The sequence below is a fragment of the Xyrauchen texanus genome, chromosome 26, assembly GCF_025860055.1.
Source record: "Xyrauchen texanus isolate HMW12.3.18 chromosome 26, RBS_HiC_50CHRs, whole genome shotgun sequence".
NCBI classification, from domain to species: Eukaryota; Metazoa; Chordata; class Actinopteri; order Cypriniformes; family Catostomidae; genus Xyrauchen; species Xyrauchen texanus.
The window spans coordinates 8,104,756-8,393,113 of record NC_068301.1 but is presented as its reverse complement, the minus strand read 5'-3'; the positions used below and the strand labels follow the sequence as shown (position 1 = coordinate 8,393,113).

At 39.6% G+C, this 288,358-nt stretch overlaps 3 protein-coding genes across 3 annotated transcripts in view; 1 reads left to right on the top strand and 2 right to left on the bottom strand.

Annotated features, from left to right (window-relative positions):
• The window catches only part of LOC127620224 (ephrin-A1-like), a 22,150-nt gene extending 20,598 nt beyond the window's left edge, over positions 1 to 1,552 (bottom strand). The window contains exon 1 of the mRNA XM_052093371.1: positions 1,264 to 1,552. Coding sequence (XP_051949331.1) covers positions 1,264 to 1,361 — 98 coding nt within the window. The 5' untranslated portion in view covers positions 1,362 to 1,552. The remainder of the gene's footprint in view (positions 1 to 1,263) is intronic.
• Positions 1,553 to 77,248: 75,696 nt separating this feature from the next.
• On the bottom strand, positions 77,249 to 230,333 carry LOC127620078 (ephrin-A3-like). The gene is made up of 5 exons (XM_052093174.1): positions 229,667 to 230,333; positions 91,663 to 91,964; positions 89,206 to 89,271; positions 87,217 to 87,288; positions 77,249 to 78,811 (listed from the first exon to the last, which is right to left on the bottom strand). The coding sequence occupies exons 1-5, from the start codon at positions 229,774 to 229,776 to the stop codon at positions 78,693 to 78,695; spliced, it is 669 nt and encodes a 222-aa protein (XP_051949134.1). The 5' UTR covers positions 229,777 to 230,333; the 3' UTR covers positions 77,249 to 78,692.
• Positions 230,334 to 270,072: 39,739 nt separating this feature from the next.
• Positions 270,073 to 284,984, top strand: si:dkey-266f7.9 (uncharacterized protein LOC100006223 homolog). The gene is made up of 4 exons (XM_052093398.1): positions 270,073 to 270,202; positions 270,760 to 270,841; positions 282,957 to 283,527; positions 284,415 to 284,984. The coding sequence occupies exons 2-4, from the start codon at positions 270,786 to 270,788 to the stop codon at positions 284,685 to 284,687; spliced, it is 900 nt and encodes a 299-aa protein (XP_051949358.1). The 5' UTR covers positions 270,073 to 270,202; positions 270,760 to 270,785; the 3' UTR covers positions 284,688 to 284,984.
• Positions 284,985 to 288,358: the final 3,374 nt, after the last annotated feature.

Below are 288,358 nucleotides of genomic sequence, written 5' to 3'. Positions count from 1 at the left end.
TTAGAAGAATGGATAAAACTGTGTGTTTGAGTGTGGAGGGGGCACAGACCTTTTCTGTTGTAAGCTTTCCCTGTCGTATTGTATGTACAGTAATTCATTCTTACTACATTTGCAGCTTCTGAATGTTGGCACCAATAACTCAAAGTCGACAAACTCATTACTGTAACTCAGCATGACCCTATATTGTAGGTGTTGGATTTAAAGGGGGTATTTTGGGTTCAAGACAAGTTAAGCCCAAACGACAGCATTTGTGGCATATTGTTAATTATTACCACAAAAATGTATTTCGACTTGTCCCTCCTCTTCAGCGAGGCCCTTACAATGGAAGTGAACGGGGCCAATCCATACATTTTCAAATACTCACTGCTTTAACAGTGTAGCCACAAGACCTAAACAATATGTGTGTTAACATGATTTTTGTGTGATAAAATCGCTTACTAACATTTTCTGTGTAAAGTTATATCCAATTGTACAACTTTGTTGCCATGACAACGTAACACTGCAAACCCTGAAAGAACCGTAAAAACGAGGAACATTACAGCTCAAATAATTTCAAGTTTTAACAGAATAATTCAAGTGCTTTTATAAAATGATAAGCTTCACATTTCTGCCTTTAAACCGTCCAAATATTGGCCCCATTCACTTCTATTGCAAATGCTTTCACTGTAAGCTCGTTTTTTTTTTTTTTTTTTTTTTTTAAGAAAAGGAGGCACGAGTAGATATACATTTTTGTCAACATTGTGCCTCAAATGCTTTCGATTGAGCTCAACTTGTATGGAACCCGGATTATTCCTTTAACGTTGATAAATCCGATTCATTTGAACAAATCGGTTCGTTCGGACGGTTCATTCATTGAAGCGGTTCAAAACATCGGTTCGCTATTTCGTTTGATTCATCACTCAAAAGTGTTGTCAAAAGTCAACACATTTGGTCAAATAAAGAAATCGGCTCGCGGTGCCAGTGATGGGAAGTGGACAGATTATGGCGCAATGAGTGACGCAATCTGTTACAGGTAAAGATGTACAACAACACCACGCATAACATTGAAAAAAGCACGAGTCAACAGTCCTGTTAAACCTACAAAATGAACAGAGCGTAAAACCCGTAATTAGACGCAAAGAAGCTTTTAATAAAAGGAGCAAGAAGTTCTAGCAATTTAAAACAAGGAATTGTATTTTAATTGATGGCACGAGATGTTTACTTTAACACCAATGCTGCACAGTAATTGCTCAAAGAGGGCAAGAAAAAAATAGATTTACTTACTTGGAGTTGGTACCGTTCCAGAAAACAGTGTGTCTCTCAGCAGAGACGAGCAAAGCGCAGAGACTCGCTCCGATGTATAAGAGCCATACCAGATCCATTATAGAAGCTCTGTGGTTCAGTCCAAAGACAGAAAATAACCAAGCAGCAATAGGTGAAGTGTAACTTCTAAATTCCTTTCCCCCCGTACAGCCGTGCAGGTACCTGTTCTATAGCTAGTTAATATTTGGTTTCGACTAAGCGCTATATAAAATCAACAATTCAACAGATCTGCGTCAGAGATTTACCAAGTCAGTCCTGAATGAAACTTTCTCAGCGTCGCATTTTGGTTTTGTGGAAACACCGTCCGAACGGACCACGCCCACTAAACCTACAACAGCCAATGAGCACACAGGATTCATTCCCCCCCCCACAACGGAGAAGCTGTCGGTTGCCCTCAGTATCACAGTTGAACTCAACTCATACTGAGGTAGAGGAAATCGACTGTTATCATATTTTCCAAATATGCTGAAGTTATGTTCTTGAACTATTTCGATAAATCTGACAGGGTTCCTGGAACACCTTATAATCGAAAGCACCGGATTAAACGTTTTACATCGATTTACTCGTTCTGAGAAAGCGTTAAATTTCAGTTAGTCGAAAGCGTTAGCCAAAAACGACGTTCTGATTTAATTATACGAGCGAATTGATGTGTTAAACAGTTAGTAAAGGTACCTTTTAACACTTGGGGTATAAATGCTTTCATCTTCCCCAATCAACAAACGTATGTATAGTCATTGAAACTTTCACACAGACTGCTATTCTTTGGTCATGGTCAATCGAATTAATGTCTTCATTCGCCCTAGTGTAAACAAACGATTACAGTTGATATTTGATCAAGCAACTGAATACATCCAATTAACCTCCCATACAGCTTTGTCCAAGTCTGAAAAGTCTTCGTAATATTATTTTAAATATAAAACCCTGTAGTTTGCAGTCCATGAGTATTGTTTATGAAATAAAATCAGTTCTAGTAAATGTCTGCAGACTGCACCTTATTTGCTCTCTCTCTCTCTCTCTCTCTCTCTCTCTCTTTCTGTAGCACTTGCCATGGGCTGGAATGGTAATCTGGCATACTGGAATTTTCCCGGTGGGCCGACACACTTTGGTGCCGATCAGAGGCAGACTGCCCATTGGGAGAAACAAGTGGGCCAGTGGGTCGGCCGCGAAACGGGCCGAAGCTAAAACGAGTCGTCGTGTTATGCAGAAAAGGACTTCCTATGTAAAATCCCGGGCTGATTTCTCTTCCCACTCCAGCCCTGGATGTGTCTGTCTTGTCGGCACTTCTCACGCACCTTACAGTCTAGCTGATCCCACAAAAGCTCAATGGGGTTAAGATCCATAACACTCTTTTCCAATGATCTGTTGTCTAATGTCTGTTTCTTTGCCCACTCTAACCTTTTATTTTTGTTTTTCTGTTTCACAAGTTGCTTTTTCTTTGCAATTCTTCCCATAAGGCCTGAACTCCTGAGTCTACTCTTTACTGTTGTACATGAAACTGGTGTTGAGAGGGTAGAATTTAATGAAGCTGCCAGCTGAGGACATGTGAGGCGTCTATTTCTCAAACTTGAGACTCTCGTTTAGTTGTACATCTAGGCCTGCCACAACTCTTTCTGTCCTTGTTAGAGCCAGTTGTCCTTTGTCTTTGAAGACTGTAGTCAGGGCTGGACTAGTAATCTGGCACACCGGACATTTTCCCGGTGGGCCGACGCCCTTTTGGGCCATTCAGGGGTGGAATGGCCATCGGTAGACCGGTAGGTTTCCATATGAATGCATTGATATCGCCATGGTACACTGTGCAACAGTATGTCTGCACGATATACATCTTTGCCAACTGTGGTCCCAATCGTCCCAATCAGTGAACGTGACTCGCGTTATGGGAGTGTTACGGAATAGAAGCGAAATGCCGAAATTTGCCCACCACGGAAGAGCATTTTCTTTTCTCTTTGAAAGTCAGGACATCAGCATTTCCATTGCTTCATCACGAGCATAGGCTAACATTTACAAGAAAGATGGATTTAGTCAAATAAGCCTATAACAAGACAGCCTGATCACAAATACAGAAAATTATATATGTTGAGAATGAACGTGAGTGCGGGAGGTAGCCTACATTAATAATGAGCTACCACAAACAAATATTCATTGTGGAAATAAAAAGACTCGTGGCCTGAAAAACTGTGGCCGGAACTTCTCCGTTCACATTGGAGAAAACAAAAAAAGTGGGTTATAGTACGTCTTTCTCCTCTTTTAGATTAGTAACCTATAGGCCATGCAAAATTTCAAAATTCATAAAGGCTGATAATATGTCACGCTTGTAAATTCCCTATGGATGTTGCTTATGGTGATATAATGTGCAGATTGACAGAGGCAACTGAGATTCGTCCTCCGCCACCCGGATTGATGCAAGTCACTACGCCACCACGAGAAGTTAGAGCACATTGGGTATTCCAAATTGGGGAGAAAAGGGGAGAAAAATGTAAATAGTACATGACAAGTCAAAATCACAGAGTTAAAATGTACTTATGTTTTATGAACTGATTTGCTTGTTAAAACCCTTCAATACATTATTCTTTCTTTCAGTACTCCTCCCTCTATTCCTATTTGATGTTTACCCATAAATCATATGTGTTAGTTTCAATCATTCTCTTTAATTTTATGTCAAACGTTGCCTCTAATTTGACTTGTTTTGACACAGTGTCATAAATCGTTTATAACTGTACAAAGATAAAACATAGAAACAGAAACAACTGACTCTTGATCACATTAAAAATACATTTTACAATACATTAACTTCTTAAAATTGTGTTCAGTAACATCTGTCTATTCAAAATGCCTATGCATACCCCATTACCCCACAATTCCAATGTCACATAAAACTATATTGCAAGGAAATAATGAAATATGGCCGCTGTCACAGACTTTATCCAGTTTGTTTGTGTAAACACCACTGTAAAAATGATTTTACCTTTTAGTTGTCATAACTTAAAATATAGAGTTAGAATAACTGCCCTTAATTGATTTAGTTGAGATAACTCAGTTATTCAAGTTTTTGTTGGTTGAACTTAGAAAAACAATTCAGCTGAAATCAAAAATATCAAGAGAACTACGCACATCAGACTCACGTATTCGAATTCCCAGCATGCACTGCGGCATGAATAAATTATGCACATTTCAGGGTTACATTCTTATTTTTCTTATTTTATGTTTGCTGATTTTATATATGCTGTTGGTTATTTGGTTTGCTGTCACTTTCAGTTATTTGTCATGTAGCAATAATTCAAAGCTTTTCTTTCTACTTTTTGTATTTAATGATTGTCAACATCATTTTGATTTGCATGTTAATTGTTGATCCAGACGTGTCTCCTTAACAAGCTTAAGTCTGAATATGACTGAGGGATCAGATGTTGGTCTCTGATCATCTACTGGCCATTTACCATCAAATGGCAGTTTATTTTAGCTCTGACAATGGGATAACCCTAACTATTTCTATATTTATGAAAAATATTACATGATTTACTTGTATATTCAAATTGAATTAGAATTAATTAGATTGAACTAAGAAAGTCAAGATTACTTAAAAAGACATTAAACTCATTTACGTTATATTTAAGTGAACTTTATGTTCTGTTTATCAACTTTCCCTCTTAAGTTGTCACAACTCAAAATTTTAAGGCAGCATGAACACTTAAACATCAATAATTTTTTGCTGTGTGCTCTTAAACATCTGTACTGTTATGACACACACTCCATCATCATGTTGTTCATTGATTACTATCCTTGTTCCAGTTTAATCCAGTTTGCTCCTGAAACTCATGTGTGTAGTTTATTATTTAGCTCTGTCTGCAACAGCTGTCTTATCCAGGAATACCAGACAAGGCCAATAGTAAAACTATTTCCTCATCAAAACAGACGTGTGACTTCCAATTCACTGATGACTGCTATGCGTTACACAACAGCAAGTGCATGAATCAGGGTGTTGATGACAGACTAATAATTAGTCAGCATTTGTTTATTTTGCATGTACTGGGACTGGTTGTTTCTGCTGCAAACTTATTGGAGGCTTGATGTAACATGTTATTCCTTGGGTCTTGAATTGATCTTGACAGCATAAAGTATATCAAAATGTCATTCCATCTTCATTCTTTTCTCTTTTTTCTCACATTTATCATTGATATGTGATCAGAGCACTGCATGAATGCTGTGGCTACCTTACCACAAATTACATGTTTAGAGGCTGGCACAGCTGGCACAAACGTCTTAGCATGGATCACATTATTTTCTGTATATTCCATATATTGTTGCATATAACTACCTGGCCAAAAAAGAAAGTTGCATACTCTTATATTTCATTGGACCGCCTTTAGCTTTGATTACAGTATGCATTCATTGTGGCATTGTTTCGACAACCTTATGCAACGTCACAACATTTATTTAGGTCAAGTTGCATTCATTTTGGCCAAGATCTTGTATTGATGATGGGAGAGAAAAACACTCCGTAAAGTCTTCTCCAGCACATCCCAAAGACTTCCAATGGGGTTAAGGTCAGGACTCTGTGGTGGCCAATTCATGTGTGAAAATGATTCCTCATGCTCCCCGAACCATTCTTTCACAATTTGAGCTCGATGAATCTTGGCATTGTTGTCCTGGAATATGCCTGTCCCATCAGGGAAGAAAACATCCATTGATGGGATAACCTGATAATTCAGTACATTCTGGTAGTCAGCTGACTTAATTTTATTGCTGAGCCTAGTCCAGACCAATTAAATCAACCCCAGATCATGACACTGCCTCCAGATGCTTGTACAATCGGCATCTGTTCATGATGGGTGCATCGTTTCATGCACTTGCCTTTTTACACTGATGCGCCCATCGCTTTGTAGTAGGGTAAATCTGGACTCATCAGAACACATGACCTTTTCTATTGCTCCACAGTCCAATCTTTATGCTCCCTAGCAAATTGAAGTTGTTTTTTCTGATTAGTCTCACTAACTAGTGGCTTTCTTGTGGCCACATAGCTGTTTTGTCCCAATTCTGTAAGTTCTCATCACATTTTGTGTGCATGTGGAAATGCTCTTACTTTCACTATTAAACACAGCCATGAGTTCTACTGTCGATTTTTTACGATGTGACTTCACCAAGCATTTTAGTGATCCCTGATCACGATCATTCCAGATTTTTTTCTGACCACATTTCTTACGAGAAGCTGACGGTTCACCACTATCCAGGTTTTAATAATGTGTTGGACAGATCTTAACACAATTCCAGTGATTTCAGCTTAGTTGTTTTCTTTGCTTGAAGCAGGCCAATAATGAACACAGTCTGAAACACAGTAACATCTTTTCCACGACCACGGGATACGTCGTCCGACATGGTTGGTTAAGAAATGAGAAGCTACACACTGCATCAGTTAGGGTTAAAAGAATTGTTGCCAGCTGAAACATATTAATCACTGCAATAATGATCCAATCAGAGGATCTTAAGTGTCTGCTTATTTAAATCCAACAGCAACTTTTTTTTTGGGCTAGGCAGTGTATGATGTGTATACACAGTGTATAGGATATATATATATATATATATATATATATATATATATATATATATATATATATATATACTCTACATAAACTCTTGAGGTACAGATGTTACATAAAAAGAAAGTAAGTGCACAAGGGAAAAAAAAAATCAACTTGAAAAGTCTTGAATACTTGAAAAGTTAATCAGCGGACAATCAATGTCAACAGTTACCTTTAGACCAGGGCAAAGTTTGATCTGTGAATTTAAAGCCGTCTTTATAAGAACTGTATTCACACTGTACTTATTTGCTACCAAGCTGACACGGTTACATGTTTAGATACATTTCTTTAACAACTCTTGAGTTTTTGGCAATAAGCAGCACCAATCCCATCCATCTCTTCAAGTGATTCAACTAACATTTAACCGAACCGAAGCTTTTGACTTTTTTATTGTTGGAACAGCTAGTTTAAGATAAAATGCAAATTCAAATCGACAAGTTTGACACACAAATATTTTTACAAACAATTACAAAACTCTGTTGGCCTCCAGCTAATGTTAATGGCTAGACTGCATCTCCTATTTTGTCTGTCTGCTTCACAAGGTGTAGTTCTTAACTAGTCTAGGTGGCCAGGTGTAGATTGTCGAGTCAGTTATCCAGAGGTGTGTGTATTGAACAGACAGTGTATTATATCCAGACGAGTGAATCCAGGAATGATGCTAATTTAAACCTTGCCCTGAGATGGACTTCTGTAGGATGACCATAATCCTCAACAGCACAGATGCTTTGCATTCCTTAAAATAGGAGGAATTTTCAGCTTCCTTCGTGCCAGTGTACAACATTTTAACACTCCTTTAATTTGGCTAGCCTACAACATTAATAATACAGTACCTGCCAATTATTCTCAGATATCTTGTCACATGTACACCTACATATTCATGTAATTATCTAATCAGCCACTCGTGTGGCAGAAGTGCAATGCATACAGTTATGCAAATAAGGGTCACAAGCTTCAATTAAATTGGTCATGAAATGGAGAATCAAATTTTCCTTGATATTTAGACATATAAGAGGTAACTGTACTATAAAAACATACTGTAAATTTCAGAACTCAAAACATTCTCCCAACTCGTTTTGAAATCGGTCTGTTCTTGATGCCACAAAACATTGCTCATTTTTATTTACACAACCCACAACGTGCGTCATTGCACCCTTGGCCCCGCCCACTGACACACAGTTCAAGAAAGCAGGCCTTGTGTGGCTAACTATTACAAACATAACACCAAAGGGGACCCATCTGGACAATTTTGGATTCTTTTTTATATATTCATGCACTAGATAGAAATCTTTGACTGCTTGATATGTAATTCATGCTGCTTTTGAGACGCGATGTCAAGTTACAACTCTGAAAGGGAGAAGCAATTCTCTTTCATTCAGCTGCTGCCTGTGTTGCTGAGCACAAACACGTCATGGACACGTTCTTTTGCCCAGCTGTGATATTTTTAATTGTTGGTGTATGCAAACATGGGATGTCTTTGACAATGGACATCTTTGACCGTTTTGGTGTGTTTCTGACGATGTGCAGCTCAATGCGCCTTCAGTATGTGTGTGCGTAATTTCACAGTTCTTTTGACTATGATGTGTTTGTTTTTTTGGCTCATGTCAGCATCGATTGTTTGTGAACCATCATAATATCATTCAAGCTTTGCAAAGGAACTGTTATTGATGGATGGGGCAGTTAAAACACTTAAAAAATGTAAGTAAACCATTTTATTCATGAATATATCAAATTTCATGACTGTTTGATAGTTTATGGTGCTGAGTGTTAATAGTTGTGCTTGAGATGAACAGTTTCATATATTTAGATGCAATGTGTTGGATGTGCGTTATGTCCAAACCCTGCAATTTTGTTTTATAATGTTCTTCCGATTGAGTTTGCTGAATTTGAGGGGCTACATGTTGTTAGCCAGTCAGAACAGTGGACGTTTACGTTTAAGTTTTATGGAGGTGCTTAGGCCAAAACCAAGTGTTTCAGACAGAGGGCCAAAAACAGGATGGAAACTGATCATATAGTATAACACTAAATTGTTGTTTTGGTGCAAAAAAACTTCTATAACATTATCATTGGACTTCGGGGAATATAATAAAATGATAAAAAATAGCACTTCTTCAACCATAAGAATGGGGAAAAATGTGATCTCAGTGATTTCAACCTTGGCATGATTGTTGGAGGCAGATGGGCTGGTTTGAGTGTTTCTGTAACTGCTGACCTCCTGGGATTTTCATGCACAACAGTGTCTAGAGGTTATTCAGAATGTGCCTGTAACAATATAAGAACGGGCAAGGAGGAGGTGGGAATCGGCTGAAAAGTCAATGTAAATTTGATGATATAATTTAACTTAAAACCAACTTAATAATAACAAATATGCAACACAGCCGCGTGCGTCTGTCTCTCGAACCGGCTTCTCCAGCTTCCCCTTATCTCACTCTCCCGCTGATCAGTTGATTCAGTGGTGGCCATACTCCATCACGGACCGGCCACACCCTCCTCCTCATCACACTCCTCCGATTCAGGCTGGGGTGCCACCAGTCTGACTAACCCCCGCTGCCCTACCGGCCGTTCTGTCAGCCAGTGGCCCACTCTGCCTCCTGTAAACCTGGGAGGAGAGTCGAGAGGAGGTTTGAGGAGAGGACGAGCGGAGACACACAGAGAGATAGAAAAAGGAGAGAGAGGAGAACTTGCTTGCCGGCTCCTGGACACGCTGTCGCCCGGTCCTCAACCGCTCCTCCGCCCTCTGGTGGACGACAGCTTGTCCTCTGGCCCTTGGTGGACTGAACCTCTAAACCCCTTCTCGGCAGATGGCCACAGTTCCTCAGGCTCTCGGCGGCCGGCAGCGACCCCTTCGTCCCCAGGTAGATGGCTGCGGCTGCTCCCCTGGCAGATGGCAGTGATGAGGACTCTGCGACCGCGCATCCCTCCACCCTCCCGGGTTTTGGCACCACTGTAACAGTATAAGGATGGGCAAGGAGAAGGCGGTAACTGTTGAACAGTCAATGTAATGTTTAATGATATAACTTAACATAAAACCAACATAAACAAACATGCAACATGGCCGCATGTGTCTCTCTCTCGAACCGGAGTCTCCGGCTGCCCCTTATCTCGCATTCCCGCTGATCAGCTGATTCAGCACAGGCCGTGCTCCATCACGGTCCGGCCACGCCCTCCTCCTCGTCACAATGCCAAAAACAAAAACATCCAGTATACAGCAGTTCTGCATATGGAAACACCTTGTTGATCAGAGAGGTCAACAGGGAATGCTAGACTGGTTCTAGCTGACAGAAAGGCTATGGTAACTCAGATATGCACTCAATTGTAGTGAGCAGAATAGCATCTCAGAATGCACAACACATCAAACCTTAAGGTGGATGGGCTACAACAGCAGAAGGCCACATTGGGCACTTTATGAGGACCATAGGGTAAAAGTGCTAAGTGAGTGTATATATTAATATAATAAATATAATAAAGTATTTTGAGAGTGTAGGTAGCCTCAATTGCATCATTCACAGAGCAGGTCACTATAGAGCTCTTTTGGCACACTTTGCTCACTGTAATTCTTTGATTGGTGGAACGTTTTCCTTCAGGATCATGGGTAGTGTAGTTATTCACCTGGAATTCCACTATTAAATGCAATTAAAAAAAAGTCTTTTCAAATAATGCTGACTGATGGCTTCAACAAATATACCATCGATTTACAACCTTGGATCTCATGGTACGTCTAACTTTAAAGGTTTATTAGTTGTTAAAAATCAATTCACCTTTGGTGAAAATGAATGAGATTTTAACTTCCAGAACTAGACTGTTGCACTGTATTGGCAAGTAGTCCCTCAGATTGCGTCACTTTGGTCAATTATAATTTTGAGGGAAACAAACAAATCAAACAACAGATTTCTGTCATCTTTGGAAATTAATCAATACTTCATATCTTGCTGATTACAGTACTAAAGAAAGTGGCCAAGGAAGTAAAGCATTATGCAGTGGTCTTTGTGGATGTATAAATAACCCACACTTGTTGTGTTTCACAGAGACAAATTGAGGCAGGACCACCTGTACAGATACACACAATGTCAGCTTTCCACCAAACAACACAGCACAATGCCAACAGCCTGTCTAAAGTTATAGCAGTGTTGCACTGTTGCAGCATGTACACACACAGTCTTCAACTCATTGCAGCAACAGGGGCCAGATGTCAGATATAAGTGTGTTTATGCTCTACACTATACCGCTATACCACACATGCCTTAACTCGGTGTCATCATTAACACAAACACACACCATTCACACGCCCTTTGTACATCCACACACTGTAAAGTGTCAGAACCATCATGCTCTCACAGAGGGGAACTGTCAATGTTTTCAGAACTGTGAGTTCCAACATTATGAAGCACAAATTTTTACTGACACCTCATGGCCATATTAACATTTATTGACAGTGACAATTTTGAAAAATGTATGTATTGCGACTTTACATTTGTGTGTGTACGGTACAGTAATTGTATTTTGTGAATGGTTCTTTTGACAGTTTTATTTTCCCTCATAAAGAGAGACTGCCCAGATGCAGATTTAGGACTTTTCTTAAGCTCGAAGCTTGAAAGTAATTTCCTTTCACCATGGAAGCACAAACAGGCTGCATCCCAAAGCAAGACCTTGAGTCATTTCGGCCAGTTTGAGGTAGTTTGGGGACAGAGCCACAAAACTTCACCACTGACACTAGATCCATAGTGTAATTAGGTGAAAGACAAATCACATTTGACAGCACTCTCCTCAAAAATTAAAAGAATGATGTCATAATTGAATCATGTGGCATGTTACTGTTGTGATGACAACCAAACTGTCTTGATGTTACCAGCAGGGTTCCATATGTATTTCTTTTATTTAGGAATATGTGGCCATGGTGAACTTTCAGCACACTGAGATTTGCACGGAAATAAGGCTAATTCCTTCAAAACAGTTTTCTTTAGAAGTTTTGTGTTGCATTGAGGTCACAGAATAAAGTACAGTATCTACTTGACATGAAACGGATACTTTTGAAAATATAGGTTTCAATTTGAAGCAAAAAAGGTTTAAGATTCTGAAGAGTCTTAAAGGAATAGTTCACCCAATAATAAAAATCTGTCATCTCAAATCTCATTAGCGACCAAATGCCATTGGTTCTTGTTGACCTTGTAACCGTTCATGACAAACTTAAATAATGAATAATTAGCAAACGTGCAAATTCAATTTGAGAGCTATGGCAGAGGTCAAACATTTCTGTAAACAATGACTTACATTTTGGTCTGTTCCTCATATAAGGCTACCAGAAGACATGGAATATAGATAAATGGACTACTTTGTGGTGCTTGTTTATGTTTTTTTGGAATGTGATTACCGCTGGTCACTATATGCTTTAGTTTTACAGAAATGAACAATATGAACATTCCTCAAAACGTCTCTTTTTGTGTTTCATGAAAGAAAAAATTCATACAGGTTTGGAATGACATGAGCATGATAATTTAAATGTTCCTTTAATATGTCCAAAGAACTTTTTATTTTGTAGTTCCTTAGAAAATCCCTTAGTGTACATGTACTTTAAAGAAGTAGTGATTCACTTTTACTATTAAGTGATATCTAAAAAACATTTTATTATACAGATACTTCCACCTTTAAAATCTGATTAGATGAGAGAAGTCGTTGTAAAAAAGAAGATTTATGGCCTCTCGAGGCTTGTTGCTTTAAATGCAACATTAAGAACTTTTTAAATCTCAAACAGAACCAAAGAACCAACTCAAGAATCCTACATTCTCGAAATGAAGAGGCTTCTTAGCTATCTCAGCCCACAAGGTGCAGCAAAGAAATGTAGTTTTAAGAATGTACATATAGAATTCTGCTTGTCTAATCAAATAAAACTGGTAAATATACACTTTAGAGCTCACTCCAGTTGTTGGTTTACTCTGTGTGTGGTCTACCCTCCATTATTTTGTGATAAGCTGATGGCTGTTGGTCTGTTGTGTTCTAGTGTGTGCTAATAAAAAGCACTTTAATGGACATTGCTTCTCCTTTTCACCCCGGCTTCCCTTATTTTTCCATCCATACTGACACACTTCTGGGTGCACTGCCCCTCACTCAACAGAATGAGAGAATACATTTTACTGCCTCCATCCATCACCCGCCCCGTCAACCCCCCCATCTGGCACACTTCGGCTGATCAGAAAATGAACTGTACCATCCTCTCCTACCCTTCTATACTTTTCCTCCTCTCCTGCTCTAATGTCACATGACATTAACCACTGATAATGATCAAGAACAATGGAACAGATACATGGGGACAAAGAGGCATCCGACATCTGACATTTATTTTAGTAAACTGTCAAAAACATGTAGATTTGCTTACATTTGAATGAAAGTGCAGTACCTCAGCAAAGAATTACAAAATTATTTTGATGCTTGACTCTTTCCTTAAACTATTGCAAATAAATAATGCAGAATGTAATTCTTATGTAATTTACAAATGCAAATGTAATGTATGTAACTAGAAAAGAAACGTTAGACAAGATAAACTGAAAGTTGGTTTGACAAAGCCTTGTCTGAATGTTAAAAAAGTAAAAAAATGGCATTGAAGTTTGAAGGTTATATTGGCCTCACAGACAGAAAGATACTAATGATAGACAGGTAGGTTAGACAGATAGATAGACAGATGAATAGACCAATAGATAGAAAGATTGCTAGACTGATATATAAATAGATAATTAGATAGACATGCTCAGAATATAACGTAACTGTAAATACAAAAGGAATGTCATTTGTATTTATGTAATTTCAGCTAATGTAATTGAATGTGTTTTGATTTACTTCATTACCTAAAAGCATGTGAACCTTCCACAGTAAGACAGACTGTTAAAATCAATTTTATAGTCTCTCTCTTTTTCTTTTAAGGCCTTTCTATACTAAACAAAAAACTAAATGACTTTGATTAAGTTAATTGCACCAATTCCATCTCTAGTGTTTACTGTATGTGACACACTATGTCCATTCATCCCTTGTTTCTTGTTACTTCAGAGGAAGCTCTTCAGACCCCCCATTCCCCATCCCAAAGTGGCACACTTCTACAATTACTTCCTTTGTCTACTTTTTCTTTTGTTAAACCAATATTAAAGAAATGCAAGTGTTGAAAGAGAGTTTTATGGCCTCAGTTTTTCCTTGACACCCCGAACCCTTCAATGTGTGCCACGTTACGTTAGCTTTTACCTCTGTGGCTCGGATCCAAAACCCACTGAGATGTTTTGCTGCCTACTGCTTACATAAGCAGCATCCAAACTGAAATGGAACATCAAAAGGGACTATTTTGGAACCCTCTACATAGCCAGAAACCCTATGCGGCATAAAAACACGAGTTCCTCATGCAAAGCACACAGGAGTTTGGCATTAGCATGTTGCTAAGACAATAACATGATACTCTGATATGCATAAATAGAAGTAGCAAACACAAATATTGGGTAAAATAGTCAAATATGTTCCCTACAAAGAGAGCTCCCTATATTTTGAGCATCTGACTGTTTCTCTCTTGTATTCTCTCTCATCATAGCTGTCTTTTTCTCCCTCTCTGGCTTTCAGAAATGATAGGGATTTTAAAAATACTGAAATTTTGTCAGACATATCCCCAAATCTCAGTGAATTTCAACACTTCCTTACATTTCTAAGCCTCAGATATTAAGTCTATCTATGCTCGTGGATGAATCCTATCACAACCTTTACATACGCTGAACCACCATTTTTCAGAGTGACACCCATTGAAATGACAATGGCATATTCCATTTTCCACTGTCAACACATTACTTAAAAGTTGAGATCAATTTTACAGCTTCCTTCTTTCCATCACACCCCCCCCCTTCACTCATCCACTCTTTTTAAAAAGGTAGAAAATCTATTTTAAGCGGTTTTCCTCCCAAAAATGTCTGTCCCTTTTAACAGAGCCTTTAAAGAGGGAAGATACTCAATAAATAATAATAAATAAAAAATCTCCACCTCTTCTCCAACAGTGGCACATGTCAAATGTCTTTCCTTCTTTGGTGTAGTTTTTTAACTTCAACTTTACAACCCCTCCACTACAAAGAAACAAGAGGCAACAGCCAACATCCATCACCATTGTTTCAACCTCAACCTGAAGAAAAGATCCAGAGATCAATAAAAGCCTCTCAATGGGCATTCAAAGGCCCACACACAACAACAATCTGTTCTTGTACAAGATATTCACTAACAACACCCTCACAAAATTACCATACAGGTGTTCTGTCCCTTTATATAAGGCATATTTCTCTTGTGATCTGTTCAGAGTGTGTTCAGAGTTTGTTGAAGAGAATTGGGGTCATTAAGACAATTCAACACCTTTTGCATTCGCACCTGTCACACCATTGTGAAAACAAGTTTTCTTGTCATCCTGCATCTTCATACAACCACTTCCACCATTGCAAGCATACATCTCACATGTACACTCAGTGAGCACTTTATTAGAAACACCTGTCCACCTACTTATTCATGCGATCATCTAATCAGCCAGTCGTGTGGCAGCAGTGCAGTGCATAAAATCATGCAGATATGGGTCAGGAGCTTCAGTTAATATTCACATCAACCACCAAAATGGGGAAAATCTCAGTTATTTCGACCGTGGTATGATTGTTGATGACAGATGGGCTGGTTTGAGTGTTTTTGTAACTGTTGATCTCCTGGGATTTCACACACAACAACCACTGGAGTTTATTCAGAATGGTGCCAAAAACAAAAAACATCCAGTGAGCGGCAGTTCTGCATTTGGAAATGCCTTGTCGATGACTGAGGTCAACTAAGAATGGCCAGACTGGTTTGAGCTGACAGAAAGGTTACGGTAACTCAGATAACCACTCTGTACAATTGTAGTGAGCAGAATAGCATCTCAGAACGCACAACATGTCGAACCTTGAGGTGGATGGGCTACAACAGCAGAAGACCATGTTGGGTACTTTATTAGGACCATAGTGTTACTAATAAAGTGCTCAGTTAGTGTATGTCATTTAACTTAACACAGGTAAATAGCTGTGAATGAAACAATTGCTTTAAAATGAAACTATTTCAATAAAATATATTTCAATGCAAAAACTTTCAACAGTAATGTTTCACAAAGTAACAAAAAACTGTGTGCATTTCTTTTTTATCTGTATTACATAATATGGTGCATACGTAGAAGTACATACAATAGACACAATAGGAGCTACTCTAACGGAACTGTACAATGGTAACCATAGTTTGTCAAAATGCTAAAATTAGTACAGTTATTGATACTACTGTAACATACATACATTTATATGGGATCTCCTAACACACCCCTAACCTTAAGTATTAAACTCATCCTGCTGTTTGTACACAGACATAAATGACACCTCACTTTGTTTAGTAATTTGATGAGGAGAGGTGTGCTATTACTTTCAAGTAATCAGATTTATAATTTTCACCTGGCAGATGATGAAACAGGTGTAATTATCCCATAGACTTACAATGAAGGAGAGATCCGACCCATGAGTATCTCAGGGCGATTTTACACCTGGCTCGTTTGGAGCATTTATTTCGGAACCTGATGTGTTTTTTGTGATGCAGTTCAGTTTGTTTAGTCATATATGAACACAGCAAACACACTAGGATTCGTTTCAAAGCAATTAGTCCTGACAAACCGATAGCAAAGGAACTCTACAGCAGTTCGCTTGTGGTGAGAATGCAATCCGACTCAATGGACCAACAAACCCGGAACAGCATTCTGACCAATAAGGGGACATTTAGCTCACATGTGACTTATATTGACACAGTTTTGGTCCATTTAGAAATGTTGCCTTGTGGAAGCAAATCGAACCAAGAAGAAAATGCTAAATTGTAAAAATTTTAGCCTCTGTTTCGGAACAAATCAAACAAGATACAGGTTTGAAAAAGATCCTTAGAGACTTTGGGGGTGAGCTCTTTTTAAGGGCCAGTAAACAACAACCTAGCAACCACCCAGAACACCATAGCAACCACATAGCAATGTGCTAAAAACCACTCAAAACAGTTGGCAACCATCCACAACACCCTTGCATCATAGCAGTGACTTTTTTACAGAAAATGTAAAGGTTTAGTTTTTTGATACAAGTTGCAATAGTTTATTTGTACTAACAAAAGATTTAGCACATTGTTTTTTGTACTTTGGTGGAAACTATGGTTACTATGGTACCATGGTTTAGTAAGGGTTGGATGAAATACTTAATGATAATATGATAATGTTTCAAGGCCTCTTTTCGGCTTACTGTGCCATAAAGCACTATAAGCCGTACAAAGTTACACCTTAATTATGACGGTGAGAACCGATGTACAGATCCCATCACTCCGCCTTTCTTTATTTGTGGCCTGGAGGAAAACATGTCTAGATATGTCTAACAGTGATGTTTTCAACTAAAGTTTTCACTTTCAAATATGCAATTTGCATATAATGTCATGTAGACATGTTTTAACTTTACAACCCACTTGTGAAATGCTTCTATTTAGCATTTTTCCAATTGAATATTTTTTTTTCCCATGTGACAATTTATACGTATTATCAGCATCAAAAAATTGAGAAGTTTAACTGAAAAATTAGCATACATTTACTTTGATGACATGTGTTCAAAATGGCATAGATTTAACAAGTTAGTGCTAAAACTGATGATCCATGTTATCTTGCAACATTCTTCAAAATTTCTCCTCATTTCATGGAGGTCAGGTTTGGAACAACATGAATAAATGACAAAATTATCTTTTTTTTTGGTTGAACTAGCCCCTAATATAGAGTCCCTTACAGAACAGGCTGGGAATTTTGTTTCTGAAATACTTTTGCATGCCCACACAATAAGGTTCACCAATATTCATAGTGAAACAATAGTGATAATACAGGAAAACTTAAACTATGGTAATTAAAATCATAATTTTGTAGTAGTATGTGTAACGAAGGCAGACGAGGAGTGAGGATCTACATGCAGTTTTTAATGGAAGAACACAAGGTGAACAGAATAACTTGGAGGGCACAGGGAGGAACACAGTCAAGGACATACATTACATTTAACAACCGACAATGAATGAACAAACAACAGGGCTTAAATACACAAGGATAATGACACACAGGTGAAAACAATCAAGCTGGCAGTGATGAGGGCAGGGAATTATGGGAAGTGTAGTCCGGGACAGATGACAAGTTAGAAACACAGGGCAGACAACAGGTGATCGTGACAGTATGGATTTACTATACAAATACTACAGTTTAACTATTGTTTTACTATAGTAAAATCATAGAATCTAGTAACCTTAGTTTTTGGATGAAATATATTTTCTATAGTAATATTGTATTAACCATGATTGTTGTAGGCTTGTTACAATTGTTGTATGTTTTTTTTTTTTTTTTTTGGCAAAAAACTTAGTTTTACTATAGAAATGTTGTAGTAACTATGAAAAGTAAGTTAAGTAACCATGTTTTTTTGTCGGAAACCATGGTTTTAATACAGTATACTGTATCCATATAGTAACCATGGGTTTTAATACAGATTAACCATAATAGTTCTTATGGTTTCTGTTTGAATACAAATACCATAGTATTTGTAGTAAAATCATAATAACCACAAAATTATAATTTTTATTACCATAGTTTTCATTTTTCTGTATTATTACTATGGGTTTACTACCAATATCAAGGTTAAAATATAATTACTATTGTAAAACTATGAGGTATGTACATTAATTGCAAGTAACACAAAACTTTTTTCTAGGAAAAGCAAAATGTATTGCAAAAACAAACAAATATATTTCAGAAAATAAATTCCCACCCTGTCCTCTAACAGACTCTTTACCTTTAACATGGTCAATGTAACACATTTTCTTATTTGATTAGTGACCTTGAAACCACAGAATCTGAAAAAATTTAATTTTTTTATTTATAATGTTTCTTTAACATTTGAAAAAAATCCTAAATCTCTTGTTTATTGCTATGATTAAATTTGATATTAAATCCCAGATTTTCATTGTGGATTCAAGACTTTTGCATCCCACTGTACATATACAGTATTCCAAGGTTGACGATTTTCTTCTGGTTTAAGGTTTAGTACATGAATTGGTAGCCTCAAAATGTTGTGGAACAGTGGAGAAAGGGATTGTGTGTATGTGTGTGTGTGTGTAGCAGTTTTTCAGAGATGGAAGCAGATTCTTTGAGACCACAAGCCTTAAACATATCTGCAGGCCAGATGCTAACCACTCCATCTTTCTCTGTCTCTCTCTCACTTCAACTGCTGTTCTGCATTCTGTTAACAGCGTCATAACACTCCCACATTCTCTGTGCGCTTATTTGCGAAATTCTGGAAGGACAATCATAATGTACAATGTTTGCTTGAGTGCTGTATATATCAGAATGATAGATTTTTCTTCCCCATGTGTAAAGCCCCTCTGTATTGTAATGTTGGATGGCTTGTGTGTGTATAGCCAACGAATATGATTAAGTGTGTGGTTTGTGTGTGTGTGTTCATTCAGAAAATTCTATGGTCAGTTTGTAATTAGTGTTCTTTACTGAAGAGCTGAAATACTGCACATTTCCTCTGTCCTAAAAACCTCTTCTGAATTAAGATGTCACTGGTTTGAAGAGGAGAGTCTCGCAGCATCCCTCACCCAAAGGTACAGTATGTGTCTGTGTGTATCTAATCATAGAGTAAGTGATTTTATGAGCCCATACCACCCACACACAATACAATGGAATATAGTTTCCTCTAGCTGGGGAATTGAGAATGAGTATAGAAAGGAAGAAGAATTTGTGAAAAGAAATATAGCTTCAGGATATCCACTCTCCATGCCAAAAGAGTTTTATTGGTTCATAGGATACCACCAACCTTTTAATTATGCAAACAACAATACACCTTATACAGGTATACAGTCACATTTTTTTATTATCATGAAGACAGGTCAGCTTATATTTGATTTATGGTTTCTCAACCACACCTACAGTATCATATCGCTTTTGAATATACACTGGAGTCTTTGGATTACTTTTATTCTGCCTTTGTGTGATTTTTGGATCTTCAAAGTTCTGGCCACCACTCAATTTCATTGTATGGACCAACAGAGCTGATATATTCTAAAAATCTTTGTTTGTGTTCAGCAGAAGAAAGAGAGTCATACATGTCTTGTATGGCACGAGGGTGAGTGAAATGAAGAGTTTTCATTTTGGGGTGAACGTTTCCTTTAATTCAGCTCTATATGTTCTTGGAAAAATGTTTAAGAATGAAGAAAGCACTCCAGGTAACAATGGCATAATAAAATGTCATATCAAACAAAAATATGTTCACTATCTTTAACTGTTGAGGATGCTGCCATATTGGTCATTTTTACACAAGTTTACAGCTTGTAATTACGAGTTCTACCAATACATGAACACTTTTTATAAGTCGGAATCTCTTAATTACAATAATTCTGACATGACATGAATGTGCCATAAGCCAATGGGAGATTTTTAAACTTTATAAAAATGTAAGTAATTAGGGGACACTCAGACCGAACACATTCATGCACATAAAAAACAAGACACATTACAATGAACAGAAGAGAACACAGTTGTTTCGAGACATTTTAAACGCGTGAAGATCTTTAAATTGACATGGCATCTAATAATATGCAGTGCTCCTGCGTGAAACGCTGAAAAAAGTACAGACAGATGCAAAAACACTCCCTTTGGTGTGCAAAAAAATACAAATATTTTTTGTATTTTTTGGTACCAAATCTTAGGCTGAAATTTTCTACTAAGTTTACTATTTAGAATTAGGTGCTTGGAAGAATCCCCAACCAGAATATTTAAGGAATATCCTGTTCTCTACTATAATAACATTCAATTGGAATGTCAAATCAAGCAAACACATTACATTTGTTCATTTAATGGCTGTAGACTGTTCTCAAAGTGAAATGGGTAAGAGTAGGTTGACTTAACTTTAGCTAAAATAGGTTTGTGCTTACCGAAATTCAAAACACTCCCCCAAATGGCCAAAGCGGTAAGTGTTGTTGGGCATATGGGCACGTTTGAGCAAATTTTTCCAGGTAAAATGGCCACTGAGGGGCGCCAAAAGCGAGTTGATTTCAGCTGTACAGGATATAATAAAGTGAAGAGGAATGCATATTTTTTAAGCAGTACCCCCAAAAACCTAAACCTAACCATTAGTGGAGTAGAAATGTCATATAGTTAGAAGGGAAAACCTTCAAATCGAACTTGTCACTGATTATGCAGCGCAATTATCTCATGGTTTTAAGCAGGATCTGAACCCGTGTCTCCCACGCTGCTTTGCCGTTGCAAAAATATCTGATGCTGCTAGTCAGTGAGTCTGCATAATGTGTCCAATACAAGGGTACTGGAACTCTCGGAAACAACGTGCTGACTTCCTGTGTGATCATGCTGAAATCAAACACAACAATACATTTCTAAAATAAACCTAGGTCTTAAGCACACACATATGTATGCACGCACATTCACTTAAATACTGCTGCGTCCGAGGGAACTTTCCCGCGACTCACTTACCATGTTGGCTTTCCTGCCACATGTTTGTAGACGTGTGTATATGCTCAGTGAACTCTGCATTTAAAATATTGCCCACAGAGTCAGTCAGCTGACAGACAACACAGCATTTCTGTTTACTACTGTACTTTATCCTGAATGTACATTAGGAGTGCTGTACTCTTCCTCTGTCACAACCACAGGGTATAAAACAGGAAAATCCACCCAGTGTTTAATCTATATCAGTACAGTACAACAATCTACTGTCAATGAATTACATTCTCAATGATACTACAGAAAACAACAATTCACAGGTTACTGGAAACTTTAGTATTTTGACAAACAGAGCACAGTTTGAGACATTGAGGAAATAATTGGGACAAGAAAAGAGAGAGACCCAAGCAAAAGTCTCCACTTGCTCTTCATTTAATCTCATTGTTGTCAAGAAACAATTAAGACATTAAAGCCTAAACTTACACTCAAACAGAACAATTGGTATAGCATTATGTCTAGAAATAAGCAAGACATAACCAAGCATTGGACCACTCAAAAATAGCTCAAACTAACGCCCACCTACAGGGAGAAATTGTGCCTCGGAGCAGGACCAGAGAGAGTTTGGCCTTGTGACATGTTAACTGCAGTCAGCAATGAAGGTAAGACATCTGATTCCACATTAGGCCTTTGGGACACCCTTAGGATCAGTTGTAGTCAAGCTGAACAGACTCTGGGGTCTCCATTGGGGGTTTGAGGTCTCAATCTTACACCTTACAACACTTAGTTTTAATCACTGCTGCTAAACGCTATCAGCTGTCACCTCTACACACTCGACACTGACATACTGTACACATTCACACATTCTTGCTATATATTATAAAACACAAAGACACAATACAAGTCTAAAATAGCAGCAATTTTATATGAAAGTAGCATTGGAATAATTTTGCATTAAACAACAAATGTTTAGCTCTATGTGTGCACATAAAATGAATAGCTCACCTAAAAATTGTAATTGGCAGCACACACTTGCCCTCATGTCATTCCAAACCTGTATGCTGTTATTTTTTCTATGGATCTTAAAAAGAGAAATTTACGAATCTTCACGTTTACGCAACAGTTCATCCTAAATGTTCTGTTAAGCTAAAAAAAACTAAAAAAAACAATCAAACCGAAAAACAAAACCCAAACAAACATAAGCAAACCAAACACAACACTAAACACCCCCCAAAAAAAAAACCAAACAAACAAAATTCTAACAAAACCAAGCAAACCAAAAACATATAACTCCCCCCTCAAAAACAAGCAAACATACTAAAAAATGAAGCCACAACTAAAAAACTAAAAAACACCTGGAGTTATTTGCAATAATAAGTGGGTCCACAAGGTGGCAACACTCACATTTGAGCCATTGCCGTCATCCTTGCAGCTTTATGCTAAAATGCTTTAAATTATAATTTTTTTCACATCAACCTACACTCCATACCCCATAAGCAAAACCCAGATTTTTATTAACTTTTCAAATGTATTAAAAAGAAAAAACTTAAATATATTGACATATGTTTTCAGACCCTCTGCTATGACACTTGAAATTTAGCTCAGGTGCATCCCATTTCTCTGGATCATCTTTGAGATGTTTCTACACTTTGACCGGAGTCCACCGGTGGCAAATTCAATTGATTGGACATTATTTGGAAATGCACATATGTCTATGCTTATCAGAGCAAAAACCAAGCCATGAGGTCAAAGGATCTGCCTGCAGAGCTCAGAGACAGGATTGTGTCAAGGGATATGTGGAAGGCTACAAATCAAATTTGACTGCACTGAAGGTTCCCAAGAGCACATTGGCCTCCATAAGTCTTAAATGGAAGACGTTTGGAACAACCAGGACTCCTAGAGTTGTCCGCCAAGCCAAACTGAGCAATCAGGGGAGAAGGGTCTTGATAAGTGAACCCACTCTGGAACTCAACTCACTCTGGTTGAGTTCCAGAGATCATGAAGGACAACCATCAATGCAACAATCCACCAATCTGGGCTTTATGGCAGAGTGGCCAGATGGAAGCCTCTCCTCAGTGCAAGAGGATCTGCAGATAAGAATGGCAGAAAATCCCCAAATCCGGGTGTGCAAAGCTTGTCGCATCATACCCAAAAAGACATGAGGCTGTAATTGCTGCCAAAGGTGCTTCAACAAATTAAGGGTTAAGGGTCTGAATACTGTCAATGTGATATTTCAGGTTTTTCTTTTTAATAATTTGCAAAGTTATCAAAAATCTGGTTTTGCTTTGTCATTATTGTGTATGGAGTGCAGATTGATGTGATTTTTTTAAAAGCATTTTAGCATGAGTTTGCAACATAACAAAATGTGAAAGAAAAAAAAATGAAGCGGGTCTGAATATTTCCTCAATGCACTGTTGTTCACTCCTAAAGGATTGTTTAGTGTAAAACATGTAGATTAGCTAACAGGCAGTCAATTCATTAAGTGATGAACTGTTTCCTCACAAAAAAGGAAGCATCTCCCCCATAGACATCCATTCAAAAAGAATGGCCTTTTGTCTCCTAGCCAGTGTCTATGGGACTGCTGCGTTATGCTATTTTAGGCTAAGCTTGTAGGCTCCCCCTTTAGACGGGCTCTGACTAAACATCAGGAGATGAAGGTAAAAACAACAACAGTGGATGTTCAAGTCAAGAGCACATGCGGGTGGAGGTCTGGAGATACCTGCATTTGTATAACTTGAGTCTGAAGTAATATAAAGACACCTTTATGGGTCTGAACTCCTGAAAAGAAAGTCCAGTGTCTCATAGCAGTCGTAGTGTACATGCACCATATGCACACAGTTATATGGAGGATACTTTGACAGGCTCGCGTTTGATTGTATGCAGATACGTCAAAATGCATACACCTAGGGCTTAACATTTAGCGAGTAGTGTACCAAGGGCATAAGGTTTAGCAAATAATTAATTAAAATGTCAGTAGTTTCCTGAAACAAAGCAATTATAAGATGTGGAATATAGTGTAGTACACGAGTCCTATGGATTACTTGGTGGTGCTTTTTTGTCACTATGAACGGTTGGTTATTGTATGGAAAAGACGTGTGACGATTCATCAGAATTTCTCCTTTTGTGTTCCACATAAAAAATAACAGCAAAGTGATTTGGAATGACATGAGAGTGAGTAAACAATGACAATTTAATTTATTTCAGAATAAATTGGCCCTTTAAAGGGATAGTTCACCCAGAAATGTAAATTCTCTGATAATTTACTCACCCTCATCCCTTCTAAGATGTGTATGACTTTCTTTCTTCTGCAAAACACTTTTGAAGATTTGTAGAAAACGATCCAGGCTCAGCAGGTCCTTAGAGTTGGAGAGGAAGACATTAATGTCACCGCTGGAGAGAGGATGGATTACTTTTATGATGACTATCTGTGCTTTTTGGACCTACAAATATCGAATCACCATCCTCTCCCATTCTAAGGACCTGCCGAACCTGGATATTTTTCTACAAATCATCAAAAGTGTTTTGCAGAAGAAAGTCATACACGTCTCAAATTGCATGAGGGTGAGTAAATGATCAGAGATTTTTCATTTTTGGATGAACTATCCCTATAATACCAAGCAAGCATGATTATAAGTAAAGGTTACAACATTTGGACTTGATCAAGAGACGCAAACATTAGAAAAGGCATAAAAAGGAAGTGTAATTTATTTTGTTCAAACAAAAGTACAAAAGCCAAATTCAAAGTTTTGTGTTTGTAGGCAAGGATGGATGGACCCATAAAGGGTTCACACACACACACACACACACACACACACACACACACACACACACACACACACACACACACACACACACACACACACACACACACACACACTATACTGGGCCAAGTATGTCCTCATCCCTGTTCAGCATACACAAGAATATATAAAAGTGTGTGTGTGTGTACTCTCAGACGATACCGCAGCATTGCGCAGTTGCCAAACACAGTGTCTCCAGAGTGTCAGCACGGTCAAATCCCTCTCTCTACATGTCCATTATTCTCTTTCTCCATGAATATCATTTCAGCCTCTCTTTCTTGGCGCTGTCTATTTGCAATCTGTCTTTTTCCTTTCATAATGTATTCCAGCTCTGCTCTTTCTAACAATTAGCCAATAGGTGTCTCAAATAATGTACTATACACTGTGCACTTACATCACACCAAGTAATATAGTGAATGCATTTTCAAAGCATGGTATCACCTAAAATCGAACACTTAAATTGTTTTACTACTACAATGTAAGCACTCACCATTTTTCAGCTGTTGGAAGTGATGTGTTGGTGCTAGCGTCAGCACATTAGCCAACCTCAGTCCAACAGTTATAGATGTTGAATAAAATTGTTAAGTTTTTTATTTTAAATTTTTTTATTTATAAAATGAACATGATTAAATAGCTAACATTTCTTAGAACTTTAAAGATGTGGCTTAAACTACCGGTAGATAATTATTATTTTTTTTTTTTTTAAATGTTTACATTTATATTTGCTATTGACCCATGTACTATTTACATGTTAATTTATACAGGAACATTCTAGTATTTTTTTGCATCATTTTGTTCACTTACAGTGTATACACAGTGTAAAATCAGTCTGAACTTTCCTGAACTTATATCATATGTTCCGAATTGAACCATTAGATCATTGACCCTGCAAAAATGCCTGCCGTTTAAAAGGCAAAAATAACATTGGAAAGAGTTTGCACTTCATTGAGCTCTGATGATGCTCTTTCTATTTCCACATACCATTTTGAAACCGCATAACATTTTATTGATATTACACAGAATCCTCCAAAAAAAAAAAGACCTGGCTAAATGCATTTTATATGCTGGGCAGGGCTGAGTGGTTACCCAGGGAGCTAATTGATTGCCAACACTTTGTTTAGAAATGGCAGTTGATGCTTTTTTTCAGGATTCACTATGACTCAGTCCAGTGGTGTTTTAGTGGCATTTCCACAGAACTGACCTCATAGAGAGGGACACAGACAGGGCAGGGAGTTCACGAGGCAATAAACCATCAACCTTAACCATGAACTGTTTTCTGAACATTGGGGGGAAATAAGGTTACTCTTAATTCTAAAGACAAGTAAAACCCTTTAAGACATGGAAACACACACAGTACATCACCAAAGTACCTCTTAAAGGGACACTAGTATGATTATTTGTAGAATTATTGTATCACTGATAATGTTATTTAAGGATTATAGTGCCAAAAACAGTCAAAAGATATGAAAAGATATGCAGAGTAGCAGGTGCTACACACAGTGCCTCGTTGCACGTATCTTGGCAGTTTCCTGGTGAAATGAACACCAGAGGCACTAAAAAAACTATGAGTTTTATTTCCTTTCTTACAAATCACAAGTAAAAGGGCAGAACATCGGTTTATAAACACTTACATCAACATTTTTTACTACAGAGCATGACTTTTAAGGTGGTACATTTTAACATTTATATTACATAACCAACAACATTTACAAGCTTGTTCAAATGTTATCAAATTGCGGGAGCTCAGAGCACTCCACTTGCGATGCAAAGGACCTGAAGTCCTGAAGAGTAATCGAGTCAACTCATGAGCCACACGTGTCACAGAATTGCACAAAAAGACGTTGATGATTCAGCAGTTGCATTTTTCAAGTCACATATGGTTTTTATAACACTATCGGTTAGGTTTTGAGTAGGGAGGTAGGTTTTGTTGAATTAAATCTAGATAATTTAAATATCTTAAAAAGTACTTGCTTTTAGCGCCACACAGTGGACAGTTCACCTCAGAACTGCCGCAATACGTGTAAGGAACCACGAAATACAATTTTTCCAAAAATGTCACCAGTCACATACTTTTCATGAGAAAGCTAGAGACATCAGAAAAGTTATGGAAGTTCAGAACGATCCGTTTTGCAGCTTCTATCTTTTTCGAGTAGGAAAGGAGTTTCAAGTTGTGAAAGTTACAGTATGTTATTTCTATACAGCCAAAGTTTTTATTTGAAAAGATCAAGGAAAATGACATGACATGATGAGTTTTTTTTTATCAACAGAAGTTACAATGATGAATAGTCTTTAAATGTTAACAGATGGAAAAGGATTTGGCTTGCGATCGAATGACAAGCAGTAGCATTATATGGCAATTATGGATAAAGCACTTTAAGATCCTGCTCTAAGAAGACATTCAGTGAAGGGTCTTTGGCACATATTTCCAGCAGGTATCAACATGTCAACAGGCTTAATCCTCAGAGTCAACAGACATGAGAACAATCAATCTATCTTTCTGTATTGTGCAGTCCACTGTAGCCTGTAATGTTGTTTGAAAAAGAATTAAGTGTACTAATTCAGTGAGGAAAATTATAATCCTTATGCAAACACAAATCAAGAGGTGAGAGAAGGGGTGAGAGTGAGACAGAGAAAGAGGTAATTGTTAGAATGTTTTGTACATGTACATAATTCAATATAACATGTCATTTGAACCCTTTAATCATTCAAAGCTGGAGTGTAACCTCTATGAGGTTACAATAAGATTGTCAGATATGTTCAGAGGCCCCAAAATTATATGGACACTTAAGTCACACTTAAAACTACATATATGAATGTTGCATTGCATTACAAAATACCAAACCAAGTAGGATTTATTTTAAAGAAACATAGCACAGGAACACTAAGTAAAACATTACACTAGTTTTTCCTGCATGTATCAAGTAGAAATCTCTCTCTGGACAGCCCAAATAAATGTGTTTTCAAAATTGTCTTTGTTCAGCTTCTTTTCTGGTACATCAGAACCCTAAAACCTGGTATCTGTGGATTTCAGTCGGAATTAAGGCACTTATCAGAGATATTAGATCTTAGTGCTGCCTTTGACACCATAGATCATAACATTCTCTTGGATAGGCTTGAGAATTTTGTTGGCATTTGTTGACTGGCATTAGCATGGTCTGGGTCCTATTTATCTGACCGCTTCCACTTAGTTTGTGTAAACAAGGGATTGTCGGAGCAATTGCAAGTACGGAGTGCCGCAAGGCTTAGTGTTAGGTCCTCCACTTTTCTCCTTATACTGTATATGCTTACCTTGAAACACATTACAGGAACCTAAAAGTCTGGGGGCCTAAAGACAAATAATTTTAAGGACAAAATAATAATTAAAAATACATACATTATAGCATAATCTTCTATAAAGCTGCTTTAAAAGCGATGTGTATTGGTAAAAGCGCTATAAAAATAAAAGAAATGACTTGACTTAACACAATGAAAAAGTAACAATGTATGAGAGTCTCACTCATACACAAGCATACATACACATGAAAAAAATGGTCCCAATGTCACTGTTAGAAATTAATAGATAAATAAGCAGGAGGGTATGAATATAGAGACATATTCCTTTTTCAAATATTCTTGCAAAACAATATTTTGAATATAACTGATTCTATTTATAAGATACTACATGTACAACATCCAAAGCATATGGATGAGTATATAAAATTATGTCCTTCTTGTAACCTCTCTTGTATATTGCAGTAAAAAGCAAAAGATGATAATGTGGTTTTTCTGAGATGGGGAGTTTAAACCTTAGCAAACAATAAAAATGAGCAAAACTCTCTCTATCAAAATATTGACAATGCAGAGAATTGCACAAGTGGTGACTGAAACCTGTAATCTTGTTGTCACTCATGAAAGAAAATAAAAAATAAAACAGAGATGTGGAGAAACACATTGCACCTCTGTCAGTTTTTATCTTACTTCTTTGAGATGGCAGAACGCAATAGCATTAGATAAAAAGTGTCGAGTTGGGTTTGACAGGTCAAGCTGGTGTTCAGAGAAGCAAAGGCCTTTAGACCCTAAACGCATGCTAGAAAACACTTCAACACGAATCATATCAAACTCGGGCTGCAGCACACTTTCAGAGTCACAGCAGTCACTACAATTTCTTGTTTTGGTTGTTCTGCAAGTCAAGAGAATTACTGAGCCTGCAGAGTTCAAGAGAAGTTGGAAAGGAAATGGCTGCCTTTGGGAAAACTGGATCATCTGAACCACTGAATAAACCTGCTATATTACTATATTATAAATATAAATAAATATATCTAAAAAAAATATCTTTTAAATACAGAAATGTATTCTGTATTTAATATAAAAGTTTGTTTTTGTGCTGCAACATTACATTTCAAAGGAATTCCTTAAAAAATTATAATAAATTTTAATAATTAGATCATTTAATAATGACATAAATACCTTTAATTTTAAAGACCCATGAAACTAGCCCATTTTTTTCCCCCTGTAATGACATATTACCTACTTAAAACAGGTTGTTTGTGAGGGACATATCGAAGTTGGCTACAAAACTATACACATGGACTGTAAACTGATATTTTAATATCATGGGGCCTTTAAAAGTGAAATGTTCATTTGTTGTTGAACATTTGTTGAGATTATTGCAGTTTAGTTCCTTAGGTGAGCTAAATAGTGTATATGCCAAACACATGAGCCCTTTTTTCTGCATGACCTGTTTTCTTTATGGCCTGACTCCTATCAAGGCCAAAGGCATTTGCCCTACGAACATCAACAAAGAAACATTTCACCAAATCTCCTATCTGTAATATTTACAATAGCATAGAAATAAGAGTATGTAAAATAAGAAGCGTGCGCTTTCTGCACCACTATAGCGACCAAACGGAATTGCAAAAATAAACATTGTTTACAAACAGCCTTCCGAATATTACCCCCATCTGTTGTTGATTGAACAGATTGATAGTCCTGCCCCAGCTCGTGCCATTGGTTGAGTCAATGTTGTTGTGTTGGTCTGGATGAACTGCTCAAACAAAGAGGATTTCTTTTAATAAAAATGTACCTACAAAAGGTTTACTTATAGAGGCCTCTGCATATGAAGCTGGGATAAGAGAACGTATTTGAATATCAAAAAAGTAAAAAACTTTTATACTTTAAAAGATATTGAGATAGTATTTGACTGTTAGTGTGATCTCAACATGGTGGCCCCCATGAGGCGACCCATTTCATTTAAAATATAACAGCTTTTATTGGCCTAGACTGGTGTCTCCATCTCATGAGAATGCAGATGATTTTAAACATGTTTTTGAAAGTACTATTCATTTGTTGCAAAAATCTGATGAGGAAAACATTACTGAGTACACCTTTAAAAATGCTCTAAATATCTCCAGGCCTTTTTTTTAAACCCAAGGTTGCACAGACCTATTTAATCTATGCCCATTTTTGCAAATGAAAGTCAACACGTTCATGTAATCCAGCCAATCACAATGTTAACCAAATGTAAACAATGGCTAACCCTGTTCTCCCCACAGTAATATATGATACTGGAGTGTCTACTTGTGTTTGAGACCATCCAATATGGGCAGAAAGCCAAACCTTCTACACACAGTCTAACCTAAAGCTCTTATACATTGTGTACACAGGGTTAAATTGGGATTTTTGAATTCTGGACCGTTATGCCCCAAAATACCTCCTGTTTGTACATACATACATTTGCGAAGGAAGAACAAAATTTACAATTAGACGGTAAGGTTTTCAGTTATCCATTTATATTTATATAAATTTTTATTTATCTATTATTTTTGCATAGGTCACCCTCCAGCTGTTTAGAATTTGCATTGGATTTTTGTACATCTTTATTAAAAATTGACCATTTGCTTGCGTGCTCAGACTTAGCAGCAGTGGAAACAGCAGGGATCACAGTGGGTGTTGGTGGTTTTCTTGAATGCGATTCAAACATTACAGAGGAACCAGAGAGCTGAGTGGCGGTTTCATAAGCACGGTATAGGCCTGAACACGACAGTCCTAGACTTTTCCTTGCTCATGTGAATGAATCCTGACTGCAATCTTTAAGCATTTCTAAAGTGTCTGTTGAAGTTGGTTGGCTCAACTTGAACGCTGTCTAGAGCTGGAAAGTCCTTTTTGTGTGTGCATAATGCAGTAACCTAATACATAGAGATTGTTTTGGTATGGACCTCATTTTCTGCAAAGTCCACTCTTTTCTGGCACATGGGACTGATCAGCACAGCAGTCTTTGTGAATCTGAACATTAGAGATTGAGATTGGATATCTGCAGTGGTGGTTCTGGCTTACTTGGTGCCCAAGGCGAGTTCCGACATGGCGCCCTCTCTAAATCCTCTTTGCTCCTTTTAATGTAAGTCTTCATACAGGTCTCTTGATATGAGCTAAAGTACTGGAAAGCAGCAAAAGATAAAACATTTTAGAGACTGAAACACAACCAGATGAAACAAGTTTCAATCCAAAAGGAGTGAATTTAGGTGAGAAATTATTGCCAGACTGGTGCAAAGTATAATTTCACAGCCAAGCTGATGAGAAGGTTCACATAACAGTGCAATCATTGTGTTCCACATATTCCACAAGAGTAATGTTACATGCCACATCAAAGACTATTTAAGCTCAGGTCAAATATCATAAATCATTGAAGCAAACACAAAAGTGTACGCACAAGTATTGGAATAACTGAATGGAATTAAAATGGAAATAAATTGAATAGTACTTTAGGGAGGTGAGGAGCAGAGATTGTTAAAAATGACACTATAAATGTGACCCATTTTATTTAAAACTTATTTTTATGGGCTTATTCATTGTATTAAAAGTTTAAACAAGAATATCAATAATACAACTTTATTGAAATAAAAAAAAAATATCTTCATCCTCAGGTTCTTAAATGTACTATATGTATATACAGTATAATGCTATACATTTAATAGAAGAAATCTTTAAAAGAATACAAAGGAGGACAATCTATTGGCCTTTTGGCATATCTTGCTATATAAATCTTAAATTAGATTTTTCTTTTTTTAAGTGCATGTTTTTGCTGGGGTCCATCAGTACACAGCCACCTACAACATCCATGTTTGTTGGCAATGGTGATTATGTACTGTATGCACATCTAAAGGGGTTGTGTCAGAGTTGAGTGACAGGTAACATGTCCCAGACCACTTCTAAACACAGACTCCAGCTAAAGACAGAAGCATTGGATGAGGTGACGATGCATCCTAGATTGATGTGGGGGAGAAGCACATTCCTGATGTCATTTGATAGCTCACAAACACGTCTAAGAAGTTCTTGATAGTCTTGACAGCAGAATTCCAGGCAGCTTTCTGTTGTTACAGGGATTTCCCAGAGTCCCTTGTAAATCATCCAAAGCAACAATAACGACAACAAAGTAATTCAGCGAAAATGTCTCTTTTGAGTAAGTAGACGGTAAAATGGTACTGAGAAATGGGAATCCAGTGTTGAAAACATCAGCATTGCTAGTCACCAACAAAGGTTACTGTCTTTGAATGCTGGTGTCTCTACCTGCCTTCTTTTTCAGATGAATATTTTTACTAGTGATCTTCAAACATGACACATAACTAAGCAAAACATACATGCACAGAATCAACCATTATTCCCCTTATACCCCATTATTTCCCTTCCAATCCCCAACCCCACCCTGACCACCAACAAACATTCCTGTGGCCAAAGCCTGAGTACACGCAGATCACAAAATAAAAAAAAAATTATATATATGTATATATATATATATATACACACACATATATACACTCACCTAAAGGATTATTAGGAACACCATACTAATACTGTGTTTGACCCCCTTTCGCCTTCAGAACTGCCTTAATTCTACATGGCATTGATTCAACAAGGTGCTGAAAGCATTCTTTAGAAATGTTGGCCCATATTGATAGGATAGCATCTTGCAGTTGATGGAGATTTGTGGGATGCACATCCAGGGCACAAAGCTCCCGTTCCACCACATCCCAAAGATGCTCTATTGGGTTGAGATCTGGTGACTGTGGGGGCCATTTTAGTACAGTGAACTCATTGTCATGTTCAAGAAACCAATTTGAAATGATTCGAGCTTTGTGATATGTTGCATTATCCTGCTGGAAGTAGCCATCAGAGGATGGGTACATGGTGGCCATAAAGGGATGGACATGGTCAGAAACAATGCTCAGGTAGGCCGTGGCATTTAAACGATGCCCAATTGGCACTAAGGGCCTAAAGTGTGCCAAGAAAACATCCCCCACACCATAACACCACCACCACCAGCCTGCACAGTGGTAACAAGGCATGATGGATCCATGTTCTCGTTCCGTTTACGCCAAATTCTGACTCTACCATCTGAATGTCTCATCAGAAATCGAGACTCATCAGACCAGGCAACATTTTTCCAGTCTTCAACTGTCCAATTTTGGTGAGCTCTTGCAAATTGTAGCCTCTTTTTCCTATTTGTAGTGAGATGAGTGGTACCTGGTGGGGTCTTCTGCTGTTGTAGCCCATCCCCCTCAAGGTTGTGCATGTTGTGGCTTCACAAATGCTTTGCTGCATACCTCGGTTGTTTCAGGCAAAGTTGCTCTTCTATCAGCTTGAATCAGTCGGCCCATTCTCCTCTGACCTCTAGCATCAACAAGGAATTTTCGCCCACAGGACTGCCGCATACTGGATGTTTTTTCCTTTACACACCATTCTTTGTAAACCCTAGAAATGGTTGTGCGTGAAAATCCCAGTAACTGAGCAGATTGTGAAATACTCAGACTGGCCCGTCTGGCACCAACAACCATGCCACGCTCAAAATTGCTTAAATCACCTTTCTTTCCCATTCTGACATTCAGTTTGGAGTTCAGGAGATTGTCTTGACCAGGACCACACCCCTAAATGCATTGAAGCAACTGCCATGTGATTAGTTGATTAGATAATTGCATTAATGAGAAATTGAACAGGTGTTCCTAATAATCCTTTAGGTGAGTGTATATATATATATATAATAATCACACACAGAGGATGAGATCCCTCCAAATGCCGCCACCCTGCCCATCTCTGTGCACCACTCCTGAAATGAGGGCGCTCCAGCCAACTTCCATTCCTAAGGATGACCTGTCTGCCGATCGTAACACTGACTAGGTCCCAATGCTTTATGTAATTATCCCCTATATTAACGACCGCCCCATTGCCTAAAATACAGAGGGGGTCCAATAGAATCGATGTACAATCTTAAATCGCATAAGGTGCACCATAGCATCTCTAGATGTAAACTTGAAGTTTTTTAGGATCCTAGCCCACACTCCCTCCTCCAATACCAAGTATAAATCTTTCTCCAATAATCTCTTGAGAAAAGTTGAAGGTCTAACCCCCAGACTCTGAATTAGTGGGGAGTAATATACTGATGCCTCATGACCTTTTCCAAAAGCAGCAATCACCACTCCCAGAGTATCTGCCGCTTTAGGGGGGTGTATGCTACTCCCCAAAATAGTACAAAGTAGGTGATGCAGCTGTAAATACCTAAAGAATTAAGACATGGGAATACCAAAATGTTGAACCATATTTTCAAAGGATTTCAATACGATTCACTCAATTCTGTAATACAATTCATTTTAATAACATTAACCTTCCCAATCATAGATAAATGTAATGAAGCCCACCTGCTCACATCACTCGAAATCCTTTTTATTAAAGGGTCAAAATGAACTCTTAACTGAATCACACAAATTTGCTGGGAATAAAATACCCAAATAGTGAATGCCCTGTTTGGGCCACTGGTAGGCGCCTGGCTGAAAAACCGTTAACGGGCAGTACGCTGTCCGAGCCAAAGCTTCGGACCAATTTAGACCAATTAACTCTGTATCCTGAGAACTTAGAAAAGGAATGAATAATTATGTGGAGTGAAGGCATAGATCTAGTAGGGTTGGAAACGAATAATAAAATATAATCTGTATAAAGCAAAAGCTTATGTGGCACACCTCCAGCCACCACCCCTGGAAAATCATCCTCCTTTCTTATTGCGGCTGCTAATGGTTCCAGGTCAAGACAGAACAATAATGGGGAAACTCTGCTCCTATCCTGAGTAAAATAATAAAATGCTTTTTCGGCATCTAGTGAGATGCATCGACCGGAATCTAATCATTCGCCACTGACTACATGATATTGATGAAAGCTTAATGCCATCAGAAGAGCTGCAACCCGAATAAAAACCACCTGATCTATATGAATAAGAAATGTCATAACTTTAATTAAACAGTTAGGGGACAATATTTTAACATCTAGCCGGATCATGGAAATTGGAAGGTAACTCTCACACTCGCTTGGATCTTTGTCCTTTTTAAAAACCAGACTGATCCGGGCTTGTATAATGGTTGGAGAAGCTTTCCATTCTTAAAGGATTACAAATAAACTTCTAGCAAAAGTGGAGCCAGTTCTGTAGAATAAGATCTAAAAAATTCAGTGGCAAAGCCATCTGGCCCTGCAGCCTTGCCTGTAGGAAAGGCCTTAATTACCTCGCCAAGCTCCTCCAAGGTTATTAACAGAATTAAGATTGCTCAGTTGTCAGTTTAGGAAGTTCTAATGGTTCCACAAAGTTTCTAATATCTTCATCAGTAGACAAAGATGTGGAACTAAAGAGATCAAGATAGAATGCTTTAAAAGCATTATTAATATCAATGGCCAGATTTCACTGAGAGAATGATAGAAAAAGACTATCTCTCTCTGTTTTATAAATCTAGCCAGAAGTTTCCCTGCCTTGTATGCTTGCCCTGAATAGCCAAAACTCCACCTTCCGTGACATAATAGTATTATATCTGTATTTCAATCGAGTCAATTCCCTAAGGCCATTAGACGACATTTGGCGCTTCAGCTCTGCCTCGGGACTTTTAATATTCCCTTCCAATTCCATGAGTTCTTGTGCTTTGGATTTTTTTGGTGAATGTGGCAGTAGCAGGGCAGAGGGCGGGGCCAGGTCGTGATTCTGCACACCCGGCCCCTAATCAGGCTAATTAGCCCAAGAGAGGGATAAAGGAGCTTTAAATACATAATCACGTTACATGTATTTCATTACTCCCCAACCCTGGCAAAGGGGCATTAAATCTTTTAAACTCTCATCCTCCACAATATTAATCTGCTGGTAGACTGTGACTATCTGCTTTGCTACAGCAATCGTGAAGCTGCACTCATGATTAGTGTCAGAACGTCAAAGCCAGTGTCAAGCATCACTTTGAACTCCACAGGAAAAGCGGAGTGATATTTAAGACTTGATATGCTCTTACGGTTTTTAAAATGCACCTTACATAGACTGAAAATACTTTAAGTCCCATCTGGGCTTGTTTTGCACATCAAATAAAAGTGCTAAGAGGTCAATTTTCCATAATTTTATCACTCACAGGGAAGCGTTGTTGTGGAGTATCCATCACTGTATTGACTCTGGGCATTCTGCCCTTCCAACCAGTATTTTTGCTTGTTTATGCTATATTAACAGTAAATGCATTAAACGCAATTAAGAAAAATTAAGGCATTAAACATTTTAAATTAACTGCATGTGAATTACTTACACATTACTTTTGACAGCTCTAGTTAAAATACATTAAAGTGTACAATGATTAAAATAAAATCTCTGATTCATGCTTGACTTTGTTAAAAAATATCTTGAAAAGTGTCAGCTAAGTAAAACAATTTTGTAATGTAAATAAAACCAGCACAATCAAATAAAAAATGCTTCAGGGACTGTGAACTCTGGCATGAGGCACATAATGGTGGATCTTCACATAATTTTAAAAACTTGTTTGAGCATGGAGTGTCCAATTCAGCAACGGGTGTAAATGATCAGATCCCAGAGATTACTGAAGTGAAAGATGAGTCTTTTACCCACTACAGGGTTGATTTCATGTAGTTTCAACCAATCAAGTGCAAGCATGGACGAGAACACTGGTGAACTTAAAATGAACCATGCAGTAAGTTCTGTTTGATGAGATGTAGTATAATTGAAAATCTTAAATTGTGATAGTGATCTGTTTTGGAGGACATGATTCATCCCATTTGGCTAGTTGTTGCATATCAAAGTTCAGTCCAGATAGACTTGTTCCAATTAAGCAATCATATACATATAACATATATGTACGTATGGCCATATTTTAAATCCAACATTTGTTTTTGAAACTTAGAAACTGCAGAATAGTTGGTCCTTATCATAACCCTAAAGGGGCTTCCACAAGACATGCATTGGGGTGTAAACGCACCACTTAATGCCAGCATCCATCGTGGCTTCGACCTCCAGATGAAATGCGCCACAGAAAACGCTTTGTCTTGATATTAGCACTGGCACCGCCCAAGTATTGATACGTCATCTGAACTGTCTGGTAAACATACAAAATACATAACACATTTCAAATATATAGGAATATATATATATATATATATATTCATGAATATACACTCACTGAGCACTTTATTAGGAACACCTGTACAACTTCTAATTCATGGGATTATCTAATCTTCCAATTGTGTGGCAGCAGTGCAGTGCATAAAATTATGCAGATACGGGTCAGAAGCTTCAGTTAATATTCACATCAAACATCAAAATGGGGAAAAAATGTGATCTCATAGATTTCGACTGTGGCATGATTGTTGATGCCAGATGGGCTGGTTTGAGTATTTCTGTAACTGCTGATCTAAACACACAACAGTCTTGAGTTTCTCAGAATGGAGTCAAAAACAAAAACATCAAGTGAGTGGCAGTTCTGCGGATGGAAATGCCTTGTTGATGAGAGAGATCAACGGAGAATGGTCAGACTAGTTCGAGCTGGCAGAAAGGCTACAATAACTCAAATAACCACCCTGTACAGTAGTAGTGAGTAGAATATCATCTCAGAATGCACAACACATTGAACCTTTAGGCGGATGGGTTACAACAGCAGAAGACCACATCGGTCATCTTATTAGGACCATAGTGTTCCCAATAAAGTGCTCAGTGAGTGTATTTTACATGTATTGCCTGCCATATATCAGCTTAAGATAAAAAGGCATGATTTTCTAAAAAGCTGTTCACTGGGGACAATAAGACATTACCTTTTTGTAAAGCTCTTTTGAAATTATGTGTATTGAAGAAAAATGCATATACTAGAATGTGTGTGTGTGTGTGTGTGTGTGTGTGTGTGTGTATGTGTGTGTGTGTATATATATATATATATATATATATATATACACACTCACCTAAAGGATTATTAGGAACACCTGTTCAATTTCTCATTAATGCTATTATCTAATCAACCAATCACATGGCAGTTGCTTCAATGCATTTAGGGGTGTGGTCCTAGTCAAGACAATCTCCTGAACTCCAAACTGAATGTCAGAATGGGAAAGAAAGGTGATTTAAGCAATTTTGAGCGTGGCATGGTTGTTGGTGCCAGACGGGCCGGTCTGAGTATTTCACAATCTGCTCAGTTACTGGGATTTTCACGCACAACCATTTCTAGGGTTTACAAAGAATGGTGTGAAAATGGAAAAACATCCAGTATGCGGCAGTCCTGTGGGCGAAAATGCCAAGTTGATGCTAGAGGTCAGAGGAGAATGGGCCGACTGATTCAAGCTGATAGAAGAGCAACTTTGCCTGAAATAACCACTTGTTACAACCGAGGTATGCAGCAAAGCATTTGTGAAGCCACAACATGCACAACCTTGAGGCGGATGGGCTACAACAGCAGAAGACCCCACCGGGTACCACTCATCTCCACTACAAATAGGAAAAAGAGGCTACAATTTGCAAGAGCTCACCAAAATTGGACAGTTGAAGACCGGAAAAATGTTGCCTGGTCTGATGAGTCTCGATTTCTGTTGAGACATTCAGATGGTAGAGTCAGAATTTGGCGTAAACAGAATGAGAACATGGATCCATCATGCCTTGTTACCACTGTGCAGGCTGGTGGTGGTGGTGTAATGGTGTGGGGGATGTTTTCTTGGCACACTTTAGGTCCCTTAGTGCCAATTGGGCATCGTTTAAATGCCACGGCCTACCTGAGCATTGTTTCTGACCATGTCCATCCCTTTATGGCCACCATGTACCCATCCTCTGATGGCTACTTCCAGCAGGATAATGCACCATGTCACAAAGCTCGAATCATTTCAAATTGGTTTCTTGAACATGACAATGAGTTCACTGTACTAAAATGGCCCCCACAGTCATCAGATCTCAACCCAATAGAGCATCTTTGGGATGTGGTGGAACGGGAGCTTTGTGCCCTGGATGTGCATCCCACAAATCTCCATCAACTGCAAGATGCTATCCTATCAATATGGGCCAACATTTCTAAAGAATGCTTTCAGCACCTTGTTGAATCATTGCCACGTAGAATTAAGGCAGTTCTGAAGGCTGAAAGGGGTCAAACACAGTATTAGTATGGTGTTCCTAATAATCCTTTAGGTGAGTGTATATATATATATATATATATATATATATATATATATATATATATATATATATATATATATATATATATATAGTATTAGCGTATGGTACATAATGTGTGTACCTAGTGTCAAAGGAGGAACACTATTTCATAATTTCTACATTTGAAATGGTGACAAAAACCTAAAAAGTGTAGGTTTGCTATAACACTAATTACTTTAGACAGTGACCTGTCTGTGTCCTGCTGATGGTATCAGGGCCAATTTAAATTATGCTGTCCTCTGACCCATATGGTAGTGTGTACATGTGTGTGTAACTTGTGTGTTGATGAAGAGGGTGTGTTGTAGTCCGTCCTCCCCTCTCGTTTACCGGCTATTCTGGGGAGTTCCAAATTACAGTCTGTCACTGTGTGGTTGCGATGTGTGGTTCTCAATCACTGTTTTTCTCTTTGCAATTTTCCCCTTTTCTCCATCGACATCCATTCCCCAGTCTCAAATGGGGTTCCTTCAACCTTTACCCCACTCATATGCACATCCAAATATTAAATGTTCAGTAATTACTACCCCAAAATTTGGATCGAGTTCTGTAGTCCATCCACAAACACAGCCACAAGTGTGCTTGTTTGTGTTCTAACATCATGTTTTGAGGGATAGTATATATAGGGTGCATATATGCCCATACATGTCTAAGTAGATTCTTAAGGACTTAAATATATACACCCTACTGTCCCGGACATACCCAATGTAAATTTTTCTTGCTTCAAGGGATGCACTTTTATAGTTCAGGAGATTTTATGGAGTTCTCAGTTCTGTTTTTCATTAAAGTATCAACTTTGTCTCAAACTTTTCTTCTTAAATTCCTTACAGGAAGAAATAATACTTAAACCAATTAGACAAGTTGACATATAGCAAGTACAAAAAGCTATACAATGAATGTTGATAGCATAGCACAGATAATTTAGTCTTGGAAGAATTTGACGAAAAATGTGTTAATCTTGAAATCTGACTGCAGAGGTAAAGCACAGTTTGAGACATTAAGATTTCTTCTGATACCGTTTGTTGAATTACAAGGGACATTCTAAAACGCTTAACGTGAAAAACGCTTAACGTGGCTTACTGTACTAATACAGTGACATTGAAAGACCAAACTCAGTACACATCATATTAATAAACCATAATATGTATAAAAAAGTAAGATGAGTCCAAAATATGAACGCAACGCGTTTAATTACACATTAAGCATTTTATTCCCATAGAAAACCGTTATAAGAAAACGCTTAACGTGGCTTACTGTACTAATACAGTGATATTGAAAGACCAAACTCAGTACACATCATATTAATAAATATGATTATATGTTTATATAATATTTATAAATATAAATATAATATTTTATATATATATATATATATATATATATATATATATATATATATATACACTCACCTAAAGGATTATTAGGAACACCATACTAATACTGTGTTTGACCCCTTTCAGCCTTCAGAACTGCCTTAATTCTACGTGGCATTGATTCAACAAGGTGCTGAAAGTATTCTTTAGAAATGTTGGCCCATATTGATAGGATAGCATCTTGCAGTTGATGGAGATTTGTGGGATGCACATCCAGGGCACGAAGCTCCCGTTCCACCACATCCCAAAGATGCTCTATTGGGTTGAGATCTGGTGACTGTGGGGGCCATTTTAGTACAGTGAACTCATTGTCATGTTAAAGAAACCAATTTGAAATGATTCGAGCTTTGTGACATGGTGCATTATCCTGCTGGAAGTAGCCATCAGAGGATGGGTACATGGTGGCCATAAAGGGATGGACATGGTCAGAAACAATGCTCAGGTAGGCCGTGGCATTTAAACGATGCCCAATTGGTACTAAGGGGCCTAAAGTGTGCCAAGAAAACATCCCCCACATCATTACACCACCACCACCAGCCTGCACAGTGGTAACAAGGCATGATGGATCCATGTTCTCATTCTGTTTACGCCAAATTCTGACTCTACCATCTGAATGTCTCAACAGAAATCGAGACTCATCAGACCAGGCAACATTTTTCCTGTCTTCAACTGTCCAATTTTGGTGAGCACTTGCAAATTGTAGCCTCTTTTTCCTATTTGTAGTGGAGATGAGTGGTACCCGGTGGGGTCTTCTGCTGTTGTAGCCCATCCGCCTCAAGGTTGTGCGTGTTGTGGCTTCACAAATGCTTTGCTGCATACCTCGGTTGTAACGAGTGGTTATTTCAGGCAAAGTTGCTCTTCTATCAGCTTGAATCAGTCGGCCCATTCTCCTCTGACCTCTAGCATCAACAAGACATTTTCAGCCCACAGGACTGCCGCATACTGGATGTTTTTCCTTTTCACACCATTCTTTGTAAACCCTAGAAATGGTTGTGCGTGAAAATCCCAGTAACTGAGCAGATTGTGAAATACTCAGACCGGCCCGTCTGGCACCAACAACCATGCCACGCTCAAAATTGCTTAAATCACCTTTCTTTCCCATTCTGACATTCAGTTTGGAGTTCAGGAGATTGTCTTGACCAGGACCACACCCCTAAATGCATTGAAGCAACTGCCATGTGATTGGTTGCTTAGATAATTGCATTAATGAGAAATTGAACAGGTGTTCCTAATAATCCTTTAGGTGAGTGTATATATATATATATGTGGAATAATATAATATATATTTTATAGTATATTAGTAGGCTACAGTAGGCCTAAGCCACGTTAAACTTTTTTCACGTTAAGCGTTTTCTTATAACGGTTTTCTATGGGAGGAAAATGCTTAACGTGTAATTAAACACGTTGCGTTCATATCTTATTTTTTTATACATAGTATGGTTTATTAATATGATGTGTACTGAGTTTGGTCTTTTAATATCACTGTCTTAGTGCAGTAAGCCACGTTAAGCGTTTTAGAATGTCCCAATTACAACCTGATCACATGGTAAGTTGGCATGTTGTTTCTGAGAGTTCCAGTACACTAGGATCTGCCACATTATGCCGACTCACAGTATCTATCTTTAGTCATTTCTGCATCGGATTAATCATGTTTACTTTCTGACCAGCATTTGTCCGGAGAGACAGAAAGCGGTACGGGTGCATTCACATGAGCCAGATAATGATTAACACCTGTTTGCAACTGTAGTGAGCTTGGGGAGAGTGGCATAAAAGGGATCGCGCCAGCGCCAAGGAGGCAGAGACTGTTTGTGAAGCTAATGTGTTTTTATTATAAAGTTGACATGTATGGGTGAAGCTGTAAGCGCTCAAGAGCTATCCATTAAAAACCCTTACCTGTGAGTGAAGAAACCCATTCCCTGTGTCCTCCTTCCCTCCTGACTGTGCAGTTTGTTACACGTTCCCTTGTGGCACGATGGTAAGCATTGCGTCAGGAAGGAAACGCGCTTGCTTAATTTCAAAGGTTGTATTTTTACAGTACTGCTGGTTAGGTTTAGGTGCAGATTATAAACTGTATTACAGCCTGTACAACTAACTTTACAAGGCACACCTCTGTGGACATTTCACCCAGAAAATTGAGCTCACATGTACCCATATACCCAACAACACTTACTGCTTTTGACACTGGTATAGTATGGCTTGGTTTGTTGGTGCTAAAACCATTTCAACTTTCTGATAACTTCTGATATCTGGTAAATGCATACTTCTATAGCTAAACTAATCAGATAGTGGGGTAAGGGATGTTGAAAGGCAGTATTCAAGTTAAGTCAATCAAAAATAATCTTTAATGCCTTGTTGCAACCTTTTGTTCAACCTTGATTGTTCAACAAGGGGGCAAGGAAATGGAAGAACTCTCCCAAATAAATCCATACCTCAAAATATGTTTTTTTCTTAAAGGTGTTGTAGGCAATCAACACCCACTTAAGAAACTTAAATTACCATAATGCAGGGAGAAAAATATGAGCTGAGTAACTACATCTTTCCAGAGATAAATAGCCACCCACTGCTGTGTTCTGGCCACATTGATCATCTACCACAAGGGCTTTTAAAACTTCTCTACACCAAATCAGCTGCAAATAATGAGTCCTCATGTAGTCTCATCAGTGTAGAAGGAATGGGAGGAGACTAGAGCAATCAAATGATCAGAGAGCAATCAAGGGTGCACTCCATTGAGAAGTGATCATCCCTCTTGCCCTATTCCTTCAAAGACTTTATCATCCACTGTGACAGTTCTGGAGGGCTGAAAGGTGTGCGGCTCACAAATAAAATGATGTTTATTTTGAACTCACCTTTTAACAAATTTCTATTTGAAATTGTATTTGAAGCGGTTTTACATCATGGCTATCGTGATTTTTCTCTCTTGAAAGCGCCCTTCAGAGGCTGATTTATCTTGTTAGGAATGCAGGGCTTGTCTCTGATCACAATATACACCCACCCAGCACTATGCGAGAATGTAACCATTGTCTCCATTAGAGTTTTGGCTGTATGGCAAGTTCCCTTATGAAAATTCCTTTGTGATATCATGATTACTGTACTTGCAATAACGTGTTTGGACACATCATGTGTTATAGTGTTTCGTGGTGTCAAAAGCTATTGTTCTTGAATTGTAACCATCTGCATATTTTTTCTCGCATATTGCCATAGGGCCATATTAAAAAATGAGCTAAGGCAAGGATCACTAATACTTTGGACTAGGAGTTTGAACAAAAACCTAAGTATTGGTCAGTAAACTTATATGTGCTATGGCTGGTGAGAGGTGTGCTATTACTTTTCAAATTGATACATTTGATCATTTTCACCATGCGCACAATAAAACAGGCTGGAGGAGGGACTTGTTGCAGGGGCTATAGGCCCCCCATAGAAATACCCACTATTTAGTAGTGGGAATAGATTTGTTAACTAAAATGTTGAAAGTGGACTCCCACTGACTCATCCAATCATAATGGAGTTTAATTTGTTTATAGAATACTTGAGATGTCACGAAATGCCTTAAGGGGTGCCTAAAGCCCTATTGTACCATATGCATTAAAACTCTAAGATATATTAGACAGGAATTTACTATATTTGTTGTCAATATTTGTATGTAGTCTGACACTAAACTGAAAGAACTTTGTGTGGCAGGGTGGAGGGCGGAATCACAACCTGGCCCCGCCCTCCACCCTGCCACGCCTTGATTTTCTTTTGGAGAAATATTATGCACAATGTACAGTACCACTGCTAAAGTGAAACAATTTATTTGGTCTGTGCACATGCTTCAGTTTTAATGCTGTGCAGCAGTTTAGTGTGTTTTTGGCAATGTCTGCCATATTAGATTCATTTTAGGAAAACACTTTATAGTAATATATGCTGCAACCAGAAGTTTTACATGGTTTTCAAATCTGTGGCCTAGCACTGAATAAAACCTTGTCTTAGGTTTTAGAGCATACAAGTGTACACACACACACACACACACACACACATGTTGTGTTTCCATGTTTTATGGGGACTTTCCATAGACGTAATGGTTTTTATACTGTACAAACTTTATATTCTATCCCCTAAACCTAACCCTACCCCTAAACCTAACCCTCACAGAAAACTTTCTGCATTTTTACATTTTCAAAAAACATAATTTAGTATGATTTATAAGCTGTTTTCCTCATGGGGACCGACAAAAAGTCCCCACAAGGTCAAAAATTTCGGGTTTTACTATCCTTATGGGGACATTTGCTCCCCACAAAGTGATAAATACACGCTCACACACACACACACACACACACACACACACACACACACACACACACACACACACACACACACACACACACACACACACACACACACACACTTGACTCAATGGATGGGTGATCCAATTGAAAGAATCGTGTTTAAGGGCCAAACCAAAAGGAAGTTCAAAGCTTCACACATTCATACATATGTAGCGTCTATCTTTTGTTCTGGCTCTCCGGGAAGCAGTTGTCCAGCCAGTGCTCTCTTGCACCCCACAGAGACATGTTTGCTCTAGTGTCATGGTTACTTGCACAAATAAATAGTTTGTATGTGCTGCAAGTATCATTGGGTTGGATGGGGAGGTGGATGTGGCGAGTGATTGCTCAATAGTGCCAAAATACTCATCAAGTCCCACAATCCAAACTTTTACTTTTGAAGGTCTTGACTTTGGCTTTTGACTTCAGATGGTCATATATGTGTTGATTTTTATAGAGAATATAAATTAGAGACTGAATCATTAATTATGACAAACATCAGGCTAAAAATCCTGCAGACTCGTATGTTGAAGGAGGGAACTGAGCAATATCTTGGGATGTATCTCAGAATGTCATAGAGACTTGCGGGTGGGCTCTTTGACTCTGCCATAGGCAACCATCCACAACATCACAGCAACCTCCCAGAACACTCAAGCAACTGCATAGCAATACAAATAAATAATCTGTATGCATAAAGCTTTGGTGTTTGATTTCTTATAGTCCTATCAGTGATGATTTTAAAGGGATAGTTCAACCCAATCTCATCAATTACCCACCCTTTACTCACCCTGACATTCTTCTGCTGAACTCAAACGAAGATATTTAAAAGAACATTTCAGCACTCTAGGTCCATAAAATGCAAGTGAATGGTGGATTTGGACTTTGAAGGTCCAAAAAACACATAAAAGCAGCATAAAAGTAATCCATACGACTCCAGTGGTAAAATCCATATCTTCAGAAGCAATTCCACAGGTGACATGAGAAACAGATCAATATTTAAATCCTTTTTTACGCTCACTTTCACATTCTTGTTCTTTTGTTTTTGGAGATTCGCATTCTTTGTGCATATCACCACCTACTGGGCAGGAAGGAGAATTAAATAATGATCTGTTTCTCACCCACACCTGTCATCTCACTTCTGAAGATATGGATTTAACCGCTGGGGTCTTATGTGAACTTTGTCCAAATTCACATTCAACTGAACGGACCCACAGAGCTATATGCACAAGTCTTTGATTTTGGTGTTTGATTTGTGATGGTCATATGCAGTATGTGATGATTTTAAAAGAACTTCTTAAATTAAAGAGTCAAATAAAAGTGCAATTAAATGAGTAATTGCTGGAATATGATTACAAGATGACATCTCATGCATGGTTGTAGTGTTGAGATTTTATGCTATTTTATGGCATAATGGTATACCATATAATGTTTTTGTTTTTATATGCAGCTGATTATAATTACTAAAGACTAACCCACACCATAACTGTAAAACCTAAAAGAAAATGTTTAGCATTTTACAATAAAAAAATAATTTCAAAATATACCATTCTATATTTTGTGGCTGATGTGTTAGTTTGATGTGTTTGATGTGCTCTTTCAGTGAAAGCAGAGGGCGTCACATCATAATATGGCCAAAGTACAAACAGCTGGAGAGAGACACAGAAAGAGTGAGAGAGAAAGAGAGATCTAGATTCTACCAATATACCCATATTTATATGTTTGTTTAGTTTTTCATTAATTTATCACTGAATAGTAGTTAAATTATATTTGTTAAACGGGGTCCAGTGCATACAGCCCAGAGGAGCCTTGACATCTTCAAATGGTATTGAGGCCCAGAAACAACACAAAAAGAACAAAAGACTGCAGAATACATGGCTTATAGAGTACCCAGTTCTCCACCACTCTTTCACTTTCTCTAGTGTGTGTGTGTGTGTGTGTGTGTAAATCTGTGGTACTGTCCAAGACTCTTGTGGATGGTCAGATTTGACATGTCATATTCATTTCCTTTGCATAACTTAAATTAAAAGTCTGTTTTATACCGAAACCGTTTGTTTATTGCTGCCAGTGCAACTTTACTTTTGTTTCCCTATTTAGACTTAATGGACTTCTTAGTTATGATATTTATGTTGGTTTGAAGCTACATCCTCCAAACTCAGCACAGAATTTCATACTATTTTGACTTATGCAAACATGCACACGGCCTTCCACCTGATGTAAAAGAAAACAAGACTCATCGGACCAGGCGACCTTCTTCCACTGCTCATTGTAGGTGCATTCGACAATGGACAGGGGTCCTCATGGTCACACTGACCGGTCTGAAGCTACGCAGCCCCATACACAGCAGGATGCGATGCAATGTATGTTGAGACAAATTCCTCCTGTAACCATCATCACAATTTTCTGTGACTTGTGCCACAGTAGATCTCCTGGCAGATCGGACAAGATAGTATAGCCTTTATTGCCCTCGAGCATCGATGAGACTTGGGCACACAACATACTGTCTCCGCTTTGTGGTTTGTCCTTCCTCAGACCACTGTCATAGGTACTCACCACTGCTGACCAAAAGCTCCCCACAAGTCTTGCCATTTCAGAGATGCTCTGACTCAGTTGGCAGACCATAACGATTTGGCCCTTGTCAAAGTCACTCAGGTCTTCTCTCCTGCCCTACCCCTCCTTCTCCTGCATTCATCACGTTGACTATGAGAACTGATTGTTTACTTACCATCTAATCTACCCAGACCTTGACACATGGCCTTGTTAGGAGATGATAAATATTATTCGCTTCACCTGTGGGTGGTCATAATGTTTTGGCTCATCAGTGTATATCAGAGCTGGTAAATTTAATGCGTTAATTTCTGCACATAAAGAACAAATACAAAAAATGCAATTAAAGAAGCATCTGCTATTTTTCACTTCCTGAAACTTCACTCATGTTACTCCCTACTTTCTGTGGCTAAAATTACATTTCAAGGAGGTACACGGACAACTCGACTGCACACCCTAGCACAGAAACTGATAGCGGGGAGAAGTGCATGCATATTCATTATGCACAGTGCATAATAAACAAGGTCAAACTCAAAGGATGGACTACACTCTTAAAATGGACACCCCTAATATATATCCTAAAATCTTTATGAGAAAAAAATTCACAAAAATTAGACAATTACAGCATGAGTGGATACATTTAGAGCATAGATATTTATGATTATGTAAATATAGAATATTTGGTTGAGTTCATTTTGAAATCTTAGATTTTTGGTTACAGACTTCTTGCCATTTCTAAGCACAGTTTGAGACATTTTTGAGATCTCTTCTGAAATGCTAAAGGAGACACATGTGAGATTAATAGGGTCTGTTTTTCAGGAGAAAAGATGTCCATTTTATCTCATTGCTGTCAAGGAGAGACAAATAAGATATTAAAGAGATTTCATAAGAGATTTCATATAGATTGTTTCCCCTACAGAACAGACTGTCTGTACTGATATTTGGCAATTTTGAAATGCACATAAAAAGTAGCTGTTTTTATACATTTTAAATTGTTTTCATATAAGCAAATGAGAATGGTTTTGAGAAACCTATGCCATTTATATGGGGCTTAGTAGAGAAATGGACAACTTTCCAGAATGGCATGGTTCAATCACAGTATGGAAACACCCTCCTCCTGGGTCCTTGAGAAACACAACTGTGTCCTTCACAAAATATCTTAATCCCAGTTGCTTCTGGGTTTCTGAAAAAATCTTTCTCTTCCCTTTGTTCCAATTTTGTATCTGTACTTATAATAGTTTTTCTCAATCGCTTTGGCTCAATTCTTGAATGAGAATAATATATTTTTCAAAACATCTCACACCAGATTTTAATTTCTTATGCGTTTAAGCAAATTGCACGTGCTTTGGCACATGTGTGCAAAAGAGTATGTACAATTGTCTACAATTTGCACAATAACTAAATGCACATGACTTGCTGATCAAAACTGAATAATCAGTGAAATTGTCACACTCTTCACAACTTCTAAACATTCGTTTAGAGCCATCGTGTGAGCCATCACATGCAAAATCCAATCAATTATCAAAATCTGTCAGACATGCATGTATATTGCTTCAAACACATTGCTACAAAAATTAATTTACTGTATACATACATTCTCAAAATGCATTTGTATCACTGGAGATTAATTATGATTAAACACCGTCACTATTTCCTGTATTTTCGGTTTCCACCCAAAGCTTTACATACAGTAGAAGACCTCAAAGATGGAAATAAACAATTAACTTTGGATCCACCCTCGTAAATCATGAATTCTAGTGATAGTCTGGATGCTAATCCTCATCAAATATGGGTTAAACATCTGGTGTGATGAGCTAACTGCTAAATCTCTCTCCAGAGGGTCTTTGGACTTGCGAAAGGTTTATGAGCTGGATACTAGCCTTGACTTTCAATACATTGAATTAATCCAGGAAAAGGACGCAAGTCTTAGGTAATTGTCTCAGTAGATCTTTCAGATCAAGAGAAACCAGATGCTAATAGTCCTATAAAACACTTTAAGAGTCATCAAGGAAAACAGAGCAAACTATAAACTGTATTTTGTCGAATTCAAGGCCATGCGAGATTTCAGGAAAATATCATTGCGTGTATGCTTGCTCATTAGCTTTTGATTCGTCTCAGGAGCGAGATTAAAATGCCTCAGATTTACTGTAAATAGCTTCAAGGGGGGCAACCTGCTAACGTAATGGTATGTTTTATGACTAGCATAGGAAAAGTCCTCCTAGCAGTTTTTGTGAAAATAATGGCGAACAAATGTTCATACTTCAAAAGCAACAGTAGGTTTTTTACCCCTGCCAACTGTCTGACTCACTCAAACAATATACAATGGGCTCTATTGGCCTTAGCGTCTATGACAGCGTTACTCAACATACTGGCCCACGGGCCGCATTCAATCCTCAAGCCAACTTTTGAGGTCCTCATTATGATTTTGCCATCAAAGATATATGTATTAATAGTTTATAAAATGTGTATGTATTGCGAGAAAATTTTCAAGAGTATTTACTATAGTTCTGTGTATTGCCAAATCACAGCATATTTAGAGAGGAAAATACACTGCAAAAAGATGTAATGAATTAAATAATCAAAACAGAATATCTGAACATTGACTGCTGCTTTCATGTAACATCAGCTAACTCACTTGAGAGTCTTTCATCACAGCAAAAATCTGTGTCAGACCCCTTTGAATAGCCCAACGGAGACGGATATTCATCATGTTATCCTGCAATAACGGCATTACGATGCCTTCATGCAAATGCTTATTAGTGATCTGCGTTACTTCACCGCAAAATGTTAAAGAGGGTGAACAAACCTTTATGACTTCTCACTGGAGCAGTTTGAGTTAAAGGAATGTTTCAGGTTCAATACACATTAAACTCAATCCACAGCATTTGCATAACAATGTTGATTACCACAAAAACATTTCTTTGACTTGTCCCTCCTTTTCTATAAAAAAGCCAAAATCTGGGTTCCAGTGAGGCACTTGTAATGGAAGTGGATGAGGCCAATCTGTAAATTTAAAATACTCACTTTTTCAAATGTATAGCCACAATATGTAAACAATATCAAAATCAAATCCCTTTATTGTCACTCAACCATAAACAGAAGTGCAAATCTTGGGTGAAGTTACAATAAAAATCAAGCTGTCGGTTGATAGTTAGTTGCCAGTGTGTTATTAAGACAAGTATAAAAGGTTAGTCCAGTCTGAGGCTGCAGTGCTGATATATGTATCATGAGCGATGAGGAGTTCAAAAGTCTGATTGCTTGGGGGAAGAAGCTGTCATGAAGTCAGCTGGTTCAGGTCCTGATGCTGCAATACTGCCTGCCTGATGGTAGCAGTGAGAGCAGCCCATGGCTGGGGTGGATGGAGTCTCTGAGCTTTTTTCACACCGCCTGTTATAAATGTCCTGGAGGGAGGGAAGCTCACCTCCGATGATGTGTCTGGCAGTTTGCACCACCCTTTGCAGGGCTTTGCGGTTGAGGGTGGTGCTGTTGTGTACCAGGCAGTGATGCAGCCAGTCAGGATGGATGGACCATGTGAGTTCCTCAGTGCTGTGGAAACCGAGAAACATGAAGCTGCTGACTCTCTCCACTGGTGCTCCATTAATGGTGATGGGGCTGTGCTCTCTGTCTTTTCTCCTGACGTCCACCAAGCTAATTGGTCTTACTGATGTTGATGGAGTGGTTGTGCTCCTGACACCAGCATGTCAGAGTGTGCACCTCCTCTCTGTAGGCTGTTTCATCATTGTCAGTGATCAGACCTACCACCGTCGTATTGTCAGCAAACTTACTGATGGCATTGGAGCTATGTGTTGCCACACAGTCACGTGTGTACAGGGAATACAGGAGTGGGCTAAGAACACAGCCCTGAGGGGCTCCAGAGTTGAGGGTCAATGATGAGGAGATGTTGCTGCCCATTCTAACCACATGGCGTCTGCTTGACAGGAAGTCCAGGATCCACAGCCAGCTGATTAAGCCCAGAGCCTAGAGTTTCTCATCAAGCTTGGAGGGCACTATGGTGTTGAATGCTGAGCTGTAGACTTCAAACAGCATTCTCACATATGTGTTCCTTTTTTCCAGGTTGGAGAGAGCAGTGTGTATTGTAAGTGCAATGATACCATCAGTGGAGGGGTTGTTGCGTTAAACAAACTACAGTGAATCCAGTGAGGCAGGCAGCACAGAGCAGATGTAATCTCTGATTAGCCTCTCAAAGCATTTGCTGATGATGGGGGACAGAGCAACAGGGCGCAAGTCATTTAAGCAAGTGATTTTGAGTTGCTTTGGTACAGGCACAATGGTAGATGTTTTAAAGCATGTGGGGACCACAGGCAAGGAGAGGGAAAGGTTGAAAATGTCTGTAAAACACCAGTATGAGTGTGATGAAAATGCTTACTAATATTTCTGAGCAAAGTTATACTCAGTTTTACAACTTTATTGCTGTGACGATGTAACAATGTAAACCATGTAATCACCACAAATCAGGTCGAAACACCTTTTTGTGGTCATTAACATTATGCAACAAATACTGGCAATTGAACTTAACTTGAATTGAGCCTGGAATATTCCTTTAATATTCAACACATTTTATTGTTATTGAATGCATCTCTGGTGTGTGTGATTTTGAACACTCATGGTGTTTATTATATGAGAACAGTGACAACAGAACTGATCATATATCTGTTTTCTAAATTGTAATGAATGTGTTAAAATATGCTTCTTTGAAATAATAAAAACCAAACCATAAGAAAATTCAACTGTTACCTTCCTATAAAAATTTGGACTTTATAAATTAGTAACTTTATATATTGCATTAAAAAACACAATATATAAAAGATTTTGGGGAGGTCAAAATTTTCAATCATTTTGGTCTGTCCAGAGCCGGATTATCCATAAGGGCACTTGGGCCAGTGCCCAGGGGCACCAACCATTCACAACCACTAGGGGGCACCACATGACACAAGCTTTAAAAAGATTTTTCGTAAATTGTTATATTATTAACTTGAAATTCTTGAAAGACCATACATAACTTGTTTATGAACACTAATTTAACAATAATAATAATAATAATAATAATAAATTATAAATAAATGAAGATTACATGACCACTATCACTCCCCCCCCCTCCCCAATCTGTCACAGTTGAGTTGGTCCACAACAATTACGCGCAAATGTGTCATTTTTTTAACGGCTACTACAGAAAATGAATCAAAATCCAAAATGGACAGACGGCAATTGAGTGGTTTCGCAAAAAGAAGATTAAAGAAAGAGAAGGATGCTAGACGTTTAGCTACAATAAAAAATGTTCCAGGGATCGACACATTTTTTGTTAAATCACTAGTTTTTTGGGAGAACACGGAATTGCAGACACCAGCAGCACTAAGTCTGACACCGCTGGCGCTGCTAGCGGGGAGATGCAGCAGCTGCTAATGTTAGTCAGGGCGTCGGCGATGACCGCCAGGCGAATGAGGATATTCTCCTTGTCCTTGGGGGAGACAGGAGTGAGGAAGACTCGGGTGAGGAAGAGGACATTAATGAAGATAAATATTAGGGGTGGGACGGTACATGTAAGTTATTCGTATTGAACCGAAACGGTCCGGGCGTCACGTCTCGGTGCACGAATTTACACGGAAAATACACGGTATAAAAATAAATAAAACTAAATAGCGATACATATCGCTCTATTTCGCATAATGAACAGTCTGATCAAGATTGCAATGCTGGAGTGTGTGTGTGTTTGTGTGTGCGCGCGCGCGTGATCGAACTTTTTTTTTTGGGTGGGGTGGGGGGGGGGGGCTTTTGAGGTATAGTGCCCAGGGGCACCACACTGTCTTGATACGGCCCTGGGTCTGTCCCACTATTTTATGGCTTTAGAATTATTGTAACATACTGTAACACATGAATCATATGGATTACTTTTTTTTATAACATTTATGGTGTTTTTGTGCTTGACAGCCCCAAGCCATTGTATGCCAATAGCTGCATCAAGATACTTCAAAATAATCTCCTTTTGTAATCCATAGAAAAAATAACAACAGGTGTGGAATGACATGAAGGTTAAGAAATTAAGGCGAACTATTCCTTTAATCTTTGGTTTTTTGTCCTACTATTCATTAAATACATATAAATACACATGAAACTGTCTGACTGCCTTCAGTGTATTCTTTTGCTAATCCTGCTTTTAGAACATCATTGCTCTTTTCTGCTTTAGAACATATTTATGGCACAGATTCATGGGAAATAATTCTTTGCTCCCTTAGTTGAATCTCACTGCTTAGTGTTTCATAATAGGTGCATGTGTGTGGGTGTGCGCATGTGCGACTGTGAAAATGTATGCCTTCATATTCCTCTACAGTATGAGTGTTTCATAACCAGTTTGTATTATAGTCCTCCTCCGGATGCTCATTACAATGTTGAACAGTGCCGTGGTTAATGACCCGGGGAAGGGCAATCACTTACTGTAAGGCAGAGAGGGCCAAATTAGGACTGCTAATCTCTCTTCTCCAAAATACTAGTTTATCTTTAAAGCACCATATTTCCATCCTTTGAGGCAGAACTTTGCAGGGGATGAGATTGATAAAAAAAAGTATGCCATTATCAGTAATGTCTGCCTCAGGTAGACAAAAATGGAAAACTCAAGTGATCATGTTTTGTTCAATTAGGGAGGCTAAATGGAGACGTGTGTTGGCCTTTCTGAATTCTCCTCGTAAAGACTCTGAATTTGATGGACAGAATGTACAAAAGACAAAGAGTGGAAAGGAATTTCTATCTGCAGAGATTTTGGTTGTTACTTGTGATATCGTTTTTATCGTTAAAAAATACTTGTTCGGAATAATTATGAGCTTAACTAAAAAAAACAAAAAACACTGTATATTAACAAGACTTTAGTCACTAATACTATCACTATTACTATTGTTCATACTTTTTAATATATTTTTCACCCAAACTCATCACATACACTCAAATTCATGGCAAACAACTACATTACCCATGGTGCAGCAGTAAGAGAACCGGATATTTTGCAATAAACATAAAATATATTGTTTCTATACTAGATTCTATACAATCTATAATCAATAGTTTTACATATCCCCATTGATTTATATTCAATGACATAATTTGCAATGCTTCATGTGATTGTAGTTTGTGCCCTCATGAAAGACGGTAAGTACACAGTCTTGTACCCAGGGGTGTAACTACAGGGAGGGCAGCCACCCTAGGGCCCAGGGTGAGAGGGGGCTCCGAAATAGTGGACCAAAAGGAACCAAAAAAATGACTGTGGGCCCAACGGGTGATGATAAACATCTCAGGCTCCCCAAGGAGTGGGCCTGGCAGGTTCTTTGCACTGGGGTCTGTAAGATCCAAGTTACGCCACTTATGCTTGTACCTTTGTCTATATGTCTGAATTTCAAATACTTTTTTACCTCAAAACAAAGTTTGTAATGTTGTGATTCACCACAGAGCTGGTTGGTTTGGGTCATGGCTCACAACTCTTTTATGAAGGATTTTATTAAAATTATAAGGAAGAAATGAATGGAGAAAATATTTCCGGAACCCAGACAGCTGAAAAAGTGGGTGGGCACTGTTGCACTCTCTTATGACTGGACTCTAGGTTAGCTACTTAGCACATTGGATTCTTCTCAGTACTTCTTAGTGCACATAAATCTGCACTTATGTAAAGTACAATTGAGTAGAGAAGAATGACTTAAATTGAACAGTCTCCAAGATCACAAGAGGTAACACTAATCACCCTAATGATGAATTGACACAACCCACAACTATCAACCAGCTACATTAAAACAACAACAATAGTCATAAGACATTAAACTATAATAACAATGATTATACTTCTCCATAAATTCCCTTGTCTTGACCAAATATACATAATTTACAGGTATCCCACACAGCTGGAATTTTATACTTCATAATTTTGAGTTAGTTGTACTTGAATCCCAAGTTAAAAAAAACGATATATTTGAGTTATGATTCCAAAATGTGACATTTCAAGTAGTGTTTAATTGAACACTTGATTTTTTTGTTTATTAAATACAACTAGTGTTTAGAGAGTAACAGTATCTTAATTAAAACTAGTAAGAATAGTAAAAAATAAATCTTAAATTGAGGCAATAATTTATTTTGATTTGAGATAACTATTAATTACAGTGTTTGCACTATTCAGGTTTAAAATACTTGGCTAACAATGACTATTCAATGTAACATAGGAAGACAGCTATGCATTTTAAATCCAATGGCACAGATTAAGTAGTCTGGAACTAATGTTTTTAATCTAGACCAAAGATTATTACATTTCCTGGACATTGCTGAAATAGTTAAAAACATGAATTAAGTGAGAACTACTTAAAAAACATTACACTTCTTAAACATTACTACTTAATCTTATATCTGAACCTTGATACTAAAGCTCATTAAACTTTACATAACAGAAATAAGAAAAGGGAGAAAAAATATTTGTGTAATTTTTATATGTGGTCTGCAGAGTATGTTTGCTTTTCAATATGAATGGAATTCATGACAGATCATTTGACACTTTCAGCTCCATTTTTTAATAATTTAATTTGACTTGTCCTGGAGATTTCCTTCTCTTTTCTCCCTTCATTTCCTCTTGTTTTCTTTTCTTTCAAACCTGTACCAGTCTGTTAAATTCTTCTGGCTTTTGTCACACCTCTGAATCGTTAACATATCGTATAACATTTTACAATATAAAATAATATTTTTTTTATTATAATTGAATAATAATCTACTTTGTGTGTATATGTGTATATGTGTATATATATATATATATATATATATATATATATATATATATATATATATATATATATATATATACTTTAATTTGACTTGGCTAATTTGACTATACAGCATATACAGTATGTATATATATATATACCCTGCTGGACAAAATTTTGGAATAATGTACAGATTTTAATTCACCAAAGTGGCATTCAACTGATCACAAAGTATAGTCAGGACATTACTGATATAAAAAACTGCACCATCACTATCTGAAAACATTCTGCAGCCATCACTCCAACACCTTATCCTTGAGTAATCATGTTAAATTACAAATTTGGTACTAAAAAATCTCTTGCGATTATATCAAACACAGTTGAAAACTATTTGGTTTGTTAAATGAAGCTTAACATTGTCTTTGTGTTTGTTTTTGAGTTGTCACAGTATGCAATAGACTGGCATGTCTTAAGGTCAATATTAGATATGATTTGGCAAAAAACAAACAGCTTTCATAAGAAACTAATCAGTCAATCATTGTTTTGAGGAATGAAGGCTATACAATACTTGAAACTGCCAAAAAATTGAAGATTCCTTTCAAAGATATACACTACAGTCTTCAAAGACAAAGAACAACTGGCTCTAACAAGGACAGAAAGAGATGTACAACTAAACAAGAGGATAAGTATATCAGAGTCTCTAGTTTGAGAAATAAACTCCCCACATGTCCTCCGCTGACATCTTCATTGAAATCTACCCACTCAACACCAGTTTCATGCAAAACAGTAAAGAGTAGACTCAGGAGTTCAGGCCTTATGGGAAGAATTGCAAAGAAAAAGCCACTTTTGAAACAGAAAAACAAAAAAGAAACAAAAAGAAAAGATTAGAGTGGGCAAAGAAACAAACATTAGACAACAGAAAAGAGTGTTATGGATTTAATTATTTTCTCCCCCTTTCTCCCCAATTTGGTATGCCCAATTCCAAGTGTGCTCTAAGTCCCCATGGTGGCGTAGTGACTCACCTCAATCCGCACGTGTTATCACGTGGCTTGTTGAGCATGTTACCGCAGAGACAGCGCGTGTGGAGACTTCATACTATCCTAAGCGGCATCCACGCACAACTCACCACGTGCCGCAGGTTACCCCATGTGACTCTACCCGCCCTAGCATCCGGGACAATTTGATTGCTTAGGAGACCTGGCTGGAGTCACTCAGCACACCCTAGATTCGAACTCACGGCTCCAAGAGTGGGAGTGTTATAGATCTTAACCCCATTGAGCTTTTGTGGGATCAGCTAGATTGTAAGGTGTGTGAGAAGTGCCCGACAAGACAGACACATCTATGGCAAGTGTTACAGGAATTGTGGGGTGAAATGTCACCTGAGTATCTGGACAAACTGACAGCTAGAATGCCAAGAATCTGCAAAGCTGTCATTGCTGCATGTGGAGGATTTTTTGATGAGAACTCTTTGAAGTGATTTAATAAGTTCTGAATTTTTTTTCAAATTGTAATAGTATTTTTTCACTTTATTAATGTCCTAACTATACATTGTGATCAGTTGAATGCAATTTTGGTGAATAAAAGTACCAATTTCTTTCCATAAGAGCACAATCTGTACATTATTCCCATCTTTTGGCCACCAGTGTATGTATAAAAAAGATAAACTGTTAATAATAAAGTGCTCATTTTTATTATAGCCTTTTACACAGCTACATTTAACAGTCCTCTTTAATAATCCATCCTATGCTTTTCCCATTCTCATTTTGGAATATGTGTGAAATTATCCATTTGTCCTCAAAAGCATTGCTATGAACCTGTAAGTGTATGTCTTTATTGACAGATGGAACAGTCTTTTTTTTATTGGTTGTCCTTAACATTCCATATTTGATGGCACAAATAACATTGTTTCATAACTGATGGCATATATATACACCGATCAGCCACAACATTAAAACCACCTGCCTAATGTTGTGTGACCCCCTCGTGCTGCCAAAACAGAATAGCATTCTCAGATACTATTCTTCTCACCACAATTGTACAGAGTGTTTATCTGAGTTACCGTAGACTTTGTCAGTTCAAAACAGTCTGGCCATTCTCTGTTAACCTCTCTCATCAACAAGGCATTTCCGTCTACAGAACTGCCGCTCACTGGATGTTTTTTGAGAGAGATCAACAAAGAATGGCCAGGCTGGTTCAAACTGTCAAAGTCTATGGTAACTCAGATAACCACTCTGTACAATTGTGGTGAGAAGAATATCATCTCAGAATGCTATTCTGAGATGCAGGTTGTTGCCGTTTTGCCGGCACGAGAGGGAAACCTACACAATATTAGGCAGGTGGTTTTAATGTTGTGTCTGATAGGTGTAACTGTACATTCCATATTTGATGGCACATATAACTCTGCTGCGCTTTAAAAACAGTACATGTTCATGGATTCTTGGATTAAATGAAGCCCTTTGCGATCATTAAAACCAATTACAATATGCTTATTTCTAAAGTGGATTAGCTCTGGTTTGTGCATTTGTGGATTAAAACAGAGTACATACTGTTAAGTTCATAACCTATTTTTAAAGGGCAGATGATGTGTTGTATGTGGTCAGAGTACAGTTCATATGGGGTAAAGGGTTTTGCCTTTCCTGACCTTGAAGGTAATTTGTCAAAATAATGATTATATTGGGCTATTTGTGAAACATTCCTAAATGCTCTTAATTGATTTGGTAAAGTAGGATATTTGCAAGGTTTTTTTTAATTTTTTATATATGGTGCAAATGGTTACACCAATGTAAATGTCACTATATATATATATATATATATATATATATATATATATATATATATATATAGCTGACAGCAGGACATAACGGTTACACAACATTTTAACAATATTGACATTCAGTTTTTTTAGTTGATCCGGCACTGTGGGGATGCCAGTTTGCCTGGGTTAGCTGAGTCAATAATCCTGAAAGCTTTTCACCGATACGTTTTATTTGTCCTCGCATAACTACTAGATTAACCTTAAGTACACAATTTAGCATTTGATTTGTATTGGATGTTCACCATATTATTGAGGATTTTTCCAGTTCACCCAAATTGACTCTTTAAGTTCACCATGTAACAAATTATTACATTTAAAAAAAAATTCCTGGGTAGTAAGTGTTATTTCCTAACTGCTTGTGTCTCAAAAGTACAGAAAATGGCTATTATTCCCCACAAACTTTGCTTTTGTGACGAGGACAGTGATATTTTGAAATTGTACCTATTTACATTTACATTTATGCATTTGGCAGACACTTTTATCCAAAGTGACTTACAGTGCACTTAATACAGGGACAATCCCCCCAGAACAACCTGGAGTTAAGTGCCTTGCTCAAGGACACAATGGTGGTGGCCATGGGGTTCAAACCAGCGACCTTCTTATTAACAGCCCTGTGCTTTAGCCACTACGCCACCAAATACTTGGAGTAACCTCTAGATTAAGCCCACCAGTGATTAAGCCCACCAGTTCACCAGTCCTAAGTGCACTCAAGCACCAGCTACTTCTGCATGGTGGACCCTTCCAAACGTCGGACTGGCAAGAATGCACCTGCTATCGTGTATCTGGACCTTCCTTCATTAATCGCCCCAGTGCCACACTGCCATGAGCTCCCAGTACCCATTCCTTCGGAGAGAGAGCAGCCATCTTTAGAAGAGAGCAGCAAGTCAGAGAGCGAGGAAGACGTTGTAGATCCAGATGACAATTTCAGAGGTGGAGCTGAGGAGAGAAACCCATACTACCCCAACCAAAAAGACCTCAATGACTTGGTTAGAGATCTTGGTCTCACCAAGTCCAATGCCGAGCTTTTGAAATCTAGGCTCAAGCAGTGGAACTTGTTGGATGAAAGTGTGCAAGATGCAGATCAGAGGGAGCATCACCAACCTTTTCCAGCTTCTTCACCTGTCAAGTTGGGCTCTGCTTATGCTACAATGTGACCAGGCAGTTCGAGGCAATTGGAATCGCCTGTAACCAGAGTGGCACCTCTTCATTGACAGCTCATCCAAGAGCCTCAAATCCGTGCTGCTCCATAATGGTAACAAGTACCCGTCTCTTCCCCTGGCTCACTCGATGCACCTCATAGAGGATTAAAACAGCATCAAGACCTTGCTGAAAATGCAGAAAATGGCTAGCACAATGGTATTGGCTAATGACTTCAGTTATAACCAAAATCAGGTTTCTTAGATTTCCCCTGCGAAAGATGGGTTCGGCTCAAATCTGCTCAGATTAAAAGAAAATTAAGCATGAAAATTACAGTAACTAAAATCTACACAAAAACCAACTAACATAGTTTGTACCATTTTGCCTTTGTTGGGCAGCATCTACTTAGGCACCGCCTACTTGCTCACCTCAGCAGCACACCACAGCTTGCCTCACATTCATGCCAACAGCCCCTCTTTTTACCATATTCCCCACTGTGCACAAAACAAAAATAAAAAGCACTCAGGAGTAATTTCATTATCTGTTTTGTCTATGTCTAACCACAATCAAAGGATGTCCTTCAGGAAAGTCACAGAGACACAAACTGCCATAGTGAAGACAATTTCTTTCTCACAAGCACAAACACACACAAGAAGCTGGTTTTGTTTGCTTCTTCAAAGTTACAGCTGTTTCATTCCCTTCATTTGGGACACTAATGAGTGTGCTAAATCAGGATACATTAGTTTGCGTTTCTGTCACAGAATCGGCTGTGATGTCGTTGTCCAGTGCAAACACTGCAGGGCATCTCTCCGGGATGCAAACTAATGACCGTCTTATTGCGATCAATTAAACGGCTGCTTTGCCTTAGAACTCCAGGGGGGCTGACCTGATTGTAGTTACCCAGAATATCAGCTGAACCTCTCTGGCCCTAATGGATAAGGATCACACTGCCTGGGGCTCTTTGTGTGTGTCTATATATCTATTTGTGTGTATGTCTGGTTAACATGTATGCTTGGAGAGCAATATATGGAAACATCATCTTTGTAGTGTATGTGGATTTCCAGATGTTTGTCTGTGTGTTTATAGAGGTGTATAATGCTCTGTTCCTAAACCTATAGCCCTTTTCAACCATCAGTCGAACGGTTCTGAGCACAGTTAGTAACAGTTCCAGTAGAATTTCTTCTTACATTTACATGTATGCATTTGGCAGACACTTTTATCCAAAGCAATTTACAGTGCATTTATTATGGTGGAGTTAAGTGCCTTGCTCAAGGGCTGGTCTGTATGATGGTTTTAGAGGGGTTTTAGGCACTATTCAGCTGGACATGCTGGTCGGTTGGCTGGTTTTAGAGGGGTTTTGACCACTTTCAGCTGGTCAGGCTGGTCTGTATGATGGTTTAGAGGAGTTTTGGTTAATTTTCAGCGTGTCTGTTTGATGTTTAGAATGGTCTTTTGGCTTGTTTTAGAGGGGTGTTGAGCACTTTTCAACTGGTCAGGCTGGTCTGTTTGCTGGTTTAGAGGGGCTTTGGGCACTTTTCAGCTGGTCTGTTGGCTGGTTTTAGAGGGGTTTTCACCCCTTTCCAGCTGGTCAGGCTGGTCTGTTGGGTGGTTTAAGATGGGTTTTAGGCACATTTCAGCTGGTCAGGCTGATCTGTTTGCTGGTTTAGAAGGGTTTTGGAACTTCTCAGCTGGTCATGCTGGTCTGTTGGCTGCTTTTAGAGGGGTTTTAGGCACTTTTCAGTTGGTCAGGCTGGTCTGTTGGCTGGATGTAGAGGGGTTTTGAGCACTTTAAAGCTGGTCTGTTTGCTGGTTTAAAATGGCCTTTGACTTGTTTTAGAGGGATTTTGACCACTTTTTAGCTGGTCAGGTGGTCTGTTAACTTGTATTAGAGGGGTTTTGACCATTTTCTGCTGGTCAGGTGGTCGGTTGGCTGGTTTTAGAGGGGTTTTGGGCACTTTTCAGATGGTCTGTTGGCTGGTTTTAGAGGGGTTTTAGGCACTTTTCAGTTGGTCAGGCTGGTCTGTTGGCTGGTTTTAGAGGGGTTTGGAGCACTTTAAAGCTGGTCAGGCTAGTTTGTTGGCTGGTTTAGAGTGGTTTTGGGCATTTTTTCAGCTGGTCTGTTAACTGGTTTAGAATGGCCTTTGACTTGTATTAGAGGGGTTTTGACCACTTTTCAGCTGGTCTGGTGGTCAGTTGGCTGGTTTTACAGGGGTTTTGAGCACATTCAGCTGGTCAGGCTGGTCTGTTTGCTGGTTTAGAGGGGCTTTGACCACTTATTAGCTGGTCAGGCTGGTCTGTTTGGAAGTTTTAAATGAGTTTTAGGCACTTTTCAGGTGGTCAGGCTGGTCTGTTGGCTGGTCTTAGAGGTGTTTTGGGCACTTTCACCTGATCAGTCTGGTTTGTTAGCTGGTTTTAAATGGGTTTTAGGCACTTTTCAGCTGGTCTTTTGGCTGGTTTTAGGCACTTTTTAGCTCATCGAGCTAGTCTGTTGCCCAGTTTTAGAGATGTTTTGACCACTTTTCAGTTAGTCAGGCTGGTTTGTTGGCTGGTTAAGAGAGGTTTTAGGCATTTTATTTTAATTTTTTTTTAAAGGTAGGAATCTTCCTTTTGGAAATGTATCCTTTGCGGAGAAGGCAATCTCAGAATGAATTGCAAAAAAACTCCAAGATGGTGTACGAGGCGAGAGATTTGTTGAATAAAAATAAACGCATAGATCAGTGTCATTTCAAATAGATAATTTTACCCAGTATTTGTGTGTCTGCCATGTATTTGTATGCTTTTAAGTATTGTGCCATTAGCTTAGCAACATGCTAACAGCAAACTCTATTGAAATCAATTCTTAATTGTGTCATCTGTGTGAGGTGCTATTTGTATTGCTGTTCATGTGCAGAGCATTATGAGTATGTGGGTGGGATCTGTACATGAATTCAGCCCCAGCTGTTGAGCGCAATACAGATGCAGAGGCAAAAATAAAGGATTACAGCTAAATATAGGGTAAGAGATGGAGGGAGTGGAGGGTGAAAAGAATGATGGAAGACAGATGGAAAGGGAAGAAGGGATGACTAAAAAAGAACAAGACATATAAGCATGGTAACATTAGGAAACCAAAGGGATGAAAAGATTAAAAAGGAAATGAGAGAAAGAGAAAAGGAAGATTAGAATAGATGAGAGAAGTTTGGATGATAAAGAATGGACGAGAATGACATGAAAACAGAGTGAATAAAGGAGTCCTTAAAAACTAAACAAACAAAATGGATAATAGCAACACTTATAGGGATCATCAGAGATTAAGAAAGATATGACAAGCAATAAAAATATCAAAGTTTACAGGAGGCTGTGCAAAAAAAGTCAATACATTTTTTCAAGGATTTTTTTCTGTGATTATGCAAGAGATGTTATTATTAATTTCATGTAAAGATTTCCTTCAGCCATGAAACATTGGTTGCTCAAAGCCAGATTTAATGTTTTAAATGTCTTATTCTTCAAATGTATTAAGCTTTGTAGAGGACAGAAGTGTTTACGAGAGTGCTGTAGAACTCCTCTCTAATTTCTGCAAAAACAACTTTCATACACTCATGTATTTTTCTTTCAGACAAACCAGGTCCAATTTTAAGCTTTTATAAGTAGAATGGAATTTTAACTTCTAAATGTAAACAAGATTTTTACATTTTCTGAACTAAAATGTGCCATTACAAAAGTCACCTCCATGCCACCAGGGTGTGCTATTATAGAGTAATGCAACCAAAAATAATTTTCTTATTAGTATTTCTACAAAAACTCCAGGAAAGTCATCACACTGTTGCTCCCAAAAAATGTAATGAGCTCACCACAGAAATTAACAAACTTGACGTTTCGAGCTACATACTCTTCATCAGACTAAATTGACACTCACCGACACACCCATATACACATGTGTATACCAATCAAGAAATCACATGACAGTATCACATGATAACATTATCTATTCCGATTTATTAGGAGGTATATTACCGGGTCGTGATTCTACACACCTGGTCCCATATCAGGCTAATCAAGCCTCCGAGAAGGATAAAGGCCGACTGTGGAGGATTGAGCGGGAGAAAGAGCTAGTTTACAGACATGTCCATCGTGTGTGTGTGTGTGTGTGTGTGTGTGTGTGTGTGTGTGTGTTTTTAAGTTAAGCATTAAAATATTATTTATATTGTTGACAAACCGGTTCTCGCCTCCTTCTTTCCATCAACTACGTTACAAGAATCTTAAAATCTTACAGTACCCACTGTCTTACAAAAGAGTTCAGATCTGAGTCAAAGAAAGGGATATATATCAAAGTCCATATTAAGGCCTCTAGGTGATAAAGTATTTAGAGTAAATATCCAGAATGCCTCTCTTTTATGTAACTGTGTTTTAACATCAACCTTTCCAATCTGGTTTAACAACTTCAATACAAATATATCTAAGAGAAGAAACTGGAAACTGAAATGTGTCAACACAGAACTCTGTGTGTGGGTTATGTCATCAGCTTATCGCTTCAAGCATGTGTCCCAATAGAGACAGAGCATATTTAGGCCACGCCCACACCAGGGGGGGAAACAATCCAACCGTCTCCATTGACTTTGCATTACGAGAGGCTGCCTCCTTGTCATTTATGGCATATAACAAAAAACAAAACAATGTCTAAAAGCTGCTGTGTGACAAGGTGTACAGCAAACAAGCTAAATAACCCAGAAATACATTTTTATAAGCTTCCGAACCATAAAAGCCAGCCTTTAAGGAGACAAAAGTGGAAAGTACCGCCCAAAAAAACAAAAGCCAATGCAGAGCGGCAGTGGGAGAGAGAGAAGAGAGAGAGAAAAAAAAAAACACTTATTCGCCAGTTCTCTGATACGCCATAGCTTGGTCCTCGGCCACACCTCCATCCTCGAATGGACGACAGCCGCACCTCCTCGAGTGGATCGGAGGCAGTCCTCCGGCCCCTGGCGGACGGAACTCCCCGCACGTAACCGCTCCAGGCGGTTGGTTGGGAACCCCTCCTCCCCTCACGGTCAGCGGCAGTTCCTCCGATTCCAGGCGGCCGGGCTCCTCAGTCCTCCGGCAGATGGCCACGGCTGCTCCCTTGGGGTGGATGTATCGGTGAGAACTACACTACGGCGCATCCCTCCTCCTTCCCGTGTTTCTGCACCAGTGTAACAAGGTAAAAGAGAAAGGAGGAGGCGAGAACCGCCATGACGATATAAATAATATTTTAATATCAAACTGAACCAAAAAAACGCATGCAGGTGTCGGACAGCTGCATGTAAAATTCTCTCTGTCGCACTGCCATCTCCGGTCGGCATTTGTCCCTCTCTAGGGCTAATAGCCTGATTAGGGGCCGGGTGTGTAGCATCATGACCCGGCCCCACCCTCTGCCCTGCTTCTTTTTTTTATATTTGTAAATCATTTATCCTAGTCCAGCTTAACATGACCAGCTTGATGCATTAACATTGGCTCAATCAATGGCATGAGTTTGGGTTTTGATCTACATACAACATTATTACACTCAGGTATTCCTCAAATGTGAATTTTTCAAACATTGTGTGCTTTAGAAATAAATGTTGCTATATAAGGACTCAAAATACCACAAGGAAGTAAGATTACAGGCTTGATTAATCAGATCATAGCTAAGGCCCAGATATAGTTCCTAAGAAATCGAAGCCCGAATGGGTGTTATATAATTTAGAAAATAATCTGGCAAAAAAAGTTTTTGCATTAATTTCAGTGGTTAGTAACAGCTGGCTGGGGGGAACTTTTGGGAAATCTTCTAACCGGCTGCTAAACACCTTACTGCCATTGGTCCACGTCATCTGGATCTGGAGCTCAACTTACCGTCAGAATCAGTCAATTTGAACACACCAGGGTGCAGAGTCATTAGCGAGCTGGTGCAAATTTAACTACATCTTTACGATAGGGAGACATTTTCCTAGACCATTTGATGTGATTTTTGTTTTCTTAGTCTAGAAAAGGGTTCAAATCTACTCAAATACTCTTTAAGTGCCCATTCACTCTTTTGTTTTATATGCTGCGTCACTCACGTGCCATCTGCAGCCATTCATACATATGCCCGAAGTAAGATTTGCCTCTGTCCGGAGGTGGAAGAAAGTAATTTTTCATACACACCTGGGATAGCAAGAGGATGAGTTTTGAACTGAAGATGCCAGTCAAGTCCTAAGTCAAGACAGGCAATTCAAAGTCAAATCTCAAGTCCTCAACTTTAAGCGTCAAGTCTTCAACAAGTCATTAGTTCTCTTTGCCCATATTAGTGTCTACAGTATTAGCACGTTTTAACACAATTTGTGGAATTTGTAGACAGTCCCTTACAACACCCTACACAGCATCAGCATGTTTTAGCACAATGTGTGGCCTTTTCAGATGACCCCTTACCCACCGTAGGCAAAATTTCCCTCTTAATGCTAAATTAACGACCTGGAATGATTTCGCCTTGACAGCATCTGACCAGCTTAAATACGGGACAAATCCAGTATTGATTCGATACAGGACGCATAATTTCTTCTTTAAATATGGGACGATCACACATTTTACGGGATGGGTTGCAACCGTTGGTAAACAGTTCATCTTTTAACTGGTTTTAACAATGAGGAACGCAAAATAGCACTGAGTTGCACTGAGCTTTGTGGAACTATATATCTATCTAGCTAACCTTGCTAACACATTAAATTAAATGCTACTGAACCGTAACTGATGTGTAACTGTTAGCAATCTCAATTTACCTGTCTGTGGGTTTTCAGATGCCTCACAAAATTGGATGTTATTGATGAAGAGTCTGTAATTTTTGAACAAAAGTTTCTACACTGGTGGCCAAAAGTTTGGAATAATGTACAGATTTTGCTCTTATGGAAAGGAATTGTTACTTTTATTCACCAAAGTGGCATTCAAATGATCACAATGTATAGTCAGGAAAATTACTATTACAATTTGAAAAACAATGTTCAGAACTTCTTAAACTACAGCGTTCTCATCAAAAATCCTCCACATGCAGTAATGACAGCTTTGCAGATCCTTGGCAATCTAGCTGTCAGTTTGTCAAGATACTCAGGTGACATAGATGTGGCTGTTTTGTCAGGCACTTCTCACGCACCTTACAGTCTAGCTGATCCCACAAAAGCTCAATGAAGTTAAGATTTATAACACTCTTTTCCAATTATCTGTTATTACCAATGTTTGAGTTTCTTTGCCCACTCTAACCTTTTTCTTTTTGTTTTTCTGCTTCGTAAGTGGCTTTTTCTTTGCAATTCTTCCCATAAGGCTGCACCCCTGAGTCTTCTCTTTACTCTTGTACATGAAACTGGTGTTGAGCGGGTACAATTCAAACTAGAGACTCTGATGTACTTATCCACTTGTATAGTTGTACATCTGGCCTTCCACGTCTCTTTCTGTCCTTGTTAGAGCCAGTTGTCCTTTGTCTTTGAAGACTGTGGTGTATGTACACCTTTGTATAACATTTTCCATGTTCTGGCAATTTCAAGCATTGTATAGCCTTCATTCCTCAAAACAATGATTGACTGACGAGTTTCTAGAGACAGCTGTTTTTTTTTTGTTTTTTTTGCCATTTCTGACCTAATATTGGCCTTAAGATATGCCAGTCTATTGCATACTGTGGCAACTCAAAAACAAATACAATGTTAAGCTTCATTTAACAAACCAAACAGCTTTCCGCTGTGTTTGATATAATGTGATTTTCTAGTACTAGATTTGCAATTTAGCATGATTACTCAAGGATAAGGTGTTGGAGTGATGGCTGCTGGAAATGGGGCCAGTCTAGATTTGACTTTTTTCAAATAGTGATGGTGTTGTTTTTACATCAGTAATGTCCTGACTATATTTGGTGATCAGTTGAATGCCACTTTGGTGAATTAAAGTACCAATTTCCTTCCAAAACAGCAAAATCTGAACATTATTCCAAATTTTTGGCCATCAATGTACATGTTGCAATCCTTTTGTTGCCTTCGATATTGTATTCTTTATATCAAAATGAAATTACTTTTGGCATCATTATGGCGGAGTTATCCTTGAATCTTCAAACTTGGTCCTATTCTTGTGGAAGTTGATTGGTTGGTTGAATGTGGACCGTGGAAATGCAGATTTGAAAATCAAACAAATTGTTTATTGGGTAAATCAATCATTGATCTGCTGCACATTTTTAAATGTACAACTTTGGTTTTAGAAGGTACAAAGTCTTACCAAGTCAGAGCCTCGAGTCCAAGTCAAGTCACAAGTCATTGTTTTCAAAGTCTAAGCTGAGTCGCAAGTCATCAAATTTGTGACTCGATTCCAAGTCGAGTCCAAATCATGCGACTCGAGTCCACAACCCTGCCTCTGTCTATCATTCTTTTGTCTATATTCTGCTCATTAACACTATTATGTGCTCATCTTTGTGAGTGTATCTGTGTCATAATAAATTACAATAACTTCTATAGAATAATCGGCATATTGTGGTTGCGTATAGCATGTTAGCACATTAGCGTCATGAATGAATAATGTAAACAAGACAAATGCAAAATTATCTACTGCATATATTACTTTAAATCATCATCGAGTGGTTAAAACAGCTCCTTTTACTGATCTAGTGTGAATTTTACTCATAGAATGAGGCATAAAGTCATTTATAACACATTCTAATGTCACAATAGTTAAGGTTTTACTGAGTGTCCTCATATTTACAGTAAATGTACTGTCTCCCACAGGGGTGTTGAGTTTGTCGGAATGTTCGGAAACAGTATTCCGTTCCTCAGAAGCACTTCTATGGAAGTATATTGGGGCCTTTGGTTCTTTGCAGTAGCAAATTACATTTTAAAGTAGACAGCAGTATAAAAATTCACATTTGAGGTTTTCCTGTGTAATTGGTTTTGTAGTAAAGAAATGTTGAAGTCTGTTCAAGATAAGTTCGCCACAGACCTTATTTGTGAAACCACTATTCTAAAAAGCCATTACAAATTTCTGAGGGAACCCATGACTCAAAAATGCTCATTCTCTTCCGGGTTCAGGGCTACAAACTAAACAACTCCATTCCCAAGAGAAAGTTCCAGGGAGAAATGACATATCAATGTTATCAATTGTTTTGTTATGTCTCTATTTTTTATCCAAAACCCTGTCTGTCTGATCTTGCAACACAGGCCCAAACCCGCTGGCCTCAAATAACTGTGTAAATGTTTGCGTGTGAGCAAGTGTGCTCTTTTCATGTTTAACTGCATTGTGATGCTTCACGATAAGCCTTTGTGTTTCCATCTTACCAGTTGGCTCTGGTTTGGCATTTGTTCTCTTTTGTTTACTGACTAGAACTTACTTCAAAAGAATCACCAAGTAATTCATAGTTTTGAATAGGAGATATTTCACCTTCCACAATTGAAAACATTTGAATCCTATTTTAGTTTCACTCAGCTGTGCAGAAATAAACAGAAAAAGAAAAAAAAAAAACAGCAAAAACTAGACTAATTTTATTGTCTTTCTTAGCTGTATGAAGTTGGTCTCCCAGCCTGGCCAAGCTGGTGTTTAGCTGAATAACAAGCTGAACCCCCTGTATGACGATTTAAAAAAATGTCTAAAACCCTTCAAAAACCAGCCAACTAACCCACCTGATCAGGGTGAGAGACCAGCTTAGACGACCATCTCATCAGTATTGGCTGGCTTCAGCTGTTTTTTTTTTCGCCAGCATGTTCACATCATGATTGAAAGCCAACATCCCATGAACCATCTGATATATGAAAACTCAACAATAAACAAACAACAAGGTTTTTCTTCACTTAAAATATTCATGGATCTACAAATCTCACCTCTGAGCTGTGGGAGAATGTGGAAGAATGTGTAAAAATAGAGGAATACAACCACAGAGTTCCAGAAGGTGTTTGTGTATATGTGTGTGCATTATTCTTGGTGTATAATAAATGTTTTCTCCCTATCTGAAAGAATGGTACAAGATATTTAAAGGGATGGTTCACCCAAAAATGAAAATTCTCTCATCATTTAACCTCATGCCATCCCAGGTATGTATGACATTCTTTCTTCAGGAGAACACAAAAAAATATTTTTAGAAGAATATCTCAGCTCTGTCGGTCCATACAATGCAAGTGAATGGTGATCAGACCTTTGTAGCTCCAAAAAGCACAGACAATCATAGTAAAAGTAATCCATATAACTACAGAGGTTAAATGAATGCCTTCTAAAGTGATTTGGGTAAGAAACAGATCAATACTTAAGTCCTTTTCACTATAATTGTTACTTCGGGTCGCTCTGTGATGCACGTCCATGAGGGGACTCTCGTAAGTGTGTTGGCATGTTTACGTGAGAAGTGACGTTATACAACAAGGAGTGCAGCTCGATTTGTTTAAAACAGAACGCCGTTCACAAGCTTTATTGGTTTTGCTTTCATTTGAACATGCCAGCCTGCTTGCGTCACGTGAGAGGCAGGGTGAACTGAGTCCCCTCTTGGACATGCTTTGAAGAGCGACCGAAAGTAACAATTATAGTGAAAAGGACTTAAATATTGATCTGTTTCTTACCCAAAGTGATCGCATCGCTTTAGAAGACATTAATTTACCCACTGTAGTCATATGGATTACTTTTACTACGATTGTCTTTGCATTTTGGAGGTACAAAGGTCTGATCACCATCCACTTGCATTGTATGGAGCTACAGAGCTGAGATATTCTTCTAAAAATATTTTTTTGTGTTTTTATTTTGAATTTATAATTTATAATTTATTTTGAGCAACACAAACACAAGAGTGAAGTTTGAAAAGTCTGAGTAAAAATGCTTATATTTCGCTCATTTCTAAGACTAGGTTTAGAGTTCCTTTAATCTGGATACATTTGAAATAAAAAAATAACATTTTCAATTAAAAATGCTTTCCATCCACACTGCCGTTTTAAATTTTTTTCCAAAAGTTGCTCACCAACACTGAAACGTGTGACGGTCGTAAAAAGTAACGTTTATCTTTAACAATGTTATCAAAGTGTGCAGCAGGCACAACAACGGCACTTCAAAATGGGTCGCCATCTTGATTGTTTTGGGTTTAATGGATCTCATGACTGCATCACATAAAAACAAATATGTCTTTGTTTTCGAATATTGTTTGAATATCATTGTTTTCCAGTCCACACTACAACTTGAATACAGTGTTTTCAAATGTATTCACTTGAAGTCTCAGTGTGGACGGAAGGCCAAAACGTAGAGAAAATTATGCATTTTCAAATGTATCCAGATTAATGTGAACTATGTCTAATTTAATGCTCATTTTTATCCTTATATACATTTTTTTTAAATGTTATATTGAAAAATGAACATGCCTTTCAGAATTCCTTAGTATTTAGTATGTTGCTATTTTGCTTTAATGGCAGCATGCACTCAAGCTGGCATGAACTCCACAAGTAACTCGATGATCCATGTTCCAAAGAGCATCTTGTGTGCTTCAATGTAAGCATGGAAATCTGACATTTGGATTTAAGGTAAAACTTAAAAAACTGTTTATTTCCAGTTTTAAATTGGATATTGAATCCCAGATTTTCTATGTGGTCACAGACTTTTGGACCTCACTGAATGTCTGACAACTTACGGCTATGAAAGTTGACAAAGTATGAAATGTATGTCAAAACCGACTTAACCGACAAAAGTTAAAGAAGATTTTGTGGTGGGTCATGCATTCATTCACTGTCTAAGCAAATAAATACATGGAAATTATACCACAGCAAGTTAGTATGTGGAGTTGGTGTGTGCTCTTAAGCCAACTGCGTAATACACATAGATGATAAGCATTTTGACAGAGGTTTATATAACAACTTCTGCCGAGGGGCTTTGAATAGGAGATGGTGTAGAATTTAGCGCCTCCTCTGGGTGAAGAATTGATATGCAGTTTTAATCAGTAAACATACAAGAAGGAAAAAGCACATAAAATGGTGTGAAGTGTTATTGCAAACTTCGAAACATTGACACCTACAAATACATGAAACTTTCATTCATAAAAATAACTTTTATACATTTATTTAATAACATATAGAATGTTTTATGTACTGCACATATGTTAGAAACTTTATACTCAATATATACTGCAGAGTGCCGGTCTCCCCTATGTACGGTTCAACACATTTAGAGATTTATGCCTTTTTTCCCCCCAGACAGTTCATATAGCGAGCAAAAATTACACTTTAACACAATTTGCATTCTAATCCCTATCATAGACATTATGTTTGACAGCCAGAAACAACTTAAAATATTAATTCTACATAATGGTTGCAACTGTAGTCCCATTCCACAAATCACTCATCTTTACACTTCCAGCAGAAAACAAAACTGATTGTTTTTGCAGGAAAACGGCTAAATGCAATTTGATGAATTAGGCTGAACTGAATATATTTATGTGAGGTTCTGAGGAAATGAGACACAGAGACAGAGACGAGAGAGAGAGAGAGAGAGAGAGAGAGAGAGAGAGAGAGAGAGAGAGAGAGAGAGAGAGAGAGATTGTAACAGCAGGAGAGTGATAAAAAAAGATTTAGAGTTGATGAGAAAAAGAAGAAAAACAAATAAAGATGAGATGGGAGTGAGCGAGTGAGAAAGAAAGCGAGAGAGATCATGAAATCTGGCAAGCTTTGGGCTGCATCTGTATCTGTGACGAGTCCAGACGGTCTAGTTAGATAGCTAGACAGGGGAATCACCCGACCACACACACACACACACACACACACACACACACACACACACACACACACACACACACACACACACACACACACACACACACACACACACACACACACAGATGGCTTATCTCTGCACTAATGATGCAGAAAATTTAGAATAAACCCAAAGTGACTGTCAAACAAATCGCCCCATTTACAATTTATGACTGTCTTCTCTCAATCCAGATAATGTTTCAGCAATAACATATCCTCTAAACAAACAATGAGAACTATATACATTTTGTATGAAACTGATTCTGCATCATACACTCATAAAAATAAACATTCTTCTATGGTTCTTTGGAGCAATATAGGCAACACTCCTCAATTTGGTTTTTGGACTTTAAAAAAGTTATTGATGTCACATTGTATGTTGTCATTTGAGAAAAAGTGATGCCTTTTTTCGCTACACATTGTGTTCCTCAAGTGGCGCTCTCTGGCACTGATCTGGGAGTGGTGTCATCTTTAATCTTATAATGATTCAGGCAGGGAGGAGCATTGAAACACCTGATCCCGATCTGCGGTTTGGAGCCAAGTGTCAGCCAAAGGGAACTTAATACTGACTGCCTTTCAGACAGAATGGGGTTTATCTTCACCTCTAAACATGCCAGCAGCTACAGTTGAACGGATTTACACCTTCTAGCTTCAATAAGGGATTTATAACTTGACAGATAACCTCTTAAAACGAAATGGATTTGGATAGACAGAAAATGTGCTTAGTGTAGATGCATTGTGTGGGTTACTATATAGGACCAAATTCCATTAGACTTCTTCATGAGTTGACTGCAATGACAGGTCATTTATCATGCAATATGAATACATTGATACTTTTTTTTAACCCCTTACTAAAAGAAATACAGTTTGAGGAAAAATCAGGCCGTGTACAATGAAAAAATTATTATTTGCTCACCCTCATGTCGTTAAAACACTTTAAACTCTTCCATGGAGCACTGAAGGAAAGGTTTATCTCTATACAACTTTAGTGAATAGGGACCAGGGGCTGACAAGCTCCAAAAAGACACAAAAGCAGCATAAAAGTATAATTTAAGATGCCATACCCTGAAAATTTAGCTTTACAGTCAAGGTCACCATTCACATTCTTTGTATTGAAAATAGCTGCTTGAACATTACATCTTAAATGTAATATACAACAGCTTTTGAGTTCCATGGAAGAAAGTCAGTCATATATTTGCAAGACACGAGGGTGTCTTTAAAGGGCACCAGAAAAAGAGCTTATGCCCAGTCAGGGCGTACCATTTCATGATATGTCAATCCATTCATTTTGCAATTCACATGCACCTTGTCACCAAGACAACTGTTGCCGTGATCGATAGCCCATAACATCAGCTTTAATATTTATTACTGTTGTTAATCACCATTGTATTCCAAAGTTTTTTCTTCGATTGTACATGGAAATGTCCTTGGATTTGAGAAACACTTTCTTGCAAAGAAGGTGAAAGAAAGACAGGCCGATGTGCACAAACATGTTTTGCTCCAAGGCAGCTTTCCCAAAGACAGAAGGGACACAATTGAGAGGAACGAAAACATCTTCCCAGGACTGTTAGTGTGTTTTATGTTGTGTTTGTGCGTGTGTTCTCAAATGATGGGCACCTTGAAGTTTTATGATTTGTGTGTTGTAAGAGAAGCAGCCTATCCATGTGTTTTGCATGAGTTTCTGAGGTCAGATCCACATCATTGTAGGATCCTTTTACCAAAGAAAATAGACGTCTGTTTGGTCTGCCTGAATTTGAGTATGTCTGGGTATGAAACAAAGAGCCGAGATTAATTAACAGACAGGACCAAAGGGAAGAACACAGATGGAGAGATAAAAGGAGAGACAGATGTACCTTCTAGAAACAGACTCAATTGTGAGGACTGTTTGAAAACTCTAATTAGAGTAAATGCTATTCAGTAAACAGTGTGGGGAAATATGACTTTTAAAAGTGATATTACATCATTGCATTACACTCAATAAAAGTAAATAATGACATTACATTGTTACTTTTTACTGAAAGTAATTTGGTAGATATATTCGCTCACTCTCTCTTTTCCAGAACGGCAGTGTAAAAAAAAAAAAAAAAAAGAAAAACTCCCATCACTGTTTAGCAACAATTTAACAGTATAAAATGAATATGTACTGTACTTACTCACTTTTTGCGTTAGAAACACACAAACACTTGTCTTAAGATGGTTATTCATATTGTTACGATCCCCTGTTGTCTGCCCCGTGTTTCTCGTCACCTGTCATGAACTACATTTCCCACAATTCCCGGCCCTCATCACTGCCAGCACTCTATCATTGTTCTCACCTGTTTGTCGTTTGAACATCACTCTCCCAATCCCCACTCCTCGTCTGCCTCTCCTACTTACTTTACACATATATTCATCTTTAACTCTTTCCCCGCCAAACACGGAATTTTCCGGGTTTTATGAAAAAACGCTTCCCCGCCAAACACGGAATTTTCCGGGTATCCGTGTTTTAGGTTGCATACTTAAGGAAGACCCGCACGCATGTTTTGAAAGAGTACGCAACTCTTTGATCAAAGAAACAGACTGCGATCGTCTCAAACGTGAAGTGGAACACCATACTAATACTAAAGCACTTGTTTGATAAAAATGCTTTTTTCTCAGCTTTTTGTCCGAAATGTTGTTTTTGACAAAACCTACCTCTGTTCAAGTGGCAATAAAAAAAGAACAAATGAAGATAAAATAAAATCGTTTTTTTTTTGCCTAAAAGCAGAGGCTCAGATCTTTATTTTGATATATAGCATCTTCATATATTCATGGAAGAAAATATTCTGCAGGCCATTAAAGTTTAGCGAAAATCGTCAAAAACCCTGGCAGTGGCTGGCAACTTTTTTTAAAAACGCTGGCGGGGAAAGAGTTAATGTAAATTAAAGTAAATAGGAAATATACATTTTAGACCTCCAAACATTCCTTTTGTAAATAGAATAGAAGAACAGGGAGCCCTGAAACAGATGGCATGACCTCCACAGAACCACAATACTGTATACACACACATATATATATATGTGTGTATACAGTATATATTGTCAATTTTTTGTCCACATGACAGAGTTTGCATGCAATTTCCATTTTTGTACCACATGTTAATTTTAACACAATACCCCTAACACTGTTTGCAAACTTTTGGAAACAGTGGATTTTTTTTGTGTGTATAAATCTACCTTTTATTATCAAACACATATTTAAATCAGTCAATATAAAACTATGCATGACATAAATGCTTACTCTGATAGTGCCTGGTCATATTCAGTCAAGGAACAGTTTGTAGCTCTTTTCAGATTTTGGATTGACAGTCAGCATACCGTGAGGAAAAGGAGTGGCTGAAAACAGTATTAAACTGTAACAAAAAGCAAATGCACGAACAAAATGATTACTCTAAATTAAGCATGAATGGCTCTCTTTATAGTGCAGGAAGTTGTTCCAAACTAATTCACACAAAACATTTTGACATCAAAATTCTGCAGAACATGAACAAATACAGTAAATACAACAATAAGGTAACAATAAGACAACTTCAGACAATAAGACCAAAACAATCCTTAAAATAAGAACGGTTTATTAAGTTTCATTCTTGTAATTGTCATTCATGGTTTTTTTACATGTTTGTAGTCATTCTAAGGTAAACACGACTGGTACTTTTGTTTCCAGCAATGATTAAATGCTTTTGTCATCGCCTGCCACATTCTTGACACCCAAAACTCGTACTCAAGTTTAAATATTCAAAACCTACAAATGTGTATCTAAATGAATATGAAAATGCCAAAATGCATACAAGCACTTCTATACGGTCCCCCGTAAAGTGCACGCTCACGAGACATACCCCTACGAACAATTTTACAAAGACATTCACTCTTGACATTTACTAAATGGGGGACTATGCATTGGTATGAGGGATGCTTTAAGTCATTACTTCATTGAAGCCACACCCATCCGTTAGAACCCCACCCTAATAATCTCCCAGCCCCACCCACCAATATAGACTACATCATCTTCACATTGTCCAATAATGACTTTCCTTATGCAGATGATGTACCTATAATAACTGAGACTGCTGTTGGTAATGTATGAATGCATTAGGGATGTCCTTTTCCCTATAGTGTAACTATGAATTGAAGCAACTCAATTTGCTGGCACATGAACAGAAACAAACAAAAAACAAACAAAATAATTTGGCATTTGCAAAGACGAGGGAAGATCCCTCAAGAAAGCAGACGAAAACTCAAAGTTTCAAGAAGGATCAAATGATCAATAAATAACTAAATAAATTAAGTGTATAAAGTTACATACTCAAAGTACAGTAATTAAATATGTGCTGTGCAGTAAAAAATGTATTCTGCATTGCAATTCTTCGATATAAAACAGTGAATTGCAGTTTACGACTCTACCACTCTTACTAAAATTTCTACTATACTAATCAGTGGCACGTCCCTTTAGCCACTGGCCAATCACTGAATGCTACCTTTCCATGATAACATACATACTACAAGAAACAAAATAATGGACTATCTATCATTCAGTCTGTCTTTATTCCCTTTTATTACAATGCAAGTCTAACACTCAAGATTTTGAGAGACTGCTATGAAGACCAAACTCTTTTGGCCTTCCAATATATACCGTACAAACGTAATGGTCTGGCTGGTAATGTGCCTCTATTTTCCAAGTTCAGGAATGGATCTAGGACAATAGATGGAAACTTTGTTTCCAATACAGCTCCCAGACACGACATCAGCCTAGCAACTAGCAGAAATCGCAGCTGCACCAGTCTGTGATCGATTCATAAGGCTAACACCTGAACTTAGTGACTGCCAAATGAGTTTTATTGATCTGGGATGAATGTGCTATGTTTATCTGTAGCACTATCAATGACTGGCACACAATGCAGTCATGAAGGTATAGGGTGCAACAGAACTTTAAGACAGGATCAAAGGTTTCCACCAATCCTTGAGTCCCTCCGCAGAGATCCATACAATGAGGACTGACCACTTCGCAATGGTTGTCAAATACATTTTCAAATCAGTTTCAGAGTATCCCCCACAAGAGCTGGATGGTCTGGATGGGTTAATTAACCCAAGAATGTGTGTAGCTGGAGGTAAGAAGACCTCACTGTCTTGTTGGACTCATTTTCCTCCAGTATTTTTGAGGATGGAGAGTGGACGTTCCATCACAAAGGCAAATTCTGAAATCAATGCTTTGAGAAGCATGTTGTTCTTATTACTCCGTTCCAGTTTAGTTTGAATCAAAACTGTGGAGACGAAGGCCACTGTTTGGGTGCGGTAGGTCTACAATTAGTCCCGTGTTAGGGCTCAACTTGTGGTTAATCTGTTCTGATTGAATATTCTCCCGCGCAGGTTGAACGAAAGGCGATTGTTTTGGAGTGCTCGGGCCTGCTGGCACAGAAATGTCAAAGAGGGAGACGGTTGCTAGGACACGAGAAGAGCAGCGAGGAGGAGCGTCGCCACAGTGATTAACAGTCGGTCTCCAGACGGACTGCTGCCGCTTACACTCTTCTCCAGTTTGGGGACCTCAGGGTTAAACTCATCTGAGAGAGAGAGACAGAAAGACAGGAAAGAAGGAAGGAATAAATTGAAATAAAGGAAGAGAGAGAGAGACAGAGATAAAAAGAAAGAGAACGAAAAAGATAGGAAGAAACAAAGAAGCAGAGAAGAAAGAGATAGGAAGAAACGGAAGCAAAGAAAAAATAAAGGAAATAAAGAAAATAAAAGAGAAAAGGAAGAAATAAAATAAAAAAGAAGGGAGGAAAGAAATAAGGAAGGAGGGAAATAAGGAAGGCAGGAAATATAGAAAAAAATAGGTTACTTGCCACACAAAAGACATTTTTACCCTGTTGAAAAGTGTATAAAAGAGCATTAGATGCATTTTCATTGCTGGTGTACTGGTGTCCACACCAGGCTCCTTAAAGGGATAGTTCACCCAAAAATGAAAATTCTTTCATCATTTACAACAACTTACATTTTTTTTTTTTATTTACTCACCCTCATGCCATCCCAGATGTGTATGACTGTCTGTCTTCTGCAGTCTTAAACATTGATCAGTTTCTCACCCACACCTATCATATCGCTTCCGAAGACATATATTAAAGCACTGGAGTTGTCTGGATTACTTCTTTGTGGCCTTAATGTGATTTTTGGAGCTTCAAAATGTCTGATCACCATTCACTTGTATTGTAAAGACCAACAGAGCTGAAATATTCTTCTAAAAATCTTTGTTTGTGTTCTGCAGAAGACAGAAAGTCATACACATCTGGGATGGCATGATGGTGAGTAAACGATGAGAGAATTTGCATTTTTGGGTGAACTATCCCATTAATCTAAAATAATAAAATAAAAAATAAAAATCAGCGCTGTGGCAGGTGCCATTTACAAAAAAAAAAAAAAAACACTACAAAGACATCAAATTCTTGAAGACCCACCTACTAAATAACAGAAAATGTGAAAAGAGATCAGGAAAATTCATGATTCCTCTTTTTCCTCTATGAGTAATGTCATCACCTACAGCAGCTGTATTGGTTCATCGGTTTCCCCTACAGCCTTTTTGAAATATAAGAAAGATAAAACACATCCATTCATTCTCTGTAATATTACTGGCCCCAAAACTCAATATAACTTTCTGCAAGAGTTACTGGTGTTGAAAATAATCAGAAAGACAGAAAAGAAAGAAATCTTATCTATAAGACTTGGAGATATAAATGTTTACAAAAGACTGGGAAGAATTTTGACCAGAAACAAATAAAACAAGAGACAATGTGGGAAATGTCTTATCTGTAGTAGCCACATTGTACAATATGATGATTATGGATGCTCAGGCATGGGTGAACATAGTTACACCTCTCAATGGACATATCAACACGTTGTGGACCTGTCTGGAATTTATTAGGTACAAATTAAACGACTGGTTCTGCTCAGTTCTTTGCTCAGTTAATTTGCCAAGTAGGACATGTTCTCCTAACCTTTTCCCTAACCCCTAACCCTAACCATTAAATGGATAGTTTACCCCAAAATAAAAAGAGTCAACATTTACTCACCCTCATGTCATTTTGAACTCATATGACTTGCTTTCTTCCATGAAACACCAAAAGAAGGTGTTATGCAGAATGTTAGCCTCAGTCACCATTCACTTTCTTTGTGTGGAAAATAGATGCGATAAAAGTGAGTGGTAACTGAGGCTCACATTCTGCCAAACATTTTCTTTTGTATTCCATGGAAGAAAGAGTCATACAGGTTTGGAATGACATAGGGCTGCACAATTAATTGAAAAACTAATCGCGATTACGATTACGGCTGCCACGATTATGTAATCGTGAAAACTGACTCCTTTTTTTGCTCCTGTTGCATCAATGGCTTCTATTTACAACGTGTTTTTGCAGCAGTTGAGTATTCTAACCAATAACTAACATCGTTGAGCAATAAAACAGCAATGGCCAATCAGAGCTGCTTAAATTAGTCCTCTGTCCTATCTGTAATGACAACTGATCCTAATGCGCAAGCTTTAACCCGTCTGAATGACAAGATGCTTGATTTATGTTCTAGCTCTGTTCGCGTGGCACACTAAAAATAATACTGAAGAAACATCACCTGACACTTGAAAAGAAGCTGTAGAACAAGAGCGAAAAGCACTTTGGAATTATTTTGGATTCATTGCATATTGCACCGCTCGCTTTGAACGTAGATGTTAAATACACTGCAAACGAGCAACACGACAAAACTAAAACGCTCCTGTTCTAATCAAGGCATAGACACGGTGTAAATAACTGATTTATTATGCTGATTAGATAGCTTTGTTTTTAATGAGCGCATTCCCGAGAGAGCAGAATGGGTGCAGAACGTTGAAATGCAGATCTCAAATAGTGTAAACCTGCAGTGAGTGACAGCAGTCATTGTAATAACAGTTTTGTTTTGTCATGTTAATAAGTAGGCCAATGTGGAATTGATTTGTACAAAATAGCAAATAGCAAAACCTTAACGGCTCTATGTGTGTTTTGGTGGTGTAGCCAACATATAGAATATGGCATGAATAGCATATTTCAGGAATCACCGTCATTGTTATCATGTCTGCTCTAATAAGACCCATTTGCCACGCAGCTGGTATTTTCATGATGTTGTTAACATTGTCACAAATCGCACAAACTCCGATCGCAATTGACTCTTTTTAATTTAATGCAACCACAGAGGCCAAAAATGATCTAACGATGATCTTACATGAACAAGATCCCCATTGAAGCTCTAACGGGATGAATGGTCCCCTGTCTAGACACCAAAGGGGTTGCTGAATGCAGTAACTATTAATATGTTTAAATATGCCATATTATTTACTGTACCTGTACTAATAATTTAAGCAGTAAGTTAGCAATAATTGTATTTATTCTATACCATAGATATCCATTTAAAATCATTTTTATTTGCCTTACTTTAACAAACATTTTTACAATATAAAATACAATACAATGCTTAAGATATGCTTAAAAGAAACTGGAGCACTGCTCATATACACCATTGAAATCTGCGATTACAATATTAAGGGCAATAATCGACAATTATGATTTTTGCTATAATCGACTAGGCCCTAGGATGACATGAGTGTGAGTAAATGAGGGCCATGGTGCTATTATACCCTTATCCCATATCTCCAATAATTTAATCACTTTCAACATTATCTGTCAAATATAGAGGCAAAAGTCCAAAAATAAGAAATAAAAGTGCTTTCGGCTCAGCACAGAACCTCTTGCCCTGAAACCTGGCAAGCTGAAATAGAGATATCAGGTCTCATGGGTATAAACTTAAGGCTGCATTTAAACTTTCAAAGTCTTTTAAGAGTAGTGATTGTATTGCTGTATTTTTTTAGAAATCCATAACCCTATCTTATCAAATCTTTTTGATGGAGAATAATCCCTGAATCCCAGTATATGTCATGCATATAGTGTGTCTTGCACACTCTTAAGCAGAAAAGCTTTTATAGTGCAGCGTCAGCATAAATGATGGAATTCTTGACAGAAAAATAAAGTATGACTGACTCCTCAAGAACGCTGCACTGTAAATTTGTAAAGGAAAGTTTTCTTTTAATATGGCTGTTGGCCTGTCAGTGATGTGTTTTATGAATAGTTTGTTCATGTAAACAAGGAGTTGACAAAGCTTTAGGGCAGTGGTTCTCAACTGGTTTTGCTTCAGGATCAGATTTTATATTGGACATCATGTGTCGGCATAACACAGTACTAACATTGTTAAGAAATAGTTCACCCAAAAATGAAAATTCTCTGATCATTTACTCACCCTCATGCCACTCCAGATATCCATGACTTTTGTTTTTATTCTGCTGAACACAAACAAAGATTTTTAAAAGAATATCTCCATAAATAAGGTCCATAAAATGCAAGTGAATGGGGTCAAAACTTTTGAAGGTCCAAAAAGCACAAAAAGGCAGCATTAAAGTAATCAATACGACTCCAGTGGTTTAATCCTTGTCTTCTGAAGCGATCCAGTTAGTTACAAAAATGTAACTCAATTTTCACTCTAAATATTGACATCTGCCTTGGTGATCATGATTTCAAGCTTGATTACACTTCCTAGCACCATCTAGTGCACTGCGTATGCATCAAGCAGTAGGAAGTGTAATCAAGCTTAAAATCATGATCATGTCTCGAGACTGCAATGGCAAGATGTACAGTAAAAATGTGTTACATTTTGGTCTATTTTCACCTAAAATCAATTGGATTGTTTCAGAAGACATGTTTAAGCCACTGGAGTCTTATTGATTACTTTTATGCTGCCTTTATGTGCTTTTTGGAACTTGAAAATGTTGGACCCCAATTACTTGCATTGTTAAAAGCTGAGATATTCTTCTAGAAATCTTCATTTGTGTTCTGCAGAAGAAATAAAGTCTTACAGATTTTGGATGGCATTAGGGTGAGTAAATGATGATATACATTTAATATATATATTGTGGCAGGGCGGAGGGCAGGGCCGGGTCGTGATCCTACACAACCGGTCCCGTATTAGGCTAATTAAGCCCCAGAGAGGGATAAAGGTCGACTGCAGAGGATCGTGCAGGAGAGAGAGATCGTTTACGGACATGTCCGTCATATGTGTGTGTTTGTCTTTTAAGTTTATCATTAAAACTATTATTTATATTGTCAAGCCGGTTCTCGCCTCCTCCTTTCCATTGATCCCTTTACATACACACACACGCACGCACGCACGCACGCACGCACGCACGCACACACACACACACACACACACACACACACACACACACACACACACACACACACACACACACACACACACACACATACATACAGACACACACTGGTGGCCAAAAGTTTGGAACAATGTTCAGATTATGCTGTTTTGGAAGGAAATTGGTACTTTAATTCACCAAAGTGGCATTCAACTGATCACAATGTCTAGTCAGGATATTGCTGATGTGAAAAAAACACCATCACTATTTGAAAAAAGTCATTTTTGATCAAATCTAGACATACCCCAATTCCAGCAGCCATCACTCCAACACCTTATCTATTGAGTAATCATGCTAAATTGCTTATTTGGTACTAGAAAATCACTTGCCATTATATCAAACACAGTTGAAAGCTATTGGGTTTGTTAAATGAAGCTTAACATTGTCTTTGTTTTTGTTTGAGTTGCCACAGTATGCAATAGACTGGCATGTCTTAAGGCCAATATTAGGTCAAAAATGGCAAAAAAGAAACAGCTTTCTCTATAAACTCGTCAGTCAATCATTATTTTGAGGAAAGAAGGCTATACACATTACAAATATACAAATGAAATTGCCAAAAGACTGAAGATTTCATACTAAGGTGTACACTACATTCTTCAAAGACTGGCTCTAACACAAGCTTTGAGTGGGCAAAGGTTTGAGTGGGCAAAGAAACAAATATTGGACAACAGATAATCAGAAAAGAGTGTTATGGAACCCCCCCCCCAACTCTAAGTAGTCATGGTGTCGTCAATCTGGGTGGTGGAGGACAAATCTCAGTTGCCTCCGCGTCTGAGACCCGTCAACCCATGCATCTGATCACGTGGCTCGTTGAGCGCATTACCGCGGAGACATAGCACGTGTGGAGGCTTCGTGGGATCCACGCACAATTCACCACGCACCCCACCGAGAACAAACCATATTAAAGCGACCATGAGAAGGTTACCCCATGTGAATCTACCCACCCTAGCATCCGGGCCAATTTGGTTGCTTAGGAGACCTGGCTAGAGTCACTCAGCACACCCAGACCCCCAGTGTTATGGATTTTAACCCCTTTCAGCTTTTGTGGGATCAGGTAGATTGTAAGGTGCGTGAGAAGACCCCAACAAGTGCTACAGGAAGTGTGGGGTGAAATGTCACCTGAGTATCTGGACAAACTGACAGCTAGAATAACAAGGATCTGCAAAGCTGTCATTGCTGCACACAGAGTATTTTTTGATGAGAACTCTTTGAAGTGATTTAATAAGTTCTGAATTTTATTTCAAATTGTAATAGTAATTTTTCACGTTATTAATGTCCTGACGATACATTGTGATCAGTTAAATGCAACTTTGGTGAATAAATGTAACAATTTCTTTCCATAAGAGCAAATTCATACATTATTCCAAACTCTTGGCTGCCAGTGTGTGTATATATATATCAAATCTAATTGTGGTCATCTCTAACCATGCTTATCCTATGCCTACTTTAATTTGGCATGCTTCTATCAAGTGACAGATGAATTTTGTAGAGTTTGTTTGAACGCTCAGCCTTTGACATCAACAACAAAAAATATGGGAAGCATTTGTCTTCTCTTTTAAAAGCTGAACAGCCTATTTATTTTGCTTTCCTAACTATGCACAATTCCATTGATATTTTGCCTTTTATTATTTGCATTTAGTTTTTTTTTAACCTAATGTCCGTGATCAGAACAGACTTGCAGTCCACCAGTTGAGAACCACTGTTTAGATGTAGGAGAATTTGGGGACAAATAAAGGGTCATCTTGTTCATGCAGTGTCCATGTGTCATGAATGGACACATGAACCAGTTTCCATTTTAATGTTCTGTGCATTAACACACACATACAGATGTCCTACTGCTAGAGTTCTTTTGAATGCCTAGGGCAGTATGAAGTGACAGCTATTTGTTTTGTTATGTGTTTTAGTAGAAAGGATATGTGGGCATTGAGCCAAGCTGTGAATCCAGTTCCAAGAATGCTGTGTGCCCAGATGATCTGTCCATCAGTCCTGATGTGAACTTGAGCATTTGTCATATGTTTGAGCATTTTAGATGAAATGCACATTATTTGCAGTACCACCTAAAATGGTTTCTTAGAAGAAGCAGTATTTGTGTGAGATATGTGTGTTGTGTAGTGTAGGGCCCTGGGTTGTTCCTGCATGAACTATCCGGTGGTCCTGTTGTGAACTAGGTATTTGCCGAATGTTTGGGCATTTTAGATGCATCAAAATACATCTAAATGCAAATTTACAGCTCAATCTAAAACGGCTTCTCAGAAGCAATATTTGTATAAATGAGGGTAATAATAAATACAATTGTTTGTTATTTGCCAACCCATGGTCACTTTGAGATTTATAGAGCACAACAGTGCCCGCTCACTTTTTCAGTGAGTTCCAGAAGTATTTTTTCCATTATTTTTCTCAATTGGGTTTTAAAAAAAATCTTCAAAAAAAATGTTCTAAGCCATGAACTAAACCAACCAGCTCCGAGGTGAATCAAAACATTGTAAACTTTGATTTAAAGCACAAAAGTATTGGAAAATCAGACAAAAAGGCAAAGGTACTTTACATGACAGTGTAGCGTAATTAACATCTTTAATGAGGGAATGAGCTACAGTACAATTCCATGAAGCATTGCTTAATATTCATATACACAGACAGTATAATTTAAAATGTACATTTTTAAGAGCAGTTTGAGCGTGTATTGAGACCAACGTCATTCGCAATGCAACATGAGAGTGGGCAGTTGCCGCATAGCTTTTTATTGTGCTTTGTTTGGCCCAATTCTCTGATTCAAGGATGTTTTCACTTCAGGACTCATGGATAGAGTAGTTCTTCACCACGAATTCTGCTAATTAGCGTGCTTTTTTAAAATATGTATAAAAAAAGTACTTTTTCTCCCAATTTGGAATGCCCAATTCCCAATGTGCTTTTATGACCTCATGCTCGCATAATGATTAGCTTCAATCCGGGTGGCGGAGGACGAATCCCAGCTGCCTCTGCATCTCAGACCGTCAACCCGCGTATCTTATCACGTGGCTTGTTGAGAACGCGTTGCAATGGAGACATAGTGTGGAGGATGCAATGGTTTGGGAATCATGCCATTCACCGCGGCATCCACGGCTCAACTCACCATGTGTCCCACCTAGAACCCACCAAGAACCACATTATAGCGACCACGAGGAGGTTACCCCATGTGACTCTACCCTTCCTAGCAACCATTTTGGACAATTTGGTTGCTTAGGAGACCTGGCTGGAGTCACTCAGCACGTCCTGGGATTTGAACTCCAGGGGTGGTAGCCAGCGTCTTTACCACTGAGCTACCCAGGCCCCCAAATTAGCATGCTTTTTGAAAAAATGAAGTGGAAATAATGCAGACTGATGGATTTAGCAGAAGCATATACCATCGATTAACAACCATGGAGCTCACAGTAGGACTACATTTAAAGGTTTATATGTTACTGTTAAAAATTAGCTTATCTTTGAGAAAATAAATGGGATTTCTATTTAAGAAACCTAACTACTGTACTCTAACTGGCTTAATGATCATCCTGGCTTTAAGAGAACATCTCAGATGCCAATTAGCCAGATGAAAATAGGAAATAACTATAGGCAAGTGTGAAAGCATACAAATCAAGCAAAACTGTTTAACACAGCAAGACTTGCAAACTTCTTGCAATGTTGAGAATGAGTTTATGAAGCCAATTGTTCACTCACCAATATCATGCAGTTTGGGACCGACAGTGTAGTCAGGAGGACTTGGGTTCATGTCATCATCTGCATTAGAAACTGCAGCAAAGAAAACATAATATAAGCACTTAAAAATGTAGGAATTTCAATGCATTAGATCAGTGGTTCCTTACCCTGTTCCTGGAGGACCCGCCAACAATGCACATTTTGTATACCTCCCTGTTCTGACACACCCAATTCTGGTCTTGGAATCTTCATTAAGGAGCGGATGACTTGAATCAGGTGTTTGATTGGGGAGATATCCAAAATGTGTAGTGTTGGGGGGCATCCAGGAACAGGGTTGGGAACCACTGCATTAGATAATGCAATTTTGAATCAAAAGGCATCTTCAAACTTCACATTTCTGAGACATTATTGCTATTATTATTTTTTATGGAGTGACAATTTGCACTAGGTGTAAATTGCGCCTGCCACACAGGCTATCTGCAGTCCAATAGTCTAGTATAAACACACAAATTAAAGACAAACTCCACCCCCAGTATCTCTGCAGTGGTGTGGGATGTAATGATGGTGTGGATGTGTTATTTTTGTGCGGACGGACCGGGTTTGATTCTGCCTTTTGTCACACTTTTTCCAATCCTGTTTCCTTTCTCCACTCTTAATATTGCTTTTAATACTACTTATAATAATACATTAAGATGAATTCTAAGGTTGATTTCCTCACAGTGATTTGGTCACAGTGAAGGTCAGGGAGTTGAGAGAAACGTTTGATCTGGAAAATATAACCATGGTTATACTATTGTAATTTTTTAGTAACCATGCCATAGTTTCAATGCAATTAACCATTGCGTTACTACAGTAATATGATGTTAATATAGTAACCATGTTTAAGTTTGTGGTGACTATGAAAATATCACAAAATACCATGATGATACTATGGTTACTGTATTAAAACCATGGTTAATTTTTGTAAGGGAAGGTTAGGTTTAAGGGTTGGTTTAGGGTGTCCGCGGGACTCTAAATAAACACAATAAACATGCCCCTAATCTGAATGTTAGGATTTAAAGATGCTGTAAGTAATTTTTTCATGAAAAGGTATGCTACATTTGTTCCTACTCCCTGAAAGATGTCACTGAAATACTGTGTCATAAGATATCTCACTAGTCTCTGTGGCAACTCTAGACTTTGTAAACGCCAAACAAAAATGTGTGAGCGGGCCACAGTCTCTTAACGCTTTCTGCCTGTCAATCATTGTCAATTATTGAGGCTTAATGCCATATTCTGATTTATAATTTGTCTGTTGAGGGTGCTATTTCACTACTGTTGTATTTGACAACCCTGGGAACATGCTTAGTGTCAGTTTCAATGGTATCGGTACTGTGTTTGAAAGAGGGGGCGTGGCTAAATCAACGGCTCAGTCTTGTGGAAGTTAGAATGGCTAAAATCGCTTACATTTACTTAGCTAAACCACTTGGTTTCATACATTTTTAAGTGATGCTTAAGTGTCTAAACACTTTTTGAGCCGAAAGTACAAAACATGTGCGCAATACCCTTATTCACCCTAAATGAGTTTCTATTTGAAGTTCTAAAATCATATTTTTATATAAAAAAAGGTTCTGTTATGGCATTTGGAGCCTTAATTTCTAAATAAATTCAAATTCTATGACTGTTCCTTATTTAAATACATCTTTACTGCATGTTTATTTACATATTTTTTTAGCTGGTTACAAATCTTTGAGATAATGAGGCAAACCAGCACAAAGCCACAACAAAAAACACACACAAAACTGGGAATTATTAGTGGTTCATGCTGCGAGAGGGCTAAAGATATGCTGACAAAGAAAGGTAGAGCAATAACATGAACTCTCTACACATGGCTCTGATCAAAGTGGCCACAGAATGTCCAGATACACATACAAACACATTGATATCACAATAAAAAAACATAATGGCCTTCTATTATGGTTTGCATGCATTTATGCTTGTGTGGTTGTGTAACTATATGATGATGCTCACCTGTAGAACAGCAGACAAACACCCGCAGTCTTAAACAACTGTGTCCATGGTGATGGATTGGTGAAGCTGCACAACAACACATGAATTACAAACATAATCCTACCACCACCTACTGGAAAAAGAGCTATACTGACATCACTTTCTAAATGTATGGCAACTGTACGTTTGGAATTGCATACTCCCATACAACTCTCTCCAACCCTTACAATTAAGAAGGCTGCAATTGTACCTTTAGACATATATATGTAAATGATCTCTTATGATTGGCTAACCTGTTTTTTGTGAAAATAGTAACAACCAGGGCAAGGTGCTATGCATTAAGAAAGAAAGTACTGAAGAAACAAACACTAAATAAATAACATTGATCACAAAAAGATATGGTAAATAAATCAACCTATTCCTAAAGATGCGGTCTGTAATTGGTAACACCTTGAGCTCCCTTGAGCTAAGAAGGCATAGAAAAAGCTTTCTATTTTCAGGTCAAAAAACATACAGGCAGCATTATTATAGAAATGTTTGAGTGTGATATCATTTCTCAAGGCCATTTCTTGTCGTATAATCAGTAATAGCCTGCTAGTCTATTACAGCTATTACAGATCACACTAATAAAACTGAAAAAAAGACACTTTCAATCAAGAAGGGTGCTCTCTAATTGGTACCGATTGACCCAAATGCCAGGAAGATTGACGATCGATGGCACTGTAATGTCCGTATCCCGATAACAAGCTTTTTTTGTCTGGCAAAGCTGTCCCCATTTTACCTACAGTCAAGGCATATTTGAGAGCAAATGGATTGCTCTGAGAGATGCTTTTGAGCCTTAAGGGGTGTCTTTTATTCTTTAACACAAGTGATTTGGAAATTTGAAGCCCAGCTGTGTCTGAAATAACTTACCGTCTAGTGCGTGCGTCTACATGTAGCTATTTCACGACAATGAAAATCTTCAAAAAAATCACAGTGGCCACACTTGCTGTCTTCACAAATATGTCTTGTGTTAACTACATTTGTATTTGCTTAACTGTAACCCTGCTCACATTGGTGCCCTCGCTCCAATATTCTCTAAACAGGATCTCAAAAAACTAGGAAGGTTGATGAATGTTTTAATTTTCAAACTATGAAAGGGAGGATCCTGCCAAGGCACTTCTGCAAACAATGTACCCTTGAACAAAGCACTAAACATCCATCTGCTCACCAGTATGTGTAATAACCTTTTCTGTCAGGAGAGTCTAGGCAAAGTACACCTACTGCAAACTGGCAAAAAATACAAATAAATAAAATAAAAAAATACAAATGTTAAAAGTGATGTTAAAATACAGTTATTTCTCATATTTTAGCTTAATATGCTGAGACAACTATAAGTTAACCATTCATAGGTTGATTCCAATGAAAAGTGTAAAGCTCAAAGTATACGTTGGTTTTCCGCATGCCGGTACGTCCACACACAGTGTGCATGACGCAAATGTATTCATCAGCATAGTATACACGGTCCTCATCTTTTCAAGTCATTGTGCATATGCATGACGTAGACTGTTCTAAAGGGGTATCACAAAGCAGTCATATAAAGCAGCATGCATTGAACTTGCACGTGGAAAAACAAAGTATACCCTAGATTTAAAGGGATAGTTCATAAATAAATGTTCCTCCCTGGCCAGCACGTGGCGATATGCACAAAGAATATGAATCACCAAAAACAAAAGAAGAAGAATGTGAAAGTGAAAGAAGAGATTTATAGTAAAAAAGAACTTAAATATTGATCTGTTTTTCACAAACACCTATCATATTGCTTCGGAAGACATGGATTTAACTACTGGAGTCTTATGGATTACTTTAATGCTTCCTTTAGATGCTTTATGGACCTTCAAAGCTCTGGCCCCATTCATTTGCATTGTATGGACCTACAGAATTTAGATATTTTCAAAAAATCTTTGTATGTGTTCAGCAGAAGAAAGAAAGTCATAAATATCTAGGATGGCATGATGGTGATAGAACTGACATTTTTGCGTGAACTATCCACATAACTACAAAATTCAGATTTTTATACAATTTTATTCATTTTCCTGTATTATTACTATGGTTTTACAGGGAATAGGTTAAAATATGGTTGATGTAGTAAAACCACGGTAAATTAATTTGAAGGGAATGCAAAACTTATTGCAAGGTTACGCAAAACTATTTCAGAAACAATATTCCAGCCTTGACCTCTAAGGGGCTCCGTAGAAATCCTTGTTCTTTGTGAAATAAACAATAGTGCGCTGCTTATATACATAAACAGTTGTTTATGTTTTTGTTGTATGTGACTTTGAAGCATGGTACATAAAGATTTATGTATCATTTATTTATAATAGCAATAAATAACCGTAACAAACAAAAAACACAATGCAAATATGCATTAAAGCAAATGTAATAATGGCTTTTTATTATATCTGAAGATACTTTGGCTAAATTAAATAAAATACTTACATATATAGTAGTACTCGTGACCCACGTTGAATTCATAGCCTAGTGAGAAAGCGCTGTAACGTTGGAATTTCTCTGAGAATTTAATAGGCGCGTGGGGTGCATGTGGTCGGTTACACTCCCAGCGTTTGAAGCCCATCTGTGGGTCGCAGGTGCGGTAGCCTCGATAACTGACCATGTAGAGAACGTACTGCTCGGCCACGCCACGCTCCAGCGTCCCCCGCTGGCTCTGGTTATAATGTGGACAGTAGATATCAAGGTAGTCGTTAACGCTGACCTGTACGCTGTAGCCTTCTCTCCGCAAACTGGAAGAGGAAGAAAAACACAAAGATGAAGGAAAAAAGGTTACTTTTTTGCGATTTGAGTGGCAGCAACCTAAAAATACTTAAGCTATGTTCTGAATTAAATATTAGCTTACTATTTACTAAATACAAAAAAAAAAAAAAGTGAAACAGTGAGCATTATTGTCGTCACATGACCTCAACACGTTGCAAATAAAATTCTAGAAATATCTCGAAAACTAAAACATAAAATAATTTTTACCAATGTTGTGTAGAAATGTCTTACTGTAAGTTCGATCAAATAATGAGTCAAGAAAATATGACTCATTGTTCGAGATGTTGAAAACCATGACTCTAACTTCCAGGCTATTTATCTCACTGGAAATGAAAGGGGAAGTCAAGAGCATTGCTTTGTAGGATACAGTAGCCAACACACTGTTCTCTGATTGTGTATTTCATATACTATCAAATGTTGTCATCAATATTCTATACATAAAGAAAATTTGCATGCATGTGCACAGTATACATAATACAGTAAACAGCTCTGGAAAAAAATAAGAGACCACTCCAACTGTTTCTTAAATCAGCATCTCTACATGTATGGCAGCCACTCCATTCCAGTGTGTTGAATTCCTGCTTGAATTTTTGCACCTGGAGTGGTATAAAGTCACCCAACAGCAATGTGAAAGACTGATGGAGAGCATGCCAAGACGTATGAAAGCTGTGATTGAAAATCTGGGTTATTCCACCAAATTCAAAATGAATATGAACTTGTTTTCTTAGCTTTATACGAGGTCGGAAACCGCTGCATTTTTTATTTTGTATTTTGACCAGTTGTGTCATTTTCTGCAAATAAATGCTCATCAGTACTTTATAGAATAAAACAAAAATTTTTCATTTTACTTAAACACATACCTATAAATAGTAAATCTAGAGAAACTGAACATTTCGAGTGGTCTCTTAATTTTTTCCAGAGCTGTATGTAGCAATAAATATAGTAGTATGTTTTTTTCAAACACACCCATAACACTCTTACTACTTCTACCATATCTATATTTGCCAGAAATAGTAATGGTATGATAGTATGCCATTCTGAACTCGGCAAGAGTAATTGGCATTTCTGGTGGAAAGTCTGTGTAAATGACAGATAGAAAAAGTGAGAGAGAAATTAGAAAGAGAGAAGAAAAAAGTTTGATTTATCTCATTGACCTTTACAAAATCTATAAGCCATGCTTGAACGGAGAAGCAGTTCTATTTCAATGCTTTGTCACGGCACATTAAAACTGGTCATTTTTCATGCTTAATCTGTGTAATGCACTCATCAAACAACAGGGGGAAGTGTTACATTTCACGCCGGTCCTTCTCATTTGGATCTCTTTGTCTTGCACAAGCTCACACAGAAAAAACGTGCTGATACACACACTTGCGCACTTCTAGGTCAGGTCTCGTAGGAGATTATAATTCAATTACAAAGCGAGGATCAGAAATGTCACCCACTCCTCCTTTCCTCTCCACACATCCACGGCAAACCCCTTTTCCTCGCTTTCTGTGTATTTCTTGCACTTTCTTTACTACTAAATGCACTGCTGTATTTTCTCCTTTCACAATGCGCATTACAAAGTCATGTGCAGGTTTTAGCTTTAACATTTCCTAAAGGAATTTGTCCAGGATTCCATTTTAACATTATTTCAGTCATAATTTAGAACCAATTATAAATGATTCCATTTGAAATTGTCATACAGTATTCCAACATAACACAAAAACTAGATATTTTAAAATGCATAGTTCCCAGTAGAACCATTCTTATTTCCATTAGGATAAAATGCCCCTGTAGAATATCAAAAGAATTTAAAGCTAATCTTGCACAATTTTAAAACTTCTACAGCACTTTCTTTGATTTCATTTAGCTATCCATTAGTAAGTCTAGTTCTGATAAAGAATACACAATATTCAGATGGACCCCAAATATCCTGGAGGACTTGGAGTTTATCCTGGTGCATCATGTTTGATTCTTTGGCATTTTTCACACTGCATTCAAATTTGATTTGGTTTTCAAATCTAATCTTTCCTCACTGTCATTATGTAACTGGCTAAATCTAATCCATTTCTTCAGACAGTGTACTCAATGTCTGTCAATATCGGTTGCTTGATGTATTCATCAGTAATGTTATACACTATGTGAACGACAAAAAACAAACAAACAAACAAACAAACAAAAAAAACACACAAACATTTCGATGTAACCATTCAGATTTAGATGCATTTATTCAAAAAAATGGATTTGGTTTGGATCAGGATGGTAAAGATTGGATTTCATGTGGTCTTTTGTTGATCAGACTACAAAACTAACCGGATTTGAGTCAGACATGCCAAAAAATGTTATTTTTGCCACAACTGTGAACAAAGCTTTAGCGGATTCTTATTTAATCTTACAGTATTAGGATTCTTCAGGATTTGTTCCTAATTACAATAAAAATTCAAAACAATCCAGTACATATTCTTTAGGATTTTTTTTACAAGGGTTTCTTATTCCTACCTATCTTTTCTCTCTGTATCTGTTGTTTTCTCTCTTTTTTCCAACCATTTTGTTTTCTCTTTTTTAATCAGTGCCTTTCTTAGCCTTTTATCATTAGACAACAGATGGCAATCACATCCTTGATTAGAGCTTTCTCTCTCTCTCTCTCTCTCTCTCTCTCTCTCTCTCTGTCTCTTTTGCAAATGTACACACTAAGACAGAATTAACTATTTTTGTCTTATAGTGTGTTTTGAGGAGGGATGCTTCAAAGCAGCTTCTGTATATTTAGGGACAGGAAGAGGGAACAGAAGAGAAGATGAAAGAGTGTGGAGAGGTGAAATGAGAGAGCAGGAAACAAAGGCTGAGAACACTATGAATAGAGAGAGAGACCTGAGAGGGGAGTGTAAATAATGATGTTAAGGTGTGTGGACTAACTAAGGCTTCATTTACACCTTGTATTAAGATGCATTTTGGATGTTGTAATCACAAGTGGAAAGGCGAGACACATTACCATTTACAACTGGTCATTTGTATGTATGTTGGGTGTAATCGGATTACAAATGAACTATTTACTGTAATCAAATTAATTATAGGCACAGAAAAGTAGTGTTACTAGTAATCAGAATACCGGTTACTAACTTTCAATGAAATTAATTACTTTTAAGTACATTACTTGGGTTCCAAATTTTTCTAAAAAGTATTGTTTACTGTATGTGTAGGGATGCACCAATTCGATACTGAAGCTTTTAGATGGATCGGCTATCAGTCGGACGAGCCTGATCCAAATCGAATACTGTGTGTTAGTCACGTTAGTTACTGTCAAGGCACAAGGGGCGGAGCCGTGGAGGTCGTTCCCCAGTTGACCATGGGGGGTCGTTCCCCAGTCTCTGCTGGTGCTCACGACCAGGGAGATCGTTCCCCAGTCTCTGCCAGTGCTCATGACCACAGAGGTCATTCCCCAGTCTCAGCCTGTACTCTCTTCCGTGACACTCAGCCCCGAGCCTTCCATGGCTCTGACTTCTATGGCTCCACCCATCGAGCCTCTCATGGCTCCCCCTTCCATGGCTCCACCCCTCGAGCCTCTCAAGGCTTCTCCTCCCATGGCTCCACCCATCGAGCCTCTCATGGCTCGTTCCACAGCTCTGCCCCTCAAGCCTCTCAAGGCTCCTCCCATGGCTCCAACCCTCAAGGCTCTTGTGGCTCCGCCTTCCATGGCTATGCCTCCAGAGTCTTCCACGGCTCCACCCTCAGACTCTTCCTCGGCTCCACCCTCTGTGTCTTCTGTGGCTCTGGCCACTTCCCCAGAGTCTCCTCCTCCATAGGTTCCACCTTCTAACCTAGTCCTTGCTCTGTGGCCAACTTCCAGGCCTCCAGTCCCAGTCCCTACCCCTTGGCCGCCTCCCAGGCCTCCAGACCCAGTCCCTTCCCCGTGGCCGCCTCCCAGGCCTCCAGACCTAGTCCCTGCCCCGTGGTCTCCACCCAGGCCTCCAGACCAAGTCCCTGCCCCATGGCCATCTCCCAGGCCTCCAGACCCAGTACCTGCTCTGTGGCTGCCTCCCAGGCCTCCAGAACCAGTCCCTGCCCTGGGGCCGCCTCCCAGGCCTCTAGACCCAGTCCCTGCCCCTGTCCTGGTGCCGCAACCCCCAGGCCTCTGGATCATCCTCTTGGGACCCTTCTTCTGCGTCACCCTACCATCATCCATCTTGGGGTGCCAGAAGTCGGCGTTTAAAGGAGGGGAGGGTAATGTCAGTTGTCTCCACCTTGATTCAAAGACTCTTATTTTGAAGTTTTCTCCTGCACTACGTTTCCCAGAATCCACTGCCCTAATATCTTCATCATTATACCCACCTGTATGCCATTTCCTCATTAGTTTCCATGTGTATATAAACCCTCTAGTTTTGATCATGATTTGTCAGTCCATGAAGTGTAACGTTTGAAGTGCTGCGTTGTGCTTAGTTTAGATTTAGCGTACGTTCCACTCCAGCGTACGTTCCACTCCAGTTTATGTTATTAAAGGATTTAAAGATTATACTCCTGCATCTCCTCTCTATCTCTTCCACTCCAAGACACCAACCATTACTCTGTGTGTGTGTGTGTGTGTGTGTGTGTGTGTGTGTGTAATCTCTGCAACAAAAAGAGAACACACTTTATAATGTGGGCATGTGTTTCTGAACAAGTACAGTATGCTACAGTATCATTGTGCCCACACATGTTTGTGCACTTCACTGCATAAGTTCTATAGGTGAAGTGTTACGGAACTATATGACAGCCCCATGGCACCAACAGACACGAGAGAGAGAGAGAGAGAGAGAGAGAGAGAGAGAGAGAGAGAGAGAGAGAGTGAGTGAGAGTGATGGAGCACTCCCCAGGGATGCGCACATGTACTGAAGTGTGAAAATGGAGTAATGGTTTTTCCCTCTTCCTCTCTTTTCTCACTTCCCCATTCTGCTGTCTCATCGTCATTCTCTTTTCAGGAGGAAGGAAAACCTTGTTAGTAAAAGGACAGAGAGAAAGAGAGTGGTAAGACAGAAGATGAGAAATAAAAGTGAGAAAGACACACAGAAGCGTCGTATTCTGCTAATAATCGTCTGAGGAGGACACAATAAAAAGTCTCCAATAAGACCAAATCCTCAATGTACACACTATATCTAAAAAGGCACATTACAGATATATTGCAGTGATTTTTATTTTGTGGTTGAGCTGCTCAGATGTAAGTCTGTTTGTTATGAGTGACTCAGAGCTCTCTCAGAGGACGGAAAATTACAATATGATTAGTTAGACAATTTTGTAGGCAGTCAAGCAGACGGCCGGTGAATCTTTGGTGTTAGAGATGCTTTTGCTTTTGTTCCAGTGTTGCTCTATTTAACATTAACGATGAAATGTTTTGCACTTTAATGTCTTTGATTTAGGCTAGATATCCTTCCACTGTAATTATGAAAAATTCTCATTTCGAGCAATGTGCAGATGATGACTATTTTCAGTTTAAAGCTCTGCATAAGGTGCGACTCGATTAGACTAACCAAACTTAGATGCGACTGGGTGGTTTCGACACAATAACTTTGCAACTTAAATTCAAGCAATGATGCAATTATAATTTTTTTCTACTATCTTCTTCTTTCAATCTACTTGGAGGGTGAATGCACCAGTTTGAATGGTCATGACGCTTATGTGTTCAGATATCCACACCAAAGGCTATGACTGGCTCTGCATGTCAATGGAATGTTTGGTTTTAGAAGTTAAAATCCTATTTATTTTCTCATAGGAGAACAGACTTTTAACAATAACATAAACCTTTAAAGACAGTCCTACCATGAGATTTCAAAGTGATTTAAATTATGCATTTAATATGCTGAATAACTACACCATCCGTGATCCAGCAATGAAAGATCCACCAATCAGATAATCCAGGCAAGCAAACCACGCCAGAAGAGCTCTGCATGACCGGTCACTCCAATAAAGCACCGCAAATTATGCAATAGAGTCTCCCTGTACTCTCAAACTATTTATATATACTGTATATGTGTCCCTTATTGCATATATCTTAATATTTTGCAATCAACTTAAAACGTAATGTTTATATGCTTTAAATCAATAGTGTTTTCACTTTTCATAGTTTTTAATTTGATTACGTACACAGTCTTGAACCATTTTGCTCGATTTTCAAATATTTTTATGCTTCAAATCAAAGTTTGTAATGGTGTAATTCACCCTGGAGCTGGTTGGTTTGGTTGATGGCTTAGAACTCTTTATTTCCCATCCCTTTGGAAAAATTTGTTGGAAAAAACTTCCAGAACCAAGACATTTTAAAAAAGTAGGCAGGGACTATTGCGCTCTAGATGGTCATACACTTTTATTTATCTGGTAAAAACACAGCACATTACAGCATCACAGTTTGTTTCTGAGCTTTAAACATTGCAGAAATGGTATCTGATGCAGTCTTGGCTGGCTATTACTGTGATGGATTCCCTGCAAAAGGTTATAGCTCTACCATAGAAATTTCACTCCTGGGGGCAATCCGCAAATGATTCACATGGCTGCATGCAGAGACAGCATGAGAGAGAAAGTGAGATATAGAGGGGGAGCCAGATTTAGGAGTATATACCGTACATAATCTAAAGAACCCAAAAACAGCCTGTTACATCTGCGGTAATGACTGATATTTGAGAACTGAGATCCTTTGGTTAATAACGTTTTGGGGATGGAGCCAAACACACTTGTTCATATTTGCTTTTAAGTGCACCTAAATGTTTAAAACTTTCTTTAAAAAGCTCCACTCTAACAGGTTACAAATATCTGTGGCAACTCTATCTAGATTACATCCACATTTAGTATGCAAAAGACATGGATTTAAAGAACTGCAATTGAAACCCATACAAGTGCTCGTATTGCCAACTTAAGTAATAAGTGAATAAGTAGTTTCAAAATAATACTGGCCACTCCACTGGCTTGAAGTGCATGAGAGAATACAAATACCTGACCTTTTCATGTTTGTTTATGTGGACAATAGCTCTCGCATCTAATCTCTTAACACACTTCTTTCTAAAAAAAAAAAATACTAAAAAAAAAGAGCATCATAGCTTTTCATAGGAGGAATGGACTGTAAATCTCAATTACATGTTAATGTTTTTCTTAGTAAGATTGAAAAAGTGAGATGTCTATATATATATAACTCAATTACATTTACATTTATTCATGTAATGAATTTTATCCAAAGCAACTTACAAAAGAGGAAAATCATCAGCGAATAATCTTAAGGAGACAGTGGTACAAAAAGTGCCATATTACAAAGTTTCACTATCATCAGAATAGTATACAAAACAGATTTAAGTGCAACAAGAAATGTAAATACAATTATTTTTTTTTTTTTTTTTTATTTAGTGACCGGTTCAGTGCTTTTGGAAATGATGTGTTTTTAGCCGTTTTTTGAAGATAGAGAGTGAGTTAGCTTCCCGGATTGAGTTGGGAAGGTCATTCCACCACCGTGGTATGATGAAACTGAAAGTCCGGGAAAGTGTTTTGGTGCCTCTTTGTTTTGGTACGACAAGGCGACGTTCCTTAGCCGACCGCAGGCTTCTGGTGGGAACGTAGCTCTGCATAAATGTTTTTAGGTATGCTGGAGCAGACCCAGTGACTGTTTTGTATGCCAGCATCAGGGCCTTGAATTTAATACGTGCATGAACCAGCAGCCAGTGGAGAGAGACAATTAATGTTAAGATTAATTTTTTTTTTTAAGATTTAAATTTCCTAACAAAATTCTATCAAATGTAATTGACTAATGTTTAACAAAATGAAATAAAATTTTTTTTTTAATATACATAAATATTATAAGTTGTATGCATTTTTAAAACAATTACAGAATTCAATTTTATGCAATTTTGTTATGGAATTGAAATGTGTAAAGCTTTAAAAATAGGCAAAAATATTTGTTGATATTTGTCATTTACATTCAATTAAACAGTGGATTCCAAAATTCTATTAAAGACTATTAATATGCTTCATCTTGCATTTTTCAAAATTGAAAACAGTTTTCAATTACAATTTATATTATCAGCGTAACAGTTTGAGTGAAAATTTGAATTAAAAAATTGCACTTGAGCTGGCCTGAACTCCACAAGTGTGTGCAAAACATGATGATCCATGTTATTCAGCTGATTTGAGAATGTTCCAAAGAGCATTGTATGTGCTTCAATGGAAGCAATTCAATTTGACCTTTTGTGCTTTTCTTGACCAATGACTTAGAAATTTCTTATACATTTGATGTCAGATTTTTTTAATTTATCAAAAGTTATACATTTGAATTTGACTTTGAATACTATGTAATAAACAAAACACACCACTCAACATCTGTAAGCATCTCATGTACATGCAAATCAATATAATATCAATTCTTGTAGACTAGAGATGCCATTATGTGAGCAATTACGTGTTAATCAATTGTATCAAACATTTATGAGTTTATAAATTATTTATGCTCTAAAGATTCCTCACTCCCACCAGAGCTCATACAGTACGCTGTTTAGACACAGCAATCTCCAAGTGCAGTAGAGACACTTGTGTCTGTTCAAAGAGCTGAGAGTGAGCAGCATTGTCTTTGAAGTGAACAGTGTGATGGGGAGCTGCTACTCAATACACTCTTCAGGAAGTCTGACACACTGTAGTGTGAGCTCTCACTCTACGCTCCCCTTTGAATGAATACTATGATGCCAACCTCCAGACCCAAACAATGACCACGTTTACATGTACTTAAGAAAACAGTTTGATCCAGGGTTTTTTACAGAAAGTGGCATTCTGAAACATCATGTAAATGAAATTCCTTACACCGTTTAAGAGATTAAGAGAATGCGGATTAACACCCAGGTTTCTCCCAGAGAACGCATCTTAACTTGGGCATGTAAACACCTGAGCGCAGTTGTGATGGGTGTTTGAAGAATGCGCATGTGCGTGAACAGACCAAATAGGATGGAGCACAACAACAAGTCAACACAGTGGAAGGAATTCAAAATGTTTTGGAGTACAGTGAGAAAAGCACATCCATTAGTTCCCAACCCTTTTCATGGAGGCCCAACAACACTGCACATTTTGTATATCTACCTTTTCTGGCACACCCAATTCAGGTCTTAAAGTCTCCACTAACGAGCTGGGACGGTTGCATCAGCTATATGTAAGTTACAACTTAGCCTAATTATGGCGTAAATGGGTACTAAGTCACAATTTACGCACTACTAAATATTTGAGCGTTACACCATTAAAATTAGGTAGGATGTAACCCTACATTCATTAAAAGGTCATTAATAAAGATCTATATACAGGCTACTGAAAGGCAACCAAAAAACAAACACACAGTAATTCTGTATTGTTAGGGTTACCTTGTCTTGTTTTACCGTTGCCCCTTTGGTTTCCATTTTTGTCCCTTTTGTTTTCCATAGGTACACTTTTGTCCCTTGTTTAGCTCCACTGTCTCACTAGTCTATTGTTAAAAGAACTACACTTCCCAGTATCCACCTGTCATCATCACTGCCATTTTGTGTCATTGTTCACACCTGTTTATTATTTGTAATCATCCTGTCCTTGTTTATTTATATCCTGGTTTTTGGTTTAGTCCTTGTCTTTCGTTGAATGTTGTTAGCCCGGTGTGTGTTCCCTGCCTGTGTTTTCGGTGTTGTGTTTATTTCCCCATTGTGGGTTTTCCTTTGTGTTTTTTGTGTTCTAATAAAGTAAAGCTGCACTTAGATCCGCTCTCCTCGTCTGCCTTCGCTGTCTGCATTCGCTAACAGAACGAAAGACCACCACATGGATCTAGCAGCTTGTTCGGCGAATTACCAGCTCCTTTGCCTCAGGCAGGAGGACCGCCCTTTAGAGGACCACGTCCTAGATTTTCTGGAGCTGGCACGCATCTCTGACTTCCCCAACTACGCTCTGGTGGCATTCTTCCGGGGTAACTTACATGAGTCTCTGAGGGAACTGTTGCCACCGGCGAATGGTTGCTGGACACTCCTCAGCTTCGTGGAGGAGACCTTGCGAGTCAGCGGATCGCCGCTCACTGTGGACGTACGGGAGGATGATGCTGCCACTCCTCCCACAGTGTTGGTACTCCATTCGCCCGTGGTTCGTCCCTTCACGTCTGCTCCGGTCAGCGAGCCAGAGCCCTCGCCTGCCCCGGTCTGCGAGCCAGAGTCCTCGTCAGCTACGGTCTGCGAGCCAGAGCCCTCGTCAGCTATGGTCAGCGAGCCAGAGCCCTCGCCTGCCCCGGTCTGCGAGCCAGAGCCCTCGTCAGCTACGGTCAGCGAGCCAGCGCCCACGCATGTCGCTGTGAGCGAGCCTGTCGCCTCAGAAGTCAGTGAGCCAGTGCCTGTTGCTTCAGAGGTCAGTGAGCCAGCGCCTGTAGCCTCGACCGTCCCTGAGCCAGCACCTGTAGTCTCGACCGTCCCCGAGCCAGCGCCTGTAGTCTCGACCGTCCAAGAGCCAGCGCCAGTAGCCATGACCGTCCAAGAGCCAGCGCCAGTGGTCATGCCCGTTCAAGAGTCTGCGCCTCTCGAGCCTCCCAAGGCTCCTCCTCCCGAGCTTTCCAGAGCTCCGCCTTCCGAGCTTTCCAGAGCTCCGCCTCCCGAGCTTCCTAGAGCTCCGCCTTGCGAGCCTCCCGAGCTTTCCAGAGCTCCGCCTTCGAGCTTTCCAGAGCTCCGCCTTCCGAGCTTTCCAGAGCTCCGCCTCTCGAGCCTCCCGAGCTTTCCAGAGCTCCGCCTTCCGAGCCTCCCGAACTTTATAGAGCTCCGCCTTCCGAGCCTCCCGAGCTTTCCAGAGCTCCGCCTTCCGAGCTTTCCAGAGCTCCGCCTTCCGAGCTTTCTAGAGCTCCGCCTTCTGAGCCTCCCGAGCTTTCCAGAGCTTCACCTCTCGAGCCTCCCAGGGTTCCGCCTCTCAAGTCTCTCGAGCCTTCCAGGGCTCCGCCTCTCAAGTCTCTCAAGCCTGCCAGGGCTCCGCCTCTCAGGCCTCTCGAGCTTCCCGAGCCTTCCAGGGCTCCGCCTCCCAAGCCTCTCGAGCCTTCCAGGGCTCCGCCTCCCAAGCCTCTCAGGCCTTCCAGGGCTCCGCCTCCAGAGCCTCTCGAGTCTTCCACGGCCCTTCTCCCCGAGCCTCCTACGGCTCCACCTCCAGAGCCTCCTACGGCTCCGCCTCCCAAGCCTCCTACGCCTCTGCTCCCAGAGACTCCCGAGCCTTCTAGGGCTCCGCCTCTTGAGCCTTCTACGGGTCTGCTCCCAGAGACTCCAGAGCCTTCTAGGGCTCCGCCTCCCGAGCCTCCTACGGCTCCGCCTCCCGAGCCTCCTACGGCTCTGCTCCCAGAGACTCCAGAGCTTTCTAGGGCTCCGCCTCTCGAGCCTTCTACGGCTCTGCTCCCAGAGACTCCAGAGCCTTCTAGGGCTCCGCCTCCCGAGCCTCCTACGGCTCTGCTCCCAGAGACTCCCGAGCCTTCTAGGGCTCCGCCTCTAGACCGTCCTACGGCTCTGCCTCCTGAGCCTCCCTCAGCTCTGCCTCCAGAACCTCACGAGCCTCCTATGGCTCCGCCCCCAGAGCCTCCTGATCCTCCTATGGCTCCGCCCCCAGAGCCTCCTGATCCTCCTACGGCTCCGCCTCCTGATCCTCCTACGGCTCCGCCTCCAGAGCCTCCTACGGCTCCGGCCCCAAAGCCTCCTGAGCCTCCCACGGCTCCACCTCCTGAGCCTCCAGAACTTCCCACGGCTCTGCATCCTGTGTCTCCTACGGCTCCGCCTCCCGAGCCTCCTACGGCTCCGCCTCCAGAACCTCCCGAGCCTCCTACGGCTCCGCCTCCAGAGCCTCCTGTGGCTCAGGCCCCAGAGACTCCAGAGCCTTCTTCGGCTCCGCCTCCTGAGCCTTCCTCAGCTCCGTCCTCAGAGCCTTCCAGGCATCCTGACCCGGCCCCTGTCCTGTGGCCTCCTCCCAGGCCTCCTGACCCGGCCCCTGTCCTGTGACCTCCTCCCAGGGCCCCTGACCCTGTTCCTGACCTGTGGCCTCCTCCCAGGCCTCCTGACCTGGCCCCTATCCTGTGGCCTCCTCCCAGGCCCCCTGACCCAGTTCCCGTCCTGTGGCCTCCTCCCAGGCCTCCTGACCCGGTCCCTGTCCTGTGGCCTCCTCCCGGGCCCCCTGACCCAGTCCCTGTCCTGTGGCCTCCTCCCAGGCCTCCTGAACCTGCCCCTGTCCGGTGGCCTCCTCCCAGGGCCCCTGACCCTGTTCCTGACCTGTGGCCTCTTCCCAGGCCCCTGACCCTGTTCCTGTCCAGTGGCCTCCTCCCCGGTCCCCCAGACCTATCCTTGCCCTATGGCCAGCCTCCAGACCACCTGAACCTGTCCTTGCCCTCTGTGCCCCCCTGGACCTCTTGTCTGCCCCTTGTTGCCCCCTGGACTGCCTGTCTGCCCCTCGTTGCCCCCTGGACTGCCTGTCTGCCCTTCGTTGCTCCCCTTGGTCTGTCTGCCAACCACAAGCTTCCCCCCCAGTCAATGGACATTTGTTCTTTCTGTTTTTTGTTTTGTCACTTTTTGATCGTCTGGAATCCGATCCTTGAGGGGGGGCTATGTTAGGGTTACCTTGTCTTGTTTTACCGTTGCCCCTTTGGTTTCCATTTTTGTCCCTTTGGTTTTCCATAGGTACACTTTTGTCCCTTGTTTAGCTCCACTGTCTCACTAGTCTATTGTTAAAAGAACTACACTTCCCAGTATCCACCTGTCATCATCACTGCCATTTTGTGTCATTGTTCACACCTGTTTATTATTTGTAATCATCCTGTCCTTGTTTATTTATATCCTGGTTTTTGGTTTAGTCCTTGTCTTTCGTTGAATGTTGTTAGCCCGGTGTGTGTTCCCTGCCTGTGTTTTCGGTGTTGTGTTTATTTCCCCATTGTGGGTTTTCCTTTGTGTTTTTTGTGTTCTAATAAAGTAAAGCTGCACTTAGATCCGCTCTCCTCGTCTGCCTTTGCTGTCTGCATTCGTAACATGTATCAGTGATCATGTGATGGGGAGAGTACATCTAAATATTATTTGTTGTACAAAAATAAAAAACAGATGGAACTTGTGACAGAAATCATGTACTTTGCAGCCTCTGTAGGACGCAATTTAATTACCGCAGAAGAACATTAAGTCTTCACTATCACCAAAACGGCAATTCAGATGAAGTATAATTACATGGGTAGTGCAAGTGCTGAAAGCAGAACAAGATGTCTGCAGCAATTTTCATGTGAATTTCAAAGCCCACTTGACAATGGCGTTCATGCCCTGATGCGAATCAAGAATGTGGCTTCACGATTGCTATAGCAAAGTGGTGATTAATATTATGGAGGATGAGAGTTTAAGAGATTTAATTGCGCATTTCTATAAAACTATGCAACCTACGGGGACTAGTTCTTTCATGGTTCTGGCATGTGTGCCTTCTCATACTGATGTTTGTTTTTCTCTCTTCCTCGTGTCTCACAGGTGGAGCAGATATGCATGATCCATGGGATCGTTCCCAGGTAGGCGCTGATCACGCCAATGATTTTCTTGCCCCTCCCACCTGCTTCACACTGATTGCACTCCCTACTTATTCCTTGTGTTTCCCCTCTTTCTTTGCCAGTTTATTATTTGCTGCCAAGTCTTAACTGTGCTCTCTTGTTTAGTTGGAGATTGCTCATGTGGCTGGTTGCCTTTCTCTAGAGGTGTGGCTACCTTGCTGTTCGCCGTTGCCTTCACCAGTACTGACACCCAGTTCCCTTGAATGAGGATTCCTCTGCCCACGTGGTAGAAACTTGCCTGGGCTTTGCTTCGCACCACACCAGCTTCAACAGACTCTCTTCGGTTTGCTCTTAACTTCCACAACATCTAGTGATCTAGAATCCCTGACTCTTCAGTATATATATATATATATATATATATATATATATATATATATACTTTGAGTTATTTGTAATGGGTTATTAATCAATATTTATCCTTCTAAATATCAAATGATTTGAATAACTTCTTCAAATCATGGGTGGAGGGGGTCACTCAGGCCTGTTCCCTAGGCTGTTAGGGTCTGCTAGAGGTTTTTAACGGGTGTTAGCTGCTTTTCTTATACACACACAAAGACAGAGAGAGAGCATGTAATTTTATAGAAGTCATTCAAATCATTTGATATTTAGAAGGATAAATATTGATTAATAACCCATTACAAGTCACTCAAAGGATATATATATACTGAAGAGGCAGGGGATTCCAGATCCCCCCCTTCAATACTAACACATTCATTCCTCATCACTGCAGCCAGTGCCATGTGCGCCTGTCCTTGTTTACAATCGTTGTTGTTAGTAAACTTCTCTGTTTCGGTCCCTTTGTCTCCCCTTACCTTCTGACAAGTTCTTTCAATTAGTCAATATCACATTTAGACTATTTCTTGAATTGATGCTATTTTAGTACATTTCTATCTATATAGTGTGGAAGGCTTTGTTTAGAAAATATTAATATAGCTCTATTGTTACAAAATATTTTGTTTTCTTTCCTAAAATGGAAATTTTGACAGAAAAATAAGTATACTGTATATAAGAGTCAAATTTAATCATTTCTCAAAATCTGTGATTAATCTATATTAACTATGAAAAGTTATGCAATTAATCACTATTACATTTTTGGCAATGACAATTATGTGAATTGCAATATATAATAAACACAAATAAATAAATAAAATAAAGTGTCAAGATAATTTACATTATAGTAGTTAGTATTTGTGTTTTTTCATATAAAAACAGGCTTTATTTTCTTTATACACATTTTGGTTTTTTTTTGCTTTTGATTTTGGCATGAAATGTGACCTGGACATGTTGTCATGAGATTTACCCATGAATATCGCATATGCTCCAAAAATTGTTCCCTGTTCATGTGGGAGACACATTCGACCTGCATCATATCCCCCAAAATGTGTCTTTTGCTGTCAATAAGTGTTAAAAAAAACCCAAAATAAAAAAATTAATACATACCTTTAAGGGGGCTTTCACACTAGCACTTTTGGTGCGCACCCCGGTTCGAATGACGTCAGAGTTCAGTTCGTTTGGATGATGTGAACGCTGTCTTCCGAACTCGGGTGCGCACCCGCGAACCGTACTCGAGTCCACTTAAAAAGGTGGTCTGGGGTACGGTTCATGTGAACTCCAGTACGGTTCGCTGCTGATATGAACGCAATCGAACCAAACCGCGGAAGTGAACCGCTATTGATGACGTATAATGTGGTCGTCAGTCTCACGCGTCACTTTCAAAATGAGCGGAAAGGGTTTACTTTCATGCGTGTATACACTTACCTTGACGAAAAGCGGGATTGAGGCACACGCACTGCAAGCAGAGAGATGATTTCTGCTTGCCTTCGCAAAAATTGTCTTCGGAGGACAGCCCGCTGTCTTTTGAATGATTTCAGTATTTTTGCGGCAGACAGACGCAAGTGTGTTTCTGTATCTTGATGTTGAAAACAAAACCAAAGGTTAAAAAAAAGAAGAACAAATGTAAACCGAGCAAGTCTATTCATTGAATTTTGATGCCTTTTCATTTCGCGGTTATCAAGCAACACGATTACGCACCAGCTGCAGCTTGATGACGCAAGCGTACCGCGGTTCGGATACAAATATATAATGTGAACACAGTCCATCGGGGGCAGGGGGAGCAATCGAACTCGGGTTCGGAACAGGCAATCGAACCAAGTGTGAAAGCCCCCTAAGAGACCACCTTTAAAGAAAGCACATATTTATATGGCCCAAACTTATGTTAAATCAATTAACATAAATCTCATGTGCTTATTCTTCATATATGTGTTTGCTCATGCATGCATATTGACATACACACTCATAAACCCACTCTTACACAAACGGGTGCGTCAAGGAAGGCCTCTATCCTCAATGAATATTTGATTGTATCATAAAAATAGCCAACCTTTTAAAATAACTGTTCAAACATTAAGCCAACCAGAAAGTTTGAGTAATTATTTACACTTTGTACACAATAGCACAGACACACACACACACACACACACACAGTTTGCTATGATGATGCTCTGGTGCGAGTAAGTCGGAGATAGAGGGTGAAGTGGGGGCAGAACTCGTTGGCTGCTGCTGTGCTGTACTATATAAATTAAAAATTTACAACCATCCCCAACTCTCTCTCTCTCTCTCTCTCTCTCTCTCTCTCTGTGTGTGTGTCTGCTGTCACCTCCCTCTCTCTCAGCTCCAAAGAGAATGTACATCTAACTTATATAACTCCCATTACATGAAACTGCCTCCCAAAGGCATTCTGGGACTAAAGGTGGAATGTGTATGTCAGGGAGATGGTGCTATCGGGTTCACATCAAATAAAGGCTGCCATCAGAAGGTCAGAGTCTTTCATCAGTTAGAAAGTGAAGAGAGACAGGGACCGGCCATTTGTCTTAATGGCTCTTCAGAGGTAAGAAACGTTAGTGGTTAAAACTGTTACTCTCCTGCTAAACAGGCAATGGAGTCATAAATTAGCCACGGTTTGAAAGCTAGACACACAAAACTTGGAGATTGCGTGAGTGTTTGGCTAACCCCACAACTAGGACGACATGAGAGTCAAAAAACAGCATTTGCAACCATTTTACTTCATTAAGAGTTAAACTGAATTTGCAATGAGAACAAAATAAAGGGACTTGATATGATCTATCTAGAAGAGTTTGGACTGTGAAAAATTGGCATTCATACCAGAATGGAGCCAAACCTGAATGCAAGGTCGAAGTCGATTGTGGAGAACTCCTCCCCTCCTGAAACACCTGTGGCACCCACTATTGAGGAAGCTTTTTGACCAGGACGTGGAGGTCAAGTTCACCCTCATGAGCATCTTAACGTATTCCAATGGTACCACTTCCTTTTCAAATCTCTCGTTATTTGCTATAATTGTCATTAATTGGTATTATTAAATATTGGCAATATTTTGGAAAAGATGCATTACTTAAAACAGTTAAATATTATAAACCTCAAATAAGAAACATATCAAATAAGTAAATGCATTTTTGCAGTGTAATTATACATGAATTCCTTAGTCGACTAGGACTGGGTAAAAATATTGAATTTCCTATGCATAGCGTTCCTCATTTGAACGATCTCGATAACAATTCTTAAATACCATTATCAATCTTTTACTCTATGCGTCAACCCACGCAATCCATTTGTCATTGATTAATGTCTCTTTTAATACACTTTCTGTTCTTTAGAGTCAATTGTTAATAAAAAACTAAAAATATGCCTTTCTTTCTAATCACGAATAGCACAGATAAGGTAAAGAAGCATATAGCGTAAATATGCGCTCATTTACACATGCTCTTTAAAGAACTGTCAATTTAGACAGTACCGATATTTAGCTTGTGTTCTGCAAATCAATGTAAATAATTTAAATAATATACATTATGCATTAAACAATAAAGATGTGTCAAAATATAATATATACAATATAATTTATTTAATTACGTAATATATGGATTTGTATGTGACTTAAATTATGAAAAACAAATAAAATAGCCTATAATTTCAAAAATGTATATTTTCATAATTACCTAGTTAGAAGGTCCACTAAATAACTAACAGCATTAGTTGGACAATCATTTCTTTAATATTTAAGCAAAATGGACATTATAAATGAAATACACCCCTATGAATCGATTTTGAATCGAATCGAGACCTTGTGAATCAAAGTTGAATCAAATTGGGAAAGTTGTATCAATACCCAACCCTATAGTCCACTATAGTTTAAATAACATGAACACTTAAAATAAAGCACAATGCACAGTGTATTAAGAAAGTAAAAAGTGTTAATTTTGAAATTTTCCAATCAAATTAATCAACTATCTGAAATATAAGGCCACTCAAATCAACATGAAGCAAAACTTCAGACTATAATATTCTGTACCCTTATCTTTCTCCTCTTTCTCTTTAAAAGTCAATTTTCAATTATACAGATGCAACATTTAATCTAAGCCTACTAAGCCTAGAGAGGTGCCTTAGTTTTGGCCAATTTGGGCTACTCAGCCTCAACTTATATCCCTTAAAGTCTCTTATTATAGTAGCTCACTCTCCTTTCCTCTATTCACCATGTCGTTTAAAGGGTTCAAATCACTTCTTCATCCAAAGCCTTAGTCAAAAGCTGCACACACACAAAAAAACGTAATAATAACAATATCTTTAATTCCACAATTCTTAGGAATACTTGACTGTTTTAGTCAATTGCGACATACTGCTGACAAATATTTTGTAATAATGACATTAATTATACCAATTAAACCAATGTTTCTTGTCTAATGTCTCTCGTACCACTCTGGAGTCTCAATCTTCTCATCATAAATTTAAGTAGCCATATAATAAGTGTATTTGAAACAAGAACACCCTGTTATTTTGATAATGACCAACTGACTGACCATTGTTGCTTTCATATATCCTTTTCTCCACACTAGAAGCTGTAGCAGATTTCATGTTTTACTATATGTTCACTTGGCTGCAAATCACTGCTTGAGTTTCCTTGGACTCCATTTGTAACAAATAGGAATCATAAGATTTTAACTGCGCACCAAAGTCCTCAAAAATTCTGATATGTAACCGTCCTGTATTTAAGTGATGCTCAAATGTGTAACATTCTAAGAAAACTGCTGTTAGTACAATCCTGTCCTATTATTGCAGATTTCTTTGGACATATTGGGAAGCTTTCCAAAGATACTTTGCATTACATGTCCCTGAGGTTTAATTTGCTCTCTCTGTGTTAACAAAGCACTGGCATAACTAGGTTTCATGCCAAAAGTTACCTGTATATTAGCATACACCACAGAGAAGAGAAACCTACAAATACATGCAAAAAATTCTTGGCAAAACAGTGATGCACATTGGAGCTATTGCATAGTGGTTTGATTTCACCCTGCATTGTCCTGATCACATTATTTTCTCCTCTTTACAGCTTCTGCCAATAATAATGATACCAAACCTGCCAAAATAAAATAAAACTGAAGCAAGAAGTTGTATTTGATATGTAAGCCTCTTTTCTGTGTGCTCAAAAATGCAGAACGAAGAAATTAAACATAAGCAGGATCACTTTGAATCTCAGTTCCGATGATTAATGTAACATTCCGCTTTCCTGTGTCAGTGTGTGTGAGTGGGAGTCGACAGTGAATCCTTGTCTGGCGCACTTTCATCCACCCACACCCATGGGGGAACCTCAGGGGTTGGAGTGTTGTTTGCTAAGAGCATTAGCATTTGGATTTTGCAATAAATCAAGCTTCTAAACCATAAATGAAGCATAAATTCACTGACTACCGAAAGTAAACCGAGCAACTTGTGTAGGCTGTTATATACGAGCAGCTGCTGTAATGCGCAATGTGTTTGTTTGCTAATGGCAAACGAATGCCGCCCCCTGAACATTTACGTTCACATCAAACAGTGGCCTCGCTGGGCAGGCGGGATGTATTTTGATGACAATTACAGTTTGAAAAAGTGTGTATGTGTGTGTAGACATTTATACGCATACCCCAGGCTTCTATTAGCTCAAGAGCCAATAGAAGCCCCACAGCAATTTGGAGTTCGGAGCCAATAACTGAGTAACTCCAGTTGGAAATCCATTGTGGTGACCCTCGAGAAACATGAGCAGACTCTGCCTGTTGGAGTGAAGAACTGTGTGCCACAGGGTCATTATCACACCCATGAATGAGTACCATTTTGCATAGGAACATGTAATTTGGTTGCTTTGTATCTGTGTGGCTACATTTCAAGCACTGTACAAAGCGAAAGACATTAATTGTAGTGAGTTGTTGAGTGATGGTTTTGCTGGGCTTGATGCATGCATCCCAAAATGTATCATTACTTCTGTCTAAGGCTGTCAAATTATTCATAAAATTTAAGAGACATGACACAATGACCAAAGAAAATATCCATCTAGCGCATGCTTACAAAGAATAGGATTTGGAGTGAACAGCTCCCAGAGGTGGATGTCTTTGGTGGTTGTGTCTTGACTATGCCTTGCTATCTTATCATCGTCTCACTGCATAAGCATTAGTTACGTACACGTATTTAATGTAAAAGACTGTGATACTGCCGGTTCTATGAAGCGCTGATCTGCAGAATGCTGACAGCATCTCTGCTTGTGAGTGGCACCAGGTGATCGCACACGATCCGTCTCTCTCTCTCTCTCTCTCTCTCACACACACACACGCATGCACACACCCATCAATCCATCCTTGTTTATCCAATGACTTGTTAGAAACAGCACAAGCCGTGATACCATTTCTGAACTTTTTTAATTACTAATGAAGGCTTGAACGCATAATTTGTTTTGAACTAGCAATGGCAGATTCTGATCTGTCGTGTAAGAAAGTAGTTCCATGCACAAATTCCATGCCTTGTGCCTGCGGCCGAATCACAACAGTGCTGATGTAGGGTCATATCACACTCTTGCTCGTGTGATACTACTTATATATATATATATATTGATTTGTTGTATCTCAAGACCAGTGTCAGAAATTAACTTTCAAATTAAGGAGCAATATTTTTCCCCTGAATTTGAATTTCAGGGGTATTTTTTTTTACCTTTATGAGGGCAAATTTATTTTACCCATTTACAGTGAAACATAAAGTCATATGTTTGTCAAATAAAATTGTATCAATTAATTTATACAAATTCTCACTTACCCATAATAATTATATCAACATTAACTAATTAATAATAATATTATCCCATAATATAATAATTATATAAGATTTTACACATAAAAAACAGAATTCATTATGAGGGTATTTTTGCCCCAAGCCCCACTACAATTCTGACCCTGCTCAAGATGCATTTTTAAAACTAAATGTAGTGCTCCTATGGACAAAGATCTTTCTAGTGCATAGACACATGCAATGGTGTGCTCAGTGTTAAAGGCCCCATGAATGCTATGAAATAAATAATTAGAATGAGAATACATAAACGATACATAGACAATCCAACCAAAGCATATTTCTTTGTCTTCTCTGCGACAGCTGTTTCTTACTCCATTTTCATTTTCTCACCAAAGAACAGACAGAAATCCTCACACCACCAACACTCACATGTGCCACAAACACAGACAATGTGTGAAAGCATCGTTAGCTCTTCAGCTAATCAGCGTTAATTACTCTACTTACTGACAGTCCCACCTGTCAAACAATAGCTCTGTTGCAAAACCTACAGTAATGAGCTGCCTACCTTGACAGCATTCAAGGGTACTACAGACCATTGGACAATTTCACCCAACTCTACGCTTATTAGAATAATCAACCCGGTCTCATGACACGACGTAATAATAGTACGAGATGACGAAATCATACAAGTTGGATTGTACAAAAACTTACGACTTCTGCTCTCATTGAGAAAAATAAACAAACCAATGAATTATGTTATTGAACTATTTTTTAATCCCTAACCCAAACCTAATCATACCTAACCATGATATTAATATGGAAACATCAGGGTTTTTAAGGAGCGTTGTCATGATTTTCAAGTTTAACCCCTAACCCAACCTTAACCTAACCCAAATCTTATCCTTCACCAAAACTCTAAACCTAGCCATTATTTTAAGAGGAAAATAACTTTTGTGTACGACTGAAGAAAAAAAACACAGGTGTTTGGAACGGGACGAGGGAATCGTATTACAGGTGATTGACATACATCAATCATTTGTATTGCATAAATTAATATGGAGTAAGTAACCAAATTTTTCCACTGATTTTCCTTTCTTAAAATTAAGAGTTGAATCACAGGTTAGCTAAACTTTTATGTCAGTATTGTATCGATTTGTAATTCTGTTTGTTGAATGGTTTGGTCTCGATGGGAATAAGTCATACCTTTACAAGTCAAGCTGTACAATATCTTATGATTTACTACGAGTTGTCATGACTATTTTGGAGTATAAAATTTGTATCTGAGCAACATGCTAATGTCAAGCTCTATTGGCATCAATTGTGAGTCAATTTTCCAGTGTGCTTCAAATGTGGAACGTTACCTGTACGTGTGGTGCTCAGAGTTGCCTATGTTCTCCAGATCAGCCCCTTAAGAGGTTCCATATCAATTAGGATTCCTATGTAACACTTGCGGTAAAAAAAAAAACATAATTACGATTTAAAAGGATAGCTGTCAGTATTTATGTGTTAACGCATGTGATTAATTTAAAATGTTGAACAAGTTAATATTTCTTAATTGCGATTAAATCTTTTATTGTTAATACAGCATAAACACTGGTGTGAAGGGTGGGAGCTTTGTAATGTGCCACCACGGAGTCATCACACTGACACACCTGCCACCGTTCTACCAAGGAGAGCCTACACTCAAAAACATATTTTTTTGAGTGTACAAGCTTAGTATACATGTCCATAGACATTCTATGGGCGGAACTGTCTTGACATGCTAAATAGACCATTATGCGCTCTCCTATGATAGAGCCTTGGAGGTTTTTATCTCAGGAAATAAAATAATCTCTGACAGTGCTTTCCTGTCAGTCATAAAATGATGGAGAAAGGAGCTCTTAGAGCTATTTGATGTACAAAACAAGCCAGGATAGGACTTGTGATAGAAATCAAGTATTTTTCAGCCTATATTTTTCAGCCTATTTATCAGGCCCTGACATGAATCAAGAATGCAGCTTCATGATTGCTGTAACAAAGTGGATAGCCACAGTTTACCTGCAGATTAATAAATTGGAGTATGAGAGTTTAAGAGATTTAATGCCCATTGCAATGAGCATGCAACTTATGTGTGGACTATTTTTTCACTAACTCCAACTAAGACTTTGGGAAACGTTTGATGTGACTTGAATTTGTGATATTTTTGTGCATTTCTATGTTTATATTGTGGAACGCTTTGTTTGGAAAATGTTAATAAAGAATTATATTGGTACATATTTCCTCCTAAAATGGAAATAAACAAATTTTGACAAGAACATCATGTAAAAATGTCAGCACTTTCAAAATATGTGATTGATCGCAATTAACTACAACATATTATGCGATTAATAGTAATTAAAATTCTTAACCGACTTACAGCATTTTTTGAAAGTATCAAAAGTAACCAGCACATTTCTGCAATGTAGGAATTCGTCAGGGTTCTTTGTGCTGAAATGCACAAAAAAATGGTTTCTTGTCTTACTTTATAATTATGGTAAAGTTTGTTTGTTTTTTAACACAAGTTTTACTTGAGCCCTCTGCTTCACCCTTGTTGATTTAATCCATTTAACTTGTGAGTAAGTAAAGTTGCGTCAGACCTATCCTTGCAACAGGATTGTTATGTAGGCATTAAAAAGCAAGGCATCTCACTTGGTTTTGGAACAGCAGCTATAAACCGCTTAATCTAGCTGAAGGTGGTTTAATGATCTCCCAGCCTGGCCAAACTGGTTGGGATGACCTGGTTTGCTGGTTTTAGGGTTGTTTTGTACACTTGTCAGCTGGTCAGACTGGGAGACTGGCTGGCTGACCAGCTATTCCATCTGAACACCAGCTTAGCCAGGCTGGAAAATTAGTTTAAACCAGCAGGGAAAGCTAATGAATCTGAAACCAAGCCAAAGAAAAAAAGCATTTGAGAGGGGAATTGTGTGAATGTGTGTTATGTATTTACCTTGGGCTCCACTGATGCATAGTTATTTGAGCCTGCCTAAGGAAGTTGTGAGTGCCTTTTCTGTGTTTGTGTATTTCTGTGTCCTGGCATGCAGGTTAACCTATCTTTTTCCCAGTTTGTGTGTGTGTATTTGCAGTCAATGCTGAATCTGTGTGACCAGCAGAATGTGAAATAGTCTTCTAAAAATACTCTGACTGCCCAATGTGGCTACTGTAGTTTAATGTGGCTAATCTCCCTTTCCTAACTCTGCTATACTATTTCTCAAAGAGACAGATGGAACGAGAGGTGCTGACCTGGCCCAATACTGCCATCTCTCATTATTACACCTGGGAATACGGGAAAGGTTGACAGAAAGACAGACTGACAGAGGATGAGAGTGAGTGATACAGGACAGCCTGTAGTCCACAGGAACTGGGCAGAGACAGAGGGGGAAGATGAAGGAAGAATAGAAGAAGAGCAGATAAGCCCAGGGATGGCTGGAAATGAGGAAGTCAGAGGTGGAGCAGCCTGTCTCCAGATATGGACGAGACGAAAGGAAAGGTGGAGAAAGGTGGATGAGAGAAAAAGAAGGATAGAGATAACGGAGAAGACTATTTAGACATGAAAACGGTTTAATTACAACTTAGGTTGCAATGTTTCAGGAAAGGTTTATCAACATGTACCGAATTTCCTTACCAACCCTTACTTGATGCAAGAATGATGTTAGAGTTTGACTGGGTGGAATGACAATATATGCATCAACCAGTAGAGATATTTTGGCACAGCTATCAATGGAAAGGTCTACTTTATGTTATTTAAAGATATAGTTTACCCCAAAATGAATATTCTGTCATTTACTCACCCTCATGTTTTTCCAAACCTGCATGACTTTCTTTCTAATATGGAACATATTAACAAATATCTTGATCTGTCTTCAACCCTCTTCGAACACATTGGAGAAAGAATAGCCATTGGCTAGTAAATTTATATTTTTACTTGCCAGACATTAACAACATGTAAGTGTAATGCAACTAAAAATCTGAAAAAGATATTAAGCTAACAGGAAGGGGTTATCTTCACAAACATTATATTTACTCACTGAAAACTTTATTAGGAATACTATGGTCCAAATAAATTTCCCACCGTGGCCTTCTGCTGTTGTAGCCCATCCGCCTCAAAGTTTGATGTGTTGTGCATTCTGACATGCAATTCTGCTTACTACAATTGTACAGAGTGGTTATCTGAGTTACCATAGCCTTTCTGTCAGCTCAAACCATTCTGGACATTTTCCGTTGACCTTTCACATCAACAAATTATTTGTCCGCAGAACTGCCACTAACTGGATGTTTTTGTTTTTTTTGCACCTTTCTAAGTTAACTCTAGAGACTGTCGTTCATGAAAATCCCAGGAGATCTGCAGTTATAGAAATACTCAAACCAGCCTGTCTGGCACCAACAAACATGCAATGGTCAAAAGCATTAGGACTACATTCTTTCCCCATTCTGATAGTTCTTATGAACATTAACTGATGTGATCTCCTGACCCGTATCCGCATGATTTCATGCATTGCACTGCTGATTCACAATTGGCTGATTAGATAATTGCACAAATAAGTAGGTGTAAAGGTGTTCCTAATAAAGTGCTCAGGGAGTGCAGAATATTTATATGTATGCCTTCAAACAATATAGTATGCAAGATTGTACATTTTATTTTATATTTTTCTTTTCATAATTGTAATCACATTTAGCTTCTTAAAGTAAATTTTGGTCCCTCGTTCAGAATCTTGACTTGTGCATGGAAATAAAGCTACTGTGCATTAAAAACAATTGGCTAATGGGTTTTCTAGATTTTATGGCATTTTGAAGTGTCCATGATAACATAACTGTGCATGTTAATTATTGCAGTGAACCTTACTACAAAATACCAGAAATGCATTGATGCTCTGGGGAACTCTGTTGCCAAGTCAATATTTATGGAAGAAAAGGGGGAAAAGGAAACATATTGATGGTCTGCAAGACATGGAGACACAGTTTAAGTTAACAGATAGAATAAAAGACAAAAGGACAGTGTGGAACAAGGAAGTGAGAAAAGACGAATGCAGAAAACACACAAAAGATGTGGTCAGAGGTAGAGCAATGTTAATAATGAACATGGGTGGTATATAATGGCTATGACCTTAAACAAAATGAGAGTCTCAGATATCTCACTAGCATAAGTGAGATCTTCACTGCTGGTGTACAGAGTGATTAGTATTGCAGAGAGAGAAAGAGTAACAAAGAAGAAAGCAGACAGTACTGGAGGAGGAGTAAGCAGGGAGAGAAATCTACTCCTGTATGCAGGAGAGTGCATGAAGTCTAAAGGAGACTGTCTGGGCATTGATGCATGCAGAGTCACCCCCTGTTTGAGGTTACGTGTCTAACGTTAGATAACACCCATCCATTTTAATGCATGTATGTGAGGGAGAGAGCCTTTATATTGAAACATTAAAGCTGAAACACTGAAATGTAGCATAATACTAAACGCTGTGTGTTGGATAGCATTTCATTTCCAGATTTACAGTCTTTACTGGCTTAATTGCTGAAGATTAACGTGTCACTTTAAGATAATCTGTTTGCTTTTTGGTTCCGCACCTAGCTCACATTTACAGGACAGTTTGAGATCAATTTAGTCAGAAAGATTAGTTTTAAGACAACATGAAATAGCATTCAAAAATAATTTACATTTACTGAGAACTTTATTACGAACAACTTTTCATGCGATTATCTAATCAGCCATCGAGTGGCAGCAGCGCAATGCATAAAATCATGCAGATATGGGTCAGAAGATTTAGTTAATGTTCACATCAACCATCAGAATGGAAAAAATAAGATCTCAGTGATTTCAGCTGTGGCATGATTGTTGATGCCAGACGGACTGGTTTGAGTATTTCTGTAACTGCTGATCTCCTGGGATTTTCGCACACAACAGTCTCTAAAGTTTACTCAGAATGGTAGCAAAAACAAAAAACATCCAGTGAGGGGCAGTTCTGCTGATGAAAAATGACTTGCTGATGAGAGAGGTCAATGGAGAATGGCCAGACTGGTTCGAGCTGACATAAAATAACCACTCTGTACAATTGTAGTGAGCTGAATGCGCTACAACAGAAGAGTTGTTGAACCTATGGATGTATAAGCTTTAGTTTCAGAAGAACAGGAATTAATATTGTATTAACCATACCCCCTAAAACAAACCCCGACCCTAATCCTAACCAAAAAATATTTTAGAGTGAAAATGCAACATGAATCGGGCTCACAATTGTTTATGTGAATGTGATTACATCCTGGTTCCCACAGTACCAGAACCCATGTCTCTGAGATTGTTGCACAACATGCTATTAGTAGCACTAGAGGGAAACGTATGCAAGCTAGAATTGATGCAAAAAAAAAAATATGATGGTGCTTTTCAGTAACCTTCACCGGGAAGCCACAGCCGAGATGATGAATGGAATCAGAGACAGCAGAGAGGACATGTCAATTTCCTGTGAGCTTATGTTTGCTGAACAACTCTGAGCTCAGCCTTGGCTAAACTTTGTCACTCTTTTCCACAAGACAGTCAACAAAGACTCAATCCATACAGTGAAGCGGTGGTGATTTGCATGTTCCAAGTGCACAGAGACAATTGAAACACTTTGATAATATGGATGAGGAAAACAATGGCTTAACGTCTGAGGTTATTTGTGATGAGCTGCTGAGTGAATGGGAGCAGCTGCCTGGGTGAGTGGACAGCATCTGTGCCGAGGACGAGCTAACGCAAGGTTATTACATAGCTGTGTATGACCGTATGATTGTGAGGACAGAACATGGGTTAGACATATTTTGTTTTATTCATGAAAAACAAGCAGAAAGAATTTGTTTGTATGTGAATAGGTCTTTACAGTACTTCACCCAAACTTTTATTATATTCACACAAAACCAGTGGAATACTGGAATAACACATTGAAATACAATTTCAATTCCCTAATGTACCATATGACATGTCACGGAGGGAGTATGTTTGTTATTGTTTTTCATCAACAGTGAGTGGCTTTTTAATCTAATGTTTTTTTCTCTCTCCATGCTTTATTACTGTGTACTACCTCTACAGAAACAACAGCCATCACATAATTTATTAAGGTGAGTGGCCCTCTTTTCTGAAACAAATTGAGAGTAATGTAAACCAGCTCTTTATATAATTGTTTTGTGCTGGGCTGCGGTATCTGTTTTTGAGCTCCATCAACTGCAAAAACATTACTAGAACATTTCTATGCTATTATATTTACACTTAAGAAACTATTTTGCTCCGTTTCAAAACCTGGTGAGATGTCTATGGAGGCAACATTTTAAGGCAAAGGCCTGCTCCCCCACAAAAATACTGTCAGTATGTTTACATGTGCAGTTATAATCGAGATGAAGAAGGTTTTTGCATTGTCGAGCTGCAGTCCTCATCTGTTGGTCCAAGTATACATGACAAAATGCGGAGGAAGGATGTCAGCTAAGAAAGTGCAGATAATACACATCACACGTCACCTGTCTTTCAGAGCATCATATACAAGCGGGACGAAGCACAATCGCATTATCTAGGTGTGTTAGTCTGACTTTGCAAATATTGGACTGGTATGATTTCAGTCTAACTAAAGTGTTAAATATTGAGTTTTTGAAAAGACGAATTATTGTTTCAGTCTGTCTGAAATCAAACTTAAAAGTGTATTTAAGTTTAAGAGTGTTGAAAATGTAGGCAACTTAACTATGTTGCCTCCTAATATATGTGCTTATATACAGTATATGTTCCTTATATATGCTTCCACTGGGAGACACTATCAGGAACCGTGGAATTACTTTTCACTGTTATGCCGTCGATGCCCTACTTTATATTTCTTCAAAACCTGACAACATTTCACAATTCTCCAAGTTAGCAGAGTGTATCAGTGATATCAATGATTTGATGGCTAGAAATTTCCTTCTACTCAATACTGACAAAACTGAGGTACACATTATTGGTCCAAAAACCTCTAAAAACAAGCTACTAAAAGATAATTTGACTCTCGATGGATGTACTGTTACATCATCTTCTACAGCGAAGAACTTTGAAAATCACATTTCCAGTGTTTGTAGAACAGCATTCTTCCACCTTAGAAATATTGCAAAGTTATGATACATGCTCTCTGTTGCTGATGCCATGACCTCAAGACTATATTATTGTAATGCATTACTGGGAGGATGTCCTGCAGGTTCAATAAATACATTTCAGTTGGTTCAAAACGCAGCAGCTAGAGTGCTGACTAGAACCAAGAAATATATTTATATCAGCCCCATTTTATTGTAGAGACATTGGCTAACTTTTAAATGACCTAAACAACGGAACAGTCTTCCTAGCATTATTCGGGATTCAGACACACTCTCTCAGTTTAAGTCTAGACTAAAGACATTTTGTTTCAGCCAGTCATACACCTAATTTATCCATCAACTCATAGTTATGCTGCATTAGTTAGGTCTGCCGCAACCGTAAACACTTCTCATATTCTAGAATTCTGCTTTAAAGTGAATGGCATCAATGCTAATATATATATATTTGTTTCCCTGTCTCAACCTCGGGATACTTATCCTGAGGTTACCAGAGCCTGCCAGACCTAGCTCTGGTCCTGCCTGATGTCTTTACAGCAGATGAACTGATGGCAGTTGATAAACTTTAGGTGTCTCAAGATGCAATTTTAAAGGTTCAAGTTAATGCAGTGGCATCTTAAAAATGTGGTGATTAATCGCAATGATGTTCGTTTAGTGCATATTTAAAAATAGAATGGAAAGTGACACAAAAACATGTTCAACGGCCCCTTAGAAGAAAGCTGTTTATATAGGCAGTAGGCACTAAGGTAGCTCACTAGGTTTTTGAACATAACTTTTATTTTACTTTTTTCTGGCTAATACCCCCAACAACACACACACACACAGACACAGGTGATTGCAGATACAATGTGTGTCGGACAGCTGTCAAGCTTCCCTTCAGGTGCATCATAGTGCATCAGAGGGGGAGAATGAATACAGGGTAAAAAAAGATGGAGAGTGGTGTCAGTGGGCAGCTGGAGGGATGAAGATAGGAGAGGAAGAGAGGAGAGATTCCAGCCCTCTCTGTCACTCCACACAGTCATCTCTCTGCCCTCTTGTTTTCTCCATCTTTCTACCCTGTGCCAGTAACCTTCACCAGGAGGCCACAGCCGAGATGATGAATGGAATCAGAGACAGCCGAAAGGACAAAGATTAGGATGGGAGACACAGATGAAAAATGACAAACTCTTGGAAGAAAAACAGAGAGAGAAGGAGAGATGGGGGCTGCACAATCGGATAGTTACAATATATTCAAGATTATTTGTCGTGATAAAAAAATAAGCAATATTGCTAATATCGCAATGATTTGATTACTTTTCTTTTATATATGTTTTATTTTAATAATAAAACATATATAATAATAATCTCCTAAAATGCTAGACATTAGACTAGTTTTCCAAACTTTCCTTGGCTAGTAAGCATTAATAGAGTCTACGTGTTTTAATATTATCTCTGATTTAAAGGAATATTCCATGTTCAATACAAGTCAAGCTCAATCGATAGCATTTGTGGCATAGTGTTGATTACCACAAAAATGTATTTCTACTTTTGCCTCTTAAGCAAAAATTTGAGTTACGCTGATGCACTTACAATGGAAGTGAATACATAAACATTAAAACTATTTTTCACCGTTTCAAAAGTGTAGCAAAGACATTAACAACATGCATACAAACATGATATTAGTGTGATAAAATCGCCTACTAACATTTTCTGTATAAAGTTATATCCAATTTTAAAACTTTGTTGCCATGACTACGTAACACTGTAAACCCTAAAATGACCAAAAAAAATTATGATTTAAACAACTTAACAGCTCTAAAAGTTGTTCTAAAAAAATTATAGGCTTCACATGTTTGCCTTAAACCCTAAAAAAAAAAAAAACTGGCCTCTTTCACTTCCATTCCAAGTAATTTACTTTAACTTTTTTTTTAAGAAAAAGAGGGACAAAGTGAATAATTTTTTGTGATAATCAACATTATGCAACAAATACTTTAGATTTGATTGTTTCTTTATGTCATCACTCAAAAATGTTTAATAAAATAATCAGTCTGCCATTTTCATATATTTTAACATTTCAGTAAAATATAAACTCAGCAAAAAATGAAACGTCCTCTCACTTTCAACTGCTTTTATTTTCAGCAAACTTAACGTGTGTAAATATTTGTATGAACATAAAGATTCAACAACTAAGACATAAACTGAACAAGTTTCACAGACATGTGACTAACAGAAATGGAATAATGTGTCCCTGAACAAAGGGGGACTGTAACGGTTACCCTGTCTTGTTTCACTGTTGCCCTCTTGTTTTCCATCTTGTCACTTTTGCACTTCTTAGTTTTCACTTTAGTCCCTTATGTAACTCCATAGTCCTCTGTTAGCGTTCGTGTTCCCTGTCATTGTTTTCACCTGCCCTCATTAGTTTGCCGTTTGCTTCTGTTAATCACCTTATTATCTTGTTTGAGTTCTGTTCGTTCATTGGCCCCTTTTCCCCTTGTTTATGTATTTATACCCTGTGTCTTTGTTCAGTCTTCGTCGATCGTCGTTTGATGTCAACCTGGTGTGTGTTTCCTCCTCGAGTCCCCTGTTTGCTTACGTCGTGTTAATTTACTATTTTATGTTTTATTTCCCCATCGTGGGTTGTTCCTTTGTGTTTTCCTGTTTTGTTCATGTAATAAAGTTCGAACTGCGTTTGGACCCGCATCTCCTCGTCTGCCTCGTTAATCATTCATGACAGAACGATCGACCACCCATGGATCCAGCAGTTCAACGGGCCAACTACCATCTACTCTGCTTAAAACAAGAGGACCGCCCTATCGAAGACCACATCCACGACTTCCTGAACCTGGCGAGTGTCTCAGACTTCCCAGACTCAGCCTTGGTGGCCTTCTTTAGGGGCAATTTGAACGCGGCGCTGAGGGAGCGGTTGCCACAGGCAACGCACGGCTGGACGCTCTGCGACTTCCTGGAGGCGACCCTACTAGTTTGCGGCTCACAGCTCACCGTGGGCGTCGTAGAGGAGGAGGACCCTACCCCTCCACCCACTGTGGAGACCCTTCAGCTGTCCGGGGCTCTTCCTGTCACGCCTGCCCCGGTCTGCAAGCCAGAGCCCACGCCTGCCCCGGTCTGCGAGCCAGAACCCACGCCTGCCCCGGTCTGCAAACCAGAGCCCACGCCTGCCCCGGTCTGCGAGCCAGAACCCACGCCTGCCCCGGTCTGCAAGCCAGGGCCCACGCATGTCACAGTGAGCGAGCCAGCGGCCACGCATGTCACAGTGAGCGAGCCAGCGGCCACGCATGTCACAGTGAGCGAGCCAGCAGCCACGCATGTCACAGTGAGCGAGCCAGCGGCCACGCATGTCACAGTGAGCGAGCCAGCGGCCACGTATGTCACAGTGAGCGAACCAGCGCCTACGGCCTCTACCATCAGCAAGCCTGAGCCCTCGTCAACCACGGCCAGCGAGCCTGAACCCACGCTGACCAGGAACAGCATCCCAGCCTCCCCAGTCGCATCAGCCCGGAGGAAGAGGAGAAAGGGAGTGGTCTCTGTGCTCCAGCCTCCGCCTGCCGCAGCCCCATGCCCTAAACCCCCCTTGACCCTGCCCTCAGCGCCCGGCGAACCTAAGCCGGCACATACCACGGTAACCCGGCCAGAGCCAGTAGCCTCGGACGTCAGTGAGCCAGTGCCGTTAGCCTCGGACGTCAGTGAGCCAGTGCCGTTAGCCTCAGACGTCAGTGAGCCAGTGCCGCTAGCCTCGACCGTCCCTGAGCCAGCGCCTGTAGCCTCGACCGTCCCAGAGCCAGCGCCTGTAGCCTCGACCGTCCCAGAGCCAGCGCCTGTAGCCTCGACCATCCCAGAGCCAGCGCCTGTAGCCTCGACCGTCCCAGAGCCAGCGCCTGTAGCCTCGACCGTCCCAGAGCCAGCGCCTGTAGTCTCGACCGTCCCAGAGCCAGCGCCAGTAGCCTCGACCGTCCAAGAGCCAGTGCCAGTAGCCATGACCGTCCAAGAGCCAGTGCCAGTAGCCATGACCGTCCAAGAGCCAGTGCCAGTAGCCGTGACCGTCCAAGAGCCAGAGCCAGTAGCCGTGACCGTCCAAGAGCCAGTGCCTAAAGCCATGACCGTCCAAGAGCCAGTGCCAGTAGCCATGACCGTCCAAGAGCCAGAGCCAGTAGCCGTAACCGTCCAAGAGCCAGTGCCTAAAGCCATGACCGTCCAAGAGCCAGTGCCAGTAGCCATGACCGTCCACGAGCCAGTGCCAGTAGCCATGACCGTCCAAGAGCCAGTGCCGGTAGCCATGACCGTCCACGAGCCAGTGCCAGTAGCCATGACCGTCCAAGAGCCAGTGCCGGTAGCCATGACTGTCCAAGAGCCAGCACCAGAAGCCTCGATCGTCCAAGAACCAGCACCTCTCGAGTCTCCCAGGGCTCCTCCTCCCGAGCTTTCCAGAGCTCCGCCATCCGAGTTTCCCGAGCTTTCCAGAGCTCCGCCATCCGAGTGTCCCGAGCTTTCCAGAGCTCCGCCATCCGAGTTTCCCGAGCTTTCCAGAGCTCCGCCATCCGAGTTTCCCGAGCTTTCCAGAGCTCCGCCTTCTGAGTTTCCCGAGCTTTCCAGAGCTCCGCCATCCGAGTTTCCCGAGCCTTCCAGAGCTCCGCTGTCCGAATTTCCCGAGCTTTCCAGAGCTCCGCCCTCCGAGCTTCCCAGAGCTCCACCTCTCAAGCTTCTCGAGCCTACCAGGGCTCCGCCCCTCAAGCGTCTCGAGCCTACCAGGGCTCCGCCCCTCAAGCCCCTCGAGCCTTCCAGGGCTCCGCCTCTCAAGTCTCTCGAGTCTTCCAGGGCTCCGCCTCTCAAGCCTCCCAAGCTTTCCAGAGCTCCGCCCTCCGATCTTACCAGGGCTCCGCCCCTCAAGCCCCTCGAGCCTTCCAGGGCTCCGCCTCTCAAGTCTCTCGAGTCTTCCAGGGCTCCGTCTCTCAAGCCTCCCAAGCTTTCCAGAGCTCCGCCCTCCGAGCTTCCCAGAGCTCCGCCTCTCAAGCCTTTGACGGCTCCGCCCCCAGAGCCCCTTGAGCCTCCTACGGCTCTGCCCCCAGGGCCTCTCGAGCCTCCTGCAGCTCCGCCTCTCGAGCCTCCTGCAGCTCCGCCCCCGGGGCCTCCTGCGGCTTCGCCTCCAGAGCCTCCTATGGCTCCGCCTCTCGATCCACTCAAGCCTTCGACGGCACCGCCTTCCGAGACTCCCGAGCCTCCTACGGCTCCGCCGCTCGAGCCACTCAAGCCTTCGACGGCTCCGCCCTCAGAGCCTCCCGAGCCTCCTATGGCTCCGCCTCCCGAGCCTCCTCCGGCACCGCCTCTCAAGCCTTCGACGGCTCCACCCTCAGAGCCTCCTACGTCTCTGCCCCCAGAGACTCCAGAGTCTTCCTGGTCTCCGCTCCTAGAGCCTCCCACGGCGCCGCCTACCCCGGCTCCGCCTCCTGCGCCTCCTTTGGTTCCACCTCCTGAGCCTCCCTCAGCTCCGCCTTCTGGGCCTTCTGAGCCATCACCTCCCTCGGCTCCGCCTCAGAGGTCCTCCTTGGCTCCGCCTCACGTGGCTCCGCCGGCCTCCCCTGTGGCCACTCCATCCCCTAGGCCACCAAAACCGGCCTCTGTCCTGTGGTCATCTCCCAGGTCCCCTGAACCGGCCCTTGGCCCACGACCACCTCCCAGGCCACCAAAGCCGGTCTCTATCCTGTGGCCTCCTCCCTGGCCTCCTGACCCGGTCCCTGTCCTGTGGCCTCCTCCCAGACCTCCTGACCCAGTTCCCGTCCCGCGGCCTCTTCCCAGGCCCCCCGACCCAGTCCCTGTCCTGTGGCCTCCACCCAGGCCTCCTGACCCTGTTCCCGTCCTGAGTCCTCCCTCCTGGCCTCCTGACCCAGTCCCCGTCCAGTGGCCTCCTCCCAGGTTCCCCAAACCTGTCCTAGCCCTGTGGCCAGCTCCCAGGCCTCCTGCACCTACCCTTGCCCGGTGGCCAGCTCCCAGACCATCGAAACCTGTCCCTGCCCGGTCGATACCACCCCGGCCTCCTAAACCTGTCCCTTTGTGCCCCCATGGACTGCCTAATTGTCCCTTGTGCCCCCGTGGACTGTCTCATCTCCCTTTGTGCCCCCGTGGACTGTCTCACCTCCATTTGTGCCCTCGTGGACTGTCTCATTTCCCCCCCGGACTTCCTGCCTGCCCAGTGTGCCCCCCTGGTCTGCCTGTCTGCCCATGTGCCCACTTGGACTGTCTGTTTGCCCCTGGTGCCCTCATTTTGTTCTTGTGGGTTTTTGTCTTTTGTTATTTGTTGTTAAGGATCGTCTGGTATCCGATCCTTGAGGGGGGGGCTATGTAACGGTTACCCTGTCTTGTTTCACTGTTGCCCTCTTGTTTTCCATCTTGTCACTTTTGCACTTCTTAGTTTTCACTTTAGTCCCTTATGTAACTCCATAGTCCTCTGTTAGCGTGCGTGTTCCCTGTCATTGTTTTCACCTGCCCTCATTAGTTTGCCGTTTGCTTCTGTTAATCACCTTATTATCTTGTTTGAGTTCTGTTCGTTCATTGGCCCCTTTTCCCCTTGTTTATGTATTTATACCCTGTGTCTTTGTTCAGTCTTCGTCGATCGTCGTTTGATGTCAACCTGGTGTGTGTTTCCTCCTCGAGTCCCCTGTTTGCTTACGTCGTGTTAATTTACTATTTTATGTTTTACTTCCCCATCGTGGGTTGTTCCTTTGTGTTTTCCTGTTTTGTTCATGTAATAAAGTTCGAACTGCGTTTGGACCCGCATCTCCTCGTCTGCCTCGTTAATCATTCATGACAGGGACATGCACTGCTCTCCTCCTCATGGACTGCACCAGATTTACCAGTTCTTGCTGTGAGAAGTTACCCTACTCTTTCACCAAGGCACTTGCAAGTTCCTGAACATTTCTGGGGGGAATGGCCCTAGCCCTCACCCTCCGATCCAAAAGGTCCCAGACATGCTCAATGGGATTGAGATCCGGGCTCTTAACTGGCCGAACATTGACATTCCTGTCTTGAAGGAAATCATGCACAGAAAGAGCAGTATGGCTGGTGGCATTGTCATTTTGGCGGGTCAAGTCAGGATGAGCATGAGGGAGGAGGATGTCTTCCCTTAAATGCACAGCATTGAGATTGCCTGCAATGATAACAAGCTCAGTCCAATGATGCTGTGACAAACCGCCCCAGACCATGACGGACCCTCCACCTCCAAATCGATCATGCTCCAGGCCTGAGTACAGGCCTCGATGTAGCGGTCATTGCTTTGACAATAAACACGAGTCCGAACATCACCCCTGGTGGGTCAAAACGTGAAGATAATTTTTTGCCAGTTCTGTGTGGTTCAGCGAAGGTGGGTTTGTTGCTGGTAATGTCTGGTAAGGACCTGCCTTACAACAGGCCTACAAGCCCTCAGTCCAGGCTCTCTCAGCCTATTGCAGACAGTCTGAGCACTGATGGAGGGATTGTGCGTTCCTGGTGTAACTCGGGCAGTTGTTGTTGCCATCCTGTAGCTGTCACCTTAATAGCCTACCGTCTGTAAACTGTTATGTCTTAATGACCGTTCCACAGGATTATGTTCATTAATTGTTTATGGTTCATTGAACAAGCATGTAAAACGTTGTTTAAACCCTTTACAATAAAGACTTGTAAACTTAAGTGGATTTTACAAAAGCATCTTTAAAATACAGTGTCCTGAAAAAGGGATATTTTGCTGAGTTTATATGGGTAAACAATGCAATTTAATGTTATAAACACCAATGTTGTTATATTGGTGCATTGAAATGAAAATTATTAAATATAATTATTTCTGTTGTTCTTTTACAACAGGTAGAAAACAATGCTTGATTAGGTTTAACGAGATTTTTACTGTAAAATCTGAAGACACACTGCTCAAAGTCATATGTCAGTTCATCTTTGAATGTACACAAACAAGAATGAAGATTCAAATTGGGTTTATACTTCACACAAAGCTTTGGTATGACTATAGAAACCTTAGATATGGTACTACTTTTAGTACCATATCTTAGTACTTTTTATATATTTATGGTGTTTTTTTTTTTGTCATTTTGGGAGTTCAAAAGCCCACTGCTGAAAAAATAAAATAAACATTTGATGCAAAATGAGCAGCCAGGACAGTCTTATTATACAAGTTTAGAATAACATGATGACAGGATTTTCATTTTTGGTTAAACTATTCCTGTACTAAAATTGTTCTCCCTGTGTGAGGAAGCCAGAAATACAGAGGGCATGGAGTTTGTGTGTGTGAGCTGTTATTATCTCATGCTGGTCATCATCACCCATCTGCCAGCCTCATGAAGAATCACCTTTCACTGTATTGCAGTCACCTTCACTCTCTCTATATATCTTCTCTTTCACCCTCAATCTTTTGCCTCTGCCCTCTCACCCTGTCTTCCCATCTCATTACACCTTGCACTCTTTTTCCTTTCCCAGGATTAAAATAAAAAAATGTTTGCCTTTTGGTGAAATTTGATATATAAGTCATAGAATTTATTCATTTGCTCTGTAACGGCTTTAAAATGTTTGTATTTTTTCAATCAAGTAGGCTACATGCCTTGCATAGAGTCCATTTAGTTTTGCATGAACACATTCCACCCTCTCTGTGACCCCAGAAAAATCCAGTTATCTACTTTTAAATAAAATTAAATAAAAACAGCTATATCCATTATCATAAGTAACATTTTCACTGCATTTGCTAAATGCAGTGGAGTGGTGGTGGCGTAGTGGGCTAAAGCACTAAACTGTTAAGTAGAAGGTTGTCGGTTCGATCCCCACAGACACCACCATTGTGTCCTTGAGCAAGGCACTTAACTCCAGGTTGCTCCGGGGGGATTGTCCCTGTAATAAGGGCTCTGTAAGTCACTTTGGATAAAAGTGACTGCCAAATGCGTAAACGTAAATGCAGTTCACCATCTTAATTCGCCAGCCATTGGCAGTATGGTAAATAGTTAATTTTGGACAGTGTTTACGAAGTTATGTGTCCATCTCTTTTCAATCCCTAAGAATTGTGGACAATTCATAAAATGCAACAACATATGATTTTTATGAATAGAGCAGACCAAAAATTGTTTACAGGTGAGAGAACAAATGAAAAGGGAAACCAAAAATCCAGAGAAGCAGCAAGAATGGATTGGTGGAGGGAGGAAATGGCACAGAATACGAGTCAGCATGGATGAAGCGAAAGAATGAAGCGAGGATTTGGAACAGAGTTGAAAGACACGGACGATACATGGGCTGACGGGGAGATAAAGGGAATGCATGGAGGGCAAGCCAATCATGTAAGAGAGGTTGAGAGGGTGTGTTGTCATGGGACAGAGAAAGAGAGCGAGGGGTGAAAAGGAGAGAGAGAGAAGAGGAGGAGGTTGTTGTTTTAAGATCAGTACGGATGAATGCGTTCCCTCTCTCTGGGGAGGAGGCCTGCTGCCTCTCTATGTCTGTCATTCCACTCATCTGTGCAGAGTTGAGGAGTGAGGGGGGTGGAGGAGAGGTGGCAGGGGCTTCTGATTTCAGAAATATTTCCACCTGCAGTCTTCAGGAATTTTCGGAGCGAATTTGGCAGCTTCCGTTTTGATTGTATGCCCATTTCTGTTGGGAAAAGAGTTTACTGCTGTGTGTCTTAATTCAAGAGTTTGAAGTTCAACAAGTAAAATGTGTGAAATATGTGAAAACTGTGAAGAACTAATGTGTAAAGATTTTTATAATGAACTAAAGCTGGCAAAAACAACAGCACTTTAATTTGTGTCCTTGGTTTGTGAGGTTGGCGCATGAGCTTGATGTATTACTATAGAGAATAAAAATGTATCAAATATCATGGAAAAAAAAAGATCTTCTTTTGACTTTGAAACAGCTTTGAGAACTACACGTGCGCACTTGTTTTAAGCTGATAATAACACCGGTAAAGTTTTCATGAAAAGTGAAAACAAAATAAAATACATGTGCCGACTGGTTTTTGCTCAAGCCGCTATATAATATTGGATTAGGTACATATATCGTAAAACCAGAGGTCAGGTTCCTCTCAAGTTGTTTTTCACCACTAAATAACATTGAAATAAGTTTTTTCCTTGCTACTGTCACTGGGGGCTTTAAGACATTAAGGCATGATTTTCAATAAAGCTGATTTGAAACTATGTTTATTGAGAAAGTGCTATACAAATATATATGACTAGAGTGTGGACAAACTTATTTTCTCGAGAAAAACACGAAAATTGTGTGTTCATATTAGTTTTCAACAATCAAACTAAATAATTGCAGTGCTGTTGTTTAAGATACTTAGAGATCTGCTTTTTGTTACCAATGTCAGACACTTTTGTGGCATGTATGGTTTAAAAGACATTTATGTTGAATCCTTGAATAAGTTTGAATGAAACATTTGTGGGTGCTCGTATCGTATTGTATCGTATCGTATAGTGAGTCTATGCATAGTATCATATCGTGAAATTTGTGCAGTGTTTCACATTTATTACCTAGACTGTAGTGGCTCGCAACGGTCTAATTTGTCCCAGGAGTTTCATAATGAACCAAATTTTTTTTACACTTCTCATAATAGCATAAAATATCTCTAACATTCATATCTACAGTATACAACCAATGTGTTTAAATGACTACTAGAGCTTCATAGTTCTTCATAGATCTAGCCTCTTAATTTTGCTTTCAAAGTGCACCAGATTGATGCATTTAACTTTAAAATGTACAAAATATCAAGATGGAGAACCACCAGATCAAGACCCTGTCATGGCCAGCCCAATATCCAGACCTGAACCCCATTGAAAACCTCTGGAATGTGATCAAGAGGAAGATGAATGGCCACAAGCCATCAAATAAAGCCGAGCTGCTTGAATTTTTGCACCAGGAGTGGCATAAAGTCACCCAACAGCAACATGAAAGACTGGTAAAAAACACGCCAAGACACATGAAAGCTGTGATTGAAAATCTGGGTTATTCCACCAAATATTGATTTCTGAACTTATCCTCAGTTAAAACATTAGTATTGTGTTGTTTAAAAATTAATAAGATCTTGTTTTCTTTGCATTATTCGAGGTCTGAAAACACTGCATCTTTTTTGTTATTTTGACCAGTTGTCATTTTCTACAAATAAATGCTCTAAATGACAATATGTTTATTTGGAATTTGGGAGAAATGTTGTCAGTACTTTATAGGATCAAACACATACCTATAAACAGTAAATACAGAGAATAATTAGGCATATTTTTTAGTACCATTATGTTTTTATTGTTGACGTTGTCGATAACGTTGACTAATCGTTTCAACCCAACTAGCCAGTCTCCCTCTGTCTTAAATGCTTCCAGTCAATAAAACATCAAAACCCATCTTGATTTTTTTTCACATATTTTTGGGCCAATGCCATACATGTTTCTCCACATGGAGTTTTAGAATTCTGACTTAAAATCATCCTGTCCTACCTACATTTCAGATGGTACATTTTCTATTGAAGTAAAGTTGTTAGAAGACACCAACAACAGTCACTAAGCTACAGTTCATAAATTGGGATTTAGGCTAAACACTGTTACAATTCCTGAAAATGTTATAGGTCAACTGGCAAATAACTCTGTTTTATTTACTTATTTTAGCAATTTTTAATTATTTAATTAACACTTGCCAAGTGTCAGATGTCAGTAAACAGAGGCTTTGGTGAGACTTAGTTTTGGGCCCTGATTTTTAATTCCACAAAACTAATAGCCTGTGCATCAATGGGTATAGGCGGTATGAGTTTCATGAATAAAAGTTTGGGCCTAAATGAAAGACAGTATGGATTCATGGTGAATACATTATGCTCTGTGGAAAAGAGAGGATTTAAGTGAAGTCTGCATAGCATTAAAGCGTTATGCTTAGAATTCTCCATTCTACCATCATTAGGGACTCCTTTGTGGTTCCTCTTTGAGCACTTTCTCCTTCCCTGTCTATTAAATTCATTTGGGACATTTTCAAAAACCTTGTCTACTTTTAACTTCCCAAAAACAGAGGGAAGTAATTTATGGAGGCTTTTAGTACTTTTATGTCCAAGGCCAACCTTAAATACTAGAATAACTGACTGTTTAGAATTTCATACAGTTATTAAATGGTAGACATTTGTGGTGTGCTGTCCTTGAAATGTATAAAAATAAATCCAGATCAACCTATAAAATGTTAAAATGAAGAGATTTGTTCACCCCAAAATATAGTAAAATTCTGTAAATATTTACTCACCCCAATGCCATTACAAACCAAATTGTATGCTGTTTTTTTTTTTTTCAGAGGAACGCATAATCAAATTTGTTTCAGTTGAATGTATATGTTCAAAATATCCAAAGAGCACAAAAAAATGAATACATAATAATAAAACAAAGTCTTGGGTAGGCCTAGCCCACCTTTGCCAATCGGCATATGTAACTTATTAAAATGTATTCTAGGACATTTACCATTCCAAATGAAGGACTTCTCTATGCTATCAAATTGCTTCAAATAAGAGAGGGGGAATTCTACAGGGAGAGACTGCAGCAGGTAGTTACATTTTTAAAACAATTAATTTTAATAGCATTAACTTTCCCAATCATAGATAAATGTCTGATCATTCGCCACTGACCACATGATATTAATTGCCTAATGTTATCAGAAGATCTGCGGCACCGAATAAACCCCACCTATATGTATAACAGTTGTCATAACTTTACTTAATCAGTTAGCCAGAAATTTTAACAATATTTTTACATCTAGTTGGATCAGGGAAATTGGATGATAACTCTTACATTTACATTTACATTTACGCATTTGGCAGACGCTTTTATCCAAAGCGACTTACAGTGCAATTATTACAGGGACAATCCCCCCGGAACAACCTGGAGTTAAGTGCCTTGCTCAAGGGCACAATGGTGGTGGCTGTGGGGATCGAACCAACGACCTTCTGATTAACAGCCCTGTGCTTTAGCCACTACACCACCACCACTCCAAATTGGATGATAACTCTTACACTTGCTTGGTTCTTTGTCCTTTTTAAGAATCAGATTGATCTGGGCTTGCGTCATGGTTGGCGGAAACTTTCCATTCTTTAATGATTTTGTATAAATTTCTAACAAAAGCTGAGCCAGTTCTGTAGCATAAGATAAAAAAGAAATTCAGAGGCAAAGCTGTCTAGCCCCTTGCCTGTAGGTAAGGCCTTAATTACCTTGCCAAGCTCCTCCAAGGTTATCTCAGAATTAAGAGAATTTTTTTTGCTCAATCGTCAGTTTAGGGAGTTCTAATGGTTCCCCAAATTTCCTAATATCTTCATCAGTAGACGAAGATGTGGAACTATAAAGATCAAGATAAAATTTTTTAAAAGCATTATTAATATCAATGATTTATATATTTAGCCAAAAGCTTCCCAGCGTTGTCCACTGACTCAAAATAAGACTGTCTTGCCCTGAATATCCAAAACTCCACCTTCCACAACAAAATAGTATTATATCTGTATTTCATTCGTGTCAATTATCTGAGGCCATTAGGGCTGGGACAACGCGTCGACGTCATCGATGACGTCCACGCAAAAAATACGTCGACGCAAAATATGCGCGTCGATTCGTCGGACCCAAAACAAAGATGGCGGCGCCCTGGCGAGTAGTAGAAACACGAGTGGCTCCTCAGACTATCAGAAGTGCAAGGCGGAATGCACTCGTTCCTCTAAAGTATGGGAATTCTTTAATTTAAAAGGAAACAATTCCGTGATATGTCGTCTTTGCAAAATGGAGATGGCCTTCCATTCTAGCACCACGGCAATGCACCAGCACCTTAAGAGGCGCCACCCGGTTGCAGCTGCAGATGACAGAGCACCGTAAGTTTTTTTTCAACTCCCCACTTTGCACTCGATGTTGGACGCTATAGTACATTGCACACCTAAAGTTTTCGCCTATAGCTATTAATAATGCGCTTATAGCTATGAATGTCGTGAAAAATACATAGAGGACACTGACAACGCGCTGACAGACAGGACCAAGCAAGTAACATTTAATAAAGTCTCAACTTTCAAATTTGGTAATTCAAAGAAAATTAAACCATAAATAGGCCTACTATTTTGTGGCTCTTTAATGTGTCGTGACAGATTGCCTCAGTTAAAGCTGCTTGTGAACCGATCATCTTTTCCTTGGTTACTTTATAGCATCAAATAGGCTAAACATGAATATAGCCTACATCAGAAGGACTGCTGTTTTAACCGTGGAAAGATGTCAGTACAGTAGCCTACAATCCATTATTCAAATTCAAATCCACCGACGTTAATCTTCTCTCTCCTGACTACTTTGTCGGACAAAAATGGCATATTATGATTGATTGATCAGATCGCCAGTCAATCAAACTCCCGGCAAATGTTTTTTTTTAAACATTTTATACACCCCCACCCCCGATGAAACCGGTATTATGAATCGTTAGATTAATCGATGCATCGAAAAAATAAATCGCTAGATTAATCGTTTAAAAAATAATCGTTTATCCCAGCCCTAGAGGCCATCAGATGACATTTGGCGCTTCAGCTCTGCACTTTTGAAATTCCCTTCCAACTCCACGAGTCCTCATGCTTTCGATTATTTGATGAATGAGGCATACTGTATGATCTGGCCCCTAAGAACTGCCTAAAGTGCCTCCCAAGCCCTGCCCACAGAGGATACTGACGACCAGTTGGTCTCCATATAAACATACATTTCAGCCTTTAACATTTGTTGAAATTCAGGATTTTGCAAAAGGGATACATTAAAGCACCAACTATATGATTTATTTTTCTCTGTATAAGGCAACACCTTTAAACTCACCAGGGCATGATCTGATATTAAGATGTTTCCAATTGAGAAATCAACAACAGATGGAATGAGGGCCACTTTAATGGCATCGGTTCTTGTTTGTGTTGAAACTGAATGCCTTTTTGGAGCTCGACAGACATAATCACAATGATGATAAAAGAGAAGAAAAGAAGAAAAGAAGATTTCTCAAAAATTCATACTTTGCATTCCATGGAAATTAAACACCATAAGGACTTGGAACAACATGAGGGTGGCTAAATAGTTACAAAATGTAAATTCTTTGGTGAATTGCTCCTTTAAGCCAAACGATATGACAAGAGAGGCAGTACACATCTGCATGCTCTGGGCCTCCTGAAATGAACAAAAGATTAGCTAATTTACATGAGCAACCCTGTGGCTTTTGAAACCACACCGTTTGAGGTTTTCAGAACAAGTTCGCAAATTGAGCAGCTGTGAGGTTTTGCGTAACAATCTGGAGGTGACACAGGCGAGACTGAGATGCATAGACTGATTAATGTGAAAGCAGGTAGGGTTTGCAATGCTGCTCTCTCTGAATATTTAATTAAAACCTCATACAAAACCAGAAATAGTGTGAATGGAGCAGTTCTGTATTCTGCTTCCTTTGATTTCCAGTTAACTTTCCCAGTTCCTTCTTTTGCTGCAATCTGTGGCCCTCCCATACTTTCTCATTTGCTTTCTTCTTTACTGATTTCTCTCCAGACTACTACAACTATACAATTAGCAGCCTCTATGCTCTATGTCTGTTATAGTGGCTTTCAGGTGAGACAGAAACCCTTGCACAGGGCTCCTGACCTCCTTCACAGTCTCCTTCAATCCTCTGGCACTGAATAAAGACAGGAGACCATTCATTTTCAACGAGAGCTGGTGATTTCCGGAGAAACGATTGACAGCGACTACGGGCAACAGGATATGGGTGTGTCAAGATTTGCAACAAACTTGAGAATAGTTTAACCTTATGCAAATACAAAATAATATTGTGCAATATTGTGCAACTACCAATAGGATTGAAGACGGAGCTCAAGGCATCTGTCTCCTGTGAGGACTAGAGTTGAGTGCAAGATGAGTTGTTGTCATCTATTTCAAGGTTCTATATAATTTGTTTGTAACTACATACTACACGATATCGATGATAAGATTTTGAGTAATTTTTTAATTTAGCCTCTGTTCTACATCTAGACGATCAGGTGCATGACGCTAAAACCTCAAGCAGTTCGGCTTTCTCTGAATGAAGTTGCTAACGTTTGCTGCCTTGCTAACGAGTAGGCTACGCCAGTAACCGTGATCCGACTCTGGGTCTGGACACCGGATTGATACCATCTGGACCACAACACATCATGACGACAGTTACACACTCTCATAGTCTCTTGTAGGCAGCGCTACAAAACAACAGTGGTGTGTACACCAGATATATCATTCATTGTGTTAATATTATGCTGCACTGAGCACTGCTCCAGTTTACAGCATAATAACACGCTACACTGCAGGATGTTCATGAGTCAATAAAAATGATTTCTTGTCAAATTAGAATGATATCTTAGTTTTTTGCCAGCAATATATCTCATCTGTGATCAGAATTTCAAAAGCTATGGTCAGTTGTGCAGCCAACCAATAACATTTGAGTGACAGCAGTAGCAACACGGAGTATAGAATCAGCAATACATAAAACAAGACACATAAATCTCCTTTTGCAAAAATATAGGTATAGTTATATAATTCTATGAGACCAGGTAGAAATTATGTTCTATTTTAGCTTGTTCAAAGGTAGGGATAGATAGATAAATGAAATGAACAATATGCATTTATAATAATAATTAAAACATTTTTTTTTATTAACAGTACAAAACATTTGCACTCATCCAGAGCTTAGAAACATAGAAACCAATCAGAGTTTCTCGTACCGCTTCGCATTTCCTTTACACCATACATAACAATTCTTTGCTTGCCCAAGGCAGGCAAATTTGTAAAGAAAAAGTATTGGAGTAGTGTTTAAAATAGTAATTTAGCTGGTGCAGAGAGTACTCATTAGTCGTGCACTACCCTAAATCAAAGTAGCCACCCTTCACCTAGATTACAGCTCTGCACAGTCAAGGGCATTCTCCCAACCAACATAATGAGGTGCAACATGGGATGGTTTTAAAATGGTATTTCAAGCAGTTAAATGCAAGCCTTTAGATCAAAAAGTTAAGTATAATCCTGAGGAAAAATACAGCAAATTCAATGTATCCAAACTTTTGATTAGTCGTTTATGCCCTCTTTATTCATATATCCTTTTCCGTCTGTGATGCTCTATGATTTCTCCAATCTCTCCCTCCCAACAAACTCGACACCCATACCTGTGTCTTATTCTTTGATATATTACTTATACTGTCTATCTCTCTCTCTCTCTCTCTCTCTCTCTCTCTCACACACACACAAACACACACACACACACACACACACACACACACTTCCCTGAAGACACTGTTTCTCTAGATGCACATTGACCCTGCTGCTCTGGGTCTGGTACAGTAGGAGGGCTTGTTCCTCAGAGTCGCTTCACTGAACATGACTGACATAAACCAAAAAGACTGTAGGAAGGAGAAGAGTGGGAGAGAGCCTGAACAAGTGAAGCCTGTGATATTAAACACTGCATTTCAGTAAGAGAGAGAGATAGAAAGAGAGCGAGAGAGAGCAGTTTGGGTGAATTATTGTAATTTATGATAGATATCGTTTCACAGATTATGTTCCAATTAGAATTTAATCTCCAGTGCTAGTGATTCTTACAGATATATGAGTAAATTATGCCATAAACAACAGGCAGAAGATTACAACGGCACACAAACATAATCACACCTCTAATAGACATACAAGTACATACCTGATATACTAGTACTACAGACACTAAGATGATAGACAGACGGACAGACAAACAGACAGATATCGTTGAGTGAGAGACAGAGAAACAGAGAGAGAGAGAGAGAGTGAAATCCACCTTGTCAATGCTGCAGTGTAAGTTTATTACAGTAAGATTAACGGCAGTTCAGGAGGCTAATGCCTGCTAATACATCAGCTCTGTTTTAGAACAGCCCAACACTCTCCTAGTCAATACAGAGCCTGAGAAATGGAAAGAGGGCAGCCAACCAGAACAGTGGCAGGCAAAAATGTAGGCTTATATTATACTGGACCAAGCACCAAGATACAATCAGTCAAAGGTCCATTTCAGTTTCATTTTTAATGTAAAAGTCTCTAGTTCACCCAACAATGAAAAGTGTGTCATTATTTATTCACCGTCATGCCGTTTCAAATCTGTGTACGATATATGCTATTATTTGTTCCACAGAAAAACACACGCGAAGAATCGTTATATGTTTTAGTTTTATGTATAACATTATAGCTCATAATGACCAAGGACTCGCAAGCTCCAAAAAGAACAAAAATAAAAGTACCATAAAAGTAATTCATATGACTTGTGCATTATCGAAACAATTTTTTGTAGCCTTGACCACTCATTGCAACACAATTTTTTTTTGAGTTTGCAAACTGACAGAAATGGGTCATTCGTTGATTGTAGCGCATCTGTTTTCATTTGAATGCACAGCAACTAAATAGACAATATACGTTGAGGTAAACACAAATAATACAGCTTTGAGTGTTCCTAGCTGGAACAGTGAGGATAGAAAAGCCTTTTCATCAGACAGAGAGCAGCCTATAACACAATCTTGGATTTATCTTGATGTAAAGATATGAAGTAGCCTAAAGAGCACCAAATATAATCCTTCCAAGAGGAGCCCTGCGGGGATACTTTCTCACCATATAGTTCAAACTGATTTTTTTTTTTTTTACTTGTTTAGCTTTGCTCTCTATTGCTGCATCAGTTTGGCCTAACTTCCCACACATAAGATGTTTTCATACTTTGTTTTAGGGGTCTGAAAGTGGTTTGCAAAAATGTTGGTAACTAACTCAGACCCCTTTAAAGCAAAACCAATTCAGACCTAGATAAGCAAGTCATAACCTGCACATCAGTAAGATTAATTCAGTAACCGCTCCAAATTATGTACAAGTGTTTGGTTTGTCTCTTTTTGGTGAATGACAAAAAGAGAGTCATTTGTTCTGGAATCAGACTACACTGGTAGTACTGTAGATTCAAAAGAACCGGCTAATTACAGTCTTTTGTTCAGGATTCAGACTTGACTGGTCATGCTGTGTGTTTCGTGTTGTAGATTTAAAAGAACTGGCTCATAATGGTCATTCGTTTCGGAATTGGACTACACTGGTTGAGTTGTGAGTTTCGCACGGTAGATTAAAAAGAACTGGCTCATACGAGCCATTTGTTCAGGAATGGGATTACACTGGTCTTGATGTTTGTTTTGCATGGTAGATTCAAAAGAACTAGCTCATAAGAGTAATTTGTTGAGGAATTGGACAACGCTGGTTGCGCTGTGCTTTGCGTTGTAGATTCAAGAGCTCATAAGAGTCATTCTTTCAGGAATTTGACTACGCTGTTTGTTTCGAACTGTAGTAAAGAAACAAAAACTAGCTCAAAAGAGTCATTTGTTCAGCAATTAGAATACAGTGATTGTGCTGTGCATTTTTCGCAAGATGAAGTCAATCGTGGGGCAGCACTGTAACACAATAATTTAGTACAGTGTCCATTCTGCATTGGAGAAAAACAGCATGTTCGGGAACCGTTAATGGACCTGAAAGTCTTGAAAATCATATAGTTCCGGTATTTTTTAAAAACGAGCAGTTCCATAACTCTATACTGGGGAGAGAACGTTTCCATTCTACTAATCATATTATTTGACAAAAGTTTGTATATGCTCCAGTGCAGTATATAAGTCATCAAATATTTTTGCCAATTTTCAATGTGTATATCTGCTAGTTAATTTTTGTCAACCTTTAGGAGTACACTAGCCTAAAGCCAATAAATCCAAAAAAACTATTTTTAATTCATGGGTTCTTAAAAATCATTAATGTATAATAATACATCCAGGGTTTTCCCTGGCTCAAAATGAGGCAGAGGTGGTACCATACTGATAAAACAAGTGACGCTAAAAACATGTATACATTGGCTTTGCGTTAATACACTACTAATGACCTGGCAACTGAATACTAGTGTTAATTTTGTCAGCTTTAGTCTTAGTCTTAATCCAGTGTTAAATGTCCTTTTTAGTTTTCATCATATTTAGTCAACCTTATCCTATTTTTTTTTATTTATTTTTTTGTCAAGACTTAGTTGACAAAGTCTGGGCTTTTTAATGTAGTTTTAGTCACTGAACACTGTAAACATTTTAACCATAAGTGTATTATTGATAAGCATTTGTCAATCTTGCCTATCCAAAACCAATATATATAAATATATATATATATATATATATATATATATATATATATATATAAATAACACATTTTATTGTTGTTGTCATTTTAGTGTTATTTTTCACATAAGATTGATCACGTTGATCAAGATTCAACACGTTGCGTGCTGCAGACAGCGGGGGTGAGAGACGAGCGTCTCTGTGTTGGAGAACTTTAAATCTCTCCCGGTCTCGATTCCCGCTCAGATTGGGTCTCTTCCGCGACTGGATGAAGCGGCTCTAACCACACAGAGAATGACAGTTTTGGAGTTTGTGCTTATTTACATGTCACGCTCTTGTATTATTTGAACTTTAATTAAGGATGAAATAAAGATATATCGGCAAGCTGTGATCTGTGTTTCTATCAGACACCTGAGCTGCAGTGCTCCTCTCGTCTCGTGTGTCATCATTATAGTTTTATATGATCTCAAGTTATGTTAAATGACATCAAGCGACTATTCGACAACTGAATAATTTTATTATAATTGCAGAGATTTGTAGTTACAAATAACAATCCATCGAGTGCAATGTTTGTTAGTGTTTTCCAAGAAAACACCCACCAGAGTTTTGTTGACAGCTGAGGCGGTACAAAATTTGACGGAGGCGGTTGCCTAGTAATTCTCTATGCAGGAAAACCTTGATATCTGGGCTAAGTAAACAGTATCTCTTAAATTTACACCGTTCAGCAGTTTTTATTTTTTGGTTCTCTGTACATCCTCATTCACCCCCATCTTCCAATTTTCCGGCACTTTAGTTTAAGATCACTCCCTACACACTAAATTACATTTATTTCATTTGAATCCAAATTAATTCATTGTCATGAAAATTGATTTTATTTTTTTCTTTGTCGACAAGCTGTGAATGCAAACAAACAAATTGAGCAAGGAAATTACAAGTGAGAACAATAAGTGGTAATTATGAGGAATAATTATGCAGCTAATCCGGTGAATAAGTATATGACAATTAGCGTGCAGAGATGAATGTCTGTGTTGGGTAAGTGATGGCGGGGCCCTGCTGTGAGGCAGGTCATGACAGGTGGCTGCTGGAACAGGCCTGTCATTACAGGACACCTACGTACTTCTCTTGGGAGGAGGCAGATTACCGGGAAATCACACAACATTTGTTCACAGTGTGAAAACAGCTAATAGTGAGCAGGATAGCAACACCTCTGAGTATCGGTTAATTGAAGTCAGGTTGGGAATGAAAACAAGAATCTTCAGGTTTTCATTAACAGGATTTGTGCATGTTAATGACAAGGAGATCCATTTGCCGCCAAGAGTAAATATCCATATTAATATGGATGATCCATATGCTTCCAACTGTATCAGCATCAAAATAATGACATGATAAAAACAACTACTGATGGCATAGATCATTTTCATTAAAGGGATAGTTCAACAACAACAACAAAAAATAATAATAATTATGTCACCCTCATGTCATTCCAAATCAGTTTGACTTAATTTCTTCCGTGGAACACAAAATAAATATTTAGGCAAATTTAATGAAAGTGTATGGTGACAAAGAACATTCATTTATTTTTTGATTGAACTATTCATTAAACTATTAGTGTCAGTGCCTGTTTTGTTTTTTTGACTTTACAGCCACAAACACACACACACACACACACAATTTGATATTCATAAAAATAAAAAAATAACTATCTATGCCACAAAATACATAAAACTTAGAGAACACCCTGTGTCCACTAAACAAATTGGCGATTTTATGGCAAACTCTGCCAAAGACAAATGAAATGAAAACAAAGCTTGCCATGGGAAAAGACGATGAACTTTAGCAGACTGCTAGAATAAGCAAAACATCACAAAACAAAGGGGGTGAGCAGATGGGCAGTTTGAGTACTATGTAATTGATCAAGCTGTTTTACAGCACTAAACTACAGTTACCAAGCAAATTATGCTGCCCCAGCAATGTTCTTAACCTTTTCAATACTTGCATACTCCACATAAAAATGAATGTGAACATGGTATTTAACATGTACACTGATGAGCAAAAACTTTATGATCACCTGCCTAATATGTTTTTGGTCTTCCGTGTGCACCAAATCAGTGCCGACCCACCAAAGCATTGACTCTACAAGACCCCTGAAGGTGTCCTGGTTTATGACACTAAGACATTAACTGCAGCAGAGCCTTCAAGTTCTGTAAGTTGCGAGGTGCAACTTTGCAAGGTTGCATAGATCAGACTTGTAGGTCCAGCACATCCCACAGATACTCAATCGGATTGAGATCTGGGGAATTTGTCATGTTCCTCAAACCATTCCCAAACAATGTGTGCAGTATGGCAGGGTGCATAATCCTGCTGAAAGAGGCCACTTACATCAGGGAATACCATTACCATGAAGTGGTGTCCCTGCTGTGCAGCAATATTTAGGAATGCCAGCATGTGACAAATTGGCATCCACATAAATGACAGAGTTTCCCAGCAGAACATTGCCCAGAGCATCACACTCCCCCCTTGACCTCTTCCCACAGTGCATCCTGGTGCCATCACTTCCCCAGATAAACACCACACACGTATATGGCAGTCCATGTGAAGTAAAAGAAAACAGGACTCATCGGACCAGGAGACCTTCTACCACTGCTCCGGTAGACGCTTTCGACTGTGGACAGGGGTCATCATGGACCGGTCTGCAGCTATGCAGCAGGGCACAGTGTGTTGTGACACATTCCTCCTGTAACCATCATTCCAATTGAATGTGACTTGTGCTACACTAGACCTTCTGTCAGTTCGGACCAGATGGGATAGCCTTTGTTGCCTTCGCACTTTGATGAGCCTTGTGCGCCCAACAACCTGGCGGTGGTTTGCTCCTCCTCGGACCACTTTGCTTACCGGGAGCACCCCACAAGCCTCGCCATTTCAGGGATGCTCTGACTCAGTCATTTGGCTATAACAATATGGCCCTTGTCAAAGTCGTTTAGGTCTTTTATCCTTATTATGTCTAATAACTAGATGCTGGTTAATTCTTTACCCACACATGCATTCTAGGGTTAACCATTCAAATGCATATTATTCTGGTTGTTAAAGCTGCATAATCACACTGGAAATCAAAATGTTTCTTCCTAATATACTTGTACCCTCAATTTGACCTCATTCTACTGTAATTCTGACAAGTGCCATCTCCAATCAGCCATTTTTGTAACAATTCATATGTGTTCACTTTTCCCTGTGACGTGACTGACAGCAGGTTGCGAAAGCAATCTCTAAGACAAGGGAGTACTGCGTTCACATAAACAAAGCTAAGCTTGATTTAGAGGTTGCATTTTCCCTTTAAGACTACATTTCCACTTCATTGATTGTTAGAATTAAGGTTTGGGCATATAACTCATAAAATACGTAATCCTGTTGATTATATTACATCATATATAATTAAAAATACTCTCTTTTGGCACCAATTTCACCAGGAAATTAGTCAACAGCACTTCTAGCTTGGCAACTTGGCAATTTCTATAAGCACAAACCAATTTTAGCAGCAGATGTATTGACCACCTGTCCCCAAATTTAACACAAGTCAACACAAAAGTCCTTACATTCTTGCATTACTTTCTTTCGCACAGTGCATGTAATTCCAAGGAATTTTGCCTTCAAAATCTTTTGTCTTTCAGTGCAATATCTTGCTGCACCACTGCAACAACTTTCTTTTTAGGGTGTCATTACTAATCATTCAAATTTTGTGCCCCACCCCTTCAAGTCCCGCCCTGCATTTAGTCTGCTAAAATATCCTGTTCACTTGGAAATACCTAAGATTACAAAGTTAAATGGGATGCAAACACCATTTCACATTGATTTTATTCTTGAGACTGTATGCCGCCTCTTGTGTCCTGTGAAGATGTAGGCCAACTAAAACCAGGAAGATAAAATGTTGCAGGCTCCCCTGCCATTTTCAGTACAAATGGCTCTATGCCTCCTTTAGAGCCTCTAAAAAGACAAAAGGCTGCGCTCCAGTAGGCTGGCAGACCTTTGTGTTGTGTCAGCCAATAAGGATGAGATACAAAATGGTATAGGTGACATGAACTTTGCCAAAGCCAGAGGTTGCCAATTGTATACAGACAATGATGGCACCGACAGGGGAAAACCCTGAGCCCCCTGCTGTAAGATCAATGTCGAAAATGCAGAGGAAAGGATATCCAGTTGGCACTGTATTATTGCTGCATTCAAGTTCTCCTGGGAGTCCTTCTACTAAAGAGTTTGGAAATTTTGGTCTAAATAAAATGGACATGTTGGGCAATTTCATGTTTCTTTCTCTTTTTTCACATCCTGACATAGACAGAAAGCTTCCTTATCCATTTTGGTTCAGCAATTTTTAAATACTTCAGACCAAATGTATATGAACCTTATTTACCCAAATGCCATTGCCCAAGGGTGGTTACTATCAACCAAGAAGGAATTTGCCTACACCCAGTTTAACTTTGGCCAGTAAAATTGAATATCAAGTTAGCAGGGTTAATTGGTACTTTAAGAACATATTGATGGATGCAAATACTTTGGTCAAAACTGTGTTAGCTATGTTAAGGGCGAGTGGTACTTTGGCATTGTCTAGCTACATTTATGGTCATCAGTCAGATATTTTAACAGTCCCGAGATTATGTAGACTGTTACCAACTCATGCTTCTCAAATGTGCTGTGCTCAACTAAAGTGTGTTGTTAGAGGAAGTGTTCCAGTCCATAGATTTTTCGTTCCTAGATTCCTAGAGTCGCTCAGCATGCTGTCGGTTTATCCATGCAGCAATTAAGCAACGCTGACTTTTGTACTACCCCTCGCTTTGCCTTGTTCTCAGCATGAAAGTGCATTAAGATTCTTGCCTGTTACTTCCTGCCCTTCCTGGTTCACTATGACATCAATGCTTTGATCATCAAAGAACACTATGATGGGGGTACGTTTTAATTTACTTAACTGTCATTATTTTTATAGTAATGTAGTTTTTTTGGTTGACCATGTTTGTTCCAAACAATTACAACTTTCTTCTGTGGAACACAAAAGGAGATGTTAGTCTGCTCATACAAAAAGTATGGCTTTTACTCCCATAGAGAAAAATAAAGGAACCAACAAACTGTTATTATGATTTTCTTAAACTTAACCCCTAAACCTTACCATGATTTTAATAGGAAAATAACTTTTGTGTACAATGAAAGAAAATATTGGGGTTAGGAATGAGACAAGGGAAGCGTGTTACAGATTATGGAAAGACATCAGTCATTTGAATTGCATATGAATATCCTAATTTGTTCACGTATGTTTCCATTCTTAAAATAAAGAATTACTATGAGTTGTTGAGACTATGTTGTGCAGAAAGTCAACCTCAGTCACCCTTCACAATCATTGCCTCCTTCTTCCAAACAATGAAAGTGTATGGGTTTGAGGCAATCTCCTTTTGTGTATCACAGAGGAAAGGTTTGGAACAAGAGAGTAAATAAATGATGAGAGAAATTTTATTTTGGGGTAAACTATGCCTTTAATTCTGTTCAGTCACAACGTCAACCACTGCTCCTGTAGTCATTCCTTACGAGTTAACTTCTGTTCACTTTTATATGAACTTGTAACAAAGTTGCAATAGTGAATATGGATGATAATGTTCTTAACAGCAAATAGTCCGGATCCCCTCGGTGCATATTTCCGACCTTTTTGAGGGCAGTCTTGGCATTTTGTGGTAGATAGAGTACGGAAAATGAATGTAATTACAGTTAAACTGCAGTGCCCCGCTATTCCAAAAGTGCCGTAAGCAGCTAAAATTATTCAAGGCAGCCTGAAGCATCACAAACGCTGTGGCGTGAGTTATTGTTGCGTGTCACTCTGGTCCATGGAACGCCAATGGGTCGCAGGGGTGAGCACTCTTATTCAGTGAACTCTGTCTGCTCACCGCTCATGTCTGCCTTTGAATCATGAAGAAAGACCTCCTACTCCCACCCCACCCTCTCATCAGCAATTCCGGCCACTTTTCCTTGCACAGTAAGAGCCTTGGCATTATTAGCATGGTGATGGTGCCCCTGGGCCCTGGCACTTTTAGAGAAACAGTGGGCACCGCTTATTCAATTCCACTCTATTCAGCACTAATAGCGGCCACTGTTTGGAAGGAGTAGAACAGAAAGAGAATGATGTGGGGAGGGCAAGAGTGGTGATTATAGCATGGCAGATAATGTACCACGTCCTTTCATGGCCAAAATCTCACCTTTCTTTGACCATGCTTGACTGTGTCACTCTCGAAACTTTCAGCCTTCACACCTGAAGTCTTAATTGTCCTTCATTACACAAAACTTTGTCACATTTGAGTTTATATAAAAACAAAAACACACACACACACAAAACCAGACTATACAATGAGGCAAAAGAAAATTATAAGCCTCAAGACCAGTAAAACCACTTGCCAAGGAACCAGACAATTAGCGAACAAGTTACGTAAGCATAACAAGGAAATTGTCATCTAGACTTATCTTTGCATCTCACATAAACACCTTTATTGCTTTTTGATGCTTTTCAAGTGATAATGATATAGTGATAATGATAAATGGTTTGCTATTCAAATGTAACTAGTCATTATATAGTTTTAAGTCCAGAGAGTCCAATCCACTGGGTATTTTTCCGGCCCACACGACTCCACATGCCGAAGTGTCCTTGGGCAAGACACTGAACCCCAAGTTGCTCCCAATGGCAGGCTAGCACCTAACATAGCAGCTCTGCCGCCATTGGTGTATGAATGTGTGTGTGTGTATGGGTGAATGAGACGCAGTGTAAAGCGATTTGAATACCGTTAAGGCTCAAAAAGGTGCTATATAAGTGCAGACCATTTACCATTTATTTTCTGAAGGTGAAATCACTGCTTTATTGTGTCTGGTGAGGTATATTACTATGCATAATATAGTGTATTTGTTATGCTAGATGCAAAGTTCTCCCCTTTTGTTCCACGAGAGCTGTCAACTGGTTTTTATTACATCCTTGTGGGCAGGGAAGCTTTAAAAGCATTAATCAAGAAGCATCCAGCATCAAGGTTAGGATAAAGTCACAACGAAAAGCGGATTGGAACATTTTAAGGGTTATGATTAGCTCTGTAAATGTCTTACCTCTTCCATAGAGTTCTTTGGCTCTTCTCTCCCACAAGCCTATTTAAGACATTAATGTTCCATCATCACAACATTCCCACTCGCAATCCCTAACCCTTGACCTCTGACATGCTCTCTGTCCTAAATTTATTTTCTTCTTTCTTCGTCATTATTTGGTCAGTTGTGATTATTGTAAATGTTTCTCTCAATTATGCAGGTTTCTATATTCTGTCTGATTCTTCATCCTCACCATAATAATCCATGCAGCAATTTGGAAATGAAAGGGTTGTGGCTAGGGCTGGGCGATAAAACGAAATCGCTATTCATCAAGAAAACAAAATCCTAAATATTGATGATAAGTAGATAATTCTACATAGACAATCAGAGCAGGTGCATAAGCAGTTCGGCAAAGTTATACACACAACTAACTGAATAGTCATTAAATCAGCAGGTTAGGAAGTATAAAGCTGCGTACACACTGCCAGCGACATCGCACGCGACAGTGACTCCATCCATTGACAGTGACATTGAGTGCCTAGAAAAGCGCTATATAAATATAATGAATTATTATTATTATTATTATTATTATTATTATTATCCCATTCATTTTCAATGAGACAGTGGGGATTTCTTTAAGACTGCAAGGGAAGCTCAGCTTCCCCTATAATGTCAAAAAAATAATGGTCAAATATGTACTATTGTGTAAACAATTTATTGACTAAAAATGCATTAGAACACGTTCATCTCGAAGACGAGTTCGTTCAGAATCAGCTACATTACATATAGCAGGTCGGCTGACTCGATTTACTTCTCATACATTCCCGTAGAGTCATTGCATTTCCTTGTTGAAGCCGAGCGTCCATTGACTTCAATGGGGCTGCTCTGAACAGTTTTTTTCAGTGCTCCGAAAATAGACGGTCATTGGATAAATGCTGCGATTATGTCCCGCCCACGGACGCTCAGCGTCTCTGGGGGTGAATGAGGAGTGGGCTGGCCCGGACTCCGGGCTTCAGCGTGATGATTGGAGGATCTGTCGAAAGACTGCATCTCCTTTTGATTGACAGTGAATCTGTACTATAAGAAGTCACTGAAGCTATTTCACGCTCAGTCCCATCGCGGATTTCTCAAGTGTAGTCGAAAGACAAACTGCTGCAACCTATTTCTATATATTTGTTTGGCTGAAATTGCTAGTCAATTTGCATAATACATTTCACACAATTATACACCACATTCCTTGTTTCAGTTTTACCAAGTTTAATATATTTTGTTTTAGAGCGTTCGTTCGTTCGTTCGTTCGTTCGTTCGTTCGTTCATTCATTCATTCATACAGTAGGCTAGTCTAGCGTCGTACGGGTGAAACTGCGCACGATGGCAGACGGTGCTAATATTGTCGACCTGATTTTGGCGAAGCCATTTGAAAGTCTTCCTTACGAGGAATAAATTAGAATTAAACAGCAGGGCAGATCAACACCTAAGATTGATTTAGTGCAAAAAATAGGGAAAAATAACAGGTCTTTTCAGCTCTCCTGGTATGACAAAGTTAGCTGGCTGACTGGAAGTGCTGTGACAAATAAAATGTACTGCTGGCCATGCCTCTTGATGAAACCATCTCAAGGATGTGTTGTTTGGTCAAAAGTGGGGTTTGGAGATCTGTCTAATTTTGACAGGGCATATAAAAGACATGAAAAGAGCAATGAACATGTGAGTGCATGTGCAAGATTAAGTTGCATGGGCAGGATCAGGGTTGAGCATGCAATCAATGAAGGTGCTCGCATTCAAGTGACTAAACATAATGAAACAGTCAAACAAAACAGGGCCTTCCTAAACCGCCTTATTGATGTAACATCCTTGCTTGGCCGACAGGAGCTGTCATTTAAGGGACATGATGAGAGTAGTGAATCATCCAACAAGGGCCAAGTAACACAATGGGCCAAGGTCGTTTAAGCAGCCTAGCTCTGCTGGCCATTGAGAAGACACTGGTCAAGTCACTGGAAAAGACACCTAGTTGGTACGACAGAGTCACAGTGCATTTTCTCGAAAAGGAACGTAGGGCAGAATTTACTTTTAAATAAGTTTATAATGTAGGCCGAAAATGAGCTTCCCCTCTTTGAATGACCAGCAGCCGCCACTGCAATGAGAGCACAGCGACGTCCGGCGACACGAACTGTCGCGACCGTTGGCGACTAGATGTGGGCGTGTCCAGCGACGCGACAAAGTTGAGACAAGTTCAACTTTATTCAAATGAAGAGCGACTAATGGAAGCGACAGCCAATAGGAGAGAAGACGGGAGATCTTTCTCTCTCTCTCTCTCTCTCTCTCTCTCTCTCTCAGCTCCTGCAGTAACAGAAAGATGGATGAAAGGCTAATTCTTGCTGTCAGCAATTTTCCAGTGCTCTATGATATGGATATGGTATATCCAGCCGCAGCTCTTGCACCAGCCGGTGGTACTCGCCGTGCTTACTCCAAGATTTAATGGTTTCGTGGACCCAGACAGACCGGCGTTTGCATTTTCGCCGCAGATAAACAGCCGCAATGGCAAAGAGCACGCCTTGTTTCTCATTCATCTTTATGTACTGATTCCATTTATATTTAGTCGTTTCCCTCCAAAATGTTTGCTTTTAGCGCCAAGAAAAGCGATTTGCTGTCAAGAGCAATGGAATGACATCCGTGAATGTCATTTATAAACGTTACTAGGCAAACAGTAGTGGGAACGCCCACTAGCGACTTCACCGCCAGCCACTGGCAACCTGCAGCGACAAAGTCGCTGGCAGTGTGTACGCCGCTTAAGCTGGCTAGCGGCTACATAGCCCTGTGTATAGCCCTGTGTATCAGTACCCAGTACTGATACAGATTTCCATATTAAATTCGATTCTGATTTACATACTCTCGATTTGATTCGATGTCGATTCATATGGGTACATGTCTGTTACAATGTCCATTTTGCTTATATACTTCTCGCTGCCGAGAGACGCTGGCTGTCATAGAAAATTAATGACTTCCGGTCGATTTGACGCTCTCGATGCCTCTAGGCTGAAAGCACAGTCTGGGCTACAAGTCTCTCTCTCTCACACATACACACTTTTTAAAGTTTTGATTATGTAATGATTTTTTGTGATTATTGTGATCAGGCATGTCGTCACCTTCCTGTCTGTGATAGTGGCAATGGTGGCAGCTTCATACCTTCTCTATCAAGTGTCCCCATCAACCACACATAACCACACTACCAGGATTTCTAGGACAGATGCCCCATTTATTAGCATTGCCAGGTGCACAGTAGGTGTCATACATTATATCCTCCTGTGCTCTGTGTTATACCCTTTTATACATTATTTCTCTCAAATGTTGGATGTTTTTCATGTATAATTAGCATAGATCACAGTTAGGATTAGTTTTAGCAGCTTCTCATTTTCAGCCTGTTAAAGACTACAAGGGTATTTATATTTCATCATATGACCATAAAAACAGTAAATAAATTATGCAATAATGCCATTAGGATTATTTTATACCTCTTATAACCTACTTAAAACTCCTAAACAGCCACTGCAACATATACCTGGAACAAAAGTTACAGATGCAAGTATAGAATGAGCAGCATACTGCATATGACCAGTGCTGAGTCAAATAGCAAACATCTAATCCAATCATTTAATTAACTAATCCTCTTAATCTTATTTTTCTTATTTATGCTCTCACAGCCCATTGACTTCCTTTGAGATAAATACAAGCAGCTCAGTTCCCGAGGGATTTCATTTACCTGTTTATCTTTTTATCAAGAAAGACTGATCTTGTGTGGGTAGTGTAGTCTATCCCATGTGGGTTAATCTAAAAAAAAAAAAAATTTCCAGATCACATTTTACCCCCAAAACTTAAAAAATGTCAAATAGATTCAAGAATATTAAGAAAATGAAGCATATTTTTAGGATCTATAAAATTGTTTGCTTTATGGTATTTTACTAAAGACCATTAAGCAATTCAAGTTCCCTTACATTTCGCATTTCTGTACTTCATTAGATCATTTTACTTTTAAGTTTCTTTGTAATTACCGTTATTCTCAAAAGTGATTGTCATTAGATTCTCATTGCTGTACAGATGCTCCAATAACAAAAATGTTGTCTTCAGTACAATATCAGCTCTGGTATCTTGGTATCGATACTAAATCAATACTATAATCAACAAATAAAAAGCCTAAAATTACACCGAAAATGACCTGACAAAAAGTCACACAGATATAAATTATGTGTTTTCCGTCTTAATTTTTCTGGATTCCATGTTAAATGTTTTAATTAAATGTTATGATCAAATGGTGTTTAATAAAATCAATACATTAAGCTTTAATCAAATAAAAAATATATACATATTCACTATCGGTCAAAAGTTTTGAAACACATACTCATTCTTTATTTATATTATTTATATATATTTATTTATATATACTCATTATTATTTTATTTATTTTTTCACATTTTAGAATAATAGTGAAGTCATCAAAACTTTAGAATAACATAAATGGAACTATGGGAATTATGTTGTGACTAATACAAATTCCAAAATATATCAAAACGGTGTTATATTTTAGCATCTTCAAAGTAGTCACCCTTTGCCTATGCAGACATGTACTCTTGACATATTCTCAATCAACTTCTAGAGGTACCACCCTGGGATGCTTTTTAAACAGTATTGGAGTTCCCATCTATGTTGGCCACTTATTGGCTTCTTTTCTTATTATTTGGTCCAAGTCATCAATTTCAAAAGCTATTTTTTTTTTAATAAAATTTTAGTTTTATAATAAAATAAATTAATATGGTGGCACAATTATATTTTTGTCTACAAAACAAACTGCAAACATTTAAGCATACGCCTTCAGATCAAAAGATGTTTAAGATCATGAGAAACATTTCAGTCAAGTGTTTCAAATGTTTTGACCGGTAGTGTGTATATAAAACTACCTGTGGCACAAGGCTGCTATGGCTGAATCACAACATGCTGATTATTATACATTTGCGTTTGTAATAATAATAATAATAATAATAATACAACCATTTAATATTATATAATTGTTATTATGAGTATTATTGCTACTTTTTGAATAGTACATTTCTATACAATATTTACATTTTTTGGTCTTAAACTTTACACATCCAGTTGAATAGAGCTTTCATTTTAGCAGAACATTTATTTTGAAAGACCATTCAGTTCTTCCTGTTTATGATGGTTTAGTTAAAGGGTAACTAAACCCTAAACCAACTTTTTTTAGTTAATGATCTGTAAGCATGGGGCTTTATTAGTACTGGTCATTGATTCAAGTAATTTTTTTGACATTTGTGTATAAAGTGTTTTAATTCTACAATATATGGTGTAAAAACGTCTGAGTGCTGCCCTCTTCAGGTTGAACGGTGGCTACTGCAGTTGAATTTTCCTATTGGCTGTTGCGGTACTTCGTGACGTAAGCGGTGACAGCTGACGTAAGCAGGTTCCAGCTCACCATGCCAGATTCATGTACATGTCGTCTTGCGACCGTGTGAGGAATAATAATAACATAGAGTCTGACAGCAGCTGTCAATTAATCCGTCACTACGAGTCTCAGGTCGCAAGCCCCGCACTCGGTTCGTTCCCTCTATCCCCGCCGGGGTCTGCCCACTTTTCCTGCATTTTCAAATATTTCTAGTGGGTGGAGTCAGACTCTGAGCAGGTGTTTAGTTACCCTTTAAATCAAGCTTCCCATTAATGCTGGGATACTCCCATCGTGACCCTCGAGCTGAAATCTGAGTTCTGGGGAAGTTAATTTAAGTGTTAACAGCCGTTTATACTCTAAACACACTGCATGAAAATGAAGCACCAGTTGTGTGTGTTGCATTTGTGTGAGTGTGCGCGCGTGTGTGAAGCAGATGACAGAGCAGAGGCCCCTCTTGTTCATTCTGTAGCGAGCAGTGCGTGTGAATATATTATTTAATCAAATCACATCCTTTTGCTGTTTAATGATCACACTTGGCCATAAACATAGTTTTTTTATTTTATTTTCAAATTGTTATTGTTTCATCTAAAAACTCACATCTCATATAATTTTGCTAATGACAGCATACTTTAACATGGTACTGAAATTAGCAACAAGAAGATATCGAACCGTTAAAATTTTTTGGTTACGCGATACTTCGTTAGTACTGGTAAACAGAGCAACCCTACATTGCTGCAATATAATTTCTTATATACTACGGTAAAAAAACACTGCAATACAATGATTTTTCTAAATATAAATCAGCATAAATGAAAGGCTTTAATTAAATAATAAATAAATGTTACTCTAACACAAATACTAAACAATGTATTAATAGGCTACTTTTCAATTTAAACATACATCATCATTATTTATTTATTGCATTACAGTAATGAGAATTAGACTTTCTTAAAATAATGAGAATTGTATGGGGAAATGTGTTCAACTGGCATGAAAATAATGTCACAATGCAAAACATATTATTGGTTCTAAAATTAAGGCTGCGTATTGATACAGATTTCCAGATTTGATTAGATTCCAATTTAAATTCTGATTATTACATAATTTGATTCAAAATATGACCAGACATATTCAGTTGTCCTATATATATCCTGAGTATATTCACTAAATATACAGAAGCTTTGTACAATAAAAATTAATACAAATGTCCACCTAATTTTTATTAATGTTAACGCAGAACCACACAATTTTCCCATGTGTTGGAACTGGTGCAGGTAAGCGAAAAATTAAGGTCTCATGCATTTTGCATGTGTTCTACATATATGTTAATGAATCAGTCATGATCAAACACCCTCTGCCAAGATATTGAGCAATGTCCTTTGCCATTCTTTGTCTGCTTAACAGCCTGTCCATCAAATCTCCTCCAAGGTCTCAGCTCACCCGTCTTCGAGAATATTGAGCAATATCAATCATGCCAGATCACTGCATATTCCTCTCCTGATAGTTCAGATGAAAACCAGGACAGAGCACAACCGATCAATCTGTAAACCACTGAATCGGTCAAATCATGACGGTGATGTGCAGATGGCACATTAAACCGCACCAGCCAGACACGGCAGTTTGGGACGAGGACCCCACCTTCTGTATCTGTCCTCTCCCAGTCACAGAAAAGATGGACACCCGTGTCTGTGCCTGACAGTAATTTGGAATTAATGGGATGGTAAAACTTTGAATTCAAAAGCGCTGCCTTGGGGACAAAAGCATTTGCATACAAATGAACACAATTTCCTGTTTGTTATGTATGCAAATGCAGAAAAGGAGATGCTTAACGAGCATTAGAGTGTGTTTATGTATGTGCGGGGGGGGGCGGCGCTTGGCACTTCATGCTGAGCACCAAGTGAATGCCGCATCAGACGCCCAATCGAGCACTTCAAAAAACAAAAAGAAAGGGAGTCTGAGCTATCAGGCCAGGGCAGGAGGTGAGCCGAGCTCATCCCTGAAGAGAGGCAGATCCTAGGGGAGAAGTTTTTACCGGTGACCTTTCCCTACGCCACTCATACCTGAGCACAACAGGAGGGAAGGCTGTTTGTGTTCCATCCCATCTTGAATACAATTATAGACCACGGCTCTAGTGTGGCGCAGGGGAAGAAAAGTCAGTAGTGCCAACCCAAGGATAAAGGAAGCAGTGTTCCTAATTGTTGTATAAAAAGGCTAAATATTTAGCAGCAGCATTAATATTCCTGTATCGTTAGCGGTTTGGTGTTGAAGTTTGCCTTTCTGTAAACCTATGTGTGTCTGTTCTCCTTCAAACAGAAAATAATATACCGTACATGCATTTCACTCAGTGGAAAAGGTGTCCACTGAAAAGAAATGGGTCTAAAAATGAGACAACTTTATACTACAAACTGAAAACAAAATTAGTTGTAGTCTGATATTGTTTGTTCAAAGAGCAATGCAGATACTAATATTTATATAATTGATATAATGCTGATATACACTCACGTAGCACTTTATTAGGAACACCCAACATTAGGTCCTAAAAAAGTGTCCGACGTGGTCTTCTGCTGATGTGACCCATCCGCCTCAAGGTTCAACGTTTTATGCATTCTGAGATGCTATTCTGCTCACTACAATTGTACAGATTGGTTATCTGAGTTACCGTAGCCTTCAATCTCCATTGACCTCTCTTACCAACAAGGCGTTTCGTCCGCAGATCTGCCGCTCACTGTATGTTTTTTGTGTTTGGCACGAGTAATCTACTAATCGTTCTGCACCAGCTAGTTGAATATAAAAACACTACTGGAATATCACAAATTAATATTTATTTCCACATGTGTCTGTCTGCCTTTAGCAGATCTGAATTACACTGTTCCTTCTGAATCTCTCACTACATCTTGCAGTTACCATTTAGTCCACTGGGAGTTTCAGAGTAAGTTTCAGGTTAAGAAAACCAGATAGAGCCAAACTGGTTTAGATCGGGTTCAACGAGCTCAAGAAAACGTTCTCTGTCAACTCAAGAGTTTGATCCTGAGTTTGTGATTAACCCTGAAGCTCGTGCACATGAATGCATGATGTTTGCCAGGAACAGCCAATAAATGAAGCAATGTCACTTTGTGTGATAATCTACAGTATAATTTCAACCAGTATATTTGTTCATCTGCAAAGACTCGTCACTCAATAAATTTGTCTTTAAAGTGCTAATCAGAGGTTCTCACAATGGGTACAGTATGTAAATAAATGCAGAGAATCTCAATAATACATTTTAATATGCTGTTCAAAAGATAAACATTTCCCCGATATCTCAATTAAACCATCTTACAATATCTTCATATATAGGTTTAATATATTAAATATATATATATATAAAACTAAATTAATTTAATATATACATTTCCCTGTGAAGCATGCTTAAATATCGAGTGAGAGATACAGGAGTAACTTTATTTAATCAGTGAAGTCACTTTGCTCACAGCTGATTGGTTCAGCATCAGTATGCAATCTGTAACCCAGAATAAAACCTGCTACGGAGCAGGTTAGCCGTGTGGTGTAAGTTGCAATGATGGTGAACACTGGTAAAAACCGACCTACCTTCTTCAGCCAGAAAAAAAACTCAAAATGACCTGTGTAACTACTAAAAAAACTTCGCACAAAAGGCTTCTGATGATGTCTGTGCAAAGCCAGGTGTTGCAATAATTGTAATATTTTGATTCTTATTGCTGGAGTCATGCAAACCAATGAACAAGGATCTGCTTTTATGGTAGAAAAAACACAGAGCGAAACGTGAAGCTTATCAGGCCAGTATGTGTATGTGCGTTAAGTCTCTGAACAAGGATCACCATTCCCTTTCATTATATGAAAAAAAATACACTTTCATTGTATAGAATGGTGACTGAGTAAAAGACAGAATTTTCATTTTTTTGTGAACTAACCTGTGGCATGGGGGCATGGTCATGTGTCTGTCTGTGGTAGAGGGAGAGTGGTAAGGCTCGTCACCTGGGTTGTGATTCCTCTAACACGTGTCTCTCATTATAATGATGGTGGAGGGAGACCTGATAAGGCACGGCAGAGCATTAGTGTAGAGGAGAACCAGCAGAGAGAGAGACTGAGTGTACAGCAGTGGCGTGTTCTCAGAGTGTTAAAAATCGAATGAGTGTTTGCAGAGCCTTTTATATTTATGTTGGAAGTGAATTATTGCCTGAGTGGAAAATTAACAGAGATTATTAAAGGTTTGGAACATGCTGATTAATAAAACTACATTTAGAAAGAAAAAACGTTATGGTCTAAAGGCGCTCTGGAAACACACACCTCACGTTTACGCACATGTGGGGAAAAGAGGATGCGGGTGTGGCCCAGGACAGGGCATCAGTGAAGCGTGAATCAGTGCTAGAGAACAATATTCAAGAATACAGAGCAGACAGATCAGATATGATATATATATATATATATATATATATGTTTTGTCACGCTGCTCACTAGAGACGAGGAGAGGGTGTAACCGTCGTCATGATGTCTTGCAGTTAAGATGGAATCAATCTGGGGTCTGGATCCGGAACGCGGTGACCTGCGTATCGGGGGCATAAGCAACTTCATACAGTCTGAGGCTGCATTTCCACTGAAGCGGAAGAAATCTGCACAAATCCACTCCCAACGCTAGGGAACCGCTTGCCCAGCGCTGCTGTCAATTTTACAATCCTCCTCGTGATCTTGATACTCGTCTTCCATAGGAAGGAATTGAAAGAGCTTGCTCACATTACGCTCAGCATGCGCCAGTGGAAACATACAACAAGAAAGCCAAACTGCTAGTGTTTTTAGCAACACACATGTCTAGATGTAGAACACAGGCTAAATATTGAAAATTACTGAAAAGCTTATCGTCGATATCGTGGAGGTTTTTTTTATCGCGATAAATATTTATATTGTTTTATTGCCCAGCCCTATTCACACAGCACTGCGGTTTCTCCTTTGGAAAAACCCAGAGATTCTCTGAAACTTGCCCCAACCGTTAGCACAACCTCACACGCAGAAGTGTCTCCTCTTTCCTAAATTATATAGGCTTGTATTCACTTTTAGTAATGAAAGATGATAATCTCTTTTGTCTTCCTTCTGCCAGTTTGGCCGATAATTGTCTTTAAATAATTAAGTGTTTGTGTCAACACTAAATTAGTGCTCATCTCTCTCTTTTTGCATAATCACCCACTGTGTTTAGATGTGCTAACTCAGGCGGTGAGAGTGAGGCAATAACAGAATTTATCATCGCTGTGCATCTCCTTTACTCTATAAAATTAAAGTCTTAAGACAGATTTTTATTTTGCTAGAATAAGGGAAGTGGAGGCATCAAATTTAGTCCTGTTACTTTAAGTCAAGTAGGCTGATTTCTACTTTAGGAATGAAAACAGAAAGGAAATTGAGAAACTTTTTTAGTTGCCTAAAAAATATTATAAGAAAACAAACTTATGTTTGAAGCAAAAAAAAATGTAAATTATGAAAACTGAAAATAGGAAAAGACAAAAGTACAAAACTGTATACTTAATGTATTTTATGAGGCTCTGTACCACTCATTCCATTATGTGCTGCAAATTATGTAATTAAAAAAAGTTACAGAATTTAAAACTTTTGACTTATAGTAATTTATTACTATACTGCAGTGTACTATAGTATTTAAACTACAGTTAGTTCTGGTTATCGAATCTGATTGGATGAGAGTTGTTTCAAGAGTGCTGATAAAGGAGTCATATCAGAACTGGGATACTTCACTGCTTGTATTACCCCGCTTGAGTTTGTGCATTCCAAACTAAAGTGTAAGAGCAGTGCAGAAGTGTAAGAGCAGCTAGATGTGGGGATTTTGATTCATCCCTGTGACAAGATTCAGCCATCAGGTGGTGACAAAACCTGCCTATAATGTGTTACGAGTGAGTTCAGTTGCCTTTGAGAGTCTGCTCTGTCAGTGAGAGTTTCATTGACGTCATCGGCTTGTTTCTCACTTCTTGATTGTTTCTCAGCTATAGTGTAGTACTAATCCAAGCAGAGTTAAACTAACAGCATTTCTGCCGATCATAGCTGAGAGTTGTGACAGATGGATTTCTCCAACACGCTCACCACGTCAACCTGATACCCAAGTTTCTGAGTTGGGAGGAGACGTAAACTTTCAACGTTGTAAAGTAGAATACAGTTTCTGTGTCAGATAAGAAGATACCAAATTAAACTGGCATCCTCCAGTTTTCTCTCAGACTACAAAACACTTGAACGTGAGTGAAATACTCCAAGAATATGTCCGATAGCATGTCCGAATAACGGCATCGCTCCATGATAGCTTGGAGTGTATTACTACCACACTACAGCTGAGGAACTGACTTACAGCTTCAGCATTAATGTTCATCACTGCTTGGGAGTTACAACAGAAGCAGGTAATCTTGCGTACAGTTGAAGTTAGAAGGTTTACATACAGCTTAGCCAAATACATTTAAACTCAGTTTATCACAATTCCTGACATTTAATCATAGAAAACATTCAATGTCTTAGGTCATTTAGGACTTTTTTATTTGAAGAATGTGAAATATCAGAATAATAGTAGAGAGAATGATTTATTTCAGCTTATTCCTTTCATCACATTCCCAGTGGGTCAGAAGCTTGCATACAATTTGTTAATATTTGGTGGCATTGCCTTTAAATTGTTTAACTTGGTTCAAACATGTTGGGTATCCTTCCAAAAGCTTTCACAATAAGTTGTTGGAATTTTGTCCCATTGCTCCAGAAAAAAACTGGTGTAACTGAGTCAGGTTTGTAGGCCTCCTTGCTCGCTCACATTCTTTCAGTTCTGCCCACAAAGTTTCTATCGGATTGAGGGCTTTGAGATATCCACTTCAATACATTTACATTTATGCATTTGGCAGACGCTTTTATCCAAAGCGACTTACAGTGCAATTATTACAGGGACAATCCCCCCGGAGCAACCTGGAGTTAAGTGCCTTGCTCATGGACACAATGGTGGTGGCTGTGGGGTTAGAACCAGTGATCTTCTGATTAACAGCCCTGTGCTTTAGCCACTACGCCACCACCAGGTATGCTTGGGGTGATTGTCCATTTGGAAGACCCATTTGCTACCAAGCTTTAACGTCATGGCTGATTTCTTGAGATTTTGCTTCAATATATCCACATAATTTTCCATCCTCATAATGCCATCTATTTTGTGAAGTGCACCAGTCCCTCCTGCATCAAAGCACCTCCACAACATGATGCTGCCACCCCCATGCTTCACGGTTGGGATGGTGTTCTTCGGCTTGCAAGTCTCACCCTTTTTCCTCCAAACATAACGATGGTCATTTTGGCCAAAAAGTAAAATTTTTGTTTCATCAAACCAGAGGAAATTTCTCCAAAAAGATCTTTGTCCCTATGTGCACTTGCAAACTGTAGACTTTTTTTTATGGCGGTTTTGGAGCATTGGCTTCTTCCTTGCTGAGCAGCCTTTCAGGTTATGTTAATACAGAACTTGTTTTACTGTTGATATAGGTACTTGTCCTGTTTCCACCAGCATCTTTACAAGGTCCTCTGCTGTTGTTCTGGGATTGATTTCAACTTTTCACGCCAAACTATGTTCATCTCCAGGAGACAGAATGCGTCTCCTTCATGAGCGGTATGATGGCTGCATGGTCCCATGGTGTTTACACTTGCATACTATTGTTAGTACAGATGAACGTGGTACCTTCAGGCATTTGGAAATTGCTCCCAAGGATGAGCCAGCCATGTGGAAGTCTTGGCTGATATCTGTTGATTTTCCCATGATGTCAAGCAAACAGGCACTGCATTTGAAATTAGGCCTTAAAATACATTCACAGGTACACCTCCAATTAACTCCATCTTGCCAATAAGCCTATCAAAGGCTAATTGGCTAATTGCCTAAAAGCTTAACATAATTTTCTGGAGTTTTCCAAGCTTCTTAAAGGCACAGTTAACTTCTGACCCACTGGAATCGTGATATGGTCAATTAAAAGTGAAACAATCTGTAAAATGACTTGTGTCATGCACAAAGAAGATGTCCTAAACGACTTGCCAAAACTATAGTTTGCTGACTTCAACTACAGTTCTTCATTGCAAATTTGCCAATTAAAAATAAACAAATGACAATTAAAAACACACTTATGGCTTGCTACAGGAGCATCGCAGGGTTTTCTTAAAAGCTTTATACGTTTTGTTAAAAAATATATTATCTTTGGGTTTTTACTTACAGAATTGCTGCGCCATTCACATTCACATTCCAATCCCAAAACCCATCCTCTTCGCCTTCCTCAGCTACAGATTCTTATTAAACCAGAACCTAGTTACCTAGCTCATTAATCAGAAAAAGTCGGCGACCAAAAAATCCCAGTGGATACTACTGACAAGTTAGATTGGATCATGGCCCAACCCTCCCACCCGCAATCTCCACCATTCACCATGCCATGTAGTAAACTCATGGCCCATTCCGAGGAGTCTGCAGTTATAGCGCAGATCGCATTCCGCATTCACCTCCTGAAAGACAAGCCTGATTAAATCTCTACTTAATTGGATCAAATCTAGCCGTGATAGAGCATTCCCCTTGCCTTTAACCTGTGGTCCGGTGGGAAGTGGGAGTTAGAGTGAAACTGGGGAATTCAGAACTGGAACTGAATGCCAATGATTGCTGATGCTAATTGTCCAACTCCATAGGTCAAGACCACGGTAGGTTTGAAAGTTGCAAGGAGAAAAAAACTGCAGAGGCCCTTGTGGATTTACACCTACTCACACTCAGTATACTGCGAACTATACATACCCCTTACAGTTTGCTTGCAATATGCGATGCACTGGGGGAGACAGATGAGCTTGCAGGTTGATGAAATACTCAAGATATGGGTTGTAATTCTTCACCCCTGTGCTCCTCACCAGGTGCTGAAGGGCTTGTAAAAGTGGGTCTAGACTTTTCAGACCCTCGTGGTCAACTCATATGCTCTGACAAAGTGTGCTATGGTGCTCATGTGGGCAATGCGAGTTCAAGTCCAACTTCTGCAATTGGCTGATCATGTTTTCCTCTTTTCTCCCTCTCCTGTCCATACATATTTAATAATGGCTCTAGATGTTACCTTTATGATAATCAAACTGTCAGTTAAACGAATAGTTCACCCAAAAATGAAAACACTGTCGTCAATTACTTAACCTCACTTTACTCAAAACCGCTGACAAGTTGCTTTCAAGCTTCAAAAAGAAAAAGAAAAAAAGAAAAAAAAAATACAAGCAGTTTACTACACACAACAGCCAATGCTGTTTATCATTACTGCCAAACCTGGTATATTGAGAACCATATGTGAATATGGACAAACACAAACAACATTTAAGAACGGAAAGAACTGCACAACTACATTTAAGGTGTTTTTATGAGTTTTTCATCCAAACCCCGTTCACTTTCATTGTATGGAAAATTGCTTTGGGAACATTCTGCCTTTTTGTGTTCCACAGAAGTAATACATTCAAATAAATGATGTCAGAATTTTCATTTTTGACTGAACTACCCCATGAAGATTCCTTTCTTATTTGTAAAGCTAGAAGCTATTTCAGCATTACTTTCACCATAACTGGTAACTGCACTGCGCAGGTGAGTAGTGCATTGTAATGTTTTAGCATAAAGTCTAATTTTCCCGACACTGATCCACTCAGCCTATCATCATCAGTTATCAGTCTATCCACATACTCTCAACAGAAGTGCTCTGATTAAAGGTGTGATTGTTAACAGGGTTACCCTGTGGGTCAATGGAAAGCTGGATAAATAATTTAGTAACCTAGCAGCTTACCAAATCCCACTAAAAGGTTGTTTAGAAATGGGCATCTGTGAGCTATCAAGCACCTGAGACTCATCATTGCAGGTATCTGTTGGAATTTACTTTATCTTCTAAATGGCACTGTTACTTTGGGCTGTGAAATCAGAGCAGACAATGAGTTAATGCTAACCACCCTTGTGTGGCGTGCATGCTAAAGAGCAAACCTGTGCTGCCTGCAAAATTAACAAAAACGCTGCATTCATAAATTATCCATGAGACGACTGACTACTGATGAGATGCCTAATGAGGGGAGAGGGTGGGGCTGCTGACAACAGATCATTTCATGTTGAATTTTAAAAGTGAGAGTTCACAGGCAATCTGTTCAATGGCAATGCTAATACTGTACATCTCACTCATAATTCATTTTCATTATTTACATGTTAAATATCAGCGGAAAATATTGATATTCTGACACTCCAGATAGTGATTTGGCAAACTTTATTCATTCAGAAGTAATTTAAATATATCTACACAACTTAAAGCTAAATGGGAGCCGATTAGTGAATAAAACTAGTAGGGATGTGCTGGAAAGCCAAATGCCTTATTCAGAAAGGCAGGAATAATGACTTCATAATGAATAAAGGATTCATCCAAATATATAAAAAATATTTGTATGACTGATTATCCAAAAAGCACAAGGATAAAGCGACATTTTAAATAAACATCTAAAATTACAACAAATTTATGTATCTTTGTAGCCAATATTTCTAAAGGGTAAACCTGTGATTTTAGATCGGATGGGAGCAGCTTTAATTTGGTCTCTATTAATTGTGCGTGCCTGGAGCTTGTCAAGTATAACAAACTAAGATACGACATCATGTACATTTTCCACTTCTTGAAAATGTTAATGTATCACACAATTCACATGTGATTCTCATGTACAGTGCATCCGGAAAGTATTCACAGCACTTCACTTTTTCCACATTTTATATTACAGCCTTATTCCAAAATGGATTCAATTAATTATTTTCCTCAAAATTCTACAAACAATACCCCATAATGACAACGTGAAAGAAGTTTGTTTGAAATCTTGGCAAATTTATAAAAATATTATATATTTTTTTAAATCACATATACATAAGTATTCACAGCCTTTGACATGACCCTCAAAATTGAGCTCACTGTTAGTTTCCACTGATCATCCTTGAGATGTTTCTACAACTTGATTGGAGTCCACCTGTGGTAAATTCAGTTGATTGGACATGATTTGGAAAGGCACACACCTGTCTATATAAGGTCAGTTAACAGTGCATGTCAGAGCACAAACCAAGCCATTAAGTATCTGGGGAAGGGTACAGAACAATTTCTGCAGCATTGAAGGTCCCAATGAGCACAGTGGCCTCCATCATCCGTAAATGGAAGATGTTTGGAACCACCAGGACTCTTCCTAGAGCTGGCCGCCCGGCCAAACTGAGCAATCGGTGGAGAAGGACCTTAGTCAGGATGGTGACCAAGAACCCGATGGTCACTCTGACAGAGCTCAATAGGGATGGCCAATACCATCCCTACAGTGAAGCATGGTGGTGGCAGCATCATGCTGTGCAGATGTTTTTCAGCGGCAGGAACTGGGAGACTAGTCAGGATCGAGGGAAAGATGAATGCATAAGAGCGCTCTGGACCTCAGACTGGGGCGAAGGTTCATCTTCCAACAGGACAACGACCCTAAGCACACAGCCAAAATGGAGTGGCTACGGGACAACTCTGTGAATGTCCTTGAGTGGCCCAGCCAGAGCCCAGACTTGAACCCGATTGAATATCACTTGAGAGATCTGAAAATGGCTGTGCACCGACACTCCCCATCCAATCTGATGGAGCTTGAGAGGTCGCGCAAAGAAGAATGGGAGAAACTGCCCAAAAATGGGTGTGCCAAGCTTGTAGCATCATACACAAAAAGACTTCAGGCTGTAATTGGTGCCAAAGGTGCTTCAACAAAGTATTGAGCAAAGGCTGTGAATACTTATTTACATATGTTTTTAATTTTTAATACATTTGAAAAGATTTCAAAGAAACTTCTTTCACGTTGTCATTATGCGGTATTGTTTGTAGACTTTTGAGGAAAATAATTAATTTAATCAGTTTTGGAATAAGCCTGTAACATAACAAAATGTGGAAAAAAGAAGCGCTGTGAATACTTTCCGGATGAACTGTATTTATTTATAGCCTAAACACGATGTTAAATTCCTCACCTTTTGACTAAATTTATATCAATATCAGTGATAGAATTGTTTCCAAAAAAAAGTTTAAATGCTCCATAAAGGTTTAAATGCTCCATAGAGTATTCATCTATTTGGAATATTCCTCCTTATGTAAAATGAAGAAACTGAAACATGCTCAGTTTTTTCTTCTTCTTTAAACTGTGCTAAAATTGAGAATGTAAAGTGTTCTTGAACTCTGGTAAGGCGCTATAAAAATGTAACATTATTATTATTATTTAACTAAATGTTGTCCTGTCTTGTAGGCTATATTGATTTTATATAAATTTCTTTAATATTTGAATTTGTATTTATTATTCACTGCAAAATGTGTGCTTGACATTTCACATTTTGCTTGACACCTCTTGCCTCCAGAATAATGTTGTTATACATGCAGACAAATGAAAATTCTGCTACATGCGCAGATATTAATATCTGATATACCAGGAAGAAACTAAACTAGATTCCAGAGTTAATGTAGCCTACAAATTCATCTTTATCTGATGAGAAGTTTTTTTCTTTTTAATAATAATTGTATAAAAATAATAATTATTATTATTACTATTAGGCTATTATTATGAAAAGGCATATACTATGCATATTCTATTAATAGAAACGATAAAGAGTAACACTTAAAATGGGCGTTTAATTTAGTTTTGACGCACTTCCGTTTAAAGCCCGCCTCCACCCAGTTCTATACGAATACAGAGACAGATACAGATAATTTTGTCATATGAACATATACAGATACAAATACAGATAATGACTTCACTGCACAACCCTAAAACTAGCCAATTCAAGCATGCTGCCCCGGTGGACTGGCAATCGGGAGCACCGGGCATTTTCCCAGTGGGCCTTTTGGTAATTTGGTCCAGCCGGTTGTTGCACAAGTACTGGCCCATCCTACAGGAGATATAGGCGCCCGCCCTGGGCTCCAACATGCCTGCTCAGACTCCATTATAGTGTGTTTATTAAAAAACTCTGTAAAGCCATTACAATGGCTTTTATTTTGAAAAACTGAAATTACTTTTACTTTGACAAAAATTCCACATTACTAGCTACTGCCCCGACCAAAGATTTCCCAAGTAGGCGTTAGTTTTAGCCAATGGTCGACTAGTTGTCGCACATTTATGATATTAATTTCATAACTTAAATATATATTTTTTGGGGGGGCATCAGAAAATGGTTTGAGTTCCAGGGCTAAGAAAGAATGTTATAAGTAACATTGCTAACACTGTTCTACATTACAGAGAAATTCTTAACCGTAATAATGAGCCTTTAAAATATACATTTTACAACCGCACGCACAAAGCGAGCCACAGCGACAACAGCAAAAGCAGTAATGATTCTGATTGTATCGCAAACCCAGCAAGGATTTTAATTTATAGAGAGAAATGCACATAAGTGTTGCGCCACCAAACGATAATCTCGGGGATCATCAATGGTCAGAGCGATCGCCAATAGCTGATGCATTTGACGATTTCAAGAAGATATTTGGGTCGTTTTCCCATTAATGTATTACATAATTATCATCATTATTATTATTAGGTTATTATTAATTTCAAATTAATATTACAAATAATTTGTCCATCCATAGACACACAGAAACAAACTTGAAGTTTGTACAGAGGAGTGCAGTCTCGTGGAAAGTTTCTCACTCTTTCTTTGTTTCTGTCTTCTGAAATGACAGAATTGTCAACGAGTGCTGCAAATGACCTCAGACATCTCAGCTCAGGAGGTGCTTTGAGTTCAGTTTGCTTTATATCCACAGAGCAGTTCATTGTGAATGCAACTCTGCTGTTAATACAAATTAGTTTGTTACAAAACAAGTTCACCTCAAACCATGATTTATATTTCAGTGATTATTATCATCATGATAATTATTTTTACATTTATAATTGTATAGACTTGCCTGATGGTCAATAGGTTACATATATATTTGATCACTTCATTATTTTAATAACTTTTTCATTTTGTTTGGAGTGCAATTTGAATTTAGAAATGTATTTGATTTAATTTTTCATTTTTAAATAATTTAATTTGACTTTCAATTCAAAATCACTAAAGCAAGGATATTCACCGATCCCTCAGCCCGAGGGTTGCTGATGTAATTGGATATTGCGATATATATATAAAAATATATTGTGAAGGAGGGAACAAAACAAATTTATTCACACACATGATGTATTTTCCCGACAACAAAATATCCGGCCGGAAGCGAATGCACAGATGAAGTAGGTTCTTTGCATTCCAAGAATAGACCAAGACTCTTCTCATCAACTAACATTTGGTCAACTATTAGGGGAAAGCCCTACCCGTTACTGTGTGTGATTTACCTCTGTATCTCATGTGGACCTCAGTATTTGACATACGAATCACAATAATGGTGACAATCAAAGACAACATACTGAGAATAAGGTGAGCTCTGAATAATCACAAAATTACAAATAACTGCAAGTTACAACAAATACAATAACAGCAGCATATATAAAATCTGCAAACAGTAAAGCTGTGAGCAGTACATAGTAATTTGCATAATTTATTCATACCGCAGGCAGCTGAAGTGCGGCTTACTGAATAATGCTCACGCCTGATAAAAATGCAGAAAATAAGTCATGAAAAATATGACTTTCTGGCTTACTTTATTTAAAGGATAGCAGAAACAGTGCTCGTCAATGTATAGGGCTTTTCACTTTTTGTCAAGTATAATCTGCAGAAGGAATTAAAATGCTTCAGATATAAAGGCCCAACAAACTCACATAGAGTGAAAATATGAGCAATTATTCAGCAAAATATCTGCAAAGTTCTACAATTCAAGAGGTATGTTTATTTTGTTTTACACATATTTATATTTTTGTACATGTACATATTCTGGCCAACTTTTTAATTTGTTTTTAAGATAAACATTTACAGAGTTATGTGAGTAACTATGTCTAAATGTGAGTTGACATAACATTTTAAGCATTGTCATCAGTGTCCTGCTGTGACACTTCCTTCTACTTATTTTACACAACATTTTATGATTTTGTATAGCGATGTATATAGCATGAATATATATATATATATATATATATATGATATATATATATATATATATATATATATATATATATATATATATATATATATATATATATATATCACTATATATTGCTAACTTCTCACAGTACCTAAAATACACACTTTCCCTTGTAGATTCATGTACATTTTAACCTAACATCTGTACATTGGGAAAAAAAGTTTTTGGACAGGTTATTTGTCTGAGCAATAAAGTGCTTATTTTAGTGCTTTCTCTAAATAATCCACTCATCACATTTACATTGGTTTTAATATTTTTTAAAGTTATGACCATTTTTGCACTGTGGAGCCCATTGTCATGACAGGGTCATGACTTGATCCAAGATGGCGGCGCGGTAGCATGCAGCGGCCACTCCGGATCCACAATGGTGCTATTTTTGTTAAAAAAGCCAGACTTTTGCAACACATGGACATCGGAGCAACCGGTGTTCGTGTCTACCATCGCCAGACACTACTGAAATATAAGACTCATGCAAAAACCAAGCTGCATGATGACCTGCAGGAGGCGCTACGCGTACTCGGCTTGCTGCGGAGACCAGGCCTCCAGCCCTCGGCGTCGCCTGATGCCGGTGGCCGGGGAGAGGACGTCGTAAGCGGTGTGCGAGAGCGGAAGCGCGGAAAGAGGGCGGGGGTCCATGCTAGGCTAAAAACAAACCCTAGCCGGCCGGCTCTCCCGTCTATCCTGCTCTCAAATGTTTGCTCCCTGGACAATAAACTGGACTATATCCGACTCCAGCAGGCTACGCAGCGTGAGTTTAGAGACTGCTGCGTCTTTGTTTTCACAGAGACGTGGCTCAGCGACAGAGTTCCGGATGCCGCCATTCAGCTAGACGGGCTCGCCTCGTTTCGTGCCGACAAAAATACAGCTCTCTGCGGTAAGACTCGCAGTGGTGGCTTGTGTGTTTACATCAACACGGAATGGTGCAAGAACTCTATGTTTGTCTCTAGTTACTGTTCATCGCTGTTGGAGCTTGTGACTGTTAGATGCAGACCTTTTTATCTACCACGGGAATTCACCACTGTTTGCATAACCGGAGTTTACATTCCCCCCAGCGCTAACGCTAAGGAAGCGCTCTGTGAACTGTATGGGGCTATGAGCGAACTGCAGAACGCTCACCCCGACGGACTGTTTATTGTCGCCGGAGATTTCAACCATGCAAATCTCAAGACAGTGCTCCCTAAATTCCATCAGTATGTGGACTTTGCAACGAGAGGGCTGAACGCGCTTGATCTTGTTTACACAAACATCCCAGGCGCGTACCGAGCGGAGCCCCGCCCCCACCTCGGCTACTCAGACCACATCTCTGTTATGTTAATTCCAGCATACAGACCGCTCGTCAGACGCACAAAACCGCTTCAGAAGCAGGTGAAAACCTGGCCAGCAGGTGCCATCTCTGCTCTTCAGGACTGTTTTGAGTGTACTGACTGGCACATGTTCAGGGAGGCTGCAACATATGGCGATTCTACCAACTTGGAGGAATACACAGCATCAGTGACCAGCTACATCAGCAAGTGCATTGATGATGTCACTTTCTCCAAGACCATCACCACACGCTCCAACCAGAAGCCGTGGATGACTGCGGAGGTGCGCACACTGCTGAGGTCCCGAGACTCCGCCTTCAGAGCAGGCGATAAGGCAGCCCTAAGAACAGCCAGGGCCAAACTGTCACGGGCAATCAGAGAGGCAAAGCGCGCACATGCCCAGAGAATCCACAGTCACTTCCAGGACAGCGGTGACACGCGGCGCATGTGGCAGGGCATCCAGGCCATCACCAACTACAGGACAACATCAGTTGCCTGTGACAAAGATGCCTCCCTTCCAGATGCGCTGAACGACTTCTATGCTCGGTTTGAAGTGCAGAACGACGTGATGGCGAGGAAGTCCACCCCTCCTCCCAACGACCAGGTGCTCTGTCTTACCACGGCAGATGTGAGGAAAACTCTACGTAGAGTCAACCCACGGAAGGCTGCTGGACCAGACAACATTCCTGGCAGAGTGCTCAGAGGATGTGCAGACCAGCTAGCAGATGTTCTTACCGACATCTTCAACATCTCTCTGAGCAGCGCCGTTGTTCCAACGTGCTTCAAGGCCACCACCATCATCCCCATGTCAAAGAAGTCTTCAGTGTCCTGCCTCAACGACTACCGTCCCGTCGCACTTACACCCATCATCATGAAGTGCTTCGAGAGGCTCGTCATGAGGCAGATTAAGACCCAGCTGCCCCCTCACTAGACCCACTGCAGTTTGTGTATCGTTCAAACCGTTCAACGGACGATGCCATCACCACAACCCTCCATCTGGCCCTCACCCACCTAGACAATAAGGACTCATACGTTCGAATGCTGTTCATAGATTTCAGCTCAGCATTCAACACAATCATTCCCCAGCACCTGATTGGAAAGCTGAACCTGCTGGGCCTGGACACCTCCCTCTGCAACTGGATCCTGGACTTCCTGACTGGGAGACCTCAGTCAGTCCGGATCGGGAACAGCATCTCCACCACCACCACACTGAGCACTGGGGCCCCCAGGGCTGTGTGCTCAGTCCACTGCTGTTCACTCTGCTGACTCACGACTGTGCAGCAATGCACAGCTCGAATCACATCATCAAGTTCGCCGATGACACGACCGTGGTGGGTCTCATCAGCAAGAACAACGAGTCAGCATACAGAGAGGAGGTGCAGCGGCTGACAAACTGGTGTAGAGCCAACAACCTGTCCCTGAATGTCGACAAAACAAAAGAGATGGTTGTTGACTTTAGGAGAGCACAAGGTGAACACACTCCGCTGAACATCGACGGCTCCTCTGTGAAGATTGTCAAAAGCACCAAATTCCTTGGTGTTCACTTGGCGGAGAACCTCACCTGGTCCCTCAACACCAGCTCTATCACCAAGAAAGCCCAGCAGCGTCTCTACTTTCTTCGAAGGCTGAGGAAAGCACATCTCCCAACCCCCATCCTCACTACATTCTATAGAGGGACTATTGAGAGCATCCTGAGCAGCTGCATCACTGCCTGGTTTGGGACTTGCACCGTTTCGGACCGCAAAGCCCTGCAGAGGATAGTGAGGACAGCTGAGAAGATCATTGGGGTCTCTCTTCCCTCCATCAAAGACATTTACAAAAAACACTGTATCCGCAAAGCAACCAGCATTGTGGACGACCCCACACACCCCTCACACAAACTCTTTACCCTCCTCCCGTCTGGCAAGAGGTACCGAAGCATTCGGGCCCTCACGACCAGACTGTGTAACAGCTTCTTCCCCCAAGCCATCAGACTCCTCAATACTCAGAGACTGGTTTGACACACACGTGTCCTGAGTTGCACTTTAATTACTGTCACTTTATAACTGTCTGCTACCTCAATAACTGCTATGTGCATAGAACACTATCTCATAGTATGTTATGTTTAAATTTTTAGAAACTGTCATCTTTTTGCACTACTGAGTACTGGTCGGCGCTGCACTGTCTATTGTCCTGTTCATTGTCAGTAATTTGTTGTACTGTCCTGTACTTTTTGCACATGTTTGCACGTGCACTTTATATAGGTATATATAGGTAGTTTATATAGGTATTTTATTTCGTTGTGTAGTCTCATGTGGTCCTATGTTGGTCCTTTGTTGTTTTTATGTAGCACCATGGTCCTGGAGGAACGTTGTCTTGTTTTGCTGTGTACTGTACTAACTGTATATGGTTGAAACGACAATAAAAACCACTTGACTTGACTTGAGGGTTGCTGCAGAGTTTTTAGAATCAAATGTAAGACTTTTTAAGACCCTTTTCAAGATCTGAACAAATAAAATGAATAACATATCCCCATATCAAAACAAACCCACACAATCTCAAAATAAATCATGCATCACAGACCCTTACTTAAACATTCAGGGCCACACATTCAACAAGGCCTTAACATTGCATATCAGTAAAACAGAGTAGGATATATGCTTAAGTTTAAAATCCTCAATACATGGTTTCCACACACACTCACACATATATACTACATTAAAATTGGTTTTGGTCTTGGTTCTGTTTTAGTCCAAAATCAAGAAGAAACTAATAAGAAATTATATTTTGCATATAAAAAATAAACCCTAGTGTTAGGGCCATTAAGATTTATATTGTGACATTATTTTCATGACACTTTTTACCCTAAAATTATTATTACTACGGTGGCCGAGAGAGCTCAACGTGCTGCAACCTAAAGAAGACGAATGCAAATAGAAAATAATGCATGCAAAAAGAAAAAAAAAAACGCATGCAAATTAAGAAAATATCTTCATCAGTTTCACAGCACACGTGTACTCCAAATACTCACAACAAAACCAAATACAGAAACGCGCTGCAAGTAACACAGACCACAACGGAAATGTTCCCGTGGGAACCAAATAAGTGACGAACCCGGCTGGGACGTGCTTACGGCAATGAACTGATATTGACAAGAAGTGAAAGCCTATATTTTTTTTTAATAAATAAACTATAATATTAAAATAATATTGTAATATATTGTATATAGAAATAATATTATAATATTATATTGTAATATTATCCTTTTTTTAGTTCTTCTACTCTGTGCTTACAGCTCAAAATTCTACTTTATTTTATTTCATTTATTTTAACTTTTCTTTCCGCAAAACATACAGAGATTAATTTTTTATGACATAAAACTTGTATACAATATACAAAATGTATTAACAATATGTTCAATGTCATCAGAAATGAGAAAAGAACAATGAGCTGAAAACTAAAATAAATAAAAAAGATAGAGAAGAAGAACATGAAGGAAATATCTTAATCTTTACATTCTCTCCATGGCTCTCCATGAGTTACATTATTGTAACGAATCCCACCTCTTCGGCTCAACCCATTCCCTCGTGTTCCCACACTAGTTCAGTTTCCCCGAGCATTCATGCTCGCTCGCATTCTCCCCCCTCGGGCACTCATGCCCGCTCCCTATCGCCAGAGTATTAGACACTTCCGCACTCGCCTCAATCAGCCTGAACATTATGACCACCTGCACTCACGCACTTCCAATCCCCACACATTAGTTACACCTGCCACAGTCCCAATCACCTGTCATTCGTTTCACCTGCACCACTGCTGTTTTCCACTATATCTACCACTACACATTCATTTCTCATTTGTTGGTTATCGTATAGTTTACCCCTGCACTTTGCCAGCGACTAGTGATCCCCTAGTTTATCCTTGTCCTTTCTACTCGCTAGATTACCCTGCTATATATTTGATTACCCGGCTTGACCCTCGCTTCCCTTGACCACTCTATTTGTAGATTTGCCCTTCTGTTTCATCCTGATTACCCGGCTCTCGACCCTACGCTTTCCTCGACCATTCTCCCTCTGGATTTTCCTTATTGTACCTTTGCCTGCTCTTATAAAAATAAAAGCAGTTTTGATATACATTGTGACTGTCTCATCTTGTGTGTGCGAGTGTGGGTTACAGAATAACCAACCCCACCGCAGGCAGTCACAATGGAAACCGCTGAAGATTTCCGCAGCTCATTGGAGCGGATTTGCACGGCGCTTTCGCCCAGGGATCTACGGTCGGCCAACACGACCGAAATCTCGCGGCTCAGGGACAGCAGATTCAGGAGATCCTGCAGACGGTACGTGCTATTTCTACTCAGTTTTTATCTGTTCCGCCTGCACCTGTCCCTGTGTCCGTTGATGTTCCCACTGGTGATGTTCCCAATGCATTCCCCAGCGCCGCGAGCTTTCAAACCCCCGAGCGGTTTGACGGTTCGTCGGACGCTTGCCAGGGGTTTTTGATGCAATGCTCTGTGTACATGATGTATCACCCCCTTTTGCAAACCGACTGTGAGAAGGTGCACTTAGTTATTTCACTGCTCTCGGGCAAAGCACGGCAATGGGCCACCGCATTGTGGATGGCGCAGAGTCCCCTGTTGTTATCATACAGTCAGTTCTGTCACCAAATTGCCGTGGTCTTTAATCACCCGTCAGCTGGCCGAGATCTCGGCAGCCGCCTCATGTTTTTAAAGCAGGCGTCGCGCACGACCGCCGCCTACGCACTCGATTTTCGCACCATTGCCGCGGGTAGCGGGTTCAACGACCCGGCATTATTAACTGTTTACCGCCTGGGGTTGAATGATCGACTCCAGATGGGGTTAGCGTGCCGCGGGGAGTCGCTGTCACTGGAGGACTATATACAGCTCTCTATCACCGTGGATAATTTGCTTCGGGATCGTGCTTTTCGGAGCCCTTCTGTAGTCCACGAGCCTCCAACAGCTCGCAACCCATCTAGACCCGTAGCTTCCGACGCTCTTCCGCTATTGAGCCCATGCAGCTTGGCCGTGCCCCACTAACTCTGGCGGAGCTGAACCAGACGGCTGAAGCTGAACCTCTGCATGTACTGTGGCAACCCGGGCACAGCGTTAATTCCTGCCCGCTCTGCCCTCGGGCTCTCTCTGGAAGCCAGGTGAGAACGTCTGTTTTTCTCAACATTACCCAAAAACAAGTCTGCCTCCCAGTAACGTTGATTTTTAACAATGTCTCTTTCCCTACCCCAGCCCTAGTGGATTCGGGCGGCAGGGAATTTTTAGACGATGGCTTGGTCCAGGAGCTGTCCATCCCCTCTGTCCGGTCGTACCACCCCTCAGAATCAATTCTCTGGATGGGGCACCCCTCGAACAGGTCTCATCACCCTCCGGACCATGCCATTGTCCCTCCAAGTGGGCCTTTTCCACACGGAGGTAATCCAGTTTTTTATTATACACTCCCTAGGGACCCTGTGGTTTTAGGCCACCCCTGGTTAGCGCTCCATGACCCCCATATTTCCTGGCGCACGTTGGAGCTGTTGCGCTGGACAAACCACTGCCTATCCCACTGTATTTCCCTTCCTGTGTCCTCCACCTCCGTAGAGAGCCCCGAAGTGGAGTCGTCTGTTACAATCCCACCTGACTATTCTGCGTTTGCAGACGTGTTCGCGAAGACCCAGGTACGCCTTCCCCCACCGTAGTAGTGACTGTGCCATTGAACTCCTCCCGGGACTCCACTCCCCAAGAGCCGAGCCTACCCTCTAACATTGCCCGAAACCAAGGCCATGGAGGATTATATCGATGAAGCACTCAAGCTGGGCATCATCCGGCCGTCCACATCCCCGGTGGCGTCCGGTTTCTTCTTCGTGGGCAAAAAGATGGCGGACTCGCCCCTGCATCGATTACCGGGCCCTAAACAAGGCCACTGTGAAATTCGCCTACCCCCTACCTCTCATCCAACCGTCCCTCGAGCAGGTCAGTAAGGCGAAAGTCTTCACAAAACTCGACCTCAGGAGTGCGTACAACCTCGTGCGCATCCGCAAGAGGGGACGAGTGGAAGATGGCGTTCATCACCACTAGGGGGCACTATGAATATTTGGTGATGCCGTATGGCCTCGCCAACGCCCCTCAGTGTTCCAGTCGTTCATGAACGACGTCTTCCGAGACATGCTAGACCGCTTTCTTCTCGTCTACATCGACGACCTGCTGATCTACTCCGCCACGCTCTCCGAGCACACCGTCCACGTCTCGAGGGTGTTGCAGAGACTACGTGAGCATGATCTCTTTGTTAAGGCCGAAAAATGTGCCTTCCACCGCCCCTCCGTCTCATTCTTGGGCTATGTCCTATCAGCAGGAACCATGGAGATGGAGACCGACAAGGTGGCTGCGGTTCTGTCTTGGCCCGTACCGAGCACGCTCAAGGAACTACAGCGGTTCTTGGGTTTCGCCAACTACTACCGGCGTTTTATCAGGGACTTCGGCAAAATCGCCGCACCCCTCACGTCCCTCACACGGGGCAACCCGAAGTTCCTCACCTGGAACACACCTGCCCAGCAAGCCTTCCAGGCCCTTAAAGAGGCCTTCACGACCTCGCCGGTCCTTCAGCAGCCCGACCCCACTCTCCCGTTCATGGTAGAGGTAGACGCCTCTGAGGTAGGGGTGGGGGCTGTACTCTCCCAACCCCACGGAACTCCTGCCAAGTTAAAACCATGTGCGTTTTATTCCCACAAGCTGTCTCCCCCCGAGGAAAACTACGACGTCGGGAATCGAGAACTGCTGGCCATCAAGCTGGCCCTGGAGGAGTGGCGCCATTGGCTGGAGGGCTCAAGGTTCCCCTTTGTCGTCTTCACTGATCATAAGAACCTTGAGTACCTCCGCGCAGCCAAGAGGTTAAACCCTCGGCAGGCCAGGTGGGCAATGTTCTTCACCCGGTTCAACTTCACCGTAACCTTTCGTCCGGGCTCCCAGAACCTCAAGGCGGACGCCCTGTCTCGCCTGTTCGACCGTGGTTCCGAGACTCCCGGGTCAGAAAACATCCTCCACATGTCGTCCGTCGTAGCACCCGTCCAGTGGGAGCTGACAGAGGCCATCCTACAGGCCCAGGGTGACGAACCCGCGCCTCCTCAGACCCCCCCCAACAGAGTATATGTCCCCACTGCTATCCGCCCCCAGCTCATGCAGTGGGTACACACCTCACTTTGTTCTGGCCACCCGGGGATTACCCGATCCACCCAACTGCTCGCTAAGAGATATTGGTAAGAGATATCGCTAAGAGATACATGCTCACTCCAAAGTCCCACTTGACGAGCTCAGCCGTCTGCCCTTCGAAGGGAGTAGGGCATAGGGATGCTCACGTGCAATAAGCACGTCCCAGCCGGGTTCGTCACTTATTTGGTTACCCCGGAAACATTTCCGTTGTGGTCTGTATTACTTGCAGCGCGTTTCTATAGTTGGTTGTGTTGTGAAGTTTTGCAGCGCGTTTCTGTATTTGGTTGTGTTGTGAGCTTTTGCAGCGCGTTTCTGTATTTTGTTGTGTTGTGAGTATTTGGAGCACACGTGTGTTGTGAAACTGATTAAGATGTTTTCTTAATTTGCGGGTGTTTTTTTATTTGCATGTGTTTTTTTCTATTTGCATGCGTCTTCTTTAGGTTGCAGCATGTTGAGCTCTGTCGGCCACCGTATATTACCACAATACAAGCAAAGATGGTCAATGTGATCTTTTCATAACCGCAATGTGAAAAATATGACATAATATTTAAATTGTAAAGTATATTTATACATAATAGTAGTCCTCTCTTGGTACTGCATTTAATTTTCACTGATTTTAATAAAAAATTATTGTACAACAGCAAAGAGTAAAAGTAAAGCAATAGTTAAAAATACTAAGACGTCTGAGTTACGGTAATGAGAATTTGTGGGTAAATGTGCCCTAGTTTCCTGAAAATAATGTCACAATGCAAAAAATCGTATTCATCCTAAATGTTGGCTTTATTTTCTTTATTTAACATATAATATCATATTTTTGTATTAATTTGGGGTTGAATAAGACCTGGAATTTCTTGACAGGTTTTATAAGAATCACACAATTTCAACCTGAGCACACTGCATGCATTGCACTTGACCTTCCATCTCCAATGTTCAATTGATCTGGAAGCCATATAAACCGTCATTTGTAAATTATAAAAAAAATTAAAATACTGAATAAAACAAACATATAAGGACCGGCAGATTCATATATATTTTTGAATGATTGGAACCTGTATTGTGAAAATCTGCCTCATAGTTTCCATTAGGGGTTGGTATTGGCAAGGAATTCACGATACGACATGTATCACGATACATGGATCACGATACGATACATATTGCGATATTGCACAGTTCACTGAAAATTTTAAAACAGAGCTGAAATACAAGTTACTGTTTACGATCTGGGTAGTCTTAATACATCACAATGACAAATTAAATACAACTGATAATGTTGGAGTGGTCTCCTCTGACATACCAAATGTAGCTACCTTCATGGGCTTCATAGCAGTGACTACTTCTTCAGCAGCTGTTATGTCTGACTCACTGAGGGTGCAGATCTCCTTCTCTGTCTTCCTCACCTCAGCTGAGAGGAGGGCAGCATGGATGGCTGGCTGTTGTTTTAAGAAGCGGTGCAGCATGTCATGAGCACTATTCCATCTGGAAATTATGTCAATGATTCATTTGTGTTGAGGCAGATTTAGCAGCTTTTGTTTTTCACGCAGTACACAGCTGGTTATTCTTCTCACACTTCCCAGCAACCGGGTGACTGGTTTTAGCTGCAGTGCGCACTGTAAAGCCAAATTCAAGGTATGCGCGAAACATTTAAAATGTAGCAAACCAACTAGCTGCACTGGTCATGTTTGATACGTTGTCTAACTATAGCGGGGTCCTTGCTTTTTATGTCCCATTCCTCTAATGCTCCTTTCAACAGCTCAGCGATGTTACTGCCAGCACGGCTCTCATGCATTGCCCTCGTCTGCAAAACATGAGAAATCAGTTCCCAGTCCTCATTAATGTGGTGCGGCGTGATCGTAACATAAGATTCAGTGGCTCTCGATGTCCAGCCATCGCACATAAGGGCCACTCTTTCTGCTGAGCCAAGAGATGTTTTTACTACTTGCTTCACCTCTTCATACATCCTGGTCACATCTACCTCAGTAATGTGTTTGCGAGTTGGGATCACATAGCACATCAGCTCCATGATGTTAACCATATACCTGAAGCCGGTATTTTCAATGACACTATAGGGGCGCAAATCATGACAAATTAAATGCACCAACGACTCCATTATTTTTAGAGCTCGAGCTGAGGTAGATGGAAGTTTGTTAGTGATGTTATCCAGGCAGCTGTAACGTTATATCTGCATGGCGTCTGACAAGGTGTGCTCGCAAGTTGGTTGTGTTACCTGAATATTTTACAGCAGCGTGGCAAAGCTTGCATATTGCATTGGTCTTATCCAAGTCCATGCTCCCAGGTTTGTTTTTAAAACCGAAGTGCACCCACACATAGGCTTTATATTTTGAAGGGGCCGCTGTCATTTTGTCAGCTGCGTCTGCCATGCTGCTTCCAGCTTTTCACTCTACCGAAAATGTCACTCGACAATTTTGGGCAGCTAGCCGTATTGCGACATCAACAGGAACGGAGCTTGTAGTTCACACCATGTTTTAAAAAAAAAAAATGTTGAGCTGGAAATCGATGTAGTATATTGCGAAAATAAATACTGCAATATATTGCCAAATCGATTTTTTAGCACAGCCCTTGTTTCCATGCAGGCCTACCGATTATTCAGCATGCAACAATATTGACATTTTATTCTTAAAATTTCTCAGTATTCTGTCCAACACATATCTTTTTTTAGTGTAGTATTCCTCTCGAAGTGATATCCCTCCTGTTACTTTTCTATTAATCTTTATTTGCTTTAGTCCCTCTCTGCTCTATGAATATAACCTTACCTGTCATTGTCCATTGACCAGGAGACATAACAGTGTTAAATGAACGACAGGACGTCTTCTCTCTTCTTACAATCATTAACATCTAGAAATCTCCTTTTTCTAACCTTTTTTCCTTTTCCTCTCTCTCTCTCTCTCCATCTCTCACTCTCCTTCTCTCTTTCTCTCTCAATCTTTCACCTTCTATTTTTGCAGCTTGTCTTCTTTATTCTGTCTGTAAGCTGAATGTGCACTGTGACAGGTCTTGTCAGAAATTTCACAATCTTGACATAGCGTTAACTTGTAATGCATATGTGTGTATGTCATAACAACAGTGTGATTGCAGGTTTGTGAAATGGAAGTATAACAGGCTGCAGCCGGCCATCAAAGCTTGATTACAATGATCCACAATCAGTGGAGGGTGCCACGGTTTTTAGATACTGATGATTTGAATTGAAGACTACTTCAATCTACTATCCTTCTAAATATGCATATCTCGCCTGCTGAAAAGACCAGCTTTACCAGCATGCCATTCCCATTCTGGTCTAGGCTGGTTTTGTTGTGGTTAGTGCCATCTCTGTGAAAAATCACTCTCAAAGACTTGGAGTTTTTGATTTCAGAAGAATAGACTTTATTAAAGCCGAGTTGCCTGCAGAAAAACTGAAGCATCTCTGGTTTATGTCCTCTAACAAGGTGGGGCTAATACATTCCAAACATGTCACCATTATCTATCATCCTATTCTTTGACTCTGGTCTAATTATTTTAAGAAGTGGACAGGACACACCTGTGGAAGAGCCTCACCATATATTTTCTCAGCAGTCATGAGAGCACTATGTGAGGCTATTCCTGTTCCTGCACAGGCCTCTAAAAACACACAAACACATAGCAAAAGACCTGCTTGACCATCAGAAATAATTGTAGAATAAAATGACATTGATTATACTTGATTAATGTATACTTAACTTGATAAAAATACACCACAGTTTATGATGGTTAGTAGGGCTGGGACAACGCGTCGACGTCATCGATGACGTCGACGCAAAATATGCGCGTCGATTCGTCGGACCCAAAACAAAGATGGCGGCGCAGGCGAGTAGTAGAAACACGAGTGGCTCCTCAGGCTATCAGAAGTGCAAGGCGGCATGCATTCGTTCCTCTAAAGTATGGGAATTCTTTAATTTAAAAGGAAACAATTCCGTGATATGTCGTCTTTGCAAAATGGAGATGGCCTTCCATTCTAGCACCACGGCAATGCACCAGCACCTTAAGAGGCGCCACCCGGTTGCAACTGCAGATGACAGAGCACCGTAAGTTTTTTTTCAACTCCCCACTTTGCACTCGATGTTGGAGTAGGCTATAATACATTGTCGACACCTAAAGTTTTCGCCTATAGTTATTAATAATAAGCTTATAGCTATGAATGTCGTGAAAAATACATAGAGGACACTGACAACGCGCTGACAGACAGGACCAAGCAGGTAACATTTAATAAAGTCTCAACTTTCAAATTTGGTCATTCAAAGAAAATTAAACCATAAATAGGCCTACTATTTTGTGGCTCTTTAATGTGTCGTGACAGATTGCCTCAGTTAAACCTGCTCGTGAACCGATCATCTTTTCCTTGGTTAATTTATAGCATCAAATAGGCTAAACATGAATATAGCCTACATCAGAAGGACTGTTGTTTTAACCGCGGAAAGATGTCAGTACAGTGGCCTACAATCCATTATTCAAATTCAAATCCACCGACGTTAATCTTCTCTCTCCTGACTACTTTTTCGGACAAAAATGGCATATTATGATTGATTGATCAGATCGCCAGTCAATCAAACTCCCGGCAAATTTTTTTTTTTATTTACATTTTATACACCCCCACCCCCGATGAAACCGGTATTACCGGTGTTGTCACAAGTCGATTAATCGAATCGAAATCGAATCGGACTGGGAAAAATGAATCGTTAGATTAATCGATGCATCAAAAAAATAATCGCTAGATTAATCGTTTAAAAAATAATCGTTTATCCCAGCCCTAATGGTTAGTGCTGGTTTGGTTCTGGTCTAACTGGTGGACCAAAACTTAGCTTGTGAAGCTGTTTAGGCTAGTTTAAAACCCTGGTTGGAATACCAGCACACCAGCATCCCATGCAGGGGGACCAGCACTCAAAACAAACCACAAGATGGTGACCAGCAATGCTCTTTTCAGCAGGGTTATAGTGGCTGGGTCTCGTTTGGAAGGATGCTTTCTCCGAAGGTCGCGTTTGTCGGCCGCAAACGTCATCGAGGCAGTCTCGTTTCAGAAAAGCGAGTAGGACACTTCGAATGCAGCCTTCGAATGTGACTTTCTTTCACGGGAATTCTGAGGATGCATGAGGTGTATCCTTCGTGGGCACTCACAACCCAAAATTGTTTGCTTCAACGGAAATGTAAAAAAAAAAATGACACCAATTTGCCGTAAATATGATGCTCAAACGCAAGGAATGTTAATTCCCAAGTTGAAGTACCTCAGTAGACGGGTGCGGAGTATATAACATGTATAATTATATTAATATATAATTACAAACAGTATTAGACTAAAAGTACACCTTGTAAAATCTATTTTCTTTTAATGCAACTCACCTAAAATGTACATACCTCATACATTCCCTTCTTCATTCACTTCTCACTCAAAAAACTTGTGCTTGTTAAAGAGTGGCATGTTGTCATTGCAAAAATGTTATGTTCTGTTTCTGTTAGTCCTATGAAGGCCATCTCGTTTAAACAAGATTTATTTAAAGGAGGACGCTTGGTATACTGCAGCCTTTAAAAGATGCATCCTACATAGCATGCAGCCTTCCAAACAAGACACAGCCAGTGTGTGTCTTATACACCCACTGAGCACTTTATTAGGAACACCTGTACACCTACTTATTCATGTGATTATCTAATCAGCCAATCAGGTGGCAGAAGTTCAATGCATAAAATAATGCAGATACAAGTCAGGAGCTTCAGGCAATGTTCACATCAACCATCAGAATGGGGAAAAATGTGATCTCTGTGATTTCGAACATGGCATGATTGTTGGTGCCAGACGGGCTTGTTTGAGTAATTTCTGTAACTGCTGATCTCTTGAGATATTCACTCACAACAGTCTCTAGAGTTTACTCAGAATTGAGCCAAAAACAAAAAACATCCAGTGAGCGGCACTGTTAATGAGAGAGGTTGACGGAGAATGGCCAGACTGGTTCGAGCTGACAGAAAGGCTACGGTAACTCAGATAAACTCCTGTACAATTGTAGTGAGCAGAATAGCACCTCAGAACGTACAACATGTCGAACCTAGCAGAAAACCACGTCGGGCACATAATTAGGACCATAGTGTTCCTAATAATGTGACAAGTGAGTGTTGTGTATATTAGAATGTGAATCTGGCAGGTTGAATGTATAAGAATAGGTGGCCCTTGTTATCAGAGCACCTCTCAATGTGTGTGTATGTGTGTGTTTGTTGCGATATCTTGATGAAGGATGGTCTATGAAGATTCTCAACTGTCTGACACAACATTAATATTCTCACTGCATCTGTCGTGTCTTTCCCTCCCCACTCCGTCTCTCCATCAATCTTAGTATTTCCCCTCTATCTTTCTTAAATGGACTCCTACCACCTCATCTTATGCCGCTCCTCATTTTAAAACCATTTGTCTATATCTATCTTTTGTATTCTTCCTTTTTCCCTCCATTTTCTCTTTTATTTATGTGCAATACAGTTTCTTTGAATCTTTAAGTTGCTGTTAAGGCAAATCTATGCATCATAACCTTGCAGCTGTGTATTTTTAAAATAAATTTAAATACAAACTCTGTAAGTTCAGAAAGGCATACTACATACTATTTTTGGAAAAAGTACTATTCAATATTTATACTGTGCACTGTATTAAAATTTTCTACTGAGAAAGTATAGGATGAGATGAAAAAAGTAGCATTTTTTGGCATAATTTGAGCTAAAGAAGCACAATTTATTTTACAGCTGATTTGAAATATGTTATTTTCTCATAATCTTGACTAATCATTCGAGCTTTATGAATTTCCCTTTTAAAGTATATAGGAGCTGTAAGGACATTGAGCAGATGCGTTACGGACATGGCCAGTGAGGGACCTGACTTGCCTTGGCAATAAACAGTATACTGATATTCCATTCCGAACATAGCCTTTGCATTGATCATAAAACACACACCTCCCACATTCCATGCATTCTCATCTGGGACTTTCCATTGACGTAGAGCTTGAGCAGCAATATACTACAGGGCTAAATAAACTACTTTCTGTCTCTTACACCCACACACAGTGTTGCTCATTAGGTGGCCTCCATATACAATACTGAGTGTGTATTTTAGTGGGAAACACTTACACATATTTATATGTGGGCAGTGGACAACTACAAATCCGGGCAGTGGACAACCACAAAACCAAGAGCTAAGTGACTCCCTGACATTGGTGTACAAACTCACCCACACAGGATACACACTCGACTCGACTTGGTGAGCCATCCACCTACTCACGCACCAACACACATCCTGCCCTAGGTTCCTACATGCTCTAAGCCTCTACCCACTTTTAAAACACACAATAAGCAATAAAATAAACAATGCATGCAAGGTTAATAAACAAGAAAACTGCATATGCTACCTATGTATGAGAACACGTAAACACTAATTGACTAACATCTCTCACTCTCTCTCTCTCTCTCTCTCTCTCTCTCTCTCTCTCTCTCTCTCTCAGGGGCAGACAAGGAGAGCACAACAGGCAATTGATATTCAGCACACCCACACACAGTGTGGTTAGGATCTGAGATGTGGACTCCCCCAGAGTTTCCTAGTTAACACACATGCCGCAGCCTTCTAGAGTATCATCATTAAGCAGACTCACTCGCAATGTACACAAATTTACTGACGGGCACACACGCGCACAGTATTAATCCTGACCAAATTGCTCTCTGTATTGTAAACACAGACAGGTTCTGCTTACCCACAAAAATATTGGGATAATCCCATGAATGCTACTCAATTATGCACAAGCTAACACCAGTTTTTATGCTCTGGAAAAGACGTCAACGAGATACAATGCATGCATGCAGAAAGGCATGCATACAAAAATCAGCAAAATGATTCCCCTCACATGCATGGAGGGACGACTCAAAGGAAGCACCAATATGGAAAGGAAATAAATTGACTATGGCATCTATTGCTATCAGTTGTCTATATGGACCAATGTATTGATTTATTTTGATAATCAATTAATCTTTGATTATTTTTTCGAATAATCTGATATAAATTTCCAATATTTTATGAACATTTTGTTCGATTTACAGTTCTGAATTCTACTACATTCATTTAATTAAATTAATTTAATTGATCAATTGTCACACATTATACATACATTTCTGCATATACATGGTGAAATTATTTATTTTTCACATATCCCAGCTAAGCTAAGCTGGGGTCAGAGTGCAGGGTCAGCCGTGATACAGCACCCCTGGAGCAGATAGGTTCAAGGGCCTTGCTCAAGGGCCCAACAGTGGTGTATTGGTGGTGTTGGGGCTTGAACCCCTGACCTTTTGACCTTCTGATCAGTAACCCAGAGCCTTAACCGCTGAGCCACAACTGAATTTATTATTATTAATATTATTATTACCCTTAGGACATATGAAAAACAGTTCCTTTCCCTTACTTGTGAAGCTTGACCCTCTGGGGTCTGAGGGTGTTTTGGGCCCTGGAGAATTTTGACATGCCTTAACATTTTGGCTTTTTTCAGTTAATTAAAAACATATTAATGGCTAATGTTTGAAAACACTGTATTCAGCACAAACTGGGCTACAATAATATGGGAGCAACATGTGTGTACATGTTTGTATTTTTGAGAAAATAATGTTTATGCATAGTTTTTGAAAACAAAAGTCATTGAAATAAGGCCATATAGCACACACGTAATAAACATTTGTCCACAATATGTTTGAGAACTGGATCTTGTAGCCTAGAATTTTTGCTACAAAACGATGTGAAAACCATCCTGATCACTCATTCAAACAAAATAATTTAGCCATTTAACTTTTGTAAGACAATTTTAGTGTTAGAAAGGTCATATGCAAGGAGGCGTGAACTATCATGAATATTTATGTAATTCACACCTGAGGAGACAAAGACCCCTCCCCTGGGTCCATCAATGAGGAATGTGACAGAAAGAGAATGAATGTGAGGAGACTTAATGATCAAAATCAAGTTTTAAGTTAAAAGAAGTAATCTGACTATACATTTTCTTTACATAAAGACTTGACTTAATTTTAGACCTACACTACCGTTTAAAAGAAGTCTCTTCTGCTCACCAAGACTGCATTTATTTGATCAAAATACAGTAAAAACAGTGATAATGTGAACTATTTTTACAATTTAAAAGAACAGTTTTCTATTTGAATATAAATGCAACTTGTGATCAAAACAGAATTTTCAGCATCATTACTGCAGTCTTCAGTGTCACATGATCCTTCAGAAATCATTGTAATATGCTGATTTTCTAATACGGACATATTTACATATTTAAATGCCTAAATTCTAGCCGAAACAGAATTTCAATGTAACTAAAACTTGCCTATTAGGATATATTTCAAATTTCAATACTCTGAATAATGGCTGGCAAGTCTGGAAACAGTCCCACTAGTAAAATATGTATATTTTTATATAAAATAGCATGTCAACTAATATGAAAGTAAAACTAAATGACTTACTGTATCCTTGGCTGGATCAAGTCTCTTTTCAAATGCAAACGTTCATCGGAGTCCCGCTCTTCTTCTGAGGAAAATTTTAATAACCTGTGTATCGTACCATCTTCCAAATGCACAGAAAAGTGAATGAACTACATGTTTTTAAGGCACAGTCAGCACATTAGCGTATGAATAACGCCCTCTGCCCGTGGGTGTGATCACATTAGAAATAATTAGCTGAGACAGGAGAAACTGTACATCGCTTTGTTTCATACAGATTACATTGCAGGAGAATATTTGTAATTCGCTGTAATGACGAAAAAATCCAGCAGGACGAGCAGGCGCATCCGTCGACCCAGAGGGTTAACAAAAAGTACCATTCATTTATGAGTCAAATGATCCATCAGGGATGGAGTGGGACAAAAAAAATCAGTCCAGCAGAGGGCAAAATTTCACCAGAATAAAAATAATAATAATAATAATTCCCAGCTGAAAAAGATATAATTATGTTACTGATTACATACATTTTAAGTATTTAAAATTCAAATTGTACGTTTTAAAAAGTATAGTCACTAATTACATGTTTCTAAACTTTTCTTTTTGAAAAAAACACTTTTAATTGTAGTGTATGCTTATCCAGTAAAATAATGTTTGCTGTAGGATAAATGTAATGGTGAAATCAGACATTACATTTGGCATTATCAGGACTATAAGCACCCTCAGCATTTTTATACATTATATTCAGCATACAGTTTATATAGAACAATCATCAGATTCACTCCCACAGTCTCATCCTAGACTTTTTGTCATAACATCCTAAGCTCATTGCATTACATGTGCTTAAATGAATAGAATAAACCATCTAAAACATTTTAAAAGCCAGCACAATTGGACCTCTACAACATTGAGATATCCATGAAAGATGTTTAATTGATTACATTGAAACTGAAATCGTGGTATGCAAAAATAAAACGCTAAAAAGTTATTTAGCATTTTTAGTCTCGTTGTGTTGTGTGAAAAATTGGCAGTCTGAACAAATAATAAAAAATTGACCAAGAAAGATATGTTTGCAGGAAATATTACTTCCAGTCCATCCATCAAACTGGAAATGGAAGGTAAATTTGAGTGCAATGCATTGTGAGATAAAGTATTCCATGCAGTGTACTCATTAGATTTTGGTTAATAGTAGGTAATCTGTTAATTCTATGCTTAAACAAAATTGACATACTGTGCACATTATATATACTATTTCCTGCAGAAATGGTAAGAGTAGTAAGATATACGCTATTCCAAACATACGGTTGAAGTCAGAAGTTTACATACACTTAGGTTGAAGTCATTAAAACTAATTTTATAACCACTCCAAAGATTTTATATTAGCAAACAATAGTTTTGTCAAGTAATTTAGAATATCTATTTTGTGCATCCCACAAGTAATTTTTCAAACAATTATTGTGGAATTTGCATCTGATAGGCTAATTGGAGTCAACTGGAGGTGTACCTGTGGATGTATTTTAAGGCCCACCTTCAAACTCTGTGCCTTTTTGCTTGATATCATGGGGCAATCAAAAGAAATCAGCCAAAAGAAAAAAGACCTCAGAAAAAAATTGTGGACCTCCAAAAGTCTGTTTCAACCTTGGGAGAAATTTCCAAACACCTGAAGGTGTCCAATCAGCCATCATAATGCTCATGAAGGTGACACATTCGGTCTCCTAGAGATGAACATAGTTTGGTGTTAAAAGTGCAAATCAATCCCAGAAGTAAAGGACCTTGTGAAGATGCTGGTGGAAACATATAGACTAGTATCTATATCCACAGTAAAACAAGTCCTATATCGACATAGCCTTAAAGACTGCTTATCAAGGAAGAAGCCAATGCTCCAAAACCACCATAAAAAAGCCAGACTATAGTTTGCAAGTGCATATGGGGACAAAGATCTTACTATTTGGAGAAATGTCCTCTGGTCTGATGAAACACAAATGTAACTTTTTGTCCATAATGACCATCGTTATGTTTGGAGGAAAAAGATTGAGGCTTGCAAGCCGAAGAACACCATCCTAACAGTGAGGCATTGGGGTGGCAGCATCATGTTGTGGGAGTGCTTTGCTGCAGGATTGACTGGTGCACTTCACAAAATAGATGGCATCATAAGGAAGGAAAATGATGTGGATATATTGAAGCAATATCTCAAAACATCAGCCAGGAAGTTAAAGCTCGGTCGCAAATGGAACTTCCAAATGGCCAATGACCTCAAGCATACCTCCAAATTTGCGGCAAAATGGCTTAAGGACAACAAAGTCAAGGTATTGGAGTGGCCATCACAAAGCCCTGACCTCAATCCGATAGAACATTTGTTGGCAGAACTGAAAAAGCATATGCGAGCAAGGCCTACAATCCTGACTCAGGTACACCAGTTCTGTTAGGAGGAACAGGCCAAAATTCCACAAATATTGTGAATAGCTTGTGGAAGGCTACCCAAAAAATTTGACCTAAGATAAACAATTTAAAGGCAATGCTTCAAAATACTAACAAAATGTATATAAACTTCTGACCCGCTGGGAATGTGATGAAACAAATAAAAGCAGAAATAAATCATTATCTTTACCATTAGGACATTTCATATTCTTAAAATGAAGTAGTGATCGTAACTGACCTAAGACAGGGAATGCTTTCTACGATTAAATATCAAGAATTGTGAAAAATGAGTTTAAATATATTTGGCTAAGCTGTATGTAAACTTCTGACTTCAACTGTAGCTGTTGAGAATGTTTGTAACATATAGGCAGATGAAACCTAAGCTCATCTATTAACCATAGAGAAATTTACACATCAAGGCAGCCAAATGCATTCCAATTGGATTTCTGATGCAGGCATAGACGAGACAAGAGTAAATGATGAGGTTGAAACGTGCAGGGAGCATCGCCGCAACAATCTCAAACAGCTCATGTTGATGTCAAGGGGATTTTTGTATCGATCCCCGTTTGTGATTTCTGGTCCAAGTTTAGCCGTGAAATGGGGCGACACTGAGAAACTCAAGGCAGCCTGAGCTTAATCAATGGAGATGAAGGTTTTATTCCCCGTTTTCACTCGCTCAAGGATGACACATTGAGGATAATTGCAGTCTTGTTTTTCAATCAACGAACAAATGTAGGGTGATAAGAGCAATGGAGTGAAAGCTAAAGTAGGCTGCTTAGACCTAAGCAATGAAGTAGGCATTAGTTCCACCAACTTGTCTTTGGAAAAGCAGTTTTTTGAGACTTCTTACTGTTGTTGCCCTTCAGTAGGAAGGTTGTATGCAATTTCCTATGCAATGACATCCTGTCCAAATCACTTAATCTGAGTTTTTGGAGTTGAACTACATCGCCCATGACACCGTAACAAAATGGATTAGCTTCGCTTGTAAGTTTCCACTGATTTGTACTTTCCTGTACATTTGAAGTAGTCGTATTGAACTACTGGTCACCCCGAATGCCATTGAAGGGAGGTCAAATTACATTTTTGCTTGAGTTAATGTGCAAAACACTGTAGAGCGATTTCAATTGGCCTCTGATGTTCTCATTACTGTGCTGATGGCAGCCAGAGGTTCTGAGATCTTATAATTACTGCATCAATAGGCAAATTCTCAATTATAACAGAATAACTAATTATTATGTCCAGATTTAAAATAGCCTTTCTTGATGAATTGTCTGAAGTGCCTCATTTTAACAGTACTCAAGGGAGAGTTAGAGGTGGTTGTCTCTTTATTAAAATCAAATTCTTTAGACTTAGGGAGAAAATCAATCTTAAACATGGCACCCAGTGGTACAGTCATTAAAGACAAGCTCTGACAAAGTGCAAAGAGATCCGAGCAAATGAATGCCCTAAATCTAAATGTACTGTCCATGATGACAGACATGAACTAAAAGTTGATGTCTCACATAGCGCTCTCTGATATACCAGATATTAAATTTAAGTCAAGTGTCAAAGGAATAGTTCACTGAAAAATAACAATTCTGTCATAGTTCACTAACCCTCAAGTTGACCTGTAAGACTTTCTTCTTCTGTAGAACAAATAAGGAGATACTAGGTGACAAGTCATCCTCAGTCACCATTCATTTTCATTGGATTTTTTTATTCAATGAAAGTAAATTGTGACTGAGGCTGTCATTCTTCTTTTGTGTTCCATGGAGAAAGTCATACAGGTTTGTAACATGAGAGTGAGTAAATAATAGGGATGGGAATTATAAGGAATTAAATAACTCTGGTTCCATTGATTGTGATTCTGATTTCTTAACAGTTCCATTAATTAATCTTTTTAGTACTTTTGAGGAAAAAATATTTGTTTCAAACTGAAGATACAAAAGAACTGGCTCATAAGAGTAATTTGTTTGATAATCAGAATACACTGTTCGCGTAGTGCGTTTAACAATGTATATTAGGGCTGCACAATTAATCGAAATGAAATCGAAACCACGATATGACCTTTTGCGATTATTAAATTGCAAACGCTGCGATTTAATTAAATAAATAAACAGTCTGCTCCCTTCAAAGTTTATTTGCGCTGCTCAATCCAGTCTATATTAAATTAGCGCATTGTTACAGTGTTTTCAGAGCGGTTCTGTGCTCCACAACTCCCTCTCATGCTTAGATTAACAGAAGTGCTCTGAGTTCGGTTCCGCTTGCTTACGTGCGCTAAACGCTTTATTTACACTAAACTGGCGCGTCCTGCGTGAAGCGTTTTTTATTATTATCTGCGGTAGCAGCATCTTAGTCTCCGCAAGGCACAGGTATCATAATAATAACGTGGAATACAAGATGGGGTATAATTTAAACATCTTTATTAAATGATTGCTGAGCAAACAGCATTAAAAGTAACACCTGTAGAGTCCAGAAACATCTCTTCAGTCTCCTGTCATTTGTTTACCTCACGAGAGCATGTGTCGCCCTTATTACACTCCCCGCGGAAACAAGTGAAAACGTAACTAATATTACTAGAGATGCACCGATCGACCGGCCAGGGACCGGAATTAGCCGATTTTCCGCATGCTTGCTCGGCCGGTCAGCCTCACGTCTTACCGATTCCAAGTCGGTCCGTTTTGTTGCCAGCAGCACAGGCAATAACGCCACAGCCGCATGTAAACATGTTACTGCCGTGGGAGATCTTCACTGTGTGAGTGAAGAATACATAAAGTTCGAAATGTGTAATAATTATAAGGCTAAAGTTAACCGTGGAGGAACCACCACAATAACTTTCGGATCAACAAACCTAATTAGACATTTATAACACCACCACCCAGCTGAAAATGCCCATTTTAAAAAAGAAGCTAAAAAGTGAAAGCGGCTAAAGCTAGCCAGAGCTCAGAGCCAGTCAAAGTCAGCAGCCTCTCCTATCATTCCTTGGTATGAGCAACGAAAATACCAAAGCAATTACAAGGAAAATTATGGAATTCATGGCCCTGGATGACCAGCTGTTCTCCATAGTTGAGGACAGAGGCTTCAGAAATCTGATAAATTTCCTCGATACAGAGTATGAGTTACTTTCAGACGTCGCGTTGCCCGTCTGAGTTCAACGCCCGTCTGAGTACAACATTCAACGTGAAGTGCGATTTAACTTGAAAGGAGCGCAAGTTGCTGTGCGAGGTATGGCGTAGAGAGCACGTCTGGATGCACTAGAGATGCATTCCATTCAAGAAGGATATGGGATATTCCTACTTGGTGTTCACGATCTCTGACCATAAAGGCATTACATTGCAAAATGCTCAGAAGATGACATGTAAGGAAACAAAACTGTAACGCTCTCGTTAGCTTAGCAGGGGTTCGACTGTCACCAGAGACATCTTAATAAACAAGCGACAATTTGATAAACAATGCTGCAGTGCTAGCATTTGCGCTGCAGATGTACTATTATCAAAAGAGAGTATCATTTATTATATTTTGAACACCATTCTCTGCAAACATTTTTTAAACAAGCTTTAATATCATGTAACGTATGAACTTTGACTCATTTCTGGATATTATTTAATAAAAGTTAATGTTTATCACTTTGTATATCTACCTGGGTGCCGACATACTTGTGTGACATCACGCACCTGCATCTTGTCAAAATCGTAGTCAAGTTTCCGCACAAGTTTCCATGTTGGAATTCCGATTTAAAATGGCATTCCATTGCACTTTTCCTAGTAAGAATTTGGAAAATCCGACTTTCTGAGTTGAATGGAATGGAGCATTAACGCCACTGATAACAGCCACAAAAAGCACTCATTATAAAATTTGAAATGACAAATTCCATCATTGGATCGACACTTTTTATAACACACATGAATGAAAATGGAAACTGCTGCTGCTGGTTACAAATTTTTTGGACATTTATTAATAATTTGTAAACAAGAATAGTGTGTGAAGTGGTGAAAATTATGTAAATGTAAAAAAATGCCTTAGTTCTAAGTATTTTAATTTGCATGATCATTAGTTAATGTTAGTTAAATTCTTTAGTAAACAATATCAAGCACATTATATAATATTTCTAACTATTTGAATTTACATTATCTAATGATCTATTAAGCACTATATTGTTAATGATTTATTAATGAAAGCTATTATAAGGTGTTACCTAAACTTCAGCAGCAAAAATTATGTTAGAGTTTGTAGGTGTAGCTCATTTGATTCAATGAATCAACTCAAAACTAAACACGAAATGTATATAAAATATAATCTAAAGTCTTTAAACAGAATATTTTTCAGCTATGGCCCAAACCTCACACATCATAGTGTGCACAAAAAATACAACAAAAAAAAAAAAACATGTTTTCCTTATGTCAACCTCACTGATTATCCTCCATGGCTCAGTGATTTCCATCACTTTTCAATTAGTGAAAATTTGCATCTTAAAGGGGACCTATTATGCAAAATTAACTTTTACATGGAGTTTGTACATAAATGTGAGTAGGCAGTGTGTGTACACAACCACCCTACAATGTTCAACGTCCACCCACTCCTCTATCTTATATGTCTATTAATCAAATAGTGTGTCAAAATGAATGGTTTTCGTTTTCGTTTCTGCTCTAAAGTGACATCACTTTATAGCAGGCCTCGCCCACGACTGGTGACGGACTCCACCCTATGATCATATATCCTGCCCTGAGTGATCCACACAGAGTCTGCCATTTTTTTCTGTGCTGGAGCAGATACAGTGAGAAGAATAATGTCTCAGCTTCGAAAGCGTGGTAAGTGTTCTGTTGTTGGCTGTAAAAGTGAACATAAGGATCTCCCACGGAGGTCGTTTCCAATTCTCAGCCCATGTACATGACCATGGAGGTCGTTTCCAAGTCTCTGTTCATATGATTTTGAGATCTGGTTGGGGAAAGTACATAGTAGATAGCATATTTCAACATTTAGAATGTATTATTGTTTACTATTTAAAATGTATTATTAATTAAAAACAGAAGTACTAGAGTGTGACATCACATCCTGTTGCCCATATTCATTGTGGTTATGCTTTCAAAATGTGATAGTTGTACATTTTAATGTTTATTTGCAATTCATCAAAAGCATAACAAGGGCTTCTGAATCTTACATACTGCACCTTTAACAACAAAAGCTATTTTTCTAGCCAGTGAAAATAATAGGCACCTCTCTCCAGCATCACAGACATACTGTACAGTAATGTACAGTAATGCAATAAAAAGAGAATTGAAGTTGGGGTGGCTCTTCACTTCAGCATTTGCATTCAAATCATTGAGCCTGGAATTGACTTCACCTGTCTGGAGTGGCAACCCATCTCTACAGGATTTGGAGCTTCGCTTAGGTGAACACACCATAACCTTGGAGCTGATGGAATATTAATGGCTTGTGATGGTGAGTGAAGTCAATGTGGACTTGCTGGCTCTCTCTCTCTCTCTCTCTCTCTCTTTTCAAGAATGTCCTAAAGGGACATTCCATTGCTATTCATTCACCATTAACGTCCCATGGCACCTCCTTGCTTTGTCAAGCATTCCACTACAATTACTGTGTTGTCTTATCAGTTGTTGGAGAAGTAGGGGCTGAAGTGTGCAAGGTATGGTATGGCTCTTTTTTTTTTTTTTTTTTGCTGTTGTCATGGCAACCACACAGAACACATGACCACCATGTGAAGAGTGCGATGATTAGGTCACATTGCTAACAGTGGCTGTGTTGGAAGGCTGCATCTTCCGGAGGTAGCATTTCCTGCTGCATACGTCATCGAGGTTGTCTCGTTTCAGAAAAGCGAGTAGGACACTTCGAATGCAGCCTTAAAATGCGACCTGCTTTCATGGGAATTCGGAGGATGCATGAGGTGTATCCGTGGTGGGCACTCACAACCCACAATTCTTTGTTTCAACGGAAATGTCTAAAAAAAATATTATACCAAATTTGGCCATAAATATGATGTGCAAACGCAAGGAATGTTAAATCCCAAGTTTTAGTAGCTCAGTAGATGGGTGCAGAGTATATAATATGTATAATTATATTAATATATTTAAAATAAAGTATTAGACTAAAAGTACACCTGTAAAATCTATTTTCTTTTCTCTTTACATCATTATAACTCATACATTCCCTACTAAAGGAACTTTTTGTTCCCTTGTCACTCAAAGTGCTCGCACTTGTTAAAGAGTGGGGTGCTGTAATAGCAACCATGTTACATTCCGTTTCCATTTGTAATACGAAGGCCATCTCATTTAAAGGAGAATTGTTTAAAGGAGGTTGCTCGGTATACTGCTGCCTTCAAAGGTCGCGTCCTACCTAGGACGCAGCCTTTGAAACGAGACACAGCCAGTGCTTCTCCAGAGAGGCATTCTCAAAATAGTGAGGTCGTACACACAGTTACCATTCATAAAACAAAGAGACCTCAGTGGAACATGTTTTTATCTCTCACATGACACACCTGAAGTGAAGCAATAGTTGTCAGGGTACAAATAGACCTTATTTGGATATGTTTCATTTGACACAAGTGAAAACAAGGCTGTGGGGGATACATAAAGTATTGTTAAGGCAAGTCTGGTCACTCGGCAATGATATTTGTAATCCTCCGGGCAGCTATTTTCTAGTCATGCAAGTACAGCTCCTATGTACTTTAATGGGGAAAGCCTGAAATCACTAAACCTATTGGTTCAAATAACATATTTCAAATCAACAATAATATCTGACATGAATAATAAACTGTACTACATCAGCTAAAATCTATATTTGATCTATCTATTTTTAATATATTTTGTATAGGCTGGTCCAGCTAATGCACATGTAAACTGTCTCACAGATTTTATCAATTTTACAGATTAATAATCCACATTTGTCTTCAAAAACCTTTGAAGCAGATATATACGACGTAACAGGAGTGGTGGTGGTGTAGTGACTAAAGCACAGGGCTGTTAATCAGAAGGTCACAGGTTCTAACCCCACGGCCACCACCATTGTGTCCTTGAGCAAGGCACTTAACTCCAGGTTGTTCCAGGGGGATTGTCCCTGTAATAATTGCACTGTAAATTGCTTTGGATAAAAGCATCTGCCAAATGCATAAATGTAATGTAAATGTAATTCATATAGGCAGGTGTTAAAACACTTATAATGTACTGAAACTCTATTAGGCTTTCTTTGTGTTTTTAGCAACATAGCAAATTCAGTGATTATATTAAATTAAATTGTACTGCTCCGTATCTGACAAAATTATTTCAAAAATTACTTATTTTGAGAAAATAACGTTTATGCATGGTTTTTGAAAAAACAAAAACTTTAAGAAATTGAAATAAGGCCATATAACACATAATACAAATTTGTCCACAATATGTTTGAGAACTGGATCTTGTAGCCTAGAGCTTTTGCTACAAAATGATGTGAAAACCATCCTGATCACTCATTTATACAAAACAATATAGTAATTTTACTTTTGTAAGACACTTTTAGTGTTAGAAAGGTCATATGCAAGGAGGTGTGAACTATCATTTCAGAATATTGATTGTAATTCACACCTGAGGAGACAAAGACCCCTCCCCTGGGCCTATCTATGAGGAATGTGACAGAAAGAGAATGAATGTGAGGAGACTTAATGATCAAAATCAAGTCTTAAGTTAAAAGAAGTAACCTGACTATACATTTTCTTTACATAAAGACTTTACTTTATTTTAAACCTACATTACCATTTAAAAGAAGTCTCTTCTGCTCACCAAGACTGCATTAATTTGATCCAAAATACTGTAAAAACAGTAATATTGTGAACTCTTTATTTCCATTTGAATATATTGTAAAATGCAATTTGTGATCAAAGCTGAATTTTCAGCATCATTACTGCAGGCTTCAGTGTCACATGATCCTTCAGAAATCATTATAATACGCTGATTTTCTAATATGGGCATATTTAAAGTGCATTTTACTCGTTTAACCTGAACACATACTTGCAAGCACAAGCTTCGTTGATGATGAGGCAGCATAAACACTAGTTAAAATTAGAGCTGTCGATTTAACACGTTAATTTGGTGAGATTAATTATGGAAAAAAATAACGTGTTCAAATAATTAACGCATTTAACGCACCTGGCCACACACCTGTACGTCATATTACATTGCATGCAGCTGCTTTGTGATTAGCATAATGCAAGGCGACGACCATGTGCTTCTTGGACCTCTGAAGGGACATTTTTAATTCCAAACGCATCCAGATGGAACCACTGATAAGACCAAAGTCTTTTGCACTATCTGCAATAAGGAATTTGCATACCATCTAAGTAATTCTAACCTGACATACCACCTGAAATCAAAGCATGTTTTAGTGAGCTCTACAGTTAGCACAATCCCAGCTGCTACAGTAAACACGCTCCACCAAACCACACTGACCGAGGGCAGGCAGCACAGAATTAGAAAGTCTACATTGGAAAAACGAACGCAAGCTATAGCTAAATGGATTGCTGTAGAATGCAGGCCTGTCAATATGGTGGAAGACAAGGGGTTGATGGAAGCATTTCGAATTGTGTCCTCTGATACAAGCTACAAACCACCGTCAAGAAGTATGGTAGTTTTGAAAATAAATCAGCTGTATGACACTGAAAAAAGATCAAAAGAGGATGTACTGGTTCAAGCTAAATATGTTGCCCTGACTGGAGATCATTGGACCTCGGTCAGTAATCACAAATATCTAGGTGTTACTACACACTTCATCGACAGTGACTGGAAACTTCAGTCCTTTGCATTAACGGTACTGAAAACAGTCACAAGGCACTATTCTCATGCATGTGCCGAACAGTTCTTAACAGTGGCTGAGGAGTGGGGCATTCTAGATAAGGTGACCACCATCGGAACAGACAGCGCTCGAAACATAGTTGCTGCAGCGAGAAAACTTCCATTTGATCACATGCCCTGTGTCGCACACATATTGCAGAGGACCATCACTGTTTGTCTCTCTGACAGTGGGTTCTGACAAGGTGGAACTCATCGCTCACAATGATCACCCATCTCTTACAGAACCAAGAGGCTGTTAAGGCTATTTTAATCCAGCAGAAACACAAGTTAGTCATGCTGACCGCAGCTGAGTGGGACAAACTGCACAAGCTGCAGATCCTTCTTGAACCATGCAGGTAAGCCCACAACACACACACACACACACCCCCCTCATTAGTATCATGTTTCATTGTTTTTTATTAAAATGTATTTGCACAGTGCTACACAATATACTTTTGCTTTTAAAGTAGCTTCACAGATAATTGTGCCTTACATGTCTTTAAGATCTTGAGTCTTTAAAAACTCCATAAAATGTTTAAAAACTCTACAAAATATAAAACATTTTGAATCACTTTTTGTAAGTTGATGATAATCAAATAAGCTTGCCTTGCCTAAATTAAATGTAAACTAAACTGGTGTCAGTTTAATGTGAGAGAACTTTATTGTTCATATATAATTTGCAGGTATGTGACAGAACTCCTTGGGGCTGAGGCTTATATCTCATGCTCTGTGGTACTGCCTGCACTCTGCCATTTTACCATATAATGAAGTTCTCTGATGAGGATCCAGCCTATGTGGTGAGATTCAAGACTGCCTTCAAGAAAGACCTTGCTGAACATCAAGTTGACATGAACAATGAATGGCTGAAGCTGGCTTCAGCTCTTGACCCACGTTTTAAGGACTTAAAAGTGCCTACCAAGAGGAGAGAGTGAAAAGGTGTGGCCCAGCCTCGAGAAGCTGCTAGAAGAAGCAGGATCCAGCACAGACACTCCACAACCCTGTGAAGAACATGAGCCAGCAAAGAAGAGAAGCCTCCTGCTGGATTCAGAATCAGAGGAGGAAAATGGGCTTAGCAATGCTCTAAATCACTATAAAGCTGAGCCCAATATTGCGATGGATGTGTGTCCTCTACAGTGGTGGTCAACTCATGCAGGGGCCCATGTTAAACTGTCTTCCTTAGCTTGCAAATATGTGGTCACCCCTGCAACCTCTGTACCATCTGAAAGACTGTTTTCACTGGCAAGCAACACTGTCCAAAAGAAGAGTGCAGCTTTACACTCAGAAAATGTAAACAAGTTAGTTTGTCTTAGCAACTGGTTGAACAAGAAGAATTGATGTCAGTTTAGCTGTGTTTCTCTTATGGCCATTGCAGCCTAAGTGATAGGTTTATGTTCAATAATAAAAAATAAATATAAAATATTATGGCCACATTGTAGCCTAAAAGTGACTTTTGTAGCCTAAGTGATAGGCTTATGTTCAATAAAAAAAAAAATGATGGCCACATTGTAGCCTAAAAGTGACTATTTTAGCCTTAAGGTGCGTACACACTGCAAGCGACATCGCGCGCGACAGCGACTCAATACCATTAATTTTCAATGCGAGCACAGCGACATCCGGCGACTCGAGCTGTCGCGACCGTTGGCGCTAGATGTGGGCGTGTCCTGCGACGCGACAAAGTTGAGAAAAGTTCAACTTTGGAGCGACTAACGAAAGCGACAGCCAATAGGAGAGACGACGAGAGAGCTCACGTGATCCTTCTCTCTCTCTCTCAGCTCCTGCAGTAACGGAAAGATGGATGAAAGGCTAATTCTTGCTGTTAGACATTTTCCAGTGCTCTACGATATGTCTCTTCCCACGTACAAGGACATTTTTAAGAAAAATACTGCGTGGAAAGGTGTATCTGAGATCGCGGGGATTTTATGGACCCAGACAGAACGGCATTTGCATTTTCGCCGCAGATAAACAGCCGCTCTGTCAAACAGCACACCTGGTTTCTCATTCATCTTTGATATAAAGCATTTTAGGTACTGATTCCATTTATATTTAGTCTTTTCCCTCCAAAATGTTTGTTTTTAGTGGCAAGAAAAGAGATTCGCTGTCAACAGCAATGGAATGACATCCGTGAATGTCATTTATAAACGTTACTAGGCAACCAGTAGTGAGAACACCCACTAGCGACTTCACCGCCAGCCACTGGCGACCTGCAGCGATAAAGTCGCTGGCAGTGTGTACGCACCTTTTGTGATAGGCTTATGTTCAATAAAAAAATAATTTATGGCCACATTGTAGCCTAAAACTTTGTGGAATAAATTATATGTGGAATCAAATTAAATGTATTTCTTTCTAAAGCTACTTTTTATTCAATGTTTCTATTCAATGTTTTTCTCATCTAACACAATAATGAATTTAAATGATCTTTTGGGGGTAATTTCTCAGCCAAAACTGATGTGCGATTAATCACGATTAATAATCGGCACATCATCTAATTAATTCAATTAACATTTTTAATCGACTGACAGCCCTAGTTAAAATATAATCTAAACATGCATATTATTTTTTACCATATTACATATCATATTTATATCATACAGCATACAATTTCAATGCCTGCTTTAGCCAAAACAGCATTTAAATATAACAAAAACTTGCCTATTAGGACATATTTCGAATTTCAATACTCTGAATCCTGGCTGGCAAGTCTGGAAACAGTCCCACTAGTAAAATATGTACATGTTTATATAAAATAGCATGTCAATTAATAAGTCAAACTAAATTACTTACTCATCTGAAATTGTATGGCTGGATCAAGTCTCTCTTCAAAATGCAAGACGTTCATCGGTGTCCCGCTCTTCTTCAGAGGAAAATGTGAACTCTTCGTCACTATCCAGGAGCTTTCTCGCCTGTGTATCGTGCGATCTTCCAAACGTGCAGAAAAGTGAATGAACTAGATGTTTTTAAGACAATGTTTTCATTTGCTTAAAATTGTTTTATAAGTAGACATTTTAAGCTTTCTTTAGACATATGTTTCATGTTTGTGTGATAAGTATTTGTGGAGTTTTAGTTCATTTTTGTGTCGTGTTTCAGAAATATGCTCGTGAACAGAGACTGCTGAAAGCTCACCCTTTCTATTTTCTTTATTTTACAAAAGCACAAGGTTTTGTTGTTATTGTGAGTGTACACAAATAAAATTAGACCCTTTATAGTCTCTAATGATGTCTTACACTTATCTATATGCCCCAAAATGATGGAGTATTTTATGTTGTTTCCACTGTAATGACGAAAAAATCCAGCAGGACGCACCACCACGTCCGTCGACCCCAGAGGATTAAGGGTGGTTTGTCCACAGGCACTATGAAAAGATCTACAAAAGGACAGTTTTGAAGTGCTCATTAGAACACCTAAAGATAAACAGAACAATCAAACTTAATGTTTCCTTTATTTTGACAAGTGATTGCAAAAGCTACGGCAGTTGGAACAAAAACAGCAGTAAGAACAGAATTCCAATTACCGTAATTTCCGGACTATAAGCCGCAACTTTTTTCCCACGCTTTGAACCTCACGGCTTAAACAACGACGCGGCTAATATATGGATTTTTCCCGCTTTCAAATTTCATTTAAAATTTTTTCAAAAAAAACATTCTTTGACATGCTCAGTTTTTTGGCGGCATGAAGCATTCATTAGACCAATGAAACTGCAGAACGGGTTAAGGTCAAACAACTTTTTTGTTTACTGTTTAGATTAAATCGAGCGCGCTCAAACTTCCCATCATTCTGATTACGGTAGTCATTTTGTCACCCTCAAGACACGGAGAAATGCATATGATGCAGCTTTCAAGTTGAAGGCGATTGATCTGGCTGTTCGAAAAGGAAATAGAGCTGCTGCACGGGAGACGTTGGAAACAGCAGCGTGATGAATTGACTCAGTGCAAAAAGACAACTAAAGCTGAGGCTATTCAACTCCGACACCGAAGGACTTCAGTGGTTTCAAGTGCACAATAGGAGGAAGATAGTGACCAATGACTTTCTTGCTAGGCTACTGTTTACTGCAAATTTTTTTTTTTTGTTACAAGCCGAGTGTGGCAGCGGGGGCCTGGTCAAGCACCCGTCCGGGAGAGAAAAGCGGTAAGGGCACTTACACCTGAGCTAATGTCTAACACCTGTGTCTAATTTCAGTAAGCGTGCGGAGTGCGGCATAAAAAGGCAGCAGAGAGCGTGTGAGTGAGTGACAGACAGACACACGTCAGTCTAGTGTTGGCGCATAGAAGACCAAGAATTGAGAAATTTTATCAAATTGATTGTAAACATTGCTGTGGCCATTAAAAGCCTTACCTGGAACATCAAGTGCCCTGCTTCACATGTTCTCCTTGGGAAAACTGTCACACTGGCATGAGTGTGACAGTTTTCAGCACTTGATGTAAGCGCCCTTACCACTTTTCTCTACCGGACGGGCGCTTGACCACGCCCCCGCTGCCACACCGTGTTTCGTAAAAGCCTATTTACTTTTGTTACAAGCCGTGTTTCGTTAAAGCCTGTGTAAAGTTCATTTATTTCAATGTACCAGTAGGCACCTGCGGCTTATAGAGAGGTGCGGCTTATTTATGTTTAAAATAATATATTTTTTTTTAATTCAGTGGGTGCGGCTTATATTCAGGTGCGCTCAATAGTCCGGAAATTACGGTAAATGGAAATACGTTTTCACCCACATGAAACTGTATACTCAATTATATACAGCCCATGACCAGGCCCAAATGGAATCCCGTCATTCACAAAGTTCTATATATCGTTTACCACTTGTGTGTTTGCTAATTAAATATGTTGTCTAAATCAAAGGAACGTTCAACCTGGTCTCTTAGTAAAAACATGACTCTATACATTTTTGCAAAACTTGTTATACGTGTCTCCAGGTACACTGTAACACATATCTGTAGTTTTCACAGCATTTGTACTGTACAAAGAACAAATGCATACTGTAGAACCGGTTTATAACATGTTGCTGTCAAGCCGCAAAGCATCGTGGTTAAATTTCTTTGGTGGGTGAATTCTACAGTAAATATATTTTTCCTTTGAATCACAATACAGTAATTTTAAGCAGGATCTTTTTTTTTCAGCAGCAGAAACAATAGTCCGTCTTTGCTGATGGTACACTTTGCATTATTTCCAACACAGACGTTTTCTATTTTTGTTATCATGCAGAACGAGGACCCAACATGTTTATATCCTCCATAATGTTAACAGTTGCACAAATGATCTGGTGACATTTAGTTGATAATATCATCAGTTACATTAACATTATTGGGTAAAAGTTCAATTGGAATCGTGTGTGTGCGCCCACGTGTATGTGTGTGTGTGTGTGTTGGTGCGCTAGCTAGCTCAGTTTGAAGAGCTTGTCAAACATTTTTCTCTTGCTAGCTACCGCGAGGCATGGGTTACAAAGTACTGAAGCAGGCCGAGGCAAAACAAAACACAACAACGGGTAAGACATTTAAACAGCACAACATTTTTGATAGGATCATGTTTTTTCTGACCTTCATTGCAGGGCAGACTGCAGCAGATAAGTTGTATAGATTTTTGCTAGCCTAAACTTACAAGCTTAGCATACAGGAGTATCATTCCTGACTCAAGAAAGCATAATACATTCCACTGTATTAAGATTTTTTTTTTCCAATTTTTAACTCTCACAGGCTCTTTTTTTGTAACATTTGCTCTTTTCATTCAGTACCTGCAGCATAGAAAACCACAACAATCATTTCAGTAAATTATTAGTATGCATACAATATGTTTTTCAAGTGCAAACAATGTTGTTTCTCTGCAGACACAATCCCTAGATATATCAAGCATGTTAAAGTGCATAGAAACCACGCAAACTTCAGGTTTCCATGCAGGATTTCTAAGTGTCCTTGTAATTTCACAACATTTTGTGCATTAGACACACATGTACCAAAACCACACAAAACGTAAACCAGCTAGTGTGTGTGTGTGTGTGTGTGTGTGTACATTGTACCATGCTACTGCCCTTTTATGTAGTGTTGTCAGTAGAATAAACATATTGTGGTAATTCTAATTGAAAATAATGAGTCAACAAAAACAGCCATCAGTCTTGCCTATAAATTTCTACATTAGTAACTAATTCCTTCCACTGCAGGGAAGAAGACTCCAGCCAGTAGTATCCAGCTGAGTTAGAAGAATACAGTTCAGGAAGCAGAATCCAGTTCAGGAAAAATAAAGTCAGTCTTAGACATTTTATGGTTTAAAATTCTAGTTTTTGGTTCATATTAATTTGTGTTTTTATATATTTCCACTTTTAACTGAACATTTTAAATGCTTCCATTGCTTGGATTTTACTGTATTGTTTGTAAAAATTACTTGATTATATCTTGACAGAGTTTTCAACAAAGTGATGTTTTTGTGTTTTTTCCACATTGAATCAACATTACTAGGAGATACATGTGTCTGTCAACGAGTCTCAGAAAGCAAATGTAAAACAATAGAGGACATGATTCTGATTAACAACGTAATGGCGTCCACTACCCAGTTGGAAAGCCTGTTTGGAGACATGTTTCCTTTCCGCTGTCCACCAAAGCAGACAAAGAGCTGCTCAGAACATCTAAAGCTCTGCGTCCGGTCCAAGTAGATAAGCAACGAAGAGGCTGGACCTGAACATAAAGGTTCACTACCTGGTCCCTGAAAGGAGTGGTAGGAACCTTGGGCACGTAGCCCGGTCGCGGTCTTAGGATCACATGTGTGTCTGCCGGACCGAACTCTAGGCAGGTGTCGCTGACAGAGAAAGCTTGCAGGTCCCCGACCCTTTTGATGGAGGCGAGCACGATAAGGAGGGCCATATTCAAGGAAAGGGCCCTGAGTCCGACTATTCTAGTGGGTCAAAGGGGGGCCTCTGAAGGCCCGAGAGGACCACTGAGAGATCCCAGGAGGGGAACAGGCTCGGCCGGGAGGGATATAACCTCCGGGTGCCTTTTAGAAACCTGATAATTAAGTTGTGCTCACCCAAAGACTTGCCGTCTACTGTGTCATGGTGGACCGCGATAGCAGCTACATACACCTTCAAGGTGGAGGGGGACAGCCTCCCCTCCAACCTCTCCTGCAGGAATGAAAGCACTGACCTAACTGTGCACCTCTGTGGGTCTTCAGCCCGGGAAGAACACTAATTTGCAAACAAGCGCCACTTCAGAGCGTAAAGTTGCCTGGTAGAGGGAGCTCTGGCTTGGTTGATTGTGTCCATGACAGCAGGTGGTAAATCAGCTTGATCTTCCGCATCCCATCCAGGGACCAGACGTGGACGTTCCAGAGGTCTGGGTGCGGATGCCAGAGCATGCCCCGTCCCTGAGAAAGAAGGTCCTTCCTCAGGGGGATTTGCCAGGGAGGGGCTGTCGCGAGGAGTACGAGATCCGAGAACCAAGTCCGAGTGGGCCAATTGGGAGCCACAAGAATGACTTGTTCCCCATCCTCCCTGACCTTGCACAGCACCTGTGCAAGCAGGCTCACTGGGAGAAATGCTTATTTGTGCAACCCCGCGGGCCAGCTGTGTGCCAGTGCGTCTGCCCCGAGGGGAGACTCTTTTTGGGTGTACCAGAGCGGCAAGAGGGAGGTCTCTCGGGAGGCGAACAGGTCTACCTGGGACTTGCCGAACAGTTCCCAAATCAGCTGGACCGACTGGAGGTGAAGCCTCCACTCTCAACTGTCGTTGTCGTGATAGCGCGTCCGCTACCATGTTGAGGTTAACCAGGATGTGAGTGGCACGCAGCGACTTGAGTTGCTACTGGCTCCAAAGGATGAGACAAGTTGTGACATGTGACAGGAGCGTACACCGCCTTGGCGATTTATGTACGCTACCGTGGTGGTGCTGTCTGATCGGATCAAGACGTGTTCGCCCTGGATAAGCAGGAGAAACCTCCGCAGGGCAAAAAATATAGCCAACAACTCTAGGCAGTTGATGTGCCAACGCAGCGGGGGCCCCTTCCAATGGCCTGCGGCTGCGTGCCCGTTGCACATGGCACCCCAAGCCAATTTGGAGGCATCTGTGGTGACCAGGATGCGTCGGGACACCTGCTTCAAGGGGACACCTGTTCGTGGAAAGCAGAGGTCTGTCCAGGGTTTGAAGGTTTGGTGGCAGGTCTTGGTACTTGAGTCTGAATTTGGTGGCAAACTGAATTGCATAAACGAGTCAAATGGTCCTGGCCAGCCAGCGTGACGGATTGGGAAGAGAGAGCCATGCGTCCAAGCTCCGTGCTAGGGGCACTAAGGGGACGATTATTTTTTACATACCCGGCAGGGCTTCGCAGCGGGATGGAGTAGGTAATGCGGCATCGGGAGGCAAAAACACGTCCCGAGGCTCTGGTGTTGAGAGAAGACTCGAAGCACTTACCTTGGCGGGGGGCGGGTTAGTGACTGAGGAAGGGGTCCCGCGAAGGCGTCCTCTAGACTCGTGAGAACCGGCCTGGCCGGGGGACAACAGTCGTGGGGCTGGAGGCGAGAGGTCTGCGTCCAATGTGCAGGGACTGTTGAGGTGTGGCGGCAGAGTGCCGTGAGAATGGCATTTGCGGGCCAGGTGACCCAGAGACAAAGAGAATTGCTCTTTTATTGAGAATGTGGGTACCGCAGCCCAAAGGGTGTGCGGCAAAGTAAATAAGCTTAACTGAAGATTCTCCTCCCGGCCATCCACCGGGAGACAGAGTGGTCTGCTTACCAGCTCCGGAGCAAAGGTCTTGGTCCCTGGGTCGTCCGTCTCAGGAACGCTTGGGAGCCTTCCGGGTCCTCGAAGGGGTTTGTGAGATGGGGGGGAGTGAGCCTCCTGTGGGGTGCTCGACGCTGGGGCTGAGAGCTGGGCCCGGGTTGAGGCAGATCTGTATGTTTCTTGGGCGCCACAGGAGGACGCCCTCAGCGGACAGATGGGGCCCGGCCCACACTGGAGGTGTGACGGGGCATAATGTGAGATATAGCCTCAGTCTGCTTCTTCACCGCTGAGAACTGCTGGGCGAAGTCCTCGACGGTGTCGCCGAAAAGGCAGAACTGGGAGACAAGTGCGTCGAGGAAGCGTGTTTTGTCCACTTCACGCATCTCGACCATGTTCAGCCACAGATGACATTCCTAAACCACGAGAGTGGCCATCGCCTGCCCGAGTGACCGCGCTGTGACCTTCGTGGCCCTGAGGGCGAGGTCGGTCACTGAGCGCAGTTCCAGCAGCATGTCGGGATCAGGACTACCCAAGTGCAGATCTTTAAGTGCCTTGGCCTGGTGGACTTGCAGGAGGGCCATGGCATGCAGGGCGGAAGCAGCCTGTCGGGTGGCGCTTTAGGCTTTGGAGGTCAGTGAAGATGTCATCCTATAGGCCTTGGAGGGGAGCACAGGTCGGGTGGTTCGCTATTTGGTTCACTGTTCAACCGAATAGTTGAATAATCCTTCTAATAATCGTTAGATTACTCGCTTATCAAAATAATCATTAGTTGCAGCCCTAGTCACGGGTAGGTAAGCCCACAGACCAAATCATCCACTCCACCACTCACTAACATTTGACAAAAGTTTTCTGCTTTCCATGTCTCTGCATTCTCACTTTGTTCCCCAATGACAGGTGTCTGAACGGGGTGACCTCAGGGTAGAGTGTTTGAGAGAGCCAACACTCTCTCCTCTCAAATTCAAATCAATTTCTCCTCTCTCATCCCACTCTGCTCTCAATTCTAATTTGTATTTCTCACACACTGTCACATTCAACCAAAAATGAATTTGCGTATTGATTATCACAAGGCCTGAAATCGACTGCTCTTTAGGCACCAAAGGCCTTGTATTTAAGGGTTATATATTTATTTGGAGGCTAGAGGCCTTTCCTGCATTCAGCTTGAATCGATCACCTTTCCTTTCCTCAATCTAACTTTCCAGAGGGAAACACAGAGAAATTACACAGTAAGCCATTGGTTTTCCTTCGCAAAGTCTGTGCACATGAGTCACACCATGGCAGGGAATTCACATTCGGCATGGAGTTCCTTACAGACTGTCATACTCCATGCCGAAAATAAAGAGAAGGAACAGAAGAGACACACACATCCACCTAACCGCTATGTGTAAGTTTTCTTGACAGCTAAGGCAGTCATTCTTTTTATGCATACAGCAGGCAGAGGACCAGGGGGATGTTCAGCACAGATGTGTCAATTCTATAGGAATTATCCAGCATTGTTGGGGGCAACAGAAAACAGGTTATCACACTTCCACCTCGTTAAAGATTCACTCAAGTAGATCACACCATGATTAGGGATGTGATTGATTAGTTTTTTAATTAGGCTCTGTTAGCAAGGAAAATAAATAATTTGCACACGGAGGCCTGTTCAAATCATAAAAAAAGCACTTCCTAATTTCTCTGTATTTGAACTAATCTGAAACAGTCAATGATCACATTTATATGCACAAATATACTGAGATAACAATCAAATATCAGCTCATAAAAAAACGCAAGAAAACCACATTTGATATCAAAACGTGCATATCTTGGATAAGCTGCCAGAACAGCAGTAAAGGTCTTTACATGCAGCAAGAAATGGGGGTAATGGGCAAAAAAAAACAAATTGGGTTATTAGTCGTTGACAAATAAGGTAAAAAAAAAAGAAGAAAAGTGTAAAATAGTAAAAAAGTAAAATATATGATTTTCTTTCCTTGAACGAGTGTATATGAGTGTAAACAAGTTTAAAATGTTCCAAACACATTAAGCAATTTTTTTTACAAATGTACATTATTGAATGAACATTAGAAGTTTGTTTTCTTAGCGCTACTCCATTTGACTCCATGTGCCTTCCCAATAAGAAAATTCCCAAATATCTATATAAATCTATAAATATATATATAAAGGTGAAGGAATCTGTTTTTACGTCAACAGCGGTTGGTGCAACGATGTGACAGTGTCCAGCAGCACTGTTCTCCTGACCTGAAATCTTTCATCATAAACTGTAAGCCTTTTTATTCACCCCGTGAGTTTGCTTAATTAATTCTGGTCGGTGTTTACATCCCGCCACGGGCCAACGTGCAGGTCTCACAGCGCATGCTCACCGACCAGATACCGTGTTTGGAGCGGACCAACCCGGACTCTTTAGTTATTGTCCTTGGTGACTTTAACAAAGGAAACCTCACTCATGAACACCCTAAATTCAGACAGTTATTAAATGCCCGACCAGAGAGGAGAACATTCTGGATCACTGTTACACCACAGTCAGGAATGCTTATCATGCCGTCCCCCGTGCTGCACTGGGACACTCTGACCACGTCATGGTCAACCTGATTCTTGCGTACAGGCAGAAACTAAAGCTCTGCAAACCTGTAGTGAGGACATCAAGGAAGTCGACCAGTGAGGCTGTGGAGGATCTCCAGACGTGTTTTGACTCTACTGACTGGGACGTGTTCAGAACTGCTACAAACAGTCTGGATGAGTACACAGAGGCTGTGATGTCATATATCAGCTTCTGTGAGGACTGCTTTGTTCCATCATGCACCAGGGTGAGTTACAACAATGACAAACCCTGGTTTACAGGTAAACTCAGAAGGTTAAGGTTTGATAAGGAAGAGGCCTTCAGGAGTAGGGACAAAGACAGATTTAAAGAGGCAATGTACAAGTTCAGCAAGGTGGTGAAAGAGGCTAAACGACGGTACTCTGAGAAGCTCTAACACCAGCTCTCAGCCAACGACTCTGCATCTGTCTGGAAAGGGCTCAGGCAGATCACCAACTACAAGTCTAAAGCCCCCCAGGCCATCAACGACCGAAAGCTAGCCAACGACCTGAACGTGTTCTACCACCTCTCAACAAAGGGACAGTCCTGACGGACAGACATTCCCCACAACACCTTCCAACCGTTCCAGCTACAGTGCATCACCTCCACCTCCCCCACCTCAGCAGGGGCCTGGGGACCCCCAGCAATGCCCACCTTAAAGGTACCCCCCTCAACCCCCCCCACCCACCTCAGTGACGACTCTTTCCATCCATGAGAGGGATGTCAACAAACTCTTCAGGAGACAGAACCCCCGGAAAGCTGCTGGACTGGATGCTGTCTCCCCATCCAGCTTGAAGCACAGCGTTGATCAGCTGTCTCCAGTGTCCACAGACAGTTTCAACACCTCACTGGAGACATGTCACGTGCCAGCCTGCTTCAAGTCCTTAATGACTTCAGACCCGTCGCCCTGACCTCTGTGGTTATGAAGTCCTTTGAGCACCTTGTGCTTTCACACCTCAAAGACATCACCAACCTCCTCCTAGACCCCCTGCAGTTTGCATACAGAGCCAACAGGTCTGTAGACGATGCAGTCAACTTGGCCCTCCACTACATCCTCCAGCACCTGGACTCTGCAGGAACCTACGCCAGGATCCTGTTTGTGGATCTTAGCTCTGCCTTTAACGTCATCATTCCGGCTCTGCTCCAGGAGAAGCTCTCCCAGCTAAGTGTGCCTGACTCCACCTGAAGGTGGATCACTGACTTCCTGTCTGACAGGAAGCAGCATGTGAAGCTGGGGAAACACGTCTCCGACTCACAGACCATTAGCACTGGATCCCCCCAGGGCTGCGTTCTTTCTCCTCTGCTCATCTCCCTGTACACTTACAGCTGCACCTCCAGTCACCAGTCCGTCAAGCTTCGGAAGTTCGCGGACGACACCTCCCACCTCGGACTCATCTCTGATGGTGACGGGTCTGCCTACAGGTGGGAGTTTGACCACCTGGTGACCTGGTGCAATCAAAACAACCTTGAGCTCAATGCTATTAAGACAGTGGAGATGGTTGTGGACTTCAGGAAGAACTCAGCCTCACCTGCACCTGCCCCCATCACCCTCTGTGACTCCACAATTGACATTGTGGAGTCTTTCCGCTTCCTGGGAACTATCATCTCCCAGGACCTCAAGTGGGAGCTGAACATCAGCTCCCTCATCAAGAAAGCACAACAGAGAATGTACTTCCTGCGGCAGCTGAAGAAATTCAACCTGCCAATGACAATGATGGTGCACTTCTACACAGCCATCCTCACATCCTCCATCACTATCTGGTATGCTGCTATTACTGCCCAGGACAAGGGCAGACTGCAACGTGTCATCCGGTCTGCAGAGAAGGTGATTGGCTGCAATCTGCTGCCGCTCCAGGACCTGTACGCCTCCACGACCCTGAAGCATGCTGGAAAGATTGTGGCTGATCTCTCCCACCCTGGCCACAATCTCTTTGAGACACTCCCCTCTGGCAGAAGGCTGAGGTCCCATCCGCCACTAGCCTTATCAACAAGGCCCGGTACCCACCAAGACACTCTCCACACTTCACCTCTGGCTCTAAATGCCACTGTACTTACTCTGCTGTACTGCTCTCTTTTATTTTTATTCTTACTTTTAATATATACTGTGTGGATATATTTATATTGCTTATATTTTAATACTTGTTTCTCTTAACTTTCTTATATTTAGAGAATGTGTGACATGCGCCTACAACACCAAAACAAATTCCTTGTATGCGTAAAAAACTTACTTGGCAATAAAGCTTTTTTCTGATTCTTTCTGATTAGTCAAAAAAAAAGAAAACAAGTGTCACATCATTGACCCTACTGGTGAAACGATTTATGACTTTCCGTTATAAAAAAAAAAAAAAAAAACACCATTTAAGGCAGTGGTTCTCAACCTTTTTTGAACAAACGCCCCCCTGACCTCTTCATGATCCTCCTAACACAAAAAACAAAAACACTTCAGAAATACTATTACAGCCAAACAATTGCAACACTGATACCTGAAGCCTGAGTTTTTGGTAAAAAAAAAAAAACTGAAACAGAAGTTTCTTATTGTATTTAAACTACATGTAAAAGCCTCAAGTTGAGTAATATTGTGTTTGGAAAAAAATGCAAAAACCCATGGATTGTTTGAAAGGTATTGCAAATGTATTTAGAAATTCAAACAAATTCAGGCTCACACACAATTTTTTTTAAGATGAACCAATCACGTTAACAATAACGTAACTAACCTAAATGGCCAATGAAAAAGCAGCGGTCGTTCGCGCACTCAATTAGGCAATATATACTAGGCTTCAAATTTGAACAGCCTACAAACGGTCATTTGATTTCAAATGACGAACAAAGACGACAACAGCTCGGCCACCTGAACTGAACCGAAGAAAAAACGACGTCAAAAACAGCCACTTTTTTTTAATTAATTACGGTCATTAGTGTGAGCCCTGAGCACTAATTATGCACCTAATTATGTATTCCGCGTTATGTACAGAAAAAGCCGGTGAAAGCGCGCCTCTATTTTGCGCTGAAAATTCTCCGCCTCTTAAAAGCATGTGTAACTTAGGAAGCGGCTCTCCTGGCATATCCTCCTGGTGAAGTGGCAGCAGTAATCCGAGCAAGACGAAGACATAGGCTAAGGAGAAGAGCTGAAAAGATTTTTGTGCAGGCCGCCTGTTGAGTACCTCTGAGTAACGCCCCCATTTGTGCCTGAGCGCCCCCCTCTCTGCTGCCTCGTTCACACCGCCCCCCAACACTGTCCAAACGCCCCCTAGGGGGCGGTACCGCCCCCGTTGAGAAACGCTGATTTAAGGCATTTACATGACCTTACACATTGTTTGGGTTTAAGCTTAATAACAGTATGATTGTGCACACACTGGTGATGAATGACTGAAAGCTGGTTAATAAGGTTCATTATGCAAAATCTGAGACTTTACTGTCAGGCCAAGCCAGATGGACAGAATTGCATGTAATCGGCTGGCAAATCCACTTGTATTTTTTTTCATAGCCACGGCACAGCCGAGTACAGGTCAGTGTAGCACTTGCTCCTTTGTCTCATAGCATCCACATGACTAAAACTGTGTGGTTGAATAACTCTCTGAAATGTAACCTTCTTTTACAGTGGAAAAACATTTCTAAACCACTCACATTGATAGCCTCCATTTCCAATTAATTTTCTAATCTTCATTGTTGCTGCTCCTCATTTCTCCTCATGTTAATTAATTTGCCAGTCTCAGATTCTTAACACCATTTGAGTAATTCCTTGCTCCTCTGATGCTTCTATTCCTTGTTCCGTTCCATCAATACCTGACTCTCCTCTTTTTCTCTGGCTAAAAAAACATGCTCAAAGCCTGAAATAGATTTTATCTACCTGCACAAATGAAGTCCCTTGGCAAGAGGACTGACTTGGGGAACTAGAGTTACTTTTTCTTTGTTCTTTTACTTTTGAGATGTTTGCGGTCACATTTGTATATCCACTTACTATATGTACTGTTATTCAAACATTAATTTTTTAAGTAGTCAATTAAAGTTCTCACAAAGTTAGGAAAAAAACAAATTAGTGCAAAATTGTTTGTATGTCCTTTTTGTAGACTTATAAAGAAGTTGCTGAATTAAGTTCGTTTAATGCTAACCTTTAAATAACATTCTGCTAACGTTTAGATAACTGGAAATTTCACAGTTCCAACAAACAACAACGTAACATGTTGAAAAGTTTTAAGAACATAAATTATCAGAACATAAAGCAAAGTTATATCTGTTCAAATGACATTGTCATAAATGTTTAAAAAGCATTAAAGAGTAAGCAACAGAAGTAGCCTAATTCTATCTTTTTCTTGAATAACATATTATCATAAAGGAATATTTGGGGTTCTCATACAAGTTAAGCTCAATCAACTGCATTTGTGGCATTATGTCGATTACCACAAAAGTTATCTAAAAACTTTGGGTTACAGTGAGGCACATACAATGTACACTCACAGCACTATATTAGGGACATCTGTACACCTACTTATTCCTGTGATTATCTAATCAGCCAATCATGTGGCAGCATTGCAACACATAAAATCATACAGATACAGGTCAGGTCTTTCAGTTACTGTTCACATCAACCATCAGTATGGGGAAAAATGTGATCTCAGTGAATTCGACCGTGACATGATTGTTGGTGCCAGATGGACTGGTTTGAGTATTTCTGTAACTGCTGATCTCCTGAGATTTTCAAGCACAACAGTCTCTAGAATTTACTCAGAATGGTGTCAAAAACAAAAATCCAGTGAGTAGCAGTTCTGAGGACAGAAACCCTTATTGATCTCTCATCAGGTCACCGGAGAATGGCTAGACTGGTTCAAGCTGACAGAAAGGCTATGGTCACTTAGATATCCACTCCGTACAATTGTAGTGAGCAGAATAGCATCTCTAAATCCTAACATTTCGAACCTTGAGGCGGATGGTCTACAACAGCAGAAGACAACGTAAGGCACTTTATTAGAAACACAAGTGCTCAGTGAGTGTAAGTTAATGGGACCAATTCGTAAATGTTAAAATACAATACAAAACTATTTTAAAATTATAGCCACAAGTGAAAATATACTAACCTAACTTTTTCTGTATAAATTTATATTCAAATGTACAACTTTCTTGCAATGACTACATAATGCCGTACACCCTAAAACTAATGACAATAAAAAAAAAAACTTAGCTCAAATAATACAAAAGATTTAACAAAAGGAATTAACGTGTTCCTCTTCTTCACTCACTCGACACTGTGTTGATGTAGTGACACTAGGGGTCTCTCTTGAGAGCCTCGGTTACCTCTCATCTTTGAGAAAAGTCCAATGAGAATATGTGAACAGAATTTGCATACCCCTCCCCCGGACATGCGGGTATAAAAGAGGGAAGTGTGCATCTGCTTCAGAGCCGAGCGGTTGTGTTTCAGCAAGCTGAGTAAACTCACTGCTGTTCCACTTACCTCTATAGAGCATACGCTGTTGGAGATACGGCACATTTTCAATGACTTTTCTCTTCTTCTGCACGCCAGTGCAGACTATGCCCCTGGGCACTTCAACAGCTCTTCTAAAAGAGAATATACGTCTGAAAGAGTATATTTCTCTAAAAAGAGTACACATATTAACATTGAATGTCTTTTTAAAGACGCATCATTCTCAAGATGCCCTTCCGTCTTTGTGTCATTCCTGGATGTGGTCATTACCTCTCTGCTTCTGATGGCCATGGGTGCTGCCTCACATGTCTGGGCAGCAATCACACCATTTGTGGATGGTTCATGTTCTCACTGCAGTCACAGCTTTCCTTCTTCCGGAGGAAAGCCACTCTAGCCACCCCCCACGTCACACCTTCTACCCATGGGTATAGGGCCGGCAAGGCTGGCACTGGAGGCCATTTCGGGAGATTTACGGGTGTGGTTTCACTGGGTAAATCCCTGCAGATCACCCATTCCCCAGCACGCTCGTCAGCCCCCACCCAGTTCCGAGATGAGATTGGCTCACCTTAAGGCCAGTCTGATGTCTCTTTTTGAGTCCCCGAGCTGGATGACAGTTTCACCGCTGCATCGGAGAGCATCTTGGCGGACTCTGACACTGAGCACTCGACAGGGCTAGTGCCTTCGGGTGCGCTGGTCCAGTCTGAGGCCGATGCCGAGCTGTCCGCTATACTTGCCCATGCCGCCGCGAGTGTTGGGCTGGACTGGAACCCTCCATCCTCCCCTCAGCCCTCGCAGACGTTTGTTTCCTGGGTTCTGGGCACCGCTCTAAAAATGCCTCCACCCTACGTGCAGAGATCGCATCCCTTTTGCTCAAGAACGCGATAGAGCCTGTTCCTCCAGCCGAGATGGAGAAGTGGTTCTACAGCCCCTACTTCATCGTACCCAAAAAAGGCGGTGGGTTGCAGTCAATCTTGGACCAGCGAGTTCTGAACCGGGCCTTACACAGTCTTTCATTCAAGATGCTGATGCAGAAACGTATTCTGACATGCGTCCAGCATCAAGATTGGTTTGCGGTAGTAGACCTGAAGGATGCATACTTTCAGGTCTTAATATTGCCCCGTCACAGACCCTTCAACGGTAAGCTTTCGACAGCCAGGCATATCAGTACAAGGTCCTCCCCTTCGGTCTGTCCCTGTCCTCTCGCGTCTTCATGAAAGTCGCAGAGGCAGCTCTTGCCCTGTTAAGGGAAGTAGGCATTCGCATACTCAACTACCTCGACGATGGCTAATCCAAGCACACTCTCGACAAATGCTCTGTGCACACAGTGACCTGGTGCTCAGGTACCTCAGCTGTTTAGGGCTTCAGGTCAACTGCGAAAAGAGCAAGCTCTCCCTGGTTCGGAGCATCTCTTTTCTCAGGATGGAGTTATACTCAATCTCAATGACAGAGCGCCTCACAAGCGAGCGCACGCAGTCAGTGCTGAACTGCCTGAGTTCATTCAGATTTGGCACAGCGGTTCCACAGAAACAATTTCAGAGGCTCCTGGGGCATCTGGCAGCCTCAATGGCGGTCGCGCCGCTTAGGTTGACGCATATGAGACCAGTAGATCTGTTTGCCTCCCAAGAATCCACCCACTGCCCACTCTGGTGCTCTCTGACAGAAGCACCACTCTGCACAGATGCGCTAGCACACAGCTGGCCCTGGGGGCTGTGCAAGTACACATTTCCCCCAGTGAGACTACTTGCACAAGTCCAGTGCAAGGTCAGGGAGGACAAGGAACAAGTCACTCTCATAGCCCCTTACTGGCCCACTCGGACTTGGCTCTCGGATCTCACGCTCTTCGCAACGGCACCTCCCTGGTGGATTCCCCTGAGGAAGGACCTTCTTTCTCAGAGACGGGCACCCTATGGCATCCGCGCCCAGACCTCTGGAACTTCTTGCCCTTGCACAGGATGCGGAAGATCTAAGAGCTCTAGCCGTCATAGACACAATCAATCAAGCCAGAGTTCCCTCAACCAGGCAGCTTTATGCCGTAAAGCGGCACTTAATCGCAAAAAGGTTTTCTTCCCGATCTGAAGACTCACAGATGTGCACGGTCAGTGCGCTCATTTCTGCAGGAGAGGCTGGAGAGGCATGCACATACTCATTCGCATTAACATCTCATTCCCTCTATCAGGGAGAAGCTAAAAACCATGAAAGCATCACACACCGCAGAGATACATTCAAAATAAGAAAAATATATTCATAACAAGCTCTAAAACTGCTCCAGTGAGAAAACATTAATATCTATGGTCTGTTTACTGTCTTTGAGTTTTGCTGTAACACAAATCACTCATTATTAAGCAAACGCATGAAGACACAGTGTCGTTATTGAAGATTAAACCATTATATTTATTATTTGTGGTATTGTGACCAACATTAATCTCATTTAAATTTGGATGAGTGACTGATGATGAGATATTGAGAGCACCTGAAGCGTCCACGTCTTTGACACAGAGAGCGCTCATGTTAAAGAGAGTAAAGCTAAAAGCGCACATGATTACTCAAACAGTCTCTATCACTCAACACAATCTGATTGTCACAACTCACGTCATGTATCATGTATTTGCATGTTTAATTGTTGTTTAATTTGTTTTTAAAATGGGCAAATTAATATTCATACACATGTAAATCTTACACATTTTTAAAAACAAACCAGCATATTCATCTCAATTACATCAAGTTTAAATTTGTGAATGCTTAGAATTTCCAACAACTCACCCTCCATAGGTCATGCTTCAAGGGCTGAGAAAGCACTCATTCATTAGAGGAGCAGTGTATGTGTGATTGCTTGCATGCTGCAAAAAAGATCTGCTCTAAATCTAGGCACAATCCGCCGATCACGGATTTAAGATGAATATCAGCCGATTTTGATTGGCGGCCGATCGATCGGTACCTCTCTACTATTAATATTACACAATTGCACTTTTCCCCTCCTATATTCACTCAGTTCTAAAACCATAGTCAGAATAGTCCAAGGGCTTCAACTGTTGTCAGCAATACTCTGTGTGTGACCTTGTTTTTTAGTGTGAGTTTTTTCTATTTTTTTCATTAATAGGATATATGAGACTGTAATGAGCTGCAGGAAGAAATCTCCTGCTCAGTTGGTCATTGATCACTCCACCCAATGCCTCCATTTCCCAAGAAAGCCATTTGTCAAGATGATAATTCGCTCTGCAGCACAGGAGATTGTGCACTAAATATAATAACTTTCCTACATTTTGCTACTGGTTTTTCCCACCCATCAGTCTTGTTTCATCTCGTAGAAAAGCAGAATACATTTGGTCTGACCTCATATTAAAGAGACAATACATAATGGTAGCAACATCACACTATCCACTCTATAATTTGATTTATACTTAAGATCAAAGCTCTTTGTCTCAAAAGCATAAAACCACTGTAGATACAAACTAAACAATGTGCAATTGCAGTTCTGAAATCTGCTGCCACCATCAGAACTTGCAGCTACTTAAGGAGTAAACAATTACAGGAACAAAAATGTAACTCTCCACAGGTGAGTGTAAATTCACCAAAAGTGAGTGTAAATTCATTTGAACCAGCTCTTGAAGGTTAAAATATGTTGCAGCCTGGGTACTTTATCTTTCTTTAACACAGCACAATGCTTTTGAGAAGATACATACCACTTTTTTGTGTCTGAATTCTAGGGTAACTCTGCTTCAGTGTACATAAGCAGAAGTACTCTAGCCCAGGGGTTGGGAATCTATAGCTCATGAGCCACAAGTGCTTCTTTGTAATTAAATCAAGTGGCTCGCTGGGTGTCTCACCATTCACCAACACATGATAGTTTAAAACTTTGAGATAATTTTCCTACAGAAAGTGTGGGTACAGTTGCAAAGCTTGTCAATGACATGTTTTGATTTCCTTTCTCCCGAATTTGTTGTACAGCCTACTCCTGGTGAACATGGTTTGAAATGAATGCACGCCAAATGCGGATTTTCATGCATTTTCCTACATCATTTTGCTGATCTACCAGCCACAGTGGAAGGTGAACTGTAAGACTTCTCAAAGTGATACATTACAAGAAATTAGACACAAAGACACGCATTTGATGAAACGTGATTATATTTTTTGAAGAACAGACAAAAGAAAAGCAGCCAATGCTCGTCTGATTTGAAATTTATGCGCTGTGAGCTCTGCCGTTCACGAGTGCAATGAATACATGTGCGTGTCTTGGAGAAGCGCAGAGTTCTGGGCCTCATTTCCCATTGATCTTAGCAGTTAAGAGCATTTTCTACAAGCGATTTTATGAACGTTATTTTTTATGTGTGCCCAGGGAATGAAATAGCATCTGCCACACTCCAAATGGACAAGGCTAAATCCAGTTTGCGAGCTCCTCATTCAAATGTATTTTAATGCACAAGTAATTTTGCTCATCTACCCACAACAGGTGGGTGACCTGTAAGACATCTTGCAACATGCTACCTATTAATTTTTGCATAATTTTTTTTTTTTTTTTGAGTAGTCTAAGGGCAATATAAAAATTTTATTTAATTGAAAAACTTTGTTTTTGAAAATAGTACATTATTAGTTTTTTGCTATGGTAATATAAAAATGCATCAACCAAAAATGGTCTCCTTAGTGAAAAAAGGTTCCCGAACCCTGCTCTAGCCCTTCACTGTTGGCTAGAGCTCTGAGTGTTTTCAGCTGTGCAGTATGAGAGCCGGGCTCTCGTTTGTTATCATCATGTTGACAGAGGTTTACCAATTAAAGGGCACTGCTCTAATCCCGGGCCATGACACCAACCTGGCGCAAGAGGCCACGCCACCACAGGAAATGTACCCTACAGCCACCTTGCTCAGTTACACATGTTCCATATCAAACTTGGCTAATTAACAGAGAACCTGAGAGAAGCAATGATTTAATGTGCATGTTGGGGGGGTACCTATTTTTCATGTCACTTGTGTATAGGGATGTGCACAAGGGTGGATTGGGAAGAGAAATCAAATCCTTTTACATAGAAACTGACCCAAAAGTTGTTGAGTGGAGTCGCTGTCTTTTTCTGCTTATCGCTGCCCCCTTCAGCATATTGCGGTGGTGTTTTGTGGCCCGTTCTATGAAATGCAGAGGCCCGTTCCATGGCCGAACCTGTTTCTCCCGATGGCCAGTCCACCCCTGATTGGCCCCAAAGTGCATCGGCCCACCGGGAAAATGCCTGGTATGCCAGATTACCAATCCAGCCCAGGATGTGCAAATTACATATTTAAAAAATCGACTAGTCATGTATTGCCTGAATGAGTCAACTAATTGGTATTAAGAAAGCCCTGTATAATAAGACTGGCTTTATGTTTACCTAACAGACATGTTTCTTTGGAGGACTATAAATATAAATATGTGCTTTCTTCAAAATAAGAAAAAAAAGCTTAATTGAGTGAAATGGAAGGGAAAAGAATAGTGGGGTCTATAGATTTTGAACAACTAGGGGTCTCAAGGTCTAAAGCACAGCACACTAATTAAAGCACCACCACTAAAATATAAAAACTAAAAAACATATGCTATTTTTTATGTAAAACAGTAGGAATGGGAATTGTAAGGAATTGAACAATTCCGATTGCAATTCCTTGTAACATTTACGGTTTCTTAAAGGAATAGTTCACCCAAAAATGAAAATTTGCTGATAATTTACTCACCCTTAGGCCATCCAAGATGTATATGACCTTCTTTCTTCACCAGAACAGGATCTAATATTTTTAGGAAAGTATCACAGGTTTTTAGCTATATCCAATGTAAGTGAATGGACACAAATGTTTGACGGTCCAAAAAGCATATTTAGGCAGCATCAAAGTAATCCACACGACTCTTAATCGAGATGTTAAACATTAATCGATATGTTTGTTTGAAAAACAAATCGCTAATAAAAGTGCTTTTAACTTTAAATCGGCATCAAAAAGTGGTGTAACCTGGGACACTTTAATAAAAATCTTAATTCCTATTTAAGACAGAAGGTCATATACATCTAGGTTTTTAGCTATATCCAATGTAAGTGAATGGACACAAATTTTTGACGGTCCAAAAAGCATATTTAGGCAGCATCAAAGTAATCCACATGACTCTTAATCGATATGTTAAACATTAATCAATATGTTCGTTTGAAAAACAAATCGCTAATAAAAGTGCTTTTAACTTTATATCGGCATTAAAAAGTGGTGTAACCTGGGACACTTCAATAAAAATCTTAATTCCTATTTAAGACAGAAGGTCATATACATCTTAGATGGCCTGAGAGTGAGTAAATTATCAGCAAATTTGTATATTTGGGTGAACTATTCCTTTAACGGTTCGATTAACAATTATTTTATTTAGTCCTTTTGGATAAGAAATATTTACACAATGTGTAACATTTGGAAATTTGCAATTAATATTAAAAGTTCTCGGTTCCCAACCAGTCAACCTCACTAGTAGTAATGGACTATCATGACTAGGGATGCCGCGGTGTGAGTTTTTGATGGTTAGATTACCCTCTGAGAAAACAATTTATACATCGCGGTTAATCGGTTTTACTATTATTTGCACTTTTTCTTATTATGCAACAGCACTGATGCAAAACAAATGCATATCATATCACAATTGAACATCTAAGTGGACAGAGATGCACATCCCGAGCTCAGTGATGTGCTTCAATATAACCAAAGTGCTTCAAAAGTGCGTACGATTATTTTGAGTGCAAAACATGTAGCAATCAAAGCATCCAACAGTTTTTTCTTCTGCAACAGTTTATTAAAGCAATCCGTTGTCTGTCAGACACCCCAATATAAAGAATTGGCAACAGACTATAAAAATACAGTCCACAGCATCTCACAAATAAACCTTTGGACTGTGCATAATAATGGGAACATTGCTTACAGCAGGCAATTTAAATTCTGTGAATGCAGTGAATTTGTACAGAAGCAATGCTTTAAATAATGAGGACGACTTAGGACACAACTTTTCAAAGTTTACTCACTGATAGTAACTACAAGCAAATGCACCTCATGCTGTCAGCACGCTTATACATTACAAAAGTGGCATCTATTAATTCCTCACTTTAAAATCACTACAGCTAAAAATATTAAACTTAATAGTTTGTTGTTGGACGAATAGTGGAATATCCTGTCCAATTTGTAGAATGTGTGTCTTTCTAGGACTTCTGTCTGCTTTTTTTTCAGTCAGTCATTTAAATGCTACCAAACAGTTGATTTAAGTAGCTTTAAGCTTCAGTTTCATGCGAATTGAAAGTTCAAGTTCAGCCCGTGATACCTGGCCATCAAGCACCATGCAGCCACAATCCGTAACCATAGCAACAGATCCAGAACCCACACAGGCACAAGAGTTTCCACATTTAGGATTACTAAATCTTATGAAAAACTTTTATATTTGGCCTACATATTTATACATTATACTGTATATAATATTTTTGCCATATAAAGCATTTCACGGTTTTTCACCATGGATTCTAAATTCTTACAGTTAAACTAACCGTGACATTTTTAATCATGGTATCTCTAATCGTGACCAATCCCTTATTGTGTGCACTGGTCATTTTGATCCGCATTAAGTACATTAGTATGCACACTTGTGTGCAAGGGACTTTGCATGTGTGTGAGGACAGAACGTATCTAAATTACATTGTGTGTGAGTGTGTGTTCCGTTAGCTGGGACAGCTGTAATGAGACTGGGTTGCTGTGCCAGTGCCAGCAAAAGCTAAGAGTGTTGCTTCCTAATGGAGTCGTGCAGATGCAATCAATGCCAAGCCGTGTGTTACGGAGTCATCCTCGCCATCCATATCCACATACTCTATACTTGTTTGGTTTGGTTGTTGATACATATCTGAGCCACTCAGAAGACTCCCTGCAACTTTCTGTTGTATTACAGCAGGAGCAGTGTTCTCTCTGACTTGCTTCCAGATTTGGCATTTTCCCCAGACACATCATCTCACGTGATTGATTATCCTCTATTCACTTGACTTTCAAGGTAAATTTCAAACGGACTCTGTGAGCAAGGTTTCTCACTGCACCCATGAAACTGCTTTTATCAATTGATGCTTTTATCTTTCTCTGTGTTGTGAGAATTGGGAAGTGGATTGAAAGTGAGCTGTGGGCCATGTTACTACATTTTTCATTGGCATTATCCTACGTTGTCCATCTCTGTTGGCTGTCCCAGTGTCACAAGTCCCTAAAATTCTGCCTAACATCTCTCTGTTTTCCACAGAAGAAAAAAACTCATACTTGTTTGGAACAACATGGGTGTGAAGAAATTAGGACAGAATTGTCATTTTTGGCTGAACTTTTCCTTTCAAGTTGTGAAGGGGGGTCTCATCTAAAACTATGATGACCCACTGGGCTTTCTTGGCCACAAACAAACTTTGAGGGACCGGTTGGTTAGGAGAACGTTGCTCCAGTTTGTATCGTGCATGTATGTGCTTCTGAGTAGTGTGTGGCCTGGAGTGCTAAGCCTCTTAGGATTGATCTAGGATCAGTATTCATGCCGTAAGGCCTCAGCGGGTTCCTTGACTACCTGCAATCTAGGTCAGTTTATGCATTATTTTGCAGATCTTCTCCCAGTGTAGGAGGAAAGAGTAGAAATAGGCTTTATACTAACAGACACATACAGGTACACATGCCCTGACACAAAGCTCTGTTCATGCACACAACTCACAGAAATATTCATCAGCTCTATACACACAGCGATAACTACAGGAACCAAAAACCCAGTTCTTACAAACAGTAATATTTGGCATCTTAGGCAGGATATTTAGTATTTTACCAACTCTCACTTAGAACTTTATAAGGAACACTATGGCCCTAATAATAGTACCTGATGTGGTCTTCTGCTGTTGTAGCCCATCCACCTCAAGTCCGACGTGTTGTTAATTTTGGGATGCTATTGCGGTTATCTGAGTCATCGTAGCCTTTCCGTAAGCATAAACCAGTCTGACCATTCTCAGTTGATCTCTCTCATCAACAAGGCATTACCGTTCACTAGATGTTTTTTGTTTTTGTAAACTCTGGAGATTGTTGTACATGATCACCAGGTACAGAAAAACTCAAACCAGCCCTTCTGTCACCAACAATCATGTCATGGTTGAAATCACTGAATCACATTTTTTGTGATGTGTGCACATCAACTGAAGCTTCTGACCCGTATCTGCATAATTTTATGCACTGCACTGCTGCCACACGATTGTCTGATTAATTGCATGAATAAGCATGTGTTCAGGTGTTCCTAATTAAGTGCTCAGTTTGTGAACATTAAGTCAATACACACAACTTCAGTGTTGGGGAGTAGTTAACTAAAAGTAGCGACGCTACTAACTTATATAGTAAAACTATATTTTCAGTAGTGTGACAGTAGTTATGCTATTTTCACAATGTGAAAATGTGGTGTGGCTTTTCCAGTAACATACATTTTCCATCTAGTAAATGCTACATTTGTCACATTGTATTGTGCACACAGCAATGGAGCTGATTCAGTAATCAAACACACTCACTTAAACAGTCCTCTCTCTTTCATGTAGCACTGGGAAAACAATAGGTGTGTAAATTGCAAGTTTCATTATGATAGGATCTTATATTGATTCTCTTAGCCAGCGAAGTCTGCCATGATGCAATTCGATTCAATTCGATCCAGGGGCCTGCAATCGATATTACAATTTTATGTGCTAAATGATACACAATCAGATACATTTATTATCTCACAAATGCAACCAAAATATAATTTGAATATTTCATTGCGCTCTCTGTAAAGTGCAAAACCTGTATCCAGATTGGGACATTCACAACAAAAAAAGTTACTTTGTTGAATATATTAATACAGAAAAAAGGTCACATACATGTGATCATAAATCATTTGATGACAGCTCATTGCTTTGTAGAATGAAGGAAATTTCTACTAAAATCAAGCAAGTCTTTAAATCCAAAATACTTACATACCTACAACAGAAAGGTTGTAACCTTTGTTTCTTGGCTACAACTTCCAAAGCTGCATTGAAAAATTATGTCATAGTTTACTGTGATAAATGTTAGTAAGGGTGTTTGTGTAGATGTGAAAAGTCTTGTTATTGATGTTGTATACTAATACTTTAGTAACTGTGACTATAGACCATGGTTAATTCTGTGATTACTATGGTATTACTACACATACCATGGTTAAACTATGGTTACTGACTTACTGTAGTTAAACCATGCTCATCTTTTATAAATGTCTTACAATCAGGTGATATTTTTGAATTCTGCAATCAGAACTGACTGCAGAATTAAATAATACTATGTGATTGTTATCCATCCATCCATCCACTTTTCTCTGCTCATCCGGGTCCAGGTCGCGGTGGCAGCAGACTCAGCAGGACAGCCTATATGTCCATTTCCCCAGCCACATCCTCCAGCTCTTATTGGGGGATCCTAAGGATTTCCCAGGCCAGCCGAGAGATATAATCTCTCCAGCGTGTCCTAGGTCTGATCCGGGATGTCTTCCCAGTTGGACATGCCCAGAACACCTCCCTAGGAAGGCGTCCAGGATGCATCCTGACCAGATGCCTCAACCACCAGAACTGGCTGCTTTCAACGCAGAGGAGAAGCAGCTTTACTCTGAGCCTCTCCTGGATGTCTGAGCTCCATACTCTATCTCTTAGGGTGAGCCCTGCTACTAGGGATGCACCAAAATATTTCACAGCGGTGTGCAATATTTGAGCACTGCTCACGAACAACATCTCAGATGTAGAGGCTCAATAGTTCGGTTCACTTATAAAATGCATTTAGTAGACCTGTTGGAAAAAACGTTTCGCTGATGCATCATGATTCATACTCAAACAATTCTGAATCGATTCTCAAAAGAATCCGAATCAATTCTGAGTTCAGTTTAAATCATGGCAGAGCAGTGGTGCACACCAAAGACAGATGTGGAAACAAAGACGCGAGTTAAGTGCATACACTGAAGTCAAGACGCGAGTTAAGTGCATACACTAAAGTCAAGTGCAGAAACACGACTGTCTGCAGACCAGCTGTATCAAACACATGAGCATTTGTGCCCGAATGAAACTACGCTCCCGAGATTCTTTCACAAACCCACGCACATAGCAACAGGAGAATTTATTTGTGATAAGCCAACAAACAACATGAAAGATGAGCTTGCACCCATAATTGCACTGATTTGCACACAACGGGGGAAAACACAGAAGAAAATAATGACAAGGCAGCGGCTCGGGAGATGTTGGTGATGTTCTCATTTAAGTAGCAAAAGAACTAGAAAAAAAAAAGTACAAATAAATTTTGAAGAAACTGAAAAAAGATAGATATTGAAGGACAAGATGCATCGTGATGCATCGAGTATCATTTTATAATCGAATCGTTACCCTTTGAAAAGTAATCGAATCGAACCGTGAGGCCAGTGAAGATTCACATCTCTAGCATTTAGAATGGCACTGGAGGTGCTTCTTTTTTTTTTTACCAGAATTTGAATAAGAAGCTAATTAAACAACTGTGATCTTGCCTACAAACAGACACTAACAGGACTTCCTGAAGAGTTCAGAATGTCAAAATAAAAGCATGAGGGTTTAAAAGTTAAATGTGCGTGACTAAGGTATATTACTATATATTACTGTTAGAATATATTATTATTATTATCATTTGTTCACAAATGATAATAATATTGAACTTGAATTGTTTCCAAAAATAACTGTGAGAATGATAAGTGGACTGCAAGTTGAAAAATGTTTGCAAAAAAAAAAAAAAAACTGCTTATTTTCTACTGATGTCTTCTACTGGAATTACTGTTAATTTTGCTGCTACATTAACCAGTATACTAGTTAATAATAAAGTTTTTCTTAATAACATATTAAAGAGTACTCCCAATTAGTTCCCCACAATAATGTAAATATATTCGAAACTGATTATGCAAAAAAAACACTGGTATCAGATCGAGATCGGTAGATACTGAGATTTCTAATATCGGAATCAGAAGAGAAAAAGTGGTATCGGTGCATCCCTACCTGCCACCCTATGAAGAAAGCTCATTTTGTCTGCTTGTATCCGCAATCTAATACTTTCGGTCACTATCCAAAGCTCATGACCATAGGTCAACATAGATAAACATAGATAGAGTGGTAAATTTAAAGCTTTGCCCAAAGACTCAGCTCCCTCTTCACCAACACGGTCCGGACCATGGTAGTGAAGAGGGAGTTGAGTCTGCATTGTTGTCTTAAAATATTCTTCTTATTATTTTTAAATAGCTTAATTGCAGCTCGATACTTTCATTATTGGCTTGTAGTGTAGCTAACTGCTTTCTTTTTTAAAGAGTAGCTTGACTGTAGTTTAATTACTTTATGTTATAAGTATAAGTTTTAAATTAGCTTCCCCCAACAATGCACACCTTTCACTAGTGTCTACAGCATATATCAAGACTCTAACATTATTATCGGTAACAATGCTACAAAATATTTAAAACTTCTGTGGAGCCTACTTCTTATACTGATGTATATGAATTCATTTAAATACACATCTGTAGACATCTAACAAAACTTCTGTTCAAACACTAAGGATAATTAAATGTAATAGATAACAGAATCAACAGAATGTGACACACAGAGAAACGTGTGACTGCTTTGCACTTTGAAGATGCTACGGTTAAGATAATGAGGATCTGGGCATTAATGAGGCTCTCCTCTCATCTCTATACACACACACACACACACACACACACACACACAAATACTAACACTCTGGCACACTTAATTGCTGCTGCAGCTGGTGCTTGTTTGGGCCGGTAGGTTACACAAGAGGTTTTTGGCTAATACTATAACCGTGTTTTAAGTGTAATGCTCACTGGCATTCATGCCACATATTCTGGGCCCCAGTTTGACTCTAACTAATATTTCCATACTATTTCCATCAGAGATAGAGTGATGCATATCAATAGTAAGATGAAAGTGTGGGAAATATAGGAAAAGAAGGACTATAAAGTAATAAAAAATCAGAAGTGGAGAGGAGAGCATGTAAGCAGAATATAGCCAGGAGATAAGTGAATGATATGAATACAAATAGACATGAGAAAAATGGGAGGTGGTGTTCACCCTCCCATTTTATCAGAGGAGAGATAAATGTGATTTATCTTAAGATAATAATACTAAAGGCATAAGACATCCCATTCATCACAACAACAGTTCTTGTAATTACCGACCAAAGAAATTAAAATGATGAAAGACTACAGTATAGAAGCTCAATTTGACAAGGTAGGAAAGCAGCTGAGGTAAAGAGGAGGAAAAAGATCTGTGGCGAGGAAAAGAGAAGAATGTTAACCAAAAAAGCGCCATAAAGTTTTCCTTCACAGATTATTTAGCTATCATGTCTCGGCTGTCAGGTAATGTTGAATAATCACCTGTCACCTGTTCACACATCCTCCATGAGCGTGGTGTGAGTGAGGATGTTCACATTGGCCGCGTGTCTCTTCTGCAAGAAACAGTAGCGCCTCTGCACAGAAAATAAAGTTATCTATGGGATTCTATACCAAATACATTTTTTAATAAGTTCTTAATAAACCGAGGTTATTACTGCTTCAAGGACAACAGAGGGCAGTCACCTGCACTTCATCTTTATCAGCAAACTTGGTTATGATTGGTTAATGTTGTGTCTATACTGTAAACCTATGGCAAAAGGTCAGGCAGATTATTAATTCTTTCCTTTATTAAGTAATTTTATTGAGTTTACTTGCATGCAGACATATAAACTGTAGTGTACTAAAGGTTTGGTTTTAATAATTATTTGCTTTTATGTCTTAATCTGATTACTTTAGTGTTGTACTGCATCCAGAGCCGTTGAGCTCAGCGTGAGCCACGCAGGAAAAATAGGCTCAACACCGAAACTGTCCGCTCAATGCCACGTCTGGGAAATGTCACCTCGCAACATGATGGTGTAATCTGTTAATATGGGCGGAGAAAAGAAAACGCGCCATTCACGCCACGCTCACCAACATAATCACATGTGAAGTCGGCATGATGTTTCCGATAGTTTTGGTACCCTGGGATCGGTGACTGTCTGCCGACGCGCTGACATGCAGCATTCTTATCAGACATGTATGCAGTGGTTTCAATGTGTTTACCTTTCCACCTGGCGCATTAAGAAGCGCATTGCATCAGCTGCGTGGGAGACTACGGTTAAAAGCCAGGCAGTAACCACGTTTGAATAATCAATGTCAAGCATGATTTCACATGGTTTCACATTTCCCTCTAACATTACTTTTTATGCCACTAATGGTTAAGGTAAAGTTTGGGTTTGGGGAGAGAATCTATAAATTCTCTTTATTGTATAACTTCCCAGTTATACAATAAAGAGAACAGGCAGTGTTTTGAATTTCGGTCAAAGTATACCTATTTTGATGAAAGAAAAGTCGATCTACTCTTTCTGAATTCATTGTGAGATCAGGCTGCACACACGCCCCGCTCACGGAGAATGTGTGTACCCGGAGTCAGCACACAGTTCATAGAATCCAGTCCTGATACAGAAATAATCAGTCTAGAGGCATAACCAAACATGGCTCAACCACAAGCCGCTTTATCAACTTCCTTTATAAACAGCCAAAATGTGTGGCACGTGACCAGACAACCGTCCCCTAAATCAAAACTCCGGAGAACAATTTTAAGTGTGTGTACACGTATGTGTTTGCGGGGATGATTGGCCAAATTTGACAAAACATGTAAAGAAAATGTCTGGGTCACAGGGGCGGTTCTAGAGACCCCGACTGGACCATATGACAGTCACAACACCCACCCCCATTCGGACAGAATTTCAGTGCCACCCCATATATTTTACTCAAATATACTTATCATTAAGACCGTTCACATGCACTGTGGCATTATTTAATGACAATTAAGCATTCTCATTACTGTAATGCAAAAACATACTGTATATGGTTGTATTACTGTAATGTGAAAACATGTGAAGTAACTATATTATGCATAATGTGTTTCATTGTTGTACTGCATTGAGAACATTGATTTACAACCTAAACTTTTATATATATATATATATATATATATATATATATATATATATATATATATATATATATATATTGTATTACTCTATTTTTACAATAATAGACTTAAAAGTGCAGAGTACTTGTATCGTTCCATAAGGCGTTGACGCATTATGGTAATGAGAATAATGCCACAATGCAAAAAAATCTGTCCCTAAATATCCTTATTAATTTATTTATTACTATTGTAATCTCGGGGTGAAATGTTACCTGGGCATGTTTTCGTGAGATCCCCCACGGTGTAAGTTTTCTTTTATCAAACGTTCTCTATATGTTAACCAAAGTACGGGACAGTACTCTCTCCACAACTGCCGTAAAAAATTAAAAAACACACACACTTACTGTATGTTTGAGCTGTTCCAGTACACGGCGTGCCGGTTGTTTCCTTGGACCGGGCGCAAGTTCGTCCAGGCGAGCGCGAGGAGGTAGAGAGAAACCACCGCGAGAGCCATTATAATACTCCGCGTTCTCGCGCACCCGTCACCCGTTGTGTCTCTCACCTTCTTCGACTTTCTGTCCCCCAGTCCCACGGAAAACTACGGGTTTTACAACATTCCTGAGACTCGGCAAGTGGACAGACGGTCGCAAAGCGGTTATATCGCGAAGCCGTGCCGCAGTGTGGTGAGTTTTAGTCACAGAGCTTTGTGCATTTCCTAATGTAACTCCGTAACAGAGAGACTCTCTTCCAAGGCATCCTGCCCAAGTCTGTCGGAATTCACCGAAATAAGTTCCAAAATAATTCCGTTATTAAATAAATCGTCAACAAGAAAAAAAATGTCGATAAACATTAGCAGGTGTCTCTTTGGCAAGGTGACGTGCGGTCGACTGAAGAAAAAAAACACAAGAACGACTCAAAAAGTGCAAAGAACGCTACAAAACCGCTAGTGAACTTGTGTAAGCTTCTCCCACATCCCTTTAAGGTTTTACTCTCTTTTTTGACGAAACGCAGACAAAATGTCAAACAGTAATAAGAAACGCAAGGCAACCGTAGGAGTCTTGACTGACACTCGTTTTCTCCTCAGCCTCCCGCCACAGTGTGTGATTGACAGGGTGCGGTTGCCCTGTTAGCGGCCACGCCCCCTCCTCCCTCTAACACAATAAAGTGTCTTTTTTAACTGTTTAACTGTAAACGTACATTATCTAGCTTTGTTTAACTGTTTAAGTCGCTGTTTATTCCTATTGTGGAGAGAGTATTTCTTGTTCCTTGTATTTTCAGTTAAAGTAAAATATGTATAACAGAAAGCTGCAAAATCAACTAAAAATAAAAATTCTGTCATGTTTACTATAAACCAAATGTTGTTCAAAACCTGTATGACTTTTTTTTTCCCCATGGAACATTAAAGGAATATTCTGGGTTCAATACAAGTTCAGCTCAATATATGTTATATATAATAACATAGTCCCACAAAAATATTTCTACTCATCCTAACTTTTCTTGAAAAAAAAGTCAAAACCAAGGTTACAGAGAAGCAAATGGGGCCAATATTTTGGACGGTATAAAGGCAGAAATGTGACATTTATAATTTTATGAAAGCACTTACATTAATTCTTCTTTTAAAACTCTTGTTTTATTTGAGCTGTAATGTTGTTTAAATCGTAATTTCTACAGTCGTTATGGGGTTTTAGGTTTTGTTGACATTACGTCGTCATGGCATCAAAGTAGTAAAATTGGCTATAACTTTACAAAGAAAGGGTTGCAGTAAGCGATTTTATCACACTAAAATCATGAAAACATGCATTTTCTTTATGTCTTCTGGCTATACCTTTGAAACAGTGAGTATTTTAACATTTATGGATCGGCCCCATTCATTTCCATTGTAAGTGCCATTTTTGCTTTTTAAAAAGACAATGATAGGTTAAAATAAAAAAGGTATAGTATGTCGATTTAGCTCAAAGTTCACCCAATAATGAAAATTCAGCATTTGTTTACTCACCCCTGTGTTGTTATAACCCTATATGACTTATAAAGTATAATTCACAAGTCTAATAAATGATTCCATGAGACTAATGATTGTTATGAAAGCATACGATAAAGTTTGGTGTGAAACAAACCGAAATCTAATGTTCACTGAACGTTATTCTCCTCGGCGTGTTCACGAGTCTGCACGCAAGCTTTTGAGCTCTTTGCAAAAGAGCAACAGTAGTTCCCTTACAACTTCAGTCCATTTGACATTGCGTTTACTAACGTATATGGGAGAGCCTTCACACACAAACTATTTGAATCCTCTCTACAAAAAGCCAATATTCTAATATTGTCTACGGTGTTTGAGCCTCACCTGTTTTGGTGCAAAACTGACCGCTCATTTCGGCAGGAACTGACTGCTATAAAATAGGTGCACAGACACCATTTCCTCTGAATTTGTTCCTTCAAGACATGCTTCGCATCCTTGCAAGGGCGGTCAGAGAACCGCCAGTGGTACCTGGACAGTCTCGCCTTGATGAGTGGTTTTTGCAGTCCGGATGCCGGCAAGCGGCCGCGCCCCGCAGAACTGCCCCGTTCTTCCCTGAGGTGCACAGCAAACTATCTAGGTCCTGGCACGCGCCTCTCAGTGCACACGCGTAGTGACTATGTTGTCACGAACGTGGACCACAGGGAAAAGAACGTCTATGCCCAACTACCCCCGGTGGAGGAGGCGGTATTGGCACATCTCTGCCCAAAAAGTAACAGGGCATGGAAATCAAGCCTCATGTAGGCAGACATCCACACTGGTGGGAAAAGCCTACTCGGTGGCAGAACAAGCAGTGCTCCAGGTGTTCGAAGTGAAGCTCCTCAGACAAATGGACGAGCAAGGCTTTGATCCGGAGACTTTTAAAGAGCTTCGGGCCACTACAGACTTGGCGCTGCACAGGCCACGTGGATGTGTGGCAAGCCCTAACGTGCAAAAAACGATCGAACATGGCTATACGATCCAATTTGTTCGCCGGCCACCCCATTTCAATGGCGTTCTGGCTTCGACAATTTTGTCCGAAGACACGGCAGTGTTTCGAGCCGAAATACACAATCTAATTGTGAAAAATGTGATTGTGCCAAATTGTCAAGCACAAAAAGGCTTTTACAGCCGTTATTTTCTTGTCCCAAAGAGAGACGGCGGACTTCGGCCAATTCTGGATCTGAGACATTTAAATCTCGCACTTATAAAGCTGCCATTCAAAATTGTTACTCAGAAATGAATTCTATCGCATGTATGCCCCACGATTGATTTGCGCCGATAGACCTGAAGGATGCATACTTCCATATCCAAATAGCACAGGATGTTTTTGAGATTTGCGTTTGAGGGAACAGCGTATCAATTAAAAGTCCTGTCCTTCCCATAAGGACATCACATAATAAGGACCCAGTAAACTGCCCCATACATGAAATTCTAATATTTCTTCAAGATTATACGCAGGACTCACCCCGTCAACGCTCAAAGTGTATGTGGCAAATATATCTGCGTATCACGCCCATGAAGCCGGCACCTCTATAGGCAAGCATGATTTAATCGTAAAGTTCCTAAAAGGAGCAAGATGTTTAAACCTGCCTCGGCCAGCTACAGTCCCGACTTGGGGACTAGGCCCCCCTTCGAGCCTATGGACTATGTTGATTTGTTTTTATTTTTTTTTTTATTTTGTTGTCTGTTCAGATTTCCTGGACAGAAATTCATCTTTGACACTGGCATCAAAAACAATCATCTTATCTGACAATACTGTACATCCACAAACATAACACATAATAAAACACATGGAACACACATTTGTCCCCATTAAAAACATACATAAAACTAGTGAATTGTAGTTATGTATATATATATATATATATATGTAAATGTAGAGTGAGTGCAATACATATGCATATATATACACAAATATACACACCTACCCATATAAATATATAGTACCTCAATTAATAATTTGGTTTAAAACAGTTACCGCCAATGGAACAAATGATCTTTTATATATGTTCTATTTAGTCAGCGGTATACGCAGCCTTGATTTGCTCATGCTTTCCGTTAAGACCACATTACTGCTGGCTCTGGCCTCAGTAAAACGGGTTGGTGACCTACATGCAGTATCAGTCGACAATTCATGTCTGGAGTTTGGCCCCGGTCTTTCAAAAGCCACTGTCAAACCCAGGAAAGGCTATGTACCCAAGGTCCTGACCACACCCTTCAAAGCGCAGGTGGTTCACCTTCAGGCCTTCTTCCTTCCTCCATTTAATTCAGATGAGGAACAATCATTGCATTTGTTATGCCCTGTGTGGGCGCTACGTACTACATAGGCAGCTTGAACTGGCAAGTTGAGCGTACTTGCCAGTTCAGACTGTCGGATCAGCTCTTTATATGCTATGGAGGATGCACAAAAGGAATGTCCATCTCCAAGCAAAGACAATCTCACTGGATTGTCGATGCAATTACCCTGGCTAATGAATCGCAGGGTCAGACTTGCCCAATTGGTGTTAAAGCATACTCAACTAGAGGCAAGGCCTCCTCATGGGCATGGACAAATGTTTTGCAGCAGGATGTTCCTTGCAAAACAAGTTCGCATGGTTTTACAACCTAGACGTAACGTCTCTTTCTTCACAAATCCTCTCTGTTTAGAGCACTTGCTATACATTGGCCATATATATATATATATATACTTATGCCCCCTTATTAAGTACGGGCTCCGCATCATTTACACAACCGCCTGCATTCAGGATGTTATAAGTCACAAGCACTTCATTATAAATAAACTCCCTTCCCAGATGGGTTCATAAGGAGTAATTCATACTATATGGCTATAGCTCATATATTCATTATGAGTGCTCTCCTCCTGGCCATCATGAGGATCACTCACTGTGGCATACATATGTTGGTCACGTCCTATAAGACTGCGCCATCCTGTTTCCTCTCTAGGAAGTTATGTCGTGTAGTGCGTCGTGATGGGATTCTGTTCCCCATATGCATTAGTAAACGCAATGTCAAGTCGACTGATTTCGTAAGGGAATGTCTCGGTTACGTACGTAAACTCAGTTCCTTTAGAAGAAGGGAACGAGACATTGCGAACGCTAGCCGCACCACAAGACTCAGAGTTCTTGAGCACCCGCGAGATGGGGCGTTCAAGCCGAAACTTGTTTTGTTTCACTTTAACATGACCATCACCTTACTCGTGGAGGGCACCAAAAACTCCACCAGCTGCCCTTACTTGCACGTTATACCTTATTCGAGGACCCGAAAGTAGTCGCAGAAAACACAGTTGCCTCAGTTGCCAGTTCACAGTGGGCTGGGTTACCGTGTGCGACGCCAAATATAGACACCAAGTGATCAACAGAATGTCCCATTGCTCGTCACAGCTGCTTAGGACAAAAACTCTGATTAAGTCGTTCGTAAGATAGGGCACGGTGTGAGTGTAGCTACCTTCAGCCCCATTTCTCTGTTTGATGGAGGACAACGGTTAAAACAAATAAAGCTAGACATTGAAATGTATCTTTTCTTCCACTACAAACTCTTCAGATATGTTTGTAAGTTCTGTTCTCTGGTTTGTGTGCAGCTATGTTGTGTTTTCTGTTGTTAATATAGCTGGTGGTCCTGTTGAAGCAAAACAAAGTGAGTTTTCGCTTGAACGGCTGCTCGAATGCTACATAACTACTGTTGCTTTCATGCAAAGAGCTGCAGACTGAATGTGCACATCGCTGAGAAAAACACGTTTTTACAATTTCTCCCTTTGTGTTAAGAAAAAGGCAAAAGTCATGTGGGGTTATAACAACACAGGGGTGAGTAAACAATGACTGAATTACAATTTTTGTTTGAACTATCCCTTGAATCTGGAATATTTCTTTAAACGTGATGTTGGGCAGAGTGTTAGACTCAGTCACCATTCATTTCATTGTATTGAAAAAAGAGGCAATGAAAGTGAATGGTCACTAAGGCTAACATTCTGCCTAATGTATCTTTTTGTGTTCACTGGAAGAATGAAAGACATATGTGTTTGGAACAATATTAGTGTGAGTAAATCATGACAGAATTAAAATTCAACAGAAGGTTCATTAAATGTTTTATCTCAGAAGTGTGGCCTACCGTATGGAACAAATACATGGCCATATAGTGTATTACTAGTAGAAGCCATTATATCAAGTGACAGATAAGTGTGCACCAAATATAAAGTTTGATTGGATGCACAGACTTTGATGTCAACAGCATATAAGATATGGGAAGCGTTTACTTCTTCCCTTTAAAAGTTAATAAGCATACAATAGTTATTTTGAATCAAATGATCCCATAAAGTGTGAATAATTGGTGTGTTTATTCTCTTTCCTTTTAGCTAGTATAGCCTATTGTCATTCTCTGCATAATTTTTTCCTCTCTGTCTTTCCTGCATTCTCCCTCCTTCAATTTTTGCTCCTCTTCTCTGTTGTTTTTGTCAGGGATGCTGCCTCTCTTGTGTCCCCTCCAGGCATGTTGCTGTGGTGACTGCAATAAAGGGGATGAGAGAGAGAGAGAGAGAGAGAGAGAGAGAGAATAAAAAAAACTATCACTTCTAAAACTTGCTGTATCTACCGTCCTTGCACTTGTCTGTGCATATATGCCACGTCAATTGCCGCTGTTGTCAGTCAAATTTTTTTTCTCTGTCTCTCTCTCTCTCTCTCTCTCTCTCGCTCTCTCCAAAGTCCATTTCTCATCCAGTATGTTTCTCTTACAGTATCCCATATCTTTGTATTATAAGATTCTCACATTATCTTCCTGTCCCAAAATCAAGGATTCTCTGAAACGTAAAATCAGTGTATGAGGCACACCTGGTATATCCCATCACAAACGGTATGTATAAAAGTACATCAATATGTCACTTGACAGAAAGTGGAGAGAGAAATTTACTCACCAGTCATTGGGCACCTCCTGAGTACTGCAAAATTGGCTAAAATAAAACTGAATGAGAAGGAGGGTCATCCGGCTTTTATTCCACCACAGATGGCATTTCTAGGCAGTTGTTTCTGAGAATAAAGTGCAAAATATGCAACCAGTCCAGCCCTTATTATACATATTACAAAATAGTTAAGAAGATGCATATTATACATGATTTAAATTAACTGCATCACATTTATTTTCATATAATATTTTGCAGCAGTAATTTATCACTTAATTTAGGGGTTAGAAAATGGCACATTCAATTAATTTAAATACATATTTTTATATAAATCCTCTTAAATGTATTGAATTATAAATAAAGTATTAAAGTTTGGACATTTATATTTATTTACAAGATTACATTATTTATCATACCCGAAGGAAGGCTACTGTTCCTCTGCATGCCATCAGTGCATCAGTATTTCATGTGTTTTCTGTGGGCATGTTTACATATGATGTCATGTGTCTTTTATGTGTCTCCTGTAATCAGATACATTTGGCTTGGCTTTTGAGTGATGGGGAGGTGCTGATGTGCACATTGTGGCTCAGGCGTTGCTAGGCAGCGGGAGGAATTAGTAAAACTAGGCTGTTTCTGTTTGCTTTCGTGTGTTGGTTGTGATTAATTCATGAGTAGCCCTGCTATGGGCACATTGATTATCCAGATAATCCATTATCATCAATCTGACTCGTTGCAGTCATGTATCCTTGTTTGGTGTTTAATTGCTTTTTCCAAGGTTTTTATTCATGGGGCATGCAAGATCACACGAAGATGGGTGCGTTCTGTTCTCTGTTCTCCTCCCCCTTCTCTTAGCTGTCTCTCATCCAACTCTTTTTCCATGTCAACTAATTCATTCATCTTCACTTATTCTTCCCCTGCTGACTGCTGTCACACATTGGTCTGAACATTTCAATCTCAAGCACATATTTTATGAAATTCTTCTAATCATTTATATATTGTTGCAATTACATTTTGGTTGTATATCTCACAGATTCAAATGCAAAAGAGTAAAACTAGTTTTTAAAAGTGCATTCGTTGCAAGAGATGTTGCTGAATATGTATTGTATTTTTTCTAATGCTAACATTTTAGCCACAAACACCTTGACCTGCAGCTGAATGCTTGCATTTCCTTGGAACATACTGTATCTTTTGACTGTGGATAAATTAACAGTTGTGTTTTTTTTTTTTTAGGTCTACGGCAATACAACTCTTTGAAAGGCATGTTTCCTTGAACTTGTTAGTTGATATTACCAACAGATTATACTGATACTGAAGATATTTTTTTAAAAGACGTTTTTAAAAAAATTTGCAATTTTTGAAAAAGAAAAGCTCTGAATAAATGATCTTTTATAGTGCGTTTTTACTGGGCTCTATGGAATTCTTGATTTTGATCGGTCTATCGTGCATCCAGCGTTCTAAATAATATCTGTAATTTTAGGGATAAAGTGATTGGTGAATTTCAAACGGCATTCCAAATGGCACAAAGGGAAGGGGACTGCACTTGAAAGGTAATTCCAAATGAAGGGCTGTTCCACAAGACTGTTACAAAGGGGTACATTCATACAGTTATGCCTTGTTCCCATCTATGTACCTACTACATGTAGGCCTCTGTCCTTCAGAGTGAGTAGGGCATAAAGATGATCACTTTTGAATGGAATTTGCAAAATATCCGACCGGTCATCCGTGTATCTCTACAAGTAAGCTCATAAAGTAATTTATACTAAAAATAAATATTTAATGTCCATTTATTTATTTATTTGGCAAGCAGACATGTAAAAAGCAGAATACTGTGTAGTCAGATTGTCATTTTCCTAATATAAACACCAACAGAACTTTGAGGAACTCAGAACTCAAATCTGCTTTGAAACAATGTGTGTTGGGAAAAAAGCTATACAAATAAAATCTCTTAACTTGCAGCAAACCAGAGGTTCAGTTGAGCTATTTTTGGAGACTCAGCAATCTCTTTCTTCTTACATAATAACATAATTTCAATGCAAATCAATATTTCAAATCCATTTATTTGGTAGGTAGCCTTGTAATCAATGGAATAATGTACAGTCAGATGGTCTTTAGTGCAAAATAAACCCCTTCATTGTGATAAAAGACCGTTGGGGATTATTTAGCTAAAACGTCTGGCTGACTGTACATTATCCCTTACATATTAATTCATTTTACAACTGGAGAACTGCGCAGCCTGATCAGAAAGCAAAAAGTGAGTAGGTATTATCCATTCAACTCGCACTGAGCTGGCATGGGAACTATCCATGGTCCTGAAGTTTCCCTTGTTTTCCATGGTGCTGAACATTGTGTTGACTTTTGAAAAATGCTGTGTAGGATTGTAAGCAGAGATACCCTATATGGATAAAAGTACATGGACACCCAAAAACTACACCTACACTGTATGTTCTTGTATAAAATGTCATTTCAAAACCATAGGCATTATTATGGAATTGGTCTTCCCTTTGCTGCTGTAACAGCTTCCGCTCTTCTTGGAAGCCTTCAGGGAAGTTATTCAGTGCAGCTGATGAAGTTATATTGAAAATAGTTTGTTCTCTCTTGCTCTAGTTCTGTCTCTTTTTTTGCTCTCTTTCTGCATTTTCAGGGTTATGTAAACTCAATAAACTGAACTGACATAACCAACCTGCCAACTATGTCCCATCCGTTTCAGATTCTCTGACTATACACCCCAAACCTGAATTAGCAAACGCCTGCATGTATGCATGCCTGTGCATACATCGAAGTGTGTAAATGTGCACACTCCTGCAAAAGTCCAAGTGTGTGTTTGTGTGCATTTGAGAGAGTGTTTTAGTGAGGCAGGCAGGTCTGAACTCCAGGTGGGCCTCTGCTTTTGTACCCTTGAGCAGCTACTTAACCTGATTCGCTCCAGTGCCTCCCCAGCTGTACTAATGGCTAATTTGATTGTGGAAACAGAAGCCTTGGATAAAGGCATCTGCCAGGCAAATCGGTGGCAATATTCTGCCATGTCACGACTTAAAGGTTGATTAAGAGGGAGGAAGGAAGGGTGAAGAAGGGAGGCAAAGAAATTGAGAAGAAGAAAGATGTACCGAGACATTAAAAATTGAATTACAAAGATGAATGGCAAAAGAGAGGGGAAAGGAAATGGAAAAAAGCAAAAGGGAAGAGAAGGAGGAAGATACAGACAGGCAACTATCAGGAAATGGTGGACACAGATCAGATTAAGAGGAGGAAAAAAACAAACAGAGAATGAGAGTCAAAACAGAGGCAGTTTTGCTGTTAGCTGAATCAAAGAAAGGGATTATCTAGCCCAATAGGAAATTATATGTTGATGGTCAAAAAGTGCCAAGGCATATGCTGACATGGCCAGGAATAAATGTACTTTCAGTGATATGCTATTGAGAATATTGAAGAGAGCAAAGAGACACAGTAAAAGGTGCAGTGGATATCTATGATCTAGATATCTAAAGCTGTGAAAGAGACATGGAGTGTATTTTTTACTTATAAAACAATGTACTATAATACATCAATGGAGACAGCTGCTGAAATTTAGTGCTTACTTCCGTTTTGTACTTTAAAATCATCATTGTTTTGTATAATGTGCCCCTAACTGTTGGCGCATGTTGCTTGTTTAACCATTTAGTGTATATCCCTATTGTTTTTCCATAGTTCTTTGTCACTTTTTGGGTGTGTCGCCTACTGTGTTGGTGGCAGACACTAGGTAACACTTAATTTCTGACTACTACCAGTCTGGGCACCATGATCACACTGGAAATTGACAAGTTGCTTTCGAATGTCCATGCTCCCTGAAAGAGACCCCGTTTTGCCAAATAACTGGCAAGTGCTCTATGCCCAATCAGACATATTTGCATAAATTCAAGTGTGAACACATTTCGCTCTAGCGCTACTTTTAGCACGCTGCTTGAGCAACCACCAATAAAAGGGTTCTGGTCCCACAGAAACCAGGAAGTAAAAGCATTCACATAAACAATGGTTAGCGTGTTTTGTAAATTACAATATTTACTCTACTGACTTTTAGGATTGGTGTTGGGGTTTGTGTTATGGGGTATAGTTAATAAAATATGCATTTTTGTTGACTGTATTACACCATTAACAACTAAAAATACAACTTGCTTTTGGGACCACACTGTGGACATTTCACCCTGAAACTGGAGCTCACACGTGCCCTTACTGTACATCCAACAACACTTCCAGCTTCAGCCACCGGGGACAGTAATTTGAATTTCAGTAAGGACAGATTGATTTTAACAACAGAACTTTTGACCTACTGTTCCCGAATTCACAGTGCGATCAGTCTGGTCTGGAATTAATTGATCGTAGTTAGTTTATTGTTAGTATCTGTCAATATTACTGACTTATAATTTCATTTTATATAATTTCTGACAATATTACAAATCCCAAGTACCCAGCACTTCAAATCAGCATTGGCATAGATTTGTTATAGATGTCTTTTCGTCAGCTTCTCTTTACAGCCACTGAGGGATTGGTTGTATACAGCAAAGCAAATGCACAATCAGCATATGGGTCAATAACTGGCCCCAAAACAGCCGTCTCCCCTGACTAAGCTGCAACCAGACAAATTGATTAAGGAAGTAATTAAGTAAGACTCCCAATGAATCTATGTGTGGGCTTCCATTATTTTGTTGTTCCTGGTATGTCTTTGCCTTCCTTTTCACCTCTCACATTATCTCTTACATTGAGTTTGCTCCTTTTGTCTGCTTTGATAATATAAGCCATGCACAGTTGTCCTGAAGGATTTAAGGACATTTGAGTTTGGCCTTGTCTGAACCACTAGTCTGGCTTGACTTTGCTGAGCTTGGCTCAGTGTTTAGTCTGAGATGAATTGAAGGGTGACAGATGACTCATTGATAAGGTCATGTTAATGTACTGCTATGCATTAACCTTGATTTGTCCGCTCAGGAAGATGTGAAGACTTCAAGGAAAAGGTCCTCAGCTGATGTAGGACCGAGGATAGGTTTGAGAACTTAACAGATATTCTTAATTTAAACTAAAATTGGCACAGTTTAAGCTCAAGGCAGTACACTAGGTGAACTTTAACTAAAGAAAATGGAAGCTGCTTTTGGTCCACTGTACAATGTTGTGGTGAGCACTTGTGGCGAATGACTTCCACCTGCATGCCACACAGGTCTCGCATTCCAGCGAGGGGAGGCGGGAGTATTTAAGGAGAGGAAAGCAGTGCCAGACGGGAGAGAGCTATACGAATCTTGACCGCTTGTTTCAGTTTTTTTATGATTTGATGCAGCTGGCTGAAAAGCAGTGAGCGTTTTTGTTTATTTGTATGCTGAATAGGGTCATTAAATGTCTGTGTTTGTCAAGCCGGTCCCAGCTTCCTCCTTACCTTCGTAATTGTTACAAATGTCCTTGGGCTCTTTGAAGTTATTACTGTATTTGACAGCCTCCATTTATTTCTCTAAATGATTTAAACACTTATTGTAGTGACTTGGAAAATCACTTTGAAGGATTTTAAAATACTTTTAGTATGTAATGCTTTAATTTGGATGATATGATTGGTTAATTGTGACACTCTGTGGTAAAATATTTTGTATAGTGACCACCATTCTACATTTCCTACACTGTTCTAGTTTTGTATTGCTTTCCTATTTCACTCCACTATATCTTCTCACATTCTCAGTTAGTTTGAAAATCAGTAGTTCAAATCAATTTTGCGTGTTTATTTTGTATTTATTTTTATTTGCAAGAGATCATCTTTAATAAGAGAGATAATGTACAATCAGATGGTCATTATTGCTAAAATAAAATCCCATTTTACCTTGTGTTAGTTTATTTTGTGAAAAGGACTAGGCTGACTGAATAATATTTCTTATTAATCAGCTTATATAAATAAAATTTTTGCAGGGTATGCATGTGCCATGAAAACAGTGCCTTTTATATATTTCAAAGTAATTAAAAAGTTGAACGTGACATGGAAACACAGCACTAATGATTAATTAAGATTTTTATAGAGGGGTGACAGACATTTAGCACCAGATAAAATGCTACTTCTAACTCTGATTAGATTTTATAGTTACAATATTTAACCTTTTAGTCACCTTAAAAGCCATAATTCAATGCTATATTTGCGATGAAATGGGGAGATATATCTTTAAAAAAAATTAAATAATGGTTTTACACCTTATTTTCAATCCCATAGTGAGTTTCAAAGCAATTGCCAGACAGCACAGATGCCTTTTGAAATATTTCGCCAATCAGCTTCAAAGCTTTGGTTGGCATTAACCAATGGTGTTCTCGTATTGTTTGCCCTTCCTTCGTATTTTACTTTGGTGGATATTTCTTGCCTTTAGTTTAAATGTTATGCCAAAGGTTCGGGATAAAATAATGGTGCAGTTGACCTTTTTTCCCTGTTATGTCGGGATGAAGAAAGGATGGAGGGAAGGAAGGGCCCCTACGCATGAGGCAGAGGTAACACAAGGGATCAACAGCACCCGGAGGGAGAATAGATGAAATGTCACAATGGCTATCAGAGAGAGTGTTCACTCTGTTTGTGTGTGTGTGTGTGTGTGTGTGTGTGTGTGTGTGAGTGTGTGTGTGTGTGTGTGTGTGTGTGTGTGTGTGTGTGTGTGTGTGTGTGAGCGTGTATTTATCACTTTGTGGGACCAAATGTCCCCATAAGGATAGTAAAACCCGAAATCTTTGACCTTGTGGGGACATTTTGTCGGTCCCCATGAGGAAAACAGCTTATAAATCATATTAAATTATGTTTTTTGAAAATGTAAAAATGCAGAAAGTTTTCTGTGAGGGTTAGGTTTAGGGGTAGGGTTAGGTTTAGGGGATAGAATATAAAGTTTGTACAGTATAAAAACCATTATGTCTATGGAAAGTCCCCATAAAACATGGAAACACAACATGTGTGTGTGTGTGTGTGTGTGTGTGTGTGTGTGTGTGTGTGTGTGTGTGTGTGTGTGTGTGTGTGTGTGTGTGTGTGCGTGTGTAAGATGCATTCCCTTGGACACCATACTTTTTGTCTTGCTTTTTATAAATCTGGGGGATGATATTAGTGTCTGTGTTTAGATGAACTACAAAGCCCATTTATTCGCTTGGTGCATGTGGTCATCTGTTTGTGTTTTCAAGAATTACATTTTTGTTTACAGAATCACATAGCGGGGAGGGCAACTCATCTGCCCTTACTGCAAAGAGAGGGAGAATTCAGTGGGTACTGATTGAGGTGGGCATTGCAGATTGCTCCCCTACTGACTCAATCAGTGTGTATGTGTGTTTGGTAAGTTGACCAGCCTCTTTTATTCCTTTTAAAACCCTAATGCCAACAAGTAACACCATTGTTTTGGGCCTGTTGGGGTTTAAAGTGAACATAAAATGTCATTCACAACCACTGATCTGGAATGCTGAAGATGTCATAACATTGAAGCCACTGTGCTGCCATAATTGTAAGCCCAAAAATGTCAGTGTGCCCATTGACTTAATCGGAAAACATCTCAAGTAAAAGAGCAAACATTAGTAATTCAACCACTACTTGTGTATCTTAAATCTCCCTGTAAAACCTTACAATGCAATCTTCCATTACATGTAATTGTTTAATTAATTAGTCAGGAAATTGTACGGCTTTTTTAAAGCCTGAGCAAGTTTTGTACATCTATATCAGAAAATAGCTTTAACTAACTTCAGTGGCAAACAGATCATGATGAATGTAAGCAAGTTCACTGAAACATGTGTCTGACATCTTCATACATATGTATGGCTAACATGGAATTGTTCGTACTGAGTTACTTTTGCGTAAATTATTTCATATAAAAGTGACTTTTCCTCATGGTGAGTATGCATTCTCGCTTGCTCTCCCTGTCTCTCTTTATATTTCCACCCATGCAACTAGTGCGCAGAGAGAGGGAGATAAGCCCTGCAAAATAGTCCAAATTAAACCAAGATGCTAAGTTTAAATGGTTTTCAAATGATGAACACACACAGAGAATGTAGGAATGTATCTATGTCTTTAGAGAGCATGTCAATGTTAAAACAGGCATTTTAGGCGATTTAGAAATCCTTCTTAGATGTCCGGAAAAGGACGTGCTGTCAACAAGCAGACATTGACACTTTTCCTTCCTACATTACAACTTGTTGACAGTTTTGCCACATACCTTGGTTAACATTGTGCTGCATTAATAGGCTGGTGGCAGGTGCTCTGACATCATGATCCAGTGTATGGTTTCCCTTTTAACGATATGATCCATAACGAGCAAATTAAAATATAATCATGGTTGTCACTAGGGGGCAAAATGTGACTGTCGAATGTGGAAGTTAAAGACGGTGAAATGACAGCTGTATCAGCCATTGGTCATTGAGGTTTTATGGTAGTTGGGACATTCAAACATGGTTTCCTGAACACTTCCAGTGGCTTCACCTTCTGCTGGCAGTTTACCGTTGCATCAGCAGTCTAGTTATTTATATATATATATATATATATATATATAATATATCAGTTTTTGTAACCCATGGGTTTGTTTACATTTTTATTTTTTAGACAGTTGGAGTTTGTTTGTCATCCAACATTTTCTTATAGGTTCCATGAACAGTCCCCCTTCCTCCCATTAGTTGGACAAAGAGATCCTGCTCCAGACTGATGCCATTGGTTGAGCCAATTTTGATAGGTTAGTTAGAGAAATGAGCAATGTTTTGATAGAACCACAGATTCATAGTGTTTAAAAATGAGACAACAATGTAATGCAGAGATAGGAGAAAGTAAAAAAAATTACGGTACACATTTCACTTTTAAAAAACTCCTCAAACTTGTAGCACTACTGAGATATCCAGCACAGACAACCAATCAAATGTTTAACTGCACTATATGATTATGAGACCACACTCCACAAGTATTTATAGTGAACTCTAGAGACTGGTGACCACCACAGGAGTCTTCAGTCACCAGTATATCCACCGGTGAGGCAGGTAGTGGACCAATAACAGATTCTGTTGCTCTGAGCCTTGAGGCAGGTAGGTCAGTAGGTCAGTCTGTGGCATATCATGCCGCTGCACTATTGGGGCCTAAAGTAGGCAAATTACCTAATTAGCTGTCTGAATAATTGCCTGAAAGTCTGGTTTGAGGTCTAGTGGGGTCAGTTGTGTGTGTGTATATGTGTGTGTGTGTTGTTTGACTAAAATGATATAAAAAAAAATCTTGTTTGACTAAAAAGTTTCTCTCTCTTATCCTCAGAATTTATAAAACCTCACTTTTCATTATATACTGTATGTTGTGATATGATTCTTGGTTTGTCATATGTGTAAAACAAAGACATGAACTCTGTTCCAAAACCTAGTGAATAGGCAGCATCCTAACTGAAACAGAACCCCATAAGTGACCGATGTAGGCAACAACTTAAAACAAAAAAATACTTGAAAATTATAATGCTAATAAAAATAAAGGTAAAGAATTCAAATAAAAAAACTGTCAAATTACTTAAAGGTGAACTCAGTCATTTTTTCCTCATTAAAAAAGATTAAATCCTAAAGACATGAAGTGTAATATTGCAATATATGTAGGAAATTATGACCACTGACATTAAAATGACGACTCCTTATTAACCTTATAAATATATTAAACCTTATAAAAGTTGTTTTATTCTACAAGGAGAGGGTCCACACATGGGGGCTGCCATGTTAGAATCACATGACCAGCCTAATACTACTAGCATAATCTCAGTGTTATGACCGTGAATACCTACTGGTCCTGCTGTGTAGTGCAGTGGCTGGTTTGATGACAGGTGGATTATATTATTAACTAGATGGGTACATTTCCTGAAGAAAATGTGAATGGTGCTTGCCTTGGCAAAATTCCTCACCACAATGTCCCACCAACTGCCCCAAGTTGAAAGAGGCCACCCTCATGACTATAGGATGTTTGTTGTTGTTAAGCAGTTGCTAGGGTGTTCCACCTGGTTGCTAGGCAGTTGCCAGGGTAATAATAAAAAGGCTGCTTTCTATCCTGAGTCAAATGAGCCAACCTGGAAGTCTGTACAATGTTCTGGTGCAGATGTATGTGTTTTGCTACTTGGTTGCTAGGGTGAGCTCATTTGGTTGCTAGGCAGTTGCAAGGGTGATAATAACAAGGCTGCTTGCTTGCTTGAGTCATATGAGCCAAGAATGAAGTCTGGATGGTATTTATATCTGGAGATAGGGCATGGCTAAGTATTTTCAAAGGGTATACTCGAAGACTGCTTGCTAATCCAAGTAAAAGAAGCCAACTCTCATGTCTTGATGACATTCTGATCCGAAGATATCCCTCTAAGCCATTTTGAATGGAAGTCAATGGGGTTTGTTGCTAGGGTGCTCTAAATGGTTGCTAGTGCGTGGCTATGTAGTTTCCAATGCCATATTTAAAGACTGCTTGCTAACCTGAGTAAAACAAGTCAACCCTGAAATCTCTACGACTTTCTGATCCAGAGATATGATCCGACAAATGGGATTTTTGGGGCAATTTTTGCCCCCCAGTGGCACCGTACATCATACCCCAAATCACTTAGCAAAGTCATAGCCCACCTCTCCGCAATAAGCCAGTCAATTTGACACCTCATTGAAGGCTCATTGAATACGACAAACAATTCTGTATGAGTTTGGTGCCAAAATTTGTCCAGAAGAATAAGTATGTGAGATAATAAGTGATAATAAGAGAATAATAGTGATGCCTTGCTATGCAAGCACCACAAATGAACTCTCCTATAGGTGGCAAAGTATAAAGAGTCACCTGACTCCTTTGCTCAGTGTCTCTTTTGATTCATTAATTTTATTTTACTTTGTGCCAGACTAGCACACACACAAACATGCATGTTTCTAAATTTGTTTGTTCTATTTTTGGTTATTTTTTTATTTTTTTCCCTAGACATGACCAAAGTTGATGTATTTAACTTTTTCCAATTAATTTGAATAAAACAGTTTTTTTGTTGTCGTTGTTGTTTTGAGGGGGGGGATTAAAGTAATTGTATGCCTTTTTATGTTGAGGTTTATGAGCCAGCCATAACACTCAGTAACTGTCCTTTTATTGGACACTTTCACTCATTGATTTCAGTAATCATGGCTGACTGTGAATACTAAATTTTTACAATGGCATCTGAAAATGAAAACTTGATTTAAAATTATTCTGCATCCAAGCTGCTAGGTGTCAGTGTAAGTCCAAAATGGCACAAATACAAAAGTTACATCTCAGCTCTGTAGAAGTGTGCCGTGTTTTTAAGAGCAGGACAACCACAACTTTTAAAAATGCATTCAGTCCTGTGTGTACACAAACATGGTAGATGTAAGATTTGAAAACCAGTGTCTCTGCTTTGGCCCTTTGAAGCCGGTTCAAACACCCCAACATCACCATGGACTGTATTACGTTTGTGTATTCAGAGCATTTTAGCATGGATTGTATTGTATGCTTGTGAACCAGTCACAGGAACTGTTATTGAAGGAAGGGGCAGTTAAAACACTATTGGACTGCAAATCCGTTAGTAAAAATCTTAATTCATAAATGTTTTGTTTTTAGTTTTATTAAGGTTGTGGTCTTTTGAATTTGTTAATTTTCTTCAGACTATGTTTCAAATATGGCTGTATTGGAAGGGCTGCAGAATGTTAGCCAATCACGACAATGGGCATTTACATTGAAGTGTTAAAAGGCCAGACAGCTTAAAACCAAGCGTTTCAGACAGAGGGCCAGAGACAGGTGAGGGGCATATTCAGAAAGCTGTTTTGAAAACATTGTTTATTTGCAAATAAAAGTGCCTACCAGGGGCAAATGTCCATAGGAAGAACCGTGACTTTTCCCAGTGGGCCGGCCGCAAAACAGGGCCAAACGTTGCAGAACGGGTGGCGGTAAGCAGAAACGGCTCCCACCTTATGCCAAACAGGCCGCGACTGGCTGAAGAGGGCCGCAAAATGGCGCCGTGATATGCTGAAAAATTTCTCTTCTCAGTCCACCCATGGCACCTACTAAATGTAAATGTAAATCAACTTGTCCAATATTATGGGAGGATAATAATTGTGCTGTCTTCCTTTCGGAACAGCCAGGGCTGGACTGGGAAGAGAAATCGGCTTTTACATGGCAATTGGCCCAAAATTGGGGGGCGGCGGGGGGGGGCGGCGGGGGTGATACGCGGCAGCTTATTGCAGCCCATTCGGCATGTTTCACGGCCGACTTACTGGCTCACTCAGTTCTCCCACTGGCCAGTACGCACCTGATCGGCCCCAAAGTGCGTCGGCCCACCGTGAAAATGCCCGGTATGCCAGATTGCCAGTCCAGCCCTGGGAACAGCCTTTGCCTCTGGAGTACCTTTAAAATCCTGCCAACAAAGTCAGTTCACTAGGTTTTGGAGTAAAGCCATGATGTCTCCCTCCATTTTTGTCTCTTTTCTAACACTTGTTCATCCTGTTAGACAGCTATGTTTGAGAAAACAGCAGGAGCTGTCCAGACATAAACCTAAAGAACCATGTCAGAGTCGTTTGATTCTACACAAAAGTCCAAATCATGTTTTTCGGAATCTGATACTAGTGCAAAAAAACTAAAACAAATGTCAGTTTTAGGCTGTATGACTGATCAAACACTGCCATAGATAGACCCAAAGAAATGATGCTGTAACATCTCAAGGTTTCGTCCTTAAATCTTCTCAGTTATTGCGTCAGAAAAGTTTGTCCGCATTGCCTGTTGAGTTTGTCCAGCTTCCTCAGCCTTTTTTCTCAAGGGAGTTTTGCTGAAAGTTTTGAATCAGACTGTGACTTCGGCTGGTTCTCAAAACTTGGTGTGTGCTGCCTACCTTAACACATTTTTTAGGCATTAGGTATGCTTCTGAGATACCTCATTTTGGCCCAAGGCAGGAGGCAGGATTGCATATATCTTTTATGGATAAAGCAATCCCACAATGAACTGCGACAATCTCAGCACAAAATTCCATCAAAGATTATGGACAAATCGGAGGACATGATTTTGATGATTTTTATTAATTACTAAACAGTACTGATAGAAAATCCATTTAAAAGTGTAATTTCTTCCTAGAGAAAGTATTGACTCTGCTTAGATTGATTAGCTTAGTAACTTGCTAAAGTCAAAATCAGCTGTGCAGACAGCATGTTAGCTTTTATATGTACAGTGTACAGAGCTTGACTCTATCACTGAGCAAGTTTACATGCACGTTCTCACACCGATTATGCTTAATAAGCCGACAACGCACACGGTCATGTAAACACAATTAAAGGCATTTCTTGATCAGCGTAGAGACCATAAATGACTTATGAATAACCCGGTGAACACGGGTAGATTTTTGCCTATTACACCAATTTTGCATGCCATGTAAACACCTTACCCGGTGTTCTTACCTGCTGGCTCATCCAATGTGCGCATGTGTTGAAGAGCATACATCTTCAAGGTTTAACGTCAAAAGTAGAGAATATCACAATTATTTCAAATGTCATGTACATACGGATTTCTTGCTTTGTCAGATTTTTTAAATAAGCTGATTTTAGAGAGTAATCATCATATCGGTGTGCATGTAAATGGGCTCATTGGTGTTAGACAGGCTTATAAGCCATCTGTAAGTAAACTCCATCAAATTAATTGGCCAATAATGTCTAGACTCAAATAAGGAAAGTAAAGCCATTACAGAAATTAAATTAGCATGCTAAGAGCAGCTGATTCATTTCAGCAATTTGTTAATATTAAATCGAATGATTTTATGTTAAATGTTTTATAAACAATTACATGATACAATTTAAGCCAATGTCTTTACAATATCTTGACATTGAACCAAATATCATATCAGTGGCATAACATAGCTTGTGTGTTTTCCTGTGTGAATTACTGATATTGGCACAGTTGTTACTGTAGCAGGGGAGTTGCATTGTAATGAATTTGTGCCAGCGCAGTTTCTGAGTAAACTATTTTGAACTACATTTTACACTCACTGTGCACTTTATTAGGAACACCTGTACACCTACTTATTCATGCAATTATCTAATCAGCCAGTTGAGTTGCAACAGTGCAATGCACAAAATCAAGCATATAGGTGTCAGGAGCTTCAATTAATGTTCACATCAACCATCAGAATGGGGAAAAGATGTGATCTCAGTTATTTCAACTATATCATGATTGTTGATGCCAGATGGGCTGGTTTGAGTATTTCTGTAACTGCTGATCTCCTGGGATTTTACTTCCATTTACGTCTCTAGAGTTTACTCAGAATGGTGTCAAGAACAAAAATATCCAGTGAGTAGCAGTTCTGAGGATGTAAAAACCTTGTTGATGAGAGATGTCAGCAGAGAATGGCCAGATTCGAGCTGACAGAAAGGCTACGGTAACTTAGATAACAGCTCTGTACAATTGTAGTGAGAAGAATAGCATCTCAGAATGCACAACACGTTGAACCTTGAGGCAAATGTGCTACAACAGCAGAAGACCACATCGGGCACTTTATTAGGGCCATACACTCTAAAAAACGTTGGGTTATTTATTTTACCAAATAGCTGGGTTAAACATACTGGGTCGTTCTGTTGGGTTATTCCTAACGTTTATTGGGTTGTTTCTATAATAACGTACTCAGTTGGGTTAAAATTGGTCTTGCGAGGGCATTTTAAATTTCAACAGTTGACCAGTGCCACTGCCAACAGAAGACACAGAGGTAAGTTAATAATATCACATTACACTCACCTAAAGGATTATTAGGAACACCTGTTCAATTTCTCATTAATGCAATTATCTAATCAACCAATCACATGGCAGTTGCTTTAATGCATTTAGGGGTGTGGTCCTGGTCAACACAATCTCCTGAACTCCAAACTGAATGTCAGAATGGGAAAGAAAGGTGATTTAAGCAATTTTGAGCGTGGCATGGTTGTTGGTGCCAGACGGGCCGGTCTGAGTATTTCACAATCTGCTCAGTTACTGGGATTTTCACGCACAACCATTTCTAGGGTTTACAAAGAATGGTGTGAAAAGGAAAAACATCCAGTATGCGGCAGTCCTGTGGGCGAAAAATGCCTTGTTGATGCTAGAGGTCAGGGAGAATGGGCCGACTGATTCAAGCTGATAGAAGAGCAACTTTGCCTGAAATAACCACTCGTTACAACCGAGGTATGCAGCAAAGCATTTGTGAAGCCACAACACGCACAACCTTGAGGCGGATGGGCTACAACAGCAGAAGACCCCACCGGGTACCACTCATCTCCACTACAAATAGGAAAAAGAGGCTACAATTTGCAAGAGCTCACCAAAATTGGACAGTTGAAGACTGGAAAAATGTTGCCTGGTCTGATGAGTCTCGATTTCTGTTGAGACATTCAGATGGTAGAGTCAGAATTTGGCGTAAACAGAATGAGAACATGGATCCATCATGCCTTGTTACCACTGTGCAGGCTGGTGGTGGTGGTGTAATGGTGTGGGGGATGTTTTCTTGGCACACTTTAGGCCCCTTAGTGCCAATTGGGCATCGTTTAAATGCCACGCCCTACCTGAGCATTGTTTCTGACCATGTCCATCCCTTTATGGCCACCATGTACCCATCCTCTGATGGCTACTTCCAGCAGGATAATGCACCATGTCACAAAGCTCGAATCATTTCAAATTGGTTTCTTGAACATGACAATGAGTTCACTGTACTAAAATGGCCCACACAGTCACCAGATCTCAACCCAACAGAGCATCTTTGGGATGTGGTGGAACGGGAGCTTCGTGCCCTGGATGTGCATCCCATCAACTGCAAGATGCTATCCTATCAATATGGGCCAACATTTCTAAAGAATGCTTTCAGCACCTTGTTGAATCAATGCCATGTAGAATTAAGGCAGTTCTGAAGGCAAAAGGGGGTCAAACACAGTATTAGTATGGTGTTCCTAATAATCCTTTAGGTGAGTGTATATGAACGCTTTTCGTTTTCTTTATCAAAATAAAATAATAGCTGATTAATTATATAATTGATTAATTTCCCCTTCATTTTGGGTCTGCTGTATTGCTGCTCACTTGGCTACCGACATAACACTTGCTAAAGCCAGCCTATTTTAAACTGTGGCGTAGAAACTATTAATTGGGATGCTACCCCTCACTTTCTGTAATCATCCCAACAATATATTTTTAAATCATTCATAATATTTCATATATTTGGCAGACCCGTGAAGAAATTGTAAGACGCCTTGGCTTTAAGACTAATTATCTGGTGTTGCAGACATGGCAGTTTTTCATCAACTGAAAGAAAAGTATATTGTAATTTTTACAATGTAACATTAAAATACTTCAAAGCGGAAATATGAAACATTGTATCTAGAAAGTTATATCTGGCACTAAATTATATAATGCACAAATTGGACTCAACAAAATATTACACCAGGGATTGGCAACCTTTTTGACATGGAGTGCCATTTTTTATTTTCCTAGTCAATGGCTGTGCGGATGAAGGATTAATAGTGGTGTTTTCCTTATTACATGGCGTGTTGTTCTGAAAGCAAAAAGAAACAAATGAAACATGGAATGTGAGTAAATGCGCAGCGGGCGCATTTACTCACACTTTAATAGTGTTTAACTTCCCATTCAGTTGATGAAATCACGTTGCGTAATCATGAGAAAGGATTACATCAAGATGTAGATTGGAATGCAGGTGCGAAATTTATATAAATATAGTCTACTCTATAGTCCACTTGTGCCATAGGTTGCCGACCCCTGTATTACACAATAGCCAGCATCTACATGACATTGGGTGATAGCCTAATCAGAAGCCACTTTTCAGATAGTTCTGCGCCCCTGAATTCACGATGGTTATGACTTTTTTTCATGTCGTGACATTTTAAATGCCAAAAAGCAGCAACATTTTGATGGTGTTCTTTTACCATTACAGGAAGGTTCCTTGCCCGTTTTGTGATCGCCTCGTTAATGAAGCCCATTGCTGGAAATTGAAAATTCAAGTTGTCAATTCACTTTATATGAACTATATTTTTTAAATAGGATGTGATGGATTCATATGCGAGGGAAACACTTCAGAAGTGGAACCTTGAAACATAAATTTAAAAAAAAAGCTCCAGGCCATGCCACAGCCACGCCAGTGTCAGCGACCCCCCCCCCCCCCCCCCAAAGAAAAAGAAAAAAACAAATACAAAATAAAACCCAACAAACTGTGTCATACAATCAGTTTTTTATTCCAAACTTTACTGCTGGCTGGAGGCTTGTGGTGCAGTATGCGACATATGCAGTGTTACGTTTCACCTAAGTTTAGTGGCGCAATAATGAAATACTTACTAGTGCTTACAGTAAATTGTAACTTAGTGCTCATTTACAATATGACTAGTCTAAGTTGTAACTTATGCATGGCTGGTCCAACCGGCCCCTGCTGGGGACTCCAGCATCCAAAACGAAACATATGAATGTGAACAGCAATTCTGGTCTATCAAGCAGCACTAAGGAGCCTGGTTAGTAAATTAAATGACTAATGAAGAAAATAAGAAGTAGAGCCAGTGTATATTCCACATGTCACATGATTTTAATAATTTCAATTGTATTGTATTTTTTAGTCTGCCACCAAATGCCAGTGTAACTCAGCTGGTATAGCATGGCATTAGCAAACCAAGGTTGTGGGATCAATTTCCAGGAAATGCATGTACTAAAATATACACCTTGAATGCACTGTAAGTCGCTTTGGATCAAAGTATTTGCCAAATCCATTTATGCAAAATAAGTAAAAAATTTTTTAATTATAATTAATTAAATTGTCAAGTTAGAGGAAGGTTTAAGACACTCAATAGCCACCAACAGCTTTAACACTTACTGTGCTCTGATTGTGTGGAATTATTGCTGCTTTCATGGCACTTCCTCTATTGCTTATGTTGCTTATTAGCAGTGCTCTGATCTGTAGAAGTGTGATGCTAGCCCTAAGGGAAATCAATGGCTAATCAGAATGAGGGTCATCCAAATCTGCCATAGTGATTCTGCCACTGGCAGAGCTTTAGTGTCTTTGGAGCCAGATGAAAACACAAAGTAAAGACATAAGGGCTTCGGACCTAAATTACATAAACAGTTGGAGATTCTACTTAGTTCTACTTAGCAAATAAGTAATGTGATAGAAATTGCCCAGGCAGAGAAACCTGGATCAATCCCTTTGAGGATTCATTGTTTGTTTGGGTTTAATGAGTTTTTGAGTGTGGTGTGATACTAGGCAAAGTGCTTTGGTTAAGTCGCACTTGTGATGCATACTGTTGTGCACTTGGAAAATATGAACAGGTAAGGCCATTAGAAAAAAAACAAACAAACAAAAAAACACAACGGTTGGCAGTGCAAGACTTTCCGGGGCTTAAGCTCAGGATGTTTTTTTATCATCTTGCTATTTTCATGCCTGATAATTTGTTAATTCAGATAAATATCTAAATCTATAAATGTATAAATCTACAATATATAAAATTAATAATCTATTAAAATATATATATATAAATCAGATAAATATACTGTAGTCATATCTAGTATACACCACATTTTGGACTCTTTTGCACAAAGTTTGGCAAATATTATCATTTATTCTGCCCCAAAGTGAAAACTCAATAACAGTATAGCTTAACTTTCTTAACACTGCAGAAATGAAAGAAAATTATGTTGATTTTGGTCCATCCAGATGCAGTAAACTGAATATTTTAGAGACACCACTTTTAAAACAAAGCTGAAAATACATTTGTGCTTGGGGAATTTGCCAATGTTAGCACACATGCTTGGACATTTGTGGTTTACTAAAACACAATTCCATAAACATCACAAACTTTGGACAATCTACCAACTATTTTCTGTTATAAGCCTGCTAACTTTTAAATAATGCTGTTTACACCTGGCGACTGAATGATATAAGTAAGGAAAGCCAAAAGGGACAAAATTCCCTTAAAAGTCTTTTAGCAAGTCAGTCCATTGGCAGCCATCGTTGGAACAAACGATGGCATGGTGCTGAATGAGGAAAGACCAAAATCTTCAGTAAGGTTGGTCAAGATTATGATCAAAGAACATATTTCAAGTCAGCAGTAAAATCTGACAACACTGGAATCATAAAATTAGAAATATTCCGGGCTTGCATAGCTAATGTACGTTCTCGAGTTGATTTACAGGCAATGTCTGTATAGAAAAGGTGATCTTTTACCTGTAAGGTGGGACTTCCTTTTTTATATCTGTTGACCATTCCAATTTCTCTCAATCATTTTAATAGAAGTGGCCCATCTCAGCTAAATAGTCTCTATTTAAACACAAGTTTTGATTTGTTGGCATGTCTGAGGGTTAGACTAGGTTAGTGGGCTAAACCACGAATATTCAAACCCTTGAACCACCCCTGGTTGTGACACTCAATAATATCATAGTGAGACACTGAGAAAACAAAAATCTGTTTGATTTAGCAAAGTGGGCTATGCATTGATATCAAAAGCCTCAGAACAGCTGCTTATCACTACAAGGATTGCTCGATGGCACAGTGGAGGACGATATTTTCCAGCGAGCAGATATGTACTGCACTATTGATTGGCTTGTGAAGAGGTCCTTGTGCTACAAGAGCAAGTGCTCAGTCCTCCATTAAGATAATTTTGTGGTGCATCCCATCTGTCCCATCCATCCTGTCACAGCCAATGAATAAATAGTGACAGTAATGATTCTCCTTTGTTTAAAACCATCTTCTGTCCTTTTTTAATGCTGATGATGGTACATTGCAAAAACATCTAGCAGGCCTGATGGCCTCAGGGAAAAATAAATTGAATTCATTAGAGGGTAAAAACATGCAAATGTTTAATCTGCAACTTCTTTTCATAAAAACTATGGAACACTGTATACCATGTATATATATTTAGTTTAAAGTGATAGTTCACCCAAAAGTGGAAATTCTATTAGTATTTTCTGTACTTACCCTTATATTGTTCTTAAACTGTATATTCAAATTTTTTCAGTGAAATACAAAAAACAACAACTGAAAGATGTGATCACTGTGAAAGGTTGCTGAATGCAGTGGTGGTCGGTGATGACAATTTCCGAGGAGACAAATATGTAAATCAGTATTGAAAGATCACACCAATAAAAGATTACAGTGGATTTAAATATCATGTTTTATTAGCATGTATAAAGGCTATTTAATGGGCGACCCGTGGCCAAATCCGGCCCATTTTAATATTCCAGTAGCCCGCGTGAGGTTGTCTGTTGTCTTAGGGCCTGTTCACACCAGAACGTTTTGTGTCTGTTCACACTGTATTTCAATTGTTTTCCTTTGTAAACTTGTGATAGATGGACGTTGTGCTGCATTTCCATATTTTTACAGTGTCTCATGCAGGACCGCCACATTTGTTGGACTCTTTCAGAGGTTGTGCTAAGAATGATCATTATCCATCATTATGAGGGAATAGGAAGATTAAAAATCAAGTTTCAGAAAAACAGAAAAGTTCTGTTTATTAATTTATGGAGTGGTGGTGGTGTAGTGGTCTAAAGCACATAACTGGTAAACTGGTTTGATCCCCACAGCCACAACTATGGTGTCCTTGAGCAAGGCGCTTAACTCCAGGTTGCTCTGGGGGGATTGTCCCTGTAATAAGTGCAATGTAAGTCACTTTGGATAAAAGCGTCTGCCAAATGCATAAATGTAATTTAGTCAAGTAAACATTCAATTTGAAAAGTCAGAATTTTAGATCATTGCATTTAAAACAAACTTAGATTTGGGCAACATCTGATGCAACTTCACAAACAAAATTTTTTGTGTCAGTCTTAATTACTCTCTTTTATGGACAAATTATGAAATTACAATTTAGTCAGAATTTTCTGCGTGCAAATTTTTCTCATGATAACAAAATAAAAAAATCAAGCTATAAACACAGATGTTTTATTTACATAGTGAAAAAAATATTATTGACATACAATAATGAGATATCTGATAGAAGCTTTATGTTAACAAAACATTCTTGGCCCGAATGCCCAGAGGATTTTTACCATCTGGCCCACTTGTTGCTGAAGTTGAATAGCCCAGGCCTATGTGTTTCTGCTGGTAAATATGCTCCCGTGCTTCAGTGCGAAAATGAGTTGCGTTCAATAAACAAACTGTTCTGTCTGAGATTGTTCTGATTTCTACATTTTATTGTAAATGTTCCTTATTTTAGTGGATGAATATCACTGTGTCGCATCTAGTGTGGACAGACAGATTGCTTGTCGCTGAAATCTTATTGTGTCGCATCTGGTTTGGACAAGGTGTAAACAGGATGTGCAAACTGAACTCTATCCTCTACTGCTTCACTGAGTCGAATTTATATATGATCCTGTCATTCAGTCTTTTATTTGTTTTAGATCCTTCAATTTATTGAATCAATATTTGGGCAAATTTTGCAAGTTTCTCTTCACCTGTCGCTTTAACTGCAGGCAGTCTTATTGATGCTTTGTTGCTTCATTTGAATAGCTATTTTGATTGGTCAGTTTACTATTAACAGGAGGCTTTATGATGTCAGCCTCCTCTGGGCATTCATACTAATTCTTACAGTAATTAAAACTCACCTTGGTAACCGTACATGAAAGAAAAATAAAAAATGTAATATATTTTTTTTTTTATTAAAGGCCTCATATTTATGCACATTAGTAGGTAAACTGAATAAAACAACTGATAATTTGATCACTTTTGTTGTTGTATTCATTTTGAATACATTTTCGTGGAGGCTCCTCTGACAAGCCACCACTGGTTATATGGCAAAAGCAATGTAAAGATAAAAAAATATATATAATAATAATAATCTGTTTTTGTGTTCAACACTGACATACTGACTTGCATGCACTCTATGCAATGACTTCAGCATTGTTGAATAATTATGCTAAATATGTTTTCAGCAATATCGTTTTTAATAGCTGTCTGGTATGCAATATGCCTATGTATAATAAAAATATTCATGATTATTAACTTCTGGACCAATCCAACAGAACTGTTTTGAAGATGGAAAGTAATATTAGATCCTCTCAATTTCAGTTGGTTGGAAAAATATAGTTCTGTGTACATTATTAATCTTTAATAATGGAACTTCTGGAACACATTATGATATAATTTGTGTGTTTTTGCTTGTTTTTAAATTCAAAATTCACATCCTTGGAATTTGATTATCCATGAACTGTTTCTAACCCAAAGTTAAAAGTCACACATTGTTGTGAATATCACTCAAGAAACAAACATGTAAATAAGCCCAGAGGTACACAAGCGCACTGACACACTCACAAACATATAATATGGTGCAACACTTCAAGTTAAAGGCTGATCAGACAGGTGACCTCTCTATCCACAGAGGCTTTGCACTGGTTTCTGTTTGACATGTGGGGCCTGTCCCAAATGTACCTACTTTTAGAAGGCAAACATTTGGAATTAGCATTTTCATAAAAGGCCAGTGGGGTCTGCTTGTCAGAAATGTGGAAAGGTCACCAGGTTACCTGCTGAATCAAGACTCCTGTACCGCTGTGATATCATGTCTCTCTCTTCACTCCATACAGTCAGCGAGGGCGTCTGAAATTGAGAGATGAATCGGCTCTATCTCCGGTGGGATTACGAGGGCCATTTAGCGCTCAAGATTGAGGGCCATAAATGGTTATGGGGTTTAACAGTGAAATATGGGCAGTGTCACTAAAACATGGACTACATCCACCAAGATACAGTCAGGCAGTCATTGAAGATTCAGGGAACCATCTCCTGTACTATAAAAATGTTGTTGTCAGTTCAAAGGATTCTGTGAAAACCTCTACAATCTTCAAATATTATTATGTGTCTGAATGATGTGAAACTGAAGTGTGTTTAACAGTGATATGATTTATTATATTTATTTATAATTACATTATTTTATTATACAGATATTAACGTCTGCCTCACACTAACCACTGCACAACAATATAAAAACATGCAGTCACAGTAATGTATTGAATAAAAAAGAAAAGAAAAAAAGACCACAAAAGTTGGCCGTGTAACTGCCACGGATGTGTTGTAGAGATGAGAGTCAAGGATCTATTCGCAGGCTTTTAATGAAGGTAATGATGATATCAAACAACAAGGAGAACACAAAGAACCAAATAGATTCTAGACTACACACTAACATACAACTAAACTGACAGATATTCAGGAACCGATAGACATGCAAGAACTGACAAAGTGTGATAGAAACTAAAGGGAATATATACAAACTAGGGTGATGACCAAACACAAAACACCTGGGAACAAAGATAGGGAACACATGGCTGTGATGAGGGCAGTGAATCATGGGAAACATAGTTCAGGGAATACTAAAGTCAGTGGACATAAACCATTTCAAAATAAGAGTCCTTGAAAACATGACGGTGATTAACTGTGACTAGCATTTGGAGCCTTATCTCATGGAAATAATAATAATAATAATAATAATAATAATAATAATCTGACTGTGGTGACATTTTTACAAAGTAATATTATTAATATTTTTATTCAATTATTGTATTATGATATATATTTGATCATGCTTGAACAAGATTATAAAATGCAAACATGAAAATGTATCGCCTTACAAGTCATGCACCTGGCACAGACTGGCCATTAGGAGAAACGGGAAATGCAGCCGCAGCTTTATGCAGAATGCACCACAAAACAGTTTTGGGCCAGTTTCTATGTAAAATCCCAGGCCGAATTTTATGCCCAGTGCGCCCCTGTCATGCACTATAGTAAAAGTGTTTATATATCATAAGATAAAGTTTTTTGAGAAACGGGGCAAAAAGTACATGTTTATGAATTTATAATCTGCCCTTTTACTCATTATTTGTGTGAAAGTGAATAAAAGTCATTGTTGTTTTATTGAATTTATGTGTAGAATGAAGCAACATTTAAGTTATTATTAGCTGTAAATCATTCCATTCTTAATGGCAGTCACACCTCAATAAAATATTTACATCCAGAATTTAGAATGATGCAATTGGTCACAAGACACACAATAGACAAAGGCATTTGACATCAGATCTGTCATAACCCTTCTTGAGATGGTAACTTTTGAAATATGGTGCAAGTCTTCTTTTTTTGCGATTTTTATGTTGCAGGATATAAGTTGCTAGAGTGATGTTTCCATATGAGAAGGTGTTGCTAGATCTTGGCTTAGAGGAAAAGCTAAAAAAGCGGGTGCTGAGGCATACAGGCTCAACTTCAATGTGTCTGTCTGCTATCCTGGTAAGGCTGGTAGAGCGTGGCATGGATGTCTCTCTAAGAACCAGCCAGACAGGTTTCATCAGAGACTACCTTCAGTTGGGTGGGAGGTGTGTGCCTGTGGTTGTGTCGGGGGGCCTTTGATAGGCTACATGCTTACACGGATGAGTTAGCTAAGCCGAGAGATAACAGAGACATGGAGTGGCTTTAAGAGCGAGGCGAGGGTTCAACGGAGGAGATCTCCAGCTATTGTGAATGTAATCATTGATAGAGAGGGCAAAGTCGTACTTCAGAAAGGCCTTCAGGCTTAACTTATATACAAGCCCAATTTTATACAGAATGGAGACAATCACCCTACTGCATGTGTTGTACTTTTGACAATAGATTGAAAATGTACAGTATAATCTGAAGTAGATTTGAAATCGTTTTGTTGATTTTAATTTTAAAGGTATACAGTAGTACACCCAAAATGACAATTCTACCATTGTTGTTCCAAATCTATATGACTTTCTCTCTTCCATGGAATAAATAGCAGAATGTTTTATTTTTATCAAATGTAACTAAATGGGACTGGGGCTGTCAAGATTTAAAAATGACATATAAGCACCATAAAAGTAGTGCAGTCATGACAACACTTGGAAAGGTTTAGCATGTTGATATGACATATGGATAGGATACTGGTCTTGGCCATCTAGATCTACTATGCTGCTGTTGCAGAGCAAGTAGAACGACTTGCTACTGCTATAAAATACGCATACATGCTGATTTATGCATATGCTGCTGCACAAATCAGCATTACAAACAATCGCCATGTAGCAAATTTAGGCAGGTGAAGCTGGGGTGGAGGTGGGTTTCAGAGAAAAACTCTCAAAGGACCAATTGGCCGAATGGCTTAACATGTCACATGAAAGCAAGCCAGTTGACAAATAGAGTTGCATGGCTGAACTTTTGGTCATTCCATATGACTCATGTGCAATTTTATAGATCTTCTGGGGCAGTGTGTTTGCTTTTTGTGAGGAAAGGACAGAAATTGAAATCATTATTCGCTGAAAACCTTCCCATCCGCTGTAGTTCTCCAATCTCATTTGCGCTCGCGTTCAATTCAAATATGCGCACAAGGCATGTCACGCCATGTTTGACCTAATGATGTCAGTTGCTTTTGGTTATAGTTTGTCTCTTCATTAACATCAAACCTGTCAGTGTCAACAATGATTTCATATTTGAAAAAAGAGAGTTTGAGACAATAAAATTATCCTTCATGTTCTTCTGTAAGTATACCTAAAATTTTACATGATGTCCAATGTACAGTACATATTTTAACAAAGTAGAAAGGAAATGATTTGATCTCCTTGTTTTAACTCACTTTACTCAATATAACTGGGCTGTTTTTGTCACAAACTGCCATTTTTTAACGGTTTTTACCCCTCACTCAGTTTCAGTGACTGTTTAGTTTTCCCCTTGTTCATGGACTTATTTCCATGTATGCACATTTTTGATTACACTCACCTGCCCTCCATCTTCCACAGCTGTTCCCTCATTATTAATCTATGTATATATACCCTCTTGTTTCCTTCACTCACTGTCAGTTCTTGTTTGCACATTAGTCTATGCATGTTAAATCATTAGCCAGCAACTGCTATTATGTTTGATTTCCCTTTTGCTCCAGTGCTTTATTTTCATCATTGTTTCTTCTTCATCTTCTGAGTCCCTTAATAAATAGTTCTACATTTGGATCCCCAAACTCTTGTATCGTCCTTCCCAGCAGAGTAACATTTTTAACAAATATTGTGTTTTAAACTCATATATATATCTCAAATTTAGATAAATCTCATGCAACCACTAAAAGAATATATAGTAATTTTTCAGTGCAGGTTTGGAACAACATGGGGATGATTAAATTATTACATAACTTTCAAACCCCTTATAAGGGTCAAACTTTTGCCACTTTTATTTATACAGACAGAGAGGACAAGGATCGGGGGATTTCATGAGCCACTTAAACTTGTATCTCCTGCATGACAACATCTGTCCCAACACATGCATGAACCACTGAGCCTGGGCACCAGCAATATTCAAAGAATATAGTTGACCTGACAAAATATCTCCTTCTAGCAGAAGCTATCAGCAACTGGTGATTTTGACAGATTTGACCAAATAGCATTTGTGTTTAAATAATAAATGAAATACACATGTTAAAATACACATGTTATAATTTTCTCTTGACACAGATTGACTTCTCAATAGCTTATATGCCAGTTAAGTGCATTTTGATGTATTCCTGTATGTACCTGCACAGCTTATCCATCATCACAATGTAGATATCTCACATCACTGGTAGTATCAAATCTCTAATTCAATAGTGTGAGCTATACAAGCACAGCTCAGCATGGATCTTCACCACATTAAGTGTATTGAATTTCAATCTGACATCTAGTCATTATCATCTTTCTACTCTCTCTCTCTTTCTCAAATACTTCTGCAGTCAGCTTCTTACATTTTACACTAACAACATCTTACAGCCTCTCCTCTCACCCCTCCCTCCTTTTGTTCATCCTTTAGTTTGTGCGGTATACATTGGTGCAGGTGAGTAAATCACAGAGATGCTGAGTTGATGATAACGAGGCGATGGGGGATTCTCTCCGCTGCAGATGCATCGCCCAGGGCTGAATGGAAGAATAGGAGCAAATCAGCACAGATGTTCACATGATTCACCATGACAAAGTTCAGGGATGAATACTGCACACCACTTTGGAGCCTAAGATCCTTGAACTTTAAGGCAGAAATACCAATCTGAATTCAGCTTTTCCTACAACCTACTACAATTTTTGCAGTATGCAGAATGTGAACAGCATACAAATGTTTTCTGTTCTACAAACTGTTTCACATGCTGTTTTTCACAGCCAGTTTACAGAATATACACTGTAATCATGTTTGGAAATTTGAAAAAAAGAATGTAAAAATGCTACAGTTAAAAATTGGTTAATTGGTTACAAGAATGTTCCAGGCTCAATCCAAGTTAAGCTCAATGGATAGCATTGTTAAATGAAGGAACTTACAATGAAAGTGAATGAGGCCAGTCCATAAATGTTAAGATACACTCTGTTTCAACAGTATTGCCAAAAGGTGTAAACATTATGTGTGTTAACATGTTTTAATGTGATAGAATCATTGTTCTACATAATTTTAGTGTGTTAAAATCTCTTACAGGGTTTACCGGTGTTGTGTCATCATGGCAACAATGTTGGAATATTGCATATAACTTTACACTTATAAGGTTAGAAAGCGATTTTATCACACTAAAATCATGCTTACATGTATAATGATCTTACATGTGTTTCGTCTTTTGGCTATACTTTTTAACAGTATGTTTTTTAATGTTTATAGACTGGCCCCATTCACTTCCATTGTTAGTGTCTTACTGCATTCAAATTAAAGTAAAAGAGGACCAAAACTTCCAAGTTCCAAAAAGGACCCAAAGACAGCATTTTTAGGTATGAGAACTATTCCTTTAATGTTTGTTGTATTATTTTAGTATCACAGTGTGGCACCCTGATGTGTGTTTTGTGCTTGCGCGAGCATACATTTACATGGACACCAGAAAGTGGGTTATAACATGAAATATGCAAGAAAGCAATTTTCCGGTTTACATGCACTGCTTAAAGGTGCACTCGGTCATTGTTCCTCATTAAAAAAGTTTCAATCCTACTACAGTCATTGATTGTAATTTTGCAATATATGTAGGAAATCATTAAGATGAAGACTCCAGTCATATCAGTAACCTTATAAAAGCTGTTTTATTCTACATGGAGAGGGTCCACACATGGGGGCTGCCATGTTAGAATCACATGACCAGCCAAATAATACTCGCTTAATCTCAGTAACCGTCCTGTTATTGGATACTTTTACTCATCAAAGTAATCATGGCTAATTGTAAATACTAAATTTCTACACTGGCATCTGAAAATGAAAACGATTGATTTTAAATGTTGCGGCAATCAAGCCACTATGTGTCAGTGTAAATCCAAGACGACATAAAACAAAAGTTACTGAGTAGACCTCTAAGCTGCATGACATTATTTATTTCAGAATGGCTCTTTCTGAAAAATTCCTGGAATAAACCACTTTCCTAAGTGCATGTAAACCGGAACACTGCTTTCTTGCTATAAATGGAAGCGCAGCGTAGTTCTAGTGGGAAGACTAGCAGCTGTACATCATCACATCATTAGCTGGGTAATTCCTAGCCAATCGCATGCAAGCCATCGCTTTATAAGTCCGCTCACAATCTATCACATTGCTGTTTCTGTGTGCTAACACTGCAACCTCCACCTCCCCACCACCACCAGTTGAGCCCCGTAGGGGGTAGGCTCCTCGCCCCTGCCTCCTATCTCCGGCAGGACATGACGGTTCCAGGTACAACTCCCTCGGACTGCCGGACGGGGCCTACGCCAAAGAGAGAGACATTACTTTCTGTTCTACATCTATCAAATAAATGGCATCTTAAACTTCACTCAAGCCTGCATGTCTTCCCGATAGAACCCGCTTTCTGGTGTCCCTGTAAACGTAGTCACTGTCTATACATAATTACTGGCCATTGCACCTGGAAGGGACACTCTTGATTAAAGTCATTGTGTTGCATTTTATTTTACCACCTGTGTTACTATGTTAAGAGTACATTTAAAAGTGCAGGTTTTTGTAGTTTTAGGATGGTAGCCTATACTAACATTATATAATTTATTGATACTGTAGTGAACTTTAAAATATACAGGCACCAAAATAACATATCATTTCTAAAGTATGGCCACTGTGGTAAATTCCGGGCAACCGTGGCAATTTTTGTAAAAAACATTTGTGTACTTTACAGTGTAAGCTTTATGCTAGCATACCTTTCCGAACATAGCTAATCATATAATTTTGTATGTGAAAATAAAAGCTTGTGTTAGAAGGATCTTGCTTCTTAAAGCTTGTGCTTTATAATGTATAGAGAAAGAACAGATGTTACTCTTCGTTACCTGTATTGATGCTCACCTCATGTTTGCCCTAAGAGCCTTGTGTTAGAAAAGATGATAGCAACTGTTGCCTATGTATTGTCTCCTCTTCTAAGACACTTTTCTTGTTTCCCAGGTGACCTAAAAGGAGAAATGGGCCAAATAAAGGATGGATGCAGACCTTCAATAAACACACAACTGTTAGAAAGTCTGTATTTAAATATAGTACAGGATATGCAGATCAAACTGTTAGCTGAGAATAAAGATAAGCAAAGAGAGAGTAATATGGGTAAAAGCAAATAGATATTTAGAAATGGTTGTTTCGAGGATTGAATGTGGGGACCACAAACAATAAAAGACACTTCAACACTTTGAGCTTGTAATTAATCCTCCATAGAAAGAGACAGATAAGATTCATCAGCCAATAGAAAATAACTGTTTCCATGCAATTACAAAACAGAGAGAGAGAGAGAGAGAGAGAGAGAGAGAGAGAGAGAGAGAGAGAGAGAGAGAGAGAGAAACCAAAGGGTATAAAGCACAGATAAAGAGAGAGGGAACGGAGAAGATAAACGGGTAAAGCTCAAGTCTGTTAATTTAGAAAAGCACTAGAGTAGTACAAATGATTATCAGCTTGCATTATACAACTCCCAGTTTTCCTGGACTGTATTGTGTCTTTATAATTAGTGTCAGAGTCCAGTTTGGATTTGAAAAGAAATCCTAATTGACTAATGTGATGAGGTAATTTTTGTATTAATGCAACAGTTGGGACAATAGACCTTGTAATGGTGATATTTGGGACATATAAATTCAAAACCTCTTTATAAAAACACTGTGTTGAATTTATGCAAATCACCAGGCTTTGTGATTACGGTTGCAATATAAAGGCATTATATGCATGGAGTAGTTTTTTTTAAAACAATCATTATTTTTGCAAGTCCATTTGGTGACAATGATGGCTTAGGAATTACACACTTCACTAAGACACCAACATCTTATTTGTGGGCAAATAACCCATTTACTATAAACAGATCTTTGTAATGAAAAGGAGAGGAAAGAGATTGATTAGAGTTTGTGCAATTGACCTGAAATGTTGTCAGGTAAAGTTAAAATCAGTGTGTTAGGATTTGCTATGTTAAATACTTGCCTCAACCAATAACATATTTATGAATGCTATACATGAAACATGGCATGTTTTTATTATTACATTTGTTAATTATTTATTTCAGATGATATGGCTCAGGGAACTGAGAATACCCGGCTGATCTAACTTTTAACTGCATTTGATGAGTTTTGAAACTCAGCTGCTTGAATATTGCTTTTCTGTTCTGAGAAATTTCAATAGCATTTTGTGGAATTACTGTAGCTAAATTAAACTGCTCAATGGGCACGTTAAGTCATTTAAAGCAATATTCTGAGTTCAATACAAGACAAGCTCAATCAAAAGCATTTGTGGCATAACATTGATTACCACAAAAAAATCATTTTGACTTGCCCTTCCTTTTTTTTAGAAAAAGTTCAAATCTGGGTTACAATGAGGCACTTACAATGGAAGTAAATGGGGCCAATCTATAAATGTTTACATACTCACTGTTTCAAAATTATATCAAGATGTAATCGATATGTATGTTAACATGATTTAGTGTGATAGTAAGATAAAGTCACTTACTAGCCTTTTCTGTCTAAAGTTATAGCTAATTTTACAGCTTTGTTGCCATGACAATATAATGTCAACAAATCCTAAAACGACTGCAAAAAATGTTGTTTTAAACAACCTTACAGCTCAAATAACACAACTTTTAACAGACAAATGAATGCAAGTGCTTTTATAAAATTATAAGCTTCACATTTCTGCCTTTAAACCCTCCAAAAATTGGCTCCATTCACTTCCATTGTAAATGTCTCACTGTAACCTCGATTTTTGCTTTTTTTAAAGAAAAGGCGGGACAAGTCAAAATAAATTTTTGTGGTAATCAACATTATGCCACAAATGCTGTTGATTTCTGACCTTGTATTGAACGCGGAACATTCCTTTAAGACTAGTGGTCGACTGATATGAGTTTTTTACTGGCCGATGCCGATATCCAGACAGCAGGGTGGCTGATAGGCCGATACAATGCCGATATATCGTACATTTAATTTAGCCTCTTATTTAGCACTATATTTACTCAATTTCACACAAAACTAAAAAATATATATTATATTTTAAATGGTATACAGCAGTTTCTTCAGATTTCTTAGTCATCAAATTTTATTTGCACATGAAGAACTTGTTTATATATTAGGAAGAAGAATATAACAGTACACACAGTAGTCCAAAATTTACGTTAACAATTTACTCACATACAGTGCATCGTGAATAAGACATTTACTTATAGCACACATGAAGCGCTTTAAACTTGGGCTGCATCCAAAAATGTATGCAACTGACTTGTTACCTTGCTGACTTATCAGTTAATGGCTTAACTGACAGCTGTTTAGAATTAATGGAAGTCTTAAGGAAACTGGTCTCAGAACAATTTTGAAAAGAAAATGTTGGATTTTCGTGAGGTTTGTTAATTATATTTGTTTAAACGAGATATCTGCATATTTGTAAATAGTATATAATAGAAGTTTTATTGATATTTGTTTTCATCATTAGAAAAGAAAGTTAACTGTTGAGGTAAGAGAGGGATTATGAAACAGGCAAGCACTTTAACATTATGAGCTCAAACGATTCTGTTGCGGCTCTGATATGCGGACAGTTTAAATGACACTGCAGTGTCATTCTATTATTGCAGTAAGACATTGACACATAACAAAAAAATGAACCGTGATTGGTCGTTTACATATCTCAGCCAATTCTTGGCGCCCGCAAGATACAAAATCGGCAAAATTTTTGTATTTTTTATTTATCAGCCTCTGCAATATATCGGTCGACCACGATTTAAGACATTACATCATGATTTTCTGTAAAACTGCTTTGAAACGATGTGCATTGTGAAAAGCACTATACAAATAAAAATATCACAACTAGACTAAATACAGCAGGGCTATGATTAAAGATAGCAACATACCTTAATTTGTTGTAATTAATTTTAATTTTTTATTTATTGCATTATACGAAATGGGTCTGCTAAATGTATTCATGTAAACTTATTTATACAAAAGGTCAGACTTCCTTACTTTCATTAAATCACACACGATGCTGTTTGGAACATTCTAAAATCATGCTGCAATGACATCATCAGGTCCTGGCAAACTTATGCAGTCCATGCCAGCTCGAGTGCATGCTGTCATTCAATTAAAAGGGGGACTTTTTAAATAACGAGAAATTCTGAAGTTCAGTCCCATTTTATATGAACTACTATACACTTAAACATTTGATACAATGTACTTATTGTGTGCCTACTCTATCCCAACCCTTACCCTAAAACCTAACTCTAACCCCTAATCCAAACTTTAACCCTACCCGTATTTATACACGTACCTCAAGCTCAGAAGCAGCAAATGTGAATTTTGTGAACATTTTGCAGAACAACATGTAGTTACACAGTAAATACAATGTATTGTATGTATTTTAATGTTAGTACATAGTAGTTAAAGATACCTAATATAAAGTGTGACCTGAAATTGATTTAAAATTCTAAATTCAACTTTTCACTCAAATATAAACTGTATATGTCTAAAGATAATAAACATAGAAGCATTTTCACAAGTGGACCCAACTGCACAGTGTTACCAAATAAGAGTTTTACTTTGTTACATGGACACTCACTAATAATCGTTGTATCTCTTGAAGTAAGCCACTGATTAAAATGATTCCAATTTGATATTTACCACAATCCTTAGATGGCTGAGCAAACAAACTAGTCAAGTTACATGGTTATTGGCAGAACCTTGATGAAAAAAGTGATACTGCCATATTCAAATTACAACTGCAGTAGCTAAGATTGTTTTATTTGTGCTATTTTGTAGAATCTGTAAAGCACAATATGGGATGCATACTCTCCAAAGTTTGACTTATTAAAAGTTTTCAGCATTACGTGGGTTACACACAACAACAAAGTTGTTTGCTTTGGTTTATTTATTTTTTTATTTATTTATTTATTTATTTATATGTTGCAGTAGCTGAAAACAGAAAACATTTTCAAGAGTTTTAACCTTTTTTATTCACCCCTGGGAAAAAGAACAGAAGTTAGAAAAGTACCAGAAGAAGTAAACTTAAATTTTCCCATAAACCCTGGAAAAATCTTTGGCCATGTCTATCATAGCAGTTCAGGCTCATGTTTATTTACTGTAAACCTTGTTGTTTACTCTGGAAGATAATGAATCTTATGCTAAATATATTTACACCAGCATGGTAATATTTTACTAATCTATTTTCATTCTAAAAAGAGCTGACTTCTCTATTTTTACTCTTTTCTATTTGTTTGTCTAATTAATAAACAGATATAAACATTAAAAAAACACACAAGACATTTTCAGAAGTGTGGGGAGAACCATTGACTAGTATAAGCATTTATAGTCATACAGCTTCAAACGTGGTTCATCAACGGCACTATTCATTTTATATATTGCTTATAAGTACACAAATACAAATAATGCATTTTATGTAAATGCATATAAATAATAAATTATATAAATATAAATAGATTACACAACTAAATTTTGGTGTGGTCCACGGTGCAAATGAGTTCAGTTTGGACTATTTGTCCACTCTCAGTGAGTCAGCTTTTTACTGTACACTACTAATAGGTACAATGACCCCTTAAACAAAAAGGTCAGCTTCTATTGGTCCCTCCAACAAGTTCAAGCCACACTGTGTACTTAGTGAAAAAAAAGGTACAAAAACAGCAGCAGGCTTCACAGCTAACCTGACTCTGCCTGGTAGGTTCTGTGTGCGAAGTCACTCTTCAGTTTTACTGGCAAATCCAATAAACCAGGTGAGCAATCTTGTGCTTGGACACTTCTCCAGTGGCGGTAAATATTAATTTGCATATCAAATTGTGTTTACCAACATAGTTTGTTTGAACCTTTTTTATTTTGCCATTTTGTATGTCCTATATGTATGACATGTCCTAAAGTATGACATGCTATACTCATATAAAACTATTTTAAACTGCATGTTGCTAATTCTTTTATAATGCGTATGCAAGCAGCTTTAATGAAGTCATTGAGAAACGACGAGGAGTATTTTAACTTTTAAAAATGAATCAGTCACAAACTGCAGGGCACTTAAAAATGAATTAGTGAGATTAAAAACTTAAAGTGGTGAGCAGTGTAATGTACTGTATACACTTTTCCTTTTACAGTCATATAAATATAAACTTGAAATATTGATGTTAATTCAAAGAAAGCCCATGGACCCATTATGTGTCAACTACCTGAAAATACACAACCATGAATTAATAATCAAATGTCTGATATGTATGATGTCATACCAAAAAAGTATTACCATTGTCATTGTATAATTTAATTATTATAATCATTATCTTTACAGTAAAGGACCCATTTAAAGGGCTCATTATGGAAGGCATCACAGGACACATTGTGCAGCTAATGATATTGGGCATTTTGCTGGGGTAAGCTTCCTAATACCCATAATTGTACAACCTCTTTCACAGTATATTACATAACAAATTGCAGTTCTTTCTCATTTCATTTATAGTAAAATAAAATCCATTCTACTAAAAAGAAAATCTCTTATCCATTTTTAAAAAACATTTATCTCAGACTCACCAAATGTATCCATTTTGCTTTGTTTGCCTGGTGTTAGCATGAATAAATTAACCAATTATCTACTTTCATTATATTCATCCATTACAGATAAGCATGCCTAAGTGTTTTTTTCACTGTAACCTTTTTGTATCTTGTTGCTGGACAGATAAGGCTTTCAATGAACAGCCATACTTTGTCTGATGCTAATCGGATCTCTGTTTGGTAATTGGCAAAATGCATCCTTATTAATATCCTCACTTTAATGAATATTTTAGTATTTTGATTATAAAATAAGTATTCTATATCGAAGCAAGGACATGCATAGTAAAAATGTAAATCATATAAAACCCCTTAAACTGATGAATATATAGGCTATAAATACAAAAACATCATTTGGTGAATGCTCAGGGGTGTAAAGTAACGAATTACAAATACTCACGTTACTGTAATTGTTGCAACAGGTCTCAGCTCAGTCGAGAGTGGAGGCTCCACCCCCAGGCGGCCCAGCTAATACTTATGTGGACGCAGAGCTTTAAATGTTCTGAGCAGCTCTTTGTCTGCTTTGGTGGACAGCAGAAAGGGAACGCTGTCTCCAAACAGAGGTTTCGTACTGGGTTGTTTATGACATCGCATTGGCCTATCACACCCAGGACGTGCCCGCCCCCTTGCGGGTTCGAGCACACTCGACAAGAAGTGTGGCATCCTTGTGTGCACTGGACAACGGCACCTCCATAGTACACATATGGAGAGCAGCGTGATGGGCAACACCCAATACCTTTACGAGATTTTACAATCTCAGGGTTGAGTCGGTTGCATCCCGTGTTTTCTCAGGTCTGATCTGGTAGAAATTCAGCGGAGGAATTCCCTGACCTTGGGGAACTTGGGGAAACTCTGCTCATCATGTTTCCTTTATAAAGGACAGATCACCCAAAATATTACAATTCTTTAATTAACACACTACGGGTACTAAAAGTACTCTGTACTGGAATAGACGCTCCTCTGGATGGGCCCTTGTGTGGATTATTCCCCCTGTGTGTATTTTCTGTGGTACGGTCCCCCTACGGGTGGGACCCGCATCTCCCTTGGGCAGTCCCCGCTGCCCCCCGGTCGGCGTGTTTGTAGCAACTCCTCCCTCGCAGTAGGTAGGATCTACCACCGCGCCATTTCCACATGTGGCCTGAAAACCTATGTGATGTATTCTGCCACTCTTTACCTGCCCCCAGCCTGGGCAGGTGGCAATCTCTGCAGGGTCTTTTCCACCTGAAAGAAAAGGAGTTGGCAAAGAATGCCTTCCCCGATGCGTGTGATAGCGTTAAGATGGCCCCAGCCGCTTTGAATCTATGCTAGAAGCATAGAGAGAGAAGGCGCTGCTGGCGCATCCTGCTCCCATGCTTTGCACGTCGCTTTGTTCCCCCCTTCAGGGTGCCGGGAACCTTAAAGGTTTATGACAATTTTATGGGGTGTTGGGGGAAGGGTACGTGCAGTCTGATGCAGCCTGTCGCTTTGGCACGCAACTGCCTGCCCGCACCTGCATCAGCAGCGCACGTACACGGTTCAGAATATGGCGTGATTGAATTTGGACCCCTAGTGTTGCTTCTTCAACAAGTGAGCGTCAGACGGGGAACGTCTAGGTTCCCTGATGGGTTTGTCTTCCAGGCCACGACGCTGAACCGAGCCACTGTTATGGCCAAACCTTTTTTTTGGCTCCTCAGTGCAAAACCTGAATGGACAGAAGCATATTTCCCTCTCTTTATACCTGTATGTCTGGGGGAGGGACATGCAAATTCTGTCTGCCAATTTCTCATTGGCCTTTTCTCATGTTCAGAGATGCGCGAGGCTCTCAAGAGAGACCCCTAGTGTCGCTTCTTCGACAAAACGTCTCGTTCCCTCCATCAGGGAACAGAGGTTACAGCAGAAACCTAGATGATTTATGCTTACTAGATTTTGTGTGTCTATAACGTAGCCTGTAATTTAAATATCTATCACTGAGATTATTGGGCTGCTGTGAGAGATTAATGCAATGGTATCAATAGGGCTGGGTAATAAAATGATCTAGATGTTTATCATAAAAAATTGAGATGTCCTCAATCAAACTTTTGAGTAGTTTTCTATATTTAGCCTTTGTTTTATATCTAGAAAAGGCGTGTTCATTACATCAATCTCGATAGCATGAGCACCACTGGTTGGTTGATCTAGGTGAAATCTAATCTAATCTCCTCAAGTCTGTAGCTGCGTGTTGTTTGATTGACAGGTGGCTAATGTTTGAGCGCTAATGTGGTTCATGCCTAAATGATCAGTACAAATGAAGCACTTTATAATTCCGCCAATGCCCATCTTGATGAGGATTTAATTTAAACACAGTCATTTATGTCTAAAGTGAACTTAAACAGGGGACAAAAAACATATTTGAATATGACTTGAAGTGTAACCGAACTGAGCACTGTCTAGTAGGCTATGTCATATTAAGACTATTAATCAAACAACATTAACAAGGAAACGCAAAAAAACACACTACTTTTGGCTAAATAACTTGAGTAGCTTTAAAAGTATGAATGTAATAGAATAAAACAGTGACATTTTTAATAATAGTATTCTTTGAAAATATTGTTCGTTTTTAATAATACTGACCCTTGATGTAGAGAGTGTGTTAATTGGTATAATAAAATACCAAGAAAGTAGAGATGATAAAATTCATAATTATTATTAGCATATATAGAAAAGTATCAACATTTGCAGAGCAATAATTCAGCAGAAACAAACTTCAGAAAATTGTGCATCATGCATTAGAATGGGAACACAACTATTTCTGGGCTTAAAAGATATAATAACTAAATCAATGTGGAACATTGTATCTCAAAAGGTGGACAATGTGGCCAACCATATGCTTCTTAAAGAAATAATTTGCACAAAAATGAAAATGATCTCATCATTTACTCACCCTCATGCCATCTCAGATGTGTATGACTTTCTTTATTCAGAAGAACACAAATTAAGATTTTTAGAAGAATATTTCAGCTCCGCAGTTCCAGTCAATGTAAGTGAAGTGGTGCCAGCGTGTTGATGCTCCAAAAAGCACATAAAAGCAGCATAAAAGCTATACATACAACTCCAGTGTTTTAATGTAATAATTGATATGACAGGTGTTGGTGAGAAACAGATCAGTATTTAAGTCAATTTTGGCTAGAAATTCTTCTCTCTGCCGAGTAGGTGGTGAATTGCATGAAGAATGTGAATCAACAAAAGAAGAACAAAGTGAAAGTTAAAGTGGAGATTGACTGAGTAGGCTGGAGAATTAATTGTAAAAAAGGAATTAAATATTGATATGTTTGATCTCACCACATCTATCATATTTCTTCTGAAGACATGGATTACATCACTGGAGGCAAAAGGATTTGACTACATTTATGCTGATTTATGTGATATGTGGAGCTTCAATATTTTAGCACCGATTCACTTTTATTGTATTGACCAAAAGAGCTGAGATTCTTCTAAAAATCTTAATTTGTGTTCTGCAGAAGAAAGAAAGTCATACACATCCAGGATGGCATGAGGGTGAGTTAACGATGAGAGAATTTCCATTTTTAAGTGAATTATTCGTTTTTAAGCATGATGTAGCCCCTGTAACAAACAACTTTTCCCATGCCTGCTCTACCTCCTCTATTGTGCAGGACATGACGTGACAAGTGATCCTGCTTATTTACAATTTGTTTGCATTCCTTGCACATACAATATGCACAGTTTTATGCACAGCAATAACGCTCTGTTGGCATTAAGGTAAATTTAGACCCTACACATAAACTGATTTTAATGTAATTGTTTCATATATTACGATTTAAAATGGTGATCATGTATTGAAAATAACTTTTTAATTTCATTAATTTAATTTCATTTCTGTTATCATGTCTCCCTTTTATTTTTTGGAATCAGGTTCATGTAGTGTTTATCATAGATGAGTGATGTATTTTAAAAGTTGGCATACAGTGTACTCAATACTCACTACTCATGAGTACTTTTAAATGATCTACTCTTTTACTCTTACTTGAGTAGTTTTTAGGACAGCTACTCTACTCACACTTAATTTTTTGGGAAGTAACAGTACTTCTACTTGAGTATAATTTTCAGTACTTTTCCACCCCTGTGAATGCTTATATGTAGTGCTTTGTAACTGAGCTAAGACATTGTCACTGTTTATGGACTAATGCATGATTATAAATACAAGATGACATTATAGAAAAGAGGCATAAGAAGCATGCACATTATTGAATGTTTATTTTTATAACCATTTTGATTTTGATAGACAGTGTCCATAGAGAAAAGGGAAATAAGTCAGTTTGTATAATACTGGATTATTGGACATTTATGACAAGCGATATCTTATTTTCTCCTTTTGAGAATTAATGCTCATTTTTCATTAAAGTTATTGTTTACTTTAAAGTGTTTATATTGCAATACAATGTAGTAGATTATAGTAAAAGTGCATATTATGTTTCCCATCTGTTTGTGTACACAGCTGGGGGTGAAAATATTTCAAATAAGAGTCCCTGGTGTATTTCTGGCTTGTTTATGGTTAAAAGTCCAGCATTATGCACTATACCTTAATTTTTTTTCTGGTTCTTAAAGGGATTTTGGTTGCACAATAAATCGGAGATTTTATTACATTTGGACTTTCCTTACCCTTCACAGTAAGGAAAGTTTTAGAAAATGTTCTTATAAAGTAAACACATTAAATAAATCCATTTTAAAAACTATCAGCCAATTAATCGGTTACTGGCTTTCCCCACCACCTTAGTTATCGGTATCTGCAAAATCCAATATAAGTGGACCTCTACCATACAGTCTACACGTTATGTGCTGATGATGAAATTTGTGTCACACACATAGTAAACCAAAGTAAAAAAGACAGTGCTATTTGCCTGATGAAAATGTTGAAATATTACTGACTTGCAAGATCTGGAATTTGCGCCATGCAAATTGGGTTCAGCAGAAATGTTTTTGAGATGTTTGAGGAGTTACCCGATTTGAAATATTCCTTAAAGGGTTAGTTCACCCAAAAATGAAAATTCGCATTATTTGCTCACCCTCATTCCATCTAAGATGTGAATGAATTTCTGCAGAACACAATCAAAGATTTTTAGGCCTTTGTAGCTCCAAAAGTAGACAAAGTCAGCATAAACATAATTCATCAGACTCCTGTGGTTTAATCAAGGTCTTCTTTAACAATCCATTTGGTTCTGGTGAGAGAAAAATCAAAAAGTAACTCCTTTTTCACTGTGCTTCTTGACAGCAGTCTTCTTTGCAATCATGATTTCAAGTTTGATCACACTTCCTGTTCTGACCTTGGTAAAAGTTTTTTTAAAGTGAAATCTAGTGGTCAGAGTGAATTTGCAGTCTTAATTAAGTGTGTGCATTTAGAGTTGCAGTAGTTCAGTGTTGCATCAGAAATTACACAGAAAGCAGCATTTTCCTGCCATGCTGATTGATGTTACAAAACGCTTTGAAAACATATGCCTCTTAGTATTTCGTTAAGTATAATTTTATTGTAATAAATCAAATTTAAATTTAAGGTAACATATGTTTAAATGTATTTCTGGGAAGATATAATTGAAAAGTTGATTGTTGGCCTGTTTATATAGAAATACTCATGTCTGAATTCATTATAATCTTAATGTAGTAATTGAATTATGATACACAAGACATATTATTTGACATTTTCTTTATTTTTATGTTCAGTATATAGTGCTTCCTTCAAGTAAATCAATGTAAACTTAAAGCCAGGCATTTGAGTCTTTCTTGAAGGAACCTGTTAGCTATCTGCCAAGCTAGTCAGGCTCAAGCACTGCAGTACTCATCCTAGTATGTGCAAAATAGTAAAAGGCATGTCTTCAGACAGCGTCCTGGATTCAGCAGGACGCGCAGATGATTAATCATCAACAATCGCAAGTTCAACATGAGAAAAATAGTCACAATGATGCAATCTGGTGATGAAAAAGATATGGATGAGCAGTTAGAAACAAGATCACGTTTTTCCAATACCTCACGTTCATGCCAGCTTTCATCAGCTAGTTAAATGGCAATCAGAGCACATGCAAGACCAGAAGCAACACGGGCACAACTTCTTGAAAGAAGAAGCATACATTGAGGAAGATGCAGCTAGAAAGAAAGCTGAGATTAAAGCAAATTTACACACACTGAAGCTAGAGAGAGCAGCAGCTGCTGCTATTGCCAAAGCAGAAGTGTTTGTGGCAGCCGCTAATGAGCAGCTTGGAGAGATAGACCGCAAAATTTCGCTACAGAACCTAGCTCAATTTTCCAGTGAAAGTGTTATATCTCCTGTCACACAACACTTAGTCACATATCCTCCACAAGACTCAAAGCCACTTAATCTCTCATGTCCACCAGTGCATCAACAAAACAGGGACAGTGGTGGGACAGCAAGAAGCTACATGAGAAGGAGTGAAACACAGTCAAGTGAAATCAATGACTACGAGTTAATTGGATTACATGCTCAACACCATGGAAAGCAAAGCACTAACTGGAAATCTCTGAGCAATCCTCTTGCTAAAATCTTTCCAAGAGAACCCTACCGCTATAGTGAACAGACACAAGGCCTAAGATATGATCATCACGATTGCCAACCCAGTCAGCAGCAAGACTTTGCAAAATAATTAATTCGGTTTGATAGGGTGAGCTCTGGCTTATCTGGAGTTCGATTTTCTCTGTAAGTTGCTTGGGTATTATCATCTGAACAAGCTAGCAGAATCAGAGCAGTACACATTCACAATGCTGGGGCTGGCCTTAAAATGGTATGGCAAAGATTAGAAGACATTTACGGTTCAGATTAAGTAGTAGAAAATGCTTTGCTCAAAAAGGTTGAACAATTTCCAAGAATATCAAACAGAGATAACCTGAAACTGAGAGAACTTGTTAGAACTTGAAGCAGCAAAGTTTGAGTGAGGTCTACAGGAATGACAATAACTTTTGGGTAGCACCATTGCCCATCAGACCAAATAGGCCTCACTTACCTAATAACAGATGCCAAGCAGCCAAACACCTTGCATCCCTCTGCCATACTCTGGAAAGAAAACCAGATATGAAAGAGTATCTTTTTTTTGAGCAAATTTTTATTCTGTAGCCTCTTTCTACTGTGTTCAGAACCCACATAGAAATGCCTGGCAGAAATTTCCACGCTGCCAGGTTCTCTGAGATGGGTATCAATTTCAACACTTCCTGTTGAGGGGATGTCAAGTGTTCCGCGTCCTGGATAAGGGCAGGAAGCAACGGTACACCCAACACTTTGTTGGAAGCCTCTGTCACCCGAAACACCAAAGGCGGCAGGAGTGAAGAGGTTTCGTGAGGTATGGGGGGGCTGAAGTGGATGGTACACGCGCCCCGTCCCGAGAGGAACCACCCCCACAAGGCTGGGTACAAGACTGTCAGGGTTTCTTTCTTTTAGAAATCACGACCCTGAGGTCCTGCTTCGGGGGCTGCTGAGGGCAACGAGCCTGTCCCCAGTCTTTACGAGGGGGAGCACGACTCACCACGCTCTGCCTAGCAGAGTCGGGGCGGGACTGGGTGGACGACGGCCCTGCCCCCCTGAGTGCGGCGAGGAAAAAAACTGCCCGAAGGCGTCCTCATGGCTTTTCGCCTCCTGGAATCTGGAGATAACCGTATTCATGGCATCTCCAAAGAGACCGCAAGGCAAAACCGGGGCATCGAGTGGGAAAACTCTGTCCTTATCCTTGATGCCCGAAAGGTTAAGCCATAAATGCCTCCCCATGCTGACTAAAGCGGACATAGACCGACCAATGGCACGGGCTGTCTTCTTGGTCGCACGGAGAGATAAATCTGTGGCCCGACGAAGTTCAGAAAAGGCTTCTTCGTCGAGCGTTGCACCCGGACTCAGGTCTTTCAGTAGGTCAGCCTGGTACGCCTGTAACACGGACATGGTGTGCAACGCAGCACCAGCCTGACCTGCTGCTTGATAAGCCCTCCCCACTAGCATGGAGGTAGTCCTGCATGGCTTAGTGGGGAGAGCGGGTTTCTTGAGTGATGATGCCGAACCCGGTGAGAGATAGCCCGCAAGTGTCTCTTCTACCGGTGGCATCATTGAAACCCCCGTGTCTCAGCACCCACGATAGTCGAGTATAAAGACTTCGAGGGTACGTGAACACGGGAAGTATTTGGGTTCCTCCATGAGTGAGAAAGCTCGTCATGGAGGTCATCAAAGAAAGGAAGGGACTAACATAGCGTTCTCTTTTTTTTATTATTATATATATTTATTTTTTTGGCCACCAGACAGAAATCTGTCTTATAGTTTGGAGCATTTGGGGGGGGTCTCTTGTTCAGTCTGGCCACACCCCGAGTAACCACCTCGAGTAATTTCTCGTTTCAGCGCCCCCCTCGTGAAACGAAGAGGTGCCGAGGCACGCTTCAGCTTACGAGAAGGATCAGCTGGATCTGGAGAGAGAGCGAGAGATAGGGACGGACCCGTCTCTCGCTCCTCAGCCAGATATATGTGAGAGCCCCACGATGAAAGACTTCCGGAAGTAAGCGAGGCGAGCGCGAAGCATTTCGTCCGAAAGTAGGTCGCAATGCACGCACTCGCCCTGCCCCAACGCGAGAGCAGCATGCTCTTCCCCCAAACAAACAAAACCAAATTGATGCGTGTCCCTGACATTCATAGAACTTTGACAGGGAAACACGCATCGTTTGCTTTGCTTCTCCAACATTTTCCACCTTTTTCTTTTCTATTTATATATATATATATATATATATATATATATATATATATATATATATATATATACTGTATATATATAGAAAAAGGGAAAGGAGAAAAGGTTCATTGCGCACTGCCTAACAAATTCTAAATCCTAGCAGAGGAAAGAAAGTTTCTGACAGGCTTGTGAGACACACTGCACAGTATGCTCTGAAGAAAACAGATCTGATGACACGCTGGTGATGCGTCTATTTATAGCCTGGCCACAGGTGCATCTAATGATCTCACCAGCCGAGGCTATAAATTCCGGTCAATGTTCATTGACGTGTCACACACATATTCACAGCTGGTCACAATGCAGGATTGTTCCCAAAAGTGCTTAGCAAAGCGCAGCATCATAGTGAAGCTTTTTGTAAAGGGAACAAAAGTACTAGTGGATTCAAACATCAGATTGCACAAAATAGCCTCCAACGGTAAAGTGGTTTTGGAAACATTCTCTCCTGAAGACTTGGCCAAAGATCTAAAAGACCTTGAGTTGCCATCAGACCCCTTATCTATGCAATGAAGTTTGGGACTTATGTGGAACCTGCAAACTGACACGTTCACCTATTATGTGTCAAGAGAAGAAAAGCCGTTTCTCAGAAGAGGCATTCTCTCAATGGTCTTTATGACCATTTGGGATTCTTAGCACCTTTAAAAATACAGGGCAAGGCTTTAATCAAAAACATTTCCAATAATCAATTTGAGTGGGATTCTCCTATACCAGCTGAAAGAGAGGCACAGTGGAGGACATGGCTTAATTCCCTTCTCGAACATGAGCAGCTACAGACTGAAAAGCTGTACATTTCGGTTTCCCTGCACTCTACACATTGCAGAGAACTTTGTGTCTTTTCAGATGCATCTTCTATGGCCATATCAGCTGTAGCTTACATTAGAACAGTTGACACAGAGGAGCACAGCTATGTTGGGTTCCTTCTGGGAAAATTCAAGTTAGTCCCTCGTACTCCTCAGACTGTTCCACGTCTTGAGCTCTGTTCTGCGGTTCTGGTGGTTGAAATGACAGACTTGATAACAAGTGAATTGGACATTGAAATACAAAGAGTAAAATTCTACACAGACAGTATAATTGTGTTTGGTTACATCCACAACACAAGCAGATGATTTTACATGTATGTTGCCAACAGAGTTGCTCGCTTAAGAAAGTCCACTCACCCAAATCAATGGCAATTTGTCAGTACAGACTATAATCCTGCAGACCATGAAACACGTCCCATATCGGTAGAGCTATTGAAACATAAAAACTGGTTTACAGGCCCTGAGTTCTTGTACAAAGATGGCCTAGACAACACATTCCAGTCAGAGACCTATGAACTCTTTGAGTCAGACACAGATACAGAAGTACGGCCATCTGTGTCAGATTTAATTACCAAAACTTCTGAATAGGAAATTAACTCACAGTGGTTTACATGCTTCTCCAGCTGGAAAGTACTCACCCGAGCCATGGCCATGCAGTCTTGTATGTAAAGCCAGATCTTGTTCTGGATCTGCAATACAGATAAATTAACACAAGCAAGAATTGTAGCTATCAAAAGTGTACAAAAAGAAATGTTTGCAGCAGAATTAAAGTGTCTTGTCAGAGATGAAGTGGTGCACAAGCGGAGTGTGTTACGAAAGTTGAACCCCTTCTTGGACCAAGATGACGTAATAAGGAGGAAGTTCATTGTCAGATGAAATATGTTGGGAAGAGAAACACCCCATCATTATTCCCAAAAATAATCACATTGCTACTTTACTTGTCAGGAACTATCACAAACAAGTTGTACATCAGGGTAGGCATTTCATAGGAGGTGCTCTTTGATCAGCTGCACTGTGGATAACTTGAAGCAAAAGTCTAGTATCAAGCATCTTACACCACTGTGTAACCTGCAAAAAAAAAAGACTGTCCCATGAAGTCCAGTTACATTCATGTCGAAAGTCATGGCCATAATGAACAAGAAAAGGACCTCTGGTCCCTGTCTCCTCTGAACCAGACATGCCAAATGTTCTCTCTCCTGCTGCACTTTAACTCAAATGTCAGAACCAGTTTCTTCACCAAAGGAGAGTATGGTCTTAAAGTTCTCTACAAAAAACAATGGAGGCAAGTAAAAAGTCTTTCTGATGTCTTTGGAAGCGTTGGCAACAAGAATACTTGACGACACTTCAGCCAAGAAGGAAGTAGCTGGTGACCAAGCCAAACATGCAAAGCGGAGATGTTGTGCTTCTGAAAGATACACTACTTAAAAGAAATGAATGGCCTACTGGAGTTGTGGTAAACACCATCCCTAGTCAAGATAACAGAGTTTGCAAGGTGGAGGTAAAAGTTATCAAACAAGGCACAGAAAGCAGCATTTTCCTGCCATGCTGATTGATGTTACAAAAGGCTTTGAAAACATATGCCTGTGAGTATTTAGTTAAGTATTCTTTTATTGTAATAGATCAAAATGTAATTTAAGGAAACATCTGTGTAATTGCAGTTCTGGGAAAATTGAAAAGTTGATTGTTGGCCTGTTTATATAGAAATACCCATGTCTGAATTCATTATAATCTGAATGTAGTAACTGAGTTATGATACACGATACATATTATTCGATATTTTCTTTATTTGTATGTTCATTTTATAGTGCTTCCTTCAAGTAAATCAATTTCAACTTAAAGCCAGGCATTTGAGTCTTTCTTGAAGGAACCTGTTAGCTATCTGCCGAGCTAGTCAGGCTCAAGCACTGCAGTACTCATCCTAGTAGGGGCAGAATACTTCCTATAGCGCCATCTAGCGCTGCGCGCCTGCGTCAAGCACTTGGTAGTATAATCAAGCTTTAAATCATGGTCATGCCTAGAGACTGAAATGGGAAGATGTACAGTGAAAAAGGAGTTACATTTTGACTTCTTCTCACTCAAAACCAACTGGATCGTTTAAGAAGACATTGATTAAACCGCTGGAGTTGTATGGATTACTTTTTTGCTGACTTTTCTTCCTTTTGGAGCTTCAAAGGCCTGATCACCATACACTTGCATTGTATGGACCTACAGAGCTGAGATGTTCTTCTAAAAATCTTTGTTTGTGTTGAAAAAAGAAAGTCACACACATCTGGGATGGCATAAGGTTAAGTAAACGGTATGAGAATGAACATTTTTGGGTGAACTATCCCTTTAAAAAATCTGAGAAAACTCAGAAAGTGAGTGCAAATAATTTCACAATTCATACTTAGTGAATTCCCCCATAGTGTGGCCAGCCCAGGACATGGGGCAATCCAGACCCCTGACTATGATGACACCTCCACACCTGAGATCCTAAACCCATCTTGGATGGCCACCATCCCTGACGTCTACTCTCTGTCAGATGTGACAATGCCTGGCACCCACAACACCATGGCTCTGTACGGTGGCACACTGGCTGAGTGTAACTCCTGGTACCTTGCCCAACAACTGCGTGCTGGAATTCGCTTTCTGGATGTTCGTGTCCGTCACGTGAGAGGCAAATTGACCATCCACCATGGAATCTCGTATCAGTATGCTCATTTTGGGGATGTGTTGATGGACATTGTGGCTTTCCTAAAGGATTATCCTACTGAAACGGTGTTGATGAGACTTAAGGAAGAGTTGAGTAACACAAACGATATCTATGGGGCAGTAGTGCGATACATTAATGAGTATGCACACTGGGACCTGCTGTGGCACAGCCGTGAGATGCCCACTATGGGAGAGGCACGAGGAAAGTTGATTGTGCTGCAAGACTTTACTGGCCCTGAGATTGGAATGCTCTACAATTCATTGGACATTGCCGATGACTGGCAGGTAAGGACAGATCTTCAAGAAAGTCTTCTATACTTCAGGTTCTGATGGATTTGTGAAATCTGGTAACTTTTGGCCCTGTGGACTTAATAAAGTCCTTGTAAAAAACACTTTTCACACTTGCCACTAACAATGTCCAAAATTGGATTTACAGTACATGCATTACATGAGAATTTAGTTAGTGTGTGTGTGTGAGCATGTATTTATCACTTTGTGGGGACCAAATGTCGCCATAAGGATAGTAAAACCCGAAATGTTTGACCTTGTGGGGACATTTTGTCGGTCCCCATGAGGAAAACAGCTTATAAATCATACTAAATTATGTTTTTTGAAAATGTAAAAATGCAGAAAGTTTTCTGTGAGGGTTAGGTTTAGGGGTAGGGTTAGGTTTAGGGGATAGAATATAAAGTTTGTACAGTATAAAAACCATTATGTCTATGGAAAGTCCCCATAAAACATGGAAACACAACATGTGTGTGTGTGTGTGTGTGTGTGTGTGTGTGTGTGTGTGTGTGTGTGTGTGTGTGTGTGTGTGTGTGTGTGTGTGTGTGAGTGTGTGTGTGTGTGTGTGTACACTCACTTAACTCCCTCCTGGGGGATTATCCCAGTAGTAAGTCACTTTGGATAAAAGCATCTGCCAAATGCATAAATGTAAATGCAATTGTTGAAAGAAACATCCAGGTAAAGAGTTATCTGAAGTTACAAAACAGTCATTTGAATCATTTGACAGAGTGACTAAGAATACACTTTTGAGACTATTTGTATTTAGCTTCCAGAATCGAATTAATCTTCATCGTCAGCTGTCTTTAAAAGTCCATCAGAGAATGTTTGTGATCCCTTACCACATTATTAAATGGAACTGATAAAAGCCTCACTTATTCTTGCCCCAGGTGTCCTCTCTGCAGTCAGAGGATGTGGAGAAGAAATGGAGAAGTGTCTACAATCATCTGGAGGCAGCTGCAGTTAGTAACAAAGGCCGTATGTTCCTAACCTACAGCAGTGGTGCCAGCATCCTGGCACACCCTAACGCCCTGGCCAAGCTCATAAACCCACGCCTGCATGAATATCTGACAGGCTACACTTTTCAAAACAAGCAGTTCGGTATTGTAACAATGGACTTTCCTGGTGCAAAGTTAGTGCAAACTATTATTGGCTTCAATTAAAGAGAGACAATGACAGGAAGTCAGAACCAATATGACTAAAAAAACTGGGCAAAATAATAATAATGTTTAAAAATAAAAATAATCAAAAATATAAAATTACACAAATTCCAGGTATATAATATTGTGACTCAAATTACCCCTATTTGTGAAATTTCTGAGCTTGGTGGCAAATTTGAGAATATCGCTTACTGTAATAAAGCACTTAGACAAATTTCTGCAATAACACCATGTCATGACAACATTTTAAATAAACATGTTCTCCAGTCTCTCCATCAGGACTTTAATTAGACAGCTTATTTTTAAAAACGTCTGCATCACAGCACTGAAAATAGAGCATGCTGTCCACCTTAAAATTGTTAAAGGAACAAATCTGAAATAATTAATTTCTCTCACCTCTCTTTTGTATACTTTCTTTCTCACTAAATTAGATATTAGGAAGAATGTTAGCCTGATGGCGTGGTCACACATACCTTCTCACTGCAAAATTCCGTTGGAGAAATACAGTAGCCTCAATGGGAATCTGTGCGAGTTCTGGTGGCGAAGAATTTCCTGTCGCAAATTTCATGTGGAGTTCAAGTTTAGTCTACTTCAATAGGTCAAAATCACCATGTTGACCTATTGACCCTTTTCACATTTACGTGTGTGCAAAGTGGAAGTCGTCATAGTTGGGTAAACTATAGCGGAAATCAGGAACAATAGTAATAACCAGTTCCACTACAATGTTCCCATTTGCACAAATTCTAAAAGAAAACATTAGAATTTTTGTTTCCATGAATTTCAGAAAGATGCTGAACTTTGTACGGGCTTGGTGGGTTCAGGCAATTAAACGCGAAGAAGATAACTTTGTTATTAAATGAGGAAGCACTTTTTTGTGTGGAAAATATTTTCAAGATGAGTACTTACAGCAGTCACTCACATGTGGAATTGTGAAATGCTTGAGCTGTACCGTCACAGATTCATTGAAATGAATACACATCACAACCAGATTTGTAGATTGTTCCTTTAATACATAAATATGTGCCTGCTGATATAATGCGCAACCTCTCAATAATAATTTATTTTATTGACTTACCTTTGTATTTGTGCAGATAACCCTTGAATAACAACTTGTAACCTTTGTTGCGTTTAGATTTAACCATTGATGGACGATGCCGTCAATGTTTATCCAATCCAATTTGTTCTCAAACGCTGACGTATGAAAAGAGTCCATAGGAAGACACTTGGTTTGGCAGTGATGAATCCTGCACAGCTACACTGAATATTCACAATGGGCAAGGATATCATTATAGCCATGAGTTTTTTTTTTAGCTAAAGTCTCAAGGAGTATAAAGCGCATCAATAAAGAAGGCTGCTTGACAATTATGTTTTTGCTGGTTTCACACATGCTCAGCGCCCCCCGAATTTTGCCACGAGAAGGTATGTGTGACGCGCCTTTAGTCACCATTAACTTTGATTGTATAGAAAAAGATGCATTGAACATGAACGGTGACTGAGGCTGACATTCTGTCTAATATCTCCTTTTGTGTTCAATGGAAAGAAAGACATACAGGTTTGCAACAATATGAGAGTGATTAAATTATGACAGAATTTTCATTTTGGGTGAACTACCCCTTTAAGGATGGTCATGAGTTAATGCCAGGTGGAACATAGTGTTGGTTTTTGGTAGTATTATATAGGTTTCAGATGTTATCAACCGATTCTTGCTACACTTACACTAAGAGTTTTGTTGTCCATGCACTTCTGTCACACAGCTCTCTATTTAAAGAAGTAGTACACATTTTTAAATTAAATCTCTGGCATAGCGGTAGAGTGATGTTGTTTGTCCCGATGCTTATCCTAAAGGCAAGGTCTGCAACACTGAGTTATCTGTGCGAGCTGATATATAACAATAACGTCATGGTTACTGTTGTAACCTTCATTCCCTGATGGAGGGAATGAGACATTGTGTCGAATGTAGTGACACAAGGGGTCTATCTTGAGAGCCTAGCATGCCTCTAGCTACTGTGTGCTAGAAGCAACTGTATCGGCCACGGTAACCCTCCCCAATGCCCCAAAAAAGTTTTATATACAGTTCTTAGGTTCCCAGCACCCCTGAGTGGGGAACAAGCGACATGACAATCATGGGAGCAAGCCAGCCAGCCGCGGCCTTTTCTCTCTCAGTGTTTCTCATCATAGAGCATAAAGCAATAGCTTAGTGGCTAACCTGGGAGAGAGAGTGCACTGGATCACTTTGGCAAAGGGCGCTAGGTGCAAGCGGAAACACCTGACCGAACTGCGCATCTCTGCGTGTCTTCAGATCGCTGTGTGCCAGCGCGTCTTTCCCAAGAGGAGCCTCTGTTAGGGATTACCAGAGCGGGCAGCGGGCAGTCTTGGGAGGCAAAAAGATATATCTGTGCCATGCAGAACTGGCCCCAAATCAGCTGGACCACCTGGGGGTGGAGCCTCCAATCTCCATTGAGCGAGACCTGTCGCGACAGCGCATCAGCTGCCATGTTGAGGTTGCCCTGGATATGAGTGGCATGCAGTGACCTGAGTACCTGTTGACTCCAAAGGAGGAGATGGTGGGCGAGTTGTGACATATGACGAGAGTGCACACCACCTTGGCTATTTATGTACGCTACTGTCGCGGTGCTGTCTGAATGGATCAAGACATGCTTGCCCTGGATCAGCTGGAGAAATCTCCGCAGGGCAAGGAATACAGCCAGGAGCCAGCAGCTGCGTGCCTGTTGCACACGGTGTCCCAACCCAGTTGAGATGCGTCTGTGGTGACCATGACATGTCTGGACACCTGCTGTCGGGGGACTCCAGTCCGCAGAAAACAGAGGTCTTTTCAAGGGTTGAAAATTTGACGGCAGGAAGGGGTGATTATCACGCGGTATGTGATGGGATAGCGATCACACTTAAGCAGCGTTTGTGGATGGTTCATGTACTTACTGCAAGAATATGACCATGGCAACGTTGCAGTCGCGGCTTTCATTTCTCAAAGTGAATGTCACTTCAGCTGCACCCCCCGCGTCGCTCCTTCTTCCCACGGGATTGAGGATGACCTCTCAGGGGGCTCAAGGGAGAATGCAGGCTGGCCGTGAGGCAGCTGAAGTGGCATTCACTTTGAGAAATGAAAGCCACGACTGCAACGTTGCCATGGTCATATTCTTGCAGTGAGAACATGAACCATCCACAAACCCTGCCTCAGTGTGATCACTACCCAGGCGCACGAGGCAGTATCTATGACCGTCAGTTTTGGAGAGATATCGACTGCATCCAGGAACTACACAGAGGCGGAAGGGCATCTTTAAACAGACGTGTCCTGAAAAGGACACTCAACGCCTGCTGTGTATTGCTCTTTTGTGAGTGAAAATAAACTTAGACGGAAAATACACTCTTTTAGAAGTATGCACCCTTTCAACAGAAGCGATGTCGAAGCACCCAGGGGCGTGGACTGCACAGCGTGCAGGGAAGGAGAAAGCCGCTGGTAACGTGCCATAGATCCAATAGCAATGCTCTGCTTATAGAGGTGAGTGGAACAGTAGTGAGATCCAGCTTGCTGCTGCACAACCGTTCGGCTCCGAATAAAAAATCTGACTGACAGACGCACGTCCGCTTCCCTTTATACCCATATGTTCGGGGGCGGGACATGCAAATTCTGTTTGCCAATTTCTCGTTGGCCTTTT

Bases quoted from the DNA above. Each gene is read 5' to 3' on its own strand.
- LOC127620078 (XM_052093174.1), bottom strand. From the start codon at position 229,776: ATGGCTCTCGCGGTGGTTTCTCTCTACCTCCTCGCGCTCGCCTGGACG. The intron at 91,965-229,666 runs GTAAGTGTGTGT...TTCCTCTTCCAG, and splicing joins TGGAACAGCTCAAACATACA to TTTGCGGAGAGAAGGCTACA. The intron at 89,272-91,662 runs GTAAGTATTTTA...GTTGTTGTGCAG, and splicing joins TCACGAGTACTACTATATAT to CTTCACCAATCCATCACCAT.
- si:dkey-266f7.9 (XM_052093398.1), top strand. From the start codon at position 270,786: ATGGAAGGCATCACAGGACACATTGTGCAGCTAATGATATTGGGCATT. The intron at 270,842-282,956 runs GTAAGCTTCCTA...ATTCCCCCATAG, and splicing joins ATATTGGGCATTTTGCTGGG to TGTGGCCAGCCCAGGACATG. The intron at 283,528-284,414 runs GTAAGGACAGAT...TTCTTGCCCCAG, and splicing joins ACATTGCCGATGACTGGCAG to GTGTCCTCTCTGCAGTCAGA.